The sequence below is a fragment of the Camellia sinensis genome, chromosome 10 (genome assembly GCF_055761805.1).
Source record: "Camellia sinensis isolate YWXY chromosome 10, ASM5576180v1, whole genome shotgun sequence".
NCBI lineage: Eukaryota > Viridiplantae > Streptophyta > Magnoliopsida > Ericales > Theaceae > Camellia > Camellia sinensis.
This window is the reverse complement of record NC_138970.1, coordinates 69,769,211-70,028,367: the sequence shown is the minus strand read 5'-3', so window position 1 is coordinate 70,028,367 and position 259,157 is coordinate 69,769,211. Positions and strand designations below refer to the sequence as shown.

General features: G+C 41.8%; 1 protein-coding gene and 1 long non-coding RNA gene across 2 annotated transcripts; one reads left to right on the top strand and one right to left on the bottom strand.

Annotated features, from left to right (window-relative positions):
• The first annotated feature begins 5,602 nt into the window (after positions 1 to 5,602).
• LOC114257004 (uncharacterized) lies at positions 5,603 to 7,050 on the top strand. Its single transcript, XR_003627397.2, has 2 exons — positions 5,603 to 5,766; positions 6,544 to 7,050. It is a non-coding gene; the product is annotated as an uncharacterized LOC114257004 (long non-coding RNA).
• Positions 7,051 to 82,009: 74,959 nt separating this feature from the next.
• Positions 82,010 to 203,205, bottom strand: LOC114282126 (putative disease resistance protein At4g19050). Its single transcript, XM_082890148.1, has 8 exons — positions 203,006 to 203,205; positions 117,476 to 117,488; positions 116,917 to 117,387; positions 112,885 to 113,358; positions 105,429 to 106,181; positions 104,013 to 104,652; positions 83,546 to 83,802; positions 82,010 to 82,810 (listed from the first exon to the last, which is right to left on the bottom strand). Exons 1-7 carry the CDS (start codon positions 203,203 to 203,205, stop codon positions 83,558 to 83,560), a joined length of 2,796 nt encoding a protein of 931 aa, XP_082746274.1. The 3' UTR covers positions 82,010 to 82,810; positions 83,546 to 83,557.
• Positions 203,206 to 259,157: the final 55,952 nt, after the last annotated feature.

Here is a 259,157-nt window from a genome sequence, read left to right as displayed (position 1 = left end):
AAGCTAATCGGTTGGCCAATTTATTGGTTGTGGACAAGTCATCCAATCGATTGACAAATCAATTGGAGTGACCAATTCCTCCAATCGATTCACTAATCAATTTCTTTGTGAAATTTTAGATGTGTAATCAATTGTAACATCGATTGGTTTTGGTCAAATCGTCCAATCAATTGAAAAATCGAATTGTTGGTGGTCAATCAAATGGTCATTGGATTGGTTACTGGAGTGACTAATTCTTCCAATCGATTGACCAATCGAATTTTTTGTAAAATTAGATGTGCAATCAATTGAAAAATCAATTGGTGGTAATGAAGCCGTTCAATCAATTGGAGAATCGATTAGTGGTGGTTAAGCCATCTAATCAATTGCACAATCAATTACAGTGGTGTATTTTTCCAATTGATTGGCCAATCAATTCTTTTGCATGGTGTTGGACCATCATCGACAAATGTTCAAGTTGGAGACACCTAGTGTTGCTTGAAACAACGAGTACACTTCAGTGGATGTTGGTATATGGTGACATCCATACAATACAATAGATAGAATGGTGATTGGATGGAAAAGAGGAACTACAACAATTTACACTTTTGGTGACCCAATTTGGCGACTAAAAGGAATTTAGTCGCCAAATGTTACATTTTTGGCGACTAAAATATATATTAGTCAGCGTTGGTATAGCTGCTATTTTTTTTTTGTTGAGATATTGTAACGCCCTAAAATAATCCCAACATATCTAATACATCAACTCACTTCCAAATAAAATATAAAAAAAAAAAAAAAAAACCATGACTCAAGGGATGCTGGAAGATACGTTCACTATGTTTCTTCACATGATTCCAAATGTTATACAACAGTAATTTCACATGCGATTATACATTCATTGACAAATTAGTACATGAATTTATAGCATGTAAAATCATTTAATCAAAACGAATAAGGCCCTCATGGGCTTACAAGTTTCAAGGCAATAGCCCAGTTACACAAAATGGTATCTCGGACCCATACATATTAACCCTTGGCTTTACAAAAATTTACAACAAAATAAAAGAGAGCAATCTACTCTTCACAAAATCAATCCACAACCTTAACTCGGCGAGATCACCACATCTTTACCTGCACCAAATCCCATAGGGGTGAGCATAAAGCCCAATAGAGAAATCCTTAACAAAGTATATACATTTATGTAAGTTGTCCAATATTAAATGCAAATTCATTGCCATGCAATGTCATTTCAAAAAAAATAATCATTCTTTTCTTAAAAATCATCATGTTTCATCAACATTTTTGCAATCTCATCAATTTTCCAAAACATCCAATTTAAAATCAATAGGGACGGTAAATACGACACTGGTAATCCCTTGGTTGGTGTCTGCAAGTAGACTCTACAAGTGCTACCAAAATGTCATTTTTACTGGTATTAATCGAAAGGCTTGACACCTATCTGCGCAGTTTTCTGGTCTTTCACCATGGATACTCAGGCCAACTTATCAATTTCGTCTACACCTCCTAGCCGGACTTACCAACGTATTTACCCCATACACAATTCCGTTGTTCTTATTACAATACCTTTTTCTTTCATGATGTAAATATCATCACTTTTAAGTTCACAATGCATAATAATGAACTGAATGAATTTGCAATGCAATGATTTCCATACGTCATAGCATTTCCACAATGATATCAATGATCACATTCCTCAATCCCTCTCTTTAATGTTTTTTCAAAAGATAACCACATGTCATCATCACATAGCTACAATTTCTCATCATGTATAGTTCTCAACAATGTGATATATTCAAGGCTACATGTGATGTTTTCAAGTATTAGTTCCCAATGTTTACAATTCTCTTTAGCCATGGTGCACAACTGCAACGCCCTCAGAAAAGTACAAGACAACCCTTCACAAATTGTCATAAACATGGAAGAAATATCATCTCGTCATTCATCAGAGTTTCCTTTACAAAAGATATTACATGCATTACATTTTCATAAACATTAATCTTGAAACTATAGCATGTAACTCTAACTTCTAAACAACAAAATAAGTGCCCAATGGGCTTACAGCTTTCCAAGTTAACATTTGGTTATAATAAAAGAAGAGTTCTAACTCTTTACATATAAAGCCCTTAGCTTGAAATTTTACATTTAACACCAAACAAAATATGTAAAATGGAGTCTTCAACCCCTAAACCTCCCAAGCTATGTCCTTGGAGGTGGCATGTCCCCTATACCTAAAAAATGGTATCCCAAGTAGGGTGAGCCAAAGCCCAGTAGAGATATACTAAACAGTATATGATAATTAACTAAAACATTAGTATCTGATAAATGTTTAACACTTGAAAACCAACTTACACCTTTTTCATAACCAATCAACATTGACATCCATACTTCTATTCACTTACATTTACTTATCCAAATCAATTCATGGACATAAGTCATCATCATCTAAACCATTCAAAATGAGACTACAACTCATTTATCAATACTTCAAGCACAAACATTTATTCATACACTTCCATTTCTTGCCATTTTATGGAACTACGTCCGAGAGAATCGGCACCCAAATATATACATGATTTCGGGACTTTCACTCTGGACACTCCGGCCAACTTAATTATCAATGGAGTTCATTCCCTATCTCCTCCCAAACAAAGATACATATACAATGTATTTAAACATGTTGTCATATACAACGACCAATCAAATCACATATTCAATGTTTTAATCCAACCGTTATATTCAATGACATAATCCAATTGATTAGTTTCAATTCACCTAATCATAATGCAATTTCTACAACAATCATGGCTATCCTCCACCGATAGCCCAAAGCAAATATTTCTAAACAGATAAATAAATCTAACAACAGATAATTTATCAACTTTTCCCATAAGTGAGTGATTTTATTAATCCAACTACACCATTTAATCACATGTTCCTTCAATTCCATAATTTCCAAGTCAATCTCGTTATTTATACAAAATAACTTATTTAATTCAAATTAGGGAAAATCTCCCCATTTATCAAATATTATACCTAAGACCAAATTTCATCAATTCTTCTCAAGTCATAACATGTTCAAGACCTCTCATGCCCATAAGGAACCCAAATAGAAAACCCCTCTTTTATATATATAGAAACCAACCAAAAATTCACCAAAACCCTTCCCAAATCACACCATTTATACAAGATGACAATATCTATGTTAAAACCCATATAGGATAGTAGAATATTCCTACCTCAAGCTTAGAAGAGGAAGAAGGAAGAGAAACCCAAAAGTCGACGGAGGAGAAACGGCGTTTTGCTCCGATCAATATGAAGCCTTCAACAAGCTCTACAATGCATCTCAAAGGAGCAAGGTGAGTAGAGGCCTTCAACCAAGTAGATCTAAGGATCTATGAGTGAAAAGTGCCTTTTTGAGAAAGAAGGAGAGAGAGTCTCACGGTTTTGAGGGAGAAAAGGAAAGAAAACATAAAGAAAAGGGTTAAGTGAGAGCCTATTTATAGCACTAGGTAAAATTAGAAATAAGCCCCAAAGTCAACCAAAATATCTAGTCAAAATCCCCACAAAGTAGGCCCCAAATCAATAGAAAAATATGGAAAAAAACGTCGCAGGTGTCGACCCTTAGACAGGAGGGGGTCAACCCTATCTTCCAGCAACCAACACACAGACATAAGAGGGTCAACCCTTTCCCAGTCTGGTGTCTACCCTAACTTCCAGCAACTAACACATAGACATAAGAGGGTCGACCCTCTCCCAGTTTGGTGTCTACTTTATCTTCTAGCAATACTTCCAGAACTTCACCAACAGGTAAGGGTCGTCCCTAGGAAGGCTAGTGTCGACCCTAGAATGGAATTTCTAAGTCTCCAAGGAACTTTGGACAAGAATAAATACGAACAATCAAATCCAACAAGTTTAAATCGGATTGTACTCTTCCAAAACCAACCCAAAACAACACCAAAGATTCCTAAAATAGAATAAAGGGTTCAAATACACTTACCAAAAGCTTTAAAGGACACAAGTGCTATAACAACAATTCGCCACTTCACAACAATACATTTTCAAGTGTTTAGCAATATTGTTAAGATAACATCTCATTTCTCGTATATCAAGTAAATTGCTATTTTGCTAAGCATATAGTAAAAATTCACTCTCATTCATTCTCTTGACACAAAACCATAAAGAAACCCTTAAACATGTTCACCTTTTTCCAAAATCCCCAATTTTCTAGGTTTTCCACAAAAACCCTAACAATGTTCATCTCTTTTAAAAAGATCTCATCACATACTTCAATCTCAACTAATGTTGTCCAAAATTTCAAGAAAAGTCTTTAAAAGAGCACAAGGCAAACTCTACAAAATCATCAATTTTCTTCTTGAGCTACAAACCCATTTTCAAAATAACAAAGAAGGGTTCACTAAATCAACCAAAACCTACATAAACATATATATAACTCAAAGGAAACCCTACTTCAAAGTTTGATGAAGAAAGAGGAGATGAAACCCTAGCTTTGATTGATGATTTTCCTCAACTTCCACTACACCAAGAGGAGCCCTAGCTTTTGATCTCCAATGCTTGAGAGGGAGAGATGAAGATGATGATGAATTTAGATCCAAGGGATTGCAAAATCAAAGAGTTTTTAGTGTTTGAGGAGGTTTTTTAGAGAGAAAGATGAGGGAAATAAGGTTTAGAGTGAGAGAGAGAAGCCCCAAAGTGAGATACATTTCAGCCAAAATGAGAAATAAAAACAGAGATTCGGACTGCCCAGAGTGCCGTACGTGCAGCGCCTATCCCCGCACGTGTGGAGCGCGCTTCCCGCACATGCGGTGGTCTTGCAGCACCTCAGCCCGCACCTGCCTTTCAGGCAGTGTGCAACCCTCAGGCCCTCACCTCTCACCGCACGTGCGGCCTCTCCCCCTGCACGTGCGACCCCCACCCCACACGTGCGGCCCTAGCCCAGCAGCCCAAAAATTCTCCGCTTCACTTTCGAGCACACCGGACCAAACCCCGCACTTCCCGGAACAAATGAAATCCATCACCGAACACCATAAGAACAAGAGTTCTATTTGAGAACTATTTTCTAGACCTTCAAACCCAACGAAAAACAAAAGGAGAATGGAGCGAAGAAAAGAAAACAAAATAGACCCGGTCGTTACATATATATTACTTATTGGCGACTAAAAAAAATTAGTCGCTAAATATCATCATAGGCTACTAAAAAAAATATTAGTCGGCATTAGTATAGATTTTAGGCTGCTAATTTTTTTTTAATTGTCTTATAATACTTTTTGCTGACAAAAGAAAAATTAGTCGCCAAATAGTAGCCAGATTTTTAAGGAATTTTTTTGGCGACCAAAACGTTTTGTCGGCAATTATTATGTTTTGGTGACTAAAAAATAATTAGTCGTTGTATACTCATTTTTTCCGACCAAAAAAAATTTTGTCGCTAAATTACTACCTTTTGGAGACTAATATTTTAGTCGCCATTAATTAAGATTTGGCTACAAAATGATTTAGTCGTTATATATTAACATTTGCCGACAAATAAAACATTCAGTTGGTAATTTAGTTGCTAAATTTTTTAGAGAGTGAATTAATATTTGCGCCCCTAACCTCTTTGTGTGTACACAAACATAGAAGCTCTCTCTCACACAGATCAATCACCAGCAAACCTCACCTCAGAGCATCTTCAGCACCGTCGGTCCCCATTCGCTGCAAATTAGCACCGCCACAGCGGCAAATCAACATCGCCATTGCCGCAAACAGGTTTTCTCTCTATCTCACTCTCGGTCTCTCTCTCTTTCTCTCTCTACCCCTTCTTCTATTTCCCTAACTGTGAACTCTTGCTCTAGGATTTTTTATTCTAACCGTTCAGTATAATTTTGTCTTTATTTCTGAAATGAGTTTGGTTGAAGTGGTATGATTTTGAGAGTTTTATGGGTTTGATTTTAGGGTTTGATACCTTTTCCCCTCTTTTTTTCTTTCTCTCTCATTAGTTTCAATGCCCTAATCCATTGATTGTGTATGCATTTGCATGAATATGTAATCTCATGTGTTCTGATTATCTTAATTGAAATTTGATGATCTGATTGCAATAGTAAATAATCTATTTGCTTCCCTTTGATGATTATTTCTCAGATTTTGGGCAATACCCATCAAGTCATACATTGTGTTTGATTTATTTTCACTTCTTAATTGCTCACTAAAATAGTCTCTCAGCATTGTCAAAAAATGAAGGTCTAAAATTTAATGTTATTTCAAGGTTCAAATCGTTAAATGCTTGACCTAATTAGAATATAATTTCGTACACTTGTGAGAAATTTCAAAAGCATAAATTTGTTTCTAAACTGTATGATGAGTGATAAGCTGAGAGTCATCATAAATCTATATCTAAATCTGTTTCAAAAGCATAAATCAATTTCAAAGAATATAATTTTGTGCCACAAGTTTGGTTTTTTGAAAGTATGTGTTAATGTTGGTAATACATTCATGAATCATTTGGCAATCACTTACCCAACTTTGGATCTTTGTTGCATGAAGTAGCAGCTGGGGTAGGGGTGGGAACAGAGGCTGGAAAGTGTGGGCTCATAGAAGTGTTTGGGAGTGCCTATGAGAGCATTTATACATTATATAATATATTAATACATTGCAAGAAATCTTTTTTTTTTTTTTTACTTGTAATATATCTGAATATGAAAAATAGTGCTGACCGATGTCAACTGTAAATTGTTTATTGTAAATATAAACAATATAATGTAAATACATAGTATTAGAATCAATTTGGATTACATTTTCCCATCATAGTTGGGAACACAGTTTCTTGATGGGAACATGATTATTGTAACTAGATTCTTGCTCTGACTTGTGGAATTGCGATTTTGGAGTAGATTCATGATGTTCCTGCAAATAACCTTTGGATGCGTTATAAGCTCACTGTAATGGTTTAGATTCGACCCATGTCTATCATATTTTATTGCGATGTACAGTTTAAATGGGTCATACAATTTCATTTATCGAAAATAAATATATGTCATACAGGTTCATCGGTCTTGTTGGTGCCTTTTCCTAATGGTTTTGGATGCCTTTTTTATTTTATTTATTTAAATGCGAGTGCTCATATCCTTTTTGTGCATAAGTAACTTAAATTTAATGTCCTTGCCTTTCCTTCTTTCTTTCTTCTTTTTCATTTGTAATCCTCTTAGCTTATTTCACTTCATGGTAGTGCCTTTCAATTTTACACTATAATAGTCTTCAGCATACATTCCCTATGATGAAGTGAAGGTTCAATTTACAATTTTAGTCTTTTAAATTGAAATATCATTCGTGTAGATATGTTTCAGTAATAGGATGGAAAAATTGGAAGATCATTTTAAAATTGATGGGTTCTACTTTGAAACAGTTGATTCTTGGTTGATTGCTTGCAAATGATGCTGTTTACAATGTTTTTGTCCATTGCCAAAAACAAAACTGAGGTAAAAGATGCTATATAATCATGCTTTTGCGCAATAAATTGGGGCTTGATGTCATTTTGGCGGGATTCAAAAAGTCAATTTGGGTACTTCAAGTTGTACTGCCATTTGTAGATTGCAATATTATAAAATTGAAAATCCTAGTTCTGTTTGTTCGTCTCCCTTTTTTTTATATGTTGTTATGTTATTTTGCCCTTAACTGATTCAAATCTCTTTTTTATTTTGTTTTATTTCTTTTTATTGCGACTATGACAACAAATATCTAAGATTGGTAAATGTTTTTGGATAATTTGAGGAGGAAAATTTAGTTGTAGATCTATAGGCGTGTAAAGGGTGTAATATGACAGTACCCGTTTCATGAAGGGGGTATCTATATCAAAAAACACACCAAACAACATAATCATAACTTTATTGAATCGTAAGTACATTTTAACCTATTATATCATAGACTTCTAAGTTAAATGTTACAATATCGCTTGTTGAGGAAATTAAATTGTTACTGCAACATTGAATAGAAGTAAGTATAACATTAATCATGACAAAAGGAAAAGATACATTAAACTTTTAGCACTGGATTAAAAACCCCAAGTCCCCTCCTCCTCCGACCCCAACTAAAAAATGAAAACATCCAAATCCTCATACTCAATGGAGACTAGAAAATATGCAAATTACCATAACGAAATCCTCTCAATTTTAAATCCTCCAACACTAATAATATCCAACCTTTCTGCTACAGGCTGTGTTTGAACTTCAGTTTTCTACTTTTTCTTTACAATCACCATGGAACTCAACTCCTCATACTGCAAACAGAAAATGGAAGGGAATTGTGAAACTTGTTTGCCTTAACTACACACCTATTTTTGCAAACAGAAAATGGAAGGGAATTGTGAAACTTGTTTGCCTTAACTACACACCTATTTTCTTCTTCTTCTTCTTCTTCTTCTTCTTCTTCTTCTTCTTTTTTCAGTTTTTTTTTTCCTTCTAATTCTTCCACCCTCCCAAATCTCCACCCACAAATTCCTCTAAAAATTTGAGATCCAAACATAGCCTAATTAGACCTAGGGAAGAGGCTACAATGCTGCAGTAGATGACCTCTACTGTCAGCAATTACCTTCGGTCACCGGCGACAATCTTTGACTTCCAGTAACTACCTTTGACCTCTGGTTGTTTCTAACTACCAACAATTATCTCTAATCTCAGACAACTTTTGGTGATATTTTTTTGACCATTTTCTAACAAAAACAAATGTTCATCTTCACCATTTGACTACTACCACCACGTCCTTAGTTCTAGTACCAACAAGAGACAAAGAGAGAAGGGGGATGAGGAGGAAAAATAAAATTTTATTATAAAATATTTCACATTAGTCTTCAATATCATAGATCAATACAAGATGAACAAAAAAAATTTTAAAAATTCTCTATAATTTAAAATACATACACATTCATACAAAAATTACAGTTTGACCATCGTAACAAAATATATTGAGAATTTTATTTTTGTCAATTTAAAATTTAAACTTTTGATTTGTTTTCAATCTAAACCATTTGTTTATTTTTGTCAAATAAAATTAACAAAAAAAATATTTTATTCATTAAATTCAATATAAGTATATATATATAAAATGTTTAAAATATAATTTTTGTTGAATTTATTTACTAAAATATTATTTTTCATTGATTTTACTATGCAGAAACAGACAAATGAATTACATTAAAAATAAATTAAAATTTTAGAGTTTAAATTGATATAATTTAAAATTTTATTTTATTAGTCAAACACAAATTTATTTTGTGGGAATTACTATTCAGGCCATAAGACCAAGTGTTTGGGGTATAACTTTTTTTGTGAATTTTTACACAGAAAAAGTTGCACTCACCACCCTTTTGTAATTATTTTTTCTACCTGCCACTGTCAAGTAATTTTCTCTTTATTTACTTACTTTTTTGTAAATTTTTCATTTACTTTATATTTTAAAAAAAGTACAAATTATAAATGCACCATATGAGATTTGTTTAAAATACGGATTGACTATTGCAGTTTGGAAAATTACAAATATTCCCTTGTTAGAATTTTTTATTTAATAGAATTAACTGAAAAAATGAAATTCCTTATTGCTCTCCTATACAATAGTAGAATTATTTAAATTATTAATTAAAATATTTTTTTGACATGCCTAGGTAAATCACTACAACAAAAAAGGGTTTTTACAACACCAAATGCACGTCGTGGAAACGATTCTACAACTCACAAGGTAAAGCCGTGCTATAACCAATCATGGAAATCCATTCATTTCAACGACATGTCGTAGTACGCTGTTAAAAACCCTTTAACAACGTATCTTGTGCGTCGTGTTTGACTTTTCTACAACTATTTTTGCACGCCGTTAATTCAATGGACAAACCATGACGTTCATTATTAGTCGTTGAATATTTAATACAATGACCTATTTTGCCTGCCGTAGATAGCCCAAGTTTCACAGCATTTTTTGCATGCCGTAGAATATGTCTATTTTAAATATATAAAAAAATCAGTAGGTTTTATTTCACCTGTTCTGTATAATCTAAGAAAACATTACAAACAAGCTTCACAAATATATATATATATATAAGCATTAATCAAACACCAAAATATTGTTTCAAACATCCATAAAAAACTATCCATAAGTTCTAAATATCGAAAAACTATCTATACATTCCAAACCATCTAAAAACTATGTTTCTAAACATAAAAAACTATTCCTAAGTTCGAAAGCGTCCAAAATGTTCTAAATCATCCAAAAAAAATTATCATTAAGTTCTAAACCATACAAAATTTATCCAAATATCTTCGTGTGAGTGCATCATCATGGGCTGATTTAATTGCATCAACACTTGGCTTGTGTCCTTCATATCTTTGTATTAGGAAATTCCTAGCAGCTTCAATTTCGTCTTCAGAAGCTTCTTTACTTATTCCAAGTCATTTATAAGGGTCTCTTATATTGATTCTAGGAAGTATAACTTCACTTGACAAAGCAATTACAGAAATTTCATAAATTCAAGATTGCACAAAATACTGTAATGCCTAGCATGCTTCAATAGAAAACCAAATGCAGAGCGATAATGTAGATAAATAGTGTGTGGGTGATTTTCCGATCACACTGCCAAACAGGTACCCAGCTGGAGAGCACCGGCAGAATAGATTAGGCCCGAACGACCTGCAACAGAAAGAGAAGATTCCGGTGGTGGCTCGTCTACCCGGGGGTGCTCCGACGATCAAGTCAGTACTCCATATCTCTCAAAGATAACCAGTAGTGCTTAACTCACTAGACAGAATATCAAAAGACATACCTTAGACCCATGGGGGTGCCTCCCTTTTATAGCCAACATAATCCTAGTCCCAATAGAAGTCTAGCTCTAATGGACTTAGGATTACTGCTAATCCTGGACTCCCAGTAGGATTGGGATAAACTCTCTAAGAGTCTTTATCTTTACCCAAACTGAAGTCTTCTCCCATTTTAGGACTCTTGTCCCTTATCCACTTATCTCAGATTCCGGTATCTTCAGAGATAACCTTGGCCTTGCCGAGATAACCTCGGTCTCATGGCCAGGACACGTGGCACCTCGGCCACGTGTCGTTATTCAAAATTTATGTCCCCACAACTGTCTCCTAGGTTCTATTACCTCGGCATCCTGAGGTAATGGAACCTATATCATTTCTTCCATTTAGCACATCGGCTAAGCTCGCTCCATTAATTGTTGCCGAAGTCAGAGCTCGTCGGCTCAATATGACCAAGACCTATAGTCTGCTTTCATCAATGTTTTGGAACTAACAACCAAGCTTTGTTCCAGTTTCTCAGCCGAAACCGTCCTTCTAGCTGAGGTATTTGCTTTATTGAATCAAGAACTCCAAGAGTGTCATCACGCGTGAAAGTTGTCACGCACTGCAACCCAACCATTTTAGCCATGCGTCTTTCCCTCACTGGATTGTACTTTGTTTTTCTTTTTGAAGTAATGTAAACTCTTTACATCGCCGATGTGCCTTTAATTCAACTCTTTTGTTTTGAATGCTTATATGTTTGCCTTGTATGCTTCCGTACTTAGAATATTTTGCATATCTTTAATATGCACTTCAATCCTTGTGCAACCTTCTCGGGGTGACACACCTCGTTTATACAAACTGATGATATACCTCGACAAGTACCCAAGTACCTTTCTTGGCACAACCTTGGTTTCCACTTGTAAATTTTTCACAAAATTTCAACAAGTGCTAAATATTATCTCGGTTTAACTTTAACTTGTAAACTTTTCACAAGTTTCAACAAGTGTTAAACATCATATTGGTTTAACTTGTAAACTTTTCTCAAGTTTCAACAAGTAAACATCATATCGGTTTAACTTCAACTTGTAAACTTTTCTCAAGTTTCAACAAGTGTTAAACATCATCTCCGTAAGCTCTTCTCTTCTCGGACTTAATCATCTAGGCCGAGATCTTGTCTTCTGGGATCTGGGATCTGAGATCTGGAATCCGGGATCTGCTTACTTGGGCTGAGCTCTTGTCTTCTCATATCCAGTGTTATCTTGGCTTCGCTACGGCGAACCATTTCTCTTCTCTGGTTTTGACGCCTTTGTCCCCGGCGTGTCCTCCTCGGCTCTGGCATACTTTTCTATCCTGGCCATCAGCTTCTCCATGCTTTTCGGCAATGTCTTTGCCAGTGATTTTCGAAGCAGGCAGTCATCCTTCAAGCCATTTTTAAATGACACGACCACCACCTCTCAATTGCATCCTGGTATTCGGTTGAATACCTCATAATACCTTTTGGTATAGGCCCTAAGGCTTTCATCCTCGCCGATCTTCAGGGCCATTAGGGCGTCCACCCTCAATGGCTGTAGCTTGTTTGTCACGAACCTGGCCACAAACATCTCGGCCAGGCCTTCCCAGGTTTTCACAGTTCCTCTTGGCAACTTGTGAAACCAATCCAATGCAATTTCTCCGAAGGATGAGGGAAACACCTTGCAGAGCAACGGCTCGTTCCCGGTGCACAACGCCATCGAGTTCAGGTACAAGCCGACGTGAAAGTTCGGGTCCGACTTACTGTTGTATATCTGGAACCTCGGCATACTGAACCTTTTCGGGGGCTCAAATTTGTCCAATTCTACCCAGAACGGTGTCCTCGGCTCGACAAGAGAGGTTACCTCGTCATCTTGTCACTTTCTCTGGAGGTAATCCCTCAGATCCTCCTTGGTTCGTCCAAGAGCTCGGCTATCTCCAAATTTCAGCCTCTTTGGTGCACTACTTCCAGTGTCATTGCGAGTCCTTTTGGACCTCCCTCCATTGGTCGTGTCGAAACAGAGTTCCTTCCCCTGAACATGCCGATGTTCTTTGGGGTCAACTTCCTAGGTGCGATGCGTCCTCCGTGAATCTCCCCCTCTTGATTCTCCTCGCCCGACCTCCCTTGAAGGCCGGTGAGACTGTTCCTTGGTCCTATCGTGCTGAGGAGTCGTAGGAGTTGTCTTCTGCCCCCTTGCCTGGGCATCTTTCTTGCCTGCTGGAATCGGCGTATCTTGTGACGGGAATGATGGCTGCATGACGTTGTTCTGTATCATGAAATTGACAACCGTTTGCAGGTCCGCCAATTTGTTCGTCATTCCCCTTATCTCGTCGTCCCTTCGTAAGCATCTTTCTTTCCATACCTGGAGGTCGTCCTCGTTATAATACTCGCTTCGATCTGATTTCTTCGGCACGTCGCCCTCCTGGCCGATGTCTTCTTCTCTGTGATTCTTATCACGAGTTTCTTCGTTGTAGTTGTCTTCTTCGACGCCAAGGTCAATATGTTTCCCACTCTCAGTAGGGGTGTCGTCCCCAACCTTCTCTTTCGGTCTGTCGTGGGCCATCTATTCTCCTTCCGTTCCCACAGACGGTGCTAAATTGTGTGGGTGGTTTTTCGACCACACTGCCAAACAGGTACCCAGCTGGAGAGCACCGGCAAAACAAATTAGGCCCGAACGACCTGCAATAGAAAGAGAAGATTCCGGCGGTGGCTCGTCCACCCGGGGGTACTCCGATGATCAAGTTAGTACTCCATATCTCTCAAAGATAACCAATAGTGCTTCACTCATTAGACAGAATATGAAAAGACATACCTTAGACCCATGGGGGTGCCTCCCTTTTATAGCCAACATAATCCTAGTCCCAATAGAAGCCTAGCTCTAATGGACTTAGGATTACTGCTAATCCTGGACTCCCAGTAGAATTGGGATAAACTCTCTAAGAGTCTTATCTTTACCCAAATTGAAGTTTTCTCCCATTTTAGGACTCTTGTCCCTTATCCGCTTATCTCAGATTCTGGTATCTTCAGAGATAACCTCGGTGTCATGACCAGGACACATGGCACCTCGGCTGGCACTTCGGTGACACCTCGGCCACGTGTCGTTATTCAAAATTTATGTCCCCACAAATAGTAATAAAGTTTGACATACAAATAGTATACACCAATAGATAAAGAAATCAAGATTTATGCAAATGCAAATAGCATAAAACATTATCCCTTCTTTTTCTTGGTAAATTACCCAAAAAGAGGGGTAGCTAAGGATTGGATGCCTTATTTTGACTTTGGCTTGAGTTCTATCAGTTTGTGGTTTGGTTTTAAAATTAGCAGAACTCTAAACAAATAAATACTTTAGGGAAAAAAAAAAGACAACAACAACGCTGAACACGTAAATATCCAACATGCACTAGCACCACAACAATACTACTATGCATACTCAGTTGCATTTTTTATTGAAGAAGAACAACAACAAAGTTCTTAATGTACAACACAGTCCATGAAAATCGATAAATTTGCCAAATCAAAGATGAAAATTTGCCAAAACATAAAATGAATTAATCCAAAAATTCAAACCAAGACAAAAATGGGGAAAGGGGTACAAGATTTTGTGATTTGGTAGTTCTATGCTCTTTCACAAGAGAGGAAAGAAATAATTCAACAAATGTAAGAGGAGAGAGAAACATAGGGAAATTGGTTTAGTGGTGGTGGTCATCGTAAGTTGGTAAATCTAAAATGGTGGAAATTAAGATGTGTCTATTGGCATAATTCTAACACTTAAGTTTTTTTCCTCTATTTTCAGCAAAATTTAAGATTCACAAACACAACCAAAGTCATAGTCATATGATCATTATCCATATGGTCCAAAAACTAAACATGTGATACCTGCAATCCTGATGACCTCTCTGCTGCCACCTTGCTAATTTGTAGCAAACTAGTCCAGGTCTATCATAATTGCAGAGAACACCACATATCATATGCTTTCAAAAATTCAATCATAGCATAAGAAAAGTTTAGTGCTCAGTTAAGCATATAAAATCTCTGCAATTAAGTACAACAATTAATTCAAAGCAATAATAGCATAAGAAAAGTTTAGTGCTCAGTTATACATATGGATATCCTATGCTATCTATGTTTGGAAAAGTATATAAATGACATAATCAGTTAGTCCCACGTACAAGGGGACAACAAACTTACTAATAGTATATGATTAAGATCTTTTTTGCCTCATGTGTGTGTAGTATTGGGTTGTCATGCCCATCATTTATTCAATATCATAGTGATATAGTTGTATAGTAGCTAGGTACATCTCATCAATTGTACAGGGACACATCCATAGATAAATTCACAACCACTAAAATTGCTATGAGCACACTGGAAACAACATAAAAATAAGAGAAAAACACAGTAGAATGGGACAAACCTTCTATATGGGAGAATGGGACTAACCTTCTGTATGGGGGAAGCTTCTGTGTGCAAACCTTCTATGCGACAAAACTAAGATTTGTCACATAGAAAAATAGTAGAATGGGACAAGCTTTTTGTATGGAGAAGCTTTAGAAGATTCATACAAGTAGCTGATGTTGATAATCGATCAAGAGCCTCTTCAGAAGCATTACCAGCAACCCTAAGAGAATACTCAAAAAAGGGCTATCACCTCTGTATGTAGAACAAAGGCTCAAGGTAATTAAATCCAAGCAAAGGTCCTTGAGAACACCCAGTAACAAACTTGAGACAGAAAACACAGAACCAGAAAAGAAAACAAAGATATTTGGTTACTGTTCCATCCAAAAGATCTTGAAGCCCTAACAGCTACCTACATAAACTACATGACTACATAGAGAGTGCCATGTATGGTGGCAAACTCTTTAAAGCGCTCAACTTTTATTTGAGCAAATTCATGAACTAATTCACCTCAAGTCCAGTGGAATAAAATTTAAAAAGAAAAATGTCGTATAACATTAAAGAGAATTGGCTAAAACATTTCAAAATTGGTTTGAAAATAACACTAGGATGATGCACACACTCAGCATGTCAGCAAAGTACTTAGAGCCCTTATAATTATTTTTGAAGAATACACCTATTTCTTCGTGGCAAAGAAGGGTATTAATTGTAGGAGCCCTTAGTCTAGCCACAAATCTATGCGTGTGCTATTCATGTTTAGTTTTGAAGAATACACCTATTTCTTCATGGCCAAGAAGGGTATTAATTGTAGGAGCCCTTAGTCTAGCCACAAATCTATGCGTGTGCTATTCATGTTGAAAAAAGAACACAATAAACATTTAGTGTCGCTGGAGCATCACAAATACTGGAAATTACGAAACAAGGATGCCTTTTGAAGAGAAAGTTAGAAGTTGACATATAGATAATGAAATGCCCTACATACCCTTATACAAATTCACCATACATAACATCTCATACACGGTCCCATAAATGTGAGTTTCTCATTTTGGCAAACCTCCAGGGAACACTGGAAATTATTAATACCCCAATTGGCTAAAGGAAATGAGGCTGAAATTGGGTCAAAAAATTGACATTGGGGTTCTTAATTCTATCTCAATTACTTGAGGCATCAAAAGAATTGTATTGCTAGTCTGTAAGCAATTCGATGAAAGAATGGACACTTTTTAAGGGAAACCTTGAAATCTCAACTCTAAAAGCATGAAATTTTTAAACATAGTTGGCAATGCAAAAAAAAAAAAAAAAAAAAAAGCTCCTGTTGAGAGTCACCCATAAACAAAATGTTATGTGACTACAGCCCCTAAAAATCTATGAATGATTTTTGTTTATGTTTTTATAAATAAAAGTCAACATTATTTTTGAAAAGCATGAAGACAATGCTAGCAAATACAAAGAAAAAAAAAAATCAACAGAAGAAGAGGTGGGGGGGGGGGGATACTCTCTACACAAAGGCTCAAAATCTCTTGGGCTAAGTTTTGCACTTCCATTTTTTCTAACCCCTCAGTAAATTCAAGTTCCTAGTGTAAACATTGATCACCACCACAAACATGCTTAACCACTTTTACCAAGGACAGTTTCAAGTTTAAAACAATTTTCTTGTCCAATTTACCATTAAGAGTTATCTATGTAAATCAAGTACCATCAATTTACTAACTTAGCAATTCCACAGAAACAGACTCAAGTCAACATATCGACTCAGAAAGGTTTTATCCCAATTGTTTTTTTTTTTGGTTTCCCAAGATTGAATCAGTCGCAAAGAAAAACACATAGATAAATATACTTGAAAAGAAGAAGAAGAAGAATTAACAGAAAGATATAAAGTTGAGAAAACAAACATACAATAGGAGTACAAATTGGATTTGGTTCTAAGGACATACACTAAGAACATAGCTAAATACATTGTGGCTGCTATGAAACTATTGCACCAAGTATAACATTATATATAACCCACAAATCAGAGAGTTTAGGAAATAAATTATAGATGATAAACTTACCTAAAAAATTTCATCTGATTTTCCATGGAAAAATTATTGAGAATTGCCCAAAGCATATCAATGACATAGTGCTCCTGTCAAAAGAAATGATAAGTAGCTGTCAACTACAAAAATATGAAAGCTTAAAGTAGCAATACTAAAAAATTCATCATAAAAACAGATAAATAAAAAACTTAATCTTGATCATAATTTGTATTCCTTCGACTTTTTAAAAACCCCATAGAGCAGTATACCACGCGTTAGTCAAAAATGAGTTGTTAAGGTAGCAAGATTAAGAGGTCTTAATCCAGACCCCGCACTATAAATTACATGCTATTCGTTTCCAATTTAGAAACAGAACTAGCAGAGGAAATAGTTTTCTTTCCAATAAAAGATAGAACATAATGAACAAGAAAAAAGAAGATCATCTAGTTAAGCCCAAATCTGCATACTAGGAAACAATAGACGACACTAATAACGGACTTCCCAACATAAAGTTATTCCCAAAATGAAACTTTCTTAAAACGGCAAGATCACTAATTTGAAGGCCTAAACGAAGGAATTTGGCTAAAATCCACCGTTCATCATCGCCAAGAACGGCAATGACTTTGATTTAAAACGTTGTTTCTAATCAAACTACCAAATTTGAGACAATTCCTTAACATAACGCCTAAAAACAGCCCTTGCTTCTCCAGCTTTTCCCTCATTCCTTTTGTCCATGTCTCGGGCCTGACAAAACACAACATGACGGTCGAAGAAGCAGAAACACTAAAACACAACAATTAGTGCAAATAATGTACCAACCTTCCATTTAAATCTATCATCTAACATGCTCCTTTGAGCTTCTATCCGCCTGCCAACATACCCTAAAGTCATGAAACCCATCAACTTAGGACACTTTTCAAGTTTAGAATATGCAAATGCAACTTCAACCGAAAAAATTAGTTTCAAGTGTCATAAACTAACATGTATCCCATAGATTTAAATAACATAATTTAAATCATGCTTTTCTTACCAATTCACTTAATCATGCCTTTGAACACTTAAGAACAAATAACACAAAGGTAATAATTTTCAGCATTTTTCTTTTAGAATAACATGCCAAAAGAATGGATTTGTAAACCATTTAGGATCTCTTTAGGTTCTAAAATTTGAACACAACATAGAACACATCCACTTTTATTTCAAATTTTCTTTTATTAGTTGAATAACATAATCATAGATTTATCTATAGGCCATTTACTAACGGTTTTAAAGAAAAATACGAGCTCATACCAAATGAAGTAAAATGATCACGATATTTTTACTGGAGATATTTTAATAAGTTAGGAAGATATTTCAAGAAGAACTTTAGAGCTAAAAATCACTTTATGATGGAGAACTCATTTTTGGAAGAAGACTGGTATATTCAAACAGTGAGTTCAGCAGACTCCAACACAGGAAGGCTGAGTTAGAAAAAGGGAATAGAGGCATCAAACGATGTCCAAACTAAGTGAGACTAGAACCATTGGAAAGGTATTTGAGTTAAGGATATTTTATTAGACGGATAAAAAGTCTAAAAATCATATCAAGGGGGTGAAACTATAGATTCAAACAGTACAGGTCTGTTCTTGTCGTGTTTTCGAAAAATGATCATAACTCTCTCAATAATTAATATTTTTCAGTGATTCTTCTGTACATATAAAGGTATCTCATATATCTAACATTTGGCACTGGCTTCACTCCATAACGAGCTTTTTAGAAAAAATGGCATAGAAACAAAGTGAGGGTTAACTGCTACTCCCAGAAATTTGTAGGATCCAACCATAAAGAAATCAAATAATACCTGTTGTCACTAACATCATAATTAATAAATAAACATGGAGGAAAATAGAAAATCGTGCCTGAACTCACTTTGTTGTCTAGCAATCATGTGATTAGGTTACTTTACACTAAAAAATGCAACTGAACAATACAACCAAGGTTTAATGTCTGCAATAAAATTGGGAAGAAAAATCAATCAAGCAGAGATAAAGAAAGGGAAAAAAAGAAGAAGAAAGAATGACAAAATTCTATGAGTTAGGCTGAAAGGATTTTTGGTTAAGTTTCCTCACCTCAGTATTTCAACATCTGTGTTTCCTAGAGGATAGGTTTTTCTATTTACTCCTTGTTAGGTCCCTACTTGTTGCCAATTCCGCGAACAAGCTTGGTTTAATTGAGTTGTAATTTTTCCTTGTTTTTGGTCTTCCCGCTCGAGCAGCCAAAACTGCACTCGAGCGAAGTTCTCACACTCTCAGTAGTTTGGCTTATCTACAAAAATACTGAGAGGTGTGTTTTTATGCTCGAGCGTAGACCCTGTTTAGAGACACGCGTATTAGTGACGTCGCTCGAGCGGCCTTTCCTGCGCTCGAGCGGGGATCGCTGATCTGTTTGCTATAAAAGCTATGTTTCGGTCAGGTTTTAGGGTACGGCTTCCAGATCTTCTTTGAGGGCATTACGGTTTTCTTCTGGAGCAACTTTGCTAGTTTCTTTGATGTTTGTTGAGTATTAAACTCATGGTTTGACAAGTATACATCAAAGAGTCGATCAATTATTCAAATACAAGAGTATTCTTCTTCGGTGGAATCCGAATATTCAAGCGTAGAGTATTCAAAGGAGTTCAAAGTTGTGAGTAGTCATTGATTCGACATGGATGTTGTGGATTCAACATCAAGCTGATCAATTTCGAGACAAAGACGGTAATGAAAGAGATATAAATTGTTGAAGACAAATTGATTGTGTTTAGGTAAGTTGTTTCGATAAATTTGTATTCTTTCTTTCTTTCTTTCATAGTGGATTGATTAGTGGCATTTCGCCCTTGGTAAATTTTTACTCTTTATTTCTTTCATAGTGGATTGATTAGTGGCATTTCGCCCTTGGCAAATTGATTCTTTCTTTCTTTCTTTCATATAAATTGTTGAAGACAAAATGTCTTGCTTGTTAATGGGCTTAAAGCTAATCTTCTAAGCATTAGCCAAATGAGTGGTTCTCATCATGAAGTATTATTTTCAAAAAATAAATGTGAAATTTTGGATAAGAAGGGAAATATTGTCATGCATGGGGTTCGCACATTTGATAATTGCTATGGGATTGTTACCACTAATAATCTCACTTGCCACTTGGCTGTCATAAGTAACCTTGACCTGTGGCATCAAAGATTAGGTCACATGAATTACAAAGACCTAACTAAGATAGCCAACAAAGAACTTATGAGAGGAGTACCCAAAATGGGTAAGAATATGAACCATGTGTGTGGACCATATCAACTTGGGAAGCTGTAGACACCCCATTTTTGACGGCCCTTCAAGACTTGGATTTCCTTGCAGGTACACCTTATGATGAGTCTGTTTGCTCACCAAGCGTTCAAAGTCCTCAGCAGAACGCCACAACTCTAAGCCTTTCAAACCCTGCATCTTTTTTGTCTCATTTTTGGACCATGCTTTGGTCTTTCCAGCCTACAATCTCTGGCGGCTTGCCGGTCATCCCTAAAGGCTGCCGACTATCATTTCTTGTCTGCCGGCCAATGATGTGCCTTGTCGGCCATTAATGATGCCTCGCCGGCCACCACTGATGGCCAGCCAACCACCAGTGTTTTCTGCAGATATTTTATACTTGTTGTGCTAGCTGTTTGCACAGATGTTTGCATCTTTCGACACATGGAGGGCTAGATCTCCTTGTAAAAATTTCATGTTTCTATATATAGGGACCTTCTCTCCCATGTTTTGGGGCTAGAAAATTTTAGACTAAAAAATTTTCCTCTCTAGAAATTCTTTACACTTTTGCCTACTTACACTACACTCTTGCCTATACATCCTTAACCAAATCCTCTCATCTCATCTCTGAGCTGTTCTTGAGCATGGTTTGAGCTCTAGAAGGTGTATTTGCTTGAAATTGTTGCTTGGAATTAGTCTTCTCTTCAAGAGGTATAATACTACACTACAACAAAAAAGGGTTTTTACGACGCGCAATGCACCTCGTAAAAACCCTTCTACGACGTGCAGGCGCACGCCATATTATGACCAGTCATAGAAAGTCATTCACTTTCAATGACATGCTTCGTATGCCATTAAAAACTATTTAACAAGAGATTTTGTGCGTCGTTGTTATTTTTTCTATGACATGCTGTAGTACGCCATTAAAAACTATTTAACGGCAGATTTTGTGCGTCGTTGTTACTTTTTCTACGACATGCTATAGTACGCCGTTAAAAACTATTTAACGGCAGATTTTGTGCGTCATTGTTACTTTTTCTACGACTACTTTTGCACGCCGTGATTTGGTGGGACAAATAACAATGCCGATTGCACCCCGTAAAATATATAATACAACAACTTGCTCAGCCTACCGTAGATAAGTAGAACATACCACGACGTACATGGAATGCTGTGGAATATTTCATATAATGACCTAATTTGCTTGCCGTAGAATGTGAATTTTTAAAAAAAAATTAATTAGGTTCTATTTGACCTTTTTTTATACAATCTAATATTATAAACAAGCTTCACAAAATATCAATCAACCACCAAAATATTATTTCAACCATAAAAAATAAACTATATTTATAAATTATAACATTCAAAAATTGTCAATATATATTTTAAACATCCAAAACCTAACTGCAAGTTCAAAGACATCCAAAAGGACTCTCCTTAAGTTCTAAATTATTCAAGAAGTTATAAACCATCCAAAACTATACATATATAAGTTTGTAATTGGAGATGCAAGTTTAACACAAAAAATTGTTTACATAATGTTACTTGCAATAATATCATTGTTGTCTTTTCCTTTTGTAAGTTCACGCAAATTTAATAGATCACAAATCACTATCACCAAAAATCTGTTTTCCTAGAAAAATCCAACAAATAAAAATGAGAAGACATACATCCTGAAACAAAATTAACAAAGGAAATGTTTGGTGTGGCAATGACAAAACATTTTTTATATTTTCAAATATTCATTAATCTATCTATAATCAAGAATTGCAAACTGTATAGACCAAACAGCCTCGTTGTAAAGGACAAGAAAGATGGAAAACTTAAATGAGCATATAATAGCCATTGCCTCAGTTGTCAGGATATTGTCTCGGCACAATAGCAATCCATATTATTAAAACAAATAGTGGCATGCATATTAGCTATCAATATTGCCTCCACTTCAGTAAACAAAGTAAAAAGTTACATATTAAAATCATAACATAAACTGCCACTTTAACCAAGACATCATATATATGTTGTAATGTTAAAAAAATATGTTATTTAGGAGAAACATGCTCAAACATTAAATGAAGAGTACCTGCTCCTCCATCATGGACCCAGATATACATCCTATTACCCAACATAATGTGTTTAAGTTGTTCCAAGTCCAATCCTCGCCACTCAGTTGTTTATTCAATTTCTTCAACATCTATATCATCTTAGGAAGGAAAGAAACATTTACTTGTAACTAGATGGCATAGTCTGATAACTTCACTATTAAAAGCACAGTAACGCACAACTTCCTACTTGAAAAGCATAGCCACAAATTGCTGAGTGAATAACCTACAATAATCTGAACTCTGAATAATTTTGAGTTTTGTTTGATCATATTATTGCTATATCCAAGCATATCCACATAAGGGCAGAAAACCAACACATGATCGGACAATACAGTGTCAGCTTTTCATGCTATTGACATGAGAATACATATTCATACGGGCACAACCATTATATATCTATCTATCTAGGAGATATTGCAGGACAGTAAAAAAAAGGTGAACAACAAGGGCAATTGTAAACCAATACTGCTTTTCAGTATCTTTGTGGTCAAGGTGTGACAAATAGATAAGTGTTTCCCTCATGATCTGCAACACTGTAGTTTAAATTAGAAATAGCAACTAAAGGACAAATAGAGACAGAAACCAAACATAAATAATAAAATACAAAGGATCCCAGTGCACGAGGCTCCTGCTAGCCTTCCCCACTTTTTGTGGAGAGGATGATTCCCAATAATAAATTTTAAAAACCTCTAAAATAAAATAGATAGCATGCATGATCTGTTACGCATTGTAGAATTCAAGATGTTTATTCATAATTAGCAACCAAAATGAAAAACTTGGGTGATTCTTGACAATTGCAAGAGAGGCCGACAACCCTGTTTTAAAGGGCTAGAATATTGAAAAAGAGTTGATAATACTTTGCCAAAAGCTGCTTCAACACTCCATAAATGATGGAATAGGTTTAAGGTCAACAGCCTTTGAATCACACACAAAAGTAATTGCCAAAACCAAGCATACCTAGAATCGATGAGTTAGTTCTGAAATAAAAGGATATTGCTCCAGATCAAAATAATTCTGCAAGACTTCCGGGATACCACACCAAGATCAAGTCCTCTTTGAAGGTCCTAATAAGAACACATCAAAATATTCAGTCCATCATATAAAAACTCCCTTGCAAATTTCACCTTCAGTAATGGCATAAAATATTGTTCTGGAAGATTAGGCTATATGATAGGCCAACATCACATTGAACCTTCTTTTTCGAAAAAGAAAACCATTAACATATTATTAATAATAATTTCATCTCTATTCAGTTCCAAGACATTTTTCCTTTCAATAAAGAAAAATGCCATTCCCTTAATTCATAAAACCATTGTTTTCAATCAAGTAATTGTTACAGCTTTGATAGCCAATTCAGACATATCTTTTGATTGTCATTCTTTCTCTTGTCAGATTTAAAAAAATAAAATAAAATAACTTGTTCTCGCTAGTTCAAATCATCACACTCTGGGCTTAAGTCTCAAGACGTGCTATGTCTAAACCTAAATTTAGGGAAGAAGTGACTGGAGTTTGGCTTTATTTGAAAGTGAGAGATTGTAGGAATTTCATAATGTTGTGTGGAACTTTTAGGAAAAAAGTACTTCTAGGTTTTGGAGTCGATTTAAAGTCCAAGTTTAGTAAGGAAAGGATTAGCTCATGCAATATAGGCTTTGGAATGAAACAAAAGAAAGAAACTAAGGCAGGTTTGTAATTGAAATAACAGAATCTAATAGTAGAGAATTAAAGATAGAAGAAAAGGAAGAAGAAAGAGAAAGAGAAGGATCTTATGGGAATCCCACTTTGATTCTTTAGGAATTACTCTCCAAGGTTAGGTTGCATCACAAAATAGCACAATCTTTAATTATCAAAATCCACTTTACTGAGTTGAAGAACAAGTGTTGCTATGTTTAGGTTGCTAAACTCCTACTTCTACTAAGATTAGGATCCCAAAAGTGGAAAACTTGACCTGTAACACAATCCTCGACCCACATTATATACCACATGTGAGCATTAAATGATTTGGTTGACCAAGAACATAGTCTGTGTACTTAATATATCACAAGCTTTAAAAGTGACCAGAAATGTAATGGCTTGAGAATAGACATAAATACTCAAAATTAACCCAAATTTGATTATGTAGTAAGGTTTGAAGCATGCCCATGTGAAAATCTCCAATTTGTACCTTTACTTATTATGTTCTACATCAACAATTGTGTTAGAGTCTAATAGGTGTACACACGTTCTTTAGGACAGTTTGTTCAACTAGGGTAACGAGTTTTGGCTAATTTTACACTGCCTCCTTATTTGTGTCATGTTCCTGCTGTTCTTTCTTTTTTCAATTCCTCTTCATGTTTGAAAAGTTTGGAATGGGGAAGCAAAATGATTTAAAATGGGTTTTTAATAGCACATGCCTCACATTTTATCACAACCTATTGGAATAGCAGGTCTATAGTTGAAAATCAAAATTTGAAATCAATCATAATTTTCAGTTTAGCACACTAGAGGATTAACAGACCCCAAACTGAATCCAGTTTTCTCAATAATCCGTAGTAGCCATTTCCTATAATCAAAAAATGACAAAGTCTGACCACTACATCCATCACTGACTTATACCTCATTTGTTCTACAAACGTGAGCAAATGCTAGGGGAACATCTGAAAAGTTGCAAAGGAGACTTGCAATTGAGAGAAACAACCATGTATAGAAGTTTAGGATACATCACAGAGGTGGCCCAAAGCCAAACAGCATATTCGTCATCATCCAATTTAGGGTAGTTCTTAATAAAACACAAAATCAAAAGAGGGAAACAAAAAAAAACAATTCAATCAAGAAACTTATGTACATTAGTAGATGATCCGTTTGGCCCCTAAGAAAACACTATGTTTGGTAGCCAAGAAAAGAATCTAAATAACCCAGAAAATGTACCTGTGTTCTTCTTCTGTCCACGGAGTTCCTTTCTTCCTCTCGACCTCGTCGTGCTTTGTCTTTGCTGCCGACCCAAACGAGGTTTGACTCCTCTTCGACTCTGTCTCCTACCCGAGCGACGACTCGTCTGAATAACTCTACAACTCGACTTGACTTGACTCAATCTTGTTCGCAAATCTGTGATAGAAAGAGAGAGAGAGAGAGAGAGAGAGAGAGAGAAAGAGAGAGAAAAGAGAAGAGAAGATATGAGTATGAGTTTGTACCATCCCTTATCTTCCTTCCTGTGCCCGATGCTGTTAAGTGGAGTTGTTAAAATCAAAGCCGCAAAAAGACGAGTTATAAAATGGAAGTGAACAAAGAGATGATGAGGGAAGCGACGATGGATGCCGCTCTCGAGCCAGTTATCGTACCGGCGATGGATCCCCTTCGAACCAGTGTCTAATGATTAGAATCCATTAGAAGCCCAAATAGTTGATATATATTTGCCAAATATATATATATATATATTTTTTTGGGTGAATTGGCACCAGAAATTTTATTTTGGCGCCTCTTTTTTTTTTTTGTCATACAATTTATGACATACATTGTCCGTCGTAAAAAATTGTAATACTTTTAACGACAGACGTTGTACGTCGTAAAAAGACAGTACTTTTAACGGCGGGCGTTGTGCGCGTTGTGAAAAGTATTCACTTTTCACGGTTGGCGTATGTACGTCATGTATAATTGATATATTAAAGGCACGCCATATGTATGTCGTTGAAAGTTTTATTATTTATGGCGTGTATTGCAAGTCGTAAAAAAATCATCGTTATTACCATTCACGGCCTACGCAATAGACACCCCGTGGTTGGAAAAGTATTTACGACGTGCAAAAAAAGCAAGTCGTAAAAGTGAGAAACTACGACGTGCATTTATTGTATGCCGTTGATGTGGTGCCGTAAAAGTCAATTTTGTTGTAGTGCTAGCTTTGTTAGCTTGCTTTATATACTTGTATTCCTATCTTTTTCCCACTGTTTTGAGCTATAAAAAACTCTGTTTTTGTGGGCTGAAATTGGTTTTTTTGGCCATTTAAGGTTAGGGGGTGGGTCAACCCTCTTTATTCCTTGTTATTAAGGCCATTTCACCTTTGTTTCCCATTTTCAAACCATCTTTTTTTGGGCCTTTAAACACTGATTTTCAGATGCAAGCTTAGGCAAATTGAATCAAAGTCTGCAAATACAAGTTTAACAAGACCAAATCCTGTAAATTCATATGAGCATGACTAAGACAAGAATGAGGGTTGTTATATGAAATGTTTTTCCCACATAGGGTGAGCCAAAACCCAGTAAAAATAATCCAACATATCATATGAATCTTAATAAAGCTATAAGGGTAAAATGCACATGCTCATGACAGAACATTTTACATCTCCTTCAAATCATGCCATGCCAGGCTTATGTGACCATTCATGAAACATTTTCTTTCTTTCTTTCTTTTTTTTAATTTATTTATAGAAAACTAGATTGTGAATACAACTTTGTGAATCTCTAAGTACATGTCTACTAGCAGGCTATACAAGCACTACTCTTTTGTCATTTTTACCAATATTAACCAGAAGGCTCGATACCTATCCATGCGGGTTTCTGGTCTTTCACCAAGGACACACAAGCCAACTTATCATAGTAACCACACCCCCAACCTAGATTCGCTAAGTATTCACCATTTCTCAAAATAATATACATATTTCAATTGTGTAAACATATGACAATGCTCAATGCGAATGAATGAGAAATAGTTTTTATTCTCCTAGTTCTCATGCAATTTCTACAATAATCATAGTTATCCTCCACCGATAGCCCAAAACAGATATCTCTAAATAGATAAAATAAAAATAATTTTCATAAAGGTAAACCTCCCAAATTTCAAGATGTGAGTGGTAATACATACCCTACTCCACCCTCTTCATCAATAACAATTAAATTCTATGTTTCCAACATCAATACTAGTATTTATACAAAATCAACAATTAGGGAAACCCCCTCCCCCCCTTCTTTTCTTCCAAAACTAATTCCAAATATCAAAACCAACCATTTTGTTGCCTCTACACCTTATTTCCAATCCCACAATCATTTCCATGAAACCATTTGAAAACCCCTCCTTTTAATTTAGAACCAAAACCCAACATTATTCAAAAGTCCATTTCTTTCACATGGTGGTTTTATAAAACAATTAGTTAAGTTAAAACCTATAAGGAGGTGTGAAGAATCCCTACCTCAAGCTTAGAAGGGTGAAAGAGAAGAACTTGGAAAAACTCAATGTGAACGAAATCACAAACTACTCGGATCAAAGGGAAGCTCTTGACGTGATCTACGCTTTATCTCAAAGGATCAAGGTGAGAAAACACCTCCAGCTGAGTAGATCTAATGATTTAAGTGAGAGAAAGTGAATTTTGAGAAAGAGAGAGAGAGAGAGAGAGAGAGAGAGAGAGGAAAAAGGTAAGCAACTAACGAGAGAGAAGTATCTTTGGGTCTATTTATAGTGACTATGTCTTAATAGAATAGTAGCTCCAAGGTCAAATGAAAGGAATATGTCAAAATCCCCAAAAAGTAGGGCCCAAGCCGAATAAAATCTAGAAAAAGAGTCACAAGGGTCGACTCTCGCAACAGTAGTGTTGACCCTCAGGAAGAAAAGCTATGACACTTGTGTTTGGTAGCAGATAAGGTGTCGACCCTCGGACCAGAGGTGTCGACACTAAATTTCAGAAGATAATCCCAGATCCTACAATAGACAAGGGTCGACACCTCCCAGATTGGTGTCGACCCCAAAGGCCAACAAAAAAAGGCTAGTGTCGACACCACCAAAGGCTAGTGTCGACCCTAAATTTCAGTAATGGTCTAGGAACCCAGTAGCAAGATGGTGTCAACACCGCCAAGGCTAGTGTCGACCCTTGGACCAGGACAAGACAAGGAAAAAGAGGCAGTGTTGAAATCAACAAGGATGGTGTCCACCCCTGAAACCAAAACCAAACATGAAGAGAAAGGAACGACCATCACGAATATGGTTTCTTGGATTCAAAAGAATTAAATGGGTGGAGTCCAACTAGAATCGCTATAACCTCCCCTCTTTATGGAATTTCATCCCCGAAATTTTAAGCCATCATTAAAACCAGGTTTAAACTAGTTACAAACATAATAGCAAATCAAATCACCACCATGACCCATCCACCGATCAATCACTCCCATGACAAGGATAACCAAATTCTCAAAAATGAATATACAATTCATGTTTCCAAACATACACAATTTTATATTATGTTAACATAACAAATGTTTACTACGTGTTTAAATATTAACAAATAGGTCTGGATACTTCCCACGGACTTCCAATTCACGCTCCCAAGTGGCTTCCTCAACCCTGTGATGTCTCCACAGCACCTTTACTAAAGGAATTGTCTTGCCACGCAAGACTTGGTCTCAAGTATCCAAAACTCTAATCGGCTTCTCCTCAAATGAGGCATCCTCAACTGCTTCTAACTCAGTCCAATCCAACACATGTGATGGATCCGATTCATACTTTCGAAGCATACAGATATGAAATACGTCATGAACCCCGGAAAAGTTGTGGGGACAAGGCCAAACAATAAGCTACCTCCCCAATCCGCTCTAGGATCTCAAAAGGTCCGATAAATCTAGAAGACAACTTTCCATTTTTTCCAAACCATATCAAACCCCGCTTAGGTGATATCTTCAAAAAGACGTGATCTCCTACCTCAAAGGATAACGGTCTCCTCCTACGATCGACATAGCTCTTCTAACGACTCTAAGCCGTAACTAACCTCTTACGAATAAGCACAACCTCATGCGAATAAGCGCAACTATCATAGGTGCATCACCCACCTCGGCCCAACATACGGGTGATCTACACGGTCAGCCATACAAGCCCTCAAATCTCGACTAGAAGCTATTGTTGTAAGAAAACTCCACCAAAGGTAAGTGCCTCTTCCACAACCCCTTAAAGTCAAGGACACAACCTCGAAGCATATCCACTAGGATCTGAATGGTACTCTCTGACTGCCCGTCAGTCTGAGGATGATAGGTGATGCTAAAAGTCAGCTTAGTGCCCAAGGCATTCTATAGGGTCTGCCACAACCGAGCCATGAAACATGGATCTCTATCCGAAACAATAGTCACTGGGACCCCGTGAAGTCAAACTATGTCCCTAATTTAAAGGTTGGCAAGATAATCTACTGAGTCACTCGTGCACATAGGTACAAAGTGTGCTGACTTAGTTAATCGATCTACTACCACCCAAATGGCATTATTACCTCATTGAGTCCTCGGAAGACCCATAACCAAATCCATCATGACATGCTCCCACTTCTATTCGGCTATAGGTAAGGGTTGCAACAAACCTGCTGGTCTATGATGTTCGGCTTTCACTTGCTGACAAGTAAGACACTTTGATACAAACATGGCTATGTCCTTCTTCATAGCCATCTACCAAAACTGGCAGCTAAGATCGTGATACATCTTTGTGCTTCTCGGGTGCACTGTAAGGTCTGAATGGTGAAATTCACGGAGCACTTTCTCTCAACAAGACTCCAGCACAAAAAGATGGTCCAGGCATCTAACACTCATGTTAGAATACATGTTCAAGCCCTTCTCTACCTTCCCACTGGAGATTTTCTCCCAGAGGGTTTCTAACTCAAGATCACCTTTTTGTTCTTCTATGACTCAGTTCACAAGAGTACGTTGTGCAACTACTGTAAGCAAAGAAGCTGACTTGACAGACTCGCCAAGATGCAAGTCAAACTCGCCAATAACACCCAACATCTCCCATTCCCGGATGACAATACTAGCTACACTCCTAAAGGACTTCCTACTGAAGGTGTCGCCCACTACATTAGCCTTTCTGAGATGATACTGCAACTCAAAGTCATAGTCCTACATAAATTCCATCCACAGTCTTTGCCTCAAATTCAAATCTTTTTACGAAAACAGATATTTCAAACTCTTGTGATCGGAGAATACCTCAAATTTCTCACCGTGCAAGTAATGTCTCCAAATCTTGAAGGCAAAGATCACAACTGCCAGCTTTAGGTCATGGGTAGGATAGTTTCTCTCGTGGGTTTTCAACTGCCGTGAGCCATAAGCTACTACCTTCCCCTCTAGCATCAACACACAACCTAAACCCTTTCGTGACGCATCACAATACACGAAATAGCCCAACCCCCTTATAGCGACCCCATCCTTGAACCAACACTTGTTGTATTCCAAACTCGAGTTTCTTGGCTTAATGTTATTGTTTACCTTATTTTTCCCTTGTTTTACCTTACGTTGGTCTTTTGGTTGGTTGTGGTTGTGTTTGGGACAAGTTGGTAGCTTGTTTTTCAAACTCTTGTTGCCCATATTTTTAGTCCTCTGCTTGAGCAACACTTCTTGCCCTCGAGCGGGATTCACAAACTCTCAGTACTTTTGCAGGTCTGCAAAACTACTGGGAGGAGGTTTTCTACGCTCAAGTGGCATTTTCTACGCTCAAGCGGGTGGATGCTCCAGCGGCCTTTCTTGTGCTCGAGCGATGGTCTGTTGTCTGTAAAACTACTGAATGTGTGTTTTCTACGCTCGAGTGTCATTTCTTGCACTCGAGCGGCAAGCATCTTCTTCATTGTGTCTTGGCACTCGAGCGGCACTTCCTGAGCTCGAGCGAAACCGCTTTTTGTGTCTGACGCTCGAGCGTCACTTCTTGCACTCGAGCGGGCTGTGTGTATATTAGATTGTGACAATGACTTTTTACATCACGTTTTTCAGATCTAATCTCCTCTAAACCCTAAACTTGAGACCCTTTCTCTCTAAAACACTCTATATCTCTACATTTTCACCTAGATCTATTGAGTTTTACACCCTAGTCCCTTTGGGAAAAAGGTAGAGCACATCAAGAGCTTCATCTTGATCCGAATAAAGCTTGGTTTCGACATCTTTGAAGTTCTCCATCTCTCCCTTTGGTTTTCTAGGTTTGAGGTAAGGACTCTCTACTCTCTCTATGAATTTTAACTTGGTTATTTTCTTGATGTGTAAGAAACATTGGGTTCTGAGATGATTTTAACAAACCTAGGGTTTTGGGGTTTAGATTTAAAAAAAGGGTTTTACAAAGAGTGTCTTGGAAAGGATCATGGGAATGAATATGAATTTATATTGTGTTAAAATGGATGATTTGGTGGTTGAAATAAGATTGGAAGGAAAATGGGGTTTTGCCCTAAAATGTTCAAATAATCATTTTGTATTAATAATGAAATTGGGAATGAGAATACGAAATTAGATTAATGTTTATATAAATGGCAGAGTGGGATGTGTATCATCTTCCATCTATGGAAATTTGAATAATTTATCTATTGAGAAATTGTATATTTGTTTAGAAATATCTGTTTTGGGCTATCGATGGAGGATAGCTATGATTGTTGTAGAAATTGCATGATGATTAGGTGAATTGAAACTAATCTTACGTTGATTGTTATTGAATATGACCATGTTTTTAATACATTGTATATGTATGATATTTGGGAGGAGAAAGGTGGTGTACTCCATGTGTGGGAAGAGAAAGGGGATGGACTCCATTAAATTAAGCTGGCCTGCGTGTCCTAGGTGCAAGTCCCAAAAACCACACGTATACATGGGTGCCGATTCCCGCAGATGAAATTTTCTTAAAATGGAAAATTGAAGTATTTGTGTGTATTGGTTGTGTAGTAACCATTAAGTTGTAGTCTCAGTTGGGTTGTTTGGATAATAATGGGTGTAACTCATGAATTACGAAGATATGAAATGACATGAAACGAATTGATATTAAATGGGCTAAGATATAATATGTGGCATAGTATGACTTTGGAGAAAGAATTGTAAAGGATCCTATCATTAAACCATGACCATGTGCATCATATTTATAATTTTGTTAGTGTTCATATATTGTGTTAGACTGTTTCTGCTGGCCTTTGGCTCACCCTATTTGGGAAAAACCATTTTCAAGTGTTGGTGATATGCCTCCACCTAGAACCTTAGCATGTGAGGATTGTAGAGCAGAGAGCTCACCTTTACTTATTTTGTATTTATACTTTCTTTTAAGCCTGGGGCTTTATTTGTATTGAGCTAGTCTCACTTTTGTTGTAACCAAGCCAAGACTTGGAAAGATGTAACCCTTTAGGGCATTTAATTATCTATTTAACTTTCATTTCTCCTTACCACTTGTTGCACATGCTGTAGATTTAGGATAAACTGTTTATGACTGTATATCGCATGTGTCACTTTTGTATAACAATCCAGATTAATGAAAGTTTATTATTTCCATTCTGTTGTCTTGTGTTAATTTGTAATTGGGATCAGATTATTGTAATTATGTCGGGCATCACAACTTGGTATCGGAGCGTACCGAGTTTGAATACTTTGAGTATGTGGGAAATGGTTCTTACCAGAATGGGTTTGTCTCGCTTAGCTAAGACATTAGTGTGTATTGTACGCTTATGTGATAACATGCTTATATGACTATATGGGTATGGAATTTAGTTCCTAAGATATTGATTGGCTCTATGGGTTTCTGGAAGTCCTATTAGAAGAGCATTTGATCACTGCTGTTTCTAATCGGAACTTTGGTGACGCTGCGGGACGGTCATTATCTAGGAAGGAAATCTGTTTGTGCTTATGTGATTGTGTGCTTATGTGGAGTGAATTATTGTTGTCCACTATCTTAAGAAGCGAGTGAGTTAGCTTCAGCACATTTGTAAATGTGCTAATCTCTTTTGTTACCTTCATTAGGATGTTAGGACATGGTCGTGGTGGTGGGCATGGTAGGCCTAGGTGGCAAGAGATGTCGATACCGGATGATATTCCGGCACAGGATGAGGACTTTACCCAAACTGAAGTGTATAGACTTTGAACACTTAAGAACAAATAACACAAAGGTAATAATTTTCAGCATTTTTCTTTTAGAATAACATGCCAAAAGAATGGATTTGTAAACCATTTAGGATCTTTTTAGGTTCTAAAATTTGAACACAACATAGAACACGTCCACTTTTATTTCAAATTTTCTTTTATAAGTTGAATAACATAACCATAGATTTATCTATAGGCCATTTACTAACGGTTTTAAAGAAAAATACGAGCTCATACCAAATGAAGTAAAATGATCACGATATTTTTACTGGAGATATTTTAATAAGTTAGGAAGATATTTCAAGCAGAACTTTAGAGCTAAAAATCACTTTATGATGGAGAACTCATTTTTGGAAGAAGACTGGTATATTCAAACAGTGAGTTCAGCAGACTCCAGCACAGGTAGGCTGAGTTAGAAAAAAGGAATAGAGGCATCAAACGATGTCCAAACTAAGTGAGACTAGAACCATTGGAAAGGTATTTGAGTGAAGGATATTTTATCAAAGGATAAAAAGTCTAAAAATCATATCAAGGGGGTGAAACTATAGATTCAAACAGTACTGGTCTGTTCTTGTCGTGTTTTCGAAAAATGATCAGAACTCTCTCAATAATTAATATTTTTCAGTGATTCTTGTGTACATATAAAAGTATCTCATATATCTGACATTTGGCACTGGCTTCACTCCATAACGAGCTTTTTAGAAAAAATGGCATAGAAACAAAGTGAGGGTTAACTACTACTCCCAGAAATTTGTAGGATCCAACCATAAAGAAATCAAATAATACCTGTTGTCGCTAACATCATAATAAATAAATAAACATGGAAAACCGTGCCTGAACTCACTTTGTTGTCTAGCAATCATGTGATTAGGTTACTTTACACTAAAAAATGCAACTGAACAATACAACCAAGGTTTAATGTCTGCAATAAAATTGGGAAGAAAAATCAATCAAGCAGAGATAAAGAAAGGGAAAAAAAGAAGAAGAAAGAATGACAAAATTCTATGAGTTAGGCTGAAAGGATTTTTGGTTAAGTTTCCTCACCTCAGTATTTCAACATCTGTGTTTCCTAGAGGATAGGTTTTTCTATTTACTCCTTGTTAGGTCCCTACTTGTTGCCAATTCCGCGAACAAGCTTGGTTTAATTGAGTTGTAATTTTTCCTTGTTTTTGGTCTTCCCGCTGGAGCAGCCAAAGCTGCACTCGAGCGGAGTTCTCATACTCTCAGTAGTTTGGCTTATCTACAAAAATACTGAGAGGTGTGTTTTTATGCTCGAGCGTAGACCCTGTTTAGAGACACGCGTATTGGTGACGTCGCTCGAGCGGCCTTTCCTGCGCTCGAGTGGGGATCGCTGATTTGTTTGCTATAAAAGCTATGTTTCAGTCAGGTTTTAGGGTACGGCTTCCAGATCTTCTTTGAGGGCATTACGGTTTTCTTCTGGAGCAACTTTGCTAGTTTCTTTGATGTTTGTTGAGTATTAAACTCATGGTTTGACAAGTATACATCAAAGAGTTGATCAATTATTCAAATACAAGAGTATTCTTCTTCGGTGGAATCCGAATATTCAAGCGTAGAGTATTCAAAGGAGTTCAAAGTTGTGAGTAGTCATTGATTCGACATGGATGTTGTGGATTCAACATCAAGCTGATCAATTTCGAGACAAAGACGGTAATGAAAGAGATATAAATTGTTGAAGACAAATTGATTGTGTTTAGGTAAGTTGTTTCGATAAATTTGTATTCTTTCTTTCTTTCTTTCATAGTGGATTGATTAGTGGCATTTCGCCCTTGGTAAATTTTTACTCTTTATTTCTTTCATAGTGGATTGATTAGTGGTGTTTTGTTTATGGTTTTTTAGTCACGATTGGAGGTGCTTCAATTGTGGTTTTTCCACGTAAAAATCGGTTATGTTGATTTATTATTGTTGAAGCAACAATCTAAATCATATTTGTATGTGCTAGATGATTTAAATTGTTAGTTTTAATTATTTGGGAATTGTTGCAATTAGTTCTGATCCGAATCACGAATCACTTAGGTTTTTCAATTGGTATCAGAGCAAGTCACTCTTTGTTTTTATCAAAACTATAGGAGTGTGATTTTGTGTGATTTGTGATATGGATTCAATTCGTGAAGGTAACTCGACCCATAGACCTCCGTTACTTGATAGTACAAACCATTCTTATTGGAAAGCTCGATTGAGGGCGTTTTTTAAATCTATTGATGAGAAAGTTTGGCACTGTGTGATCTATGGATTGAGTGAACTTGTTGTCACCATTGGTGGTGTTGATATCCCAAAACCACTTGCTAAATGGGATGTAAGCGATTATCAAAACTTGAGTTAGAATAGTAAAGCTCTCAATTCCATCTTTTGCTCGTCACACCTGAAGAGTTTCATCATATCTACCCGTGTGAGGTAGCAAAAGAGGCTTGGGACATGCTTGAAACTATTCACGAGGGTACTACTACTGTTAAAAGATCAAAACTTCAACGTCTCACCTCCTATTTTGAAACTCTTTTTATACGTGATGATGAGACATTTGATGATTTTTATGCTAAACTTAGTGACATCGTGAATTCCTGAAGCTAAGGTTGTTAGAAAAATATTGAGGTCTTTACCCGAGAGGTTCCAATCAAAAGTGATAGCTATTGAGGAGGCTCAAGATGTTGATAACCTCAACCTTGATAAGTTGGTTGGAAACTTGCAGACTTATGAAACCCACCAGATTTCTAAGAAAAACAAAAAGATAGCATGGCTTTTACCAGCGCTCATGAGACTGCTAAGAACCCTAAGATTGAGTTTGATCTAGAGTATGTTTACCAAACAATTCAAACAAAAACAAATTAAAGAAAAAGAAGCCTAATTTCAAGGACCCTAGTTCAAAAGATAAGGGTAATGAAAAATCCAAAACTTTTCCATCAAAAGTTGCTCCAAAAACTGAGAAGAATATTGTGAAGGGGCAAGGTGTCAAGTGTTACGAATGTCAAGGGTTTGGTCATATTGCTCTTGAATGTGCATCGAAAAAGAATCGAAAGAAAGTCTGTACAGTGACTTGGGATAATGAAAGCAAGTCAGAGCAAGAACCCGAAGAAACCGAATCCGGTGAAGATGAGATAGTACCTACATGGCATTCTGGTCTACAGTAACTTAACCTTCTCCAAAGCCAGTTGAGTTTGCTCATGGTCAGAGTTTGCACCGTGCTCCTACCTTTGATGGGAGTAATTACTTATTTTGGAAGATCAGAATGAGGATGCATCTTGGAGCTTCTACCCTGAAGGTTGGTGAGTAATTGAAGAGGATGTTGAAAGTGCTGACAATACGAGCAATCAAAGAGTTCTGAATACCATCCGTGAAACAATTTCAGAGGAAGAACAACAACGGATTGCTCACTGCACAAAGGCCAAAGATGCATGGGACATTCTTAGTTAGGCCCATCAAAGAGAAGAGTCATTTTTACAATCATCCATCAACTTACATGCCTTAGTTGCTCAACTGGATGAGATCAAGAGAAAGATAAACAAAATGAAGATGATGAAATCTTGGAAGACAATGATGAGATTGATGGTGATGACCTACAACAAGCTTATGAAAAGTTGTACAATGAATCTCTGAACTTGTCCAAGATCAATGAGAAGCTCACTTTCAAGCTCAAAGCATGTGAAAGTGAGAATGTCAAGCTAAAGGGAGAGATTGAAATAACAAAAAAGGATGTCATCAAGATCTCCAATGACAGGCAAGACCTCTGCGGAAAACTTCTATCTTGTGAGATCGAAAGGAATGAACTTCTGAGAATCTATGCCATATATGAAGAGAAGATTGAAATCCTTGAGATGTCACAACCTGCTTTTGAAGAGCTGGTTGATCAGAAAAAAGAAGAACTCAAAGATGCTAAAGCCACGATTGATATGTCGAACAAAGGGTCAAAGACATTGGAAGACATCATCGGGTCTCAACAGATGAGTGGTGAAAAAAGTGGGATAGGCTATGGTGATGCAACATTTCAGAAAAGACAGGCCTCTACATTACAAGACCTCAAGACACAAGCAAAGGAAAAGCCCAAGGGTGATCCCTATCTTCATCAACCTAAAGGGGGTAAGATCAACAAAAGGGAGGTAAAACCTATTTTTGTTTGTCATCATTGCGGTAAGTATGACCACATTCGTCCTTATTATTATGAGTTGTTTAGTAAGGCGTCTCAAAAAATTGGAAATTATAATACTTCATGGGTTAGGAGACAACCTTACATGTCAAGGCGAAACACCAAGATTCATGATGATGTTCACAACGCTAAGACGTTTACCAAGACTGCTGGTCCTGCTTCTATTAAGACAAAAAAAGGTATGGGTGAGAAAGAGTGACTTGACTTGTTTTTGTTGTTCACACTTCCTTGAAAGCACATGACTCACATTGTGGTATCTTGATAATGGGTGCTCTCGTCACATGTCGGGTAACAAATCCTACTTCACATCTTTTAAAAAATATGAAGGAATTGTTACCTTTGGAGATGGTGGTACTTCGAGAGTCATTAGTAAGGGCTTCATAAGTGTGGCTGGTCTTCCTAAGCTTGAAAATGTCTTGCTTGTTAATGGGCTTAAAGCTAATCTTCTAAGCATTAGCCAAATGAGTGATTCTCATCGTGAAGTATTATTTTCAAAAAATAAATGTGAAATTTTGGATAAGAAGGGAAATATTGTCATGCATGGGGTTCGCACATCTGATAATTGCTACGGGATTGTTACCACTAATAATCTCACTTGCCACTTGGTTGTCATAAGTAACCTTGACCTGTGGCATCAAAGATTAGGTCACATGAATTACAAAGACCTAACTAAGATAGCCAACAAAGAACTTATGAGAGGAGTACCCAAAATGGGTAAGAATATGAACCATGTGTGTGGACCATATCAACTTGGGAAGCTGTAGACACCCCATTTTTGACGGCCCTTCAAGCCTTGGATTTCCTTGCAGGTACACCTTATGATGAGTCTGTTTGCTCACCAAGCGTTCAAAGTCCTTAGCGGAACACCACAACTTTAAGCCTTTCAAACCCTGTATCTTTTTTGTCTCATTTTTGGACCATGCTTTGGTCTTTCCAACCTGCAATCTTTGGCGGCTTGCCGGTGTAACACGTCCCGCGAGAGGCCCCGCTACAGTTCGCACTCGATTTGTGTCACGGTTCTAAATCTGAACCAAAGAGTCCAAATCTGGCAAATCGTTTTGAGAAAACAGATTTTAGGAAAGAAGTGCCAAACATGGACTGTTTTGCCAGATACAGAGTCGCCACCTAAATATTTTTTTATGGGGGGAATTTAGGAAACCCTGACTCGGTGCCGAAGGCCACATGTCCGTCATCACCAGAGTTGCCTCAGCTCGGGAGATAGGGTACGATTGGGGAAGGTCAGCTATGAGCACCCCCTCTCGCCCGATCCGAAGATCGGCCTTTACTAACCGTGATATCCGTTTTTGAAAACTTTATGTATTCTTATTCCAATTGTTAGCCTAGAATTACTATGTTATGTGCACAGCAAACAAGTATAGACTAGATTGCCTAATTTGGAAACAAACATTGCATATCCGTTTGTTTTGAAAAGCGCTTTGGGATTTGCTACTCGCAAGTAGGCTAAAACACGGATTTCAATGAGTTTTTCCAACTCGAACAATCCAACCTTCACCCACAGGCATTCAAACAGTTTATAACATATAAGCACCTAGCCGCATGGCAAACATACTGTCATGGCAACACTCACATGCATGCGGTATGCTAAAGCATAAATACTTACATCGTACTCTGTGCCAAAACAATAAACTAGTTAGCAAACATGCATGTCCTAGTTCATGTCAAGTTGACTAATGCAACGCATGCAGTATGTAATTAGAGTAGGCTCGGCTAACCTGATCATGGCATGCGAAAATGCGATCAATTTGATGCACGTATTCAATTTGGAATTGAGGTACAAATGCAGTTAGCATGATGTACCGAGCCTAATGCATGCAATACAAATGCATGAATGCACGCATGCATAGCATAAGGTATGCTAATTTGAAAAATGCCCTAATCTACCATCATAAGCAGGTAAATAAAAGGGAAGAAAGACGTGAGGTTGGAAGACATACACACACTCACGCACACTTATTACATAATTGCCCTCACTCGGAGGGGCCAAATGAATATTACAGTCCGAATAATAAACAAATAAATTATTACAGAACTTCTAATTTACTTAATAGGATAAATGCAAAAGGAAGAAAGGTGGCCACAGTCCCCTGCCTCGGGATGCGCGTGTGATGCATGCTCGAAACCCGGCTCGCCTGGAAAACCCATACCATACCCCTGCCACCTCTGTTTATACTGCCCTGTCTCTCTGAAAATTGCCAAAGCCCTAGGACAAGTTCCTTGCATGCTGCAGAGTACCACCGGCTAGGGGAAATTCCCACCGGCAGTGCAGAATTTCCATCGGCTGTTTTTGGGTTTATCAGCCATTCATCAATGGCCGGTCGGCACTAAATTATGCCGATCGGCAGAAGCTTCCTGCAGAAGACAGATTTGACAGCAACAGAGAACAGACAGTATATGGCATGGGATTTCAGGCACATGTGAGCATGGTCATGCTTCCCATCATGCTTTGAGCTCAGGGAAGCATGGCCCTCGATCCTCGAGCCATCAATGGTGCATGATAGCCCAAGGGATCAAGTTTGCCACTTGATGTAAAGATGCATGCAACACACAAATGAAGACCAAGGCCTTATCATGTTGAAGTCAAAGGCCCAGGTGACCGAAAGTTAAGGCACGTTACATCACTTATGGTATGAACGCCCCTCAACCCTCACACTTGGTTTGACACCCCAAACCAAGTAATGCAATGCATGTTATGCAAACATGGCTCAAAATGCAACATGATATCAATATGCAAGGCATGCCAAGTATCATGCAACTAGTGTGGCAAGCATGCAATGTTAGGCTTACAAGATGCAAATGCAATGTAAATATGGACACTTTAAGCAATAGAATCATCATGCTACAACACCTAATGAAACAACCATACATCAAACATGAAACAAGCATGCAATGGTGGCTTAAAATGGTAAAAGGGCAGACCTTCACCCTCCTCAAAACAGTGGCCAAAAGTGTCCAAAAGGTGGGCCAATACTCATGCCAACAAGCAAGCCAAAGGTCCTAAGGTTAAGACACAAAAAGGAAGCATTTCACTCCCACTAACATGACCACTTATGGCATGGCTTGGACAAGCCAAAACAGAATTTTAACATGCAAAAAGGGACTCCAAAACTTCCTAATATGGCAGCTAAAGTGGCTCCAAAGAGGTGTGTGCACCAAGGCTCATATCTAGACATAAAAGGGCACACCCTCAAGGCATGGAAGAGGTCACAAATGCAAGCATACAAGCATGATTTATGGACTGAAATATGGTCCTAAATGATGCCAAATCATGAGGATGATCATAGTTATGCATGCTAGAGGTCAATATGCTCAAGGCTTACAAGCCAAAACACAAAGAGATGACACCAAACAAGGCAAGTATGACTGAAATGAATGGCCAACAGACCTTAAACATGGTAAAATAATGCCAACATCTTCATGGAATCAAGCCAACACATGCAAGAATCATGGCCTAAACACAAGATACAATTCTAGGCCAAATGGAGGAATGTAAAGCAAGTATATTAAGCATGCAAATGGGTACAAATCCGGCCAAAAACAGAGATCACACATGACCCAAAACACCCAAAAAACTTCTGAAATGAGGCCAAAAATGATCAAGCATACATGTTACCCTTTTAAGCCAAAATGCAAGGAAACAAGACAATGAAGGGAGAGGGGTGTCCCTCCCCTATGCAAGACTTCAAACCCCCTTCCTCACCACTGAAAATCCATTGATTTTCAATGGTGAGAAGACCAAAACACTTAAGCAAACAAAGCCTTACCAAAGAGGCAACAAAAGGGCCAAATAAGGCCTAAGAGGGTGAGTTTGAACTCAAACCATGAAAGACTCTTAATGAAAGTTCTTAAGCATGAAAATACAAGCCTTTTTTATGTTATGCACAAAAACTAAATCAGCAAGTAAGATAGGTAAAAAGCTAGTGCAAGTTTGGGGAAACTAAAGTAAAATGCTCACCCTTGAAGCACTCTTCAAGAACAGCCAAGGCAGCCCCCTTCTTTTGATCAAAAATAGCCCAAAAACTCAAGAATCAACCCTCAAAGTCCTCAATCTCGGAGCAATGTGTAATAGTGTGTGTATTGGTGCAAAAGTAAGGTAAAATCACACTTTTAGGCCAAGAAACACACACAAAGGATGAGGGAGAGGGAGATATAGAGATAGGGTGTATCTATATATGGAAGCTCTGGTTTTGCCTTCAAAAATTCTAACCTAAAGCAAAGAGAAGGCTCCTCCTCTTTATAGAACTCCCTCTTGCAAAGCTTATACAACAAGCTTGGTTAGAGGGCAATCCCTCCATACACGTGTATGGAGGGAAGCAGAGTTGGTGCCAGCTATCACAGCTGGCACAAAATATCTACATAAAGTAGATGAACAGTGGTCGGCTGCCCAAAAATGTCATTTTGACAAAAAAAAGTGCCGACCGGCAACAAAATGTGCCGATCGGCATAAAATATTGCCGATGGAAGCAAAAACCAGCCAGTGGCCTCTAGCCACTGCCGGTGGTGTGTGGGGATGCCTCACAAAGCATTCCCTGCCCCTCCAAGGCAAAACACAAGTGTTTGGTGCAAAACCAGACACAAAACGGTCAAGTTCGGAGATCCTGAGGTAAGGCGCGCGTAGCCGAGACCTCCGGGAACTCCAAACGAACACAAACATGAATGATCACCGAGTGTTCAAACGGTGACGTCCAAGTCTTGAGGACGGTCAAAAATGGGGTGTCTACAGCCGGCCATCCCTAAAGGCTGCCGACTATCATTTCTTGTCTGTCGGCCAATGATGTGCCTTGCCGGCCATTAATGATGCCTTGCTGGCCACCACTGATGACCAGCCAACCACCAGTGTTTTCTGCAGATATTTTATACTTGTTGTGCCAGCTGTTTGCACAGATGTTTGCATCTTTCGACACATGGAGGGCTAGATCTCCTTGTAGAAATTTCATGTTTTCTATATATAGGGACCCTCTCTCTCATGTTTTGGGGGCTAGAAAATTTTAGGATAAAAAATTTTCCTCTCTAGAAATTCTTTACACTTTTGCCTACTTACACTACACTCTTGCCTATACATCCTTAACCAAATCCTCTCATCTCATCTCTGAGTTGTTCTTGAGCTTGGTTTGAGCTCTAGAAGGTGTATTTGCTTGAAATTGTTGCTTGGAATTAGTCTTCTCTTCAAAAGATATAATACTACACTACAACAAAAAAAGGTTTTTACGGCGCGCAATGCACCTCATAAAAACCCTTCTACGACGTGCAGGCGCACGCCATATTATGACCAGTCATGGAAAGTCATTCACTTTCAATGACATGCTTCGTATGCCATTAAAAACTATTTAACAAGAGATTTTGTGCGTCGTTGTTATTTTTTCTACGACATGCTATAGTACGCCATTAAAAACAATTTAAAGGCAGATTTTGTGCGTCGTTGTTATTTTTTCTACGACATGCTATAGTACGCCATTAAAAACTATTTAACGGCAGATTTTGTGCGTCGTTGTTACTTTTTCTACGACATGCTATAGTACGCCGTTAAAAACTATTTAACGGCAGATTTTGTGCGTCATTGTTACTTTTTCTACGACTACTTTTGCACGCCGTGATTTGGTGGGACAAATAACAATGTCGATTGCGCCCCGTAAAATATATAATACAACAACTTGCTCAGCCTACCGTAGATAAGTAGAACATACCACGACGTACATGGAATGCTGTGGAATATTTCATATAATGACCTAATTTGCTTGCCGTAGAATGTGCATTTTTTTTAAAAAATTAATTAGGTTCTATTTGACCTGTTTTATACAATCTAATATTACAAACAAGCTTCACAAAACATCAATCAACCACCAAAATATTATTTCAACCATAAAAAATAAACTATATTTATAAATTATAACATTCAAAAATTGTCAATATATATTTCAAACATCCAAAACCTAACTACAAGTTCAAAGACATCCAAAAGGACTCTTCTTAAGTTCTAAATTATTCAAGAAGTTATAAACCATCCAAAACTATACATATATAAGTTTGTAATTGGAGATGCAAGTTTAACACAAAAAATTGTTTACATAATGTTACTTGCAATAATAGCATTGTTGTCTTTTCCTTTTGTAATTTCACGCAAATTTAATAGATCACGAATCACTATCACCAAAAATCTGTTTTCCTAGAAAAATCCAACAAATAAAAATGAGAAGACACATACATCCTGAAACAAAATTAACAAAGGAAATGTTTGGTGTGGCAATGACAAAACATTTTTTATATTTTCAAATATTCATTAATCTATCTATAATCAAGAATTGCAAACTGTATAGACCAAACCGCCTCGTTGTAAAGGACAAGAAAGATGGAAAACTTAAATGAGCATATAATAGCCATTGCCTCAGTTGTCAGGATATTGTCTTGGCACAATAACAATCCATATTATTAAAACAAATAGTGGCATGCATATTAGCTATCAATATTGCCTCCACTTCAGTAAACAAAGTAAAAAGTTACATATTAAAATCATAACATAAACTGCCACTTTAACCAAGACATCATATATATGTTGTAATGTTAAAAAAATATGTTATTTAGGAGAAACATGCTCAAACATTAAATGAAGAGTACCTGCTCCTCCATCATGGACCCAGATATACATCCTATTACCCAACATAATGTGTTTAAGTTGTTCCAAGTCCAATCCTCGCCACTCAGTTGTTTATTCAATTTCTTCAACATCTATATCATCTTAGGAAGGAAAGAAACATTTACATGTAACTAGATGGCATAGTCTGATAAATTCACTATTAAAAGCACAGTAACGCACAACTTCCTACTTGAAAAGCATAGCCACGAATTGCTGAGTGAATAACCTACAATAATCTGAACTTTGAATAATTTTGAGTTTTGTTTGATCATATTATTGCTATATCCAAGCATATCCACATAAGGGCAGAAAACCAACACATGATCGAACAATACAGTGTCAGCGTTTCATGCTATTGGCATGAGAATACATATTCATACGGGCACAACCATTATATATCTATCTATCTAGGAGATATTGCAGGACAGTAAAAAAAAGGTGAACAACAAGGCCAATTGTAAACCAATACCTGCTTTTCTGTATCTTTGTGGTCAAGGTGTGACAAATAGATAAGTATTTCCCTCATGATCTGCAACACTGTAGTTTAAATTAGAAATAGAAACTAAAGGACAAATAGAGACAGAAACCAAACATAAATAATAAAATACAAAGGATCCCAGTGCACGAGGCTCCTGCTAGCCTTCCCCACTTTTTGTGGAGAGGATGATTCCCAATAATAAATTTTAAAAACCTCTAAAATAAAAAAGATAGCATGCATGATCTGTTACGCATTGTAGAATTCAAGATGTTTATTCATAATTAGCAACCAAAATGAAAAACTTGGGTGATTCTTGACAATTGCAAGAGAGGCCGACAACCCTGTTTTAAAGGGCTAGAATATTGGAAAAGAGTTGATAATACTTTGCCAAAAGCTGCTTCAACACTCCATAAAAGTCCTAGAAAATTGTTTTTACTTGCTAAACAAATGAATAGGTAATCACATTAACATTCCCTCTGCAACAATTAGGAATTCCCATTGCCAAAAAAGTTAAGATGTATAGAACATTTGTGAAATTCAGGTATTTTTAAAATAAAAATATGCAAAAGAAAGTGTATAGGATCATCTTTGTTAATTTTTTTTGTTACACATGCAATACTACATCTTTCTTCTGCCCATAAAGATTCAAACACTGATTTCAATTTACTCAACCCCAAATTACACTATATACTATCAAATCACTGCTTTGAACATACATTCTCTGATGTGAGAGTCTAACAATATAAAAGAGGCTAACCACATATATTAAATATTAAAAAAGGATAAAAGAAAAAGAGAGGTTAACTATCCATTTCATAAGGCTTCCATAGAGAGATTGGATTCCATATCTGCCAAGTACAGATTTAACACCTTATATTGAACGAGGACATCATTGTCCTTCATAGTTTTACTCACAATATTCCCATTTTCATCCTCAGCAATCAGAACCTCTTCAAGCTTAGCCATACGGTAGATCATTAACAATCTCAACTTTGACATTGGACCACCATAGAGCTGTCGTCATTGCAACAGTTTTGAACCAAGACCATCAACAATACCAGGAAATGGCATCTGTCAATTCAACATGCACAAACAAATTGAAAATAGTAAATCAAACATTTGGTACATATAGATTGAAACAGAAAATTAGATAAGAAATTCATAAAGGCCAATCATCGGTATAACAGAAATTCACAGCATAGGACCACCTTCCATTAACATAACAAAACAGATCAAACAGACTTGGGCCAATTGTGTACCTCATTTAAAAATGATAAAAAAAGCAAAACCTAGCCTTCACCACTCTAACATGGTGCTAACAAGTTAAAGTTGTAACACTAATATGTTCACAAGCATATAAAACAAGTCGATCGAGGTCTTATTTGCACAAATTTCTAACATCAGGTGACATCCCTTGTCACATCAAAAATCCACACTTCTTGCTGAAAAGCTAATATGGATCATGATCATAAAAAAAATGAAAGAAAGAAAAAAATATGATTTTACCACAATCCAAACTTCAACCATGCAAAGACTAAAAAACAATAAAGATTAACCGAACCCACGTTTAGGCCCCACCCAAATATTCACCCCAATTTAGTTGTTTGTCAGACTCAAAGGTTCAGAGTATCCTCAACCATAAGCACCAGGGATGTTTGTATTGGGAGGAAGAATGGCCTATAGAACACCAAAGCATAAATGAAACAACAAATAAAGAAGAATTAAAAAGTCCAAAAAAATTCCACAAAATTAAATCCAACATTCTAAACTGGACTTTAATAAACAATTTAATTATCTGAAGTTGCACCATGAAGATATTATACATTTTAACATACTGCATGTCATAGAAATCCCCAAAATTAAGGACAGTAACCTGCAAACAAAAAAATATGAAATGGAAAGGTTGAAGCAGCTCAAAAGCACTTAAGGTTCTAAATTTACGTAGGTAAGATGGAATGAAAATATTCAAGGATCCATTATTTATAAGTCTATGCCTACTGATAATCCAAGGACAAAATATTAATCATATGCATCCTAGCTAGTCAACCTATCAAACTTTTTTCTTAACTGACAACTTATTGATTAGGATCATCCCCGTAGGTTATTTCTAAGAACATATTCTTTAAGTATGACCATTTTCAGTGGATGCATTCATGTCCAAGAGAATAGAAGCCCACAATGTTTTGGATGCCATAAACCATGCTATCAATAGTCAATACTAATTAAATCTACCTTTGGCACCTTTGACTGAGAAAACAAGAAATAGAATATAGAAATCACAAATGGCTTTAGAGAAAAGAAGAATTAAAAAAAAATGGGAAAAGAAAATAATTGTAGCTAATGCTACTTGCTCTACCTGATACCGGAGATTTGATAAAGTTCCCAAAAAGCCCCCATACACAACTGTTGTTTTAAGTATTAGTGATCTTTTAACCAGTTATTTGGTGTCAAGTGCTGGATTCAACAATTTGCGTATTGCATACAAAATATTTGAGGTAACTACAGTGCCAATACTGGAAACAAATCCAACACCGGCAAGCTTCAAACCACCGAAAAGTACTGATGCAACTCTATGATTCACATTCCAATCCTTCCCAACAATATTCCTTTGAAATGCATTATCAGGTATGGAACCAAGTAAGCCCTTTAATGCTTCCATGTTGTCCGGTGTATCTATCGTATCTCTAATTGAAAGAAAAGACAAGGTTGGAGCACGAAGCCATATAGTGAAAAAATCAACAACTGATCCCCCGACAGTATCCATAATAACATAGTCAAGCTCTTCAAAGAAATTTTCTTTATGCCTCTCATACTGTGCTAAGAGAGTAGTTGTAATCGATATAGCTTCTTCTATAGCTAGTCTATGTAAAAATTTGGGATCTGCTAATAATCTCTCCCTGAATCCCTGCAACATCAAGGCGTTTGATGCTCAACTTTGAGTACAGAGTCGATTGTACTTTATCTATGTTTATTAATTGTTTAATCACCAAGTAGATAAGTGAATAGTGAGGGTTCCACGTGCACATATTGTAAACTAACTAAAATAAATGATGGAATAGGTTTAAGGTCAACAGCCTTTGAATCACACACAAAAGTAATTGCCAAAACCAAGCATACCTAGAATCGATGAGTTAGTTCTGAAATAAAAGGATACTGCTCCAGATCAAAATAATTCTGCAAGACTTCCGAGGATACCACACCAAGATCAAGTCCTTTTTGAAGGTCCTATTAAGAACACATCAAAATTCAGTCCATCATATAAAAACTCCCTTGCAAATTTCACCTTCAGTAATGGCATAAAATATTGTTCTGGAAGATTAGGCTATATGATATGCCAACATCACATTGAACCTTCTTTCTGGAAAAAGAAAACCATGAACATATTATTAATAATAATTTCATCTCTATTTAGTTCCAAGACATTTTTCCTTTCAATAAAGAAAAATGCCATTCCCTTAATTCATAAAACCATTGTTTTCAATCAAGTAATTGTTACAGCTTTGATAGCCAATTCAGTCATATCTTTTGATTGTCATTCTTTCCCTTGTCAGATTTTAAAAAAACAAAATAAAATAACTTGAAATCGCTAGTTCAAATCATCACACTCTAGGCTTAAGTCTCAAGACGTGTTATGTCTAAACCTAAATTTAGGGAAGAAGTGACTGGAGTTTGGCTTTATTTGAAAGTGAGAGATTGTAGAAATTTCATAATGTTGTGTGGAAATTTTAGGAAAAAAGTACTTCTAGGTTTTGGAGTCGATTTAAAGTCCAAGTTTAGTAAGGAAAGGATTAGCTCATGCAATATAGGCTTTGGAATGAAACAAAAGAAAGAAACTAAGGCAGGTTTGTGATTGAAATAACAGAATCTAATAGTTGAGAATTAAAGATAGAAGAAAAGGAAGAAGAAAGAGAAAGAGAAGGATCTTATGGGAATCCCACTTTGATTCTTTAGGAATTACTCTCCAAGGTTAGGTTGCATCACAAAATAGCACAATATTTAATTATGAAAATCCACTTTACTGAGTTGAAGAACAAGTGTTGCTATGTTTAGGTTGCTAGCACAATCTTTAATTATCAAAATCCACTTTACTGAGTTGAAGAACAAGTGTTGCTATGTTTAGGTTGCTAAACTCCTACTTCTACTAAGATTAGGATCCCAAAAGTGGAAAAGTTGACCTGTAACACAATCCTCGACCCACATTATATACCACATGTGAGCATTAAATGATTTGGTTGACCAAGAACATGGTCTGTGTACTTACTATATCACAAGCTTTAAAAGTGACCAGAAATGTAATGACTTGAGAATAGACATAAATACTCAAAATTAACCCAAATTTGATTATGTAGTAAGGTTTGAAGCATGCCCATGTGAAAATCTCCAATTTGTACCTTTACTTATTATGTTCTACATCAACAATTGTGTTAGAGTCTAATAGGTGTACACACGTTCTTCAGGACAGTTTGTTCATCTAGGGTAACGAGTTTTGGCTGATTTTACACTGCCTCTGTGTCCTGTTCCTGCTGCTCTTTCTTTATTCAATTCCTCTTCATGTTTGAAAAGTTTGGAATGGGGAAGCAAAATGATTTAAAATGGGTTTTTAATAGCACATGCCTCACATTTTATCACAACCTATTGGAATAGCAGGTCTATAGTTGAAAATCAAAATTTGAAATCAATCATAATTTTCAGTTTAGCACACTAGAGGATTAACAGACCCCAAACTGAATCCAGTTTTCTCAATAATCCGTAGCAGCCATTTCCTATAATCAAAAAATGACAAAGTCTGACCACTACATCCATCACTGATTTATACCTCATTTGTTCTACAAACGTGAACAAATGCTAGGGGAACATCTGAAAAGTTGCAAAGGAGACTTACAATTGAGAGAAACAACCATGTATAGAAGTTTAGGATACATCAAAGAGGTGGCCCAAAGCCAAACAGCATATTCGTCATCATCCAATTTAGGGTAGTTCTTAATAAAACACAAAATCAAAAGAGGGAAACAAAAAAAACAATGCAATCAAGAAACTTATGTACATTAGTAGATGATCCGTTTGGCCGCTAAGAAAACACTATGTTTGGTAGCCAAGAAAAGAATCTAAATAACCCAAAAAATGTACATGTGTTCTACTTCTATCCACGGAGTTCCTTTCTTCCTCTCGACCTCGCCGTGCTTTGTCTTTGCTGCCGACCCAAACGAGGTCTAACTCCTCTTCAACTCTGTCTCCTACCCGAGCGACGACTCGTCTGAATAACTCTACAACTCGACTTGACTTGACTCAATCTTGTTCGCAAATCTGTGATAGAAAGAGAGAGAGAGAGAGAGTATAGCAATCCCAATTGTCCCTTTACTGTTCTGTTGTGTTCCGGACTTGAGTTCCGTGATGTTGGTGGTGGTATACCTTGTTGTCATCCTTTAATTCTGCTTGATTGAGTTTTAGGATGTATTGGGCAGAGTTGTTACAGGTTGGTTGGACTTTGGTTTCAATTCTTTGTTGCCCAGTTTTTAGGAGGTCCGCTCGAGCGGGTCTTCTTGCGCCCCAGCGGATATTGCACGCTCCCAGTATTTTGGTGCTCTGCAGAACTTTTGCAAGCATGTTTTTCACGCTCGAGCGGGTTTCTTTGCGCTCGTGCGGGTACTCTGGCGCTCGAGCGGATAGTACTTTTTGGTGTAAGTTCTAGGAGGGGGAAATCTATGCTCGAGCGGACTGGTTTTCGCCCTCGAGTGGATGTACTTTATTCTTGTGTCTTGGCGCTCGAGCGGGCCTTATTGCGCTCGAGCGGACATAGTTTTTTGTTCTTGACGCTCGAGCGTTGTGTTCTCCGCTCGAGCGGGAATGTCGTATATCAGTTGGTAGCTGGGCACTTTAAAATCACTTTTTACATTCTCTCTCTCTCTCTTACTTTCTAAAAAGGCATTTTGAGAGTTCCTCTCTCTAGAAACTCCTTCTCTCTAGGGTTTGATCTAGTTAGAGTGTTTCCTTTTCCTTCGGCCTTTGTAAAAGTTGGGTTGATCGTCGAGGGCTACACTTTGATCCGAGAATATTGAGTTTTGGAGCACGTTGAGTTTCTTCATCTTCTTCCCTTGAGCTCCAATTTTGAGGTAGGGATTCCTACTCACTCTTATGGTCTTTGACATAGATTTTTGGTTGTTTTGATAAAGTGTTGAAGTTGGGTAAATTTTGGGACTTAGGGTTTCGAAATGTTAAAAGAGGGTTTTGTTATTTTGATTCCAAGAATGTGTATTATGAGTTTCAAAATAATGATATTGTTGTTGGTTGTTGAAATATAGACCATTGGGTCAATATTGGGAAATGGGATAGAAAACCCTAATTGATTGTATAAATTAATTGGTATGATTAATTTGGAAAAATTGTGGTTATATGGAATTGAGTTGGAAATAATGAAATTGACTCATTATATAGTAGAATAGTGGAGCTGGATTTGTTAATCGCTCACTTTTGAAAACATTGATATTTTATCTGTTTGAGCTTTTATTATATGTGTAGAAATAATTGCTTGGACTACCGGTGGAGGGCAGTTTTGATTGTTGTAGACAATGCATGATGATTAGGCAAACTAAAACTAATCAATTGGATATGTCATAGAGTATGACGGTTGATAGAATACATTAACATTATATATTGATTGATTGTGTATATGACCCATGTGTATATACGTTGTGTGTATGGAATGAGATAGGGGATGTTCTCTACGGTTTAGGGGAAGATAGGGGATGAACCTCTAAACCGGATGTTGTTTGGGAGGAGATAGGGGATGGACTCCACTGATACAGCTCATATGCTTGTTAGTTAACGTGTCGATACAGCTTATATGCTTATCTATGGAAGTGTTGATACAGCTCATATGCTTATCTCTGGAAGTGTTGATATAGCTAATATGCATATCTGTTGAAATGTGGATATAGCTTGTATGCCTATCTGTTGAAATGTTGATACAACTAGTAGGTTTATCTATTGCAAATTGGGAAATGTCTGATATGAGTCACTGTCTCATATAAATGGTTGGCCAGGTTCTGAGCCGTTGATGTAAATTGTGAAATTGATCAGAAATGGAAACTGAAATGAAACATGAACATAGCGGTCATGAAATGGAAATGGATTATGAATTGATTTATGGAACTTGAACATTTATCAATTGCTAACGTCTTAGTTATTACTCATATTGTGTTTAGCATATTTATACTGGGCATTGGCTCACCCTATATGGGACATTATTTTCAGGTACAGGTAGTATGCCACCTCCAAGGACATAGCTTGGATTATGATGAGAGTTGGAGACTCTTTTGTTTATTTTGTTTGTATTACATGTATATCAAGCCAAGGGCTTATTTTGTATAGAGTTAGTACTCTTCTTTTGTGTAACCCGGTGTTGACTTGGAAAGTTGTAAGCCCATAGGGCATTTGCTTTTGTTGTTAACATGTAATACTATTGTAAGAACTACTCTGATGAATATAAATGGTTGTTTTCTTTTATATAATTGCATGTCTAGTGACGAGTTTTATGTATTATTTTGAGGGCGTTACACAGAGAGAGAGAGAGAGAGAGAGAGAGAGAGAGATGCCCCAAATGAGATGTGTTTAGGGAAAATCTAAGAGAGAGAGAGAGAAAAAGAGAGATAGAAGAGAAGAGAAGATATGAATATGAGTCTGTACCATCCCTTATCTTCCTTCTTGTGTCCGACGCTGTTAAGTGGAGTTGTTTAAATCAAAGCCACAAAAAGACGAGTTATAAAATGGAAGTGAACAAACAGATGATGAGGGAAACGACGATGGATGCCGCTCTCGAGCCAGTTATCATACCGGCGATGGATCCCCTTCGAACCAGTGTCTAATGATTAGAATCCATTAGAAGCCCAAATAGTTTATATATATTTGCCAAATATTTTTTTTTTTGTTTTTTTTTTGGTGAATTGGCACCAGAAATTTTATTTTGGCGCCTTTTTTTTTTATCATACAATTTACAACATACATTGTCCGTCGTAAAAAATTGTAATACTTTTAACGGCAGACATTGTACGTCGTAAAAGATAGTACTTTTAACGGCGGGCGTTGTGTGTGTTGTGAAAAGTATTCACTTTTCACAACTAGCGTATGTGCGTCATGTATAATTGATATATTAAAGGCACGCCATATGTACGTCGTTGAAAGTTTTATTATTTACGGCGTGTATTGCTGTAGACGTCCCCGAACGTCCCGGGGGGAAATGCCCCCCGTTTTGTTCATTGGGCTCACTACAGTTTAGGACTCAATGTCACGGTCCTGTATCTAATCTCGCAGAGTGCAATGCAAGACCGATGAAATCATCAAAGAGTCCAAATCCGGCAAATCATTTTTGAAAACAGATTTTTTTGAAAGAAGTGTCAAACATGGACTGCTTTGCCAGATACAGAGTCGCCACCTAAATATTTTAATTTGGGAAATTTAGGAAACCCTGACTCGTTGCCTAAGGCCACGTGTCCGTCATCACCAAAGTTGCCTCGGCTCGGGAACTTGGGTACGATTGGGGAAGGTCACTTCGTGAGCACCCCCGCTCGCCTGATCAAAGATCAGCCTCTACTAACCATGATATCTAGCTTTGAAAACATTATGCGTTCTTATTCCGGTTATTAGCCTAGATTTACTACGTGATGCGCACAGCATACAAGTATAGACTGGGTCACCTGAATTGGAACGAAACATCTCATGTTTGTTTCGAAAACGATTTGCTACTCGCAAATAGGCTAAAATGTAGATTTGCCACCCTCAGGTGGGCTTAGAAAACAAGGTGATTTGCCACTTTCAAGTGGGCTTAAAACTCACAATCAATGAATTGTTCCAATCCAAATAACCCAACCTTCACCCACAAGCATTCAGGCAGGTATATCACATAAGCGATTAGCCTCATAGTAAGCATGCTATCATGGCAGTCACTTATACGCATGCAAGGATGCTAAAGCATAAAACTTACCGAGTACTCCAAGCCAAAACAGAAGCTATATTAGAAATCCATGCATGATCCTAACTATACAGAAATGCCTAATACAACACATGCAAAAATGCAACTAAGATAGGCTCGGCTATTCTAAGATGGCATATGAAATGCTACAGCTAACACGTATTCAACTTGGAATTAAAATATAAATGCAGTTAGTATGATGCGCCGAGCCCGGTGCATGCAATACAGATGAATGATGCAAACATGCTATCATACTGTATGCTAATTGAAACATGCCCTAATCTAACCATCATAAGCAGGTAAATAAAAGGGAAAAGACGTGGGGTTGGAAGACATACATCACATACACGCACACTTATTACAATTGTATCCTCACTCAGAGAGTCCGAAAGAATAATACAGTTCGAATAAATAGTGCAGTCCGAAATGCATAATTAAATATTACAAAACCCTAATTAATTAACAAATTAATTTAGGAAAGCGAGTAAATTAGCATGCAAGCCTATGGACTACCTCAGCTCTGTTCCGAATGATAAGAGATGCATGCTTGAGTTGCCCGGCGCGGAAATCCATTCCGATGCCCCGATTCGCCTTTGTTTGCAATTAATGCCGGAATGCTGTGCAAAGCTTAGAAAGCTGCTGATTTCTGATTTGCTGCAACAGAGAGCAAGAAAGGGGCATGGCAAAGTATTTTAACATATGTATGCATGACTACTCTTCAGGGAGTGTAGTCCTCGATCCTCGTGCCACCAATCACGCATATCGATGCATGATGGCCGAGGAGCCGAATTGCATGACTCAATATGAAATGAATGCATATGAAAACACAACAAAACCTAAACTCCATCATGGGTAATCCGGAGTGTCGGTGACAGGGAATTGAGACACATTCCGTCACTCGGAGTACGAAACGTCCCTCGTTTCCCGTGCTTGGGCTAACTCCTATCCCAAACACAATGCAAATGAGATGGTATACACAATGCGACTAACATACAACCTAGCATACGCAATGCTATGAGATGGCATACACAATGCTCGATGTAACATGGCATACACAATGCACTAACACCCAACCTAGCATACGCAATGCTATGAATTGAAAAGGCATACACAATGCATAATGGACTTACACCAACATGAGTAGACCTCAGCCACACTCACATCAGTAGCCGTAAGATGAAAATGAGATGACCGAAATGCGTGCACACATGCACGCAAACCGAGAACCGAACCTAAGGCATAAAATACCACTCTACCAAAGCATGGCAAGGATGAAGCATGGCATTCAAGCATGTAATTTTCAGCACTGAAACATAATGCTAAATGGTCCCGAAACATGGAAATATGGCACCCGATGCATGGAATAAGCCCCGAAACTCAAAACTAGTCCAATGTATTGAACCACAAGTATACAAAGAAAGCATTATTTGATCATGAAGTCTAAAGACAGAGCCAAGGTAGTCCCAAAACATGCACATTTCCAGTTTAAAGCATGGCCAAAAAATGCTAACATGATGGACTAAAATAGCATGCAACATTGGCTAGCAAGCATAGTTTATATGGCATGTATATGAAGAAAATGAGAATTCACCAAACCAGCCAAAAACAGTGAATAAAACATGCCAAAATATGCCCAAATAATCACTGAAATGCAGCCAATGCATGCAAAAATGAGGGGCTTCTTTGGAAGGCCATTCAAGGGGTTATTAAGCACATATAAGATAGACACTTAGCATGACCAAACCAACTCTGGAAATGAGTTATGAAAGCCCTAAAACTCACAAAATTGGCCCTGAAATCAGTCTAGGAAACATGCCAAGAAAGGCCTCCTCAAAAGGCCTTGAATGGAATTGTTCTACACATGCATTGTAGGTATAAAAAATAGCCAAAAGGGCCCTGAGCAGACCTAAGGCAGACCCCAAAACTCATAAAATTGGACCCAAAAAGTGACTTCAATGCATGAAAAATAGGGTCCCTTTAGAAGGCCCAAAAGATCCCCAAACAAGACAAGGAGAGAGAGGGTCACCCCCCTCTAATTTTGGCCCTCAAAAATGTATCCAAGCCATTGAAAATCCACTATATTTTAGTGGCTAAGAGGCCAAATCATGGCCAATGCAAGTGCTCTAATGCATAGCCTTAATCATGAAGAGATGAAGCATGCATAGGGGGAAGATGACCCCAAACATAAATAGGACCTTAACAAAACTTTAAGAGGAGCTCAAAACAAGACTTTTTTCAGTTTATAACAAATCTCGAAAATGTTCACAAGTAAGGCTAAAGTACGATGCAAAAATAGCCCTAAAAGAGAGATTGAACAAACAAGGAAGTAGATGACCTCAAACAGTAAAGTGCCCTTAAAAAAAGTTGAAGAAGGGCTCAAAATAAGTCACTTTACAGTTTATAGAAAATCTCGAAAGTGCTCACAAGTAAGGCTAAAGTACGATGCAGAAATAGCCTACAAAGAGGAGTAAAGCATGCAAGGATGTAGGAGGCCTCAAACAGAAAAGTGTTCTTAAACAAACATGAAGAAGAGCTCAAAATAAGACTATCTTCAGTTTACACCAAGGCTCGAAAATTCTTGCAAATGGAGCTAAGGTATAGGGAAAAATAATGCAAAAATGGGGAAAATGAGGACTTACCCTTGAAGAGTCGACCTCCAGCAGCTTTTGGACCAAGTTGATGAGCTTCCAACCTCTGCAAATGGCTTCCAAGGTGCTGGAATGGATGATGGAGGTGTGGTGCTAAGGGTTGTAGTGTAAATGGACCAAGAAAGTTAGGGTTTTGGAGCTTGGAATAGTAGCAATGGAGGTGGGAGGTTATGTGCCTTGGCCAAAAAATATCTAACCCTTAGATATGAAGAGGAGGGCCTCTCTTATAGAGGAGAGAGGCCAAAGCTTCTCTTGGAAGCTTCAAAGATCCTCCATACACGTGTATGGAGGATGCACCAAATGCTCTCCAGCTGGCACAGCTGGATTACACTCAGAAAGGGCAAAAGCAATAAGCAGGCCGGCCAGTTCAAGTGGCCGGCCGGCCACCCCCCCTGGTCGGCCGACCAGGGGTCAAAAGGGTCAACAAAAATTGTTGGTCGGCCTACCCAGAAAGGTGGCCTCCCAGATGAGTAGAATACATCTGTGTGGAGAAAAACCAGAAAAGTGACCCAGGAGAGAGAAAAGCTAGCTTTTAAGTAAGGTTCAAAAGGATCAAGGTGAATTTCTGGCCGGCCTACCCATATTGGTGGCCTCCCAAATGAGTAGATCACAATGGTGGTATGAAAAGCCACAAAAAGTGGCTCAAAAGTGAGAAAAAACCAGCTTTCTTTTGGAGAGAGAAAAAGAGAAAACTGGCTTTTCAGGGGAAGAGGTGGCCAGCCACCATCCTACCACCTCCCTAACAGTGAAAATAGGGTCCCTACCAAAAACGGACCAAAATGGATGCAAAACGAAGGTTCGGGGACCAAAACGCGCGGTTCGGGGCCCCGAAAACAGGCTGTTAGGCACCAGAAGTGGCGTATGACCACGAAGGTGGTCTCCCGGGCTACAGTGTCCCTCTAAAGGGAGGAAATAAGATATGTGCCAAAAACTGGAGCAAACAGAGGTAGTTAAGCGGTCCCAAACCGAGGCACACGACCAACGGCTCCGAAAACCAGAAACCGGGCTCCAAACGGGAAAAATGGCCTATGACCACGAAACGTAGCCTACAGCCACTGAGAGATGGTCTACGAGACCTCTTCCTCCCTTCGGAAAGAGAAAACAGAGAAAATAGGACCCAGTTCGCAAAATCGAGGCACAGCACAAAAAGAGCCCCGAAGTCCGGAGGCAGGGCTCGTAGCCGAGACTCCGCAACTTCAGAACGAGCACAATATGCAACATCACCTAGCGCCCAATTGGTGACGTCTGAGTCTTAAGGTCGGTCAAGAATGGGGTGTCTACAATTGCAAGTCGTAAAAAAATCATCGTTATTACCATTCACAGCCTACACAATAGACACCCCGTGGTTGGAAAAGTATTTACGACGTGCAAAAAAGGCAAGTCGTAAAAGTGAGAAACTACGGCGTGCATTTATTGTATGCCGTTGATGTGGTGCCGTAAAAAGTCAATTTTGTTGTAGTGCTAGCTTTGTTAGCTTGCTTTACATACTTGTATTATTATCTTTTTCCCACTGTTTTGAGCTGTAAAAAACTCTGTTTTTGTGGGCTGAAATTGGTTTTTTTGGCCATTTAAGGTTAGGGGGTGGGTCAACCCTCTTTATTCCTTGTTATTAAGGCCATTTCACCTTTGTTTCCCATTTTCAAACCATATTTTTTTGGGCCTTTAAACACTGATTTTCAGATGCAAGCTTAGGCAAATCGAATCAAAGTCTGCAAATGCAAGTTTAACAAGACCAAATCCTGTAAATTCATATGAGCATGACTAAGACAAGAATGAGGGTTGTTATATGAAATGTTTTTCCCACATAGGGTGAGCCAAAACCCAATAGAAATAATCCAACATAGCATATGAATCTTAATAAAGCTATAAGGGTAAAATGCACATGCTCATGACAAAACATTTTACATCTCCTTCAAATCATGCCATGCCAGGCTTATGTGACCATTCATGAAACATTTTCTTTCTTTCTTTTTTTTTAATTTATTTATAGAAAACTAGATTGTGAATACAACTTTGTGAATCTCTAAGTATATGTCTACTAGCAGGCTATACAAGCACTACTCTTTTGTCATTTTTACCAATATTAACCAGAAGGCTCGACACCTATCCATGCAGGTTTCTGGTCTTTCACCAAGGACACACAGACCAACTTATCATAGTAACCACACCCCCAACCTAGATTCGCTAAGTATTCACCATTTCTCAAAATAATATACATATTTCAATTGTGTAAACATATGACAATGCTCAATGCGAATGAATGAGAAATTGTTTTTATTCTCCTAGTTCTCATGCAATTTCTACAATAATCATAGTTATCCTCCACCGATAGCCCAAAACAGATATCTCTAAATAGATAAAATAAAAATAATTTGCATAAAGGTAAACCTCCCAAATTCCAAGATGTGAGTGGTAATACATACCCTACTCCACCATCTTCATCAATAACAATTAAATTCTATGTTTCCAACATCAATACTAGTATTTATAGAAAATCAACAATTAGGGAAACCCCATCCCCCCTTCTTTTCTTCCAAAACTAATTCCAAATATCAAAACCAACCATTTTGTTGCCTCTACACCTTATTTCCAATCCCACAATCATTTCCATGAAACCATTTGAAAACCCCTCCTTTTAATTTAGAACCAAAACCCAACATTATTCAAAAGTCCATTTCTTTCACATGGTGGTTTTATAAAACAAATAGTTAAGTTAAAACCTATAAGGAGGTGTGAAGAATCCCTACCTCAAGCTTAGAAGGGTGAAAGAGAAGAACTTGGAAAAACTCAATGTCAACGAAATCACAAACTACTCGGATCAAAGGGAAGCTCTTGACGCGATCTACGCTTTATCTCAAAGGATCAAGGTGAGAAAACACCTCCAGCTGAGTAGATCTAATGATTTAAGTGAGAGAAAGTGAATTTTGAGAAAGAGAGAGAGAGAGAGAGAGAGAGAGGGGAAAAAGGTAAGCAACTAACGAGAGAGAAGTATCTTTGGGTCTATTTATAGTGACTATGTCTTAATAGAATAGTAGCTCCAAGGTCAAATGAAAGGAATATGTCAAAATCCCCAAAAAGTAGGGCCCAAGCCGAATAAAATCTAGAAAAAGAGTCACAAGGGTCGACTCTCGCAACAGCAGTGTTAACCCTCAGGAAGAAAAGCTATGACACTTGTGTTTGGTAGCAGATAAGGTGTCGACCCTTGGACCAGAGGTGTCGACACTAAATTTTAGAAGATAATCCTAGATCCTACAACAGACAAGGGTCGACACCTTCCAGATTAGTGTCGACCCCAAAGGCCAACAAAAAAAGGCAAGTGTCGACACCACCAAAGGCTAGTGTCGACCCTAAATTTCAGTAATGGTCTAGGAACCCAGCAGCAAGATGGTGTCAACACCGCCAAGGCTAGTGTCGACCCTTGGACCAAGACATGACAAGGAAAAAGAGACAGTGTTGAAATCAACAAGGATGGTGTCGACCCCTGAAACCAAAACCAAACATGAAGAGAAAGGAACGACCATCACGGATATGGTTTCTGGGATTCAAAAGCATTAAATGGGTCGAGTCCAACCAGAATCGCTATAACCTCCCCTCTTTAAGGAATTTCATCCCTGAAATTTTAAGTCAACATTAGAACCAGGTTTAAACTAGTTACAAACATAGTAGCAAATCAAATCACCACCATGACCCATCCACCGATCAATCACTCCCATGACAAGGATAACCAAATTCTCAAAAATGAATATACAATTCATGTTTCCAAACATACACAATTTTATATTATGTTAACTTAACAAATGTTTACTACGTGTTTAAATATTAACAAATAGGTCTGGATACTTTCCACGGACTTCCAATTCACGCTCCCAAGTGGCTTCCTCAACCCCGTGATGTCTCCACAACACCTTTACTAAATTGTCTTGCCACGCAAGACTTGGTCTCGAGTATCCAAAACTCTAACCGGTTTCTCCTCAAATGAGGCATCCTCAACTGCTTCTAACTCAGTCCAATCCAACACATGTGATGGATCCGGTTCATACTTTCAAAGCATACAGATATGAAATACGTCATGAACCTTGAAAAAGTTGTGACAACAAGGCCAAACAATAAGCTACCTCCCAAATCCGCTCTCGGATCTCAAAATGTCTGATAAATCTAGAAGGCAACTTCCCACTTTTTCCAAACCACATCAAACCCCGCTTAGGTGATTTCTTCAAAAAGACGTGATCTCCTACCTCAAAGGATAACGGTCTCCTCCTACGATCGGCATAGCTCTTCTAACGACTCTAAGCCGTAACTAACCTCTTACGAATAAGCGCAACCTCATGCGAATAAGCGCAACTGTCATAGGTGCATCCCCCACCTCAGCCCAACATACGGGTGATCTACACGGTTAGCCATACAAGCCCTCAAATCTCGACTAGAAGCTATTGTTGTAAGAAAACTCCACCAAAGGTAAGTGCCTCTTCCACAACCCCTTAAAGTCAAGGACACAACCTCGAAGCATATCCTTTAGGATCTGAATGGTACGCTCTGACTGCCCGTCAGTCTGAGGATGATAGGTGATGCTAAAAGTCAGCTTAGTGCCCAAGGCATTCTATAGGCTCTCCCACAACCGAGCCATGAAACATGGATCTCTATCGGAAACAATAGTCACTGGGACCCCATGAAGTCAAACTATGTCCCTAATGTAAAGGTCGGCAAGATAATCTACCGTGTCACTCGTGCGCATAGGTACAAAGTGCGCTGACTTAGTTAACCGATCTACTACCACCCAAATGGCATCATTACCTAATTGAGTCCTCGGAAGACCCATAACCAAATCCATCATGACATGCTCCCACTTCTATTCGGCTATAGGCAAGGGTTGCAACAAACCTACTGGTCTATGATGTTCGGCTTTCACTTGCTGACAAGTAAGACACTTTGATACAAACACGGCTATATCCTTCTTCAAACCCTTCCACCAAAACTGGCGGTTGAGATCGTGATACATCTTTGTGCCTCCCGGGTGCACTGCAAGGTGTGAATGGTGAAACTCTAAGAGCACTTTCTCTCAATAAGACTCCAGCACAAAAAGATGGTCAAGGCATCTAACACTCATGTTAGAATACATGTTCAAGCCCTTTTCTACCTTCCCACTGGAGATTTTCTCCCAGAGGGTTTCTAACTCAAGATCACCTTTTTGTTCTTCTATGACTCAGTTCACAAGAGTACGTTGTGCAACTACTGTAAGCAAAGAAGTTGACTTGACAGACTCGCCAAGATGCAAGTCAAACTCGCCAATAACACCCAGCATCTCCCATTCCCGGATGGCAATACTAGCTACACTCCTAAAGGACTTCCTACTGAAGGTGTCGCCCACTACATTAGCCTTTCTGAGATGATACTGCAACTCAAAGTCATAGTCCTACATAAATTCCATCCACATTCTTTGCCTCAAATTCAAATCTTTTTGCAAAAACAGATATTTCAAACTCTTGTGATCGGAGAATACCTCAAATTTCTCACCGTACAAGTAATGTCTCCAAATCTTCAAGGCAAAGATCACAGCTGCCAGCTATAGGTCATGGGTAGGATAGTTTCTCTCGTGGGTTTTCAACTGCCGTGAGCCATAAGCTACTACCTTCCCCTCTAGCATCAACACACAGCCTAAACCCTTTCGTGACGCATCACAATACACGAAATAGCCCAACCCCCTTATCGCGACCCCAGCCTTGAACCGACACTTGTTGTATTCCAAACTCGAGTTTCTTGGCTTAGTGTTATTGTTTACCTTGTTTTTCCTTTGTTTTACCTTGCGTTGGTCTTTTGGTTGGTTGTGGTTGTGTTTGAGACAGGTTGGTAGCTTGTTTTTCAAACTCTTGTTGCCCATATTTTTAGTCCTCTGCTTGAGCAACACTTCTTGCCCTCGAGCGGGATTCACAAACTCTCAGTACTTTTGCAGGTCTGCAAAACTACTGGGAGGAGGTTTTCTATGCTCAAGTGGCGTTTTCTACGCTCAAGCGGGTGGATGCTCGAAAGGCCTTTCTTGCACTCAAGCGATGGTCTGTTGTCTGTAAAACTACTGAATGTGTGTTTTCTATGCGCGAGTGTCATTTCTTGCACTCGAGCGGCGAGCATCTTCTTCATTGTGTCTTGGCACTCGAGCGGCACTTCCTGAGCTCGAGCGGAACCACTTTTTGTGTCTGACACTCGAGCGGGCTGTGCGTATATCAGATTATGATAGTGACTTTTTACATCACTTTTTCGGATCTAATCTCCTCTAAAACACTCTATATCTCTACATTTTCACCTAGATCTATTGAGTTTTACACCCTAGTCCCTTTGGGAAAAAGGTAGTGCACATCAAGAGCTTCATCTTGATCCGAATAAAGCTTGGCTTCGACATCTTTGAAGTTCTCCATCTCTCCCTTTGGTCTTCTAAGTTTGAGGTAAGGACTCTCTACTCTCTCTATGAATTTTAACTTGGTTATTTTCTTGATGTGTAAGAAACATTGGGTTCTGAGATGATTTTAACAAACCTAGGGTTTGGCGTTTAGATTTAAAAAAAGGGTTTTACAAAGAGTGTCTTGGAAAGGATCATGGGAATGAATATGAATTTATATTGTGTTAAAATGGATGATTTAGTGGTTGAAATAAGATTGGAAGGAAAATGGTGTTTTGTCCTAAAATGTTCAAATAATCATTTTGTATTAATGATGAAATTGGGAATGAGAATATGAAATTAGATTAATGTTTATATAAATGGCAGAGTGGGATGTGTATCATCTTCCATCTATGGAAATTTGAATAATTTATCTATTGAGAAATTGTATATTTGTTTAGAAATATCTGTTTTGGGCTATCGATGGAGGATAGCTATGATTGTTGTAGAAATTGCATGATGATTAGGTGAATTGAAACTAATCTTACGTTGATTGTCATTGAATATGACCATGTTTTTAATACATTGTATATGTATGATATTTGAGAGGAGAAAGGTGATGTACTCCATGTGTGGGAAGAGAAAGGGGACGGACTTGATTAAATTAAGTTGGCTGTGTGTCCTAGGTGCAAGTCCCAAAAACCACACATATACATGGGTGCCGATTCCCGCAGATGAAATTTTCTTAAAATGGAAAATTGAAGTATTTGTGTGTATTGGTTGTGTAGTAACCATTGAGTTGTAGTCTCAGTTGGGTTGTTTGGATAATAATGGGTGTAACTCATGAATTAAGAAGATATGAAATGACATGAAACGAATTGATACTAAATGGGCTAAGAGATAATATATGGCATAGTATGACTTTAGAGAAAGAATTGTAAAGGATCCTATCATTAAAACATGACCATGTGCATCATATTTATAATTTTGTTAATGTTCATATATTGTGTTAGACTGTTTCTGCTGGCCTTTGGCTCACCCTATTTGGGAAAAACCATTTTCAAATGCTGGTGATATGCCTCCGCCTAGAACCTTAGCATGTGAGGATTGTAGAGCAGAGAGCTCACCTTTACTTATTTTGTATTTTTTTCTTTTAAGCCTAGGGCTTTATTTGTATTGAGCTAGTCTCACTTTTGTTGTAACCAAGCCAAGACTTGGAAAGATGTAAGCCTTTAGGGCATTTAATTATCTGTTTAACTTTCATTTCTCCTTACCACTTGTTACACATGCCGTAGATTTAGGATGAACTGTTTATGACTGTATATCGCATGTGTCACTTTTGTATAACAATCCAGATTAATGAAAGTTTATTATTTCCATTATGTTGTCTTGTGTTAATTTGTAATTGGGATCAGATTATTGTAATTATGTCGGGCGTCACAACTTGGTATCGGAGCGTACCGAGTTTGAATACTTTAAGTATGTGGGAAATGGTTCTTACCAGAATGGGTTTGTCTCGCTTAGCTAAGACATTAGTGTGTATTGTACGCTTATGCGATAACATGCTTATATGACTATATGGGTATGGAATTTAGTTCCTAAGATATTGATTGGCTGTATGGGTTTCTGGAAGTCCTATTAGAAGAGCATTTGATCACTGTTGTTTCTAATCGGAACTTTGGTGACGCTGCGGGACGGTCATTATCTAGGAAGGAAATCTGTTTGTGCTTATGTGATTGTGTGCTTATGTGGAGTGAATTATTGTTGTCCACTATCTTAAGAAGGGAGTGAGTTAGCTTCAGCACATTTGTAAATGTGCTAATCTCTTTTGTTATCTTCATTAGGATGTCAGGACGTGGTCGTGGTGGTGGGTGTGGTAGGCCTAGGTGGCAAGAGATGCCGATACCGGATGATATTCCGGCACAGGATGAGGGAGTTGGTCAAGCCAACGTGGCTGAACTAGTGGGTCAGCAGGCCATGGGTGCCTTAGCCCGTGAAATGGTGAGAGCATTGCTGGAATCCATGGATATTCTTAGGGTTGGGAATCAGGTCCAGGCCCAAGTTGTTGAAGCAGGGCCATCCTTTCTGAAGAGAGTTTTTCTGGTCAAATTCGGATGAGTTTCTGGGTGATCCAAAAGAGCCACTAAAAGCAAACGAGTGGCTAGAGAAAATAATGAAGACGTTCGAGATGCTTGGCATCAAGGACGACCAGCTGAGCGTGACGTTGTCATCCTTCCAGTTGAAGGGGGATGCGGGTCAGTGGTGGAAGTATGCACGTATTGGAGTAACTTGGGAGGCATTCATCAATGCCTTCCAGGACAAGTACTTGCCTTCCACAGTTAGGGAGAAGTTGAGAAACTAGTTCTCTCAGTTGCTGTAGTTGAACACACCAGTAGCCAAGTTTAAGGCAACCTTCACTAGCCTCTCTAGGTTTGCACAGGAGTTAGTGGCGACAGAGGAGCGGCGTTGTCTGGAGTTTGAGAAGAGGTTAAGGACCGGACTCATGCTTCGAGTGGCCAGGTCCATGATTTGGGATTATGGACGCCTTGTGGAGGTGGGGACCTATCTTGAGACCATTATACAGGCTGAGAAGGAGAGGATGAGGGGCTCTAGGAGGAGTCAGGAGGTTTACGATGACGGGAAGAGGCAGAAGGGTTCTAACCCACAGCAGTCCCATAGCGCACAGTCAAGGTCTACCTTTCCAGTGCCGAGTTCGGGCTCTGGGAGAGGTGGTCAGGGGATTTGACTTGTTTCAAATGTGGCCAGTTGGGTCACAAGTCTCCAACTTGTCCGCAAAGAGGAGGAGGGCAGCGATCTACGCAGTCTTCGACTCGTTCTTAGAGCCAAAGTCGGGAGAGGGCAGTCACTCACTTGTTATCAGTGTGGGCAGGCGGGGCTTATGAAGAGATTTTTCCCTCAATTGGGTAGCACACCCGGTGTGTCTGGTTCGAGACAGACACAGAGCTGTCATCCTACACAGTCAGCACAAGCCTCGAGGGCCAATCAGGGAGCCTCTTCGACTTAGTCAACGCATCAGTCCTATGCTCCGAGGGGTGAGCAGGTAGATCAGAGGCCTACAGGGAGTGTGTATGTTGTCACCACGCCAGATCTTGTGCTAGCACCTTCAGTAGTGAGAGGTACCTTTTTGTTTTGTAATTTGGTTGCTAATGTATTGATTAACATGGGTGTATCCCATTCTTTTATCTCGTCTGCATTTGCATTGATTTTGGGGTTAGAGTTGGCTCAGTTAACATCTCCTATTCGTGTGGTGTCGCTGAGATAGTTTTGAAGTAGGGGTGTTGGGGTTGCGACATAGAGGTTGCCGATCACCGATTACCTTTTTTATTTGTGTTGATAGATATGTCTTGTTTTGATGTTATTTTGGGTATGGACTGGTTGTCTTCATGCCGGGCTATTATAGATTGCTACCGTCAGAGGGTTACTGTATGTACCTTGAACGGGGACTGTTTTCATTTCTTGGGGACCGGGTGGATAGGTTCTTATCACCAGTGTATAATCCACATGGGCGGAATGAACTTGGTTGCTTTCTTGCCAACTTATTGGGGTGGTGAGTGTAAAGAAGTCCGAGTCGAGTTACCAAGGGTAGTTTGTGAATACCCGGATGTTTTTCACAGTATCTTACCAATTTGCTACCTCATCGTGAGGTTGAGTTCTGTATTGACTTCGTGCTTGGTACGACACCGATTTTATGGCACCGTATAGGCTTGCATTTTCCGGGTTAAGTGAGTTGAAGATTCAACTCCAGGAATTGTTAGATAAGGGCTTTATCCGCCCCAGCACTTCACCTTGGGGTGCACCAGCTCTCTTTGCTAAAAAGAAGAATGGAGCTTTGTAGCTTTGTATCGATTACCGAAAGTTAAACTAGGTAACTGTCAAGAACAAGTACCTGATGCCTTGTATAGATGATCTGTTTAATCAGTTGAAGGGGTCTTGTTGCTTTTCTAAGATAAACCTTAGATCGGGTTACTACCAGTTGAGAGTAAGGGAGGAGGATATCCTGAAGACGACATTTCGTACGCGGTATGGCCATTACAAGTTTCTGGTGATGCCTTTTGGGCTAACCAATACCCCAGCTATGTTTATGGACTTGATGAACCGGATTTTCCGTGAGTTCCTAGACCGTTTCGTGGTCGTCTTTATGGACGAAATCTTGATCTATTCACCCTCTTAGGAGGAACACGAGGAACACTTGAGAGTGGTGCTTGAGTCGCTTAGACCCCATAAGTTGTTTACTAAGTTTGGAAAGTGTGAATTCTGGCTAAAAGAGGTTAAATTTCTAGGCCATGTGGTATCGAGGGAAAGGGTGACTGTAGATTCATGCAAGATAGAGGTAGTTCAAGATTGGGAACAACCTAAAATTACCTTTGAGATCCGCAGTTTCTTGGGGTTGGTCGTGTAGTACCATAGATTTGTGAAGGATTTTTCTAGGCTAGCCTCACCATTGACTAGATTGACCAAGAATGAAATTAAATTTGAGACTTGTGAGAAGTCGTTCCAAGAGCTCAAGGTTAGACTTACCACTGCTCCAGTGTTGATTATTTCGAAGAGGGATTTGGGCTATTCAATGTATTGTGATGCCTCACGAGAAGGCTTGGGTTGTGTGCTGATGCAGAAAGGGAAGGTAGTGGCCTATGGCTCGCGGCAGTTAAAGACTCATGAGAGGAACTACCCTACTCATGACCTAGAGTTAGCCGTGGTGATCTTTGCCTCGAAGATTTGGAGGCATTATTTGTATGGGGAGAAATTTGAGGTGTTCTTGGTTCACAAGAGTCTGAAGTATCTGTTTACACAAAAGGACTTGAATTTTGAGTTGCATTATCACTCGAGAAAGGCCAATGCTGTGGCCAATGCCTTGAGTAGAAAATCTGTTAACAGTGTGGCTAGCATTGCCATCTGAGAGTGGGAAAAGTTGGGTGCTCTTGGGAAGTTAGACTTGCATCTTGGCGAGTCTGTTGAATCTGCAGCCTTGTTTACGATAGTTGCCCAACCCACACTTGTGAACCGAGTGTTAGAAGCATAGAAGGGTGACCTTAAGTTGGAATCCCTTCGGGGGAAGATCTCTAGTGGGAAGATAGAGAAGGGCTTGAATGTGTATCTCGACCAGAGTGTGAGATATGTGACCGTTTGTTCGTTCCAGAGTCTTGCCAAGAGAAAGTTCTCTGAAAGTTTCACCATTCACGCCTTGCGGTGCATCTGGGAGGCACAAAGATGTATCACAACCTTATTCAATAGTTTTGGTGGAGGGATATGAAGAAGGATATGGCGGTGTTTGTATCGTGATGCCTTACTTGTCAGCAAGTGAAGGCCAAGCATCTGGGGCCAGCTGGTTTGTTGCAACCCTTGCCTATAGCCGAGTGGAAGTGGGAGCACGTCAGATGGATTTTTTCGTGGGTCTTCCAAGAACTTAACGGGGAAATGATGCCATTTGGGTGGTAGCTGACCGGTTGACTAAGTCAGCGTAGTTTATTCCTATGCGCGGAAGTGATTTGGTAGATTACCTTGCCGACATGTACATTAGGGACATAGTGAGGTTGCACGGGGTGCCAGTGACGATTGTTTTGGATTGAGATCCGCATTTTATAGATCGGTTGTGGCAAAGCTTATAGAGTGCCTTGGGCACTAAATTGACTTTTAGCACCATGTATCACCGTCAGACTGACGGACAGTCCGAGCGTACTATTCAGATTTTAGAGGATATGCTTCGGGGTTGTGTCCTTGATTTTAAGGGTTCGTGGGAGAGACACTTACCCTTAGTGGAGTTCTCCTATAACAATAGTTTCCAATCAAGTATTGGCATGGCACCATTTGAGGCCTTGTATACCCGACCGTGTAGATCTCTAGGGTGTTGGGCCTAGGTGGGTGATTGGGTCAGGAGTTGGTTCGAGAAATGACAGAGAATGTGGGACTTATCCGTAAACGGTTAGTTACGGCTCAGAGTCACCAGAAAAGTTACGTCGACCATAGGAGGAGACCTTTGTCTTTTGAGGTGGGAAATCATGTTTTTTTGAAGATATCACGTAGGCGGGGTTTGATGAGATTTGGGAAGAGTGGGAAGTTGTTCCCTCGATTTATTGGGCCTTTTGAGATCCTTGAGCGGATTGGGGAGATAGCTTACAGTTTGGCGTTACTGCCATAGCTTTCTGGAGTTCATGACTTAATTCATATTAGTATGCTTCAGAAGCATGAGCTGGACCCATGGCACGTGTTGGATTGGACCAACTTAGAGGTAGATGAGGATGCCTCGTATGAGGAGATACTGGTGAGGGTCATGGATACCCGAGAACAAGTCTTCCGAGGCAAGACAATTCCCTTTGTGAAGGTATTGTGGAAACATCACAGGGTCGAGAAAGCAACTTGGGAGCGTGAGTCGGAGGTCCGTGAGAAATATCCGGACTTGTTTATTGATGTTTGTGCATGTATTAAATGTTGTTATGTTAATGCAATATCAGAACATTATATATGTCGGTTATGTTTTGAGAACATGAATTCAATATAAGCATTGTATATGTTTTGAGAATAAGGGAATATTTTATGTGTTGTATCACTTTTGGAAACATTGTATGTGTTGTGTAAATTTTGGGAACTTGAGTTATTATAAACATTGTAAATGTTTTGGGAATATACGAATTATGTTTCAATGTCAGAAATTGTGTATCGGGTTGGTGAAAATGATTGACCAGAGAATGGGTCATGGCTTTGAAATTAATAGATTATCACTATAGTAAATAGTTAATGATAATTTTGAACTTGATTTGAAATTTCGAGGACAAAATTCTTTAAGGGGGGGAGGTTATAGCGACCCCGATCTTAAACCAACACTTACTATATTCCGGACTCGAGTTTCTTGGCTTAGTGCTGTTGTTTATCTTGTTTTTCCTTTGTTTTACCTTGCATTGGTCTTTTGGTTGGTTGTGGTTGTATTTGGGACAGGTTGGTAGCTTGTTTTTCAAACTCTTGTTGCCCAGATTTTTAGTCCTCCGATCGAGCGTAGAAAATGTCGCTCGACCGTAGAAAACCTCCTTCCAGTAGTTTTGCAGACTAATGAAAGCTTATTATTTCCATTATGCTGTCTTGTGTTAATTTGTAATTGGGACCGGATTATTGTAATTATGTTAGGAATCACACCTCTCTCCAAAATAATCAACACTAGAGCAGTGGTAAGTCTAACCTTGAGCTTTTGGAACGACTTTTCACAAGTCTCACTCCACACAAACTTGATTCCTTTCCTCGTCAATTTAGTCACAAGTGAGGCTAGTCTAGAAAAATCCTTCACAAACCGACTGTAATACCTGGCCAACCCCAAGAAGCTACGAATCTCAAAGGCATTCTTAGGTTGTTCCCAGTCTTGCACTGCTTCTATCATGGAAGAGTCTACCATCACCCCTTTCCCGGATACCACATGGCCTAAGAACTTAACTTCTTTCAACCAGAATTCACACTTCCCGAACTTAGCATATAACTTGTGGGCTCTAAGCAACTCAAGCACAACTCGCAAGTGTTCCTCATGTTTCTCTTCAGAGGGTGAGTAAATCAAAATGTCATTTATGAAGATGACTACAAAAAGGTCTAAGAACTCGCGGAAGATTCTATTCATCAAATCCCTAAACAAGACCGGTGCGTTGGTTAACCTAAAAGGAATTACTAGGAACTCATAATGGCCATACCGCGTACAGAGTGTTGTTTTCTGCATGTCCACCTCCCTTACCCTCAACTGGTGATAACCCGAACTCAAATCTATTTTAGAAAAGCAACAAGACCCCTTCAACTGGTCAAACAAGTCCTCTATAGGAGACAATGGGTACTTGTTCTTAATAGTTACCCGGTTCAACTTCTGGTAATCAATACAAAGTCGCAAGGTGTCATCCTCCTTCTTGGCAAAGAGTTGGTGCTCCCTAAGGCAATGTACTAGGGCAGATAAAACCTTTATCTAACAATGCTTGGAGTTGAATCTTCAACTCACTCAACTTAGTAGGTGCAAACCTATATGGTGCCATGGAAATCGATGTCGTGCCAGGCACTAAGTCAATAGAGAACTCAATCTCGCAGTGAGGTGGTAAACGGGTGAGATCTTCAGGAAAAATGTCTGGGTATTCACAAACTACCCTCAACAAATCAACTCGAGCTTCATCACACTCACTACCTATGAAGTTTGCAAGAAGGCAACTAAGCTCACTCTGACCACGCGGATCATACACCGATGACAAAACTCTATCAGCTCGATCTCCCAAGAAATAAAAACACTCGCCACTCAAAGTACATACAATAACCCTCTAACAGTAACAATCTATGAAAGCCCGATACGATGACAACAAATCCATTCCCAATATAATATTAAACTTGGCATATCAATTAGTACAAATGCAAAAGGAAGTCGACGACTAGCGACTTTTATCTCACAACCCCAACATCCCTGTTCCAACACAATCTCACCCCCAATAGGTGACTCTACACTAAGTGGAGATGCTAACCGAGCCAAATCCAATCACAGTGCTGATGCAAATGTAGACGAAATAAAGGAGTGGGATGCACCTATATCAATCAACACATTGGCAATAGAATTACACAATAAGAAATTACCTCTCACTACCGAAGGTGCTGGCACTAGATCTAGCGTAGTAATAGCATACACTCGCCCTGTAGGTCCCTACTCCACCTACTCACCCCTCGGAGTATAAGTCTGATGCACGGACTAAGCCGAGGAGGCTCCCTGATTGGCCCTCAAGGCCTGAGTTGATTTTGTAGGCCGATGGCTCTGTGTCTGCCTCTGGCTAGATGCTTCAGACGTGCCACCTGCCTGAGGGCAAAACCTTCTCATGTGGCCCACCTACCCACACTGATAACAAGTAGGCAACTGTCCTCTCTCCTGACTTTGGCTCTGAGAACAAGTCATCAATGGTGCAGACTGTTGCCCTCCTTCCTTCTTCGGGTAAACTATATACTTGTGACCTAGCTGGCCACACTTGAAACGGGTAATCCCTCACTATCCACCTCTCCTTAACCCAGAACTCGGTACAAGAAAAGTGGACTTAGACTGAGCTCCTTAGGACTATTGTAAAATGGAACTCATTTGCCTCTTATAGTCCCTCTCTCCCTGAACCTCCTGACTCCGCCTAGAACCCCTCATCCGCTCCTCTTCTGCCTGAACCACAATCTCTAGATGAGTCATCGCCTCCACAAGGCGCCCGTAGCCCTTAATCATTGCCCCGACTGCTTTGAACAAGAGCCAGGTCCTCAACCTCTTCTCGAACCCGATACAACGGCATTCCTCTGTCTCTACGTGTTCCGGTGCAAACCTCGACAAGCTGGTAAAGGTAGCCTCAAACTCGGTATAGACACCTCATTTTTGACTGACCTTAAGACTCAGACGTCATCATTTGTGCATGCGATGATTGCGCATGTTTGTGCTTGTTTCGAGCGCCCGAAGGTCTCGGCCGAGTGCCCTGTCTTTGAGCCTCTTAACACTTTGTGTTTTGGCCTTGGTTTTTGGGCCAAACCTTGTTGCCTCTTGCTTGAGGGAGAGGAAGGGCTGCCAGCCACTTGTGGAACTTGCCGGCCACTTTTCTTCCTTGTAGGCCACTTGGAGTGGTCGGCCGGCTAGGGGAGGTGGCCGGCCGGCCACCTTAACTGGCCGGCGGCCAATCTTCTCCTTTTTAGATATTTTCAGATCTTTTGAGCCAGTTGTGGCTCACTGAACTTATCCTCCATACACGTATATGGAGGGATGGAAATAAGCTTTAAGCATGTCAAGCAAGCTTTTTCTTGCATTGCCTATATAAGGGGAGGTCCCTCCCCCTTTAGAGGGGTTCAGAAATTTGAGAAGCTGAAATCTCTCTCTCTAGAATTCTCATTCTCTCTCTCTCTGTATTGAGCTTAAAAGTGTGTTTTCTTCACATTTTTGCACTACAACACCTAGTCAAACACCTTCCTTTTGGAGCTGAGGTTTCTTAAGGCTTGTTTGGAGTCCTTTAAAGTTGGTTTTTGGCTTAGAAGTTGTCCTCTTGCTGATGTGCTTCAACGGTGAGCATATTCCCTTTTTAAGCTTATTTTTGTATCCATATTAGCCACCTTTGCATGCTGTTTTAGGCTTGGTTGTTAACTACAAAAAGCTCTGATTTTAAGTGTTAAAATATTGGTTTGAGTCCTTGTTGGGGTTAGGGGTGGTCTACCCTCTTTAGGGTCTTATTTGCTAAGTTTTTGTACCACCTTTCAAGGCTATTCAAACTATCTCTTTTTGGCCTTTTAACCACTAAATTCCAGAGGAATTTTAGTGTTGGAAAGTTGATTTTGTGGCCCAAAATAGGAGGAAGTGGTCCCCTCTCCTATTGTCTTGTTTGCATGTGTTGATGGCCCACCAAATGAGCATGTGTTTCTACTTCTTTGTGGCTTTGTTCAAGCATGATTTTGTGACTTTTTAGACCTTTTATAACTCTGTTTTTGGTTGATTTGGTCATTGGTTGCTTGCATCTTATACTTGTAGTGTAATCCTACTTGTTGGCCTAACATGCTCCATGCTATATTCCTATCATCCTAGCTTGTGTTAGCTCTATCTCAGCATGTATTTGCCATTATTTTAGCATGCCTTAGCTCTGTTTTGAGTGGTCTTGGCCATGTGACACTTGATGTGCATGGTTGTAGTGTAAAGGCCTTGACTAGCTTTGAGTTCTAAGGACCCTAACATGTTATACTTGTGTTGTTTGCATGATATGTCATCATTTGGCATATGATTTTAGTGCTTGTACCTCTGCCATGCTCTCATATATATCACCCTTTCAATGTGTTTGAAAGTTAATCTTTGTGCCTTGTTTGCGAGCAAATGAATGAGCATGCATTCCTTGCTTTTTGTGCATAAGTTTTAGTGTGTTTTGGCCACTGTTTTGGAGTATCTTAGGTCGGTCCATAGTTAATTTGGCCATTTGAGATTGATGGTGCATGCCTCATGTGTAATGTTCTTCACTTGCTTTAGTGCTCTTGGCCCCCTTTAACATGTCTTGCATGCATTGCTTACATGATTGAGTCTTGTGCGTGCTGCTTTAGCATTGAAAGATAAGCGTGTTGTTTGTATTGCATTGTGTTTGGATCGGACGTTAATCCAAACACAAGAAATGTGAGACGTTTCATACGTGTAGTGATGAAACGTGTCACATTTCTTGGTCGCTAACCCTCTTGATCATGCATGATAGAGGTGGAGGCTCTTTGTCTTGTTTGTGCATTCACTAACATTGTGCAAACTTGGCTCTTTGGCCATCATGCATTGAGATGCGTGATTGGTGGCTTGAGAGCCGAGTATTACGCTCCTTTGCGTTTGAGAAATGATAAGAAGAGTAGTTGCACACACATTTCCTTGCAAATGCATTGATGTGCCTTTGTTGTTCTCTGTTGCCGCAAAAGAGGGATTCTGGAAAGAAAAGTTGCTGACCGACCACTTGCACTGGCCAGTCGGCCAGTTGAGGTAGCCTACCGACCAGTTGAGGTGGCCAGCCGGCCACCTGCAGCAAAGTTGTCCAAAATCTTCCTGTTTTGGGGCAGATGTAACCTGGAGGTGTGTTTGATGTTCTGAGATCACCGCGAGTGCAAACAGAGACCACTCATGGCATGGCAATGCATTTTCCAGGCAAAGCAAACCGAGCATGCATGTTTCCCTCCCCTCGAGGCCATTTTAACTGCTTTGCTTAGCTAGTTATTTTGCTAATTTTGTAATTAATTAGTTAATGTATTTAACTAATTTATTTCATCTTTGTAATATTCTAATTAGCTTAGTATAGCCAGTTTTGATTCGGTTTGTAATTAATTAGCTTAGCATAGTTGATTAGTTGGTTTGTAATTAATTAATATAGCTAGTTAGCTTATTTATTCGGACCCTCCTTCGCAAGGGCGCATTGTTGTAAATAAGCGTGCGTGCTTGTGTGCATGTCTTCCAACCCCACTTCTTTCTCCCTTTTATTTAACTGCTTTCGATGGTTAGATTAGGGCATATTTTGATTAGCATACGTTATGCTTTGCATGTCTGCATCATTCATTTGTCTTGCATGCACTAGGCTCGGCGCATCATTCAAACTGCGTTGTATTTCAATTCCTATTTGAATACGTGTATCAAGTGTTGCACTCATATGCCATCTTAGATAGTCGAGCCTATTTAATTGCATTTTGCATGTGTTGCATTAGGCATTGATTAACATAGTTAGGATCATGTATTGATTTCTAACTAGTTTCCTATTTTGGCTTGGAGTACACTGTAAGTGTTCATGCTTTAGCATCCTTGCATGCGTGTAAGTGACTGCCATGATAGCATGCTTGCCATGAGGCTATTTGCTTAAGTGATCAACTGCTTGAATGCCTGTGGGTGGAGGCTTGATTGCCTGAATTGGAACAATTCATCAAATGTTAGTTTTAAGCCCACTTTGCGAAGTGGCAAATCATCATGTTTTAAGCCCACTCGAGGGTGGCAAATCCGCGTTTTAGCATACTTGTGAGTAGCATTTTAAAACCATTTTTGAAAACAAACATGAATTGTTTTGTTCCAATTCTCATGATTGAGTCTATACTTGTATGTTGTGCGCATCACATAGTAAGTTAACTAATAAACCGGAATAAGAACACATGTGTTTATAAAAACAACATATCATGTTTAGTAGAGGCCGATCCTTTGATCGGGCGAGCGGGGGTGCTCATTTCATGACCTTCCCTCTTCGTACCCAAGTTCCTGAGCCGAAGAACCTTTGGTGATGACGGACATGTGGCCTTAGGCACGAGTCAGGATTTCCTAAATTTCCCAAAATAAAATATTTAAGTGGCGACTCTAAAATCTGGAAAAGCAGTCCATGTTTGGCGCTTTTTGATTAAAATCGATTTTTCAAAACAATTTGCCAGATTTGGACTCTTTGGTGATTTATGAGTCTTACATTGCACCTTGTGAGATTAGATTCAGAACCGTGACAGGAGTCCGAACTGTAGTAACTAGAACCCAATTCGCACCCTCTCCGAAAGGGGAGCGCGCAAAGAGAGTTCGGGGCGGTCTGCACTCGGCTATCGGTGTGTTAACCTGCTTGAGCTTAAAGAATTGGTCCCTCAACTTCTCCCTAGTAGTGGGAGGTAAAAACTTGTCTTGGAAGGCGCTGACAAAAGACTCCCAAGTCACTCCAATGCGCCCACGCGCATACTTCCACCATTTACTCGCATCTCCCTTTAGCTAGAAAGATGCCAAGGTCACCCTCAAACCATCATATTTGATACCAAGCATCTCGAATGTCTTCACCGTCTGCTCAAGCCATTCATCTGCTTTCAGTGGCTCCTTCGGATCCCCCAAAAACTCATCCGTATTAGATCGAAAGAACTCTCTCTTCAAGAAAGATGGCCTTGCCTCAGCAACCTGGGCCCGGACTTGACTCTCAGTCCTAAGAATGTCCACGGATTCACGCAAGGCTCCGGCCATTTCACGGGCCAAAGCGCCCATGGCCTGATGATCCACTGATTCAGCCATATTGGCCTGACCAACCCCTTCTTCCTATGACGAAATTTCATCCAGTAACGACACTTCATGCCTTCTATGCCTGCCAGGCCTACCACCACCACGTCCTCGTCCTAACATTCTAATTAAGGTAACACTAGAGATTAGCACATTTACAAATGTGTCGAAGCTAACTCACTTGCATCCTAATGCGATGGACAACATTTAATTCATTCCACATAAGCACATTAGCACATAAACACATACGAACTTCCTTTATAGATAAGGATCATCTTACGGCATTGCTAGAGTTCTAGTTCGAAACAGCAGTGATCAAGTGCTCTTCTAACAAGACTTCTAGAAACCCGTAGACTCAATCAATATCTTAGAAATTAAATTTCACATCCGTATAGCCATATAAGCATGCTATCACATAGGCATATTATACACACAGATATCTCTACCAAGCGAGAGAAACCCATTGTGGTAAAAACCACTTCCCACGTACCCAAAGTATTCAAACTCGGTACGCTCTGATACCAAGTTGTAACGCCCCGAAGTAAATACAATTACCCAACCACACTATTAATTAAAAGATGACATAAGATGAAATAATTAACTTCCATTAATTCCAATTTCTTGTACAAAAGAGCAACACATGAATATATACATTCATAAGTCTAACTCTGAATCTATAGCATGTGTTACACGGTAAGGAAACAAAATGAAAGATAAACAATTAAAAGAATGCCCTAAAGGCCTACAACTTTTCAAGTTAGTACTTAGTTACAACAAAATGAATTTAAATCCCAATACATATAAAAGCCCTTGGCTTGTATAAAACAATTACACAATTAACAAAATAAAACTCTTGCTCCAAGTCCTCCTAAGCTATTACCTTGGCGAAGGCATATCATCAGCACTTGAAATGTTTTTCGCACATAGGGTGAGCCAAAGCCCAGTAGAAATAATCCAACACAGCATATGAATCTTAACAAAGTTATAAGGGTAAAATGCACATGCTCATGACAAAACATTTTATATCTATTTCAAATCATGCCATGCTAGGTTTATGTTATGATTCATGAAACATTTTCTTTTTTTCTTTTTTCTTTTTTCTTTTTTTTTTTTGTTAAATTTTTTTTTATATAGAAAACTGAATTGTGAATACAACTCTGTGAATCTCTAGGTACGTGTCTGCTAGTAGGCCATAAAAGCACTACTCTTTTGTAATTTTTACCGGTATTAATCAGAAGGCTCGACACCTATGCGCACGGGTTTCTGGTCTTTCACCAAGGACACACAGGCCAACTTACCATAGTAACCACACCCCCAATCCAGATTCACCAAGTATTCACCATTTCTCAAAACAATATACATATTTCAAATGTGTAAACATATGACAATGCTCAATGCAGATGAATGAGAGTTCTCATGCAATTTCTACAACAATCATAACTATCGTCCACCGATACTCCAAAATAGATATCTCTAAACAGATAAAACAAAATTAATTTCCATAAAGGTAATCCTCCCAAATTCCAAGATGTGAGTGGTAATACATACCTTACTCCACCCTATTCATCAATAATAATTAAATTCTATGTTTCCAACATCAATACTAGTATTTATACAAAATCAACATTTAGGGCAAACCCCCCTTCCCTTTTTCTTCCAAAACCAATTCCAAATATCAAAACCAACCATTTTGTTACCTCTACACCTCATTTCCAATCCCACAATCATTTCCATGAAACCATTTGAAAACCCCTCCTTTTTATTTAGAACCAAAACCCAAGATTATTCAAAAGTCCATTTCTTCCACAAGGTGGTTTTATAAAACAAATAGCAAAGTTAAAACCCATAAGGAGGTGTTAAGAATCCCTACCTCAAGCTTAGAAAGGTGAAAGACAAGAACTTGGAAAAACTCGACATCAACAAAATCACGAACCACTCGAATTAAAGGGAAGCTCTTGACGCGATCTACACTTTATCTCAAAGGATCAAGGTGAGAAAACACTAGGTGAGTAGATCTCTAGATTAAAGTGACAGAAAGTGAATTTTGAGAGCGAGAGAGGGAGAGAGAGTTACGGGTGAGAGGGAAAAAAGGGAAGCAACTAATGAGAGAAAAGTATCTTTGGGTCTATTTATAGTGACTAGGTATTAATAGAATAGTAGCTCCAAGGTCAAATGAAAGGAAAAAGTCAAAATCCCCCAAAAGTAGGGCCCAAGCCAAATAAAATCTAGAAAAAGAGTCACAGGGGTCAACCCTCGGACTAGGGGTGTCGACACTAAATTTCAGTAGATAAAACCAGATCCTGTAATAGACAAGGGTCTACACTTCCCAAACTGGTGTCGACCCAAAAGGCCAACAAAAAAAGGCAAGTGTCGACACCACCAAAGGCTGGTGTTGACCCTAAATTTTAGTAGTGATCTAGGAACCCAGCAGCAAGATGGTGTCGACACCACCAAGGCTAGTATCGACCCTTGGACCTTGACAAGACAAGGAAAAAGAGGCAGTGCCGACACCAACAAGGATGGTGTCCCCTGAAGCCAAAACCAAACATGAAGAGAAAGGAACGAACATCACGAATATGGTTTCCCATATTCAAAAGCATTAAATGGGTTGAGTCCAACTAGAATCATTATAGCATGGGTTAAATTTATCAATTTGTTGAAAGTTCAAGTACTAAATTGAAATAAATCAAAATATGGGAGTCAAATTAAAAAACGCGTGATAGTTTAGGGGGCAAAGTGATATTTCCTCCTTTTATTAAGTAAAACCAATGGGAAAAAAATATTTTAGTCATTAAACTCAATATAAGTATACATAATATGTCTAAAATATTATTTTTACTTGAGTTTAATGACTAAAATATCATTTTTGTAGTTACTTTTACTTAATAAAAATAGGCAAATGATTTAGATTGAAAATAAATCAAAAGTTTATTAGGGTTTAAATTGAAAAAAATTAAAAGTTAGGGTTTATTTTGAAATAATTATCCCTTTTTTATTTTTATTTTTTTATGGTAATGCATTAATTTATAGTTTAAATCTGATTTCTACTGAACTCTGCCCCAGTTTTGATATGTAATTGTGTTACCTCTTGAATAAGAGATATCAAATGGGTTTCTCACTTGCAAGGAAATTTTCTAGACTGGGCTATTACTAAGAACTATAGGCGAAAAATGGATCATCACTGTTATGGTCCCAGACTTATCAGCTTATATTTTTTTAATGTTGTATTTGTGTGGCAGAAATTGAATTGATGTAGTGTGGGGCTTACTTATAAATGAATTTGAGCCATAGATTGATGTTTTTGGATAAAATTCAGGATAAAATTTCTGAATTCGTAGTATTATTGAAAATGGATAGGTATAGGGCTAAGCATGGTTCAAACTAAATCACTATTTACAATTTTATGAAATTTAGAATCAAACTGAATTATGAAAATTTTGGAATGCTATTTGGCATAAACTAAATAAGTGCACTTATTTGGGTCACATCACCTCTCTACTTTTTTGCATATTTTTTCTTAAAAAGTCAAAAAGTATATTTATTTAGATCATCCCAAACAATCATCAAATCGACCTTAGAAAATATAATTTGCTTCGGTTTGGAACGACAATTTTTTAATCCGTTGTCATTATTTACAATATGATCACAATACGCTCAAAATATAAAACAATGTCATAATTTTACAAACAATTGTTTAAAGGGAAATTTGGTCAAAACTCTCTCATAATAAAATTTTCATACATTAAGGAAAAGCACAAAATTTTTTCTTGAAAAATCGATTACACATCATTATTATCAAAAATATCATTAGTGAGTAATTTAATAATTTAAATTTTAAATTCCTATTTTAAAAAAATAAATTTAAATTGATACAAATTTTGATTTAGACATCGCTTTTTAATAAAATTAATATTTTTAAAATTCTCTCGTCAAGATCTATTAAATAAGATCTATGAAATTCTTTTAAAAAATTAATAAAATTTTTACCGTTGAAATTAGCGTCAACAGTAAAATTTTACTCTATCCACTATAAAACTTATTGTGAATCAGAGTAAAATTTTATTATAAAATTTATATTTTATTTTGTATTGTCTTTAGGATTAAATTGATTCAAATTTAATATTTTAATGACTTAAATGACAAAATCAAAACTTTAAAAACTTAAACGAAAAAGATGTTAAATTGTAACAACCATAACTGTAGAGTAATATCAACTTGGAAGCTTATACATGCCACTGCCCATTTTTCAATCAATCAACCCACATTAAGATTAAAAGCAACTTTTTTGAGTCTCACAAAACACAAAACAGAAGGTTTCGAATTCACCCATAATTATTACATGGCTAATAATAAAGTAAGTCCAGTTGTACCCACAAAACACAAGGTTTTGCTAGTAGTATCATCAACCCACCAAACAAGAACACACACTACAAAGAACAAATAGTAAGAGCTAATAGCTTATTCAAATTTAGACAATAGTCCAATAAAATGTAATCGTAACAACTAAATAGTTTCCACAAACATAAGAAAACACCCTGTAACCTTGGTTGGTTTCTCCAACTTCTTGATCTTCATAGAATTTGAGAAAATTATGCCTCAAAAATCACCTGTCACGAAAAAAGCCAAATCTAAATAGTTTAAAAAGAAACTAGAGAGAAGAAAAATACTAAAAAAGGAACAAACACATGTTCTCATATATATATATATATATATGTGTGTGTGTGTGTGTGTGTCTGTGTGTGTGTGTGTGTGTGTGTTTCTTTTTTCTTTACTTCCTTTTCTATCGAACAGACAACATGGATGTCTCAACAACATATGCCATATCTTAGTTTAGTTAACAAATCCAAAGATGCCAAACAAAAAAATAAATAAATAAATAAAAGCAAAGAAAAATAGTTATTAGGTCAACCTCAAAAGAAGAAGAAAATTATTAGGAATATCAAAAGGGATAAAAATGCTAAAACAAGAACAAAGTACAAACATATATATATATTCCATCTATTTGTTTGTACTTTTATTTTAGCATAAATTTCTTTCCAAATTTTTTTCTTTCATTAAAAAGAAGCCTATATATGAACTACCATGTACTATGCTCTGTCTGTTTTGAAGGGGAAAGAAACTTCTATGAGAGGTTTTTTGAAAAATATGTTCAGTAGAAAATAGTGTCCTATATTTAGTTAGGATTCTAAAAATGATAATACTAATAGTCGTGGTAGCAGTGGCGTGAGTTGTGATAGTGGTGGTTCGAGTGGTAGCTATGGTAATGGTAGTGATAATGGTGGTTATAGTGTGGGTAGAGAGGTGATACTAGTAACTGGTGGGTCGTTAAGTACACCAAAAATAAAGTCCAAACTATACCTAAATTCGGTAGAATAATGGGAATCTAGGTATCGATCCACAAGGACTAATGTGAAATTCAACTAATTTTAATGGCAAGTTTCCTAGATTAATTTAGACGAGAATAATTGATGATAATTAAATTAAAGCGAGAATTAAAATAACAACTAGAAAATTAAAGGGTAAATTACAAATACACCCCTGGAAGTTTGCTTAAAGTATAGGTTGTCCACTGTGATTTGAAAAATTATAAATACTCTATTTTAAGAATTTTTTATTTAACAGAATTAACTAAAAAAATAAAATTCATAATTGCTCTCCTATAGAATAATAAATTTACTTAAATTATTAATTAAAACATATTTGCGACATCATTAAAAACTGTTAATTGACTTGATGATTAATTAATAAAATGAGCAATTTGTTATGAAATTAGAAACCTCAGGGGGTGGAATATAATTTCCAGAACCACAAGGGGCGATTCGTAGTTTGATCAAACCTCTCGGGGTGTATTTGTAATTTACTCAAAATTTTAAACTAACACTAAAGATTAAGGTTGAGAATTCGATTTGGGAAAAATCCTAGGGCAAAGAATCCACCACTAGTTGCATAAATAGGGTTTAACATCGATATCTAACTGCAATACAGTTTGAACTACGCAATGTTTCACAATTACAAGTTTGAAACATTGATCAAAAGGATTGTTGCATTTAACATGTAGGCACAAATCATCTTAACTAGTACAAGTCGTTTTCTCTAGACTACGGTAGTAATACGACTCGTCTCTCATAGCATGACTCGTCCCATACTTTGAGTAGTATGAAAAGTATTCAATAATTACAGAAAGTACAATACAGAAAGGGATAGAAAGATATTGAAATTAAAACTTCAAAAACATTCATACAACTTGCTCAAACCATTTAAACGATCAAAGCCTAGTTAAAACTCTATTTACATGGCTAGGGTTTCATCAAAACCCTAAAAAGAGAAGCCGGGCCGCTCATAGAGGAGTAGAAAGATGATGAAGAAGTTGCCATAGAAGACCTCCAATCCTTCAACTCCAAAACCCTAGCCTCATTTGCCTCGTTTTTCAGAGAATTTTCGAACCTCATAACAGCCTTCTTTTCCTCATCTTATACTTTTCTAGTAAAACAGGTGACTTTAGAAAAAACGCACACAAAAATCGATGTGGCCACACGTGCAAAAAAGGTTGCGCATATAGGAAAGGCTCCATACGTACCCTCTTCACATGCGGATTATGCAGTCCGTTTTGATCTTCAGGAAGGGGGCCACACGTGTAGGAATGACCCTCTCTACACATGCGATGCATGCTTTTCAACTAAAATATCACTTTTTGGCTCATTTTGTACTTCAAACACATCCAACCTGATTCACATCAAATACTAGTAAAATATACAAAGTTGCATTAAGAAGAGGGTTAAGAAATCTCAATTATAAGCCTCAATCTCAATCACATTCCGCAACTTACAACTTGCTAATCATCGAGTAAGGAAAGAAAGAAAGAAAGAAAGAAAGAAAGAAAGAAAAAAGAAAAATCTAGTTTCATCCTCTTTTGTGGAAAGAATTGCATTTAGCATATGTTTGAATGGGATAATCCTTTGTGATATGTTTAAAGTTGAACATATTGAAATATGAAGAAAAACATTAATTGATGCAAGGAAATGCTATATGCAAGTTATGTCATTTGTGAGTTTGATTATCATAAATGGTATAACTCAATATCATGGGAGTCATTACTAAAAATAAATAAATTAATTAATTGAGTTATAACCAAATGTCACATGAAGTATAACTAAACAACTCTTGGATCATATAAACAAAATAATGTCATAACTAACATTATAATGTGTAATAATTAACAACACTATAGGTCATAACGAATGACACATAAATCATAACTAAAAGTGCATATAGTACACAATACCATAAAATTTTCATGCTTAGCATTCCTCAAAAATAAAGTTAATTGGTAAAAACAAGAACTAACATTTTGCGCAATGACATTTTGTGTGTGTGTGTGTGTGTGTGTGTGTATCATTAGGATATGTATGCATAAACCTTTCCTCTAGAGAGTTGATAATAATCTGCAATTGTTAATACCTGACAATGTTGTTAATTGTCATCGTCGTCAAAGTCATCTTCGACAAGATCGTCATCGTCATTGTCAAAGTCATCTTTGACATGATCGTCATCATCATCGTCATTTTCAACATGATCGTCATTGTCATCATCAAAACCAAAGTCAAAGGCAAAGCCATCATCATTGTCAAACTCATCTTGAACATTGTCATCATCAAAGTACAAGTCAAAACCGAAAAGGGCAAGTTCCTCATAGTCAACAACTCCATCATCATTGCCTATGTAGTAATTAAAGAGAAACTAATGTTAACATTTGGCAATGTTGAAGTAAAAATCAATTTGTTTGTAAAATAATGAACCTATAGCCGCATCTTCTATACTGCAAACAATTGGCGGTGGCATGAAGCATATCTGAAGTAGTGGCGGAGCTAGAATTTTGGCTCAAGCAATAGTAAAGTAAAATGATATGTCTATAATAGTGTTACCCACCCTGCTACACTTCAACCTTAATAAACTTAACCCTCATTTTTAATCATGACATTGACTTAGACTGTAATGATCATCTCCAAACAAAATAAACTATTTTATTGAGAAATTTCATCAAAAAAATAAATAATCATTCTACATATTTGTATATATATATTTGTCACAAAAGGGGGAAAAATACCAATAAGAACTAACTAGCAAATATTATAAAAAATAATAGAAAACAAACATTTAAAGATAGACTTTATAACATCATAAAGGTAATTTCTGTCATAAAATAAACATTTGAATAGTACAAATTATAAGAATTATTTTTAAAAAAAGAGAAAATAAAAAAGAGAGTATAATCAAATTTAGAGGGGGAAATTGAAAGACTATTTATAAACCTATACTAAAACATAGATTTTAGAAAGTTGAGGAGGGGCACGTGCCCCTCCTGGGCCCATGCTCCCTCCGTCCCCAATGTGAAGAGAGAAATTCTATAATTCACACAATAAAAATGATGTGTATCATATGTTTAATTATTTCGTTCAAAAGAAAAAGGGAAAACTTCACTTTACCCTTTGTAGTTTGGGTTATGTGCAGTTTAACCCCCTTAATATTTAGAAATGACCGCATAACTCCCTTGTGATTTGTGGACTGAAGTGCACCGTTAGACCCGTTAACGATTTAATAAAAAAGATTAAAATACCCTTATATTTTCTTCATTTGTTTGAAAGGTAAGTGCACTTTAACCCCTTGTGCTTTATTCCATATGCGATTTGCCACCTTGAAATTTGGAAATAAGCATATAACCTTTTTTTGTCTACCACATGTTTTACACTTGTTGTTAAGTTGGACCGAATGTTTAATGGTTCACTTTAGTCCACAAACTACGTTGGGGTTATGTGATTATTTCCAAACGTTAGGAGGTAAACCGTACATAACTCAAACCACAGGGGGCAAAGTGAAGTTTACCCAAAACAAAATGTTTAATTATGAATTTTATGGTTCTTAGATATAATCAATAGTGATGTTTGTCATGATTTAGGTATGATTCATTATAGTGTTGGGTATGATTTAGTTATGACTAATTGTAATTGTTACTTTGGTAATGATCGAATTTTTTTTCGTTATACCTGAAATGATATTTGGTTTATGACTTATTGTGGTGTTGATTATGGCATATTGCGGTTACTATTTTAATTATGACCAATGAGGTCTTTAGTTATGTTTCAAGTGAATTTTGGTTATGACCCATTATTATTTATTTATTTTTAATTATGACTGAAAGTGATTTAATTATTAAATTTGTAATATTAATACCACAATTATCACAACTTGCGTACTATAAAAATAGGTGTGTATTGTATGACCCATCTCAAGAATATTTATATACTACTAATTCTTAAATACAAAGTTCATTGTATCTCATATGCATCATTTTACGTGTTTTTTTGGTATATATTATGACAATTTGTGATACTTATTCCCTAATTTTCTAATAGATTTACGAGAGTTTGTTATTAAAAAATAAAGTTAAACATTACAAAAATGCCTAAATTTATTTTTGAATCACAAATTACTGTAATTTTATTAAAAAATTACATAATATTTACTATAAAAATATATTTAAAAAAATACTTGCACCACCTCCGGAAGGGATTTCCATTATTGTTGGACACCAATAATTATATGAACCCCACTTAACTACGCCGAATTTACCAAGAATGAGAATGTGTAGTTCAGATTGAATTTGTGTAGTGTGTGGTATATGTGTGAAATAAATCTGAACCATAAAATGATAAATCTAAATAGTTAAATCTAAATTTGTAGTATTACTGCGTTGGACACACCATGGTTGTTAGTGAGGTAGCCGTGTGGTTAGGTTTAGTACCTTATTTCACCATTTTGACTAACTAGTATTTACCTTGTGAAAATATTTTTAGAAGTTAATTTTATTTTTCACTTTTATAATTTGACTCAAATTTTATTTTGATCCCTATATTTTAATTCCAATTTCAATTTGATTATCTCATCCAAATTTTCATTATTTTTTTCTATGTGTACATTTCAAAATTGTTAATTTTAACTTCCAACTTGAATAGAAGGACCAAACTAAAACTAGATTTAAAGTATATAGACCAAACTATTTAATTTGAAATCATAGGGACCAAAGTGGAACTTGGTTTAAACTATAAGATTTAAAAGCCTAATCTAATTACTAACTTGCTAATTTCCTAACTTTGCCAAAAATAAAATAAAATAAAATTAATAATTAAAAAATAAATAAATATTATCATTTTGCAAACTTTTTTTTTTATCAGCAAAAAGTAAACTTTATTGATGAAAAAGCTATATAAAAGTGAAAAGCAAACGTCAATAAAGGGAGGAGAAGTGCAATAAGCATCATAGCTAACCACAACAATCCCAACTAGGTTGGCACTGAAGGGCTAAGTCAATCATATGCAAGCACTAATTTTCCCTAAAGTTTAACCATATTCATTAGTAATGTGAGAGATTGTGTAGAATATTATGTAAAATATTTGGGATTCTGAGAGGGAGATTTATGATCTGGCTTTGGCCCGCGATAAAAGTCGGGCAAAATGAGGGCCGAGCGTGTTTGGGCCGAGCTAACTTGGGCTTGTCCAGGGGTGGTTTTTCCCGGTCGAGGCCCAGGACCATGTTTGGACCGAGCTACTTGGGTTTGTCCATGTCCAGTGTCGGTTTTGCTCGGCCAAGGATCAGCTCCCATGTCTAGGCCGAGCTTACTTGGCCGAGATGATCGCCCACCAACCCGAGTTCCATGGTTCGCACGTTTAGCTCAGCGGGAAAGGCCTCCTGTTTGCTCGCTCGACCTGTCTTGAACTCAGCTCTGCCGAAATGCTATTGAGCTCGGTTGTTATGGAGCTTGGCGAGTGAAACACTCAGATTCGTTACGCAGCACGGTCGTGTGAGGCCAAGGTGATGCCGCCGGGCTGCCGAGTTCCTGCTAATGTTGTCTGGCGGTTTGGTTAGGTGGTGTTCGCTGGATTTGTGCTGACAAATGGGAGAGTAGCTCCACATGTCAAGAGACTAATGGGTGCAGAGTTGAGCGCAGAAAGTATATAAGCATGACTATGCCCCCCATGCTGGGAAAAAACATCATTTGGTAAGATAGATTTACATTCATTGAGCTTCTATCTCTCTCTCTCTCTGGGTGTGTGCTAACTTGACCGTCGGAGGGGTTTCCGGTAACACACCGCCAGGTAGCTCACCGCCGTTGTGTTCTCAGGTTGATCGGATAGATTCGAAGCTTGGACGAAAGGAGTACGAACAACGACGAATATTTCCTCCCAGTACAATTGGCGCCATCTGTGGGAATATTTTTGCAGACAAAACCTTGTCCTCTGAGCTCACCTGATCGCCTCCCATGGCGAACAATGACGAAACACCATTGTCTGCCATTGACGGTGTTACCCCGGAGTCAGCCAGACGGAGAGACGGACTCCCCGCCATTCCAAACATGGCGGATCTAGAGACTTCCCTAGGAGGACCTCCGAGAGATGCACAAGATAAGCGCTCCAGAAGTTTTAGTCGCTCTCAGAGCCCAGACGCACACTGGCAGTGAAGAGAATCACATGCTCGACATCTGGAGCACAAGTTAAGGGACCAAGATGCCGTCATCCAAAGAATGGCAGCAGAGATGGAAGTTCTCAAACGCTAGGTCAAAGGGAAGGGTGTTGCTGGAGTGGGAGACCACAGTGAGCGCACCCAACCCCGCCGTTCAGGAAGCTAGAGCCAGCGGCGCACTCCCTATCTTTCTATCACCAGAAGCTATAGGGGTAGAGACCTAGACACGCCTGTAGAGAAGTCTATAGCGCAAGATAGTACCTACCATCCCTCGCATCCGTCGACCACTTCGGGATATTCATACTCCGTCTGTTCATAGGACTTGAGGGATGTCCTGAAGGAGCAAGCTCGCCGACAGGAGGCGGAAAGGGTGCCGGCGTTCCAGCGGTTATCCTACGGAGGTCACCATAGTGAGAAGGTTATGATGCCGCCGCCCCGTTTGGCCGTACCAGTTCCTTTGGACACCGACTTGGAAAGGCTGAACGCCTCCCCCTTCTCCCTTGAAATAGAGACCACGCCGCTCCCAGCGGGCTTTCACCAGCCCAAGTTTACACTTTATGACGGAAAAAGTGATCCGTACATGCATGTAGGCCACTTCCAGCAGGATATGGCCGGACACAGGCGAAATGATGCCCTTATATGCCTAATTTTCCTATCCAGCTTGGGCGAACTGGGCTTGAAATGGTTTAAGAAACTCCCAAAAGAGAGCATTGAGAGATGGCAACAGTTGGCAAAAGCATTCGTGACTCGTTTCAAAACCAACACCAAAACGCCAATGGAAGTGGACCACCTTCTAAGTGTCAAGATGGAGTCAAATGACACCCTCAAGGCATACAACTCTAGGTATTGGGAAACCTTCAATGAGATCCTAGATTGCCCGATTAACCTGGTAATCACCCAATATAAGCGCGGTCTCCCAGTTGGGCATAGGCTGAGGGACTCACTTACAATGAACCAGCCGACATCGATGGGGCAACTAATGCAGCGCATCAATGAGCACCTCCGGGTAGAGGATGATGCGGCAGCATCCACCGCGAAGACAAATTTGGTGGTAACAGAAAAAAGGGCGGCTGGCAAGGTGCACGCGATCGGACAGGAGATTAACCGTCCAAGTGATCGCGTCGGGGAATCAGACCGTGGACCAAATCATCAAAACCGGGGTAGAGGTCGCCACAACGACCGAGCAGAATATTCCTGCAATGACGCGGCTGATGCTAACAGAAGGTTGAACACCCAGACGGGCATCACCACGGTATTTAAGATTCCAATCTATCGCATACTTAGTGAAATCCGTGACGAGGATTACGTCCGATTTCCTGCTAAGTTGGGCGATGCGCAAAAAGGCTTCAATCTGCGGCACCGCTGCCCTTATCATAGGGAGCGAGGACACCGGACAGAGGACTGCTTACCTTTGAAGCAACATCTTGAGGAGTTAGTCGCCGCTGATCACTTAGACCTTTACATTGATGGGGGCGTCAAAGCCGCGCATCCTACCCCAGCTGATCCTAATGGTTTGGATGACTTAGAGGCGCCCCCTCAAGAAGTGGTCAATGTGATCCACGGCATAGTGGAGCCGACGCGTGTGTGCGAGCTCCAAGGAATGATCAAAAAGGCAGAACATATGAGGGAAGTTTTGTCAATCTAGCCCGCGGTCAAAAAGGGGAAGACCGAGGAAAAAAACGTGATTAGTTTCTCAACTAGGGACCTAGAGCGCATTCAAACGCCACACAACGACGCCTTAGTGGTCACCCTCCACATCAGAGAGTTCGATGTCAGGCGCATCTTGATTGACCAGGGAAGCTCACTTGAGATTATATACTACGATGCATTCAAGTAGCTCAAACTCCGGGACACAGACTTGGCCCTAGCAACTTCGCCACTGGTCGGTTTCAACTCACAACCCAAGTGGCCTATGGAAAAGATAATTTTACAGGTCAAAGCCGGATCCGTGGTCAAACAGGTGGGGTTCTGGGTATTGAAGGTGTCATCTACATATAATCTGATCCTCAGTAGGGGATGGCTTCACGCTATGCAGGTTGTAACGTCGATGTCACGACCCCATTCTGCCCCTAGTAGAATGGTGTCGTGATGGCTAGTAATCCGAGATTACCAAAGGCCAACTTACAAAAATTCACACACAATCAGAGTATACGTATGGGGCTTACAAGTGCGGAAGCAATATATATAAATCCAATTAGTCCATAAGAGCTGTGCATAGATTAAATGATATGACATACATCTTATCAAGGTCTTACAACCTGAATACAATAAAATAAGTACATAATACATCTTGATCAAAAGGCTTCTCAAGCTGACATAAACAAAAGGAGTAAACTACAAGCCAAGAAGCATGATCTTCAAGATGCTACAAAAATGCAAATCCAAAACAAGTTACAAATAATCATCTAGGCGTCGCCGCCTTCTTGCTCAACACCTACATATATATATATATATATATATAAGGAGAGGGTGAGCTTGGATACTCAGTGAATGGTATAAGTAATAAAGCTTTGAATGAATGATGTCCGAGATCTTTTCCAAAACAATACATATCATAACTTTACAAATCAAAGAGATGAACTAAGTTCATCTATCAAATCTTTCAAAGCTTCTTGGATGTCAATAACATCTACATAATACCAAAGGATGACATTAAACAAAGGTGCTATAAAAGCTTAGAGTCCTCTAGCACGTAAGGACTTGTGCTACAAAGGCTTAGAGTCCTCTAGCACGTAAGGACTTGCCAAGAATGTCATCCAAAACAAGGCTAATACATGATACACAAAATAGGGGTATTCATTCATGCTAAACAAATACTTTTTCCAAAACAAAACAAAGCAAAGCTTTACCAAAACTTTATAACATAGCTTTATTAAAAATACCACTCACTTTGTTCTTCAAGCGTCGGGGTCAAAGCAAGAGTCCAAGTCCTACAAACACATGGCAAAGTCTATTGAATGCACTCTCAAACAAGCTTTACATGAATGCAAATGATCTCAGCATTCCTTCAAAACTAAGTCGGACCAAAACAAAACACTGTTTCTCATCTCGGGAAAATATAATGGGCACCAACCAGGTCTTGGCCGAGGTCCCACACCTCCTTGCTGAGGTGTGGTCCTGATGGCCACATTCAAGGAAATGAAGTCGGAAAAATATAGATTTCCCTCTGCTGAAGAACATGAACATGAAGAACATGAAAAACATGAATGCTCAATCACAACTTGTTATTACGAAATCTGGGATTTCATGAGATGAGTTCGAAAACATAGACCTGGGTATCCATACTTGAAGATCTTATGAAGACAAACATAAAAACATGAATCTTAATGCAAGCTTTCGAATCAAACAAGGCTTTTATTCAAGAACACATGAATATCACTTTCTCTTTCTAAAACCAAACTTTAAATCAATGCATGGCTTACAAATCGTGCTCGATCATGCAATGCAACTAGATAAACAATAAGAACAACAAGAGTAGATCAAGATTCTAACCTCAAGACACGAATTTAATGGCTCAAGGTGTGAAGATCAAGCTTGGAAATCTATTCCCTCTCTAAGAACTCCTCATTCTTCTTTCTAGAGCCTCTCTCTCTAAAAGACAAGGATATGATACAAAATGATGTGTTTCTCAACAGCTCACTAACTTAACCCTCTGCTGGGACACGTGGCATCAGCTGGTTGGCTCTTCTCAAAAAGGTGACTGAGTGAAAAAACAAGACTATGACAAAGTGTGTTCAACAAGCAAGATGGCATAGGCACTCCGGCAGGTAATGATCTCGGCTAAGAACAAGGCTTTGGAAAGTACAGTCTCAATAATCTCGGCTAGGAAAGACAACACTTGACTTAGCTGTGCCACACCTCGGCCTAGATGTGCCACACCTCGGTCTAGGTCATACCAATCCAGGAACAAGATCACTAGGTGTAAGGGTAACATCTTGGCCTAGATAATACACATTTCGGCCTTGGTGATGAACACCTCGGCCTAGATAGTGACATCTCAGCCAATATGCCAAGGTGCGAGTGGAGGTTAACCAAAAGATTCCAAGATAGTCCTAGGTATAAAAGATTCAAAGGTGCGACCCAGGCTTAAGATGACCTCGGCTAAACACACACAAAGCAAGGAACAAAGCATGCAACAACACTTAGATAAAACAAAACAGGATTTCATGAATGCAACTTAACAAGACAAAGTTATATATATATATATATATGCATGTGAGCATAACTAAGGCAATGCGAGGGTTGTTACATCCTTCCCCCTTAAAGAAGTTTGGTCCCCAAACTTAACTTACTTGTCCCCAAAACGACTCCGGATGTCAGGTTCTCATTTCTTCCTGTCGTCTCTAGACTTTACCTTGGGACAATCCTTAATACGATGACCCATCTCACCGCATTCAAAACATGCTCTAGATACCCGATAACAAACCCCAAAATGTTGTTTCCCACAACTTGTACATGTCAGCCTGGTGCCACTTTCCTGATTTGAGTTGCTTGAATTATCCACATTTACCTTCTTATTGACATCGGATGTTGCTTGGCGATTGTCATAATCCTGCCTCTTTCTCTGATTCTCCCCTGAACTCTGGCTTCTGCTCAAGTTAGCTTCTGCTAGGATGGCTTTATCTAACACTCCGGCATACGTCGGCATGTTGAGCATATTAACTCGATCTTGCATTGGGCGCCGAAGTCCGCTCTCAAACTTCCTAACTTTCCTGTATTCGTTATTGACCATGTGGGGTGCATACCTTGCCAACTCGGTGAAAGCATGATCATATTCAGCCACTATTTTGTTACCCTGCGTCAACATCTAGAATTCTGTGGTCTTGTGATCTCGGACACTGAGGAGAAAGTGCTTGTCGTAGAGCAACTCCAAAAATCTGGCCCAAGTCAAACCTAGGTTGCCTTCTCGGATCATCATCCACCATCTACGAGCGTCGTCATCCAATGTGAATGCTGCCAATGACACCTTCTGAGCGTCGGTGCTGGGAAAAACCTCGAACAGCTTCTCCATCTCAAGAACCCATGCTTCTGCCTTCATCGGCTCTATACCTCCTTGGAACTTCGGCGGATTCATCTTCTTGAATTCTTTGATCAAGGTCAACGTGCCATCCCCATACAAAGCTGGTTGCGGAGGCACTTGTGGTACTGGAGGAGGTGGAGGTGGAACTTCACGTCGGCCATCTGTCTGCTCGGCCTGAGTAGATGTAGTGCTTGTGTTTTGTTGCCTTGCTTAGCTCAACTCATGGGCCAAATCCTCTACCATCCTTTCTAATCTGTCCAATCTGTCCTCGAATTGATCTCAGCCAACTAGAGGTCTACCCCTTCTCATGATGCTAGGAGTACGCAAAATGTGACTTTAAAACAAAATAAACAAATAGACATGTATACAAGTAACAAATGATCATGCCGAGATGATGCATACCTTGTCGAGTAGCAAGCAATATGATGCAATCCTAATATCATTCTAAGGGAAATCCTAAGCTCTTTAGGACTCAAAGTGTGTGAATAACGTACTATAAGAAACTTGTGCTCTGATACCAATCTGTCATGACACCATTCGCCCCTAGAATGGTGTCGTGATGGCCAGTAATCCGAGATTACCAAAGGCCAACTTACAAAAATTCACACACAATTAGAGTATACATATGGGGCGTCCAAGTGCGGAAGCAATATATATAAATCCAATTAGTCCATAAGAGCTGTGCATAGATTAAATGAAATGACATACATCTTATCAAGGTCTTACAACTTGAATACAATAAAATAAGTACATAATACATCTTGATCAAAAGGCTTCTCAAGCCGACATAAACAAAAGGAGCAAACTACAAGCCAAGAAGCATGATCTTCAAGATGCTACAAAAATGCAAATCCAAAACAAGTTGCAAATAATCATCTAGGCGTCGCCGCCTTCTTGCTCAACACCTACATATATATATATATATATAAGGAGAGGGTGAGCTTGGATACTCAGTGAATGGTATAAGTAATAAAGCTTTGAATGAATGATATCCGAGATCTTTTCCAAAACAATACATATCATAACTTTACAAATCAAAGGGATGAACTAAGTTCATCTATCAAATCTTTCAAAGCTTCTTGGATGTCAATAACATCTACATAATACCAAAGGATGACATTAAACAACGGTGCTACAAAAGCTTAGAGTCCTCTAGCACGTAAGGACTTGCCAAGAATGTCATCCAAAACGAGGCTAATACATGATACACAAAATAAGGATATTCATTCATGCTAAACAAATACTTTTTCCAAAACAAAGCAAAGCAAAGCAAAGCTTTATTAAAACTTTATAACATAGCTTTATTAAAAATACCACTCATTTAGTTCTTCAAGCGTCGGGGTCAAAGCAAGAGTCCAAGTCCTACAAACACATGGCAAAGTCTATTGAATGCACTCTCAAACAAGCTTTACATGAATGCAAATGATCTCGGCATTCCTTCAAAACTAAGTCGGACTAAAACATAACACTGTTTCTCATCTCGGAAAAACATAATGGGCACCAACCAGGTCTTGGCCGAGGTCCCACACCTCCTTGCTGAGGTGTGGTCCCGATAGCCACATTCAAGGAAATGAAGTCGGGAAAATCTGCGTTTCCCTCTGCTGAAGAACATGAAGAACATGAACATGAAGAACATGAGAAACATAAATGCTCAATCACAACTTGTCATTACGAAATCTGGGATTTCATGAGATGAGTTCGAAAACATGGACCTGGGTACCCATACTTGAAGATCTTATGAAGACAAACACGAAAACATGAATCTTGATACAAGCTGTCGGATCAAACAAGGCTTTTATTCAAGAACACATGAATATCACTTTCTCTTTCTAAAACCAAACTTTAAATCAATGCATGGCATACAATTCGCGCTCGATCATGCAATGCAGCTAGATGAACAATAAGAACAACAAGAGTAGATCAAGATTCTAACCTCAAGACACGAATCTAACGGCTCAAGGTGTGAAGATCAAGCTTGGAAATCTATTCCCTCTCTAAGAACTCCTCATTCTTCTTCCTAGAGCCTCTCTCTCTAAAAGACAAGGATATGATACAAAATGATGTGTTTCTCAACAGCTCACTAACTTAACCCTCTGCTGGGACACGTGGCATCGGCTGGTTGGCTCTTCTCAAAAAGGTGACTGAGTGAAAAGACAAGACTATGACAAAGTGTGTTCAACAAGCAAGATGGCATAGGCACTCCGGCAGGTAATGATCTTGGCTAAGGACAAGGCTTCGGCAAGTAAGGTCTCAATGATCTCGGCTAGGAAGGACAACACTTGACTTAGCTGTGCCACACCTCGACCTAGATGTGCCACACCTCGGTCTAGGTCATACCAATCCAGGAACAAGATCACTAGGTGCAAGGGTAACATCTCGGCCTAGATAATACACATCTCGGCCTTGGTGATGAACACCTCGGCCTAAATAGTGACATCTCGGCCCATATGCCAAGGTGCGAGTGGAGGTTAACCAAAAGATTCAAAGATAGTCCTAGGTATAAGAGATTCAAAGGTGCGACCCAGGCTTAAGATGACCTCGGCTAAACACACACCATGCAAGGAACAAAGCATGCAACAACACTTAGATAAAACGAAACAGGATTTCATGAATGCAAATTAACAAGACAAAGTTATATATATATATATTCATGTGAGCTTGACTAAGGCAATGCGAGGGTTGTTACAGTTGACCTACCACCAGGTTATGAGATTCCCCTCAGCTATAGGGGAAATTGAGGAAATTTGGGGCGATCAAGTCATGTCGAAGCAATGCTTCGTGGCAGTGAACGGGAGCCGAGTTGCCAAAGGCTTCGTCCAAATGGTTGAAGGTCTTAAAGACTAAGGAGCCCTTAAAGATGTGGGTGCCAAGGCCGAAGACAAGGCTGTTGAAGAATTGGTGGAGGTACGGATCAATACCGAAAATCCAAACAAATTCTTTTTGCTAGGGTCAAGCCTTACCGCCCAAGAAAGGACCGAGATGGTAGATTTCTTGATGGCGAATATCGAAGTCTTCGCCTGGACGCCGTATGACATGCCCGGCGTTGACCCAAGCTTTATTTGCCACCAACTCAATGTCTTCCCGAATGCGTGCCCAGTCATTCAGAGAACAAGGAGATCGGCTCTTTATCATGCCGAGGTAGTCGCGGAAGAGGTAAGGAACCTGCTTGAAGCACAGGCTATTCAGGAGGTGCACTACCCTCGGTGGATTTCAAAAACGGTCGTAGTACCCAAGAAGAATAGGAAGTGGTGAGTTTGCGTTGACTACAAGACCGTCAACCGAGCTTGCCCGAAAGGCAGCTTTCCTTTGCCCAGAGTAGACCAGCTGGTGGATCTAACGGCCGGGTATAACAGGCTCAGTTTTTTGGATGCCTACCGCGGTTATCATCAGATTGCCATGCATGGCCCCGACCGCGAGATAACCTCTTTCACCACTCTAAGGGGACTCTTCGGCTATCGAGTCATGCCTTTTGGTTTGAAGAACGCCAGGGTAACTTTTCAAAGGATGGTGACTAAAATGTTCGCTCCTCTACTAGGCCGGATGATGGAGCCTTATATTGATGACATGGTGGTCAAAAGCAGGCATCAGGCAAATCACTTGTCCGACCTAATCGGGATGTTCGCCATTCTCAAACAGCACAATATATGCCTAAATGCATCGAAGTGTGCCTTCAGCGTGGGATCCGGGAAATTCCTAGGCTTCCTAGTTACAAATCAAGGCATTGAGACGGACCCCACACAAATCAAAGCCATACAATAATTGAAACAGCCCAACTCAGCGAAAGACGTGTAGTATCTAGCCGGAATGGCCGCCGCGCTTAACCGATTCATAAGTCGGTCATCAGATCGCTGTCGCCCTTTCCTTTGAGCCTTGAGGTCCAAGTTTTCATGGGACAAGGAATGTGACAGGGCTTTGGCCGAGCTCAAGGCGTATTTGTCTTCTGCTCCGCTATTGGTAACACCCAAGCCCGGCGAAGAACTCTACCTGTATCTGGCAGTTTCACAACATGTAGTTACGCGGTGCTTGTCCGGTCAGAGGGTATCCAACATTTCTCTATATTTTACGTGACCAAAACCTTGCTACCGGCAGAGTCGAGGTACTTGCCGCTGGAAAAACTCGCTTTGGCATTGATGATGGCCTCCAGGAAATTGGCGCACTACTTTCATGCTCACACAATCATCGTGTTGACCGAATTTCCCTTGAAAGCCTTGTTTGAGTGGGCGGATTTCTCCGGTCGAATTCTGAAGTGGGCAGTCGAACTAGGACAATTCGACATTAAGTTTCAACCTCGAACGGCCATAAAAGCATAAGCATTAGCTGATTTCGTTACTGAATTCTCGCCTAGAATTCACCAAGTATGCCCGGTGGATCTCACTGCAGTAGCCGAGGAAGTGAATGAAGGCTCAACAGAAATTGCACAACCGGGTGATGGTGGCGACGCGAAACTTGTGCGCCTGTCCATAGCACCCCCTGGCAGAATAGTACAGCGGCCATGCAATGCGACGACAGACTTGGGCATAACAGACCAACCTGTTGGGTCCAGTACCGCATCGCCGGGGGGGGATGAAGTGGAACCAAACAGCGGCGAACCTGAAACCGAACAGCCAAGTGCCCGTGATCCCATCAACCTTCAAGCCTCCCAGGACCCCTCAGAGTGTTGAAAATCTTCGTCGGTGAAATGTGGAAACTTTTTGTCGATGGAGCCTTAAATCGTCACGGCGCCGGGCTGGGCATAGTTTTGAGCTCACCAGATTTTATGACCATCGAGCATTCTATCACCCTCCGATTCCCTACGTCAAACAATAAGGCTGAATACGAGGCGCTATTGGCCAGGCTTAAGAGCGCACTTCAGTTGCACGCATCCGAGCTGATGGTTTACAGTGACTCCCAACTTGTTGTCAACCAAGTGTCTGGGGTCTACATAGCCAAAGGCGACAGAATGGCCAAGTACCAAGCTCTCGTAAGAGAACACATCAAGCGATTCCAGGCAATAAGGGTCTAACAAATTGGTCGTGAAGATAACGGCCGAGCGGATGAATTAGCCGGTCTAGTTTCCATGGTCGACAGAACATCTCCCAGCCCTCTTATGATTGAGTTTCTTCCAAGGCCTAGTATCGAGGAACCCAAGCAGACAGACGTACTCTGCTCCGAGCTTGGCCTTCTTGGATGGACCCTATCATTCTCTTCCTGAAAGAACGGACCCTTCCGGTTGACAAAAAGGCAGCGCATAAAGTTTGGGTGAAGTTAGAGCAGTTTTGGCTCTCTCTATCTGGCGCTTTATACAAGAAGTCCATCACTGGTCCTTACCTCAAGTGTGTACACCCAAACAGCGTGGAAGCTTTCTTATACGAGATTCATGAAGGCATATGCGGAAGTCACATTGGGGGAAGATCTTTGGCCTACCGAGCTATCTCGCAAGGATATTGGTGGCCATGCATGCAAGCAGACACTCAAAATTATGTTAGAAAATGTGAGAAGTGCCAGAAGTTCGCCCACTAAATTCACCAACCAGCTAGGGAACTTCTGCCCCTCACAAGCCCTTGGCCTTTTGCGATGTGGGGGCTAGACATAGTGGAACCACTCCCAACGTCACCAGGCAATCGGAAGTTCTTCATTGCGGCTACGGATTATTTCACCAAATGGGTTGAAACTGAGCCTCTGGCGATTATTAAGGAGAAAGACGTCAAACGGCTTGTCTAGCAGAATGTGGTAACGTGGTTTGGTGTCTCCAAGATTCTAATTTCTGATAATGGCACCCAATTTGACGAGCGCTTATTTAGAGGATTTTGTGAAGAATTGAAGATCGAATTCTACAACTCCACTTCGGCTTACCCACAGTTCAACGACCAAGCCGAAGCATCAAACAAGACCATTCTTGATGAGTTGAAGAAAAAACTTGAGAAAGCCAAAGGGAAATGGGCCGAGGAACTCCCAAGTGTCCTTTGGACATATCGGACTACCCCGAGGCATTCCACCGGGGAAACTCCTTTTGCCCTGGCATACGGCATGGAAACGGTCATCCCATTGAAAATCGGCATGCCCACCATCCACAGTGAAAATTTTGAGCCCAAGATGAACTTTGAAGCAGTCGCAATGGAATTGGACCTAGCTGATGAGCGCCGAGAAAAAGCTTTGATCCACGTGGCCGCATACCAACAAGAATTGTCCAAGAAATACAACAAAATCGTGCACCCCAGATCGTTTAAAGTGGGCGACTGGGTTTTAAGGAAGGTCATGGACAACACACTGGTGCCGGGCGAAGGGAAGCTAAGGGCAAACTGGGAAGGGCTCTACAAGGTAACCGGTCTAGCGAGCAAGGGGGCATACCATTTGGAAGATTTGGATGGCAAAGGCGTACCCCGGCCATGGAATGCGGCTAACCTCAAACTGTACTATTTTTAATATTTTTCATTCTTATGTAATTTTTTGAGGAAGGATTTGTTTTCCCCACACTTTCGAATGTAACGCTTCTTTTGTCAAATATAATAGGAGTGACTTATCTTTGCTGAAGCATTTTGCTATTTTCGATGCCTGCTTTGAGGTTTCAACCAAGATGTCTTATTCCGGTTGAAAGAGTCGATGATTTGCTCAACCCTGTAGTTTCAACCGAGATGTTTTACTCCGGTTGAATGAGTTGATGATTTACTCAACTCTGAGGTTTCAACCGATATGTCTTACTCCGGTTGAAAGAGTCGATGATTTACTCAACTCTATGGTTTCAACTGAGATGTTTTACTCCGGTTGAATGAGTTGATGATTTACTCAACTCTGAAGTTTCAACCGAGATGTCTTACTCCGGTTGAAAAAGTTGATGATTTACTCAACTCTGTGGTTTCAACTGAGATGTTTTACTCCGGTTGAATGAGTTGATGATTTACTCAACTATGGTTTCAACCGAGATACTTTACTTCGGTTGAAAGAGTTAATGATTTGCTCAACTCTGTGGTTTCAACCGAGATGTTTTACTCCGGTTGAATGAGTTGATGATTTACTCAACTCTGTGGTTTCAACCGAGATCTTTTACTCCGGTTAAATGAGTTGATGATTTACTCAACTCTGTGGATTCAACTGAGATGTTTTACTCCGGTTGAATGAGTTGATGATTTACTCAACTCTATGGTTTCAACCGAGATGTTTTATTCCGGCTAAATAAGTTGATGATTTGCTAAAGGCTTTAGCCGAGATGCTTCGTCCCGGCTACAGAAGTTGGTGATTTGCAAAAGATTTAGCCGAGGTGCTTTACCCCGGCTAAAGTAGTTGACGTTTTGCTTAAAGGTTCTTGCCGAGATGGTGGGACATAGTCAACAAAGCAGTGCGACAATTAAAGAAATCAAAACTTTTCATTGATGAGAAACTGAATTACATAAAGTGGGGCAGGCAGCCCGGTTACATTCTTTTTTTTTAAAAAAAAGAAAAAAGAAAACTACACTAAGGGGGAAAGGTCAGCAAAGTTATCCCTGGTTGCGACTGCCTCCAAGTCGACCGGAGTTGTGGTTTCTCGAGCGCCAGACTCAGCCTGGTCGGCGTCTTTAGGGCGGTTTCATCCCTCGGCATCGTCTTCGGCGTTGTCCCCGCCTTCTTTCTCGGCCTCAGCTTGCAGGGCACTGAAGACATCGTTTGCATATGGCACCATGTAGGCCGGCAGAAAGGCAGCGGGGGGAGAGGCAAACACATCGATTCTAGATCCTTGACCGAGCTGTTCGCAAGCAGCCTTCCAGCCGGACTTGAAGAAAATGTCCTTGGTGGCCTCGACTTGCTTGGTGTAGCTTTCCTCGGCCTCCCTGAAACCTTCGTTGTTCGCCTCATCCACTTCATCCTTCCTTGACTGCTTTAACGCATCCAGTTCGGCCTGGAGAGTGTCCCTTTCCTTCTCAACAGCTCCCAGTTGGCCGAGCAATTTGGAATTGTTAGTATTAGCAAACTCTAGAGAAGTTTTTGACCGTCCCAGCTCGATTTGAAGGTGCTCAACCTAGCTGGCGGCGTCGGTTGCCTTCTGCCGGAGTCTGTGAATCCGGTCCATCACCAGATGTTGTTTCTGGATGGCCTGCAAGAAGAGATATTGAGTAAAGAAAGCCAACAGTGCAAACACTTGGAAAAATTTGAATAAAGCATGCGAAATTCTTACCCGGGTCATAGACTTGACCGAGGACTTCACGAGTCGGGTGTCGGGCACGTGATCACTGCCGGTCATGTCGCTCGGCAGGAGGAGGGCTTTGGTCAGATTGAAGGCTAGGAGGTGTTCCTTGTCGCCTTTGACCGAAGTATTTACCGGGATCTCCTTACTCTGGTGCTTCAACTAGGGCTTCCAAGGCGAAGTAGGCGCAAATGCGACTGCGGGTTGCTCGGTGTTCAGCTCTACAACGAGCTCAGCTGTGGGATCAGCTGTTCGGGGCCTTTTTCGGGCTCGGCGGGTGTCCTTGGTGGTCTGCGCCGCGACAGTTGACGCCAACGCAACCACGTCCCTACTTGTTTGACCGACAACAACTGTACGGGAAGGGATGCTCGGCAGCTCGATTGAGGTGGCGGTGATGAGGTTTTTGATCCGGCTTCGCTTAGCCATTTCTTCTTCTTCGGTTAGCCGGATAAGGGGCATGTCCGGTAGTGTTGGATCGGGTGGCGGAGACGGTGTGCGGAGAAAATTCGTTACTCTACTTCGGTGTGGAGCGGAGTATTTGTAAGTCGGTACGTAGCTGAGAAGGTCGTGGCAATCCCGATTACGGTACCGCAACACAGTTCTGATGGGTGCTTCGTTGGGATTATGGTAGTTGGCTTGCAAAACTTCGATGGCTGCAAAGAGGAAAAGAAGAAAAGGTATTAGTACAGAATACTGAAGTAAAAGAATTTGACCGAGCAGTAAGCACGGCTTACATGTTGAACCGAAGTTCTTGCTGATGTACCAGCCGGGCACGTTAGCTGTTTCGTAATTTCCAAACACCCAGAAAAAGTCATCGTCGTGCATATCCTTATCTAGGGTGCCGGTTACAATCTTCTCTTTGCCCGGCCTTATCTTTAGGTAGTAGTTAAGTCCGTCGCCTGTATGCCCGAGGGTGTACTAGCGAAGTATCTCGGCTAATCCTAGGTTAAGGCCCAGCCGGTTATTCAGCTCGGCTATCCCGTTTATTACTCGATAGGTGTTGGTTGAAACTTGGGTTGATGCTAGCCCGGTGCGCCTCAAGAACTCGCACAATAGAAGGTTAATCGGGAAGCGAAGGCCACCTTCAATTATGGAAAGCACGATGAAAGGACATTGGTCCAGTCTGCCCCAAGGGGTTGTGTCCTCGGTACCGAGCTCAAGATGTACGTCTGCGGGGACGCTGTACTCTTCCCGGAACTCGGCTAGTGCGACCGGCGTGTCGACCAGGAAGCGGTAACGCCCCATGTGAAGCCGACTAATTTTAACACGACTGTGTTTATTTGGCAAAATTCTCGGTTGATGGCTGCTCGGCTTTAGAGAGCCTCAGTATTGGTGCGTGGTCCCCTTGGACTCTACAGTAAAAAGAAGTGTAAGTGTAAGTGGGAGCGCGGTAGCGCAAAACGAGCTTGACTTTAGCTCGGTCAGATGGAGTGCCAAACCATCTCGGTCACAAGGGTAAACCCAGAAGCTCGGCCGCTCAAGCAGACCAGATTTTAGCCCGGTCGAGTGGTCCAGCACTCTGTTACCTCGATTCCTACGCGAGTTTTGCAAACTCGTAACTTGTTCGGTTTTGGTATTTTTTGGGATCAAAAGAAGACCTGGAGCCCGGTCCGCCCCAGATCGTCATGTGTTCATCACAAAAGTTGAAGAACAGTTGAGAGAGAAGGGACAGAGGTGGATATTGGGGAGTGACGTCCTAACACCTACTTCAATCTTGCCCTAGACTCAATATCAAATGAAAAACAACAAAGAGATTACAAGAACTTACCAGTTTGGGGGCGAAAGTCGATTCTTCGAGCACAAATTCAATCCAAGACAAGAACAGTGTTTGGGTAGAGAGGATGGCACTACAGCGTTTTATCGTTAGGAGCGGAGGAGAAACAGTAAGAAGAAAATGTGAAGGGGCAGAGGCGTGTTTATAGGAGAGAAAGAACCGCCAAAAATTTGAATGTGAAAAGACGGTTGGGTTGGCCATTCGAGGCCAATGTGCGAAGGACGCGTGTCCCTATTGACAGCGGCATCAGTATTGAAGAGATAGGAAAAAGAGTTGAGCCGTCGACCGAGCAAATCAAGAAACTGGTCGTAGGGAGTAGCGCGGTCGACGTCTTGCAGTTTAAGGACCGAGGGAGAATCTACCGCAGTCGGATCATGTAATCCCAGTCATGCTAGCGCGGATGGAATTAAAGGGCAATTGAGAGGGAGATTTATGATCTGGCTTTGGGCCCCGATAGAAGCCGGGCAAAATGAGGGCCGAGCGTGTTTGGGCCGAGCTAACTTGGGCTTGTCTAGGGGTGGTTTTTCCCGATTGAGGCCCAGAACCATGTTTGGACCGAGCTACTTGGGTTTGTCCATGTCCAGTGTCGGTTTTGCTCGGCCAAGGATCAGCTCCCTTGTCTGGGCTGAGCTTACTTGGCCGAGATGATCGCCTGCCAACCCGGGTTCCATGGTTCACACGTTTAGCTCGGTGGGAAAGGCCTTCTATTTGCCGGCTCGACCTGTCTTGAACTCGGCTCTGTCGAAATGCTACTGAGCTTGATTGTTATGGAGCTCGGCGAGTGAAGCACTCAGATTCGTTACGCAGCACGGTCGTGTGAGGCCGAGGTGATGCCGCCGGGCTGTCGAGTTCCCACTAATGTTGTCTGGCAGTTTAGTTAGGTGGTGTTCGCTGGATTTGTGCTGACAAATAGGAGAGCAGCTCCACGTGTAAAGAAACTAATGGGTGCAGAGTTGAGTGCAGAAAGTATATAAGCATGACTGTGCCCCCCATGCAGGGCAAAAACATCGTTTGGTAAGATAGACTTACATTCATTGAGCTTCTCTCTCTCTCTCTCTCTCTCTCTCTCTCTCTCTCTCTCTGAGTTTGTGCTAACTTGACTGTCAGAGGGGTTTCCGGCAACACACCGCCGGGTAGCTCACCGCCGTTGTGTTCTCAGGTTGATCGGATAGATTCAGAGCTTGGATGAAAAGAGTACGGACAACGACGAATATTTCCTCCCCGTACAGATTCCTAACATTGTCCAATTATCATTGGACATGCCATAGGTTTGTATTCCTTTATCTTATGTTTGATTCATTGAAATTAAATGAAATAGGACGGTCATTCCATTAGAACATATATTTTCATATTAGTGAATCAAATACAACCTTATCATAACTACTTTTTTCTTAGCTGTAAGATGTATAGCTAAAAAAATTGAGTAGTGAAGTTGTCTTCTTGGGTTTGCCGAAAACTTGCAAATATATAATTGGAGTTTTACCTGGAAATTTGGGGCAGAGGCTTGCTTTGATTATTTTGGCTGGAATTTTAGTATCATTTACATTCGGCCCAAAGCACACGAGACTTGGAAGATTTGCAAGGTAGACAGAGTGAATTTCTCGTGAAAAGATTTCTTCTTCGTTTTCCCTGGTGACAATCTTTTCTACCTTCTTGCAATGTTGAACTGTTAGATATTCTAGATTCACAAGAACGTTGGCCATGGAAATTGTGAATATATATCTCAGGTTGTCACAGTGCTGCACTCTTAGAGAACTTAGATTTTGGAAACAATGAGTTTGTTGCAAAATATTCTTCCATATGTGGGTCAACTCGGGCAAATACTTCAATTTCAATTCGCTTAACTGAGTGATTAATGTTTCTTTCTCAGCAACATCAGCACATACACCCTCCTGCAGATCAAATATCATTTCCAATGAATCACACCACCATACTTTTAGCCCTCGTATATTGTGTAGCCTTTGCATTAACTTGGATGAGACAACACTTGATAATTTTCCACAACACTGGACCCGCATGAATCTTACTTTGTCAAGGCGTCCGACTTCAAGTTGGTTGTGCCATATCTCAGTTGGCTCATCTATTCCTGTGACATCAAGTGTTCCCATGGTGCTTAAACTAAACTGCAATTGTTATCACCTCAATTGTGTTAGTGACATATTTACTAATCCATTGTTTGGTTAAAAAAATAAGATCGGACTAATAGTTAAATACACATCATTTCCAACAAAATATTTCAGGGACTAATTATTTAGAACTAACAGTCTATTGTATTGCAATCTGCCTCTATCTAATCCGTCCAAACAAACACTCCCTTAGTGTTAAACACCATTTATTTGGGAGCTGGGAACAATTGACCAAAGAATAATTAATGATATACAAATAGAAAAATATATAAAATTTGTATACATAATGATGTGGTTGCACTGAGACTTGTCCTTTTAAAATCATGTGCCCATTAAAATGACATTTAATTACAAAAAATGTCACCATTACATCATTATAGAAAAAAATTAGGGAAAATATCATATCAATAGAGTTTTGAAAAAATAATTAGAAATTAGTGAGAAACTTTATATATATTCATAATCAAAATTGTAAACTTTTTCATGGACTTGTATTTTATTTTTATTTTTTTCCTGACATCAACTGGGATGTAATAATCCCAAAAAATTATGTCTAATTTTTATTTTTTAAAAGAATGGATAATTTTTCTTGACAAAATCTTTGACCGCATCAATGCTAAAGAGTTTATTCTCCTTGATTTTGTGTACCCAACAATTCTTTCCTCTTCAAACATTTAGAGGTTTGTCCTTAGTTTAATGGATATTATAAATATTTTCTTTGACAGAATGAGTTGATAATGTTGAATACTATAATTTTAAGACAACTCACTTACCTTTCTATCCAAGAGATGGTGTTGAACTGAGTTAAAAAATTTCACTTCTCGAACATTGCGCTCTTGTGGCTCTAGCATTCGCTGCAATGATGAAGGGAGTGCCCTCATGTTGGGACAGTTGATTACTTTTATCTCCTCGAAGAATGATCCTTCAAATGTGTAAGCTTGGGGACATAAACTCTTGAGGTTTGGCAGATGATAGAGTCTGAGACTGTTTAGTTGAGGGAACATGATTATATTTGTTGCAACTTCATCATCTACTTTGGGTTCCTCATTAACAATCGCTTCCAACACACCACATGCACCTACAATTATTTCTTGTAGTTTCACAAGAAGTCTAGCTTGAGAAGATGAGAATATATATCTCAAACTACTACAACCCACTACTGTTAAGGATGTCAGGTTCTGAAAGCTTGGAATTCTTAGTAAGTTGCTCTTCCAAACATGTGTCAACTTTGGTAGATAACGTAGGACCAATTTTGTTAATGAAGGGAGTACGATATCTAGATAGCCTTCCCTAACAATTATTTCTTCAAGATCAAATGCTACTTCCACAGATTGACACCTCTCCACACTAAGTAGTTCAAGACTCTGCATGCCCTTAATCACATTGGACGGAAAAAGAATATTCGATAGCTTACGACACATCCAAATATTCATGTATCTCACTTCAGGTTGAAGTTCCCCAGGCCATATCTCTATCATGTTATCCATTCCAGCGATCGCCAATTTCTCAATGGTAATTAATTTAACCTACAAAGTCCATTCACAGGGTTACAAATATAGTTAAAACACAACATATTTTATTTCCATTAAAAAAAATCCATTAAATATCGTTCATTTAATGTTGAAAATAACATAGCAGAATTTCTGATTCTGTTTGTGTCGAGTGTGGTTTAGATAATGAAGTTGCTAACCCCTTAGTCATGATCTTAAGTGAATTTCATCGTTTTTTAAATTAAAATTATTTTCTTCAAAAACTATAAAATTGGAGTACTGCTCTATACAAGTTTAAAAATTAGACCCACTTTTTAAGTTCAATGATGTGACAATCAATTAAGATATCTAAGGCGACATTCTCTCTCATATCTTCTCTAATTATTAACCAATCATATTATTTACATATCATTGGATCTAAAAAATTCGTGGACTTATGTATCATTTTTCATGAAATTATACGCGTTTTGTAATGCAAGCTCACTATACTTGAAAATCATTGATTTTATCATTTCATTGCAAGATAAAATTAACAAGAAAAAATAGAATATATTTTTGAGTTTAATAAAATATTGGCCTCCAAACACGTTTTACCATGTAAATCAAATTTTTGACAATTTAAGTAAATATGATCAAGTAAAATGATTGAGTGGGATCCTTGTTTGTTGTTTTTTTGTGTTTTGTTTTTCCTTTGATTGGTCCCTCTCCAATTCTTTGGTCAAGTGCTAGCATAGGATTGCGCTTGCTTTTTCATGCCAACCTAATTGGGATTGTCGACTCTAGCTATGATACTTTGTGCACTTCCCTCCTTTGTTGATGTAAGTTATGCTTGTAATTTTACTTTTCATCAATAAAGTCTTTTCTTTGCTGATAAAAAAAAATATTAGATACTGTAATTAAGTATTACCATATTAGAATATTTTTATTGATAGCTTTCTTGGTGACCACTCTTACATGACTATATATAGGCCTCTTATTGTATTGTGAAGAGACACATTATTGAATACACTTTTCTATTTCTTCAATACTGCTAACATGGTATCAGAACTATAGGTTAAGTTCTTGCTATTCTTCGCCTTACCGGGCAACAACCTTTCCTTGGCTGCTCGCTGGATCTCAGTCCTATTTGCTATCTTTGCATCCCAAACCCCTTAGTCCTTGAACCTGAGTATCTCACAGCCATACATTCGTCTCTTTCTCCAACCATCACCGCCATTACTCACCGCAGCTCCTGCCATTGCCTCTACCTCGGACGTCTATTCCATCACCCCAATTACAGCTCCAACCATGGCGCCAGCAGTTCCAGCCCATCGTCGCCGTCCTTCGCTGTTGCTCAACCACCAACCCACATTCAAGATCTTTTTCTTCCTCTCTTTGATTTACCCCTCTCTCACCTACACTCTCATTTTTTTAATCAAACCCATCCTACACACTTTCCCAAACCCACAATTTTTTAATTAAACCCATCCAAAATTCTCTTTCCCTCAGGTATACTCTTTCTATTCAAACAAAACAATATGTTTTTCAACTCAATCACACAAGCTTGTCCCACTATTAAAATGAAAATTCCTTTCTACAATTTTTTTGTTTTAGAATATGATCTCTCTCTTTCTTCTGCTCCACTCTGTCTTTCCCTATATTTCGACCTCAAATTGATTTATATCTTCAAACCTATTTGAGCTTGAGGGGGCAGGGGTAATATACTTATATCATGGTGAGCAAGGTGATACACCATGCAAACACCCAAGCTGTCCCTTGGCGCACCACCGCCTAAGCTACCCGTTGGCGCACTACCTAAGTCGGCCCCTGATGCATTCTGTCTTAAGCTACCCCCTGGCGCACTCAATTACTACAATGGTCATGTACAACCATAAACTGTCTTTTGGCATTAGCTTCAGTTGCTCCTACAATGATCCAATATGACCATAAACTCCTACAACGATCAGGCATGACAATAAATTGCCTTCCAACATTGTTATTTTTATTTTATTTTATTTTCTGTAGTTTCTCTTTCCAATCTCCAATTGGTCTCTTTGCAACCACCTTGAGTTTGACGGAGACTGTTAGTGAATATTGTATATATATATATATTATATTCACTATATAATAGATACTGTAATTAGGTTTTACCATATTACGATTTCTATTGCTAGCTTTCTTGGTGACGACTCTTACTTACTGACCACTCTTCCTTGCTTACATATAGGCCTCTCATTGTATTGTAAAGACACATTTTATTGAATGCACTTTTCTATTTCTTCAATACTATTAACATTGAGAAAGAATAAGGTTAACAAGAATGTTTTCTATTAAAATATCAAGCTTAAATTAATTAATTTTTGCTTTATTAATATTTTGAAAATCGGGGAATGACAGATTAGAGGTGAACTTATAAATTTTCTCTACTCTATCGAGGGCAAACTCACCTAAAAACAAAATAGGTTTATCACACACACACACACACACACACACACACAGATCAGGGTGGCTTAGGGAGGTAGAGGTAGGGCCAGCCTTGAGATTTATCATATCTTAGGCAAACTATGAAATGAGGCCCTCTTACATATACTTTTTTGGGTAAATTACAAATACATCCCATGAAGTTTGCTTAAAATATGAATTGCTTCCTGTGATTTTGAAAATTATAGCATGTCTCTTAAAGTTTCTAATTTCATAACAAATAGAGCATTGTATTAATAAATCATCAAACCAATTAACGAGATTTAATGATATCAGAAATTTATTTCAATTAATAATTTAGGTAATTTTATTATTGAATAAAAGAGCAGTTACAAATTTCATTTTTTTAATTAATTTTGTTAAATAAAATTTTTTAACAATGGGATATTTATAATTTTCTAAACCACAGAGGTAATCTATATTTTAAGCAAACCTTAAGAGGTATTTATAATTTACACTACTTTTTTTGTAAAAATTTTATAGATAAAATGATAAGTACTAATAATTTTTTTATTTGTTAATAGTCACAAAAAAGTTTACTTGCACAAATAATCGTTAAAATTATAAATTAAAATTTACTTCCATATATTAAGATTAAAAGAAATCATTGCAAACTCTCAAAAGGATAAAAATTTGATGTTGTTATTTTATAATTTAGCAATATTCAGTTTACAATTGACCCAACTATCACATTTTAGCAGCAAAATAACTAATTAAATTTTCATAATCTAATTTATTTACCAAATCTTTTTCAATAGATAATATAACTAATCCATTCGATAATTCTTGCAACATTATTGATCAAAGGAAAGATTTGTTCAATATATATATATATATATATATTCAATTTGGCCCAACAACACATATATATGAAAAAATTAAAAATTGTTCGTTGCTAGTACAAGAATTTTTTTAGGGGCCCTTTAGACTAGGCCACAATCAATAAAAAAATTTATGATAAATTACAAATATATCTTTTAAAATTTTCTTAAAATACGGATTCCCCTTGTGGTTTGGAAAATTATAAGTATTCTCAATTTTATTTTATTAATTAATTCATATAATTTTATTATTGTATGAGAGAGCAATTAAGAATTTTACTTTTTCAATTAATTTTGTTAAATAAAAAATTTTGCTTAATAAAATAAAAAAAAAATTGGGCCCCAATGCTTATTGGGTCTATTTGAATAATATAGTATAAGGTACTAATGAATTGGGTTATCTACCAGCCGGTTCTGTTTTTGGATTTTATTACCCATTAGGTTCTGACTTAGAACCTTATGTACACATAAGTCCTGGCCTATCTATTATTTTTCCTTTTTTACCCTTGAGTGTTTTGTGTTGCCCTAAACAATCTTTTGTTCTCTCTTTTCCTCCACCATTTGTGCAGCCTCTCTCTCTTTCTCACTACTACTACAATAACCTATTACCATCGCCCCTCTCATCAGGCGGAGACCACCATCATCGCAACTCGCCTACATCTGATGGCCAACCATGCGTAGTTCATAGAGAGGGATTTGTGGGGTTGCAACGACTATGCATGGCGGCAATGAGGGTTGCGATAGTGGTGGGGCAGCAGTGGTAGGGGCGAAGATGAGGGTTGTGACGAGGAGGGGAAAGGGATGGAGGTCAATGGCTGATGGCCAGTGATGGACAAGGTTTTGGGTTAGGGTTAGGGTCAAAGACGATGAGAATAATTTGGTATTATTTAAAAATTAGTGGTGTGTATTGAGACACAATTAAAAGCTTTAATTTCTGTGTGGTGTGAATAGAGTAGGTGATATGTACTGAAAGGATTTGTGGTGTGTAAATAGAGTCACCCTAAAAAAAAGGAAGGACTTAATGGAATATCAACCTTATCAATAGGACTTTTAGATGATTAACCCTACAAAATAACATTGTAAAACTAATCATTTCAAAAGTTCTTCCCAAGAATTTTAAGTAAATCAAAAACCTTATAAATTATAAAAATCTCTTTGGAACCACTACTCAAATAAGTCCAAGTCTCCTGCAGTGTTTTTCCTTGTAATGTTTGTGTAGTGCACCAAAATGACGCCATTTTGGTGTGCGCACAAAAAATAATGAAACGAAACGAAACGTAGAAGAGACGAAAAAGCCAGAGAGAAGAAGACCCACAGTGCAAACAGAGCACTTCTTCACCTTCCTTTCTCACATCGACCACCTCTGGCAATCACCCCTCATTTCCCATCCCATCACATCCCTCTCATTTCCTAAAATATGCCATTAACATCTCTGGCAACCCCCTCTAGGAGATCCACCTCATCTTCCCACTGTAGCCCCATCCCTACCAATCCTTCCCCCCATCTCAACTCCGACGAGCCTCTCTAACCCGTTCCAACCCCCACCCGCCGCTTTCCAACCGCCATTGTTGTCGCAAGCTCTCTCTGTATCTATCTCTATTTCTATTTCGATCTCGCCAACGTTGGTGTTAGCGGGGGTAGTAGGGTGGTCAAATAGTGGAGGGGTAGTATCGGTCAAGCACCTTATTCTCTCTCTCGCCTGCGGGTCTTTTCTCTGGTGCTTCTATGCTTCGCTCTTGCGTTTTGTTTCAAAATTATTTTTTTGGGGGTGTGCAACAAAATGATGTTAGTTTAGTTTTGCATGTGGCATTTATCCATGCAAAATTCTAACGGTGAATGATAGCGAGACTGCATTGTAACAAAATTGAAAATATAGGGTTTACATTGAAACTATAGTGACTAAACTGACATTTCGTTTAAACTATAGGGACTAATGGTTGTTCCTTAACCTCAAAACCCTTTATTTTAAATTGAAGGGATAATTACAAAAAATAAATAAATAAATAAATAAATAAAACCTCCAATGGTTGACCCTTGCAACAATATAAATTCTAAGTTTTCAATTTTATCAATTGAAACCTTAATTTTTTTTAAATTGTTTTCAATCTAAATCATTTGCCTACTTTTGTTAACTAAAATTCACCCCCCAAAAAATAGTATTTTAGTTATTAAACTCAATGTAGATATACATAAAATGTCCAAAATATCCATTTTCATTGAGTTTAATGACTAACATACCCTTTTTTTTTTTATCGATTTTACTTAACAAAAATAGGCAAATGATTCAGATTAAAAACAAATCAAAAATACAGGTTTTAAATTGACAAAATCAAAACTCATGGTTTATTTTGTTACAAGGGTCTTTTTTTGGGTGTGTGTGTGTATGTGTATATGTAATTTCCCCTAAATTCTTCCATCCAAAATACAATCTTAGTATTTTTAAATAAGAGGACTTGCGTGTAATGCCTAATGTATAGACTTATTGTCCAATATGTCTTGTGAGAATTAATGGCATTTTTCATCAAATACTATTAAAAAAACATCACTAATTATTAATTTTCAGCGACAATTTGAAAAATTTGTCACAAAAAATGTCATAATTATAAGTTTTAACGGTAATTTAAAAAAATCATTACAAAAAGTCGCTAATTTTCAACTTTCAATGACAGTTTGAAAAATTTGTCATAGAAAAATGTCACTAATTGTAAGATTTAGCGACAAATTTACTAGGACTTGATCGGAATTAAGTCCAACTATTAGGACCTATTGATAGTTTACCCTTCAAATAATTTGGTCAAATTTCGCAAAATTACAGTCCAATTCATATTGGTTTAGAAATAGGGCAAATTATACCAATAGTCTCTATAATTGTCTCTCATGTCAATTTGGTTTCTGTAATATTAATTTTGCCCTTTAATTCTTCAAATTGTGTCAATCTAGTCCAAGTGATAATATCTGTTAAAAAAATGAATAAAAATCAAAGGCAAAATGATCTATTAAGAAAGGAAAGAATCGTTTCAAATTGGATGCGAATCCTTCAATAACTTTGAAGGGAATTTCAAAACCATTTTGTCCCTTAATTTTAGTCCAATTTCTAAATGAAATATTATCAATTAGACTAAATTGATACCATGTGCAAAATTGAAAAGTAAAATTGATGCAATTAAAATTATAACCAAATTGATATAAAACAAACTGCAAGAATTAAATGTAATTTATCCAAAGAAATACAACACATAAAAATGGAAATTTGTTCCTAAATACTAAATTAATTTCAAGTGTAGTTTGACATTCTTATTTTTGCATCCAACAACATATTCACTCCAAAATATGTTGTGCTCTCATTATAGACAAAAAGGTCAAATGAAAATAGCAAAATAATAAATAAAATTTATAGACACCCCACAGCAATGAAGCTTACATAAATAAATAAATAAGCTTAAGTCAAAGAAGCATACCTTATTGAAGAGAGGTTGTATAATATCGTAATTGCTATCCGAAGTATTGCAAAAACTATTAAGCTTTGGCATCTCCCAGAGTATCAGCTCGTTCAATTGCGGCAGCTCAATTCCATTCATAGCCTTGCAGAGAGCAGTAAAACTTGGTAGGCCTATAAGATACAATTCCTCTAGTTTAGGAAACACAATTTTATCTGTTGTTTCTATTATTGTTGATGCTATCTCATTTTGAGCTCCTTCTTCTTCACTCGAAAAAAGTACTTCCATCATGCGACATTTAGATACCTTAAGTATCTGTAGTTGCGTTAGATCTCTGGCTATGGATAATGAAAACATGCTTTCCAATTTATCACATCTCTCCAGTTCTAGAAAAGTCAGGTTGCAGAGCCGTACAAGTTGAGTAGGACCCTTCCACAAATGTGTCCCTGTGGGCACGTCCCATAAGTTCATCTTTTTCAACGCACTGAAGACCACCTGTAATGCCCCAATTTTCATAAAATCCAATGAAACAAATCACACTCGTATTCATTATTTATTTTTAAATCAAATTAAATTGACATGCGGAAGTCAATAATAATCATAAACAAAATAATTCTCTTCTCCTGTTATACTTCATTTCATTATAGTTTGAGATTTACAAAGGAGATTACGTATTATTACACATTCACAATTTCCAAAGCATAGATCTATCACAAGTAATACAATGCTAGATAAATATTCAAAATTTAAATGCCCTAATGGATTACAAGTTACAATGGTTAGAACCATATTACAAAAAGAATGGGTCTCTACCCAAACATATAAACCAATCCTTTACAAAAATAAGCAAACAAAATAAAAGAGCATTCGTGCTCCGAAAATCACATCACGAGCCTTCAACGAGGCGAAGGCAAATCACCAACACCTAAAAATGATTTTCCATAATGGGATGAACTCTAATGCCCAGTAAATATAATATTAACAATCTATATGAGATTAACATGATTATGATCATGAATGCAATGATGCGCTATGCTTAAAATATAAGGGTTTTTTTTTTTTTTTTTTTTCAATAGGATGCTCAATGCACTACTTTCAAAACAATATTCATTTCAACAATTTCATTTCAAAACATCAGGGTAGTAAATAAGACATTGGAATTCCCTGGTACGTATCTGGAAGTAGGTCTCAAGCACCACCAAATACCATTTTAACGACTACTAACTAGAACGAAATTGATACCTACTCCGCTCGTGTTTTAGGACTTTCATCATTACTCTCAAACCAACTTAATTCTCAAATCCACAATTACATCCCCTTTCCAGATTTACCACGTTATCAACATTTCCAACATTTTCAAAATAATAGCATAATCTCAATGTAAGGCCATGGGAGTGCAATGGATGCATGAAACAATAATCTGTAACAAAATATTCCAATACGAAAATATATTTAGAACATAACTCAACATTCTCAAGAATTCCAAAATAGTATGAGATTCCAATAAACTCATCAGTTCTCAACATATATCCCATATTTCATAATTTCTATTATTTCCAATAAATCCAATAAATTCATGATAACTAATATCTCCAAGGAAATTCACAATCTCCATAATAGATCACCAATTTTCACATTATTCCAAAAATTTAATCCTATTCAAAATCACATTTTTCATTTCTCAAATTTTCAAGGGTTTGAAAACAATTTAGAGTGTTCTCAATTTAAAAATAACAAAGGTTTTAAATAACAGTGGCGGTTACTGAAATGGTAGCAATAATGCAGACGCGGTTGAGGGGTGTAACTGTCATAGCGTAACGGCGGCGGCAACCGAAGCCCTGAATTTTTAAATCTTCACACAACTTTAAGAAAACATATCAATAAGCATGTTTTTATTTCAAAATCACATTAAGCGAGGCTCAAAATGATTATTAGGATTTTTGTTTAGTTTTAAAGCATGATCCAATATATATACTAATTTTTATATTAGTTTTAAGTTGGTATGAAAAATTTTCCTATTGTTGAATTTATTTAATTTTCTTTACTTTACGAATTATAATTATGGATAACTTTTCCGATTTGTTAAAAAAGTTAATATTAAAAACAATAGTCTCAGAAATAGAAATTCAAAATACAAAATGTCAAACATAATAATGTAAAAGTACATAACATGAAATCTAAATTTTGTTCAATAAATTTAACATAAGAGAAATAGATTAAGTTCATATTCAAATATAATTAAGTAAAAGAGTACTGAAATCATGTAGAACTTGAAAAATGGACATTCGAAACATATATGGATTTTTACTTAGTATTTTTAAATAAGGGAACTTATATATAGGTCCTAAAAGGTGGACTTATTGTCCACTAGGTCCTATGAGAATTAATGGTGTTTTTCATCAAACACTATTAAAAAACGTCATTAATTGTTAATTTTCAGCAATAGTTAAAAAATGTCACTAATTATAAGCTTTAGCGACAATTTAAAAATTTTGTTACAAAAAAATATCATTAATTGTATGTTTTAAAGACAATTTATAAAAGCCATGACAAAAAAAATCACTAATTGTTAATTTTTAGCGACATGCAAAAAATCATCACAAAAAAAATATTTTTAGCAATGATTTTACTAAGTTTTATTTTCAATGGGATTTGATAGAAATTAAATCTAACTATTAGAACCCATTGGTAGTTTACCATTTAAATAATTTGGTCAAAGTTCGCAAAATTACAACCCTATTCATATTAGTTTAGCTAAATTTTTAATCAAAAGAAATAGGGCAAATCAGGCCCAGCCCCGAGATTTCCAAGGCCCAAAGCCAATAATTAACTAATAAATTTTTGAGGCCCTTCACATTTTTTTTTTCATTGAATGAAAAGAAAATGAAAAAAAAAAAATGAAGATAAAAGACAAAATATTTGTGTCAAAATCATAAAAAATACTTAGTATTACATTATAACAATTAATAAGTGTTGCTTGATCCTCGCTCTTCTTGCATTTTTAGAAGTAAATAAATCAATCATACTTCCATAATCTAGTTTTTTTGCAAAATCATTTTCAATGGATAACAATGCTAATTATTTTAAATGGGCTTTTCAATTTTTTAATAGGTCAATTTATTTTGAGTTAGTTTGGATCTTCCTTAATTTTTTTTTTTTTTTTTTTGGGGTTTTAAAACATACCTAATATATTACAATAAACTATAATAGGAGGGGACCCTTTTTTTTGGGTCTATTTTCAATGGATAACAATGTTAATTTTTTTTAATGGGCCTTTCAATTTTTGTCAATTTATTTTGAGTTAGTTTGGGCCTTCTTTAATTTTTTTTGAACTTAAAACATACCTAATATATTACACTAAACCATAATAGAAGGGCCCCTTTTTTAGGTCTATTTTGAGGGGCCCTAGGCCATGGCCTTGTTGGCCCATGCCGAGGGCCGGCACTGGGGCAAATGATATCTAGTCTCATCTCAATTTGGTTTCTGTTATATAAGTTTTGACCTTTAATTTTTCAAATTATGTCAATCCAGTCAGAGTGATAATAACCGTTAAAAATTTGAATAAAAATCGAAGGCAAAATGATCTATTAAAAAGGAAATGAATCGTTTCAAATTGGATGCGAATCCTTCAATAACATTGAAGGGAATTAAAAAACCATTTTGTCCCTTAATTTTAGTCCCATTTCTAAATGAAATATTGTCAATTAGACTACATTGATACCATGTGCAAAATTGCAAGGTAAAATTGATGCAATTAAAATTATAAGAACCAAATTGATATAAACAAACTACAAGAATTAAATGTACTTTACTAAAGAAATACAACACATAAAAACGGAAATTTGTTCCTAAATACTAATTAATTTTAGGTGTAGTTTGATGTTCTTATTTTTGCATCCAACAACATATTCGATCCAAAATATGTTGTGTTCTCATTATAGCCCAAAAGGTCAAATGAAAATAGCAAAATAATAAATAAAATTTGAAGACGCCCCACAGCAATGAAGCTTACATAAATAAACAAATACATAAGCTCAAGTCAAAGAAGCATACCTTATTGAAGAGAGGTTGAATAGTATCGTAATTGCTATTCGAAGTATTGCAAAAACTATTAAGTTTTGGCATCTCCCAGAGTATCAGCTCGTTCAATTGCGGCAGCTCAATTCCATTCATAGCCTTGCAGAGAGTAGTAAAACTTGGTAGGCCTTTAAGATACAATTCCTTTAGTTTAGGAAACACAATTTTATCTATTGTTTCTGTTGTTGTTGATGCTATCTCATTTTGAGCTCCTTCTTCACTCGAAATAAGTACTTCCATCTTAGGACATTCAGATACCTTAAGTATCTGTAGTTGCATCAGATCTTTGCCTATGGATAATGAGAACATGCTTTCCAATTTATCACATCTCTCCAGTTCTAGAAAAGTCAGGTTACGAAGCCGTACAAGTTGAGTAGGACCCTTCCACAAATGTGTCAATGCGGGCAAGTCCCACAGTTCCAGACTTTTCAACGCACTAAAGGCCACCTGTAATGCCCCAATTTTCGTAAAATCCAATGAAACAAATCAAAATCGTATTCGTTATTTATTTTTAAATCAAATTAAATTGACATACGGAAGCCAATAATCTTATCAAGATTCAACAATAATCACAAACAAAATAATTCTCTTTTCCTGTTATATTTCATTTCTTTATTGTTTGAGATTTACAAAAGAGATTACGTACGATTACACATTCACAATTTCCAAAGCATGGATCTATAACATATGATACAATACTACATAAATATTCAAAATTTAAATGCCCTAATGGATTACAAGTTACAATGGTTAGAATCCTATTACAAAAAGAATGGGTCTCTACCCAAACATATAAACCAATGCTTTACAAAAATAGGCAAACAAAATAAAGGAGCATTCGTGCTCCAAAAATCACATCATGAGTCTTCAACGAGGTGGAGGCAAATCACTAACACCTGAAAATGATTTTCTACGAAAGGGTGAACACTAATGCTCAGTAGATATAATATTAACAATGTATATGAGATTAACATGATTATGATCATGAATGTAATGTTGTGCTATGCTTAAAACAGTGTAATGTATCGCACTATTTTGTGCACCTTGCATTACACTGTTTTATGCACCTTACATCACACTGTTTTGTGCATTCACCTTGTATCACACTGTTTTGTGCATTCACCTTGTATCGCACTATTTTGTGCACCTTGCATTGCACTGTTTTGTGCATTCACCTTGTATCGCACTGTTTTGTGCATTCACCTTGTGTCGCACTATTTTGTGTACCTTGTATCGCATTGTTTTGTGCACTCTACATCGCACTGTTTTGTGCATTCACCTTGTATCGCACTATTTTGTGCATTCACCTTGTATCGCACTGTTTTGTGCATTCACCTTGTATCGCACTATTTTGTGCACCTTTCATCGCACTGTTTTGTGCATTCATTCACCCCGTACTGTTTTGTGCACCTCACCCGCACTGTCTTGTGTACTCACTGGGTCTAGGAGACCTTGAATCCTCTAAAGGTGCAATTTCTTTGGTGTTTGTCATGCCCGAATGTAACGCCTCGAAATAATTCAACATGTACAACCCATTCTCATAAACATGTACTAAATCAAAACAATAATCCTTCCATCTTCATGTAGCTAGTAAAAGAGTTTATACCAAAGTTTCACTTGCGGATATACATTCAATGATAAAAGTACACATGAATCTATAGCATGTAAAGCATCTAATCTCAAAACAAATAAATGCCCTTAGGGGCTTACATCTTCCAAGGCATGAGCCTGGTTACACAAAATGATCCTTTGGATCCAAACACATTCGCCCTTGGCTTTACAAAATTTACACAAAAAGGAGAGAGCTAGCTACTCTTCACAAAAATATCCACGCCCTCAGTTTGGCGAGATCACCACATCTTTACCTGCACAATATCCCGTAGGGGTGAGCATAAAGCCTAGTAGAGAATTCTCCCAAAGTATATACAGTTATGCAACTCCCAATGTAAAATGCATATATGATGCCATGCAATGCCTTTATAAGAAAGAAATTCATTTCAATGCTTAACTTGAAAATTTCCATGTTAACAATAGTATTTCACAATCTCAATAATTTCAAAACTTCCATTTCATTGAATCAATAGGGGCGGTAAATACGACACTGGTAATCCCTAGGCTGGTGTCTACAAGTAGACTCTACAAGTACTACCAAACTGTCATTTTTACCGGTATTAACCGGAAGGCTCGACACCCATCTGCGCAGTTTTCTGGTCTTTCACCATGGACACTCAGGCCAACTTATCAAATCATCTACACCCCCTATTCGGACTTACCACCGTATTTACCCCATACACATCTCCATGGTCATTATTATAATATCATTCTCTTTCAAAGGTAAATGTCTTTAATCTAGAATTTGCAATGCATAATTAATAAATGAAAGAGTGTGCAATGCAATGATCTTTCCCATACTTCATAGTACTACTCTTTTTCCAACTATCTCTACAACAATATCAATTTCACAAGGTAACCATGCTATCAACTCATAGCAACAACCAATTCTCATCATGCCCAACTTTCACCAGGATAGCCTCTTTTAGTCTACATGTAATGTTTTCAAGCACAAATTCTCAATGTTTATCATTTTCACAAGTCCATAGAGCACAACATTTTGTCATCTCACAATCATATATCATCATATAACCAACAATAGTTTTATAAAAAAAATCCTCCATTATTGACACATCAATAAGATTTTCATTCATACAAACCCCCTTATGAATTCTACCTCAAATAGTCATTTAAATCAAAGGAGAAAGAATTCCATGGATGTCTCCATATCATTTTCTAAAATCCCAAATTTCTAGGGTTTTTCAACAAAACCAAACATCTCTCATTTCATGATGAAACCCAACTAAAATCATATTTTGTTATGTGTCTTTTAAAAGATCAACCTCATAGCTAGAAGGAGGAGTGAGATCAAAACCCATCTCCTCAAAACTTCCTTTACATTTGGAGAAAAACAAAATCATCACAATAACTACAGCAGAGCTTTTAAATTATCAACAACAAAGCAAAACATGCATATATAACTCAAGAAATCCCTACCTCAAGCTTGATGAAGGAGATGATGAAACCCTAGCTTTAATGGAGGATCCTTCACTCTTCCACTACCCCAAGAAGAACTCTAGCTTAGATCTCCAAAGCCTTGAGAGGGATGGTGATGAATTTGGACCCAATAGATTACAAGAATTAAAGAGTTTTAGGGTTTTGATGAGGGTTTCTAGAGAGAAGGAGGAGGAAAAATGGTCTTTAGAGTGAGAGTGTGAAGCCCTAGAATGAGATACAACTCGGCCAAAATGATACAAAAATACAGATTTTCGGACTTAGGTCGACCGCACGTGCGGTGCCCATCCCCGTACACGCGGAGTGTCCCTCCCGCACGTGCGGCCTTCACTCCCGCACGTGCGGGGCTCCTCTCCAGCACCTCACTCCGCTCGTGTATATATTACAGTATGCAAGTCAAACAATCCCCTAAATTTCGTACGTGCAGCCTCACCCTCCCGTACGTGCAGCCCTAGGCCCCTGCACGTACGGCCTGCCAACCAGTCCAGAACATTTTCTGGTTTGACCCCTGACCACTCTGGACCTGACCCCACGCTCTTCGGAACTAGTGAAAATTAACACTAAACAATACAAGAATAGGGACTCTTTTTAGGGAACTATTTCCGGTCATTTCAATTCCAATGAAGATCAAAGGAGAAGGAAGCGAAAAAGAAAGAAAGAAAAGGGAAAAAAGAATTCGGTTGCCACACCGAACGACTTTAATCAGTCCAGTATAGCCACCTGTTTGTGTTTGTAGTGAGTTCCTAGGAGATCAACTAAGACGGTGGAAACTAGAGTTCGAATGGCTGAAGCCTAGAACGCAAAGGTTTGGAATTTTCTAGAGTAAAGTTTGGTTTAAATACCTAAGGGTGTATTCTCGGCTTGAAATCTCTATGGTAGCCCTATAGGTTAAGGTAGCTTGTATGTACCTTAATTTTGGATACTAAACCAACCTAGTCTGTCACCCTGTTGGAGAAAAGTAGTACCCGTGATTTGGAAGCGCAAGATAAATGAAGAAGTCTTGAAACCGAAAAGAAGAAGAAGATCCACAGTAGCATAAGTTGAGTCATCGCTAATTGCCACTGCTAGGTACTTTCTAAAAGTGCCGCTTCCCAACTGCTACATCATAGTTATTATTTATTACATCACATCTATTACATCTATCACATACGTCTATCACATACATCTACCCCATTGTCCATTACATGATACCATTTTATCGCCTGCATCCTTTCCATGTTAAGCTTAGTTTGGCATGTGCTCATAACTTTCCCTTGTTAAAACATGGTTCTGTCATCTGTAAGTACCCATGCTGTACTGAGGCCAATATTGAGGGTGTCAGCACCTTTTCTGTGTTATACGAGGCCTGTTTTGTGTCCATTCCCTTTCTAGGTAAGACGTAGTTTGGTCTGCACCCCTTATTCACTTCATCCATTGTATCCATTGCATTGTGCTTTGTCTTGTTGCATTCAGCATTTAGGATCATTATCTTTCCCTAGCAGATCATTCCTCACTTATATCATACCACCCAATTAATTGTACTCTTTCTACGAAAGCCATAGTATTGCATGTGCTTGCACCCTTTTCACGTTAATGGTCTTATCATGTGTAAGCACCTATACTGCGCTGAGGCCAGTATTGAGGATATAGGCACTTGGCCTATGATTAGGCGTTGTTTGGTTGTGCCCACTTCTTTTCTATATAAAATGTAGTTTGATTTGCATCTCCATTCCGTTATGGTATTTGTGTGTTTTGCATTGCTTGTGGTTTGATTATTTCGTTACATTATGTATCATTTTGCATTATGTCCCTGAACTACGCTGGTTTAATTCCTTACAAAGGGATACGTAGGCAACCCTCAGGTGCAACCATCTGCATCTGCATTTTGTTTGTTTGCCCAAGTCTTACGGCCTTGTCAAAATGGGACATCTTCGGGCGTTGACATTCACTCACGTCATTCCATGACTTTGAGCTCTATCAAAGAGGGGCAACTATAGGCACCCCATTTTTGACCGCCCTTATGATTTGGGCGCCGCACTTTGAACACTCAATGATGAAAAGTGACGTTGTACAATCATTCAAGTTCTTCAGCAAAAGGTTTCAATTTTTGAGTTTGTAATCCCAACCTTACATCCCATTTTGACCAAAACTATTTTAGACCTTAAAACCCTCTTTTCAAAATATTTTTCCAAATACGTTTACGATATTCTGAGGCTTGCATTTCGATTTAAATACTGCACATTTTAGTAAACCGAGTAAGGACAAAGTGGAAATAAATAGAAGGGACATGAACTCTTTGAAAAATGTTTAAAAACATCTTATTTATAGGTTTAGAGTTGAAGAAAATATGAGGGGAGAGAAGAAAACTATTTTAGGAAAAGGTTGGGCATCAAACCGTTAAGAAAAAAATGAACATCCTTCACTAAATTAGGCATATCTATTTGTACACTTAGAATTTAGATGTTAGGACACCACCATTGGAGAGTAGATTTATGGGGCTTCAATTTAGACTCAAGAATCACCTAAAATCGAGTCCGGATGAGAGAGATATACCCGTTTGAAGTCAGGCTTGAAAACAGATTTTGTCTGCAAGTAGCAGGCTGACCACTTAAGTAGTAGTGGCCGGCTGGCTAGTTAATTAGAAATACAACCATTTTGAGTGGATGGCCAGCCATATGTCCCAGCAAGCCAACGTTTAGTGGCCGACCATCTCCCACTTGGCCAACCCGCTAGCCAGATTTCTCGGCAGAACAGATATTTGTTGCCAGCTGTCCCCCCATATGCATGCACTACACCAGTTGGCTCAATACAAATATTTCTGAAATAACAACCTGTTTTTCTATATATACATGACCATACCTTATGTTTTTAGGTTAGAAAAATTACGAAAGCTCAAATTCTTGAAAAGCTCTTTCACTCTCTATCTTGCAACACATATACACTACCCAAACACTTCTTAGACCAAAAATTTGAAGCTCCTTGCTAAGGTTCTTGAGCTAAAATCTCAGCTCTTGAGGGTGATCACTTGTTGGTTTGTGAATCAAAGAGTAACATCTCTTCAAGAGGTATAACCTCTACCTTCTTTACACTACTTCTTCTTTCTCTTTTCTTGCTGTTTTTATACTATTTTTGGACTATTTTTATAGGTTAAAACTTGTGACTTAAAGCTACCAAAGGTGGAGGGGTTAACCACCCTTCTTTGAACCTTGTTTTCTAAGCTTTTGTTCTTGTGTTTCCACTTCTTTCTCAACTTTTGGCCACTAATTTTCAGAGTTTTAAAAGGCTAAAATATGTGGTTTTGAGGTCCAAAAGGTGGAGGGGCTAGCCACTCCTCCTATGGTTTGCTTAGTAGCTTTAATTCTTTTCCATTTTTCTTACTTTTGTTTAGCTTTTTCAACTCAGTTCCAACATTGTTTTTACTTATTTTAGGACTATTTTAATGTATTTATTTCATTTATGCTTTGCATAGCATGCTTGTAGTGTTGTAGTCCTCATAGGTTTGGTAGTTTAGGCCTTAGACATAAACTTATTTGAGTTGATAGCTTTTATTTTCATATCTTTCATGCATATGCTCACACTTGTAATACTCATCTCTTCACCCTTCCTCCTTTCTTGGTTTTCTTTGTTTGAGAGTCGTTTCAAATGAGTGTTGTTTAAGGCATGTGAAAGAGACCCGCCCATGCTGAATGGTTTAATCTCTTCGGAGGTTCATTACCAAGGCATTACATCTCTCTCATGCCAAGAATAACTCCTTGTTTGACACTTTTCCTCATTTAGTGGACATAACTCTCATTTTTGGACTAAAATGATTAAAGAATGGAAAGGTAATAAAAAGGGCTAATAAAATTGGACTAAAATGGCAACAAGAGTAACAAAATTGGTTTGGGTTCAATTGGACGTTAATTAAACCTACTGCGTCTTGAGTCATTACATACTCATTAGTGATGTTAATGATTCGAGAAACAATGTCTACAACTTCCTTAGAGAGGTAACTCCATGATAGGGATGAGGTTTCATTGGTCTTTATTTCCATTTATTGAGACTTTGTCCCATCGATTTATAGATCATCACGCAACGAGCTTTCGTCAATTGATGGTTTGCGAATCGAGTCTACCCCTGTAGCACCTGTATCTTTCAAAGCTTTTGGGGAAGTGTATTCAAATCCTTTATTTTTATTTTGGAAATCTTTGGTGTTGTTGTACATTGGTTTTGGAGGAGTATAATCCAATTTAAACTTGTTGGGTTTGGTTGTTCGCACTTATTCTTGTCAAAAGTTCCTTGGAGACTTAGAAATTCTATTCTAGGGTCGACACCAGCCTTCCTAAGGGTCAAACCTTACCTGTTGGTGAAGTTTCTGGGAGTGTTGTTGGAAAATAGGGTAGAAACCAGAGTGAGAGAGGGTCGACCCTCTTCTGTCTGTGTGTTAGTTGCTGGAAGATAGGGTGGACACCAGATTGGGAGAGGGTCGACCTTCTTATGTCTGTGTGTTAGTTGCTGGAAGATAGGGTGGACACCAGGCTGGGAGAGGGTCGACCCTCTTATGTCTGTGTGTTGGTTGCTGGAAGATAGGGTAGACACCAGACTGGGAGAGGGTCGACCCTCTTATGTCTGTGTGTTAGTAGCTGGAAGATAGAGTCGACCCTCTCCTGTCTAAGGGTTGACCACTGCGTGTTTTTTTTTCCAGATTTTTCAGGTTCGAATGGGCCCTATCTAAGGGGGTTTTTGGGCCCATTATTTTATTTGACCTTAGGGCTTTTCCTCACTACTATAAATAGGCCCAAACCATTTTCCCCCCATGATTTTTCCTTCCATTTTTTTCTCTTAAACCGTGATCTCCCTATTCTCTCTCTAAAACTCAAATTTTGCACTTAAATCTCTAGATCTACTCACCTAGAGTGATGTTTTCACCTTGCTCCTCTGAGATAAAATGTAGAGTTTGTTAAGGGCTTCATTTTGATCGGAGCAAAACGTGGTTTCGTCACCACATTTTTTTGAGCTTTCTCTCTTCTCTCTCATCTAAGCTTGAGGTAGGGACATTCTACTCTTTAATATGAGCTTTAACCTAGATATTTGTCATTTTGCATAATTGGTGGGATTTGGGAAGATTTTGGTAAAAGTTAAGGTTTGGGTTCTAAACTAAAAGAGGGTTTTTCATGTTGATTTACAAAGTAACCTTGGGGTTTGTGTATGAGGTTCTTTATTGTTGAAGTGGTGAGATTTGGACCTAATGGTTGATATTTTGGAAAAATGGGAAATTTTGCCCTAAGTTGAGTTGAAATAACTATTTATGTAAATAATGAAATTGGTTTGGGAATTATGAAATTGGGGGGAATGTGATTGAATGGTGTAGTTTGGTTTGATAAATCACACACCTATGGAATTTGATAAATTATTTGTTGATATATTTATTTATCTGTTTAGATATATCTGTTTTGGGCTATCGATGGAGAATAGCTATGATTGTTGTAGAAACTGCATGAGAATTAGGATGATTGAAACTAATCAATTAAATTAAGTCATTGAATATGACGGTTTGATTAAACCATTGAATATGTGTTTTGATTAGTCATTGTATATGGCAAAGTGTTTAAATACATTGTATATGTATCTTTGTTTGTGAGGAGATAGGGGATGTACTCCATTGTTTGGGAGGAGATAGGGGATGGACTCCATTGATAATTAAGTTGGCCGGAGTGTCCAGGGTGAAAGTCCAGAAATCTTATATATTTATGGGTGTCGGTTCCCTCGGACGTGGTTCCGTAAAATGGCAAGAAATAGAAGTATTGGATTTGATGAATGTATTGAATTGTGAACCATTGAGTTGTAGTCTCATATTGGTTGCTTGATAATAATGAATTTGGCTAATTGATTTACCCGAAATGGTAGAATGGAAATGAATTGAGATATTAGTTATCTATATTGAATGACCTTGAAAAGAATATGTGTTGGTTAAGAATGTTGCACATTTATCTGATGCTCATATTTTAGTTAATTCTCATGTTTGGTTTAGCATATCTCTACTGGGCTTTGGCTCACCCTACTTGGGAAACCATTTTCAAGTATAGGTGATATGCCACCTCCAATGACATAGCTTGGGAGGCTTAGAGGCTAAAGGATCTACTTTTGTGATTTCATTTTTGTGTTTATATGTCTTCTTTTAAGCCGAGGGCTTTAATTGTAAAGAACATCTGACTCTCTCTTTTGTTGTAACCAAGTGATTACTTGGAAAGATGTAAGCCCATAGGGCATTTATTTTGTTGTTCTAAACTAGAGTTACATGCTATGGTTTCAAGATGGATATTTATAAAAGTGTAATACATGTGATATCTTTTGTAATATTAACTATGATGAATGAAAGCATAACATTTCTATTATGTCTCTAGACCTTCTGAATGGTTGATTTGTATAATATCTTTTGCGAAAACGGTTTATGGAGTTACGCCAAGGTACTACACCTTTGGTATAGTTCGAAGCATGGTTTACTAACTTGTCGTGATTTGCTCCAGAGTTGGTTGCAACAAGGGAGCGACGTTGTCTTGAGTTCGAAGGGAGGTTGTGTGATGCTATTTGGAGAAGAGTTGCTGGGCAATGCATAGAGATTACCATGCCTTGGTAGAGGCAGTGGCTCACGTGGAGACCGTTATCGATAGTGTTGGTCAAGATGAGAAGGAAGAGTCCATATCGCCAAGTTCAACTGTTTGGAGAGGTAGTAGACCTAATAAGGCAGGCGTAGTTGATGCCTTGGGCTACTCTCATTTCATCAGGCTCGTCCTTTGGAGAATCTAACCAGACTTAGGCGTTCTCGAGTCAACCTTGGAATAGAGGATCACCTTGGTGTTTTCGATATGGTTGGACAGGCCATGTTTGGCGCCGATGTCCTCTAAGGGAGCAGTGCCAGTTTTAGTAGTCCAAGCGGGGACAATAGTGAGGCTGGAAGTGTGAAGAAGTTTTCATTCTTCACAATGTTATTTAATATTATATTATGAAAGGCTTTATGCCTATGGATATTGTTCATATATGTGTATGAGGTTGTAAACCCAAAAGGTGTGGTTATGTAATTAACTTTGTGCTTATTGGTAATGTGTTAATAGAAGTGGTATGAATTGAAAATCCTAGGGGTTTTTTATGCCATATTGATGTCGTGGGAAATGGGTTGGCTTGTGATGTCTTAGGTCAGTCACGAATGCCTTGTGAAAAGGCAGGGATGTGTTTTATTTTGGACTTTGAGTCTTGAGGATAGAGGACTAGTGGTTGGGTCGTATGGTATTCAAAGTTGGTTGGCACGTAGTCACCTTGGAAATTGTTCTCGGGTTGCGTTAATGGACTTAGGGGCGTGGGGCCCTCGCTTATGGATGCATTTGATTGGTGTGGTTATATAAAACCCCTTGAATTGGGGCAACGTGTTAATGTGAAAATTTTGCAAACCCCTTACGCCATTAAATTATGACGATTAATATTGTTAGTGTTATATTGGTTTGAGACTTCCGTGATTTGGAAAGTTATATGTTGTACTATATCTCTTGGTACTGTATGTATCTCTATTTATTGTTGTGATATAAATTTCATGGGAATTAGGTAAATTAAAATTAATTTCTCACCCGTTGTCATTGAATATGATTATATCTTTAAATAAATTGTATATGTAAGATGTTTAGAGTCACCGTAGGTGCAACGGTTGTGATTGGGTGAAGGTTGAGATTCATCGGATATTGTTGGGAAATAAGTTAGAGGGTGAGTTCGGCTCTATGGCCTTTTATGGCATTCATTTCAACTGAAAACTCTGATTTGAAATTTTGTGGATTGTTTGGAGAAAATGTTTGCAAAACAATTAGTCTCCTTGAGATTTTGGAACAAAATTTTTGTTGGAAAATGATGTAAGTTTGAATAATTTTTTAGAAAAAGGGGATAAGTGGTGAAAGAGCCTTTGAAATAACAAGAACAAACGTTGTTTTAATCAGATTATGTGATTGTTCTGTTCAACATTATAGGGGTGAGATTCCGTTATGGTTGGATTTCAGTTATTAGTTATGTACATTTTATTTTCTGATCTGTTGTTTCTTGTGAAGGGGTGTTAGTCCCTTATCGTAATATTGGTTGTTAGCATCGGTGGGGTGGTGTGTTATGAGCAGCTGGTAATATGTTTCAGGCAGAGGTATGGTGAAGGTTTCCTAAGTTTTAGGACTCTTTTATTATGTTAGAATGCGATAGGTATGTACCTTAATTCTGGTTAAGTCAGGTGATGCTGTCGGAAAGGTTGGTTGTGTATATATAACCCGTGGTTAGGGTGTGACCTGTGTGTAGGGTCACAGTGGTTTGGTGCTTATGGTCAAAGGTTTGGGATAACGGCGGGGAGATTGAGGACTTCATTTGTTCTTCTGGAGAGTTAGGATGGTAAGTCTTTGAAAGCCCTGTCGGTGTTTTGCGTTGGTGCCAGGGCTTAGTTCGGAGTAGTTGTTCAGTAGTAGCAATGGCTAATGGATTGACATGGAGGCTTAGTATTTTGATTGTACTCTTGTGACGAGTGATGAATAGAATGTAGAATAAAGAGTTGACCTTATTGGTCATTGAGGGCTGAGGTGTTATGTTTGCTTGTGTTCGATTCGAATGGTTATGTAATAACGAGGGTGTTGTAGCGTGGTAAGCCTTTGCTGGTTAACTTGGTGTGAGGGAACAAGTGGGTAAATTTCGTTATTGTGAATTCAGTCGAGGTTGTGAGTGCATCCTCAGAATAAGGAATTCAGTGTGGGTGTAGAATATCGTGCATTAAGTGAGAAGGTTTTGCTAGTATGGTATGTGGTGGTGTGTGGTTCATATGTTGTTATTAGAATATATGTAAAAGGGGATCGGTCACAGGGCAATCCCAGGAGAGTGCCTTGGTAAGGCAATTGTGTAGTTAATGATTGGGTTGAGTAATTTAATGTTCGAAATTGTTGGGTCACTTTGGTGTGGGTGTTTGTTGTCCAATTTGGATAGTGGAACCCCGAGTGAGGCAGTAAGATTGTGTAGAGTGAGTGATGCACTTTGTCAGAGTTGTTTCGACTTGTTCGGTCCTTGTATGCGTTGACTTGAGATGGTGTATTGGGTTTGACTTGAAAAGTTCGATTAGGACTCAAATGTGAAGCCAGGATGTGTGTGCCACTTAGGCATACGTGTGAGGGGTGAATGAAAAGTCAGAGTACCATGGGGTAACTTTGAAGAATCTGGAGTGATTCATTGAACCGCAGAGGTTGTGTATGGAACTCCATTTAGAAGTTGGTGAGGTTGAGCAAGATGTTGGTGTTGAAGACTGGCACGAGTGAATAAAGTTAGATAGCTGATTGGTCTATACTTGGGTTGGTTGACATATAGTCACCTCGAGAATCGGTCGAAATTGTAGGTTGTGTAATTAAATGATGTCTTGGTGTGGAATGTAAGTCCCTCATGGACAGTTGGAAGGTTGTTTGAGTGGTAGTAACCGGTTTGGGATTTCGGTTGAGAACTTTGGTGTGGAATGTAAGTCCCTCATGGACAGTTGGAAGGTTGTTTGAGTGGTAGTAACCGGTTTGGGATTTCGGTTGAGAACTTTGGTCTTATAAGCGCTTTGCACCATTATGTGATCAATGGTGTGCAATTTGTTCCTTTGTGTTATTGCGTTATTGGCATTTCTAAAATTTATAGTTGTTCTCATTGTGGAAAATCTTGTTTTGGGTATTGTAACACCACCATGAGTGTGATGGGTTTTGTGGGATGACTATGTTGTGATTTACTTGAGGAATGTTGAAGAATAATTTGGAGGAAAACCAAGTGTTTTGGAACAATGGGATAGATCAAGCATTTTCTTTAACTTGAACGGAATATCTTATACCATGTGTTGAGAAGTCACATGTTGATCTAGCCTAAGTTACTGGTTACATGTTGTATGTCCTTTGGCAAGGGCTTAGAATTATCGGGTATTGATGTGCCATGATGTTATTGATTATTCGTGTTTTATTTTGCCTTCTCGTTCTACGAGAGTTGACTAAAAGCTTTGTGTGCGAGTGGTTTCCTTTTTCCTATGTTGGAGTGTTAAACACTCAATGGTGATTCGAGTATCATAAGTAGTCAAGTCATGGTGGATGTCATGAAGCATGGTTGTTATTGACGACGTTGTTGCTATTATCATCGGGAGAATGTGTTATTGTCTTATAAACCGCCGCGAGTTTGGCCGGTTGGGGAGGTAATTATATTCGTTCCTTGTTGTTGAGTCAAGTCTTGTGAACCAAGACGATTCTATTAGTTACGGTATCATGGAAACATCTCCGGATAGAGGAAGCTACTTGGGAGCATGAATTGGAAGTCCGTAAGAAATATCCGGACTTATTCATTGGCATTTGAACATATGTCGAGATTTTAGTTTGTTAATGAAATGTTAAAACATTGTATATGTTGTGGGTGTCTTGAAAACATGGACTCAATATAAGCATTGTATATCTTATGGGAATATAGAATATTGTATGTGTTGTATCAAATTTGGAAACATTGTATATGTTTTGGATTATGAAAGCATTGTGAATGTTGAATATGTTTCGGAAACGCAAGTTTAATTTGAACATTGTATATGTTGTTTAACTCTTGGAAATGCAAATTTATAATAAACATTGAATATGTTTTGGAAACATGAGATGCATGTATTGAAATTGGTTAAATTCGGAAGATTCATATTGATAATATATGTTGAGATATATCTATTGTGGAATTGTTCTTTTGTGGAAGGATTGAACGACCGATAGGTGGTTCATGGTAATGAGAATTGAATTGTAATCATTTGAAAATTGGGCAATCATGGTTTTGAAACTTGTACTAAAATTTCGGGGATGAAATTTCCTAAGGTGGGGAGGTTGTAGCACCTGTATCTTTCAAAGCTTTTGGGAAGTGTATTCAAATCCTTTATTTTTATTTTGAAAATCTTTGGTGTTGTTGTACGTTGGTTTTGGAGGAGTATAATCCAATTTAAACTTGTTGGGTTTGGTTGTTCGCACTTATTCTTGTCAAAAGTTCCTTAGAGACTTAGAAATTCTATTCTAGGGTCGACATCAGCCTTCCTAAGGGTCGACCCTTACCTGTTGGTGAGGTTTCTGGGAGTGTTGCTGGAAAATAGGGTAGACACCAGACTGGGAGAGGGTCGACCCTCTTATGTCTGTGTGCTAGTTGCTGGAAGATAGGGTGGACACCAAACTGGGAGAGGGTCGACTCTCTTATGTCTGTGTGTTAGTTGTTGGAAGATAGGGTAGACACCAGACTGGGAGAGGGTCGACCCTCTTATGTCTATGTGTTAGTTGTTGGAAGATAGAGTCGACCCCCTCCTATCTAAGGGTCGACCCTTGTGTGTTTTTTTTTTCCAGATTTTTTAGGTCCGAATGGGCCCTATCTAAAGGGGGTTTTGGACCTATTATTTTATTTGACCTTAGGGCTTTTCCTCACTACTATAAATAGGCCCAAACCTTTTTTCTCCCCTGATTTTTCCTTATATTTTTTTTCTCTTAAATCGTGATTTCTCTCTTCTCTCTCTAAGACTCAACTTTTGCACTTAAATCTCTAGATCTACTTACCTAGAGTGATCTTTTCACCTTGCTCCTTTGAGATAAAGTGTAGAGCTTGTCAAGGGCTTCGTTTTAACCGGAGCAAAGCGTGGTTTCGTCACCACCGATTTTTGAGCTTTCTCTCTTCTCTCTCATCTAAGCTTGAGGTAGGGATATTCTACTCTTTAATATGAGCTTTAACCTAGATATTTGTCATTTTGTATAAATGGTGGGATTTGGGAAGATTTCGGTAAAAGTTAAGGTTTGGGTTCTAAACTAAAAGAGGGTTTTTCATGTTGATTTACAAAGTAACCTTGGGGTTTGTGTTTGAGGTTCTTTATTGTTGAAGTGGTGAGATTTGGACCTATGGGTTGATATTTTGGAAAAATGGGAAATTTTGCCCTAAGTTGAGTTGAAATAACTATTTATGTAAATAATGAAATTGGTTTGGGAATTATGAAATTGGGGGGAATGTGATTGAATGGTGTAGTTTGGTTTGATAAATTACACACCTATGGAATTTGATAAATTATCTGTTGATAGATTTATTTACCTGTTTAGATATTTCTGTTTCGGGCTATCGATGGAGAATAACTATGATTGTTGTAGAAATTGCATGAGAATTAGGATGATTGAAACTAATCAATTGAATTATGTCATTGAATATGACGGTTTGATTAAACCATTGAATATGTGTTTTGATTAGTCATTGTATATGGCAAAGTGTTTAAATACATTGTATATGTATCTTTGTTTGGGATGAGATAGGGGATCTACTCCATTGTTTGGGAGGAGATGGGGGATGGACTCCATTGATAATTAAGTTGGTCGGAGTGTCTAGGGTGAAAGTCCCGAAATCTTATATATTTATGGGTGCCGGTTCCCTCAGACGTGGTTCTGTAAAATGGCAAGAAATAGAAGTATTGGATTTGATGAATGTATTGAATTGTGAACCATTGAGTTGTAGTCTCATATTGGTTGCTTGATAATAATGAATTTGGCTAATTGATTTACTCAAAATGGTAGAATGGAAATGAATTGAGATATTGGTTATCTATATTGAATGACCTTGAAAAGAATATGTGTTGGTTAAGAATGTTGCACATTTATCTGATGCTCATATTTTAGTTAATTCTCATGTATGGTTTAGCATATCTCTACTGGGCTTTGGTTCATCCTATTTGTGAAACCATTTTCAGGTACAGGTGACATGCCATCTCCAAGGACATAGCTTGGGAGGCTTAGAGGATAAAGGCTCTACTTTTGTGATTTTATTTTTGTGTTTATATGTCTTCTTTTAAGCTGAGGGCTTTAATTGTAAAGAGCTTCTGACTCTCTCTTTTGTTGTAACCAAGTGATTATTTGAAAAGATGTAAGCCCTTAGGGCATTTATTTTGTTGTTCTAAACTAGAGTTACATGCTATGGTTTCAAGATGGATATTTATGAAAGTGTAATGCATGTGATATCTTTCGTAATATTAACTCTGATGAATGAAAATATAACATTTTTATTATGGCTCTAGACCTTATGAATGGTTGATTTGTATAATATTTTGAGGGCGTTACACCATCCCTTGATCTATTTCATGATTAGGAGAGGCAGAGAGGATAAACACCTCCTGGAAACACATTATTTTTGCTCTGTTTCATTTTTGTGGCAGCAAGGCAGTACCAAAACACAGTGGACGGCCGGCCACCCTTCCATCCGGCCGACCACTTTTCAAGGCCGACCAGCCACTCTATTTTGTGCAGGCAGTGTCATTTTCGCGTCAAAACAGAGCAGAAGCTAAGGCAAAAACAGATTACTTTTCTAACTGTGAACATAATAGTTTCTGGTAGCAAAATAGAGAAGTTTCTTGGAGATTGTTCTCATTCGTGCTGGTGTGACGCTTTGTTTAGTTAAATTTTGTTATTGTAATAGCTTGTTAAATTAGTTAATTTGGTGTTGTAATAATTAGTTTAATTAGGACTTTCATTCAGACCCTTTTGCATGAGGGCACACTTGTAATATTTATGTATGTTTTCCAACCCCTATTTCTTTATCTCTTTTATTTATATGTTTACAATGGTAGCATCATGTTTTACATTTTCATAACAATGCCATGCCTTGTATCCATTTTTGCATGCATTGGGTTCGGTTCATCATTCTAACCTTGTTGTTATTTCCTACCTAATTGAATACGTGCGCTATCGCATGCTTTGAGTTGAGTCCTATGTCATGTTAATAAACCGAACCTATTAATTGCATTCTGCATGTATTGCATTTAGTCACTTGCATGCTAGAGCATGTATTTTTCTAACTATTCTCTTCTATTTTGGCTTGCCTCGATTGATTAGGTGAGTGTTTTTGCTTTAGCATATTGTATGCGTGCGGTTGTTGCCATGTCAAGTATGATTACCATGAGGCTACGTGCTTAGTTAATATACATGTTTGAATGCCTGTGGATGAAGGCTTTTTCACTTAAGTTGGGATAATTTGATTAATGTACATATGAGATCACTTTTTCAAGTGGCACATATTCAAATAATTTTCAAAACGAACTTGAAATCAAAACGTTCCAAATTGGGCGAATTAGTCAATACTTGTGTGCATCACATAGTCAAGATACCATAATAATCAGAATAAGAGCATATAATGTACATAAAAATCACATTATGATTAGTAGATGCCAATCTTTGATAGGGCGAGTGTGGTACTCAATTCACGACCTTCCCCTCTCATACCTAAGTTCCCGAGTGTAGACACCCCATTTTTGACCATCCTCAAGACTTGGACGTCACCGTTTGAACACTCGGTGATCATCCTTGTTCGTGTTCGTCTTGAGTTCCCGGAGGTCTCGGCTACGCGCCCTGCCTCAGGATCTCTCGACTTGACTGTTTTGTGTCTGGTTTTGCACCAAACACTTGTTGTTTTGCTTCTGAGGGTGGGAAGTAGCTTGTAGGCCATCCCCACACCTCATCGGCCATGGCTTGAGGCCACCGACCTTGTTTCCTTGCCACCAGCCATTGGTGATGGCCGGTCGGCACTATTGATGGTCGGTCGGCATTGTGTTTGGTCGGCCGGCCACTGTTTTTGATCAATCGGCCACTTTTCCTGGCCGAGACCTTTTCTTGAGGGAGCTTGACCCTTTTGAACCTTTTTTTAGCTTCTTGAGGAAGCTTGAACCTTTTTAGCTTCTCAAAGAAGCTTGACCCTTTTTAGCTTCTCCAAGAAGCTTGACCCTTTTTTTTTAGCTTCTCTAAGAAGCTTGACCCTCTTGACCCCTTTGCCTAGCTTCTCTAAGAAGCTTGGCCCTTTTGATCCAAGCTTCTAAGAGAAGCTTGGCCTTTTTGCTCAAAGCTTCCAAAAGAAGCTTTGCCCCCTTGTCTTGCTCTATAAATATAGAGCCTATCCTTCCATTCTAGAGGTTCCAAGAATTGATCTAAGGCTCCATACATATATCTCTCTCCATATCTCCTCCATTTTGGCTCCAAATTGCTTGGTTCTTGGCTCCTTTGCACACCAACCCCTAGCCTAACACCTCCATCATCAACCTAAGGAGCTTGGAGGCCATTTTCAGAGGCTAAGGGACTGGTTTTTTTGTCTAAGAAGCTGTTGGTTTCGTTGGTCTACAAGGGTGAGCCTTTAACCCTCTTTTATCCCCCATTTTTGCACACACATTTAGCCTATCTTGTTTTCTTTTTTGAGCTTAGTGTATAACTGAAAATTTCTTGTTTTTAGCTCCTTTTCAAGTTTGTTTAAGAACACTTTTGTGTTTGGGGTTGTCTACCCCCTCTTAGGCCTTGTTTGGCCTCATTTTTATGCATTTTTTGTGAGCTCCGGGACCACCTTGTTTAGGCCTCCTCACCACTGAAATCTTAAGGGATTTCAGTGGTGGGGAGGGTGTCTTAAGGTCCTAAGAAGGAGAGGGCCATCCGCTCTCCTTATTGTCTTCATTACTTGCATTTTTGGCCTTACAAAGGGGCCTATATTTGCACACTTCTTGAGCTCGGTTTAGGCATTTTTCAGTGGGTTTTAGCACCCTTATAAGCCATTTCCAGAGTTGTTTTGGTCATATTGAGTGTCCCTCTTGCATGTGTATAACAACCCCTTTCATGGCCTTCCAAAGGAGCACCTCATTCTAACATGTGTTGGCTCTATTTCAGTAGGTATTTGGTGTTTATTTAGCATGTTTTACCTCTGTCCCATGTTGGTTTGTTGACCCTTGGCATGCATTATACACTTGCTTTGTATTCCTCTATTTTGCTTAGAAATGCATCTTGCCTTTGGACCACCATGCTTGCATATTTTGGCTTAGCTTTGTGAAGTTTTTGGTCATGTTTTAACATGCTTAAGGTTTGTCTTGGGTCTTCGGTTCATGTTTTCCATGCTTTGTATAGCTTCTTTACATTCTAGCTTACTAGCCTTAGGTGTGTAGATCACTAGTATGCTTTACTTGGCTTGTTCTCATGATTTGGCATCATTGGAGACCACATTTCAGTCCATGTTCCATGCTTGCATACTTGCATTTTCCATCCCTTTCATGCTTTGAAGAGTTGATGGCTTATGCTCCATGTTTAAGGCCTTGTGCATGCATGCTTGTGTGTGTTTTCATGCCTTTGTTGCATCATTTTGGCCACTGATTTTGGCATGCTTGCGAGCTATCCATGTTAGTTTAAATTCATCATCGCATGCTGTTGCATGCCATGTTTGCTTACATGTTTAGGTTGCGCGCCTAGTATACATTGCTCATTTGCGTGTTCATGTAGCCTCCATGCCTAGGTTGCATTTCATTGAGCATGCATCCCTTGCCTCTTGATCAATCATGATAGGGGTTGGGGCCCTTTGATATGTTTTGTGCTTGCATTTCATTTGATATCAAAGTTGCAAAACTTAGCCTCTTAGGCCATCATGCATAATTGATGGCCCGAGGGTCGAGGGTCATGCTCCCTTCAGTCCCTTGCATGATAGGGAGTGTGCCCGCGCATACATGTGCTTGAAATTCTATGCCATGCACTGCCTGTCCTTGTTGCTGTCAAAAACCAGCTTCTGCAGGAAGTTTCTGCCGACCGGCACTAAAGAATGCCGACCGGCAAAGGATATGAGGCCGATGGACTTGAAAGCAGCCGATGGAAATTTCCCATGGCCGGTGGTCATTTCACTTAGCCGGTGGTGTTATGCAGTTCTCATTGAAGATACCTTGAGACTTTGGCAATTTTCAGAGGAGCAGGGCAGCATTAACAGAGGCAGTAGTGGCATGGTATGGGTTTCCGGGCAAAATGGACCAAGCATGCATCATTCGCGGGTTCCGAGGCACGGCTGCGGCCACCTTTTGTCTGCATTTATTTTGTTAATTAATTAAGGGTCTGTAATAATTAATTAGCTAGGATAGTTGATTTGTTATTCGGACTGTATTATTCTTTCGGTCCCTCCGAGCGAGGGCAAATTTGTAATAAGTATGAGTGCGTGTGTGCATGTCTTCTAACCCCACGTCTTTCTTCCCTTTTATTTACCCGCTTATGATGGTAGACTAGAGCATATTTAAATTAGCATACCTTATGCTATGCATGCGTGCATTCATACATTTGTCTTGCATGCACCAGGCTCGGCACATCATGCTAACTGCACTTGTATTTCAAATCCAAGTTGAGTACTTATTAGTTGCAGCATTTCACATGCCATTCTTTAGGATAGCCGAGCCTATTATAGTTGCATTTTGCATGTGCTGCATTAGCCATCTTAACATGAACTAGGATCATGCATATGATTACTAACTAGTTTCTGTTTTGGCTTGGAGTACTCTGTAAGTTCTTTTGCTTTAGCATCCTCGCATGCGTGTGAGTGTTGCCATGACAGCATGATTACCATGAGGCTAGCTGCTTATGTGATATAACTGCTTGAATGCCTGTGGATGGCGGTTGAATTACCTAACTTGGAATAATGCATTAAAACTGTGAGTTTTTAGCCCACTAGATAGTGGCAAAACCATCTTTTCTAAAACACACTTGAGGGTGGCAAAATCTGCATTTTATCCTACTTGCGAGTAGCAAACCATTTTCAAAACAAACATGCAATGTTTTGTTCCAATTTAGGTGATTTGGTCTATACTTGTTTGCTGTGTGCGTAACATAGTAATTTTAGGCTAAATAACTGGAATAAGAACACATAACGTTTTCAAAAACGGATATCATGGTTAGTAGAGGCCGATCTTCGGATCGGACGAGAGGGGGTGCTCATAGCTGACCTTCCCCAATCGTACCCAAGTTCCCGAGCTGAGGCAACTTTGGTGATGACGGACCCGTGGCCTTTGGCACCGAGTCAGGGTTTCCTAAATTCCCCCAAAAATAAATATTTAGGTGGCGACTCTGTATCTGGCAAAGCAGTCCATGTTTGGCACTTCTTTCAAAAATCTATTTTCTCAAAACAATTTGCCAGATTTGAACTCTTTGGTTCAGATTAAGAACCGTGACACAAATCGAGTCCGAGCTGTAGCGGGGCCCCACGCGGGCGCGTCTACAGTTTCTGGCGACTCTGTTGGGGAATTAGAGAGCTTGACTCGAACTCGTGATATCCTATTTTGATTTCATTTATGTGTCTTTTTCCATTGCATGTGTATTGGTGCGCCTAGGACACCGTGTTTGCCATCTGCCATTCCTGAACGGTTTGCCGGAGGCTTGACTTTGTCAAAGCATGCCATAAGGCTGACCGGTTATGGGCTCTGACAGTATGGGAACACAAACCCTGGTTTTTCCGGGGCACCCTTTTCGACCATTCGACCTAGTGCATATTCGGAAACCATAGTGACCATTCCAAGCTAGGACAGGTTGCTTACCCGATTATAGGTTGTTTGAAAGCGCTGCGTGCGTAGTGAAACCCTAGCTCCTGACAAAATAGGACAGGGAAACCCTACCCCAACATAGGGGTGTTTTGGCTCTCATTTGCTTGCTATGTGCTCTTTGGAGTTGGCCTCTACAGGAATGCATATATCAGTTTGCAAGTCTGGGTATCAGGCCTGCGGGCATCAGTGTTTTGAGAATCAGTTATATCTGCGGGTATCAGATTCAGATTTGGGGCAGTGATTTTGGGGAACAGTGATCAGTAGTAGAATACAGTTATTCGGTTATGCTTATGCCTGTTCTGATGAAATTGGGTTGAGATGCTGCCTATTTTCTCTTTTGCTAGGTAGTCCTGGAACCATAGCTTCAGAAGGCTCCAATATCCCCCGAGGTTCATTGGACTTGTACTGATAGACTTTGTCAGGTCGTAGACTTAGTTCAAGGGTAATCAGGGCCAGAGAAGGCTAGTCAGGCACAGACCACCAATACAACAGCTACCAGATTAGTGATCTTTGAGCAGTCGGGCTGAGATTTCCGAGCCTATTGCCGACACAGATATACCGGTTGCTCAGTTAGATTAGAACAGTATGTCGAGTTTGGAAGAGATGGTGCGCCAACTCCAGGATAGTATGAAAGCCATGCAGCAAGACACTGTCCGTCAAGCAACAGGCTGTGGTCATAGCCCAACAGGCAGAGACAATTGCCAGATTGGAGCAGCAAGCTGGAGTATATACTTCGCACCAGGCTCCTCCCCCACCAAGAGTTTCCATACTCGGGGAGGCAACCCACGTCCAGGATGATACAGACATTCTAGTCGGGCCAGCTCCGCCCCCGGTTCTACCGCAGCTATCCAAGACACCCATCAACCTACCGGACTCCCCTTTTGAGTTAGAGACGGATCCAACGGCGCTAAAGATGAGCAAGCTTGAAAGGTTGTTCAAGAAGGCTCAAGGCATGAAATCCGTCCCGGACATCGAGGATGGGTATACCGATGCAGCTGTGACGCTGCCAGACAGATTCAAGATGCCACATATTGACCATTTCGATGGGTCCAGGGATCCCATGGTGCACTTGCGGCTGTTTTCAGACATTCTAAGGCTGATGGGCCTCACCAAATTACAGAAGCTATCATTGTTTGGCCGAACCATGTCTGGGATAGCCGCAATCTGGTATGCAAAATTGGAGAACTCTGTGAAACAGAATTGGGAAAAGATGGCTGAGGCCTTCAGTGATCAATATTCCTACACCGCACAGATTGAGGTCACAACTCGTGATCTTGAAGTCACCCGGCAAGAGCCAAATGAAGGTTTTTCAGAGTTTGTGGCGAGGTGGAGAGCAAAAGCCTCGATGATGGCTACAAGGCCTTCTGACAAAGACCAGATAAGGATGGTTGTGCGCAACCTCCAATCCAAACTAATGCAGAAAATGATCGTGCTCCCCTTCCCTACCTTTTCGGATCTGCATGAGATGGGGGGGTACAGATCGAGGATGCTATGAAGCAGGGCCTTATTGATCAGGAGAAGGAGCAGCCCATGAGGGCGTTTACCCGCAGTTCGAATGCGACCACCAGTGGTGATGCAGCTGCAAGATCTTCTGAAGTGGGCATGGTCGCCACCACCACACCAAGAACAGCCACCCCTTTTGTTGGTACATCCAATCCAAACCCTCGAACTTCGGACTATCTACCCCGAGGCAAGAGGGCTTTCACCCCACTCTATATGCCTTTGTCTAAAGCCCTAGGGGTCCTACTCAGGAAAGGACATCTGAAACCGTTGGAACAACGGCCTCTACCCGATCCTCTCCCTCCAAAGCATGACCTGATTAAGTACTGTGCTTTTCATCAACAGACCGGTCATGACTCCAACAATTGCGTCCGTCTTTGCCACGAGATACAAAATTTAATTGACAACAAGGTCATCCCCGCACTAGGTCTTGCAAAGTCTATCGGCACTTGATCGGTGAACTTGTGGGGGATAATGTGATGTGATCGAGGGATGAACCACCTGCGGGCGGCGCTCAGTTTACTCTAGATGTGGCGTTTGGCACAAACTGTTTTGAGCAGTTGCGAATGTTAGTTTTGTACATTCTGGCTTGGGTATTGAGTTAGTTCTGTTGTTTTGAGTCTGTCTCTTTGTTTTGAGTCAGTCTTTTCATATCGAGTCAGTCCTGTTGAGTCTGTCTCGTTGTATTGAGTCAGTCGGGCCTGTCTTGTTGTATCGAGTCAATCCTGTTTTGTTAAGAGTCGGGTGATTCCAGGGGTGTTACCTCGGACATCACTATCTTGTTTTGTGCTTGTCTTTTTGCTTTCTTTTGAGTGTGTTTCTGCCTTGGAGCCAGTTATGCCAACAGATTTGAATGGAATAGCAGTGATTTTCACACTCTTGTGTTTGCTTCTGCCGTGTGCCAGTTGTGCCAGAAGTTTGAATGGAATGACAGTGCTCTTCGCCTGCCTTTTCTGTGCCTTTGAAGTCATTGTAATGACCTAAGTTTTTCAAAACTTTTTTCGAAACATTGTGATAAAAACGAAGAGGAAGGAATTCCTCGGGTTTTGTAAAAATTTGATCAATTGAGAGAAAGAAAGGCATGCTAAGCCCTTAATGAATGAAATCATGTTTGTTAACGTGAGTACTGAGAAGGATCCTGGCTTGATCCAGATTAGTCCTACACTGTCTTCAGCACGAGCGATTTGTTGCTTTCTTAAAAGATTTCAAAAACTGTTTTGCGCGGTCCTGTGAAGACTTGTGTGGAATCGCTCTTGAGATTGTGCAGCCTAGGATCACTCTTAGCCTCAAGATTCAATCCATTTGTTTTCGAACCTTGAACCCATTCAGAACGTTCAACGGTCAACCACCATGTGAGGCCTGTGTGGCCAGATTTAAAGCAGCCCTCGAACAAGAGGCAAGAAAGTTAGATCAAGAAGATCAGATTTCATCAGAAGAGGCTTGCGAAGCTAGAACAAAAGCACCCCTCGAACTAGGGGCAAAAATGTCCGACATGCTCGAAGAGCCGAAGATGGATCCTTCAGTAAATAAATGCAACGGCCACTCTCCTGGATACGGATGGCTGCAAAACCCTAAAACCATTTGGCATGGACTTGTTACACTTTTACCCTTTGAGAGGCTCGCTAGGCCGAAAACCCGGAAGGGTGACCCAGGCAAAAGTTAGAGCAAGAGAAAAGAACAAAAAAAAGAGAAAAAGAAAATAACAAGAAGAATAAAAGAAAAAGAGAAAAGAAAAAAAAAATGAAAAAAAAAGAAGAAAAAAGGAAAAAAGAATGAAAAAGAATGAAAGGATACAAAAATTGAAAAAGAAAAAAGAAGAACAAAGCTCGCAAGGTCAAAAACTCGCAACAGATGCCTTGGCAAAAGTTAGAGCCTAAAAAGGAGAGGTTAATACCCGAGTGTACCTTACCCTGAACTACGTGAGGCTTGATTCCCATCTTTGGGATACGTAGGCAACTTCATTCTGAAGTCCAGTTGTAAAATACTTCAAATTCAACTGTGTCCATGTGATGGTTCTAGTCATCTTTTTCTTTTCTGTATCCGGGAGTTCGGTTGCAATCATCGCTCTGAGGACTGATTACAATACACTACGGTGCCATTCAGACAAGGGGCAACTTTCCGTTGCCATTCAATGCGCTGCGGTGCCGTTCAAACAAGGGGCAACTTTCTGTTGCCATGCAGCTCTCTTCGAGCAAGGGGGCAATTTTCCTCCAAATCCGAGGTTGTGCGTCTCAAGAGTAGGTTCCGTGCTTGTTAAGCATTGGCCGTTTGCAAAAACAATTTTTGAGAATTTTTACTGAGGTTGACTGATCTCTCAAAAATTATTCCATCTTTTCCAAAACTGGACCATTTCTTGGACCCAAAAAGGGAAAATTTTCAGTGCTCATAACCTAACTTGCATGATTTTCAAATAAAAAATCGAACAAGTATGTTAATCTAACTCTCATATTGGTCAAGATTGTTTTAGTAGAAAGCAAAAACAAAAAATGGTCAAAATGATGAAATGGGGGCACAGTTGAGTCAGGTGTTCTGTCTTTCTCCTGTTGTCAACATACTTGCCAGAAAGGGCACTCTACTTGCCGAAAGGGCACCGTATTCGCTAGAAAAGGGCACCACTGAAGCTGACCGCAAAAGGGCAGAAAGCTCTCACATCCTCCAAGCAACGAGGTATCAAGCCAAGTGCGAAGCACGAACCGGAATGGGACAAGATATCCCATTCCCTCCTCTGGGCAGATCTAATCACGTCCAAACTGCCCAGCAGAGCATCGTCAACCGATGTCAGCTGCAGATTTGCTACACACCCAATTGTAGCACAGCCCCTCTGTGGAAGAAACACACTGTTGTGAACAAGAAGAAGAATCTAGCGGAATGCTAGGGGCAAGACCCCGCAACTTCCTGTTTATCCATCAACCACTCAGGGGAGGGATTAAAAAATGAGAGATTGAAGAATAGAGAGATGCGCGATGAGAGAAGAAGTGAGGAAAGGGCTTTTTCAAAAAGACAGAGCCTGAGGGCCGAGTGATGTGAGAGACACAAATGAGAAAGGGTGGGAAACAATACCCGAAGAAACAGGCTCCCTGTGCACGTCTGTATGTCATGTCTTTTGTTTTGATTGTCTCGATTCTTGCTTTGAGTCGTTCCAAGTGTGTCTCAATGTGTTTAGGTTGTTTACCTTTTTGTTTCCCGTTATTGAGTCTTTTTCGCTATATTCAGTTGTAGGCTCAATACTCGGTCGAGAACTCATTTCTCAATTTCAAAAATGAATCGATTTGTGCTCGGAGTGCTGTGCCATTCTCCATATTTGTGCAAAACATGAATTTGTTCTTTCTTAAAACCACAGGGTTCAACCCAGGTCATGCAAGAATAGTAAAACAAGGATCTATTTGAAGCTATATAGGTTCCAGACTACAAAGCAAAAGAAAAGAGGGAAAACCTAAGCATCTAAGTGTGTTTCACCTTCAGCAAATCCCGTGATTGTACTCCGGATGTATCTCTTCAGGCCTTGTCAGTGCTCCGAAGAATGAGTGTGCCTCTACTCCAAGCTTAAGCCTGCTTCAAGTCAGAATGGCAATTAAAGCAGCAGCAGATGTTATCTCTTGCCAATATAAACAGGGTGTCCCCTTTTCAGGTGGAGTGTGTTATAACCCCCCCCCCCCCCCGAGAGGTAAATCGGAGGTCGCGTTTGGATTTGGTCTCGTTAAGGCTTGTATTTCCTTATTCGGCATTTTGTTTCAAACGCGTTTTTGAAATTGCACATTCGTCGCATTGTTTTGCACATCTATCTAGCATTGTTATGCTCGTTACTTGCATTTTTATGCATATTTATCTTGCATTGTCATGCACCCTTTCACTTGCGTTGTCACACACTTTCCACTTGCATTGTTATGCACGCTCTCTTATTCGGAAACACCGGGATACGTCCTTATGTTTCTCTCTTCTTTTCGAAACACCGGGATACGTCCCTACGTTTCTCCGTCTTTCTGAAACACCGGGATACGTCCCTATGTTTCTTTTTCTTTTTTCGAAATGCCGGGATACATCCCTATGTTTCTTTCTCTTTTTCCGAAACGCCGGGATACGTCCCTATGTTTCTCCTCTCATTCCGAAACATCGGGATACGTCCCTATGTTTCTTTCTCTTTTTCCGAAACACCGGGATACGTCCCTATGTTTCTCATTCCTTTCCGAAACTCCGGGATACGTCCCTATGTTTCTTTCTCTTTTTCTGAAACGCCGGGATACGTCCCTATGTTTCTCTTTCCTTCCGAAACTCCGGGATACGTCCCTATGTTTCTTTTTCTTTTTTCGAAATGCCGGGATACGTCCCTATGTTTTTCTTTCCTTCCGAAACTCCGGGATACGTCCCTATGTTTCTTTCTCTTTTTTCGAAACGCCGGGATACGTCCCTATGTTTCTCATTCCTTTCCGAAACTCCGGGATACGTCGCTGTGTTTCTTTCTCCTTTCCGAAACACTGGGATACGTCCCTATGTTTCTTCTCCTTTTTCAAAACACCGGGATACGTCCCTATGTTTCTCTTCCTTGTTCGTAACACTGGGATACATCCCTAATCTTTGGGATACGTCCCTAATCTTTGGGATACGTCCCTAATCCTTGGGATACGTCCCTAACCTTTGGGATACGTCCCTAATCCCTGGGATACGTCCCTATGTTTCTCCCTCTTCGGTTAAAAGCGTTCGGAATACGTTCCAATGCTTACACCATTCTGAAACACTGGGATATGTCCCTATGTTTCTCGCTCTTTGGTTAAGAGCATTTGGAATACGTTCTGGTGCTTGAACCACTCTGGAACACTGGGATACGTCCCTATGCTTTTCTTTCTTTCCGAAACTCCGGGATATGTCCGGGATACGTCCCTATGTTTCTCTTTCGTTCCGAAACTTCGGGATACGTCCCTATGTTTCTCTTTCCTTCCAAAACACCGGGATACGTCCCTATGTTTCTCCTTCGTTTCGAAACACCGGGATATGTCCCTATGTTTCTCCCCCTTTGGTTGAGAGCATCTGGAATACATTCCAATGCTTATACATTTCCGAAACACCGGGATACGTCCCTATGTTTCTTGCATGATCATTAGTTATGCTCGGCTTGGTGCATTGTCTTGCATTTTGCCCCTGCCCTTGGGCGCATACCTTTATTTGTAGCTTGTATGCTTTGTCTAAGTCTTCGGCCTTGTCAAAAATGGGTCATCTCTGGGCTTTGACATTCACTCCCGTCATTGTTATGACTTTCGAGTTCTGTCAAAGAGGGGCAACTGTAGACACCCCATTTTTGACCGTCCTCAAGACTTGGACGTCACCGTTTGAACACTCGGTGATCATCCTTGTTCGTGTTCGTCTTGAGTTCCCGGAGGTCTCGGCTACGCGCCCTGCCTCTGGATCTCTCGACTCGACTGTTTTGTGTCTGGTTTGCACCAAACACTTGTTGTTTTGCTTCTGAGGGTGGGAAGTAGCTTGTAGGCCATCCCCACACCTCATCGGCCATGGCTTGAGGCCACCGGCCTTGTTTCCTTGCCACCGGCCATTGGTGATGGCCGGTCGGCACTATTGATGGTCAGTCGGCATTGTGTTTGGTCGGCCGGCCACTGTTTTTGATCAATCGGCCACTTTTCCTGGCCGAGACCTTTTCTTGAGGGAGCTTGACCCTTTTGAACCTTTTTTTAGCTTCTTGAGGAAGCTTGAACCTTTTTAGCTTCTCAAAGAAGCTTGACCCTTTTTAGCTTCTCCAAGAAGCTTGACCCTTTTTTTAGCTTCTCTAAGAAGCTTGACCCCTTTTTTTAGCTTCTCCAAGAAGCTTGACCCTCTTGACCCCTTTGCCTAGCTTCTCCAAGAAGCTTGGCCCTTTTGATCCAAGCTTCTAAGAGAAGCTTGGCCTTTTTGCTCAAAGCTTCCAAAAGAAGCTTTGTCCCCTTGTCTTGCTCTATAAATATAGAGCCTATCCTTCCATTCTAGAGGTTCCAAGAATTGATCTAAGGCTCCATACATATATCTCTCTCCATATCTCCTCCATTTTGGCTCCAAATTGCTTGGTTCTCAGCTGCTTTGAACACCAACCCCTAGCCTAACACCTCCATCATCAACCTAAGGAACTTGGAGGCCATTTTAAGAGGCTAAGGGACTGGTTTTTTGGTCCAAGAAGCTGCTGGTTTCGTTGGTCTACAAGGGTGAGCCTTTAACCCTCTTTTATCCCCCATTTTTGCACACACTTTTAGCCTGTCTTGCTTTCTGTTTTGAGCTTAGTGTATAACTGGAAAAAGTCTTGTTTTTAACTCCTTTTCAAGTTTTGTTTAAGAACACTTTTGTGTTTGGGGTTGTCTACCCCCTCTTAGGCCTTGTTTGGCCTCATTTTTATGCATTTTTTGTGAGCTCCGGGACCACCTTGTTTAGGCCTCCTCACCACTGAAATCTTAAGGGATTTCAGTGGTGGGGAGGGTGTCTTAAGGTCCTAAGAAGGAGAGGGCCATCCCCTCTCCTTATTGTCTTCATTACTTGCATTTTTGGCCTTACAAAGGGGCCTATATTTGCACACTTCTTGAGCTCGATTCAGGCATTTTTCAGTGGGTTTTAGGACCCTCAGAAGCCATTTCCAGAGTTGTTTTGGTCATATTGAGTGTCCCTCTTGCATGTGTATAACAACCCCTTTCATGGCCTTCCAAAGGAGCACCTCATTCTAACATGTGTTGGCTCTATTTCAGTAGGTATTCGGTGTTTATTTAGCATGTTTTACCTCTGTCCCATGTTGGTTTGTTGACCCTTGGCATGCATTATACACTTGCTTTGTATTCCTCTATTTTGCCTAGAAATGCATCTTGCCTTTGGACCACTATGCTTGCATATTTTGGCTTAGCTTTGTGAAGTTTTTGGTCATGTTTTAACATTCTTAAGGTCTGTCTTGGGTCCTTGGATTCATGTTTTCCATGCTTTGTATAGCTTCTTTGCATTCTAGCTTACTAGCCTTAGGTGTGTAGGTCACTAGTATGCTTTACTTGGCTTGTTCTCATGATTTGGCATCATTGGAGACCACATTTTAGTCCATGTTCCATACTTGCATACTTGCATTTTCCATCCCTTTCATGCTTTGAAGAGTTGATGGCTTATGCTCCATGTTTAAGGCCTTGTGCATGCATGCTTGTGTGTGTTTTCATGCCTTTGTTGCATCATTTTGGCCACTGATTTTGGCATGCTTGCGAGCTATCCATGTTAGTTTAAGTCCATCATCGCATGTTGTTGCATGCCATGTTTGTTTACATGTTTAGGTTGCGCGCCTAGTATACATTGCTCATTTGCATGTTCATGTAGCCTCCAAGCCTAGGTTGCATTTCATTGAGCATGCATCCCTTGCCTCTTGATCAATCATGATAGGGGTTGGGGCCCTTTGATATGTTTTGTGCTTGCATTTCATTTGATATCAAAGTTGCAAAACTTGGCCTCTTAGGCCATCATACATAATTGATGGCCCGAGGGTCGAGGGTCATGCTCCCTTCAGTCCCTTGCATGATAGGGAGTGTGCCCGCGCATACATGTGCTTGAAATTCTATGCCATGCACTGTCTGTCCTTGTTGCTGTCAAAAACCAGCTTCTGCAGGAAGTTTCTGCCGACCGGCACTAAAGAATGCCGACCGGCAAAGGATATGAGGCCGATGGACTTGAAAGCAGCCGATGGAAATTTCCCATGGCCTGTGGTCATTTCACTTAGCCGGTGGTGTTATGCAGTTCTCATTGAAGATACCCTGAGACTTTGGCAATTTTTAGTGGAGCAGGGCAGCATTAATAGAGGCAGCAGTGGCATGGTATGGGTTTCCGGGCAAAATGGACCAAGCATGCATCATTCGCGCATTCCGAGGCACGGCTGCGGCCACCTTCTGTCTGCATTTATTTTGTTAATTAATTGAGGGTCTGTAATAATTAATTAGCTAGGATAGTTGATTTGTTATTCGGACTGTATTATTCTTTCGGTCCCTCCGAGCGAGGGCAAATTTGTAATAAGTATGAGTGCGTGTGTGCATGTCTTCTAACCCCACGTCTTTCTTCCCTTTTATTTACCCGCTTATGATGGTAGACTAGAGCATATTTAAATTAGCATACCTTATGCTATGCATGCGTGCATTCATACATTTGTCTTGCATGCACCAGGCTCGGCACATCATGTTAACTGCACTTGCATTTCAAATCCAAGTTGAGTACTTATTAGTTGCAGCATTTCACATGCCATTCTTTAGGATAGCCGAGCCTATTATAGTTGCATTTTGCATGTGTTGCATTAGCCATCTTAACATGAACTAGGATCATGCATATGGTTACTAACTAGTTTCTGTTTTGGCTTGGAGTACTCTGTAAGTTCTTTTGCTTTAGCATCCTCGCATGTATGTGAGTGTTGCCATGACAGCATGATTACCATGAGGCTAGCTGCTTATGTGATATAACTGCTTGAATGCCTGTGGATGGCGGTTGAATTACCTAACTTGGAATAATGCATTAAAACTGTGAGTTTTTAGCCCACTAGATAGTGGCAAAATCATCTTTTCTAAAGCACACTTGAGGGTGGCAAAATCTGCATTTTAGCCGACTTGCGAGTAGCAAACCATCTTCAAAACAAACATGCAATGTTTTGTTCCAATTTAGGTGATTTGGTCTATACTTGTTTGCTGTGCGCGTAACATAGTAATTTTAGGCCAAATAATTGGAATAAGAACACATAACGTTTTCAAAAACGGATATCATGGTTAGTAGAGGCCGATCTTCGGATCGGACGAGAAGGGGTGCTCATAGCTGACCTTCCCCAATCGTACCCAAGTTCCCGAGCCGAGGCAACTTTGGTGATGACGGACACGTGGCCTTTGGCACCGAGCCAGGGTTTCCTAAATTCCCCCAAAAATAAATATTTAGGTGGCGACTCTGTATCTGGCAAAGCAGTCCATGTTTGGCACTTCTTTCAAAAATCTATTTTCTCAAAACAATTTGCCAGATTTGGACTCTTTGGTTCAGATTAAGAACCGTGACACAAATCGAGTCCGAACTGTAGCGGGGCCCCACGCGGGCGCGTCTACTCCGAGCCGAGACACTTTGGTTATGGCGGACAAGTGGCCTTTAGCACGAGTTGCGGGTTTCCTTAATTTTTCAAAAATATTTAGGTGGCGACTCTGAAATCTAGCAATGCGGTCCATTTTTGACATTTTTGATTAAAAATTGATTTTCCAAAAGATTTACCGGATTTGGACTTATTTGTGTTTATTTATTTCACAACTTGTGAAATCAGATTCAGAACAACGGTAGTTCAAACTGTAGGGCTATCGTATATGAGGAGAGTAAACCCCTCTACGGGCCACAAAAAGCAAGCCATACATGTCCACACATGCACACCTGAAAAACATTTCAGCCACGTAGGGTGAGCATAAAGCCTAGTACAGAATATTTCAAAAACTAAACATGTTCCACCAGTATAAATGATCATGATGCAATACATATATACAATATGCCTAAATGCAATTTCAAATCCATTTGATTCTTCAACAAAATCCTTTTTTTCCAATTACCAAAACCTTATGTTTAATCAAAACGTTTTCTGAGTTCAAATCATTAGTTTGATATAAAATTCCTTCCCAAAAACCAATCCAAGTATCTCAGTACTAACCAACAAATACATTGCTAAATCAAATGCGAATACATCGCTAAAACCTCTTTCCAAAATATCATTTCGAGCCAAAATGATAATAAATAAAATGGGTAAATCTTCAGGGCTATTGTTCATACGAGTAACTATACAAGTCACAAGGTCATTTTTACCGGTGCTAACCAGGAGGCTCGACACCTACCGCGCAAGTTTAGGTCTTCCTCCATGGACACACAGGCCAACTTAGTTCTACTTTAACACCCCCTCATAGCTTTACCACTTTGTTTATCATTTCCAATAGCACAATACGTGTGGTTCAAAATATTGTTTTTCCAAAATAATGTAAATGTTCCAAAACATAATACAAGAATTTCCAAAACTTCTTTCCAAACATACGGTTTTAAATTCCAAAAATCCATTACATGCTCCATGATATGAATGATTTCAAATTTGCCTAATCCACATGCAATTTCTAACACACGGCAATGCTATCCTCCACCAATAGTCAAAACAATTATCTCTAATGCAATAATCAAAAGATATCAATATAGATATATTTTCCCAAAAGAGTAATAACAATCATTTTCAAAATCCCACAACCATTTTCTTCCCATCTCCTACAAAACCAACATCATTTTTCATTATTTTCCAACACAAGCCAAAACCCATTTTTTAGAAGAAAATCGCATTTTCTTTTAAAATCACTTTTGAGTAAAGGAAAGCCACCATGTCAACATATCTCAACCACCAATATGAAATCATAACCTTGTTCAAAACTCATTTGAAAAATCTTTGTTTTACATTTCAAAATCCACACCCTAAGTTTAACCCAAAATACCCAAATCCAAAGATATTTTGAAATAACAAATAACACGGGTAAAAATCATACCAAATGACCACCAAATATACATAAAAAAATATGTCACAAATATGCTACCGAACTCATATTGAGTTTAGGAAATAGACCCTACCTCTTGAAGCGAAGATGTGAACTTGAAGAAACCAAAGTTGATGAAATCACGAAACTCTTGGATCAAAAGAAAGCCCTTAATGAGATCTACAACCTTTCTCAAAGGACTAAGGTGAAAAGATGCCTCTAACCAAGTAGATCTAGATATTTATGTAAGAAAGTTGAGTTTCCAAGAGAGAGAGAGAGAGAGAGAGAGAGAGAGAGAGGGATTCACGGTTTAAAGAGGGAAGAGAGAGAGAAAAAGAAAAAGAAAAAGTGAATGAGAAAAGTGCGTTTGGGATCTAACTATAGTGGTATAATAATAGCCCTAAAGTCAAAGGAAAAAATCAGTTAAACTCCCAAAAGTAGAGCCCCAAAACTGAACCAAAAATCTGGAAATTTACTCATAGGGGTCGACCTTTCAGAAAGAGGTGTCAACCCTTCAAGAAGAAAAGCTGAGACACTAATGTGCGCAAAGGACAAGGGTCGACCCTTGGAACTAGTGGTGTCGATCCTTTATTTCAAAATACACCCAGAACAAATCAGCAAGGGAAGGGTTGACCCTTAGAGCCCTTGGTGTCGACCCTAAAAACCAACAAGGACACTAAAGACAGGGCATGAAGGTGGTGTTGACCCTTAGGAAGGCTAGTGTTGACACCAGAACTGATTTTTCCAAGTTCCCAAAGAACTTTTCAATGTAAACAAGCAAGAACAAATAATCCCAACAAGTTTAAATCGAATCGTACTCCTCCAAAACCAAAATACATCAACTCCAAAGACTCTCAAAATGAAAATGAGGGAATTAAATACGCTCTCCAATAGTTTAGAGGACAGAAGTGCTATAACCTCCCCACCTTAGGAAATTTCATCCCCGAAATTTAAGAAACACCAAAACCGAAAGGTCACCCAATCTAACACCTCGGGGTCCCAAAGACACCTGAACATCGAGAATGGTAAGAAAACCTCACAGAGGACTCTTCGATCCACATAACTCGTTATGGTCTACGAGACAAGAAACAATAACCACCACAACAACAACGACAACAACTCTTTGGACTCAAAGACATGATCTACGCCGCAACCACCGACAATACTCAAATAGTTACCGAGTGCTCCACGCTCGGACAAGGAGAATAAGAAAGCTACTTTGCACACAAAGTTCCCAATTAACTCTCTCGTAGAGTGAGAACATAAAACAAAACATGATTAATCCTAACAACGTTATGGCACCTCAATGCCCAACAATTTCAAGCCTGTGCAAAATAAACACATACCACATAGCTAGTAACTCAGGCTAGATCAAAACAAGTCTTCCACACACAAGAAAAAACACAACCCAAATACATTTTCAACCGTTCACAACAAAATCTAAAGATTTCAAAACCGACATTCCAAAACCATAGATGTTGTTTATAACACAAAACCATTTTCAATTTGTTTTTGATTTGTTGGATTCATCTTTTTATTAAACTTAAAACTTACATTTCCAACCAAAACCGATTTAGTTCAAAAAGACCATCCATGGCCACAACACTAACAGAAGATTTTTGTTTTCCTCAAAATCATCCCATAAAATCCATCACACCCATGGCGACGCCACAAAATCAACACCAATTTCCATGATAAAATCTCTGGAAAATTTCTGAAGTGCCAACAACATAATATAACACAAATAAAGAAATCTCACACCCACCAATCATACAATGGTGCAAAAGTGCTCACATGACCAAAGTTCCCAACCGTAACCCTAAACTTGTTACGACAAGCTCAAAACAACATCCTAACTGTCCATACGAGACTTACATGCCATATCAAGACACCGTTCAATTACACATCCCTCAACCTATTTTCGAGGTGACTATATGTCAACCAACCCAAACATTAACCAATCAACTATCCAACACCATTATCCCGCATCAGTCTCCAAACACCGACATACCACTTAACTTCACATAACCCAACATCACACCAACACCTTGCCCAACCTTACTAACTCCGAAATGGAGTTCCATACACAACCTCACATGTTCGTTGAATCCTTCTGGATTCCTCAAAGTTAACCTACAATATTCTGGTTCTCATCTCACCCATCATACATATGCCTATGTGGCATGCACATCCTCATTTCACATTTGAGTTTGAAATGGACTTCTCAAGTTAAAATAAAACGCAACCCCTCAAGTCAGCGCATACACCAACCTTTCACACCACGCACACAATGACTGATAAGAATTGTGGAGGCCGAATAATTGGACCAGGAGAGTCAAAATATATACATCGCATTCGCCCTTATTCGGCCAAATAGCCGATTGAGTAAGGGGGCCGAATGGAAAGGGATTTGCAGCAAAAGAAGCCGAGTAAATGGTTATACAGGGAATCAAAAGTGGCCCAACCCTGAGGCCCAAGAAAGAAAAGATATAAATAGAAGAACATCAGCTAGAAACAGGTATGTGAGAATTAGTGTGTTTAACTTAAAATACAAGTAACTAAGAGAGTATACGCTGACTTGTCTGTCGGAGTGCTAATTCCGGCACCCTCGACCGGAGTGTTTGTTTCTTTTCAGGTCGTCCAAGTCATCAGCTGAGGATCTTGAGCGTCCCAATGGATCAAAAGAGTATTTCCAAACCACTTCCCCACAATTGGCGCCGTCTGTGGAAATACTCAAATACATCCATGGCAAGCGTAACGGAAGACCCTCCGATAGTCACTAACGAGACCACACAGAGAGACGACCTTACTCCAACAAACATGCTTGGACCGGAGACTATTGCCTCAAGATGAGCCTTGAACTTCGGCTCACCCTCGACTTCAGCGCATGAGACAATGCAAGCGATCATGGAACAAGCAAAGAAAAACGAGCAGAGGTTGGAGAACATGATCACTGAGAACGAACGTCTCCGTCAGGATTTGGCCTTGGAAGTGGCGAAGTCCAAACAAGCTGTACACCATGATCCGAAACGACCTCTGAGGGCAGGTAGTCGACGACCTCAAGCTCGACAACAAGACACTGACAGTGACTCCGACTCATTATCCCTGGAGCCCAAGAAGAAGGGATGACCCGAAACTACCAGTTCCTCTAAAGAGAGTCCACGTATAAGGCATAAGCAAAGACGAAATGGTTCAGACAAAGGGGACCAGCACGATCCTTTTGTGTGACGGATCGCAAAGGCAGTACTACCCAAGAAGTTCAAAGCCCCGTCATTCACCTTATACGATGGGAAATCGGACCCCACTGATCATATTCGTCATTATAAGCAAGCCATGACGCTGCATGCAGACGATGAGACTCACGTGCAGAATATTTTCAAGCAGTTTGGGGCCATTGGCCGTCAGATGGTATTATAAATTGAAGCCGGTGTCGATTAAGAGTTTCCATCAACTACAGAAATCCTTCAGGGCAAGATTTATCACCAACAAGGTCCAGCCGAAGCAAGCCGACTCTCTCTGGGCAATAGAGATCCAGCCGCGAGAAACTTTACGGGCATATTCGGTGCGCTATTGGGAATGCTTTAATCTTATCGATGATGCTTGCAATGACTCCATGGCCATTACCGCCTTTAAAATGGGTTTGCAACCTGAAAGCTCTCTCCGTAGTTCCTTGACTAGAAGACTCCCCAAAACAGTCTGGTCGTTGATGAAGAAAGTTGAGGAGTACTACAAAGTAGAAGATGACGCCTTGCGGGTTAAAGCCTGAAATATGGCCAAGAAGATGGCCCCTTCTAAAATTGCTCAGTCGTTAAATTCTATACCACCTCAGAGCCCTAAACCACGACATTGGGCTAAACGAGACAAAAGACGGGATTCTCGCCAATCAGGTGACCAATGCTCCCACCGAGCAAATGAACAACTGCAAGTTGATAGCAGGCGCACAAGGTGCACCGATAAGAACTATACGGAGTTGTCAGAGCCGATCAATGCGGTTATGTCCAAAGTCCAACACCTTCCGTTCTTCAAATGGCCGTCCAAAATGGTGGGACCTCCCGACACGAGAAGACGAGATATGCGTTGCGAGTATCACAAGGATCATGGCCATGATACTGAGAGTTGTTATGTATTGAAGGATCACGTGGAAGAATTAGTGCAAGATGGTCGGCTACAATAGTACGTCCGAAAAGGCAACTCAACCAAGGCAATAGCCTTAAGACAAGATTCACCTCCACTCGGCGCGATCCACATGATATACAACCTGCTAATGTCATCCGCGGTGCATACGATTCAGTCGAATCCCGACCCTCAAAATCAACTCACTCCGGCTAAACGACCCCATGAAGCTGCGAGCATTGCTTTTGATGATTCAGATTTGGCCGGAGTGACACTTCCCCACATCGATCCCTTGGTAATCGAGTTACGCGTAAACCAATTCACCGTTGAGCGCGTACTCATTGATTTGGGGAGCACATCGGAAGTTATGTATTAGAAGACATTCACGAAACTTGGCTTCTTCGAATCGGATCTTTTTCTGGCTCCTTATCCACTATTCGGCTTCAACGCCAATCCAGAATACTCGTTGGGAAAAATCACACTACCCGTTCTAGCAGGCTCTCGAATAGTGGATGTGGAATTCTTGGTCATCAAGCTGCCATCGCCATATAATCTCATCATGGGGCGAACTTGGTTGCATACTATGCAGGCCGTGCCAAGCACCTATCATCAGCTGCTACGCTTCCCGACAGAACGCGGCATTGAGCAAATCCGTGGCTCATAGAAATCGGCACAAACATGTTATCTCCTTGTTGGAAAGATGCCAAAAGAGTTGCAAGTGAATTCTATTGAGGTGCCGGATCGAGAGAGCCTCGACGATGTTGGGTGGCTCCCAAGTGAAAAGGCCACAGAAGCCCTAGATCGAGTTGAAATTGATGGAAACCCAGACAGGTTCTTCATGGTCGGTGCCTCCCTGAATCAAGACGACATGGAGCAGCTAATTTCCTTCCTGCTCGACAACTTTGATGTATTTGCGTGGACTCCATATGAGATACCGGGTGTAGATCCGTCTGTTGCGCAGCACCGATTAAATGTTGACCCTAAATGCAAGCCAATTATCCAAAAAAAGCGGCGGTCAGCCGCAGAGCACACTGCTGCCGTTGTTGAAGAGGTTGACCGATTGCTTGACGCCAGGGCAATCAGGGAAGTGACCTACCCTACATGGCTCTCGAATATTGTGGTTGTGAAGAAGAAAAGTGGGACTTGGCGAGTCTGCATTGATTTCACGGACCTTAACAAAGCCTGCCCCAAGGATTGTTTTCCCCTCCCCAGAATAGACCAACTTGTAGATGCGACGGCACGCCATCAGTGTATGAGCTTCCTCGATGCTTATAGAGGCTACCATCAAATTGCCATGCATCCGGAGGACGAAGACAAAACTGCATTCCTCACCCCAAGAGGAACCTATTGCTATAAGGTTATGTCTTTTGGGCTAAAGAATGCAGGGGCAACTTACCAAAGACTAGTCACTGCCATGTTCAAGGAGCAACTCGGCCACACTATGGAAGTGTACATTGACGATATGGTGGTCAAGTCCAAGAAGAGCAAACTCATCTAGTCGATTTGGAAGAGACATTCAGCATTTTACGCAAATACAAAATGAAGCTAAATGGTTCCAAATGTGCGTTTGGGATCGGCTCTGGCAAATTCTTGGGTTACATTGTCAACCACCGAGGAATCGAAGCCAACCCGAGGTAGATCATAGCAATCTTGGAGCTCGGCTCCCCTCGTTCAGTGAAAGAGGTTCAAAAGTTGATAGGGATGGCCGCCGCACTCAACAGGTTCATCAGTCGGTCCACAGATCACTGCCGACAATTCTTTCATACACTAGGGCAGGGCAAGGCTTTTGAATGGTCTGCCGAGTGCGAAGCTACTTTCAACGGCCTCAAGACCTACCTCCGATCAGTTCCACTCTTAACAACACCTTCGGCAGGTGACCCGCTCATTTTGTATCTTGTAGTTTCCGACCAAGCCGTTAGCGCCGTACTGATAAAGGAAGAGCTGGGGGAGCAATGACCAGTGTATTATGTAAGCAAGGCAATGGTTGATGCTGAAACACGCTACCTTCCGTAGGAAAAACTCATTCTGGCCCTCGTCATGGCAGCGAGAAAGCTGATGCATTACTTTCAGTGGCATACCATCAGGGTACTAACGAACCACCCCCTTCGGTCAGTACTCCGTTATGCAGAAGCATCAGGGCGCATTTCAAAGTGGGCTCTTGAACTCGGCCAATATGATATTCAGTTTTTGCCTAGAACCTCAATCAAGGGACAAATGCTTGCCGACTTTGTGGCCGAATTCACTAGGGTCTTGTCGACTTCAAGTCTGATGAAATTTGACCTAAGCCAAATTGAAAAATTTATGTTGGGGACATTTGGCAGTTGTACTGTGATGAATCATCCAATCGACAGGGCAGTGGAGCCGGAGTAGTAATCATGGCTCCCGACGGCGCAGTAATTGAGTAGGCCGTCAAACTCAGTTTCGAAGCATCAAATAATGAGGCCAAGTACGAAACCCTTCTAACCTGTTTACGGAATGCACATCTTCTGGGTGCTCGGTGTTTGCTTGTATTTTGCGATTCATAACTAGTGATCAATTAGCTAAAGGGGGAGTACGCGACCAAAAATGACCGTACAGCGGCTTACATGAAAACGGCTAACTCCTTGCTGGCAGAATTTGACCATCATGAATTGAATCAAATAACACGAGATCAGAACACACATGCAGATGCCCTGGCTTGCCTAGCCTCCGCCATTAACTCCGAGATTAAATGGACCATCGAAGTAGGTTTCATTCCGGAGCCGAGCATTGGCCCTACGGAGGAAGTCCAGGTCAATTTCATAGAGTAAGGACCGAGTTAGATGGACCCCATTACTACATTTCTGTCTTCCGAATAGCTCCCAGCAGACAAGAAAGAAGGGCACAAGCTGCGAAACAAAGCCCTGCGATACTACTTGGATCCGCAAGGAAAACATTATAAAAAATCCCTTTCTGGTCCATACCTGGAATGCGTACATCCGGACAAAGTCGAAGAGCTTTTGACCAAAATACATGAAGGCAGTTATGGCGCACATTCTGGCGGGCGCTCTTTGGCTCATCAAGCTGTAACACAGGGGTATTATTGGCCGACAATGAGAGCAGATGCCGAATGTTATGTGAAAAAATATGAACAATGCCAGAAGTTCTCCCCTTTAACCCATCTGCCTGCTGAAGAGTTAAGCTCTATCACCAGTCCTTGGCCGTTCGCCCAGTGAGGACTTGATATCGTCGGACCATTGCCGAGGGCCCCAGGGAACAAGCGATACTTGATTGTCGTGACAGATTACATCACGAAATGGGTCGAAGCGGAGGCATTAACGCACATTTGAGATGCTGATGTTAAGCGCTTTGTATGGAGAAATATCATAACACGATTCAGCATTCCAAGAGTACTTATCTTAGACAACGGCACCCAGTTTTATTGTGGCGTCTACCGAGAGTTGTGTAGCAAGTATGGTATCCGGCCTTACTTTTCCACGCTGGCTTACCCACAAAGCAATGGTCAAACTGAAGCCTCTAACAAATCCATCTTGGACGGCATCAAGAATAGGCTGGAGAAAGCTAAAGGCAAATGGGTCGAAGAATTTTCGAGTGTGTTGTGGGCTCATCGAACTACGCAGAGGCGATCCACTGGGGAAACGCCATTTGCTTTATGCTTCGGAACCCAGACAATCATACCCCTGGAGATCGGCCTCCCAACCTTGAAATCGAAATTTTTTGATATGGACCAAAACGACATGATGCTGGCCTTGGATTTGATTCTGATTGAAGCACGAAGAGACCGTGCCCTTACATCCATGACACGGTATCAGCAGCAGCTTGCTAAGTCGTATAATCAAAGTGTTCAGCTGCGCCACTACACACCAGCAGAGTTGGTCCTGAAGAAAGTACTTCCAGCTGCCAGGAAACCGGCAGATAGAAAATTGGGTCCTAACTGGGACGGCCCATATCAGGTCAATTCGATCACGGGAGTAGGGGTATATCGGCTCCAAGACATGTCCGGAAGGAGTTTGCCACAGCCTTCGAAAAAAATGCACTTGCGTAAATTCTATGATTAAACCTGACCTGTGGGGATTGATACCAGTTTCGAATGGTTCACCGTATACATAATTCACTTTTGCAATGTAAAGTTTCCCGTTTCCTCAACGCGTAATTCAGTTGAAAAGCCTCCGAATTCGGAGCGCCCTTCGTGGCTATCACGATTGGCCAAATTAAGTTTCCGGATTCGGAGCCCCATTGGTGCATGTCACCTTTGGGACGATTAAGCCTTCGGATTCGGAGCACCCTTCGTGGATATCACGATCGGCCAAATTAAGTCTCCGGATTCAAACCCCATTGGTGCATTTCACCTTTGGGCCGATTAAGCCTCCGGATTCGGTGCGCCCCTCGTGGATATCACGATTGACCAAATTAAGCCCCCGGATTCGGAGCCCCATTGGTGCATGTCACCTTTGGGCCGATTAAGCCTCCAGATTCAGAGCGCCCTTCGTGGATATCACGATTGACCATATTAAGTCTCCAGATTCAGAGCCCCATTGGTGCGTGTCACCTTTGGGACGATTAAGCCTCCGGATTTGGAGCGCCCTTCGTGGATGTCACGATTGGCCAAATTAAGCCTTCGGATTCGGAGCCCCATTGGTGCATGTCACCTTTGGGCCGATTAAGCCTCCGGATTCGGACCGCCATACGTGGATATCCCGATTGCCCAAACCAAGCCTCGGGATTTAGAGCACCATTGGTGCATGTCACCTTTGGGCCGATTAAGCTTCCATATTCGGAGTACCCTTCGTGGATATCACGATCGGCCAAATTAAGTCTCCGGATTCGGAGCCCCATTGGTGCATGTCCCCTTTGGGCTGAATAAGCCTTTGGATTCAGAACGCCCTTCGTGGATATCACGATTGCCCAAATTAAGCCTCCGGAATAGAAACTCGATCGGTGCATGTCACCTTTGGGCCGATTAAGCCTCCGGATTCGGAGCGCCCTCTGTGGATATCACGATTGGCAAAATTAAGCCTCCAGATTCGGAGCCCCATTGGTGCATGTCACCTTTGGGCCGATTAAGCCTCCAGATTCGGAGCGCCCTTTGTGGATATCACGATTGGTCAAATTAAGTCTCCAGATTCGGAGGCCCAATGGTACATGTCACCTTTGGGACGATTAAGCCTCCGGATTCGGAGGGCCCTTCGTGGATGTCACAATTGGCCAAATTAAGCTTCCGCATTCGGAGCCCCATTGGTACATGTCACCATTGCGCCGATTAAGCCTCCGGATTTGGAGCGTCCTCTGTGGACACCACGATTGGCCAAATTGAGCCTCCGTATTCAGAGCCCCATTGGTGCATGTCACTTTTAGGCCGATTAAGCCACCGGATTCGGAGCGCCCTTCGTGGATATCACGATTGGCCAAATTAAGCCTCCGGATTCGGAGCCCAAATGGTGCATGTTACCTTCGGGCCAATAAAGCCTCTAGATTCGGAGCGCCCTTCGTGGATATCAGGATTGGCCAAATTAAGCCTTCGGATTCGGAGCCCCATTGGTGCAGGTCACCATTGAGCCGATTAAGCCTCCGGATTTGGAGCGCCTGTCGTGCATATCAAAATTGACCAAATTAAGCCTCCATATTCGGAGCCCCATTAGTGCATGTCACCTTCGAGCCGATTAAGCCACCAGATTCGGAGCGCCCTTCGTGGATATCACGATTGGCAAAATTAATCCTCCAGATTCGGAGTCCCATTGGTGCATGTCACCTTTAGGTCGATCAAACCTCCGGATTCGGAGCGCCTTTCGTGGATATTATGATCGGCCAAGTTGAGTCTCTGGAATCGGAGCCCTATTAGTGCATGTCATCTTTGGGCCAATTCAGAGTCCGGATTCGGAGTGCCCTTCTTGGATATCACGATTAAATAAATTAAGCCTCCGAATTCGGAGCCCCATTGGTGCATGTCACCTTTGGGCCGATTAAGCCTCCAGATTCGGACCGCCCTTCGTGGATATCACGATTGGTCAAATTAAGTCTCCTGATTTGGAGCCCTATTGGTGCATGTCACCTTTGGGACGATTAAGCCTTCGGATTTGGAGCACCATTCGTGGATATCACGATTGGCCATATTAAGTCTCCAGATTCGGAGCCCCAATGGTGCATGTCACCTTTGGCACGATTAAGCCTTCGGATTCGGAACGCCCTTCGTGGATATCACGATTGGCCATATTAAGTCTCCAGATTCGGAGCCCTACTGGTGCATGTCACCTTTGGGGCGATTAAGCCTCCAGATTTGGGGCCCCCTTCGTGGATGTCACGATTGGCCAAATTAAGCCTTCGGATTCGAAGCCCCAATGGTGCATGTCACCTTTGGGCCGATTAAGCCTCCGAATTCGGAGCGCCTTTCGTGGATATCACGATCGGGCAAATTAAGTCTCTGGAATCGGGGCCCCATTGGTGCATGTCACCTTTGGGCCAATTAAGATTCTGGATTCGGAGTGCCCATCTTGGATATCACGGTTAACCAAATTAAGCCTCCGGATTCGGAGCCCCATTAGCGCATGTAACCTTCGGACTGATTAAGCCTCCGGATTCGGAGCGCCCTTCGTGGATATCACGATTGGCAAAATTAAGCCTCCGGATTCGGAGTCCCGTTGGTGTATGTCACCTTTGGGTCGATGAAGCCTCCGGATTCGAAGCGCCTTTCGTGGATATCACGATCGGCCAAATTATGTCTCTGGAATCGGAGCCCCATTGGTGCAAGTCACCTTTGGGCCTATTAAGAGTCCGGATTCGGAGTGCCCTCCTTGGATATCATGATTAACCAAATTCAGTCTCTGGATTCGGAGCGTACTTCGTGGATATCATGATTGGCCAAATTAAGCCTCTGAATTTGGAGCCCCATTGGTGCATGTCACCTTTGGGCCAATTAAGCCCCCAGATTCGGAGCGCCCTTCGTGGATATCACGATTGGCCATATTAAGTCTCTAGATTCGGAGCCCCATTGGTGCATGTCACCTTTGGGACGATTAAGCCTCCAGATTTGGAGCGCCCCTCGTGGATATCAGGATTGGCCAAATTAAGCCTACGGATTCGGAGCCCTATTGGTGCAGGTCACCTTTGGGCCGATTAAGCCACAGGATTCGGAGCGCCCATCGGGATATCACGATTGGCCAAATTAAGCCTCCGGATTCGGAGCCCCATTAGTGCATGTCACATTTGGGGCGATTAAGCCTTCGAATTCAGAGCGCCCTTCGTGGATATCACGATTGGCCAAATTAAGCCTCCGCATTCAGAGTCCCATTGGTGCATGTCACCTTTGGGGCCATTAAGAGTCCGGATTCGGAGTGCCCTTCTTGGATATCACGATTATCCAAATTAAGTCTCCAGATTCGGAGCGTTCTTCGTGGATATCATGATTGGCCAAATTAAGCATCCAGATTCGGAGCCCCACTAGTGCATGTCACCTTTGGGCCGATTAAGCCCCCAGATTCGGAGCGCCCTCCGTGGATATCACGATTGGCCATATTAAGTCTCCAGATTCGAAGCCCCATTGGTTCATGTCACCTTTGGGACAATTAAGCCTCCAGATTTGGGGCGCCCCTCGTGGATATCAGGATTGGCCAAATTAAGACTTCGGATTTGGAGCCCCATTGGTGCAGGTCACCTTTGGGCCGATTAAACCACCGGATTCGGAGCGCCCGTCGGGATATCACGATTGGCCAAATTAAGCCTCCGGATTCGGAGCCCCATTAGTGCATGTCACCTTTGGGCCGATTAAGCCTCCGAATTCAGAGCGCCCTTCGTGGATATCACTATTGGCCAAATTAAGCCTCCGCATTCGGTGTCCCAATGGTGCATGTCCCCTTTGGGTCGATCAAGCCTCCGGATTCGGACTGCCGTTCGTGGATATCACGATCGGCCAAATTAAGTTTCTGGAATCTGAGCCCCATTGGTGCATGTCACCTTGGGCCAATTAAGAGTCCGGATTCGGAGTGCCCTTCTTGGATATCACGATTAACCAAATTAAGCCACCGGATTTGGAGCCCCATTTGTGCATATCACCTTTGGGCCAATTAAGCCTCCAGATTCGGAGCGCCCTTTGGATATCACGATTGGCCAATTTAAGTCTCCTGATTCAGAGCCCCAATGGTGTATGTCACCTTTGGGACGATTAAGCCTCCGGATTCAGAATGCCCTTCGTGGATATCACGATTGGCCATATTAAGTCTCCAGATTCGGTGCCCCATTGGTGCATGTCACCTTCGGGACGATTACGCCTCCGGATTTGGATTGCCCTTCGTGGATGTCACGATTGGCCAAATTAAGCCTTCGGATTCGGTGCCCCATTGGTGCATGTCACCTTTGGGCTGAGTAAGCCTCCGAATTTAGAGTGCCTTTCGTGGATATCACGATCGACCAAATTAAGTCTCTGGAATCGGAGCCCCATTAGTGCATGTCACCTTCTGACAATTAAGAGTCCGTATTCGGAGTGCCCTATTGGATATCACAGTTAACCAAATTATGTCTCCGAATTCGGAGCCCCATTGCTGCATTTCACCTTTGGGCCTTCGTATTCGAAGTGCCCTTCGTGGATATCCCGATTGGCCAAATTAAGCCTCCGAATTCGTAGTCCTATTGGTGCATGACACCTTTGGGTCGATCAAGCCTCCGGATTCGGAGCGCCATTCGTGGATATCACGATCGGTCAAATTAAGTCTCTGGAATAAGAGCCCCATTGGTGCATGTCACCTTTGGGCCCATTAAGAGTTTGGATTCGGAGTGCCCTTCTTGGATATCACGATTAACCAAATTAAGTGTCCGGATTCAGAGCCCCAGTGGTGCATTTCACCTTTGGGCCGATTAAGCCTCCGGATTCGGAGCGCCCTTCATGGATATCACGATTGGCCAAATTAAGCCTCCGAATTCGGAGCCCCATTGGTGCGTGTCACCTTTGGGCCGATTAAGCCTCCAGATTCAGAGCGCCCTTCACGGATATCACGATTGGCCATATTAAGTCTCCAGATTCGGAGCCCCATAGGTGCTTGTCACCTTTGGGACGATTAAGCCTCCTGATTTGGAGCGCCCTTCGTGGATATCACGATTGGCCAAATTAAGCCTTCGGATTCGGTGCCCCATTGTTGCATGTGACCTTTGGGCCGGTTAAAGCTCCGGATCGCCATACATGGATATCCCGATTGGCCAAACTAAGCCTCGAGATTAAGAGCACCATTGGTGCATGTCACCTTTGGGCCGATTAAGCTTCCAGATTTGGAGTGCCGTTCGTGGATATCACGATCGGCCAAATTAAGTCTCCAGATTTGGAGCCCCATTGGTGCATGTCCCCTTTGGGCCGATTAAGCCTCTGGATTCGAAGCGCCCTTCGTGGATATCACGATTGGCCAAATTAAGCCTTCGGATTCGGAGCACCACTGGTGCATGTCACCTTTGGGCCGATTAAGCCTCCAGATTCGGAGCGCCCTCCGTGGATATCACGATTGGCCAAATTAAGCGTCCGGATTTGGAGCCCCATTGCTGCATGTCACCTTTGGGCTGATTAAGTGTCCAGATTCGGAGGGCCCTTCTTGGATTTCACGATTAACAAAACTAAGCCTCCAGATTCGGAGCCCCATTGGTGCATGTCACCATTGGGCCGATTAAGCCTCTAGATTCGGAGCACCCTTCATGGATATCACGATTGGTCAAATTAAGTCTCCAGATTTGGAGCCAAATTGGTGCATGTCACCTTTGGGACGATTAGTCCTCCGGATTCGGAGGGCCCTTCGTGGATGTCACGATTGGCCAAATTAAGCCTCCGTATTCGGAGCCCCATTAGTGCATGTGACCTTTGGGCCGATTAAGCCTCCGAATTTAGAGCACCCTTTGTGGATATCACGATTGGCCAAATTAAGCCTCCGGATTCAGAGCCCCATTGGTGCACGTCACCTTTGGGCCGATTAAGCCACCGGATTCGGAGCGCCCATCATGGATATCACGATTGGCCAAATTAAGCCTCCGGATTCGAAGCCCGATTGGTGCATGTCACCTTTGGGCTGATTAAGCCTCTGGATTCGGACCGCCCTTCGTGGATATTAGGATTGGCCAAATTAGGCCTTTGGATTCGGATCTCCATTGGTGCAGGTCCCCTTTGGACCGATTAAGCCTCCGGATTCGGAGCGCCCGTCATGGATATCACGATTGGCCAAATAAAGCCTCTGGATTCGGAGCCCCATTAGTACAAGGCACCTTTGGGCTGATTAAGCCTCTGGATTCGGAGCGCCCTTCGTGGATATCACGATTGGCCAAATCAAGCCTCCGGATTCGGAGTCCCATTGGTGCATGTCACCTTTGGGTCTATCAAGCCTCCGAATTCGGAACGCCGTTCGTGGATATGACGATCGGCAAAATTAAGTCTCTGGAATCGGAGCCCCATTGGTGCATGTCACCTTTGGGCCAATTAAGAGTCTAGATTCGGAGTGCCCTTCTTGGATATCACGATTAACCAAATTCAGCCTCCAGATTCGAAGCCCCATTGGTCCATGTCACGTTTGGGCCGATTAAGCCTCCAAATATGGACCGCCCTTCGTGGTTATCACGATTGGCCAAATTAAGTCTCCTGATTCGGAGCCCCAATGGTGCATGTCACCTTTGGGACGATTAAGCCTCCGGATTCGGACCGCCCTTCGTGGATATCACGATTGGCCGTATTAAGTCTCCAGATTCAGAGCTCCATTGGTGCATGTCACCTTTGGGATGATTAAGCCTCCGGATTTGGAGCGCCCTTCATAGATGTCACGATTGGCCAAATTAGGCCTTTGGATTCGGAGCCCCATTGGTGCATGTCACCTTTGGGCCGATTATCCCTCTGGATTCGGAGCGCCTTTCGTGGATATCACGATTGGCCAAATTAAGTCTCTGGAATCGGAGCCCCAATGGTGCATGTCTCCATTGGGCCAATTAAGAGTCCGGATTCGGAGTGCCCTTCTTGGATATCACGATTAACCAAATTAAGTCTCTGGATTGAGAGCCCCATTGGTGCCGGTCACCTTCGGGCCGATTAGGCCTCCGGATTCAAAGCACCCATCGTGGATATCAGGATCGGCCAAATTAAGTCTCCGGATTCAGAGTCCCATTGGTGCATGTCACCTTTGGGCCGATTAAGCCTCCGGATTCGGTGCGCTCTTCGTGGATATCACGATTGGCCAAATTAAGCCTCCGGATTCAGAGCCCCATTGGTGCATGTCACCTTTGGGCCGATTAGGCCTCCAGATTCGGAGCGCTCTTCGTGGATATCATGACTGGCCATATTAAGTATCCGAATTCAGAGTCCCATTGGTGCATGTCACCTTTGGGCCGATTAAGCCTCCGGATTCGGAGCGCGTTTTGTGGATATCACAATTGGCCAAATTAAGCCCCCGGATTCGGAGCCCCATTGGTGCATGTCACCTTTGGGCCGATTAAGCCTCCGGATTTTGAGCGCCTTCGTGGATGTCACGATTGGCCAAATTAAGCCTTCGGATTCGGAGCCCCATTGGTGCATGTCACCTTTAGGCCGATTAAGCTTCTGGATTCGGAGCGCCATACGTGGATATCTCGATTGGCCAGACTAAGCCTCGGGACTCAGAGCACCATTGGTGCTTGTCACCTTTGGGCCGATTAAGCTTCCAGATTCGGAGTGCCCATCGTGGATATCACGATCGGCCAAATTAAGTCTCCAGATTCGGAGCCGCATTGCTGCATGTCCCCTTTCGGCCGATTAGGCCTTTGGATTCGGAGAGCCCTTCATGGATATCACGGTTGGCCAAATTATGCCTCCAGATTCGGAGCTCCATTAGTGCATGTCACGTTTGGGCCGATTAAATCTCCGGATTTGGAGCGCCCTCCGTGGATATCACGATTGGCCAAATTAAGCTTTCGGATTCGGAGCCACATTGCTCATGTCACCTTTGGGCTGATTAAGTGTCCGGATTCGGAGGGCCCTTCATGGATATCACGATTAACAAAATTAAGCCTCCGGATTCGGAGCCCCATTGACGCATGTCACCATTAGGCCGATCAAGCCTCCGGATTCGGAGCACCCTTCGTGGATATCACGATTGGTGAAATTAAGTCTCCAGATTCGGAGCCCCAATGGTGTATGTCCCCTTTGGGACGATTAAGCCTCCGGATTCGGAGGGCCCTTCGTGGATGTCATGATTGGCCAAATTAAGCCATCGGATTCGGAGCCCCATTGGTGTATGTCACCTATGGGCTGATTAAGCCTCCGAATTTAGAGTGCCTCTTATGGATATCACGATTGGCAAAATTAAGCCTCCGGATTCAGAGCCCCATTGGTGCATGTCACCTTTTGGCCGATTAAGCCAACGGATTCGGAGCGCCCTTTGTTGACATTATGATTGGCCAAATTAAGCCTCCGGATTCGGAACGCCATTGGTGCATGTCACCTTTGGGCCGATTAAGCCTCTGGATTCGGAGGGCATTTCGTGGATATCAGGATTGGCCAAATTAAGCCTTCAGATTCGGAGCCCCAATGGTGCAGGTCACCTTTGCGCCGATAAAGCCTCCGGATTCGGAGCGCCCGTCGTGGATATCACGTTTGGCCAAATTAAACCTCTAGATTCGAAGCCCCATTAGTGCATGTCACCCTTGGGCTGATTAAACCTCTGGATTCGGAGCGCCCTTCGTTGATATCACGATTGGCCAAATTAAGCCTCCGAATTCGGAGTCCCATTGGTGAATGTCACCTTTGGGTCGATCAACCCTCCGGTTTTGGAGCGCCGTTCGTGGATATCACGATCGACCAAATTAAGTCTCTGGAATCTAAGCCCCATTGGTGCAGGTCACCTTTGGGCCAATTAAGAGTCCGGATTCTGAGTGCCCTTCTTAGATATCACGATTAACCAAATTAAGCCTCCGGATTCGGAGCGCCCGTCGTGGATATCACATTTGGCCAAATTAAGCCTCTGGATTCGGAGCTCCATTAGTACAAGTCACCTTTGGGCAGATTAAGCCTCCGGATTCGGAGCGCTATTCGTGGATATCACGATCGGCCAAATTAAGTCTCTGGAATCGGAGCCCCATTGGTGCATGTCACCTTTGGACCCATTAAGCCTCTAGATTCGAAACGCCCTTCGTGGATATCATGATTGGCCAAATTAAGCCTTCGGATTCGGAGCTCCATTGGTGCATGTCACCTTTGGGCCGATTAAGCCTCCAGATTCGGAGCGCCCTCCGTAGATATCACGATTGGCCAAATTAAGCGTCCGGCTTCGGAGCCCCATTGCTGCATGTCACCTTTGGGCCGATTAAGTGTCCGGATTCGGAGGGCCCTTCTTGGATATCACAATTAACAAAATCAAGCATCTGGATTCGGAGCCCCATTGGTGCATGTCACCATTGGGCCGATTAAGCCTCCAGATTCGGAGCACCCTTCGTGGATATCACGGTTGGTCAAATTAAGTCTCCAAATTCAGAGCCCCAATGGTGCATGTCACCTTTGGGACGATTAAGCCTTCGGATTCGGAGGGCCCTTCGTGGATGTCACGATTGGCAAAATTAAGCCTCCGGATTCGGAGCCCCATTGGTGCATGTCACCTTTGGACCGATTAAGCCTCTGAATTTAGAGCGCCCTTTGTGGATATCACGATTGGCCAAATTAAGCCTCCGGATTCAGAGCCCCATTGGTGCACGTCACCTTTGGGCCGATTAAGCCACCGGATTCGGAGCGCCCTTTGTGGATATCACGATTGGCCAAATTAAGCTTCCGGATTCGGAGCTCGATTGGTGCATGTCACCTTTGGGCCGATTAAGCCTCGGGATTCAGACCGCCCTTTGTGGATTTTAGGATTGCCAAATTAGGCCGTTGGATTCGGATCCCCATTGGTGCAGGTCACCTTTGGGCCGATTAAGCCTTCGGATTCGGAGCGCCCGTCGTGGATATCACGATTGGCCAAATTAAGCCTCTGGATTCGGATCCCCATTAGTACAAGTCACCTTTGGGCTGATTAAGCCTCCGGATTCGGAGCGCCCTTCGTGGATATCACAATTGGCCAAATTAAGCCTCCGGATTCGGAGTCACATTGGTGCATGTCACCTTTGGGTCGATCAAGCCTCCGGATTCAGAACGCCGTTCGTGGATATGACGATCGGCCAAATTAAGTGTCTGGAATCGGAGCCCCATTGGTGCATGTCACCTTTGGGCCAATTAAGAGTCTAGATTCGGAGTGCCCCTCTTGGATATCACGATTAACCAAATTAAGCCTCCGGATTCGAAGCCCCATTGGTGCATGTCACCTTTGGGCCGATTAAGCATCCGAATTCGGACCGCCCTTCGTGGATATCACGATTGGCCAAATTAAGTCTCCTGATTCGGAGCCCCAATGGTGCATGTCGCCTCTGGGACGATTAAGCCCCCGGATTCAGAATGCCCTTCGTGGAGATCGCGACTGGCCATATTAAGTCTCCAGATTCGGAGCCCCATTGGCGCATGTCACCTTTGGGATGATTAGGCCTCCGGATTTTGAGCGCCCTTCGTGGATGTCACGATTGGCCAAATTAGGCCTTTGGATTCAGAGCCCCATTGGTGCATATCACCTTTGGGCCGATTATGCCTCCGGATTCGGAGCGCCTTTCGTGGATATCACGATCCGCCAAATTAAGTCTCTGGAATCGAAGCCCCAATGGTGCATGTCTCCTTTGGGCCAATTAAGAGTCCGGATTCGGAGTGCCTTTCTTGGATATCACGATCAACCAAATTAAGTCTCCGGATTCAAAGCCCTATTGGTGCAGGTCACCTTCGGGCCGATTAAGCCTCCAGATTCAGAGCGCCCATCGTGGATATCAGGATCGGCCAAATTAAGTGTCCGGATTCAGAGCCCCAATGGTGTAGGTCACCTTCGGACCGATTAAGCTTCCGGATTCAGAGCGCCCATCATGGATATCAGGATCGGCCAAATTAAGCCTCCGGATTCGGAGCCCCATTGGTGCATGTCACCTTTGGGCCGATTAGGCCTCCAGATTCGGAGCGCTCTTCGTGGATATCACGATTGGCCATATTACGTATCCGAATTCAGGGTCCCATTGGTGCATGTCACCTTTGGGCCGATTAAGCCTCCGGATTCGGAGCGCCCCTTGTGGATATCACGATTGGCCAAATTAGGTCTCCAGATTCGGAGCCCCATTGGTGCATGTCACCTTTGGGCCGATTAAGCCTCCACATTCAGAGCGCCCTTTGTGGATATCACGATTGGCCATATTAAGTCTCCAGATTCGGAGCCCCATTGGTGCATGTCCCCCTTTGGGACGACTAAGCCTCCAGATTTTGAGCGCCATCGTGGATGTCACAACTGGCCAAATTAAGCCTTCGGATTCGGAGCCCCACTGGTGCATGTCACCTGTGGGCCGATTAAGCTTCTGGATTCGAAGCGCCATACGTGGATATCCCGATTGGCCAGACTAAGCCTCGGGACTTAGAGCACCATTGGTGCATGTCACCTTTGGGCCGATTAAGCTTCCAAATTCGAAGTGCCCTTCGTGGATATCACGATCGGCCAAATTAAGTCTCCGGATTCGAAGAGCCTTTCGTGGATATCTCGATTGGCCAAATTACGCCTCCGGATTCGGAGCTCCATTGGTGCATGTCACCTTTGGGCCGATTAAGTCTTCGGATTCGAAGCGCCCTTCGTGGATATCACGATTGGCCAAATTAAGCTTCCAGATTCGGAGCCACATTGCTCATGTCACCTTTGGGCTGATTAAGTGTCCGGATTCGGAGGGCCCTTCTTGGATATCACGATTAACAAAATTAAGCCTCCGGATTCGGAGCCCCATTGACGCATGTCACCATGAGGCCGATCAAGCCTCCATATTTGGAGCACCCTTCGTGGATATCACGATTGGTCAAATTAAGTCTCCAGATTCGGAGCCCCAGTGGTGTATGTCCCTTTTGGGATGATTAAGCCTCTGGATTCGGAGGGTCCATCGTGGATGTCACGATTGGCCAAATTAAGCCTCCAGATTCGGAGCCCCATTGGTGCATGTCACCTTTGGGCCGATTAAGCCTCCGGATTTAGAGTGCCCCTTGTGGATATCATGATTGGCCAAATTAAGCCTCCGGATTCAGAGCCCCATTGGTGCATGTCACCTTTGGGCCGATTAAGCCAATGGATTCGGAGCGCCCTTCGTGGATATTACGATTGGCCAAATTAAGCCTCCGGATTCGGAGCACCATTGGTGTATGTCACCTTTGGGCCGATTAAGCCTCTGGATTCGGAGTGCCCTTCGTCGATATCAGGATTGGCCAAATTAAGCCGTCAGATTCAGAGCCCCATTGGTGTAGGTCACCTTTGCGCCGATAAAGCCTCCGGATTCGGAGCGCCCGTCGTTGATATCACGATTGGCCAAATTAAACCTCTAGATTCGGAGCCCAATTAGTGCATGTCACCCTTGGGCAGATTAAGCCTCCAGATTCGGAGCGCCCATTTGTGCATGTCACCTTTAGGTCGATCAAGCCTCCGGATTCGAAGCGCCGTTCGTGGATATCACGATCGGCCAAATTAAGTCTCTGGAATCTAAGCCCCATTGGTGCTGGTCACCTTTGGGCCAATTAAGAGTTCGGATTCGGAGTGCCCTTCCTAGATATCACAATTAACCAAATTAAGCCTACGAATTCGGTACCCCATTGGTGCATGTCACCTTTGGTCCCATTAAGCCTCCGGAATCGGAGCGCCCTTCGTGGATATCACGATTGGCTATACTAAGTCTCCCGATTCGGAGCCCCATTGGTGCATGTCACCTTTGGGATGATTAAGCCTCCGGATTTGGAGCGCCCTTCGTGGATGTCACGATTGGCCAAATAAAGCCTTCGGATTCGGAGCCCCATTGGTGCATGTCACCTTTGGGCCGATTATGCCTCCGGATTCGGAGCGCCTTTCGGGGATATCACGATCGGTCAAATTAAGTCTCTGGAATCGGAGCCCCATTGGTGAATGTCTCCTTTGGGCCAATTAAGAGTCCGGATTTGGAGTGCCCTTCTTGGATATCACGATTAACAAAATTAAGTCTCCGGATTCGGAGCCCCACTGGTGCAGGTCACCTTCGGGCCGATTAAGCATCCGGAATCGGAGCGCCCTTCGTGGATACCAGGATCGGCCAAATTAAGTCTCCGGATTCGGAGTCCCGTTAGTGCATGTCACCTTTGGGCCGATTAAGCCTCCGGATTCGGTGCGCTCTTTGTGGATATCACGATTGGCCAAATTATGGCTCCAGATTCGGAGCCCCGTTGGTGCATGTCACCTTTGGGCCGATTAGGCCTCCAGATTCTGAACGCTCTTCGTGGATATCACAATTGGCCATATTAAGTCTCCGGATTCAGAGACCCATTGGTGCATGTCACCTTTGGACGATTAAGCCTCCGGATTCGGAGCGCCCTTCGTGGATATCACGATTGGCCAAATTAAGCCTCCGGATTCGAAGCCCCATTGGTGCATGTCACGTTTGGGCAGTTTAAGCCTCCGAATTCAGAGCGCCCTTCGTGGATATCACGATTGGCCAATATTTAAGCCTCTAGATTCGGAGCCCCATTAGTGCATGTCACCTTTAGGCTGATTAAGCCTCCAGATTCGGAGCCCCTTTGTGGATATCACGATTGTACAAATTAAGCCTCCAGATTCGGAGCCCCAATGGTGGATGTCACCTTTGGGCCGATAAAGCCTCCGGATTCGGAGCACCCTTCGTGGATATCACGATTGGCCAAATTAGGCCTTCGGATTTGGAACCCCATTGGTGCACGTCACCTTTGGGCCGATTAAGCCTCCGGATTCGTAGCGCCCATCATGGATATCACGATCGGCCGACTTAGTTCTCCGAATTCAGAGCCCCATTAGTGCATGTCACCTTTGGGCCGGTTAAGCCTCCAGATTCGGAGCGCCTTTTGTGGATATCACGATTGGCCAATATTTAGGCCTCCAGATTCGGAGCCCAATTGGTGCATGTCACCTTTAGGCCAATTATGCCTCCGGATTCAGAGCGCCCATTGTGGATATGACGATTGGCCAAATTAAGCCTCCGCATTCGGAGCCCCATTGGTGCATGTCACCTTTGGGCCGATTAAGCCTCCGAATTCGGAGCGCCCTTCGTGGATATCACGATCGGCCAAATTAAGTCCCCGGATTCAGAGCCCCATTATTGCATGTCGCCTTTGGACCGATTAAGCCTCTGGATTCGGAGTGCCTTCCGTGGATATTACGATTGGTCAAACTAAGCCTCGGGATTCGGAGCCCCATTGGTGGTTGTCACTTTTTGGCCGATTAAGCTTCTGGATTTAGAGCGCCCTTCGTGGATATCACGATCGGCCAAATTAAGTCTCTGGATTCGGACCCCTATTGGTTTCTGTCAACTTTGGGCTGATTAAGCCTCTGGATTCGAAGCGCCCTTTGAGGATATCACGATTGCCCAAATTAGGCCTCCGGATTCGGAGCCCCATTGGTGCATGTCACCTTTGGGCCGATTAATCCTACGGATTCGGAGCCCCATTGGTGCATGTCACCTTTGGGCCGATTAAGCTTCTAGATTCGAAGCACTCTTCGTGGATATCTCGATCAGCCAAATTAAGTCTCCGGATTCGGAGCCCCACTGGTGCATGTCACCTTTGGGCCAATTAAGCCTCCGGATTCGGAGGGCCCTTCTTAGATATCATGATTAACGAAATTAAGCCTCCGTATTCGTAGCCCCAATGGTTTGTGTCCCCTTTGGGCCGATTCGGCCTCCGGATTCGAAGCGCCCTTCGTGGATATCACGATTGGCCAAATTTAGTCTCCGGATTTGGATCCCCAATGGTTCATATCACCTTTGGGATGACTAAGCCTCCGGATTCGGAGTGCCCTTCGTGGATGTTATGATTGGCCAAATTAAGCCTCCGAATTCGGAGCCCCATTGGTGCATGTCACCTTTGGGCCGATTAAGCCTCCGGATATGGAGCGCCTTCCGTGGATATCACGATTGGCCAAATTAATCCTCTAGATTCAGAGCCCCATTGATGCATGTCACCTTTAGGCCGATTAAGCCTCTAGATTCAGAGCGCCCTTTGTGGTTATCACAATTGGCCAAATTAAGCCTCTAGATTCGGAGCCCAATTGGTGTATGTCACCTTTCGGCCGATTAAGCCTCTGGATTCGAACGCGCTTCGTGGATATCACGATTGGCCAAATTAAGTCTCCGAAATTGGAGCCCCAATGGTGCAGGTCACATTTGGGCCGATTAAGCCTCCGGATTCAGAGTGCCCACTGTGGATATCACGATCGGCCAAATTAAGCCTCCGGATTCGGAGCCCCATTGGTGCCTGTCACCTTTGGGCCGATTAAGCCTATGAATTCGGAGCACCCACGATTGGCCAAATTAGGCCCCCGGATTCGAAGTCCCAATGGTGCATGTCACCTTTGGGCCGATTAAGCCTCCGGATTCGGAGCGTCCCTCATGGATATCACGATTGGCGAAATTAAGCTTCCGGATTCGGAGCCCCATTGGTGTATGTCACCTTTGGGCCGATTAAGCCCCCAAATTTGGAGCGCCCTTCGTAGATATCACGGTTGGCCAATATTTAAGCCTCCGAATTCGGAGCCTCATTGGTGCTTGTCACCTTTGGTGCGATCAAGCCTCTAGATTCGGATCGCCCTTCATGGATATCACGATTGGCCAAATTCAGCCTCCGATTTCGGAGCCGCATTGGGGCATGTCAGCTTTGGGCCGATTAAGCCTCCGGATTCGGAGCGCCCCTCGTGGATATCACGATTGGCCAAATTAAGCCTCCGGATTCGGAGCGCCCTTCATAGATTTCACGATTGGCAAAATAATGCCTCTAGATTCGGAGTCCAATTGGTGCATGTCACCTTTGGGTCGATCAAGCCACCGGATTCGGAGCGCCCTTCGTGGATATCACGATTGGCCAAATTAAGCCTCCGGATTCGGAGCCCCATTGGTGCATGTCGCCTTTGGACCGATTAAGCCTCTGAATTTAGAGCGCCCGTCGTAGATATCAGGATTGGCCAAATTAAGCCTTCAGATTCAGAGCCCCATTGGTGCAGGTCACCTTTGGGCCGATTAAGCCTCCGGATTCGGAGCGCCCGTCGTGGATATCACGATTGGCCAAATTAAGCCTCCGAATTCGGAGCCCCATTAGTGCATGTCACCTTTGGACCGATTAAGCCTTCGGATTCGGACCGCCCTTCGTGGATGTCACGATTGGAAAAATTAAGCGTCCGGATTCGGAGTCCCATTGGTGCTTGTCACCTTTGGGTCGATCAAGCCTTCGGATTCGGAGCGCCTTTCGTGGATATCACGATCAGCCAAATTAAGTCTCTGGAATCGTAGCCCCATTGGTGCATGTCACCTTTGGGCCAATTAAGAGTCCGGATTCGGAGTGCGCTTCTGGGATAACACGATTAACCAAATTAAGCCTCTGGATTCAGAGCCCCATTGGTACATGTCCCCTTTGGGCCGATTAAACCTCCATATTCGGTGCGCCGTTCGTAGATATCACGATTGGCCAAATTAAGTCTCCTAATTTGGAGCCCCAATGGTACATATCACCTATGGGACGATGAAGCCTCCGGATTTGGAGCGCCCTTCGTGGATATCACGATTGGCCATATTAAGGCCCCGTTTGGGAACAGGCTAATTTAGTAACTTTTTGGCTATTTGGCTAAAATATGAGTAAAAAAAACTAGTATGTTTGGGATGACTTTTTGGGTTTTTACGAAAAGATATGCAAAAAGTAGAGAGAAAAGAGAATCTTTGACTTTTTGGTATATGTTGTTGGCTTTTTGGCTAATTTAGTAACTTTTTGACTTTTTGGCTAAAAAGTTCGGTTGCCAAACGAGGCCTAAGTCTCCAGATTCGGAGCCCCATTGGTGCATATCATTTTGGGACGATTAAGCCTCCGGATTTGGAGCGCCCTTTGTGGATGTCACGATTGGCCAAATAAAGGTTTCGGATTCGGAGCCCCATTGGTGCATGTCACTTTTGGGCCGATTAAGCCTCCAGATTCAAAGCGCTATACGTGGATATCCCGATTGGCCAAACTAAGCCTCGGGATTCAGAGCAGCATTGGTGCATGTCACCTTTGGGTCGATTAAGCTTCCAGATTCGGAGTGCCCTTCGTGGATATCACGATCGGCCAAATTAAGTCTCCGGATTCGGAGCCCTATTGGTGTATGTTCCCTTTGGGCTGATTAAGTCTCTGGCTTAGGAGCCCCCTTCGTGGATATCACGACTGGCCAAATTAAGCCTCCGGATTCAAAGCTCCATTGGTGCATGTCAGCTTTGGGCCGATTAAGCGTCCAGATTCGGAGCGCCCTCCATGGATATCACGATTGGAAAAATTAAGCCTCCGGATTCGGAGCCCCATTGCTGCTGTCACCTTTGGGCTGATTAAGTGTCCGGATTCAGAGGGCCCTTCTTGGATATCACGATAAACAAAATTAAGAATCCAGATTCGGAGCCCCATTGGTGCATGTCACCTTTGGGCCGATTAAGCCTCCAGATTCGGAGCGCCCTTCGTGGATATCACGATTGGTCAAATTAATTCTCTAGATTCGGAGCTCCAATGGTGCATGTCACCTTTGGGACAATTAAGCCTCTGGATTCGGAGGGCCCCCCGTGGATGTCACGATTGGCCAATTTAAGCCTCCGGATTCGAAGCCCCGTTGGAGCATGTCACCTTTGGGCCGATTAAGCCTCTGGATTTGAAGCTCCCTTCGTGGATATAAAAATTGGCCAAATTAAGCCTTCGGATTCAGAGCACCAATGGTGCAGGTCACCATTGGGCCGATTAAGCCTCTGGATTCGGAGTCCCACTGGTGCATGCCACCTTTGGGTCGATCAGGCCTCTGGATTCGGAGCGCCTTTCGTGGATATCACGATCGGCCAAATTAAGTCTCTGGAATCGGAACCCCATTGGTGCATGTCACCTTTGGGCCAATTAAGAGTCCGGATTCGGAGTGCCTTTCTTGGATGTCACGATTAACCAAATTAAGCCGTCGGATTCGAAGTCCCCTTGGTGCATGTCACCTTTGGTCCGATTAGGCCTCCCGATTCGGAGCGCCCTTCGTGGATATCACGATTGGCCAAATTAAGTCTCCTGATTTGGAGCCCCAATGGTGCGTGTCACCTTTGGGACGATTAAGCCTCCGAATTCGGAGCGCCCTTCGTGGATATCCCGATTGGCCATATTAAGTGTCCAGATTCGAAACCCCATTGGTGCATGTCAACTTTGGGACGATTAAGCCTCCGGATTTGGAGCGCCCTTCGTGGATGTCACGATTGGCCAAATTAAGCCTTCGGATTCGGTACACCGTTGGTGCATGTCACCTTTTGGCCAATTAAGCTTCCGGATTCGGAGGGCCTTTCGTGGATATCACGTTCGGGCAAATTAAGTCTCTAGAATCAGAGCCCCATTGGTGCTTGTCGCCTTTGGGCCAATTAAGAGTCCGGATTCGGAGTGCCCTTCTTGGATATCACGGTTAACCAAATTAAGTCTCCGGATTCGGTGCTCCATTGGTGCATTTCACCTTTGGGCCGATTAAGCCTCCGGATTCGGAGTGCCCTTCGTGGATATCACGATTGGCTAAATTAAGTCTCCGGATTCGGAATCCCATTGGTGCATGTCATCTTTGGGTCGATCAAGCCTCCAGACTCGGAGTGCCTTTCGTGGATATCACGATCGGCCAAATTAAGTGTCAGGAATTGGGGCCCGAATGGTGTATGTCACCTTTGGGCCCATTAAGAGTCCGGATTCGGAGTGCCCTTCTTGAATATCACGATTAACCAAATTAAGTCTCCGGATTCGGAGCCCCATTGGTGCATTTCACCTTTGGGCCGATTAAGCCTCCGGATTCGGAGTGCCCTTCGTGGATATCATGATTGGCCAAATTAAGCCTCCGGATTGGGAGCCCCATTGGTGCATGTCACCTTTCGGCCGATTAAGCCTCCAGATTTGGAGCGCCCTTCGTGGATATCACGATTGGCCATATTAAGTGCCCAGATTCGGAGCCCCACTGGTGCATGTCACCTTTGAGACGATTAAGCTTCCAGATTTGGAGTGCCATTCGTGGATGTCACGATTGGCCAAATTAAGCCTTCGGATTCGGAGCCCCATTGGTGCATGTCACGTTTGGGCAGATTATGCCTCCGAATTCGGAGCGCCTTTCGTGGATATCACGATCGGCCAAATTAAGTCTCTAGAATAAGAGCGCCAGTGGTGCATGTTAGCTTTGGGCCAATTAAGAGTTCGGATTCGGAGTGCCCTTCGTGGATATCACGATCGGCCAGCTTAAGTGTCCAGATTCGAAGCCCCATTGGTGCATGTCCCCTTTGGGCCGATTAAGCCTCTGGATTCAGAGCGCCCTTCGCGGATATCACGATTGGCCATATTAAGCCTCCGGATTCGAAGCTCCATTGGTGCATGTCACCTTTTGGCCAATTAAGCCTCCGCATTCGGAGCGCCCTCCGTGGATATAACGATTGGGCAAATTAAGCCTCCGGATTCGTAGGGCCCTTCTTGGATATCACGATTAACAAAATTAATCCTCCGGATTCGGAGCCCCATTGGTGCATGTCACCATTGGGCCGATTAAGCCTCTAGATTCGGAGCACCCATCATGGATATCACGATCAGTCAAATTGAGTCTCTAGATTCGGAGCCCCAATGGTGCATGTCACCTTTGGGACGATTAAGCTTCCGGATTCGGAGGGCCCTTCGTGGATGTCACGATTGGCCAAATTAAGCCTCCGGATTCGGAGCCCCATTGGTGCATGTCACATTTGGGCCGATTTAGCCTCCGGATTTGGAGCGCCCTCGATGGATATCACAATTGGCCAAGTTAAGCCTCCAGATTCAGAGCCCCATTGGTGCATGTCTCCTTTGGGCCGATTAAGCCACCGGATTCGGAGCGTCCTCCGTGGATATCCCGATTGGCCATATTAAGCCTCCAGATTCGGAGCCGCATTGGTGCATCTCACCTTTGTGCCGATTAGGCCTCTGGATTTAGAGTGCCCTTCGTGGATGTCAGGATTGGCCAAATTAAGCCTTCGGATTTGGAGCCCTATTGGTGCAGGTCACCTTTGGGCTGATTATGCCTCCGGATTCGGAGCGCCCGTCATGGATATCACGATTGGCCAAATTAAGCCTCCAGATTCGGAGCCCCATTAGTACATGTCACCTTTGGGCCGATTAAGCCTCCGGATTCGGAGCATCCTTCGTGGATATCCCGATTGGCTATATTTAGCCTCTGGATTCGGAGCACCATTGGTGCATCTCACCTTTGGGCCGATTAAGCCTCTGGATTCGGAGCGCCCTTCGTGGATATGATGATTGGCCGAATTAAGCCTCCGGATTCGGAGTCCCATTGGTGCATGTCACCTTTGGGTCGATCAAGGCTCCGGATTCGGAGCGCCGCTTGTGGATATCACGATCGGCCAAATTAAGTCTCTTGAATTGGAGCCCCGTTGGTACACGTCACCTTTGGGCCCATTAAGTGTCCGGATTCGGAGTGGCCTTCTTGGATATCACGATTAACCAAATTAAGCCTCTGGATTTGGAGCCACATTGGTGCATGTCACCTTTGGGCCGATTAAGCCTCCAGATTCGAGGCGCCCTTCGTGGATATCACGATTGGCCAAATTAAGCCTCCTGATTCGGAGCCCTAATGGTGCATGTCACCTTTGGGATGATTAAGCCTCCGGATTCGGAGCGCCCTTCGTGGATATCACGGTTGACCATATTAAGTCTCCAGATTCGGAGCCCCATTGGGGCATGTCACCTTTGGGATGATTAAGCCTCCAGATTTGGAGCGCCATTCGTGGATGTCACGATTAGACAAATTAAGCCTTCGGATTCGGAGCCCCATTGGTGCATCTCACCTTTGGGCCGATTAAGTATCCGGATTTGGAGCGCCTTTAGTGGATATCACGATCAAGCAAATTAAGTCTCTGGAATCGGAGCCCCATTGGTGCATGTCACCTTTGGGCCAATTAAGAGTCCGGATTTGGAGTGCCCTCCTTGGATATCACGGTTAACCAAATTAAGTCTTCGGATTTGGAGCCCCATTGGTGCATTTCACCTTTGGGCCTATTAAGCGTCCGGATTCGGAGTGCCCGTCGTGGATATCACGATTGGCCAAATTATGTCTCCGGATTCGGAGTCCCATTGGTGCATGTCACTTTTGGGTCGATCAAGCCTCCGGATTCGGAGCGCCTTTTGTGGATATCATGATCGGCCAAATTAATTCTCTGGAATCGGAGCCCTATTAGTGCATGTCACCTTCGGGCCATTAAGAGTCCGGATTCGGAGTGCCCTTCTTGGATATGACGATTAACAAAATTAAGTCTCCAGATTCGGAGCCTCATTGGTGAATTTCACCATTGGGCCGATTAAGCCTCCGGAATCTGAGTGCCCTTCGGGGATATCAGGATTGGCCAAATTAAGCCTCCAGATTCGGAGCCCCATTGGTGCATGTCACCTTTGGGCCGATTAAGCCTCCAGAATCGAAGCGCCCTTCGTGGATATCACTATTGGCCATATTAAGTGTCCAGATTCGGTGCCCCATTGCTGCATGTCACCTTTGGGCCGATTAAGCCTCCAGATTTGGAGCGCCCTTCGTGGATGTCACGATTTTCCAAATTAAGCCCTCTGATTCGGAGCCCCATTGGTGCATTTCACGTTTGGGAGCGCCATACGTGGATATCCTGATTGGCCAAACTAAGCCCTCGGATTCAGAGCACCATTGGTGCATGTCACCCTTGGGCAGATTAAGCTTCCAGATTCGGAGTGCCCTTCGTGGATATCACGATCGGCCAATTTAAGTCTCCGAATTCGGCGCCCTATTGGTGTATGTCCCCTTTGGGCCGATTAACCCTCTGGATTCCAAGCGCCCTTCTCGCATATCACGATTGGCCAAATTAAGCCTCCGGATTCGGAGCACCCTCCGTGGATGTCACGGTTGGCCAAATTAAGCCTCCGGATTCAGAGGGCCCTTCTTGGATATCACGATTAACAAAATTAAGCCTCCGGATTCGGAGTCAAATTGGTGCATGTCACCATTGGGCCGATTATGCTTCCAGATTCGGAGCGCCCTTCGTGGATATCACGATTGGTCAAATTAAGTCTCCAGATTCGGAGCCCCAATGGTGCATGTCACCTTTGGGACGATTAAGCCTCAGGATTCGGAGGGTGCTTCGTGGATGTCACGATTGGCCAAATTAAGCCTCCAGATTTGGAGCGCCCTCTGTGGATATCACGATTGGCCAAATTAAGCCTTCGGATTCGGAGCCCCATTGGTGCATGTCACCTTTGGGCTGATTAAGCCACCGGATTCGGAGCGCCCTTCGTGGATATCACGAAGAGCCAAATTAAGCCTCCGGATTCGGAGCCCAATTGGGGTATCTCACCTTTGGGCCGATTGAGCCTTTTGATTTGGAGCGCCCTTCGTGGATATCAGGATTGGCCAATTTAAGCCTTCGAATTCGGATCCCTGTTGGTGCAGGTCACCTTTGGGCTCATTAAGCCTCCGTAGTCGGAGCGTCCGTCGTGGATATCACGATTGGCGAAATTAAGCCATCAGATTTAGAGCCCCAGTAGTGCATGTCACCTTTGTGCCGATTAAGCCTCCGGATTCGGAGCGCCTTTCGTGGATATCACGATTGGCCAAATTAAGCCTCCGGATTAGGAGCCCCATTGGTGTATGTCACCTTTGGGTCGATCAAGCTTCCGGATTCGGTGCGCCATTCGTGGATATCACGATCGGCCAAATTAAGTCTGGAATCGGAGCCCTATTGGTGCATGTCACCTTTGGGACAATTAAGAGTCTGGATTTGGTGTGCCCTTCTTGGATATCACGATTAACCAAATTAAGCCTCCGGATTTGGATCCCCATTGGTGCATGTTACATTTGAGCCGATTAAGCCTCCAGATTCGAAACGCCCTTCGTGGATATGACGATTGGCAAAATTAAGTCTCCTAATTCGGAGCCCCAATGGTGCATGTCACCTTTGGAACGATTAAGCCTCCGGATTCGGAGCGCACTTCGTGGATATCACGACTGGCCATATTAAGTCTCCAGATTCGGAGCCCTATTGGTGCATGTCACCTTTGGGATGATTAAGCCTCCGGATTTGGAGCGCCCTTCGTAGATGCCACGATTGGCCAAATTAAGCCTTCGGATTCGGAGCCCCATTGGTGCATGTCACCTTTGGGCCGATTAAGCCTCCGGATTCGGAGTGCCTTTCGTGGATATCACGATCGGGCAAATTAAGTCTCTGGAATCGGAGACCCATTGGTGCATGTCGCCTTTGGGCCAATTAAGAGTCCGGATTCGGAGTGCCCTTCTTGGATATCACGGTTAACCAAATTAAGTCTCCGGATTCGGAGCCCCGTTGGTGCATTTCGCCTTTGGGCCGATTAAGCCTCCGTATTCGGAGTGCCCGTCGTGGATATCACGATTGACCAAATTAAGCCTCCGGATTCGAAGTCCCATTGGAGCATGTCAACTTTGGGTTGATCAAGCCTCCGGATTCGGAGCGCCTTTCGTAGATATCACGATCGGCCAAATTAAGTCTCTGGAATCGGAGCCCCATTGATGCATGTCACCTTTGGGCCCATTAAGAGTCTGGATTCGGAGTGCCCTTCTTGGATATCACGATTAACCAAATTAAGTCTCCGGATTTGGAACCCCATTGGTGCATTTCACCTTTGAGCTGATTAAGCCTCCAGATTCGGAGAGCCCTTCGTGGGTATCGGGATTGGCAAAATTATACCTCCCAATTCGGAGCCCCATTGGTGCATGTCACCTTTGTGCTGATTAAGCCTCCAGATTCGGAGCGCCCAACGTGGATATCCCGATTGCCCATATTACGTCTCCAGATTCGGAGCCCCATTGGTGCCTGTCACCTTTGGGATGATTAAGCCTCCGAATTTGGAGCGCCCTTTATGGATGTCACAATTGGCCAAATTAAGCCTTCGGATTTGGAGCCCCATTGGTGCATGTCACCTTTGGGCCGGTTAAGCCTACGGATTCGGAGCGCCATACGTGGATATCCCGATTGGCCAAACTAAGCCTCGGGATTCAGAGCACCATTGGTGCATGTAACCTTTGGGCCGATTAAGCCTCCAGATTCGAAATGCCCTTCGTGGATATCACGATTGGCCAAATTATGTCTCCTAATTCGGAGCCCCAATGTTGCATGTCACCTTGGGACGATTAAGCCTCCGGATCGGAGCGCCCTTCGTGGATATCACGATTGGCCATATTAAGTCTCCAGATTCGGAGCGCTATTGGTGCATGTCACCTTTGGGACGATTAAGCCTCCGAATTTGGAGCGCCTTTCGTGGATGCCACGATTGGCCAAATTAAGCTTTCGGATTCGAAGCCCCATTGGTGCATGTGACCTTTGGGCCGATTAAGCCTCTGGATTCGGAGCGCCTTTCGTGGATATCCCGATCGGCCAAATTAAGTCTCTGTAATCGGAGCCCCATTAGTGCATGCCACATTTAGGCCAATTAAGAGTCTGGATTCGGAGTGCCCTTCTTGGATATCCCGGTAAACCAAATTAAGTCTCCAGATTCGGAGCCCCATTGGTGCATTTCATATTCGTGCCCATTAAGCCTCCGTATTCGGAGTGCCCGTCATGGATATCATGATTGGCCAAATTAAGTCTCCGGATTCGGAGTCCCATTAGTGCATGTCACCTTTGGATCGATCAAGCCTCCGGATTCGGAGCGCCTTTCGTGGATATCACGATCGGCCAAATTAAGACCCTAGAATCGGAGCCCCATTGATGCATGTCACCTTTGGGCCCATTAAGAGTCAAGATTCGGAGTGCCCTTCTTGGATATCACGATTAACCAAATTAAGTCTCTGGATTCGGAGCCCCATTGGTGCATTTCCACTTCGGGCAGATTAAGCCTCCGGATTCGGAGCACCCTTCGTGGATATCATGATTGGCCAAATTAAGCCTCCAGATTCGGAGACCCATTGGTGCATGTCACATTTGGGCAGATTAAGCCTCCAGATTCGAAACGCCCTTCGTGGATATCACGATTGGGCAAATTAAGTCTCCTAATTCGGAGCCCCAATGGTACATGTCACCTTTGGGATGATTAAGCCTCCAGATTCGGAGCGCCCTTCGTGGATATCACGATTGGCCATATTAAGTCTCCAGATTCAGAGCCCCATTGGAGCATGTCACCTTTGGGACGATTAAGCCTTGGATTTGGAGCAGCCTTCGTGGATGTCACGATTGGCCAAATTAAGCCTTCGGATTCGAAGCCCCATCGGTGCATGTCACCTTTGGGCCGATTAAGCCTCTGGTTTCGGAGCACCTTTCGTGGATATCACGATCGGCCAAATTAAGTCTCTGGAATCGGAGCCCCATTGGTGCATGTCACCTTTGGGCCAATTAAGAGTCCAGATACGGAGGGCCCTTCTTGGATATCCCGGTTATCCAAATTAACTCTCCAGATTCGGAGCCCCATTGGTGCATTTGACATTTGCGCCCATTAAGCCTCCGTATTCGGAGTGCCCGTCGTAGATATCATGATTGGCCAAATTAAGTCTCCGGATTCGGAGTCCCATTAGTGCATTTCACCTTTGGGTCGATCAAGCCTCCGGATTCGGAGCGCCTTTCGTGGATATCACGATCGGCCAAATTAAGCCCTGGAATCGGAGCCCCATTGATGCATGTCACCTTTGGGCCCATTAAGAGTCCCGATTCGGAGTGCCCTTCTTGGATATCACGATTATCCAAATTAAGTCTCCGGATTCGGAGCCCCATTGGTGAATTTCCACTTTGGGCAGATTAAACCTCCGGATTCGGAGCGCCCTTCATGGATATCATGATTGGCCAAATTAAGCCTCCGGATTAAGAGCCCCATTGGTGCAGGTCACCTTTCGGCCGATGATGCCTCCGTATTCGGAGCGCCCGTCGTGGATATCACGATCGGCCAAATAAAGCCTCCGGATTCGAAGCCCCATTAGTGCATGTCACATTTGGGCCGCTTAAGCCTCTGGATTCGGAGCGCCCTTCATGGATATCACGATCGGCCAAATTAAGCCTCCGGATTCGTAGTTCCACTGGTGCATGTCACCTTTGGGTCGATCTAGCCTCCGGATTTGGAACGCCGTTCGTGGATATCATGATCGGCCAAATTAAGTGTCTGGAATCGGAGCCCCAATGGTGCATGTCACCTTTGGGCCAATTGAGAGTCCGGATTCGGAGTGCCCTTCTTGGATATCATGATTAACCAAATTAAGTCTCCGGATTCGGAGCCCCATTGCTGCTGGTAACCTTTGGGCCTATTAAGCCTCCGGATTTGGAGTGCCCTTCGCGGATATCCGGATCGGCCAAATTAAGTCTCCGGATTCGGAGTCCCATTGGTGCGTGTCACCTTTGGGCCGTTTAAGCCTCCAGATTCGAAACGCCCTTCGCGGATATCACGATTGGCCAAATTAAGTCTCCTAATTCGGTGCCCCAATGCTACATGTCACCTTTGGGACGATTAAGCCTCCAGATTCGGAGCGCCGTTCGTGGATATCACGATTGGCCATATTATGTCTCCAGATTCGGAGCCCCATTGGTGCATGTCATCTTTGGGACGATTAAGCCTCCGGATTTGGAGCGCCCTTCGTGGATGTCACGATTGGCCAAATTAAGCCTTCGGATTCGAAGCCCCATTGGTGCATGTCACCTTTGGGCCGATTAAGCCTCTGGATTCGGAGCGCCTTTCGTGGATATCACGATCGGCCAAATTAAGTCTCTAGAATCGGAGCCCTATTGGTGCATGTCACCTTTGGGCCAATTAAGAGTCCGGATTCAGAGTGCCCTTCTTGGATATCCCGGTTACCCAAATTAAGTCTCCAAATTTGGAGCCCTATTGGTGCATTTCACATTTGGGCCCATTAAGCCTCCGTATTCGGAGTGCCCGTCGTGGATATCATGGTTGGCCAAATTAAGTCTCTGGATTCAGAGTCCCATTAGTGCATGTCACCTTTGGGTCAATCAAGCCTCCAGATTCGGAGCGCCTTTCGTGGATATCATGATCGGCCAAATTAAGTCCCTGGAGTCGGAGCCCCATTGATGCATGTCACCTTTGGGCCCATTAAGAGTCCAGATTCGGAGTGCCCTTCTTGGATATCATGATTAACCAAATTAAGTGTCCGGATTCGGAGCCCCATTGGTGCATTTCCACTTTGGGCAGATTAAGCCTCCGGATTCGGAACGTCCTTCGTGGATATCATGATTGGCCAAATTAAGCCTCCAGATTCGGAGCCCCATTGGTGCATGTCACGTTTGGGCCGATTAAGCCTCCTGATTCGGAGCGCCCTTCGTGGATATCATGATTGGCCATATTAAGTCTCCAGATTCGGAGCCCCATTGGTGCATGTCACCTTTGGGACGATTAAGCCTCCAGATTTGGAGCGCCCTTCATGGATGTCACGATTGGCCAAATTAAGCCTTCGGATTCGGAGCCCCATTGGTGGATGTCACCTTTGGACCGATTAAGCCTCCAGATTCGTATCGCCTTTAGTGGATATCACGATCGGGCAAATTAAGTCTCTGGAATCGGAGCCCCAATGGTGCATGTCACCTTTGGGCCGATTAAGCTTCCAGATTTGGAGTGCCCTTCGTGGATATCACGATCGGCCAAATTAAGTCTCCGGATTCGGAGCCCCATTGGTGCATGTCCCCTTTGGGCCGATTACGACTCTGGATTCGAAGCGCCCTTCTTGGATATCGCGATTGGAAAAATCAAGCCTTCGGATTCGGAGCCCCATTGTGCATGTCACCTTTGGACCGATTACGGCTCTGGATTTGGAGCGCCCTGCATGGATATCATGATTGGCCAAATTAAGCCTCCGGAATCGGAGCCCCATTGTTGCATGTCACCTTTGGGCTGATTAAATGTCCGGATTGAAAGGGCCCTTCTTGGATATCACGATTAACAAAATTAAGCCTCTGGATTCGGAGCCCCATTGGTGCACGTCAGCATTGGGCCGATTAAGCCTTTCAGATTCGGAGCACCCTTCGTGGATATCACGTTTGGTCAAATTAAATCTCCAGATTTGAAGCCCCAATGGTGCAGGTCTCCCTTGAGACGATTAGGCCTCCGGATTCTGAGGGCCCTTTGTGAATGTCACGATTGGCCAAATTATGCCTCCGGATTTGGAGCCCTATTGGTGCATGTCACCTTTGGGCAGATTAAGCCTCCGGATTTGGAGCGCCCTTTATAGATCTCACGATTGGCCAAATTAAGACTCCGGATTCAGAGCCCCATTGGTGCAGGTCATCTTTGGGCCGATTAAGCCTCCGTATTCGGAGCGCCCGTCGTCGATATCACGATCGGCTAAATTAAGCCTCCAGATTCGGAGCCCCATTAGTGCATGTCACATTTGGACCGATTAAGCCTCTGGATTCGGAGCGCCCGTCGTGGATATCACGATCGGCCAAATTAAGCCTCCGGATTCGGAGTTCCATTAGTGCATGTCACCTTTGGGTCGATCAAGCCTCCGGATTTGGAGCACCGTTCGTGGATATCACGATCGGCCGAATTAAGTGTTTGGAATCGGAGCCCCATTGGTGGATGTCACCTTCAGGCCAATTAAGAGTCCGGATTCGGAGTGCCCTTCTTGGATATCATGATTAACCAAATTAAGTCTCCGAATTCGGAGCCCCATTGGTGCTGGTAACCTTTGGGCCAATGAAGCCTCCGGATTCGGAGTGCCCTTCGCGGATATCAGGATCGGCCAAATTAAGTCTCCGGATTCGGAGTCCCATTGGTGCATGTCACCTTTGGGCCGATTAGGACTCTTGATTCGGTGCGCTCTTCGTGGATATCCCGATTGGCCAAATTAAGCCTCCGGATTCGGAGCCCCATTTGTGAATGTCACCTTTGGACCGATTAGGCCTCCAGATTCGGAGCGCTCTTCCTGGATATCATGATTGGCCATATTAAGTTTCCGGATTCAAAGTCCCATTGGTGCATGTCGCCTTTGGGCCGATTAAGCCTCTGGATTCGGAGCGCCCTTCGTGGATATCACGATTGGCCAAATTAAGCCTCCGAATTCGGAGCCCCATTGGTGCATGTCACCTTTGGGCAGATTAAGCCTCCGAATTCAGAGCACCCTTCGTGGATATCACGATCGGTCAATATTTAAGCCTCCAGATTCGGGGCCCCATTGGTGCATGTCACCTTTGGGCCGATTAAGCCTCCAGATTCGGAGCACACTTTGTGGACATCACAATTGGCCAAATTAGCCTCCGGATTCGGAGCCCCAATGGTGCTTGTCACCTTTGGGCCGATTAAGCCTCTGGATTCAGAGCGCCCTTTGTGGATGTCACGATTGGCCAAATTAGGCCTTCGGATTTGGAATCCCATTGGTGCACGTCACCTTGGGCCGATTAAGCCTCCGGATTCGGAGCGCCCATCGTGGATATCACGATCGGCCCACTTAGGCCTCCGAATTCAGAGCCCTATTGGTGCATGTCACCTTTGGGCCAATATTTAGGCCTCCGGATGAAGAGCCCAATTGGAGCATATCACCTTTGGGCCGATTATGCCTCTAGATTCGGAGCGCCCTCTGTGGATATCACGATTGGCCAAATTAAGCCTCCGGATTCGGAGCCCCATTGGTGCATGTCCCTTTTGGGCCGATTAAGACTCTAGATTTGGAACGCCCTTCGTGGATATCACGATTGGCAAAATTAAGCCTCCGGATTCGGAGCCCCATTGGTGCATGTCACCTTTGGGCCGATTAAGCCTCCGGATTCGGAGAGCCCTTCTTGGATTTCACGATTAACAAAATTAAGCCTCCGTATTCGGAGCCCCATTGGTGCTTGTCACCATTGGGCCGATTAAGCCTCTAGATTCGGAGCGCCCTTCGTAGATATCACGATTGCTCAAATTAAGTCTCCAGATTCGGAGCCCCAATGGTTCATGTCACCTTTGGGACGATTAAGCCTCCGGATTTGGGGAGCCCTTCGTGGATGTCACGATTGGCCAAATTAAGCCTCCGGATTCGGAGCCCCATTGGTGCATGTCACCTTTGGGCCGATTAAGCCTCCGGATTTGGAGTGCCCCCTGTGGATATCACGATTGGCCGAATTAAGCCTCCGGATTCAGAGACCCATTGGTGCATGTTACCCTTGGGCATATTAATCCACCGGATTCGGAGCGCCCATTGTAGATATCACGATTGGCCATATTTAGCCTCCGGATTGGAAGCCCCATTGGTGCACCTCACCTATGGGGCGATTAAGCCTCTGGATTCGGAGCGCCCTTCGTGCATATCAGGATTGGCCAAATTAAGCCTTCGGATTGGGAGCCCCATTGGTGCAGGTCACCTTTGGGCCGATTAAGCCTTCGGATTCGGAGCGACCGTCGTACATATCACAATTGGCCAAATTCAGCCTCCGGATTCAAAGCCCTATTAGTGCATGCCACCTTTGGGCCTATTAAGCTCCCGGATTCGGAGCGCCCTTCGTGGATATCATGATTCGCCAAATCAAGCCTCTGGATTCGGAGTCCCATTGGTGCATGTCACCTTTGGGTCGATCAAGCCTCCGGATTCGGAGCGCCGTTCGTGGATATCACGATCTGCCAAATTGAGTCACTGGAATCGGAGCCCCTTTGGTGCATGTCTCCTTTGGGCCAATTAAGAGTCCAGATTCGTAGTGCCGTTCTTGGATATCACGATTAACCAAATTAAGCCTCCGAATTTGGAGCCACATTGGTGCATGTCACCTTTGGGCCGATTAAGCCTCCAGATTCAGAGTGCCCTTCGTGGATATCACGATTGGCCAAACTAAGTCTCCGGATTCGGAGCCCCAATGGTGCATGTCACATTTGGGATGATTAACCCTCCGGATTCGGAGCGCCCATCGTGGATATCACGATTGGCCATATTAAGTCTCCAGATTCGGAGCCCCATTGGTGCATGTCACCTTCGGGACGATTAAGCCTCCGGATTTGGAGCGTCCTTCGTGGATGTAACGATTGGCCAAATTAAGCCTTCGGATTCGGAGCCCCATTGGTGCATGTCACCTTTGAGCCGATTAAGCTTCCGGATTCGGAGTGCACTTCGTGGATATCACGATCGGCCAAATTAAGTCTCCGGATTCGGAGCCCCATTAGTGCATGTCCCCTTGGGGCCGATTAAGACTCTGGATTCGGAGCGGCGTTCGTGGATATCACGATTGGCAAAATTAAGCATCCGGATTCGGAGCCCCATTGGTGCATGTCACCTTTGGGCCGATTAAGCCTCCGGATTCGGAGCGCCCTGCGTGGATATCACGATTGGCCAAATTAAGCCTTCGGAATCGGAGCCCCATTGTTGCAAGTCACCTTTGCGCTGATTAAATGTCCGAATTCGGAGGACCCTTCTTGGATATCACAACAAAATTAAATCTCTGGATTCGGAGCCCCATTGGTGGACGTCACCATTGGGCCGATTAAGCCTTTCAAATTCGGAGATCCCTTCGTGGATGTCACGATTGGTCAAATTAAGCCATCAGATTCGGAGCCCCAATGGTGTATGTCACCCTTGGGACGATTAAGCCTCCGGATTCGGAGGGCCCTTCGTGAATGTCACGATTGGCCAAATTATGCCTCCGGATTTGGAGCCCCATTGGTGCATGTCACCTTTGGGCAGATTAAGCCTCCGGATTTGGAGCGACCTTTATGGATATCACGATTGGCCAAATTAAGACTCCGGATTCAGAGCCCCATTGGTGCAGGTCACCTTTGGGCCGATTAAGCCTCCGTATTCGGAGCGCCCGTCGTGAATATCACGATTGGCCAAATTAAGCCTCCGGATTCGGAGCCCCATTAGTGCATGTCACATTTGGGCCGATTAATCCTCCGGATTCGGAGCACCTTTCGTGGATATCACGATTGGCCAAATTAAGCCTCCGGATTCGGAGTTCCATTGGTGCATGTCACCTTTAGGTCGATCAAGCCTTCGGATTCAGAGCGCCGTTCGTGGATATCACGATCGGCCAAATTAAGTCTGTGGAATCGGAGCCCCATTGGTGCATGTCACCTTTGGGCCAATTAAGAGTCCGGATTCGGAGTGCCTTTCTTGGATATCATGATTAACCAAATTAAGTCTCCGGATTCGGAGCCCCATTGGTGCTGGTCACCTTTGGGCCGATTAAGCCTCTGTATTCGGAGTGCCCATCGTGGATATCAGGATCGGCCAAATTAAGACTCCAGATTCGGAGTCCCATTGGTGCATGTCACCTTTGGGCCGATTAGGACTCCTGATTCACTGCGCTCTTGGTGGATATCACGATTGGCCAAATTAAGCCTCCGGATTCGGAGCCCCATTGGTGCATGTCACCTTTGGGCTGATTAGGCCTCCAGATTCGGAGCGCTCTTCCTGGATATCACGATTGGCCATATTAAGTCTCCGGATTCAATGTCCCATTGGTGCATGTCAACTTTGGGCCGATTAAGCCTCTGGATTCGGAGCGCCCTTCGTGGATATCACGATTGGCCAAATTAAGCCTCCGGATTCGGAGCCCCACTGGTGCTTGTCACCTTTGGGCAGATTAAGCCTCCGAATTCAGAGCGCCCTACGTGAATATCACAATCGGCCAATATTTAAGCCTCCAGATTCGGGGCCCCATTGGTGCATGTCACCTTTGGGCCGATTAAGCCTCCAGATTCGGAGCACACTTTGTGGATATCACGATTGGCCAAATTAAGCCTCTGGATTCAGAGCCCCAATGGTACATGTCACCTTTGGGCCGATTAAACCTCTGGATTCGGAGCGCCCTTCGTGGATATCACGAATGGCCAAATTAGGCCTCCGGATTTGGAACCCCATTGGTGCACGTCACCATCGGCCGATTAAGCCTCCGGATTCGGAGCGCCTATCGTGGATATCACGATCGGCCAACTAAGGCCTCCGAATTCAAAGCCCATTGGTGCATGTCACCATTGGGCCAATATTTAGGCATCCGGATTAAGAGCCCAATTGGTGCATGTCACCTTTGGGCCGGTTATGCCTCCGGATTCGGAGCGCCCTTTGTGGATATCACGATTGGCCAAATTAAGCCTCCGGATTCGCAGCCCCATTGGTGCATGTCACCTTTGGGCCGATTATGCCTCCAGATTCGGAGCGCCCTTTGTGGATATCACGATTGGCCAAATTAAGCCTCCGGATTCGGAGCCCCATTAGTGCATGTCCCTTTTGGGCCGATTAAGACTCTGGATTCGGAACGCCCTTCGTGGATATCTCGATTGGCAAAATTAAGCCCCGGGATTCGGAGCCCCATTGGTGCATTTCACCTTTGGGCCGATTAAGCCTTTGGATTCAGAGTGCCCTTCGTGGATATCGCGATTGGCCAAATTAAGCCTCTGGATTCGGAGTCCCATTGGTGCATGTCACCTTTGGGTCGATCAAGCCTCCGGATTCGGAGCGCCTTTCGTGGATATCACGATCGGCCAAATTAATTCTCTAGAATCGGAGCCCCTTTAGTGCATGTCACCTTTTGGCCCATTAAGAGTCCAGATTCGGAGTGCCCTTCTTGGATATCACGATTAACAAAATTAAGTTTTCAGATTCGAAGCCCTATTGGTGCATTTCACCTTTAGGCCGATTAAGCCTTCGGATTCAGAGCGCCCTTCGTGGATATCAGGAATGGCCAAATTAATCCTCCGGATTCGGAGCCCCATTGTTGCATGTCACCTTTGGGACGATTAAGCCTCCAGAATCGGAGTGCCCTTCGTGGATATCACGATTGGCCATATTAAGTCTCCAGATTCGGAGCCCCATTGGTGCATGTCACCTTTGGGCTGATTGAGCCACCATATTTGTAGAGCCCATCGTGGATGTCACGATTGGCCAAATAAAGCCTTCGGATTCGGAACCCCATTGGTGCAAGTCAACTTTGGGCCAATTAAGCCTCCGGATTCGGAGCGCCATACGTGGATATCCCGATTGGCCAAACTAAGCCCTGGGATTTAGAGCACCTTGGGTGCATGTCACCTTTGGCCCGATTAAGCTTCCAGCTTCGGAGTGCCCTTCGTGGATATCACGATCGGCCAAATTAAGTCTCTGGATTCGGAGCCCCAATGGTGCATGTCCCTTTTGGGCCGATTAGGCCTCTGGATTCGGAGTGCCCCTCGTGGATATGACGATTGGCCAAATTAGGCCTCCGGATTCGGAGCTACATTGGTGCATGTCAGCTTTGTGCCGATTAAGCCTCCGAATTCGGTACGCCCTCCGTGGATATCACGATTAGCGAAATTAAGCCTCCGGATTCGGAGGGCACTTCTTGGAAATCACGATTAACAAAATTAAGCCTCCGGATTCGGAGCCCCATTGGTGCATGTCACCATTGGGCCGATTAAGACTCCAGATTCGGAGCGCCCTTCGTGGATATCCCGATTGGTTAGATTAAGTCTACAGATTCGGAGCCCAAGTGTTGCATGTCTCCTTTGGGACGATCAAGCTTTCAGATTCGAAGTGCCGTTCGTGTATACCAAGATCGGCCAAATTAAGTCTCTGGAATCGGAGCCCCATTGGTGCATGTCACCTTTGGGCCAATTAAGAGTCCGGATTCGAAGTGCCCTTCTTGGATATCACGATTAACCAAATTAACCCTCCGAATTTGGAGCCCCATTGGTGCATGTCACCTTTGGGCCGATTAAGCGTCCTGATTCAAAACGCCCTTCGTGGATATCACGATTGGCCAAATTAAGTCTCTTAATTCGGAGCCCCGATGGTGCATGTCACCTTTGGGATGATTCAGCCTCCGGATTCGGAGCGACCTTCGTGGATATCACGGTTGGCCATATTAAGTCTCCAGATTCGGAGCCCCATTGGTGCATGTCACCTTTGGCCAGATTAAGCCTCCGAATTCAGAGCACCCTTCATAGATATCACGACCGGCCAATATTTAAGCCTCCAGATTCGGGGCCCCATTGGTGCATGTCACCTTTGGGCCGATTAAGCCTCCAGATTCGGAGCACACTTTGTGGATATCACGATTGGTCAAATTAAGCCACTGGATTCGGAGCCCCAATGGTGCTTGTCACCTTTGGGCCGATTAAGCCTCTGGATTTGGAGCGCCCTTCGTGGATATCACGATTGGCCAAATTAGGCCTCTGGATTTGGAATCCCATTGGTGCATGTCACCTTCGGCCGATTAAGCCTCCGGATTTGAAACGCCCTTCGTGGATATCACGATTGGCCATATTAAGTCTCCAAATTCGGAGCCCCATTGGTGCATGTCACCTTTGGGACGATTAAGCCTCCGAATTTCGAGCGCCCTTCGTGGATGTCACGATTGGTCAAATTAAGCCTTCGGATTCGAAGCCCCATTGGTGCACGTCACCGTTGGGCCGATTAAGCCTTTGGATTCGGAGCGCCTTTCGTGGATATCATGATCGGCCAAATTAAGTCTCTAGAATTGGAGCCCCATTGGTGCATGTCACCTTTGGGCCAATTAAGAGTTCAGATTCGGAGTGCCCTTCTTAGATATCCCGGTTAACCAAATTAAGTCTCCAGATTCGGAGCCCCATTGGTGCATTTCACATTTGGGCCCATTAAGCCTCTGTATTCGGAGTGCCTGTCGTGAATATCATGATTGGCCAAATTAAGTCTCCGGATTCGGAGTCCCATTGGTGCATGTCACCTTTGGGTCGATCAAGCCTCTGGATTCGGGGCGCCTTTCGTGGATATCACGATCGGCCAAATTAAGTCTCTGGAATTAGAGCCCCATTGATGCATGTCACATTTGGGCCCATTAAGAGTCCATATTCGGAGTGCCCTTCTTGGATATCACGATTAACCAAATTAAGTCTCCGGATTCGGAGCCCCATTGGTGCATTTCCCCTTTAGGTCGATTAAGCCTCCGGATTCGGAGCGCCCTTCGTGGATATCATGATTGGCCAAATTAAGCCTTCGGATTCGGAGCCCCATTGGTGCATGTCACCTTTGGGCCGATTAAACCTCCAGATTCGGAGCGCTCTTCGTGGATGTCATGGTTGGCCATATTAAGTCTCCAGATTTGGAGCCTCATTGGTGCATGTCACCTTTGGGACGATTAAGCCTCCGGATTTGGAGCGCCCTTCGTGGATGCCACGATTGGCCAAATCAAGCCTTCGGATTCGGAGCCCCATTGGTGCATGTCACCTTTGGGCCGATTAAGCCTCCAGATTCGGAGCGCCCTTCGTGGATGTCATGATTGGCCATATTAAGCCTCCAGATTTGGAGCCCCATTGGTGCATGTCACCTTTGGGACGATTAAGCCTCTAGATTTGGAGCACCCTTCGTGGATGTCACGATTGGCCAAATTAAGCCTTCGGATTCGGAGCCCCAATGGTGGATGTCACCCTTGGGCTGATTAAGCCTCCGAATTCGGATCGCCTTTAGAGGATATCACGATCGGGCAAATTAAGTCTCTGGAATCGGAGACCCATTGGTGCATGTCACCTTTGGGACGATTAAGCTTCCAGATTCAGAGTGCCCTTCGTGGATATCACGATCGGCCAAATTAAGTCTCCGGATTCGGAGCCCCATTAGTGCATGTCCCCTTTGGGCCGATTAAGACTCTGGATTCGAAGCGGCGTTCGTGGATGTCACGATTGGCAAAATTAAGCCTCCGGATTCGGAGCCCCATTGGTGCATGTCACCTTTGGGCCGATTAAGCCTCCAGATTCGGAGCGCCCTGCGTGGATATCACGATTGGCCAAATTAAGCCTCCGGAATCGGAGCCCTATTGTTGCAAGTCACCTTTGGGCTGCTTAAATGTCCGGATTCGGAGGGCCCTTCTTGGATATCACAACAAAATTAAGTCTCTGGATTCGGAGCCCGTTGGTGGACGTCACCATTGGGCCGATTAAGCCTTTCAGATTCGGAGCACCCTTCGTGGATATCACGATTGGTCAAATTAAGCCTCCAGATTCGGAGCCCCAATGGTGCATGTCACCCTTGGGACGATTAAGCCTCCGGATTCGGAGGGCCCTTCGTGAATGTCACGATTGGCGAAATTATGCCTCCGGATTTGGAGCCCCATTGGTGCATGTCACCTTTGGGCAGATTAAGCCTCCGGATTTGGAGCGCCCTTTATGGATATCACAATTGGCCAAATTAAGCCTCCCGATTCAGAGCCCCATTGGTGCAGGTCACCTTTGGGCCGATTAAGCCTCCGTATTCAGAGCGCCCATCGTGAATATCACGATTGGCCAAATTAAGCGTCCGGATTCGGAGCCCCATTAGTGCATGTCACATTTGGGCCGATTAATCCTCAGGATTCGGAGCACCCTTCGTGGATATCATGATTGGCCAAATTAAGCCTCCGGATTCGGAGTTCCATTGGTGAATGTCACCTTTAGGTCGATCAAGCCTTCGGATTCGGAGCGCCGTTCGTGGATATCACGATCGGCCAAATTATGTCTCTGGAATCGGAGCCCCATTGGTGCATTTCACCTTTGGGCCAATTAAAAGTCCGGATTCGGAGTGCCTTTCTTGGATATCATGATTAACCAAATTAAGTCTCCGGATTCGGAGCCCCATTGGTGCTGGTCACCTTTGGGCCGATTAAGCTTCCATATTCGGAGTGCCCATCGTGGATATCAGGATCGGCCAAATTAAGTCTCCAGATTCGGAGTCCCATTGGTGCAAGTCACCTTTGGGCCGATTAGGACTGCTGATTCAGTGCGCTCTTGATGGATATCACGATTGGCCAAATTAAGCCTCCGGATTCGGAGCCCCATTGGTACATGTCACCTTTGGGCCGATTAGGCCTCCAGATTCGGAGCGCTCTTCCTGGATATCACGATTAGCCATATTAAGTCTCCAGATTCAAAGTCCCATTGGTGCATGTCAACTTTGGGCCGATTAAGCCTCTGGATTCGGAGCGCCCTTCGTGGATATCACGATTGGCCAAATTAAGCCTCCGAATTCGGAGCCCCACTGGTGTATGTCACCTTTGGGCAGATTAAGCCTCCGAATTCAGAGCGACCTTCGTGGATATCACGATCGGCCAATATTTAAGCCTCCAGATTTGGGGCCCCATTGGTGCATGTCACCTTTGGGCCGATTAAGCCTCCAGATTCGGAGCACACTTTGTGGATATCACGATTGGCCAAATTAAGCCTTCGGATTTGGAGCCCCAATGGTGCATGTCACCTTTGGGCCAATTAAACCTCTGGATTCGGGGCGCCCGTCGTGGATATCACGATTGGCCAAATTAGGCCTCCGGATTTGGAACCCCATTGGTGCACGTCACCTTGGGCCGATTAAGCCTACGGATTCGGAGCGCCTATCGTGGATATCACGATCGGCCAACTTAGGCCTCCGAATTCAAAGCCCCATTGGTGCATGTCACCTTTGGGCCAATATTTAGGCCTCCGGATTAGGAGCCCAATTGGTGCATGTCACCTTTGGGCCGATTATGCCTCCGGATTCGGAGCGCCCTTTGTGGATATCACGATTGGCCAAATTAAGCCTCCGGATTCGGAGCCCCATTGGTGCATGTCACCTTTGGGCCGATTATGCCACCGAATTCAAAGCGCCCTTCGTGGATATCACGATCGCCCAAATTAAGTCTCTGGATTCGGAGCCCCATTATTGCATGTCACCTTTGGACCGATTAAGCCTCAAGATTCGGAGTGCCCTCCATGGATATTACGATTTGCCAAACTAAGCCTCGGGATTCGGAGCCCCATTGGTGCTTGTCACCTTTTGGCCGATTAAGCTTTCGGATTTGGAGCGCCCTTCGTGGATATCACGATCGGCCAAATTAAGTCTCTGGATTCGGGGCCCCATTGGTGCATGTCACCTTTGGGCCGATTAAACCTCTGGATTCGGAGCCCCATTGGTGCATGTCGCCTTTGGGCCGATTAAGCTTCAGGATTCAGAGCACCCTTCGTGGATATCTCGATCGGCCAAATTAAGTCTTCGGATTCGAAGCCCCACTGGTGCATGTCTCTTTTGGGCCGATTAAGCCTCCAGATTCGGAGCCCCAATGGTGCGTGTCCCCTTTGGGCCGATTAGGCCTCCCGATTCGAAACGCCCTTCGTGGATATCACGATTGGCCAAATTTAGTCTCCGGATTCGGATCCCCAATGGTTCATGTCACCTTTGGGATGATTAAGCCTCCGGATTCTGAGTGCCCTTCGTGGATGTTATGATTGGCCAAATTAAGCCTCCGGATTCGGAGCCCCATTGGTGCATGTCACCCTTGGACCGATTAAGCCTCCGGATTTGGATTGCCTTCCGTGGATATCATGATTGGCCAAATTAAGCCTCCGGATTCAGAGCCCCATTGGTGCATGTCACCTTTAGGCCGATTAAGCCTCTAGATTCGGAGTGCCCTTCGTGGTTATCACGATTGGCCAAATTAAGCCTCCGGATTCGAAGTGCGCTTCATAGATATCACGATTGGCCAAATTAAGCTTCCGAATTTGGTGCCCCATTGGTGCATGTCACATTTGGGCCGATTAAGCCTCCAGATTCAAACCGCCCTCAGTGGATATCACGATTGGCAAAATTAAGCCTCCGGATTCGACGCCCCGTTGGTGCATGTCACCGTTGGGCCGATTAAGCCTCCAGATTTGGAGCGCCCTTCGTGGATATCACGATTGGCCAAATTAAACCTCCGGATTGGGAGCCCCATTGGTGCATGTGACCATTAGGACGATTAAGCCTCCGAATTTGGAGCGCCAACGATTAGCCAAATTAGGCCTCCGGATTCGGAGTCCCATTGGTGCATGTCACCTTTGGGCCGATTAAGCCTCTAGATTCAGAGCGCCCTTCATGGATATCATGATTGGCCAAATTTAGTCTCCGGATTCGGATCCCCAATGGTTCATGTCACCTTTGGGATGATTAAGCCTCCGGATTCTGAGTGCCCTTCGTGGATGTTATGATTGGCCAAATTAAGCCTCCGGATTCGGAGCCCCATTGGTGCATGTCACCCTTGGGCCGATTAAGCCTCCGGATTTGGAGTGCCTTCCGTGGATATCACGATTGGCCAAATTAAGCCTCCGGATTCAGCGCCCCATTGGTGCATGTCACCTTTAGGCCGATTAAGCCTCTAGATTCGAAGCGCCCTTCGTGGTTATCACGATTGGCCAAATTAAGCCTCCGGATTCGAAGTGCGCTTCATGGATATCACGATTGGCCAAATTAAGCCTCCGAATTCGGTGCCCCATTGATGTATGTCACATTTGGGCCGATTAAGCCTCCAGATTCAAAGCGCCCTCAGTGGATATCACGATTGGCCAAATTAAGCCTCCGGATTCGACGCCCCGTTGGTGCATGTCACCGTTGGGCCGATTAAGCCTCCAGATTCGGAGCGCCCTTCGTGGATATCACGGTTGGCCAAATTAAGCCTCCGGATTGGGAGCCCCATTGGTGCATGTGACCTTTAGGACGATTAAGCCTCCGAATTTGGAGCGCCCACGATTGGCCAAATTAGGCCTCCGGATTCGGAGTCCCATTGGTGCATGTCACCTTTGGGCCGATTAAGCCTCTGGATTCAGAGCGCCCTTCATGGATATCACGATTGGCCAAATTTAGTCTCCGGATTCGGATCCCCAATGGTTCATGTCACCTTTGGGATGATTAAGCCTCCGGATTCTGAGTGCCCTTCGTGGATGTTATGATTGGCCAAATTAAGCCTCCGGATTCGGAGCCCCATTGGTGCATGTCACCCTTGGGCCGATTAAGCCTCCAGATTTGGAGTGCCTTCCGTGGATATCACGATTGGCCAAATTAAGCCGCCGGATTCAGAGCCCCATTGGTGCATGTCACCTTTAGGCCGATTAAGCCTCTAGATTCAGAGCGCCCTTCGTGGTTATCACGATTGGCCAAATTAAGCCTCCGGATTCGAAGTGCGCTTCATGGATATCACGATTGGCCAAATTAAGCCTCCGAATTCGGTGCCCCATTGGTGCATGTCACATTTGGGCTGATTAAGCCTCCAGATTCAAAGCGCCTTCAGTGGATATCACGATTGGCAAAATTAAGCCTCCGGATTCGACGCCCCGTTGGTGCATGTCACCGTTGGGCCGATTAAGCCTCCAGATTCGGAGCGCCCTTCGTGGATATCACGATTGGCCAAATTAAGCCTCCGGATTGGGAGCCCCATTGGTGCATGTCACCTTTAGGACAATTAAGCCTCTGAATTTGGAGCGCCCACGATTAGCCAAATTAGGCCTCCGGATTCGGAGTCCCATTGGTGCATGTCACCTTTGGGCCGATTAAGCCTCTGAATTCAGAGCACCCTTCATGGATATCACGTTGGCCAAATTAAGCTTCTGGATTCGGAGCCCCATTGGTGCATGTAACCTTCGGGCTGATTGAGCCTCCGAATTCGGAGCGCCCTTCGTGGATATCACGATTGACCAATATTTAAGCCTCCGAATTCGGAGCCCCAATGGTTTATGTCACCTTTGGGTCGATTAAGCCTCTGGATTCGGGGCGCCCTTTATGGATATCACGATTGGCCAAATTAAGCCTCCGGTTTCGGAGCCCCATTGGTGCATGTCACCTTTGGGGCGATTAAGCCTCCGGATTCAGAGCGCCATTCGTGGATATCACAATTGGCCAAATTAGGCCTCCGGATTTGGAGCCCCATTGGTGCACGTCACCTTTGGGCCGATTAAGCCTCCGAATTCAGAGCACCCTCCATGGATATCACGATTGGCCAAATTAAGCCTCCGCATTCGGAGCCCCATTGGTGCATGTCACCTTTGGGCCAATTAAGCCTCCAGATTCGGAGCGCGCTTCGTGGATATCATGATTTGCCAATATTTAGGCCTCCGGATTCGAAGCCCCATTGGTCCACGTCACCTTTGGGCCGATTAAGCCTCCGGATTCGGAACACCCTTCGTGGATATCACAATTGGCCAAATTAAGCCTCGGGATTCGGAGCCCCATTGGTGCATGTCAGCTTTGGGCCGATTGAGCCTCTAGAGTCGGAGCACCCTTCGTGGATATCACGATTAGCAAATATTTAAGTCTCCGAATTCGGGGTCCCATCCGTGCATGGCACTTGTGGGTCGAATAAGACCCTGGATTTGGAGTGCCCTTCGTAGATAGAAAGCCTTCAAATTCGGAGCTAGAGCTGTGCATAACACGTTCGGATTCGGCGAGCCGTACACGAAAGTTGAAGCATACAATATTCAAAGTGAGATGCTTCATTAAGTTGAGCTGGCGAAGACCATATACGCGTTGAAGCATATGAACATTCAAAATAAAACGCTTGATTAAATTTAGCCGGCGCAAACTGCATATACAAGTTTAAGCATGCAAACATTCAAAATGCATCGCAAACATTTAAAATGAAATATTTTTTTAAATTAAACAATATAACCAATAAATAAATTTAGTTCAGTACATTGGAGCGTTTACAATACATTTAGTTCTATTCGGCGTCACCCTCGTTATCGCTCTTCTCAATTTCGAAACCGCCATAAGGAAAACGATGGCGTTGGTATAATGGTGACGCCAATTCAACTGCTACTTCTTAGAGAGCCTGTACGGCTTGGAGAGCCTTAATCCACCCGTGCCTAAAGCCCCAGTTCTCGCATCGGCAGACCTCCTCTGCGAGTTTCTCTCTGGTCTTGTCTATCTCGACTTTTCTGGCCATCGTGGAAGCCTTTTTCATAACCCATGGTCCTTGTATTTTCTATGGCAAACATGCTTGCTGTATCTCGATCGGCAATCGCATACCGTTGGGTCACTCTCTCCTCCACGATCGGGTTAGATTGACCTGCTGCACGCGGCTCGGTGGTTTGAGCCTTCCTAAGCTTCCTAAGCTCACGCTCAACTTTCTTTGCGCGAGCCTCCAAATTTCGAATTCGTTCGTCCTTCTTCTCTATTTCTCGCTGCGCGGCGCGCCGGCTCATGCCGACTTCATAGGCGGTATACAGCCCTTTCACCGCCCCATGGATGCCCTCCCAAAACACTTCGAAATCCTGTCGGCCAACCATCGACTGCTGGACTTCTGGTGGAAAAATCTGTCGCATGAATTCAACTGCTACACCTGGGTCGTTAACAATAGAATCCACCTCCGTCATCGGTTTATTCCCCACAAAAACTGCAAAACTCAATGGTTGCGGTGTCATGTCGGGCTCATTTCTCTGTCGCGGTTACGGGGAGCTTCCTCGTTGCTATTTTTCTTTTCGGGGTGATCTGCTTCGACGACTTAGGGGCTGACGTTTTTCACGTTCCCTGGACATCCTACCTGTCGTGCGTGTGGGCTCGCTGCTCGGATTCATTTCAATGTCTAGCTCAACCAATGTTCGTCCTTCTCCTCTACTGTTGAAGAACAGTCTATTTGGCATTCAGATTTATCTAACCTTCCGCAACAAGCTGGTCTAAATTGAGTCTGAACACGATAAGTGGAATCACTGGTGCGAAGAACCCACCCCATTTATTCCTAATGCGTGCAATGCCCCCGAGGCGACTTCATTAATGCTAAACTCCAAAAGCCCGATGCCGATCAGTTTATGCCGCAGCCACTCCATGAGATAATAATATTCGGCCTTTGGACCTCATGCACTCGCTGGGGCAGGGCCAGATTTATTAATTTGATCGGCCAAATATCAGAGCTCGATGTCGATCGATTTATGCCCCAGCCACTCCATGAAATAATAATATTCGTCTTTTGGACCTCATGCACTGGCTGGGGCAACGGCAGATTTATTAATCTGATCGACCAAATGTCAGAGTCCGATGCCGATCAATTTATGCCCCAGCCACTCCATGAGATAATAATATTCAGCCTTTGGACCTCATGCACTGGCTGAGGCACGGGCAGATTTATTAATCTGATCGGCCAAATATCAGAGCCCGATGCCGATCGATTTATGCCCCAGCCACTCCATGAGATAATAATATTCGGCCTTTGGACCTCATGCACTGGCTGGGGCAAAGGAAGATTTATTAATCTGATCGTCTAAATATCAAAGCTCGATGCTGATCGATTTATGCCCTAGCCACTCCATGAACTAATAATATTCGGCCTTTGGAGTTCATACGTTGGCCGGGGCAAGGGTAGATTTATTAATCTGATCGGCTATTCGACGATGGTAAAATTACTAAACTGCCTAATTATCTAATCGGCAAGTGCACATAAATGTTTTATCCATAGAAGCAAAAAGCAATACTATGCATCAATAGCAGAATTAAGCACAAGTAATAACAAAAAACAAAGGAAATTTTCATTAGTAAATTGGGCACATACTATGGTCATTTTACATGTGAAAACTACTAGATAAAAAGCTACAAGTTTGTAGGGAAATGCCTAGCAAAAACTTAAAAGCTGTAGCCATACATAAAAAACTACTAAACGAAAAGCTGTAACATTACATTCGAAATCCTTAAACAAAAATAACTATTGTCGCCCTAATCAATCCTCAGAGTCAGACTCCAGCAGCTCAATATCCACTTGCTCGTATGGAATCGACATAGCCAATGTCACATCAGTAGCAGCAAGGGCTTTGAGCCAGCCGTGTTTGAATCCCCGATTCTCTAATTTGGGGACTTCTTCCACATAATTTGCGAGGGCAGCACTTTACCCAGCCTCGTACGCCTTCGAAGCCTCAGAGTCGACTACTTCCTTCGCCGCCTTTGATTCTGCCAAGTCTACCTCAAGTTTGGCGATCTCCTCCTGGGCTAACTTGAGCGCAGCTTCGCTCGCCCTCTGCTCAGCGGCCAATCTGAGCTGGTCTGCATTCCTTGCCCTCTCCTTCTCGGCCTCGGCCCTTGCAGCTTCCATCTTCGCTCTCGCCGCTTTGAACTCAACCCGGCTCCTTTGGTACCCTCAAATTCAGATTCTAAACGGTCAATTCGTTTGATGGCGTCGTGCTGGCGATGGCCTATCTCAGCTATCCTTCCGACCGTCTGTAAAATAGGAGATTAAAACCAAAATATATGCATAAAAGGGAAAGGCAAGATCAAGATATTTACCAGAAGAGCCGATTGAGCGGCTAACGCTATTGCCAAAAGATCCGGCTCCGAGCGGAATGCCGCCTTGTCAGATGGCAATGAGACCGACGATGCCATGCTCAGCGCCACAGCTGGATCTTTCATAGCCAACGCATCAGAGGAGATCGACATGTTTTTATCTTCGGTTGAACCACAAAAGGCATAACTGTATCCGACTCCTCTAAACGCGCCCGTTTGTTAGCAAGGTTTTCTTCAGAGCTGGCCTCGACCTCGACAGGACGTTTCTCCGCCCTTCGTTCAGCCTCCTGATTCGCCGACATGACCGGCTCTGACTTGGCATTTTGGGTTTGAGCCGTCTCCTCCTCTATAACAGGCAGGGGGGGCTCAAGATCGGCCACGGGTGGCACTTCGGATCGAATTTCCTTTGCTCGAATGACCTCTGCTCTTCGCCGCGCAGCCATTCGTTCGGCGTTTTTCTTTTTGGCGAGTTGTATGAGTGACAACCCAACCATGTCTTCAGGATACGCGCCAGGAAGATCTTCTAGTCCAATAAAGACGTCGTCATAAATGTCCCCGCGGCCCGAGGTGGACAGAGGGTTGGCTGAATTGAGGCTGACTTCCTCAAAGGCTACCCTTAAAGCCTCGTCTACTTCAGCCTCGGACTGGCCTAATTCTTCAACGACCTCAGTGACTTCTGCATGCTCAGAGTCGGATTCGTCGAAACCAATCTGGCGGAAGTTTTTGAAGTTGGTTAAAATAAGAGCCGTAGGAAACTCTTCACCCCTCAGAATCGGGATATTTTCTTCCGCCGAGAACTTCATGTATGTCAGCTCGTATCGAAGAAGAATGTGGGCCGCCCTCCCTTGTTTCTGAAGGCTTGGACGGCCAAAGTATTTCAGTGCGACTTTGATCTCTGTAAGAACGACATCGTCGGTCGAAGTCAAGACTTTCTTCAAATCGTTTCCTGCACAAACCAAACCATGAGACCAAAAAGATAAAGTATTGTATATACAACAAAAATAAGTGCAAAGAGCTATATGGAAACCTAGTTCGCCCCTCCATTTAGGAATAGGATCTAAGCGGTCATCGCCTTTGCCGAATTCCCAGTTACGTTGGACAACGACCATGACATCATCGACTCGCTTGCCAGAGCTGGAAAGCATGGTCACTAATGGATGGTCGGTGTCTTTGGCCCTGAGGAAATAGCACCCACGCCGGCCAGAAGACTTGGCTAAGGCATAACAATGCCGAATAGAAGGTATGCCGATGTTAATCCTAAGGCGACGATTTAACTCTATAATCCCCATAACGATTCTAAAAAAATTGACATTGGGTTGGGAAGGGATTAGACCCCAGTGGCGAAGGACAGCCCTAAGGAATGGGTGAAAGGGGAAACGGACTCCACCCTCTGCGATTGATAGGAGAAGGAAAACGATTGTGCTTTCATCATCCCTCTCCATATTGAGGGTGCCGTCTGTCATGAGTGACAGACGGACGTCATCAGGGATGGAAAAATGACGTCGAAAGCCAGAAACTTGATCCGCGAAGAGGAGATCTTTCAAATGTTTTTCCATTTCCTTCAGCCTATAGGAGTATGCTAAACCAAAAACAAACCAGGAAAAAGGATTCAAAGCAGAGAGGGAGAGAACTTACAAGAGACGAAGAGGACAGTGAAGGATTAAAGGAAGTTACAGAGATAAGTCGGAAGGCAGTCCAACGACTTCAAGCACCTAAAAATGTGTATGTATTTGAAAAGACGTCGAAATTTTAAATCACAATAAATAGAAGTGTACGAAGAAGCGGGAAGTCGAAATGATAACCGAGAAGCGTGTGCTCTGACATCTGCTTTGGAATGAGGTTAGCCACCGAATTCTGGCTCAGACTTTTCGAGTTCGAAACCAAACACTCCAGCTAACTATTGTTAGTGGTGTTCTTGGGGGGCAATTTTGGGGGCCGAATATTATGAGTTGTAAATAGGCCAAATAATTAAACCAGGAGAGTCAAAATATATACATCGCATTCGGCCCTATTCGGCCAAATAGCCGATTGAGTAAGGGGCAGAGTGGAAAGCGGTTTGCAGCAAAAGAAGCCGAGTAAACGGTTATACAGCGAATCGAAAGTGGGCCTAGCCCCTAGGCCCAAGAAAGAAAGATATAAATAGAAGAACATCAGCCAGAAAGAGGTATGTGAGAATTAGTACGTTTAACTTAGAATACAAGTAACTAAGAGAGTATATGCTGACTTGTCCGTCGGAGTGCTAATTCCGGCACCCCCGACCGGAGTGTTTGTTTCTTTTCAGGTCGTCCAGGTCATCAGCTGAGGATCTCGAGCGTCCCAGTGGATCAAAAGAGTATTTCCAAACCACTTCCCCACAAGAACAAAACAACTCCGACGAAGCGCACCAATCCCTTTACACCATCTCACTGCTTCACTCGGAGTTCCACTATCCAAACCAAACAACAAGCAACAAAGACCACACCCAAGTGACCCAACACTATTGAACATTAGACCATTCTTAACAACACATTAAGCACACTACTGCTACACCAAGGCAACCTCCTAGGATAGTCTCATGGCCAATCCCCTTCGATACAACATCGCACAACCCATAACCATGCATTGGTACACACCACACAAACAAAGCCCATTACTTACTACACAACATCTCACCCTTAACCCCAAATGGGTTATCTTAACACTAATGCCCTTACTTTGCCAATGTACTCACAATCTTGACCAAGTTCACAATAACAAGTTTCACATAGTTATCCTCTCGTACCAATCAAACTTGTAAAGGCCTGCCACACTACAAGCTACCGACACCACGTAACGACCCAAACCGAGCAACAAGGAAACACAACAACTCCATCCATCAGTGACCAATAAAGTCAACTCTTTATTCCACATTCTATCCCATCACACATTGCACAAGTACAACCAAAACACTAAGTCTCCTAGTCAATCTACCAGCTGCTAATACTTACTGAACATTACCCTGAATCAAGCCCCAACACATACACATACACATGACATTTACAAGGTTTTCAAAGTCACACTATCCTAACACCACAGAAGAACAAAAGAAGTTCTCAACCTCCTCCACCCTAATCATAGAACACTACATTCCCAACTACTCTCTCAACCAACTTAGAACGCTAAGTGAGCCAAAACGTGACCCATCTCCGAAAACAATCACCTCATCACTGCCATTCCAAACCTCAACCAACAAACTCAACACTACTCCTATCACTACAAGACACAACCCTCTTGCTTCCCCAGAAACTTCCACCGCAATAAATTAAAACTTATATCGCTAACATAAATCGACATCAACCAAACTGAACATACTGACTGATATAACTTCACCCTCGCAATATTCTAACTAATCATAATGACCCTCAAAATACCCATCACATTAAGGAAAACTCAAAATTACAACTTATCAAACTCCTCAAAATAAACAACCCACCACATATACATACATAAACAAAAGTCATAATATTTCAACGGTCCACACCATACCGATTACAAAATGAAACGATTACATAATAATTACAACTGTTTACCCTCTAATTCCCAAAACAAGATACTCAAAACAACTATCTCTTCACTAACACCAGCATCATATTCTTATCCTGATACTCGAGACGGGTTATCCTCATCCTCCTGAACAATCCCTGAACTATGACACCAAGGACAAGAGTTATAGATGCGACCTAGCTGGCCAGACTTGAAACAAACATGCATCTCCCCACTCGAATAGAAGTTTGACCGTTCAATGACCCTCGAAGTCTGGCCTACGTGGTTCTGATATCGGTATCGCCCCTGCCCAGACGGATAAGGCTGAACCCGACTAGATTGCAGATTATCCAAAGAAGTCACCTATTATGTACAAAAACTCCTGGTATGACCCGATTGATTAAATTCATAGCAAATAGGCGGTTCCTGAATATATAACTGGTTCTAAGTCTGAACTAGTAAGGATTCCAATGACTGCTCCCCTTGTGAGCACTCAATTGCCCCAAGTCCTGGTTGGCTAGGTGACCTTGTTGGTACAATTATTAGTTAAGGAAACAACCTTGCCTTTCTCCTTTGGTTCTTACTACGCCTACCACGACCTCCAGCCGTAAGAGTTGTTGAAGGGGCCCCCTCTCCACTTTGCCCTATGACTAGGACTGCAGCCTCCACGTGAGCCGTCGCTTCTACAAGTGTACGATAATTCATATGCTAAGGCCCAACAATCCTTTCCCGAACATCATTGCATAACTTACTCTCAAACTCCGTACAACAGAGCTCCTCGGTTTTGACTAACTCCAGAGTGAAGCTAGATAGATTGGTAAACCACGCCTCAAGTTGTGCCAAAGGTGTAGTACCTTGGCGCAACTCCAGAAATTGTTTCCTCAATTCTTCTCGTGTGGAAGAAGGAAAGTCGCCACATCCTTGCCTAGACATCTTGATCAAAACAAACATAACAAATTTAGCGCACATCAACAGGTGTTCACAACAAAATCTCATACACTCTAGCATTAGACACACATCATATCACCTATATAGCATAAACAGAGGTGCCCACTCAATGTTTACTACCACCGCCCAACACGTCTCTATTAAAGAGAAAACATGTAACCTTGGATACATAACATGAGTACCCTTCACCGAAATACTAACACAGTCACATAACGATTATTCAAACAACTACATTAAGACTTCACTCAAATCACACATCGCATAGCATGTAATACATAACACAAAATTGTGCTAAGTCTACAAAGATAGTTATCCGTTCCAGCGCTCGCTTAAATTTCTGCTTAGAAACAACGTTGATCAGGCACGTTTCCAATAAGACCTCCAAGTTAGTCAACTTGACACCGAATAATAGCTATGAGTCTCAACACCATTATAGACAACCCATTTTGACCGGCCCTAAGACTTGGGCGCTTTCTATTGATTACCCTGTGATGACAAAACAAGAAGGTGTTACTCACAAAATCCTTAATAAGAAAACTTCGAATTTGAGCCCTGTTTCCAACCCTAAATAGCCACAAATTACCTTTCCAAGGGCATATTCTGATCTCACAATTGCGTCCAGAATGGTCTGTTTAGCTAGGACCAACCTTCACTGCACTTCCGGGGGCCTCACTGAAAAATTGTCTTGAAATCTGGGTTACAACATAATTATTTGAAACTTCTGGGCCAAATTGTAAAATCAGGGAATATTATGTTATGTGAAGGAATATTCTGTTAAGCCAGGGAATATTCCATCCATATGCAAAATATTCCATCAATGTTGACTGTGACGCTGACGTGCCAGTCTTGCTGACGTGGCATGATTGGATTGGTCCTTCTTGATGACGTGGCACTGACTTGTCTTTACCCAAAAAAAATTAATTGAAGGAATGCTTGGAAGGGGGTTTGAACCCCCAACCTACCACTCAATACCCAACACCTTAACCACTCTGCCAAAGCTTTGCCTTGTGTTAATTTTTCTTTCAAATAATATTTGATCATTTCAAACCAGCAGGCAAAGAAGGTTTATTTTTGCATTTTTTTTTTCTTGTGTGTGGGACAGTCCTCTACCCCATTGGCCAACCCATATATCATCAAATACATACATAATCATCCCTCATTGTCAAAAAGAGGTTTTGTTTGCATACATAAAGGAGTATCCCATGCAACCACTTTGAAAATTCACCCCTCCTATCACATTCTTGTCTCCTACCTTGTCTCCCACCTTCTTTTTGACCTTAACTCTCCCTCATTGCCTATATAGAATGATCAAATTGTAAGAGAGAAGGAGGACCATGAAATTGAAGAGAAAAAAGAGAAAAGAGTGAGAAAATGGTGAAAAAAAGAGAGAAAAATTGAGTTTTTGAGCCAAAAACACTCCTATCTTCCATATACACCCCATACCTTCCATACAAACTGAAATTCCATCTTTCTTACACCCAAAACTCCTCCAAAAATTCTGAAATAGCTAAATTTCAGTGGTGACTGATCAAAGGAAAGAGTGAGTGTTGTTGAAAGTGGAAAAAAAATAAGAGAGTAGCCACATTTCCACCATACATACCCAGAGTTCCATTCTAGTTTCTAATTGAGGATTGAGAACACACTTCCTAAACTTGAGGGTGATCAAGAGGAAGTTTGGAAATTAAGAAATTCAATCTTTCTTTGGAATGTGAATTTCTAGTTTTTCATTTTCTTGTATTTTCTATCTCATATTTATCTTTTGCTTCTTATTTTATAGTGTTTTGTTATAATCCAAGTGGTTTGTTTATCTCATATTTATTTTCTTACTTTATATTTCATAGTGTGTTGTTGTAATCTAAGTGGTTTGTTTAACTCATAATTATTTATTTATTTATTTATTTCTATTTGCTTGCTTTAATTTCATATTAGTTTTGTTGTAATCTAGTATGTTCTACCACATATTTGTTTTCTTGTTTTAGCTTCATGTTAGTTTTGTTTTAATCTTGCATGTTCTATCTTATATTTACTTTCTTGTTTTAGTTTCATAGTAATTGTGCTGTAATCTTGTAATTCCCAGGTTATATTTTTCTTGTATTAGTCTCATATTAGTTTTGTTGTAATTTTGAATGTTCTACCTCATATTTGCCCTCTTTATTTATTTATTTACTTATTTATTTTAGGTTCATGTTAGCTTTGTTGTAATCTTGAATGTTCTGCATCATATTTGCTTTTTATTTTTGTTTTAGGTTCATGTTAGTTTTGTTGTAATCTTGCATGTTCTACCTCATATTTGTTTTTTTTTTTTTCTTTGGTTTTAGGTTCATGCTAGTTTTGCTGTAATCTTGCATGTTCTACCCCATATTTGTTTTTTTTTTCTTTGATTTTAGGTCCATGCTAGTTTTGTTGTAATCTTGCATGTTCTATCTTATATTTTTTTTTCTTGTTTTAGTTTCATAATAATTATATTGTAATCTTGCATTTCCTAGCTTATATTTTTCTTGTATTAGTTGTAACGCCCTCAAAATATTATACAAATCAACCATTCATAAGGTCTAGAGACATAATAGAAATGTTATTATTTCATTCATCAGAGTTAATATTACAAAAGATATCACATGCATTACACTTTCATAAATATCCATCTTGAAACCATAGCATGTAATTCTAGTTTAGAACAACAAAATAAATACTCTAAGGGCTTACATCTTTCCAAGTAATCACTTGGTTACAACAAAAGAGAGAGTTAGAAGCTCTTTACAATTAAAGCCCTCGGCTTAAAAGAAGACATATAAACACAAAAATGAAATCACAAAAGTAGAGCCTTTAGCCTCTAAGCCTCCCAAGCTATATCCTTGGAGGTGGCATGTCACCTGTACCTAAAAGTGGTTTCCCAAGTAGGGTGAGCCAAAACCCAGTAGAGATATACTAAACCACATATGACAATTAACTAAAATATGAGCATCAGATAAATGTGCAACATTCTTAACCAACACATATTCTTTTCAAGGTCATTCGATATAGATAACCAATATCTCAATTCATTTCCACTCTACGATTTCGAGTAAATCAATTAGCCAAATTCATTATTATCAAGCAACCAATATGAAACTACAACTCATTGGTTGACAATTCAATACATTCATCAAATCTAACACTTCTATTTCTTGCCATTTTACGGAACCACGTCTGAGGGAACCGGCACCCATAAATATATAGGATTTCGGGACTTTCACCTTGGACACTCCGGCCAACTTAATTATCAATAGAGTCTATCCCCTATCTCCTCCCAAACAATGGAGTACATCCCTATCTCCTCCCAAACAATAATGCATATACAATGTATTTAAACACATTGTTATATACAATAACTAATCAAATCACATATTCAATGGTTTAATCAAACCGTTATATTCAATGACATAATTCAATTGATTAGTCTCAATTCACCTAATCCACATACAATTTCTACAACAATCATGGCTATCCTCCACTAATAGCCCAAAATAGATATTTCTAAATAGATATACAATCTATCAAACAGATAATTTATCAAACTTCCATAGGTGAGTGATTTAACAAATCCAACTACACCATTCAATCATACACCCTTCTAATTTCATATTTCCCATGTCAATTCCATTATTTATTCAAAATAGTCATTTAACACAAATTAGGGCAAAACCTTCCCCTTTTTCCAACATCATCCCCAAGACCCAATCTCACCATTTATCTTCTTATAATTCCATAATCAAGCCCTCATCTGCATATATGGAGCCAAATATTGGAAACCCCTATTTCAAAATTTAAATCCAAACCCTAACTTCACCCAAATATTCCCAAATCTCACCATATATGCAAAATGATAAATATCTAGGTTAAAACACATATTAAAGAGTAGAATATCCCTACCTCAAGCTTAGATGAGAGAGAAGAGAGAAAGCTCAAAAATCGATAATGACGAAACCACGTTTTGCTTCGATCAAAACGAAGCCCTTGAGAAGTTCTACACTTTATCTTAAAGGAGCAAGGTGAAAAGATCACTCTAGGCGAGTAGATCTAGAGATTTAAATGAAAAAGTTTGGGTTTTGGAAAGAGAAGAGAGAAATCACGGTTTAAGAGGAAAAAGGGAAGGAAAATCATGATAGAAAAATGGTTTGGGCCTATTTATAGTAGTGAGGAAAAGTCCTAAGGTCAAATAAAATAATAGGCCCAAAAACCCCCTTAGATAGGGCCCATTCGGACCTCAAAAATCTGGAAAAAAACACGCAGGGGTTGACCCTTAGACAGGAGGGGGTCGACCCTATCTTCCAGCAACCAACACACAGACATAAGAGGGTCGACCCTCTCCCAGTCTGGTGTCTACCCTATCTTCCAGCAACTAACACACAGACATAAGAGGGTCGACCCTCTCCAGTCTGGTGTCTACCTTATTTTCCAGCAACACTCCCAAAAACTTCCCCAACAGGTAAGGGTCGACCCTTAAGAAGGCCGGTGTCGACCCTAGAATAGAATAGCTAAGCCTCCAAAGAACTGTTGACAAGAATAAGTGCAAGCAACCAAACCCAGCAAGTTTAAATCAGATTGTACTCCTCCAAAACCAACCCATAACAACACCATAGATTTTCAAAATAAAAAATAAAGGATTTGAATACACTTTCCCATAAGCTTCGAAGGATACAGGTGCTACAACCTCCCCACCATAGGAAATTTTATCCCTGAAATTTTAGTACAAGTCTCAAAATCATGATTGCCCAATTTTCAAATGAGTACAATTCAATTCACAACATCATGGCCCACCCACCGGCCATTCAATCTCCTCACAAGAGAACAAATCTACAATATATCACATCAACTTATATTACCGACATGCATCTTCCGAAATTTAACTAATTTCAATATGTATATCTCATATCTCTAAAACTTATTCAATGTTTATGATATATTTGTATTTCCAAAACTAAAACAATATATACAATGTTCAAACTAAACTTGCATTTTCGAAACACATTCAACATTTACAATGTTTTCATAATCCAAAACATATACAATGTTTTATAGTTCATAAACAAAACTAAAATGCCAACATACATTCAAATATTAATAAATAAGTCCGGATATTTCTCTCGGACTTCCAATTCACGCTCCCAAGTTGCTTCCTCAACCCCATGATATTTCCAAAATACTTTGAATAGGGGAATTATCTTGCCTCGTAGGACTTGGTCCCGTCTATCCAAAACTCGAACTGGTCTCTCCGCATACGAGGCATCCTCATCTACCTATAAGTCGTTCCAATCCAACACATGTGATGGATCCGGCTCGTACTTCCGAAGCATACTAATATGGAATACGTCATGCACTCCGGAAAGTTGCGGCGGTAACGCCAAATGATATGCAACCTCCCTAATCCACCCAAGGATCTCAAAAGGGCCAATAAACCGAGGGGATAACTTCCCACTCTTCCCAAACCTCATTAAACCCCGTCTAGGAGATATTTTCAGAAAGACATGATCACCCACCTCAAATGACAAAGACCTCTTCCTACGGTCGACATAACACTTTTGGCGACTCTGGGCTGTAACCAACCTCTTACGGATAAGTGCCACTTTCTCCGTCATTTCTTGGACCAACTCTGGACCTAACAAAAGTGCATCACCCACCTCGGCCCAACACACTGGAGATCTACATGGTCGATCATACAAGGCCTCAAACGGTGCCATGCCAATACTCGATTAGAAACTGTTATTGCAGGCAAGCTCCACTAAGGGTAGGTGTCGCTCTACGACCCCTTAAAATCAAGGACACAGCCTCTAAGCATATCCTCAAGGATCTGAATGGTGCGCTCAAACTGCCCGTCAGTTTGAGGATGGTAAGCCGTGCTAAAAGTCAATCTAGTGTCCAAGGCACTCTGTAAACTCTGCAACAACCTAGCTATGAAACGCGGGTCTCTATCTGAGACAATTGTCACTGGGACCCCGTGCAACCTCATATGTCCCGAATATACAAGTTAGCAAGGTAATCTACCAAATCTCTCACGCGCATAGGAATAAAATGTGCCGACTTGGTCAACCGGTTAACTACCACCCAAATGGCATCACTACCCCGTTGAGTCCTCGGTAGACCCATAACAAAGTCCATCATGACATGCTCCCACTTCCACTCAGCTATAGGCAAGGGTTCTAACAAACCCGCTGGCTTCTGATGTTCGGCCTTCACTTGCTAACAAGTAAGGCACCTCGATACAAACACTGCCACATCCTTCTTCATACCCCGCTACCAAAACTGGCGACTCAGATCATAATACAATTTTGTGCCTCCCAGATGCACCTTAAGGCGTGAATGATGAAACTCTGGGAGTACTTCCTCTCTGCAAGACTCCGGCACAAACAAGCAGTCACGGTATCTTATACTCAGGTCGGGATACACAGTCAAACCCTTCTCTACCTTCCCATTGGAGATCTTCTCCCGGAGGGATTCTATCTCAGAGTCACCCTTCTATGTCTCTAACACTCGGTTCACAAGTGTAGGTTGTGTAACTACAGAAAACAAGGCTGCAGACTCGACAGACTCGCCCAAATGCAAGTCAAATTCACCAAGGGCACCCAACATCTCCCATTTCCGGATAGCTATACAAGCTACACCACTGATGGATTTCCTACTTAGGGCATCGGCCACAATATTGGCCTTTCCCAGATGGTAATGTAACTCGAAATCATAATCTTCTATGAACTTCATCCACATGCTCTGCCTCAAATTCAAGTCCTTATGTGTAAACAAATACTTCAAACTCTTATGGTCAAAAAACACCTCAAATCTCTCACCATACAGATAGTGCCTCCAAATCTTCAAGGCAAAAATCACAGCTACTAGTTCGTGGGTTTTCAACTGCCGTGAGCCATAGGCTACTACTTTTCCCAGTTGCATCAACACACAACCTAAACCCTCTCGTGAGGCATCACAATACACAGAATAGCCCAAACCACTCTCCGGAATAACCAAGACTGGAGCAGTGGTAAGTCTAACCTTAAGTTCTTGGAATGACTTTTCACAAGTCTCACTCCACACAAATTTGACCCCTTTCTGCGTCAATCTAATCAAAGGCGAAGCTAGTATGGAGAAATCTTTCACAAATCGACGGTAATACACGGCCAACCCCAAGAAACTACGGATCTCGAAAACATTCTTAGGTTGTGCCCAATCTTGCACTGCCTTAATTTTAGATGAATCTACAGTCACCCCTTCCCCGGAAACCACATGGCCTAAAAACTTAACTTCTCTTAGCCAGAACTCGCATTTCCCAAACTTGGCATACAGCTTATGGGCTCTAAGCAACTCAAGCACCACTCGCAAGTGTTCCTCGTGCTCCTCCTCAGAGGGTGAGTAAATCAAAATGCCGTCCACGAAAACGACCACAAAACGATCTAAGAACTCCCGGAAGATCCAGTTCATCAAGTCCATAAACATAACCGGTGCATTGGTTAGCCCAAAAGGCATCACTAGAAACTCATAATGGCCATACCGCATACGAAATGCCATCTTCGGAATATCCTTCTCCCTGAGTCTCAACTGATGGTAGCCCGATCTCAAATCTATCTTAGAGAAACAACGGGATCCTTTCAACTGGTCAAACAGGTCATCTATACGAGGCATAGGGTACTTGTTCTTAACCGTAACCCGGTTCAATTTTCGATAGTCAATACAAAGTCTCAAGGCCCCATCTTTCTTCTTAGCAAAGAGGGCCGGTGCTCCCCAAGGCGAAGTACAAGGGCGAATAAAGCCCTTATCTAGTAATTCCTGGAGCTGAATCTTCAACTCACTCAACTCAGTTGTGGCAAAATGATACGGTGCCATGGAAATTGGTGCTGTGCCGGACAAAAAATCAATAGAGAACTCAATCTCTCGATGAGGTGGTGTAGACGTCCCCGAACACCCCGGGAGGACGAGTCCTGTTCTGTTCATATTGGATTCACTACAGTTCAGTACTCTCAAATTGTCACGGTTCTTAATCTGAACCAAAGAGTCCAAATCTGGCAAATCGTTTTGAGAAAACAGATTTTTAGAAAAAGAAGTGCCAAACATGGACTGCTTTGCCAGATACAGAGTCGCCACCTAAATATTTTTTTAAGGGGGAATTTAGGAAACCCTGACTCGATGCCAAAAGGCCACGTGTCCGTCATCACCAGAGTTGCCTCAGCTTGGAAGCTAGGGTACGATTGGGGAAGGTCAGCTATGAGCACCCCCTCTCGCCCGATCCGAAGATCGGCCTCTACTAACTGTGATATCCGCTTTTGAAAACGTTATGTGTTCTTATCCCAATTATTAGCCTAGAATTACTATGTTATGCGCACAGCACAAAAGTATAGACTAGATTGCCTAATTTGGGAATAAGCATTGCATATCCGTTTGTTTTGGAAAAATGTTTTGGAATTTGCTACTCGCAAGTAGGCTAAATCACGAATTTCAATGAGCTATTCCAACTCAGACAATCCAACCTTCACCCACAGGCATTCAAGCAGTTCTATCACATAAGCAGCTAGCCTCATGGTAATCATGCTATCATGGCAACACTCACACGCATGCAAGGATGCTAAAGCATAAATACTTACATCATACTCCGTGCCAAAACAAAGAACTCGTTAGCAATCAATGCATGATCTAAGTCCATGTTTAAATGTCTAATGCAACGCATACGGAATGTCACTAGAGTAGGCTCGGCTAGTCTATGAATGACATGTGAAAATGCACAAGTAGCATGTATTCAAGTTAGATTTGAAATACTAATGCAGCTAGCATGATGCACCGAGCCCGGTGCATGCAATACTGATGAATGATGCACGCATGCATAGCATAAGGTATGCTAAATTAAACATGACCTATTACTAACCATCAAAGCAGGTAAGTAAAAGGGAGAAAGAAGTGGGGGTTGGAAGACATGCACACACTCACCCACACTTATTACAAATTCGCCCTCGCTCGGAGGGACCGAAAGAATAGTACAATTCGAATAATGAATTAACTATCCTAGCTAATTAATTATTGCAGACCAACTAAATTAATTAATTTAAGAAAGCAAGAAAAAGGGCCTCGGGAAGAGGGCTCAATGCACGCGTGCTCGGGTCTCGCTCGGAAGTCCACTGCCATGCGTAGGCTGCCTCTGTTTTCACTGCTCTGCCCCTCTGAAAACTGCCAAAATCTCAGAATTGCTTCCCTGGACATCGGGAGACACCACCGGCTGAAGAGAATGGCCACCGGCAGTAAGATGTAATCATCGGCTGTTGATGAAGCCATCGGCCACGGATTTATGGTCGGTCGGCACTGAACACTGCCGGTCGGCCAAGAATGTCCGCAGAACCGGCAATTGACAGCAGCAGAGGGCAAGGCACAGCATGGCAATGCATTTCAAGCAATGTATGCACCGACCATATCCCTTATCATGTTTATGACTCAAAGGGACATGGTCCTTGGTTCTCGGACCATCAAGCGCGCATTTCAATGCGTGATAGCCCAAGAGACCAAGTTGTGCATTTTTCATTTCAAATGTAATGCAACGCACATAGTCAAACCAAGGGGCTTCTACCTCTATCATGACTCACTTCAAGAGGTGAGGCAATGCATGCACAATGCAATGCAACCTAGGCATGCGAGCTAAGGATGCAACATGGCAATGCAATGTGTACATGCAAGTATGCAAGCAACCATGCGAGGTGAGCATGCAAACAAGCAAAGAGATGGACTTAAACATGATTAGGCAATTCTCAAACAAGCCTAAATCAGTGGCCAAAGTGCTCAAACATGGAGGCCAACACACGCACACAGATGCATATGTTAAAGGGCTAATACTTATGCACAAAAGGGCAACTCTCAAGCACACTTGAAAGAGGCATAACATGGACAATTAGCATGTAAATTAAGCTTTGAAAATCATGCAAGAACATGGTGCCAAACCAACCCAAACAATGCAATCAAGGTATGCAAGCAAAGTCCAAGATTCAAAGCAAGCTAAAGGGGTATTGAACCACACTTAACAAGACCAAATATGGCATGAATTCAATGACCCAAAAACAGAGTTTTAGCACATAAAACAAAGCCCAAAAGATTACTTAGATGGCATCTAAATGACTTGAATTCAAAAGCATGCACAATGACCAAAACATAGAGCATGCAACACAAGCCTTTGACACATCAAAGGGACCATGAAATGCAAGCATACCAGCATACTAAGTGGACTGAAATGACATGGAAAATGGTCCCAACCCACTAAATCAAAGCAAGTAATGCATGCTATACACTCACACCCTTAAGGCCAACAAGCCAAAAATGCAAAGGGGCTATACAATGCATGCCAAAGGCGACCCAAACAACTAAGGAAAGACCTTAATCATGGCAAAATAAACATGAAAGCTTCACAAAGCCAAGCCTAAAACATGCTAGAACAATGGTTTACAACCTAAGGCATGTTAAGGCAACAAAATGGCATTACAAGGCATGTATGCTAAGCAAGCATGGTGTACCAAAACCAACTTAAAACAATGCTATTTCATGGCAAAATAAGCATAAATAACAGCTAAGGCATGGCCAACAAGAGCCTAAGCTAGGTGCTCCCTCAAGAGGCAAAAATGGTCCTTTTCAAGGACAACAAGGAGAGGGGGTGGCCCTCTCTTTCTTGGGACCTCAAGGCACCATCCTTACCACTGAAATCCCTCAAGATTTCAGTGGTGAGGAGGCCCAAACACCAAAGTCCCGGAGCTCACACAAAATAGCACAAAACAAGGGCCAAACAAGGCTTAAGAGGGGTCAAACAACCCCAAAGCTTAAAACACTCTTAACAAACTATTTAGAGGCCTTAAAAACAAAACTTTTATGTATTATATGAAAAGCCAAAAAATAGTTTCAAGATAGGTAAAAGTAGTGTGCAAAAACGGGGTAAAAGGGGACTAGTTTCTTACCCTTGAAGTCCTCCTTCACAAATGATGATCTTGTTGCCTCCTTGAGCTCAAATCCAGTCAAGAACACCAAGAACAACCCTCTGGTCCCTCAACAACCAAGAGAAGGTGTAACACTATGTGTTTGTGTGCAATAGTATGGACAAACACACACTAGACACACACAAGAGAGAGATATAGAGATAGGAAATATGTATCAACCCTAACCCTAATCCAGAGCTCCCTCTGAAATCTTTGTAACCCTAATGCCAAGTGAGGAAGCCTCTTCTTATAGGAAACTCCCTCTTGTAAGGCTTCCAAAACAAGCCATCCTAGAGGGAAATCCCTCCATACACGTATGGAGGGGAACAGAGTGGGTGCCAGCTATCACAGCTGGCACAAAATATCTACTAAAAGTAGATGAACAGTGATCGGCCATTCAAAATTGCCACTTTGACAAAATAAATGGCCGATCGGCAACAAAGAATGCCGACCGGCAATATATATTGCCGATGGCATAAAATCACTGGCCGGTGGCCTCGAGCCATGGCCGGTGATGTGTGGGGATGCCTCACAAGGCATTCCCTGTCCTTTCAAGGCAAAACACAAGTTTTGGTGCAAAACTAGACACAAAACAGTCGAGTCGAGAGGTCCTGAGGCAAGGCGCGTAGCCGAGACCTCCAGGAACTCAAGACGAACACGAACATGGTTGATCACCGAGTGTTCAAGCGGTGACGCCCAAGTCTTGAGGACGGTCAAAAATGGGGTGTCTACAGTTGCCGCTCTTTGACAGAACTTGAAAGTCATAACAATGACGGGAGTGAATGTCAAAGCCCAGAGACGACCCATTTTTGACAAGGCCGAAGACTTACACAAACATGCAAGACAAACAAGATATGCGCCTGAAGGCCGGGGCAAAATGCAAGACAATGCACAAAGCCGAACATAACTTATGATCATGCAAAGAAAGATGTAACGAAGCATAACATGCGAAAGTTTTAAGCTAGCATACACCAAACTACACTACAATGCAGAAAAGATGTAAGAGAATTATACGATTCTTGATATGTCTCACTCGGAGGATACAATACCTGTGCGGCTCGTCTTGTTGCACCAGCTTCAAACAAACCGTACATACAATATCGTGCCTGCAAAGAAAGCAAACTTAACAGGTACAATGTTATTAGCAACATGCATAACAATGCAAAAAATGAATGCAAAATGATATGCAATATATACAAAACTATGTATGAACAATGCAAATGAAAATGCAATGCAATTGAATCATGATCCAATCATGAGCGGTTCGAAACCACACCTATGTCAAATAGATTGATGGAGGTAACAAGTCTGTCTACCATAGAACGGTCAACAGAACTATGAGTAATGTAGAGGGACACAAGAACAAGTATTGGGGGGAATGACAAAGGTGGGGAAACGACCCGCTGGGGAAAGGACTACGATCCTAATGCTGGATGCAACAATTACACTACAATGTAATATTTAATGAAAATGCTAGGGAAATGGCAATTGATATGGCACGCGAGCCAAACCAAATCTTGCCTAGGCAAAGCATGTGCGCATACAAGCCACGTCTAACATAGAACGGTCCACTAAACTATGCTTCGACACGAGAAGTATGGGCACAAACCGGACCAAGCTCAACATGGAAAGGAGCAAGCCATAAATGGAAGGTGATGCAATGAATGCATGCAAATTACAATGCAATGTGCATTGGGATGGAAAAGATACGATGGATAAGGCACGCAGGCCAAACCAAATCTTGCCTAGGAAGGGCATGTACACGTACAAGCCGCGTCTAACATAGAACGGTCCACTGAACTATGCTTCGACACGAGAAGTATGGGCACATACCGGACCAAGCTCAACATGGAAAGACGCAAGCCATAAATGGAAGGGATGCAGTGAATGCATGCAAGCTACAATGCAATATACACTATATTACAATGATGCATGACAATGTAACTATTTACAATGGTGCATAACAATGCAACTATTTACAATGATGCATGACAATGCAATTATATTTTTTGTTTTGTTTTTGTTTTTGAAATGCAAATGCATGATGATGCATGATTTCGAAGTACGCGACAACGCGCGACTTTTAAGATGCACGTGAACTTGAATATGCGACGACGCGAGTCACTTGAAATACATGTATAATGCAACTTATCAAAAGTCGTTCGGGCATGACAAACACCGAAGGACTTGCACCTTCAGAGGATTTAGGGTCTCCTAGACCGCCGTACGTACAGGACGGTGTGATACGCAAAATAGCGCGATTGAATGCATGCAAAATGCAATGAGATGAGAAAAATAGCGCAATTGAATGCATGCAAAATGCAATGAGATGCGCAAGACAGCGCGATGCGTTAGACAACGCGAGTGCACAAGACAGTGCAATTGATTTGAAATGCACAAGACAGTGCGATTGATTTCAAATGCACAAGACAGTGCGATTGATTTGAAATGCACAAGACAGTGCGATTGACATGTGATGCACATGGGGCAACTTTTGAGTTTTGTAAAAGCCAAAAGGATACGGAAAGGATACACCTTGTGCATGCCAACTGACGATGAGCTACGCATCGAAGACACAAATTGAAAATTCTGCAGAAACAATTTGAGCTGAAAAGTGGGTTTCTCTTTCTTATACTTCCAAAACGCAGTTACTACCTTTCTTTCCCGACCATGTTCACAACTTTCCCTATTCTCCAACGGGGTGACAGACTAGGTTGGTTCAGTATCCAGAATTGAGGTGCATACACGCTATCTCAATCTATGGGGCTACTATACAGATTTCAAGCCAGGGATACACCCCTGGGTATTTAAACCAGACTTTAGTCTCGGAAATCCCGAACCTTTGTGTTCTAGGTAATAGCCGTTCGAACTCTAGTTTCCACCGTCACAGTTGGTCTCCTAGGAACTCATTGTAAACACAACCAAGATGCCTCTGGTAGGGACTGGTTTTCTGAGGAAGCACTTTGATTGCCATTCTGGCTTGAAGCAGACCTAATCTTGAGCTTGAGGTAGAGGCACACCCATACTTCGGAGTAGTGACAAGGCCTGAAGAGGTACATCCGGAGTACAATCACGGAATTTGCTGAAGGTGAAACACACTCAGATGCTTCGATTTTCCCTCTTTCCTTTTGCTTTGTAGTCCGGAACCTATATAGCTTCAGGTAGATCCTGATTTTACTGTTCTCACATGACCTGGGTTGAACCCTGCAGTTTTCGAAAGAACAAATTCCATTTTTGCACAAATGTGGAGAATGGCACAGCATTCTGAGCACAAAACGATTAATCTTTGAAAATGAGAAAAGGGTTCTCAACCGGGTATTGAGCCTACAACTGAACACAGCATAGTATGACTCAACAAAAGGTACACGACCTAAACACATCGAGTAACACTCGGAAAAGACTCAAAACAAAGGTTGAGGTAAACAAAACAAAAGACATGACATACAGACGCGTTAACGAAGACGGGGGACCTCAAATCACGAGGAGCCAGTTTCTCTGGGTATTGTTTCCCACCCTTTTCTCATTTGTGATTCTCACATCACTCTGGCACTCAAGCTCGATTTTTCTCTCAAAACCCTTTGGCTCACTTTTTCTCTCAACTTACACCTCTCTATTCTTTATTCTCTCATTTTTATCCCTCCCCGGGGTGTTTAATGGATGAATAGGAAGTTGTGGGTTCACGCCCGACATGGTTAGCTCACGGCTGTTTCTTCTAGTGGCGTTTGGTCAATGCCCCAGGTAAGGGAACGGAGTACCTTGATCCCTTCGGATTCGTGCTTCGCACTTGGTTCGATACCTCATTGCTCGGAGGTTGAGAGAGCTTTCACCCCTTTAATGACAGCTTGAGTTGTGCCCTTCTTGGCAAGTATGTTGGCGATGGGGGAAAGACAAGAAGTCTGACTCAACTGTGCCCCTAGTTCATCATTATGACCATTTTTTTGTTTTGGTTTTTTACTAAAACAATTTTGACCAGAATGAGAGTCGGATTAACACACTTGTTCGATTTTTGATTTGAAAACCATGCGAGTCAGACTATAAGCACTGAAAATTTTTCTTTTTGGATCCAAGAAAATGGTCCAGTTTTGGAAAATGAAATAATTTTCGAGAAAATGGTCAACCTCAGTAAAAATTCTCAAAAACTATTTTTGTAAACAGTCGCCGCCCAATGAGCGCGGAACTCATTCTCGAGATGCACAACCTCGGATTGGAGGCAATGGAAAATTGCCCCTGGCTTGGAAGGGGTGGATGGCAACGGAAAGTTGCCCCTGGTTTGAACGGCGACATCATGGCAACAGAAAGATGACCCTTGTCTGGATGACGCTGTAGCATTTGGTAAACAGTCTTCGTCAGTGATGATTGCAAACGAACTCTCGGATGCTGAGAAGACGGAGGTGGTCAAAACCAATATATGGACACAGTCACTTTGAAAGTGTTGACGGCTGGACTTTAGGACGAAGTTGCCTATGTATCCGGTTGTCACAACCGAACTGTCGGATTCAGAGAAGGCAAGGATGATCAAAACCATTATATGGACAAAATCGCTTTGAAAGCGTTGGGGGCTGGACTTCAGAATGAAGTTGCCTACGTATCCCAAACATAGGAATCAAGCCTTACGTAGTTCCGGTTAAGGTACACTCGGGTATTTTAACCTTCACTTTTCAGGCTCTAACTTTTGCCAAGGTGCTCGATACGGGTTTTCGACCTTGCGAGCTTCTTTTCATTTTCTTTTTTTTCTTCTTTTTTTTTCTTGATTTTTTTTATATTTTCATTCTCTTTTTTTGCATTTTTTGTATTTTTCTCTTGCTCTAACTTCTGCCTGGGTCGTCCCTCCGGGTTTTCGGCCCAGCGAGCCTCTCAAAAGGGTAAAAGTGTAACAAGTCCATGCCAAATGGTTTTTGAAGTTGAAGCCTCTCTGTATCTAGGAGTACGACTGTTGCAATGATTTGCAGAAGAATCCATCATGGCTGCTCCACGAACTTCTTCTGGTGAGATCTAATCTTTTTTATTCGACTTTGGTGCCTCTTATTCGAGGGCTGCTTCTATCTGGCCACACAGACCTTACATGGCGGTTGACCATTGAACGTTCTGAACGGGTTCAAGGTTCGAAACGAATGGGTTGGATCATGAGGCTAAGAGCGATCCTAGGCTACACAATCTCAAGAGCGATTCCACACAGGCCTTCACAGGGCCGCGCAAAACATTTGTTTTTGAAAGTTTTTAACAAAGCGACAAATTGGTCGCGCCGAAGATAGTGTGGAACCAATCTGGATCAAGCTAGGGTCCTTCTCAGTACTCACACTAACAAGCATGATTTCATTCATTAAAGGCTTAGCATGCCTCTCCTTTTCTCAACTTGATCAAAGTTTTGCAAAACTCGAGGAATTCCTTCCTTTTCGTTTTCACCGCCGTGTTAAAGAGGTTTTGAAAAATATAGGTCAATGCAATGATTTTTAGGGCACAAGAGGAGCAGGTGAAATGCACTATCGTTCCATCCGACTTTCTGGCACAAGGCAGAAGTAAGCACAAAAGCATGAAAAACCACTGCTGTTTCATTCATAACGGTTGGTGTAACTGGCTCCACGGCAGAAACAAACTCAAAAGAAAGCGAAAAGACAAACACAAAACAAAATAGTGATGCCCGAGGTAACACCCCCGGAATCACCTGACTCTAACAAACAGGACTGACTCGATACAACAAGACAGACCTGACCGACTCAGTACAAAAAGACTGACCATATACAAAACAACAAAACTGACCCTAATACCCAAGTCAGAAAGTACAAAAACTGTATTTACAAATGCTCAAAAAGTGCGTGCCAGACGCCACATCTGAAATACACCGAGCGCTGCCCGCAGGTAGTCCAACCCCTGATCACATACTCACAGTATCCTCAAAGTCCAACAGCTCGGTGGTAGCAGACTTCGCTAAGGTAGGTGGAAGAATGACCTCATTAGCGATTAGATCCTGCACTTCATGGCGAAGGCGGAAACAGTTGTCGGTGGCGTGACCGGTCTGTTGGTGGTACGCGCAGTACAAAGCAGCATCATGTGTGAGAGGGAGATTCTTTGGGAGAGGCCGAGGTTCAAGGGGTTTGAGATGCCCCCTTTCGGCAAGAATCTGAAGTGCCTTAGATAGAGGCATGTAGAGAGCATGAAAGATCCTGCGCCCTCTGGGCAGGTACTTTGAAGTCTGAGTATTCTTACTAGACGCACTAGCAAAAGGGTCGGCAGGCACTGCCTTTGTTTTCTAATCTTTCCCAGGTGCAGGGTTGGGAATAGGAGGAACTGTTCTGGCATGACGGGGCCTATCCTGATTTTCTGACTGACTTGAACTACCCTCAGGTGGAGTGGGGAAAGCATCCTCCACAGTTTTTGCCACAACTGTGGATATCTGTTGCTTGTTCATTCCCCCGGCTTTCAAAGCCTCGACTGCCCGCAGCAGTTGTTCAATGGGATCGGCATCTGCCTTCATTTTGTTCTTACCTCTGGCATCAGCCTGACCGGGCGTTTGGGTAACTACATCAGAGCGAAGCCCGGTTGTTGCTGACACGTCGTTGCTGTAGCTGGAGGCAACCTCTGGTTGGCTGAGCTTTATCACAATCCGCCCCAGTAGCGGGGGCTCCTGTGGTATGAAATTCCCGGCATACGGTGCCGTTGGCGGCGAAGCCGACATTCCATAGGCCAGATCAGCCACGGATCTCTGGAGGTCACCAATCATTCCCATCAGCTCGAATGTAGTGGGCTCGCGAGCTTGATACAACTGGGGGGTCCAGACCGGGTGCGCGACAGGCGACCTAGGCGGATGCGATACATCAACATTGGTTTCATCCCGCAGGGTGATCCCTTGATCTAGCGTTGCTGTCATAACCAGAATCTCTTCTGAATTCTGCGTCATCATAAGTCCTGCCTCAGCAAGGGGGAACACTAGCTATTCTGTATCAATTCTCTGGACACTCTGAACCTTGAAAGGAAAAACAAACAGCATTTCAGCCCAAACAGAACAATCACAGGTGTAGACGAACAACTGCACTCTACTACTGATCACTGTTCCCCAGAATCACTGTTCCCAAAACTGAACTTGATACTCGCAGATAACTGATTTCTCAACAACACTGATACTGGTGCCCTCGGGCCTAATACTCAATCTTGCAAACTGATATGTACGTTCCTGTAGAGATACAATCTAAAGCACATAGCAGATAAGTGAGAGCCAAAACACCCCTATGTTGGGGTAGGGTTTCCCTGTCCTATTTTGTCAGGAGCTAGGGTTTCACTATGCGCGCAGCAGTTTTCAAACAACCTAACATCGGGTAAGCAACCTGTCCTAATTTGGAATGGTCACTATGGATTTCGATATACACTAGGTCGAATGGTCGAAAAGGATGCCCCGGTAAAACCAAGGTTTGTGTTCCCATACTATCAGAGCCCACAACCGGTCAGCCTTATGGCGTGCTTTGACAAAGTCAAGCCTCCGGCAAACCGTTCAGGAATGGCAGATGGCGAGCACGGTGTCCTAGGCGCACCAATGCACATGCAATGCAAAGAAACACATAAGTGAAATCAAAACAGGATATCACAAGTTCAAGTCAAGCTCTCTAAATCCCCAACGGAGTCGCCAGAAACTGTAGACGTCCCCGAACGCCCCGGGAGGACGAGTCCCGTTCTGTTCATATTGGGTTCACTACAGTTCAGGACTCTCAAATTGTCACGGTTCTTAATCTGAACCAAAGAGTCCAAATCTGGCAAATCGTTTTGAGTAAATAGATTTTTAGAAAAAGAAGTGCCAAACATGGACTGCTTTGCCAGATACAGAGTCGCCACCTAAATATTTTTTTAAGGGGGAATTTACGAAACCCTGACTCGGTGCCAAAGGCCACGTGTCCGTCATCACCAAAGTTGCCTCGGCTCGAGAGCTAGGGTATGATTGGGGAAGGTCAGCTATGAGCACCCCCTGTCGCCCGATCCGAAGATCGGCCTCTACTAATTGTGATATCCGTTTTTGAAAACGCTAGGTGTTCTTTTCCCTATTATTAGCCTAGAATTACTATGTTATGCGCACAGCACAAAAGTATAGACTAGATTACCTAATTTGGGAATAAACATTGCATATCCGTTTGTTTTGGAAAAATGTTTTGGAATTTGCTACTCGCAAGTAGGCTAAAACACGAATTTCAATGAGCTATTCCAACTCAGACAATCCAACCTTCACCCACCGGCATTCAAGCAGTTATATCACATAAGCAGCTAGCCTCATGGTAATCATGCTATCATGGCAACACTCACACGCATGCAAGGATGCTAAAGCATAAATACTTACATCGTACTCCGTGCCAAAACAAAGAACTCGTTAGCAGTCAATGCATGATCCAAGTCCATGTTTAAATGTCTAATGCAACGCATATAGAATGTCACTAGAGTAGGCTCGGCTAGTCTATGAATGACATGTGAAAATGCACAAGTAGCATGTATTCAAGTTAGATTTGAAATACTAATGCAGTTAGCATGATGCGGCGAGCCCGATGCATGCAATACTGATGAATGATGCACGCATGCATAGCATAAGGTATGCTAAATTCAACATGACCTATTACTAACCATCAAAGCAGGTAAGTAAAAGGGAGAAAGAAGTGAGGGGTTGGAAGACATGCACACACTCACCCACACTTATTACAAATTCGCCCTCACTCGGAGGGACCGAAAGAATAGTACAATTCGAATAATGAATTAACTATCCGAGCTAATTAATTATTACAAACCAACTAAATTAATTAAACAAATTAATTAATTTAAGAAAGCAAGAAAAAGGGCCTCGGGAAGAGGGCTCAATGCACGCGTGCTCGGGTCTCGCTCGGTAGTCCACTGCCATGCGTAGGCTGCCTCTGTTTTCCCTGCTGTGCCCCTCTGAAAACTGCCAAAGTCTCAGAATTGCTTCCCTGGACATTGGAGACACCACCGGCTGAGGAGAATGGCCACCGGCAGTAAGATGTAATCATCGGCACTGAACACTGCCGGTCGGCCAAGAATGTCTGCAAAACCTGCAATTGACAGCAGCAGATGGCAAGGCACAACATGGCAATGCATTTCAAGCAATGTATGCACCGACCATATCCCTTATCATTTTTATGACTCAAAGGGACATAGTCCTTGGTTCTCGGACCATCAAGCGCGCATTTCAATGCGTGACAGCCAAAGAGGCCAAGTTGTGCATTTTTCATTTCAAATGTAATGCAACACACATAATCAAACCAAGGGGCTTCTACCTCTATCATGACTCACTTCAAGAGGTGAGGCAATGCATGCACAATGCAATGCAACCTAGGCATGCGAGCTAAGGATGCGACATGGCAATACAATGTGTACATGCAAGTATGCAAGCAACCATGCGAGGTGAGCATGCAAACAAGCAAAGAGATGGACTTAAACATGATTAGGCAATTCTCAAACAAGCCTAAATCAGTGGCCAAAGTGCTCAAACCTGGAGGCCAACACACGCACACACATGCATATGTTAAAGGGCTAATACTTAAGCACAAAAGGGCAACTCTCAAGCACACTTGAAAGAGGCATAACATGGACAATTAGCATGTAAATTAAGCTTTGAAAATCATGCAAGAACATGGTGCCAAACCAACCCAAACAATGCAATCAAGGTATGCAAGCAAAGTCCAAGATTCAAAGCAAGCTAAAGGGGTATTGAACCACACTTAACAAGACCAAACATGGCATGAATTCAATGACCCAAAAACAGAGTTTTAGCACATAAAACAAAGCCCAAAAGATTACTTAGATGGCATCTAAATGACTTGAATTCAAAAGCATGCACAATGACCAAAACATAGAGCATGCAACACAAGCCTTTGACACATCAAAGGGACCATGAAATGCAAGCATACCAGCATACTAAGTGGACTGAAATGACATGGAAAATGGTCCCAACCCACTAAATCAAAGCAAGTAATGCATGCTATACACTCACACCCTTAAGGCCAACAAGCCAAAAATGCAAAGGGGCTATACAATGCATGCCAAAGTCGACCCAAACAACTAAGGACAGACCTTAATCATGGCAAAATAAACATGAAAGCTTCACAAAGCCAAGCCTAAAACATGCTAGAACAATGGTTTACAACCTAAGGCATGTTAAGGCAACAAAATGGCATTACAAGGCATGTATGCTAAGCAAGCATGGTGTGCCAAAACCAACTTAAAACAATGCTATTTCATGGCAAAATAAGCATAAATAACAGCTAAGGCATGGCCAACAAGAGCCTAAGCTAGGTGCTCCCTCAAGAGGCAAAAATGGTCCTTTTCAAGGACAACAAGGAGAGGGGGTGGCCCTCTCCTTCTTGGGACCTCAAGGCACCATCCTTACCACTGAAATCCCTCAAGATTTCAGTGGTGAGGAGGCCCAAACACCAAAGTCCCGGAGCTCACACAAAATAGCACAAAACAAGGGCCAAACAAGGCTTAAGAGGGGTCAAACAACCCCAAAGCTTAAAACACTCTTAACAAACTATTTAGAGGCCTTAAAAACAAAACTTTTATGTGTTATATGCAAAGCCAAAAAATAGTTGCAAGATAGGTAAAAGTAGTGTGCAAAAATGGGGTAAAAAGGGACTAGTTTCTTACCCTTGAAGTCCTCCTTCACAAATGATGATCTTGTTGCCTCCTTGAGCTCAAATCTAGTCAAGAACACCAAGAACAACCCTCTGGTCCCTCAACAACCAAGAGAAGGTGTAACACTATGTGTTTGTGTGCAATAGTATGGACAAACACACACTAGACACACACAAGAGAGAGATATAGAGATAGGAAATATGTATCAACCCTAACCCTAATCCAGAACTCCCTCTGAAATTTTTGTAACCCTAATGCCCAGAGAGGAAGCCTCTTCTTATAGGCAACTCCCACTTGTAAGGCTTCCAAAACAAGCCATCCAAGAAGGAAATCCCTCCATACACGTGTATGGAGGGGAACAGAGTGGGTGCCAGCTATCACAGCTGGCACAAAATATCTACTAAAAGTAGATGAACAGTGATCGGCCATTCAAAATTGCCACTTTGACAAAATAAATGGCTGATCGGCAACAAAGAATGCCGACCGGCAATATATATTGCCGATGGAATAAAATCACTGGCCGGTGGCCTCGAGCCATGGCCGGTGATGTGTGGGGATGCCTCACAAGGCATTCCCTGTCCTTTGAAGGCACAACACAAGTGTTTGGTGCAAAACCAGACACAAAACAGTCGAGTCGAGAGGTCCTGAGGCAAGGCGCGTAGCCGAGACCTCCGGGAACTCAAGACGAACACGAACATGGATGATCACTGAGTGTTCAAGCGGTGACGTCCAAGTCTTGAGGACAGTCAAAAATGTGGTGTCTACAGTTGCCCCTCTTTGACAGAACTCGAAAGTCATAACAATGACGGGAGTGAATGTCAAAGCCCAGAGACGACCCATTTTTGACAAGGCCGAAGACTTAGACAAACATGCAAGACAAACAAGATATGTGCCCGAAGGCAGGGGCAAAATGCATGACAATGCACAAAGCCGAACATAACTTGTGATCATGCAAAGAAAGCTGTAACGAAGCATAACATGCGACAGTTTTAAGCTAGCATACACCAAACTACACTACAATGTAGAAAGGATGTAAGAGAATTATACGATTCTCGATATGTCTCACTCGGAGGATACAATACCTATGCGGCTCATCTGGTTGCACCAGCTTCAAACGAACCGTACATACAATATCATGCCTGCAAAGAAAGCAAACTTAACAGGTACAATGTTATTAGCAACATGCATGACATTGCAAAAAATGAATGCAAAATGATATGTAATATATACAAAACTATGTATGAACAATGCAAATGAAAATGCAATGCAATTGAATCATGATCCAATCATGAGCGGTTCGAAACCACACCTATGTCAAATAGATTGATGGAGGTAACAAGTCTGTCTACCATAGAACGGTCAACAGAACTATGAGTAATGTAGACGGACACAAGAACAAGTATTGGGGGGCAATGACAAAGGTGGGGAAACGACCCGCTGGGGAAAGGACTACGATCCTAATGCTGGATGCAACAATTACACTACAATGTAATATTTAATGAAAATGCTGGGGAAATGGCAATGGATATGGCACGCGGGCCAAACCAAATATTGCCTAGGCAAAGCATGTACGCATACAAGCCACGTCTAACATAGAACGGTCCACTGAACTATGCTTCGACACGAGAAGTATGGACACAAACCGGACCAAGCTCAACATGGAAAGGCGCAAGCCGTAAATGGAAGGTGATGCAATGAATGCATGCAAATTACAATGCAATGTGCACTGGGATGGAAAAGATACGATGGATAAGGCACGCAGGCCAAACCAAATCTTGCCTAGGAAGGGCATGTACACGTACAAGCCGCGTCTAACATAGAACGGTCCATTGAACTATGCTTCGACACGAGAAGTATGGGCACATATCGGACCAAGCTCAACATGGAAAGACGCAAGCCATAAATGGAAGGGATGCAGTGAATGCATGCAAGCTACAATGCAATATACACTATATTACAATGATGCATGACAATGCAACTATTTACGATGGTGCATGACAATGCAACTATTTACGATGATGCATGACAATGCAATTATATTTTTTGTTTTGTTTTTGTTTTTGAAATGCAAATGCATGATGATGCATGATTTCGAAGTGCACGACAACGCGCGTCTTTTAAGATGCACGTGAACTTGAATATGCGACGACGCGAGTCGCTTGAAATACATGTATAATGCAACTTATCAAAAGTCGTTCGGGCATGACAAACACCGAAGGACTTGCACCTTCAGAGGATTTAGGGTCTCCTAGACCGTCGTATGTACAGGACGGTGTGATGCGCAAAATAGCGTGATTGAATGCATGCAAAATGCAATGAGATGAGCAAAAAGCGCAATTGAATGCATGAAAAATGCAATGAGATGCGCAAGACAGCGCGATGCGTTAGACAACGCGAGTGCACAAGACAGTGCAATTGATTTGAAATGCACAAGACAGTGCGATTGATTTGAAATGCACAAGACAGTGCGATTGATTTGAAATACACAAGACAGTGCGATTGACATGTGATGCACATGGGGCAACTTTTGAGTTTTGTAAAAGCCAAAAGGATGCGGAAAGGATACACCTTGTGCATGCCAACTGACGATGAGCTACGCATCGAAGACATGAATTGAAAATTTCGTAGAAACAATTTGAGCTGAAAAGTGGGTTTTTCTTGCTTATACTTCCAAAACGCAGTTATTACCTTTCTTTCCCGACAATGTTCACAACTTTCCCTATTCTCCAACGGGGTGACAGACTAGGTTGGTTCAGTATCCAGAATTGAGGTGCATACACGCTATCTCAATCTATGGGGCTACCATACTGATTTCAAGCCGGGGATACACCCCTGGGTATTTAAACCAGACTTTAGTCTCGGAAATCCCGAACCTTTGTGTTCTAGGTAATAGCCGTTCGAACTCTAGTTTCCACCGTCGCAGTTGGTCTCCTAGGAACTCATTGTAAACACAACCAAGATGCCTCTGGCAGGGACTGGTTTTCTGAGGAAGCACTTTGATTGCCATTCTGGCTTGAAGCAGACCTAATCTTGAGCTTGAGGTAGAGGCACACCCATACTTCGGAGTAGTGACAAGGCCTGAAGAGGTACATCCGGAGTACAATCACGGAATTTGCTGAAGGTGAAACACACTTAGATGCTTCGATTTCCCTCTTTTCTTTTGCTTTCCAGTCCGGAACCTATATAGCTTCAGATAGATCCTGATTTTACTGTTCTCACATGACCTGGGTTGAACCCTGCAGTTTTCGAAAGAACAAATTCCCTTTTTGCACAAATGTGGAGAATGGCACAGCATTCTGAGCACAAAACGATTAATCTTTGAAAATGAGAAAAGGGTTCTCAACCGGGTATTGAGCCTACAACTGAACACAGCATACTATGACTCAACAAAAGGTACACGACCTAAACACATCGTGTAACACTCGGAAAAGACTCAAAACAAAGGTTGAGGTAAACAAAACAAAAGACACGGCATACAGACGCGTTAACGAAGACGGGGGACCTCAAATCACGAGGAGCCAGTTTCTCTGGGTATTGTTTCCCACCCTTTTCTCATTTGTGATTCTCACATCACTCTGGCACTCAAGCTCGATTTTTCTCTCAAAACCCTTTGGCTTGCTTTTTCTCTCAACTTACACCTCTCTATTCTTTATTCTCTCATTTTTATCCCTCCCCGGGGTGTTTAATGGATGAATAGGAAGTTGTGGGTTCACGCCCGACATGGTTAGCTCACGCCTGTTTCTTCTGGTGGCGTTTGGTCGATGCCCCAGGTAAGGGAACGGAGTACCTTGATCCCTTCGGATTCGTGCTTCGCACTTGGTTCGATACCTCATTGCTCGGAGGTTGAGAGAGCTTTCACCCCTTTAATGATAGCTTGAGTTGTGCCCTTCTTGGCAAGTATGTTGGCGATGGGGGAAAGACAGGAAGCCTGACTCAACTGTGCCCCTAGTTCATCATTTTGACCATTTTTTTGTTTCGGTTTTCTACTAAAACAATTTTGACCAGAATGAGAGTCGGATTAACACACTTGTTCGATTTTGATTTGAAAACCATGCGAGTCAGACTATAAGAACTGAAAATTTTCCTTTTTGGGTCCAAGAAAATGGTCCAGTTTTGGAAAATGAAATAATTTTCGAGAAAATGGTCAACCTCAGTAAAAATTCTCAAAAACTATTTTTGTAAATGGTCGCCGCCCAACGAGCGCGGAACTCATTCTCGAGATGCACAACCTCGAATTGGAGGCAATGGAAAATTGCCCCTGGCTTGGAAGGGGTGGATGGCAACGGGAAGTTGCCCCTGGTTTGAACGGCGACATCATGGCAACGGAAAGTTGCCCCTTGTATGGATGACGCTGTAGCATTTGGTAAACAGTCTTCGTCAGTGATGATTACCAACGAACTCTCGGATGCTGAGAAGACGGAGGTGGTCAAAACCAATATATGGACACAGTCACTTTGAAAGTGTTGAGGGCTAGACTTTAGGACGAAGTTGCCTATGTATCCGGTTGTCACAACCGAATTGTCGGATTCAGAGAAGGCAAGGATGATCAAAACCATTATATGGACAAAATCGCTTTGAAAGCGTTGGGGGCTGGACTTCAGAATGAAGTTGCCTACGTATCCCAAACATGGGAATCAAGCCTTACGTAGTTCCGGTTAAGGTACACTCGGGTATTTTAACCTTCACTTTTCAGGCTCTAACTTTTGCCAAGGTTCCCGATGCGGGTTTTTGACCTTGCGAGCTTCTTTTCATTTTCTTTTTTTCTTCTTTTTTTTTCTTGATTTTTTTTATCTTTTCATTCTCTTTTTTTTCTTTCTTTTTTTTTTGATTTTATTTCTTCTCTTTTTTTGCATTTTTTGTATTTTTCTCTTGCTCTAACTTCTGCCTGGGTCGCCCCTCTGGGTTTTCGACCCAGCGAGCCTCTCAAAAGGGTAAAAGTGTAACAAGTCCATGCCAAATGGTTTTTGAAGTTGAAGCCTCTCTGTATCTAGGAGAACGATTGTTGCAATGATTTGTAGAAGAATCCATCATGGCTGCTCCACGAACTTCTTCTGGTGAGATCTAATCTTTTTTATTCGACTTTGGTGCCTCTTGTTCGAGGGCTGCTTCTAATCTGGCCACACTGACCTTACATGGCAGTTGACCGTTGAACGTTCTGAACGGGTTCAAGGTTCGAAACGAACGGGTTGGATCGTGAGACAAAGAGCGATCCTAGGCTGCACAATCTCAAGAGCGATTCCACACAGGTCTTCACAGGGCCGCGCAAAACATTTGTTTTTGAAAGTTTTTAACAAAGCGACAAATCGCTCGCGCCGAAGATAGTGTGGAACCAATCTGGATCAAGCCAGGGTCCTTCTCAGTACTCACACAGGTGAAATGCACTGTCGTTCCTTCCGACTTTCTGGCACAACTGGCACAAGGCAGAACTAAGCACAAAAGCATGAAAAACCACTGTTGTTTCATTCATAACGGTTGGTGTAACTGGCTCCATGGCAGAAACAAACTCAAAAGAAAGCGAAAAGACAAACACAAAACAAAATAGTGATGCCCGAGGTAACACCCCCGGAATCACCTGACTCTAACAAACAGGACTGACTCGATACAACAAGATAGACCTGACCGACTCAGCACAAAAAGACTGACCATATACAAAACAACAAAACTGACCCTAATACCCAAGTCAGAAAGTACAAAAACTGTATTTACAAATGCTCAAAAAGTGCGTGCCAGACGCCACATCTGAAATACACCGAGCGCCGCCCGCAGGTGGTCCAACCCCTGATCGTATACTCACAGTATCCTCAAAGTCCAACAGGTCGATGGTAACAGACTTCGCTAAGGTAGGTGGAAGAATGACCTCATTATCGATTAGATCCTGCACTTCATGGCGAAGGCGGAAACAGTTGTCGCTGGCGTGACTGGTCTATTGGTGGTACGCGTAGTACAAAGCAGCATCATGTGTGAGAGGGAGATTCTTCGGGAGAGGCCGAGGTTCAAGGGGTTTGAGATGCCCCCTTTCGGCAAGAATTTGAAGTGCCTTAGACAGAAGCATGTAGAGAGCATGAAAGATCCTGCGCCCTCGGGGCAGGTACTTTGAAGTCTGAGTATTCTTACTAGACGCACTAGCAAAAGGGTCAGTAGGCACTGCCTTGGTTTTCTAATCTTTCCCAGGTGCAGGGTTGGGAATATGAGGAACTGTTCTGGCATAACGGGGCCTATCCCGATTTTCTGACTGACTTGAACTACCCTCAAGTGGAGTGGAGAAAGCATCCTCCACAGTTTTTGCCACAACTGCGGATATCTGTTGCTTGTTCATTCCCCCGGCTTTCAAAGCCTCGACTGCCCGCAGCAGTTGTTCAATGGGATCGGCATCTGCCTTCATTTTGTTCTTACCTCTGGCATCAGCCTGATTGGGGGTTTGGGTTACTACAACAGAGCGAAGCTCAGTTGTTGCTGACAAGTCGTTGCTGTAGTTGGAGGCAACCTCTGGTTGGCTGAGCTCTATCACAATCCACCCCAGTAGCGGGGGCTCCTGTGGTATGAAATTCACGGCATACGGTGCCGTTGGCGGCGAAGCCGACATTCCATAGGCCAGATCGGCCACGGATCTCTGGAGGTCACCAATCATTCCCATCAGCTCGAATGTAGTGGGCTCGCGAGCTTGATACAACTGGGGGGTCCAGATCGGGTGCGCGACAGGCGACCTAGGCGGATGCGATACATCAACATTGGTTTCATCCCGCAGGGTGATCCCTTGATCTAGCGTAGCTGTCATAACCAGAATCTCTTCTGAATTCTGCGTCATCATAAGTCCTGCCTCAGCAAGGGGGAACACTAGCTATTCAGTATCAATTCTCTGGACACTCTGAACCTTGAAAGGAAAAACAAACAGCATTTCAGCCCAAACAGATCAATCACAAGTGTAGACGAACAACTGCACTCTACTACTGATCACTGTTCCCCAGAATCACTGTTCCCAAAACTGAACTTGATACTCGCAGATAACTGATTTCTCAACAACACTGATACTGGTGCCCTCGGGCCTAATACTCAATCTTGCAAACTGATATGTACGTTCCTGTAGAGATACACTCTAAAGCACATAGCGGATAAGTGAGAGCCAAAACACCCTATGTTGGGGTAGGGTTTCCCTGTCCTATTTTGTCAGGAGCTAGGGTTTCACTATGCGCGCAGCAGTTTTCAAACAACCTAACATCGGGTAAGCAACCTGTCCTAATTTCGAATGGTCACTATGGATTTCGATATACACTAGGTCGAATGGTCGAAAAGGGTGCCCCGGTAAAACCAAAGTTTGTGTTCCGATACTGTCAGAGCCCACAACCGGTCAGCCTAATGGCGTGCTTTGACAAAGTCAAGCCTCCGGCAAACCGTTCAGGAATGGCAGATGGCGAACACGGTGTCCTAGGCGCACCAATGCACATGCAATGCAAAGAAACACATAAGTGAAATCAAAACAGGATATCACGAGTTCGTGTCAAGCTCTCTAAATCCCCAGCGGAGTCGCCAGAAACTGTAGACGTCCCCGAACGCCCCGGGAGGACGAGTCCCGTTCTGTTCATATTGGGTTCACTACAGTTCAGGACTCTCAAATTGTCACGGTTTTTAATCTGAACCAAAGAGTCCAAATCTGGCAAATCGTTTTGAGAAAACAGATTTTTAGAAATAGAAGTGCCAAACATGGACTGCTTTGCCAGATACAGAGTCGCCACCTAAATATTTTTTTAAGGGGGAATTTAGGAAACCCTGACTCGGTGCCAAAGGCCACATGTCCGTCATCACCAAAGTTGCCTTGGCTCGGGAGCTAGGGTATGATTAGGGAAGGTCAGCTATGAGCACCCCCTCTCGCCCGATCCGAAGATCGGCCTCTACTAATCGTGATATCCGTTTTTGAAAACGTTATGTGTTCTTTTCCCGATTATTAGCCTAGAATTACTATGTTATGCGCACAGCACAAAAGTATAGACTAGATTACCTAATTTGGGAATAAGCATTGCATATCCGTTTGTTTTGGAAAAATGTTTTAGAATTTGCTACTCGCAAGTAGGCTAAAACACGAATTTCAATGAGCTATTCCAACTCAGACAATCTAACCTTCACCCACAGGCATTCAAGCCGTTATATCACATAAGCAGCTGGCCTCATGGTAATCATGCTATCATGGCAACACTCACACGCATGCAAGGATGCTAAAGCATAAATACTTACATCGTACTCCGTGCCAAAACAAAGAACTCGTTAGCAATCAATGCATGATCCGAGTCCATGTTTAAATGTCTAATGCAACGCATATAGAATGTCACTAGAGTAGGCTCGGCTAGTCTATGAATGACATGTGAAAATGCACAAGTAGCATGTATTCAAGTTAGATTTGAAATACTAATGCAGTTAGCATGATGCGCCGAGCCCGGTGCAAGCAATACTGATGAATGATGCACGCATGCATAGCATAAGGTATGCTAAATTAAACATGACCTATTACTAACCATCAAAGCAGGTAAGTAAAAGGGAGAAAGAAGTGGGGGGTTGGAAGACATGCACGCACTCACCCACACTTATTACAAATTTGCCCTCGCTCGGAGGGACCGAAAGAATAGTACAATTCGAATAATGAATTAACTATCCTAGCTAATTAATTATTACAGACCAACTAAATTAATTAAACTAATTAATTAATTTAAGAAAGCAAGAAAAAGGGCTCGGGAAGAGGGCTCAATGCACGCGTGCTCGGGTCTTGCTCGGAAGTCCACTGCCATGCGTAGGCTGCCTCTGTTTTCCCTGCTCTGCCCCTCTGAAAACTGCCAAAGTCTTAGAATTGCTTCCCTGGACATTGGGAGACACCACCGGCTGAGGAGAATGGCCACCGGCAGTAAGATGTAATCATCGGCTGTTGATGAAGCTATCGGCCACCGATTTATGGTCGGTCGGCCCTGAACACTGCCGGTCAGCCAAGAATGTCTGTAGAACCTGCAATTGACAGCAGCAGAGGGCAAGGCACAGCATGGCAATGTATTTCAAGCAATGTATGCACCGACCATATCCCTTATCATGTTTATGACTCCAAGGGACATGGCCCTTGGTTCTCGGACCATCAAGCGCGCATTTCAATGCGTGATAGCCCAAGAGACCAAGTTGTGCATTTTTCATTTCAAATGTAATGCAATGCACATAGTCAAACCAAGGGGCTTCTACCTCTATCATGACTCACTTCAAGAGGTGAGGCAATGCATGCACAATGCAATGCAACCTAGGCATGCGAGCTAAGGATGCAACATGGCAATGCAATGTGTACATGCAAGTATGCAAGCAACCATGCGAGGTGAGCATGCAAACAAGCAAAGAGATGGACTTAAACATGATTAGGCAATTCTCAAACAAGCCTAAATCAGTGGCCAAAGTGCTCAAACGTGGAGGCCAACACACGCACACACATGCATATGTTAAAGGGCTAATACTTAAGCACAAAAGGGCAACTCTCAAGCACACTAGAAAGAGGCATAACATGGACAATTAGCATGTAAATTAAGCTTTGAAAATCATGCAAGAACATGGTGCCAAACCAACCCAAACAATGCAATCAAGGTATGCAAGCAAAGTCCAAGATTCAAAGCAAGCTAAAGGGGTATTGAACCACACTTAACAAGACCAAACATGGCATGAATTCAATGACCCAAAAACAGAGTTTTAGCACATAAAACAAAGCCCAAAAGATTACTTAGATGGCATCTAAATGACTTGAATTCAAAAGCATGCACAATGACCAAAACATAGAGCATGCAACACAAGCCTTTGACACATCAGAGGGACCATGAAATGCAAGCATACCAGCATACTAAGTGGACTGAAATGACATGGAAAATGGTCCCAACCCACTAAATCAAAGCAAGTAATGCATGCTATACACTCACACCCTTAAGGCCAACAAGCCAAAAATGCAAAGGGGCTATACAATGCATGCCAAAGTCGACCCAAACAACTAAGGACAGACCTTAATCATGGCAAAATAAACATGAAAGCTTCACAAAGCCAAGCCTAAAACATGCTAGAACAATGGTTTACAACCTAAGGCATGTTAAGGCAACAAAATGGCATTACAAGGCATGTATGCTAAGCAAGCATGGTGTACCAAAACCAACTTAAAACAATGCTATTTCATGGCAAAATAAGCATAAATAACAGCTAAGGCATGGTCCACAAGAGCCTAAGCTAGGTGCTCCCTCAAGAGGCAAAAATGGTCCTTTTCAAGGACAACAAGGAGAGGGGGCGGCCCTCTCCTTCTTGGGACCTCAAGGCACCATCCTTACCTCTGAAATCCCTCAAGATTTCAGTGGTGAGGAGGCCCAAACACCAAAGTCCCGGAGCTCACACAAAATAGCACAAAACAAGGGCCAAACAAGGCTTAAGAGGGGTCAAACAACCCCAAAGCTTAAAACACTCTTAACAAACTATTTAGAGGCCTTAGAAACAAAAATTTTATGTGTTATATGAAAAGCCAAAAAATAGTTTCAAGATAGGTAAAACTAGTGTGCAAAAATGGGGTAAAAAGGGACTAGTTTCTTACCCTTGAAGTCCTCCTTCACAAATGATGATCTTGTTGCCTCCTTGAGCTCAAATCCAGTCAAGAACACCAAGAACAACCCTCTGGTCCCTCAACAACCAAGAGAAGGTGTAACACTATGTGTTTGTGTGCAATAGTATGGACAAACACACACTAGACACACACAAGAGAGAGATATAGAGATAGGAAATATGTATCAACCATAACCCTAATCCAGAGCTCCCTCTGAAATTTTTGTAACCCTAATGCCAAGAGAGAAAGCCTCTTCTTATCGGCAACTCCCTCTTGTAAGGCTTCCAAAACAAGCCATCCAAGAGGGAAATCCCTCCATACACGTGTATGGAGGGGAACAGAGTGGGTGCCAGCTATCACAGCTGACACAAAATATCTACTAAAAGTAGATGACCAGTGATCGGCCTTTCAAAATTGCCACTTTGACAAAATAAATGGCCGATCGGCAACAAAGAATGCCGACCAGCAATATATATTACCGATGGCATAAAATCACTGGCCGGTGGCCTCGAGCCATGGCCGATGATGTGTGGGGATGCCTCACAAGGCATTCCCTGTCCCTTCAAGGCAAAACACAAGTGTTTGGTGCAAAACCAGACACAAAACAGTTGAGTCAAGAGGTCCTGAGGCAAGGCGCATAGCCGAGACCTCCGGGAACTCAAGATGAACACAAACATGGATGATCACCGAGTGTTCGAGCGGTGACGTCCAAGTCTTGAGGACGGTCAAAAATGGGGTGTCTACAGGTGGTAAACTAATAAGATCCTCGGGAAAGACATCCGAGTACTCACAAACCACTCTTGGCAACTCAACCCGAACCTCATCACACTCACTACTCGAAAAGTTAGCAAGAAGATAGCTAAGTTCACTCTACCCTCACGGATCATACACCGGTGGTAAGACTGTACCAACTCGATCCCCCAAGAAATGAAAACAATGGCGGTAGCAATCTATAATAGCCCGGTATGACGATAGCCAGTCCGTACCCAAAATGACATCAAAACCAGACATGTCCATCAATACAAAAGAAAAAGGAAGCCGGCGATCGGCGACCTCTATGTCACAGCCTCGACACCCGTATTTCAAAATCATCTCCCGCCGAACAGGTGATACAACACATAAAGGAGATGCTAACTGTGCCAACTCCAACCCCAAAACTGATGCAAATGCAGAAGATATAAAGGAATGGGATGCACCTATATCAATTAACACATTAGCAACAGAGTTGCAAAACAAAAAGGTACCTCTCACAACAGACAGAGCTGGTACAAGATCTGGCGCGATAACAGCATACACACGCCCCGTAGGTCTCTGATCTACCTGCTCACCTCTCTGAGCATAGGACTGGTGCACTGACTGAGCTGAAGAAGCTCCCTGATTGGCCCTCGAGGCCTATATCGACTGAGTTGGCTGTGACTCTGTGTTTTGCCTCGAACAAGACGCACCAGGTGTGCCACCCAATTATGGGCAAAACCTCTTCAAGTGCCCCGCCTGCCCACACTAATAACAAATGAGCGGCTGGTCTCTACCCTGACTCTGGCCCTGAGAACTGGTCGAAGATGAAGCTGCTCGCTACCCTCCTCCTCTCTGCGGGCAAGCTGGAGACTTGTGGCCCAATTGACCACACTTGTAACAAGTGATGTCTCCTTGACCACCTCTCCCAGAACCCAAACTCGGCACTGGAAAGGTACATCTCGAATGCGCTTCCTAGGACTACTGAGGGTTGGAAACCCTTTGCCTCTTACTATCTCCCTGACCATCCTGACTCCTCGTAGAGCCCCTCATCCTCTCTTCCTCAGCATGCATAATAGTCTCAAGATGGGCTGCAGCCTCCACAAGGCGCCCATAATCCCTAATCATGGACCCGGTAACTCTGAACATGAGTCTGGTCCTCAGTTTCTTCTCGAACTCGAAACACCGATGCTTCTCGGTCGCCACTAACTCTGGTGCGAACCTCGATAAGCTAGTGACAGTGGCTTGAAACTCGGCCACTGGTGTATTCAGCTGCTTGAGCTGACAGAATTGGTCCCTCAACTTCTCCCTCATCGTAGCAAGTAAGTACTTGTCTTGGAAAGCTTCTACAAAGGCCTCTCAAGTCCCTCCAATGCGCCCCTGCGCATACTTCCACCACTGACCCGCGTCTCCCTTAAGTTGGAAGGACGCCAAGGTCACCCTCAAACCTCCGTCTTCGATGCCGAGCTTCTCAAACGTCTTCATCATCTGCTCTAGCCACTCGTTAGCCTTCAATGGCTCTTTAGGATCTCCCAAAAACTCCTCCGGATTCGACCAGAAGAACTCCCTCTTCCAAAAGGACGGCCCAGATTTAGCTGCTTGGGCCTGGACTTAATTCTCAGCCTTAAGAATGTCCATAGATTCCCTCAATGCTCCGGTCATTGCATGGGCTAAGGCACCCATGGCCTGCTGACCAACTGGTTTGGCCACATTGGCCTGGCCCACTCTTTCTTCCTACGCTGGAATCTCATCCGGTATAGGCATCTCGTGCCTCCTAGGCCTACCACGCCTACCACCACGACCTCGTCCTGACATCCTAATAAAGGTAACAAAGAGATTAACACATTTACAAATGTGCCAAAGCTATCTCACTCACGTCCTAATACAATGGATAACTGTAATTCACTCCACATAAGCACATAATCACATAAACACGTACGAATTTCGTTTCCGGATAATGACCGTCCCGTAGTGTTTTGCTAGAGTTCCAGTTAGAAACGGCAGTGATCAAGTACCTTTCCAACAAGACTGCTAGAAACAAATAACCCAATCAACATCCTCGAAGCTAAATCTCATACCCATATAGTCACATAAACATGTTATCATATAAGCACATAACATCATACATAAGTCTCTAACAAGCGAGACAAACCCATTGTGGTACTAACCACTTCCCACATACCTAAAGTTTTCAAACCCGGTACGCTTTGATACCAAGTTGTAACGCCCTAAAAATATTATACAAATCAACCATTCATAAGGTCTAGAGGCAAAATAGAAATGTTATATTTTCATTCATCAGAGTTAATATTACAAAAGATGTCACATGCATTACACTTTCATAAATATCCATCTTGAAACCATAGCATGTAGTTCTAGTTTAGAACAACAAAATAAATTCCCTAAGGGCTTACATCTTTCCAAGTAATCACTTGGTTACAACAAAAGAGAGAGTCAGAATCTCTTTACAATTAAAGCCCTCGACTTAAAAGAAGGCATATAAACATAAAAATGAAATCACAAAAGTTGAGCCTTTAGCCTCTAAGCCTCCCAAGCTATGTTCTTGAAGGTGGCATGTCACCTGTACATGAAAATGGTTTCCCAAGTAGGGTGAGCCAAAACCCAGTAGAGATATACTAAACCATATATGAGATGTGCAACATTCTTAACCAACACACATTCTTTTGAAGGTCATTCGATATAGATAACCAATATCTCAATTCGTTTCCACTGTATGATTTTGGGTGAATCAATTAGCCAAATTCATTATTATCAAGCAACCAATATGAGACTACAACTCAATGGTTCACAATTCAATACATTCATCAAATCCAACACTTCTATTTCTTGTCATTTTACGAAACCACGTCCGAGGGAACCGGCACCCATAAATATATAGGATTTCAGGACTTTCACCCTGGACACTCCAGCCAACTTAATTATCAATGGAGCCCATCCCCTATCTCCTCCCAAACAATGATACATATACAATGTATTTAAACGCATTTTTATATACAATGACTAATCAAATCACATATTCAATGGTTTAATCAAACCATCATATTCAATGACATAATTCAATTGATTAGTTTTAATTCACCTAATCCACATACAATTTCTACAACAATCATAGCTATCCTCCACCGATAGCCCAAAACAGATTTTTCTAAATAGATATACAATCTATCAAACAGATAATTTATCAAACTTCCATAGGTGAGTGATTTAACAAATCCAACTACACCATTTAATCATACACCCTTCCAATTTCATATTTCTTATGTCAATTCCATTATTTATTCAAAGTAGTCATTTAACACAAATTAGGGTAAAACCTTCCCCTTTTCCCAACATCATCCCCAAGACCGAATCTCACAATTTATCTTCTTATAATACCATAATCAAGCCCTCATCTACATATATGGAGCCAAATATTGGAAACCCCTCTTTCAAAATTTAAATCCAAACCCTAACTTCAGCTAAATATTCCCAAATCCCACCATCTATGCAAAATGACAAATATCTAGGTTAAAACCCATGTTAAAGAGTAGAATATCCCTACCTCAAGCTTAGATGAGAGAGAAGAGAGAAAGCTCAAAAATCGGTAGTGACGAAACCACGTTTTGCTCGGATCAGATTGAAACCCTTGAGAAGCTCTACACTTTATCTCAAAGGAGCAAGGTGAAAAGATCACTCTAGGCGAGTAAATCTAGAGATTTAAGTGAAAAAGTTTGGGTTTTGGAGAGAGAAGAGAGAAATCACGGCTTAAGAGGAAAAAGGGAAGGAAAATCATGAGAGAAAAATGGTTTGGGCCTATTTATAGTAGTGAGGAAAAGCCCTAAGGTCAAATAAAATAATAGGCCCAAAAACCCCCTTAGATAGGGCCCATTCGGACCTCAAAAATCTGGAAAAAAAAAAAGAAACGTAGGGGTTGACCCTTAGACAGGAGGGGGTCGACCCTATCTTCCAGCAACCAACACACAGGCATAAGAGGGTCGACCCTTTCTCAGTCTGGTGTCTACCCTATCTTCCAGCAACTAACACACAGACATAAGAGGGTCAACCGTCTCCCAGTTTGGTGTCTACCCTATCTTCCAGCACCTAACACACAGATATAAGAGGGTCGACCCTCTCTAGTCTGGTGTCTACCCTATTTTCCAGCAACACTCCCAGAAACTTCACCAACAGGTAAGGGTCGACCCTTAGAAAGGCGGGTGTCGACCCTAGAATAGGTTTTCTAAGTCTCCAAGGAACTTTTGACAAGAATAAGTGCGAACAACCAAACCCAACAAGTTTAAATCGGATTGTACTCCTCCAAAACCAACCCATAACAACACCAAAGATTTTCAAAATAAAAAATAAAGGATTTGAATACACTTTCCCATAAGCTTTGAAGGATACAGGTGCTACAAGTCTCATATTAGTTTTGTTATAATCTTGCATGTTCTACCTTATATTTGTTTTCTTATTTTAGATTCATGTTAGCTTTGTTGTAAGTTTGCACTTTTTTTATTTTATATTTGTTTTCTTGTTTTTAATCTAACCGGCAGTGGTTAGTTGAGCCACCTACATATTTCTTGTTTTTTCATTTTCTTGGTTTCGCAATAAGACAGATTTTGCTAGACCTAGTTGGTCGGCCGGCCTATTTGGTTGGCTGGTTAGCTTCTTTTGGACAAGTCGGCATTGTCTTCTAATGTTAACCAACTTCCGGTGGTTTCCAAGGCACATGAAACTTTTTTTTTCCTTTTTTTTTCTTTTGTTTATTTTATTTTGAGTGTATTGTGAGGTTTTATTTTGTTGTAATATTCTTCTTCCCCCCTCTAATTTGGTTTGTAATAATTTATTTAAAGTGTTGTAATAATTTCCCACCCCATTTCTTTCTATCCCGTTCTCTTACTTGCTTTCCTTATTTGTGGATATGCATCATGTTTATTTTTTTTATTTATTTATTTTTGTTATATCCATGCTTTGCATCTATGTTTCATTCATCTTGATTCGGCTAAGTTTGCATTTGTGGGTTTAATCAATTCGTATATGATTATGTGCGCTACCTCATGTTCTTAAGATGATTCACATGTCATATCTGAGAACCTGAATCTTTAGTTGCATCTCATGAGTGAATTGCCTTAGGATTTTGAATATAAGATCATGCATGTTTTACTAACTTTGTTTTGTAGCTTGTTCGCGGGACGTCAAACATGTAAGTTTTTATGCTTTAGCATCCCATTTGTGTGTGGTTTTTTTTTTCTTATTATGTTTAGCATTCTACCATGAGGCTATTTTCTTATGTGATATAACTCTATGAATGCCAGTGGATGGAGGTTGTATCACTTAATTTGGAATGGTGTTGATTTTCATGTTTGTAAACTCAATTTATTTGGGTTGTACATCTTCAAAACTTTTTCAAAACTACATGAAATCAAGTTGTTCCAAAGTGGGTGACATAGTCTATACTTGTATGCTTCATATAGTAATTTTTTTTAGAATTTATTAAATAATCAGAATATGAACATGTAAATAAAATTCATATCATGGTTTAGTAAATGCCAATCTTTTGATCGGGTGAGCGAGGGTGCTCAATTAATGACCTTCCCCTCTCATACCTAAGGTTCCAAACCGAGACAACTTTGGTTATGACAAACAGTGGCCTTGGCACGAGTCATGGGTTTCCTAATTTCCCAAAATATTAGGTGGCGACTCTGAGATCTGATGATGCAATCCATTTTTTGCAATATATATATATATATATATATATATTTTTGCAATAAAATGGATTTTCTAAAATTTGCCAAATGTGGGCTCTCGTCTATGTTTCATATTGCACTTGTGAGACTAGGTCAAAGAGATCTCGGGAGTCCGAACTGTTTAACACGTGCGGGTACTCCCCGGGCATGTTACAACCATACCCATATAAAATACAACACATAAGCATGTTACCACTTAGCACACAACATACAAATGTCCTCACCGAGCATGATAAACCCACTATGGCTAACCACTGCCCACGAGCCCAAAGTTTTCAAACCCGGTGGACTCTGATACCAAGGATTTACACGGTCTGGCTCACATGAATAAACCATCCAATGATAAACAATAGATAACAACTCTCATGCAAATTAATATAATATAGTCACACAATACATGTGTTTATCCGATTTTATACATTCCTAGATACGACATTTAAGTTGAATAGATGTTCTGTAACTAAAATCATACACAGATGTTATAAATTAAATTAAACGCCCTGAGGCTTACATCATACACAAGGGTATTACCCTTACAAGAATGGCACACGACCAGTAAATAACATAAATGGCCCTTGGCCTACAAATAATAGAACCACCCTACATGGTTCCGAACAAAGCTTCATATCCAAACATGTAAACCTAAAAAACGTTTCAGCCACGTAGGGTGAGCATAAAGCCCGATAGAGAATATTTCAAAAACTAAACATGTTCTACCAGCATAAATGATCATGACACAATACATATATACAATATGTCCAAATGCATTTTCAAATCCATTTGATTTCTCAACAAAATCCTTTCTTTCGATTTACCAAAACCTTACGTTTAATCAAAATGTTTTCCAAGTTCAAATCATCTGTTTGATATAAAATTCCTTTCCAAAAACCAATCCAAGTATCTCAGTACCAACTAGCAAATAAATTGCTAAATCAAATGCGAATACATCGCTAAAACCTCTTTCCAAAATATCCTTTCAAGCCAAAACGATAATAAATAAAATGGGTAAATCTCCAGGGCTAGTGTTCATACGAGTAACTATACAAGTCACAAGGTCATTTTTACCAGTGCTAACCGGAAGGCTCGATACCCACAGTGCGGGTTTAGGTCTTTCACCATGGACACATATGCCAACTTAATTCTACTTTAACACCCCCTCATAGCTTTACCACTTTATTTATCATTTCCAATAGCACAATATGTGTGGCTCAAAATATTGTTTTTCCAAAATAATGTAAATGCTCCAAAACATAATACAAGAATTTCCAAAACCTCTTTCCAAAAATACGGTTTTAAATTCCAAAAAATCCATTACATGCTTCATGGTATGAATGATTTCAAATTTGCCTAATCCACATGCAATTTCTAACACATGGCAATGCTATCCTCCACCGATAGCCAAAACAGTTATCTCTCATGCAATAATCAAAAGATATCAATATAGATATGTTTTCCCAAAAGAGTAACAACAACCATTTTCAAAGTCCCATAACCATTTTTTTCCCATCCCCTACAAAGCCAACATCATTTTTCATTATTTTCCAACACAAGCCAAAACCCATGTTTTTAGAGCAAAACCTCATTTTCTTTCAAAAATCACTTTTGAGTAAAGGAAAGCCACCATGTCAACATATCTCAACCACCAATACAAAATCATAACCTTGCTCAAAACTCATACGAAAATCTCTTTTTTACATTTCAAAACCCACATCCTAAGTTTAACCCAAAATACCTAAATCCATAGATCTTTTGAAATAACAAATAACAAGGGTAAAAATCATACCAAATGACCACCAAATATACATAACAAAATATGTCACAAATATTCTATCGAACTCATCTTGAAGCGCAGAGGAGAACTCGAAGAAAACCAAAGTTGATGAAACCACGAAACTCTTAGATCAAAAGAAAGCCCTTGGTGAGATCTACAACCTTTCTTAAAGGACCAAGGTGAAAAGATGCCTCTAACCAAGTAGATCTATAGATCTATGTAAGAAAGTTGAGTTTCTAAGAGAGAGAGAGAGGGATTCACGGTTTAAAGAGGGAAGAGAGAGAGGGGAAAAAAATGAATGAGAAAAGTGTGTTTGGGGTCTATTTATAGTGGTAGAATAATAGCCCTAAAGTTAAAGGAGAGAATAAGTCAAACTCCCAAAAATAGAGCCCTAAAACCGAACCAAAAATTTGGAAATTTACTCGCAGGGGTCGATCTTTCAGAAAGAGGTGTCAACCCTTTAGGAAGAAAAGTTGAGACACTAATGTGTGCAGAGGACAAGGGTCGACCCTAGGAACTAGTGGTGTCGATCCTTTATTTCAGAATACACCTAGAACAAATCAGCAAGGGAATGGTCATCCCTTATTTCAGAATACACCCAGAATAAACCAGCAAGGACACTAAAGACAGAGTAGCAAGGTGGTGTTGTAGACGCGCCCCGAGGACTCATCGATCTCCGCGCTGCGAGGGCACGAAATTTGATTTGTTCTCTAGCTACTGCAGTTCGGACTCAATGTCACGGGTCTGAATCTAATCTCACAATGTGAGATGTAAGATCGATAAATCACCAAAGTGTCCAAATCCGGAAAATCGTTTTGGAAAACTGATTTTAATAAAGAAGTGCCAAACATGGAATGCTTTGCCAGATACAGAGTCGCCACCTAAATATTTTATTTTGGGGGAATTTAGGAAACCCTGACTCGTGCTGAAGGCCACATGTCCGTCATCACCAAAGTTGCCTCGGCTCGGGAAGTTGGGTACGAGAGAGGAAGGACATGTAATGAGCACCCCCGCACGCCCGATCAAAAATCGGCCTTTACTAACATGATATCTTGTTTTTGAAAATACATGTGTTCTTATTCCGGTTTTTAACCTAGAATTTACTATGCGATGCGCATAGCATACAAGTATAGACTAGATCGCTTAAGTTGGAACAAAATATTGCATGTTCATTTGTTTGAAAACAGTTTGAAGTTTGCTACTCGCAAGTAAGCTAAAACGCGAATTTTGATGAATTGTTCCAATTTAAGCAATCCAACCTTCACCCACAGGCATTCAGGCAGTTATAGCCAATAAGCAATTAGCCTCATGGCAACCATGCTTTCATGGCAACATTAACACACATGCAGTATGCTAAAGCGTAAACACTCACAGTGTACTCCGAGCCAAAACAAAAAACTAGTTAGAAATCATGTATGATCCTAGTTCATGTTAAGATGGCTAATGCAACACAGGTAAAAATGCAACTAAGATAGGCTCGGCTATCCTAAGATGTCATGTGAAATACAACTTGGTACATGTATTCAAATTGGAATTGAAATACAATGCAGTTAGTATGATGCGCCGAGCCCGGTGTATGCAAGACAGATGAATGAATGCATGCATGCAAGCGTAAGGTATGCTAAATGAAATATGCCCTAAAACTAACCATAGTAAGTGGTAAGTAAAAGGGAGAAAGAAATGGGGGTTGAAAGACACACACCACACACACGCACGCTTATTACAACATTGCACACTCTCAACGGAGGGACCGAATAAGAAGCTAACTAGCTAATCTAAGCTAATTAAACTAATTATTACACAACAAAACTAGCTAACTAATCCTAGTTAACTAATTAAGCTATTACAAAACAAATCAAATAGTTAAGGCATTAACTAATTAAATACAGAACCAAAGCGTAAACTAGCTAAGCAAATTAGCTAAGTAAAGCAATGAAAGCAGGAGCCTCAGAGGGAGAAGAATGCATGCATGTCCGGTCGTCTCGTTCGGGAATCCATTGCGATGCCCCAATTTGCCTTTGTTTGCAATTGATTCCAGAACATTGCACAAAGCTCCAGAAAGCTGAAACTCCATCATGGGAACCTGTGGGAGGGCTGCCGACCACTTATTGGCATTGGAGACCACCTGCCGACCACTTTCTATGTTGAAAAACCAGAAAAAGTGGTCGGCCAGCTAGTCATACTGGTCTGCCGACCAGTTGTTGCTGCTGAATTCCAGTTTGCTGTAATAGAGAGCAAGAATGGGCATGGCAATGTATTTGCAAGATATGTGTGCACAACCACACTCCCTATCATGTCATGAACTCAAGGGAGTGTGGTTTTCGACCCTCGGGCCACCAATCACACATTTCAATGCATGATGGCCGAGAGGCGAAGTTGCACAATTCAATATGAAATGAATGCACGAGTAAACACATAAAGCTTAAAACTCTATCATGTATGATTAAGAGCGTCGGCGGCCAAGAATTGAGGCACGTTTCATCACTTCAAGTATGAAACGTCCCTCATTTCTCGTGCTCGGATTAACACTTAATCCAAACAACAATGCAACAACAAGGCATACACAATGCAATGCAACTCAAGCATGCAAACATTCAAATGCAACTACATGGCAACAACATGGAATGCAAGGCATGCAAAACATGACGCAACTACATGGCATACACAATGCACTAGACAACATGGCATACACAATGCGAACAACAATATGGCATAGTCAATGCAATGTAACATGAGCAACTTAACAAAGCTAATGCATGCATGCACAATGCAATGAAATAAGGGCAACTTAGCAATGTTAGGGGCAAGCATACTCAATCCAAGGCAACATAAGCATGCAACAACATGTAATGCAACATGATAAATGGAGTTAAACCAAAAGGGGGTAGACCTCAGTCATGCCTAAATCAGTGGCCATAATGCTAAAATGAAGGCACTGAAAACACATGCAAACATGCATGCTAATTGGCTCACCAATTCAGGCACTAGGGTGCAACTCTCAAGAGCACCTAAAGAGTGAAAAGCATGGAAGTGTAACAACACTAAGTGCACTAAAATTAAGTAAGAAATGATGCCAAATCATTCAAACAACACAAGTATGGCATGGTAGGGTCCTTAAAGCATGAGGCTATCAAAGAGGACTACAAGGGAAGCATGCAATACATGGCAAATATGCATGAACCAACCACAAAAAGAGCTCAAGTAGGTCAAAACATGGACCAAAACATGCTAAGTTAAGGACTCAAAGACCTAGGCATGCAAGCATACAAGCTAAACCACAAACTAGGCAACCATGCACAACACTCAAAGGCACTTAAAGCATGAATGAGGTGGGAACATGGCAGTCCTATAAGCTCTGAAATGAAGTATTAAATGATGCCAAATCATCTAAATAGCTCAAAGATAGCATGCATGAGTCATCAAAACACAAAGCTAGCAAGGCCAATTGCACTACAGCTATACAAAGCATGAAGTATATGGCAAAGGCAACCCAAAACAGTCCTAGATCATGTAAAAATGCGTCTAAAACATTCATGAAAGGAAGCCAAAATGAGCTAGTATGAAGGGCATAAGGCATGATGCATACAAGGCAAATAAGGTGGATTACACTACACCTATTAAGACCAAGCATGGGATGACTTAACCAACAAAAATTAGAGTTATATCATGGCATAACAACCCCAAAAACACATTGAAATGATAGCTCGCAAGCTTAGGCATGAAGGCATACGCAATGATTCATGTTTAAGGCATAAAGGACCAACCCTCCAACACATCGAGTAAGTGACAAATGTGAGTGTATGGCCATGAAACATGGATTGAAATCACATAATAAATTATGCCAAATCATTCAAATAGTCCAAGCAAAGCATGCTAGTGGACTTGATACACAAAGCTAATAAGCTAGAATGCACTATAGCTATACAAAGCATGGCATGTATGACCAAAACAACACAAATCAGACCTTAAACATGGTAAAACATGAACAAAATCTTCTCAGAGCTAAGCCGAAAGCATGCTAGAATGACATGTTAAAGCATGATGCATGTTAGGCTAATTCATGGAAATGCACTACAAGTGCATGGAGCATGCGTGGGACCATTAAACAAAACCTTAACAGAGGTATATCATGGTAAAATAACACCTAAAACATTCTGAGATGGACTCAAATCAATCTAGAATGACATGCTACTTCATGAAGCATACAAAGCTAGTTTATGAGGATTACACTACAAGTGTATTACGCATGCATGGAGTAACAAAACCAAGTAAAAACAGTGGTATGCCACAGCAAAATAACCCCAAATACAAGCTAAGATATGGCCAACATAAGCTTAACAAACATGCTCACACATGAGACATGTATGGCAAGCATACAAAACACAAGGAGAAGGGATGACCCTCTTCTATTTAGGACCCCAAAACCACATTTCCACCACTGAAAATCCTCTGGATTTCAGTGGTAGAAAGGTCATGCAAAGGCTACAACAAGAGCCTAAAGGGATGGCTCAAAACAAGGCCTAACAAGGCCTAAGAGGGGGTAGATCACCCCCAACGAAAAAGTGACCTTAAACAAACATTTTAAGGACCAAAGATCAGAACTTTTGGCAGTAGGAAGTTAGTCTTAAAACAACATGCAAAAGGGTCCAAAAGCTTAAGCAAGAATGGGGGATTTAAGGGTTAGAAACTCACCCTTGAAGACCTTCTTTAAAACTGCAACTCCAGCACACTTTTTGAACCAAAACCAGTCCAAGAACTTCAAAAACAACCTCAAGGGACCTCAGCTCCAAGAGTATGGTGTTTGAGTGTGTGTTTGTGTGTTAAAGTGTGGTAAAACTACACTTTTAAGGCACAAAATGAAGAAGAAGAGTAGGATTGATACAAAGCTATATGTATAGCTCTCAAGCCTCAAATTTTTGAACCTAGAGGAGGGAGGGGGAGCCTCCCTCTTATAGAGAGCAAAAGCACAAGCTTCTTGAAGAAGCTAAAGCTCAAGGCCATCCCTCCATACACGTGTATGGAGGATGGTTCTTATGCTCTCCAATTGTGCCAGCTGGCCAAAAATATCTCCAAAAAGGTGCCAAAAAGTAGCCAACCACTTGAAGTGGTCGGCCAGTTACTTAAAGTGGTCGGCCGACCACTTCAAGTGGTCTCCCAAGAAGACAACTGGTCGGCCATAGGTGGGAGAAGTCTATACACTGAAAACAAGGTGGTGGTATGGTGGCTGACCAGAAAAGATGGTCCAAAGACCAAGAAAGCCAGTTATCCGACCAGAAAGCTGGCTGGCAGGAGGAAAAGTGGTCTCCAATGGGAAAAAATGCTCTCCCACCCTTGTACCACCTTCAAAACAAGGAAAACAAGGTTTGTATCATAGAAAAACCAAAATGGATGCAAGACGAGAGATCGGGAGGCAAAGCACGCGGTCGAAAGCCTCGAAAACTAGTCTACGAGCATCCAAAGTGGTATACGACCACAAAAGTGGTCTCCCGAACCACAGTGTTCCTCTAGGTAGAGGCAACAAGGTGTGGTTAAAAAACCACGCCAAACGGAGAACATTAAGTGGTCCCAAGATAAGGCGCGCGGCCAAAGGCTTCAAAAACCGAAAACTAATCTCCAAATGGGAAAAATGGCCTACGACCACAAAGAGATGGTTTACAAGACCTCTCCCTCCCCCTGGGAAGAGAAAACAAGATTCGGTCCACAAACCGAGCCAAAGCACAAAGAGTTCAGAAACTCGGAGGCAAGGCTCTCAGCCAAAACTCCGAAACCTCTAAATGAGCACAACATGCACAATCACCAAGCGCTCAATTGATGACGCCTGAGTCTTAAGGTCGGTCAAAAATGGGGTGTCTACAGGTGTCGACACTCAGGAAGGCTAGTGTCGACACTAGAACTGATTTTCCAAGTTCCCAAAGAACTTTTCAATGTAAACAAGCATGAACGAACAATATGAACAAGTTTAAATCGAATCGTACTCCTCCAAAACCAAAGTACAACAACTCTAAAGACTCCCAAAATGAAAATGAAGGAATTAAATGCACCTCCAATAGTTTAGAGGACACAAGTGCTATAACCTCCCCACTTTAGGAAATTTCGTCCCCGAAATTTAAGAAACACCAAAACCAAAAGGTCGCCCAATCTAACACCTCGGGGTCCCAAAGACACCTAAACACCGAGAATGGTAAGAAAATCTCATAGATGACTCTTCGATATACATAACTCGTTGTGGTCTACGAGACAAGAAACAACAACCACCACAACAACAACGACAACAACAACTCCTCGGACTCAAAGATGTGATCTACGCCTCAACCACCGACAATACTCAAATAGCTACCGAGTGCTCCACGCTAGGACAAGGAGAATAAGAAAGCTACTTCGCACACGAAGTTCCCAATTAACTCTCTCGTAGCACGAGAATATAAAACAAAACATGATTAATCCTAACAACGTTATGGCACCTCAATGCCCAATAATTTCAAGCCTGTGCAAAATAAACACATACGACATAGCTAGTAAGTCAGGATATATCAAAACAAGTCTTCCACACACAAGATAAAACACAACCCAAATACATTTTCAACTATTCACGGCAAAATCCAAAGATTTCAAAACCGTCTTTCCGAAACCATAGATGTTGTTTATAACACAAAACCATTTTCATTTTGTTTTTGATTTGTTGGATTTAGCTTTTTATTAAACTAAAAACTTACTTTTCCAACCAAAACCGATTTAGGTCAAAAAGACCATCCAAGGCCACAACACTAAAAGAAGATTTTTGTTTTCCTCAAAATCATCCCATAAAATCCATCACACCCGTGGCGACGCCACAAAATCAACACCAATTTCCATGATAAAATCTTTGGAAAATTTCTGAAGTGCCAACAACATAATATAACACGAATAAAGAAATTTCACACCCACCAATCATACAATGGCGCAAAAGTGCTCACATGACCAAAGTTCCCAACCATAACCCCAAACTTGTTACGACAAACTCAAAACAACATCCTAACTGTCCATACGGGACTTACATGCCACATCAAGACACCATTCAATTACACATCCCTCAATTTCAACCTGTTCTCGAGGTGACTATATGTCAACCAACCCAAACACTAACCAATCAACTATCCAACATCATTATTCCGCATCAGTCTCCAAACACCGACATACCACTTAACTTCACATAACCTAACATCCCATCAACACCTTGCCCAACCCCACTAACCCTAAAATGGAGTTCTATACACAACCTCACATGTTCGTTGAATCCTTTCGAATTCCTCAAAGTTAACTTACGGTATTCTGGTTCTCTACTCACCCATCATACATATGCCTATGTGGCATGCACATCCTCACATCACATTTGAGTCCGAAATGGACTTCTCAAGTTAAAATACAACACACCCCCTCAAGTCAACGCATACACCAACCTTTCACACCACGTACACAATGGCCGATAAGAACAAAACAACTCTGACAGAGCGCACCAATCCCTTTACACCATCTCACTGCTTTACTCAGAGTTCCACTATCCAAACCAAACAACAAGCAACAAACACCACACCCAAGTGACCCAGCACTATTGAACATTAGACCATTCTTAACAACACATTAAGAACACTATTTGATTTATGTAAGAAAGTTAAGTTTCTAAAAGAGAGTGAGGGATTCACGATTTAAAGACAGAAGAGAGATAGAGAGAAAAAAAAAAAGAAAAAAAGAAAAAAAGAAAAAGTGAATGAGAAAAGTGTGCTTGGGGTCTATTTATAGTGGTAGAATAATAGCCCTAAAGTCAAAGGAGAGGATAAGTCAAACTCCCAAACGTAGAGCCCCAAAACCAAACTAAAAATCTGGAAATTTGCTTACAGGGGTTGACCTTTCATACAGAGGTGTTGACCCTTCAAGAAGAAAAGCTGAGACACTAATGTGTGTAGAGGATAAGGGTTGACTCTTGGAACTAGTGGTGTCGACTCTTTATTTCTGAATACACCCTGAACAAATCAGCAAGGGAAGGGTCAACCCTTAGAGCCCCTGGTGTTGACCCTAAAAACTAGCAAGGACACTAAAAACAAGGCAACAAGGTGGTGTCAACCCTCAGAAAGGCTAGTGTCAACACCAGAACAGATTTTCCAAGTTGCCAAAGAACTTTTCAACGTAAACAAGCGTGAACGAACAATCCTAACAAGTTTAAATCAAATCGCACTCCTCCAAAACCAAAATACAACAACTCCAAAGGCTCCCAAAATAAAAATGAAGGAATTAAATACACTCTTCAATAGTTTAGAGGACACAAGTGCTACAAGTAAGAGCAAAAGTAAAGCAAAAACAAAGCAGGACACTCGCATCACATGGGATGTGATCAGGAACGACACCAGGATTTCATCTCCGGAGGGGCCAAAAGAGAAATCAAAATTTTCACAATATACATAAACACACATGTATGTACAATATGATATATAAATTAGATCTATACACATTAAAAAAAAATTCAAATACTATAGAAGCAATTTCTAATAGGATGAAAAAGTTTTTTTGGTGTAAAATAAATAGAGAATGCAAGATGAAAAAAGAATGAGATATGGATTTTTTAATACTAAGAGGCCATTTTATGTATAAAATAAGATATATATTTTTGAAATGTCATGACAAATCATATTCTTTTACAGAAACAGGGGGGCCATGGCCCCCCATAATCTTCTCCTAGTTTCGTCCCTGGATGTGATCCCTAAAAGCATAAAAGCATCTACTTTGTCTGATGAATGGAGATACAATAACGGCGGTGTTGGGGAAGTAGGTTGAGAGTGATGGGGGTGGTCAAAAATTGTATCAGATGCTAATGTTTGTGTTAACTACAGCCAGCAAGTTAACAAGGGAGGGCGAGAGAGAGAGAGAGAGAGAGAGAGAGAGAAAAAAGAGAAAGAGAGAGACGGGACTGACAGTGCAGTGGGGTGGGCCCACTGCACTTTTCAATTATTTTATGTTATTTATTGTTTATATATATATATATATTCTTAACACACATCTTAACACATACCTTAACACATCCATTGCAGCACCACCCACTCTCTAAAATTAACAAACTCTTAACGCACCTTAACACATATTTTTGGGCTCCACTTTTATCACTTTTTATCATATAACACATCGTTTTTTAGCCACTCTATTGTCGATGCTCTGAGGAGGACTATTTTAGCCTCACAATTGAAATAACAAAAAAGTATATACAAATAAAATAAAAAAAGACTACGGGCTAATTTGGAAAAATGGTTAAAAATTGATTTTTTTAGTTTTTTTGATTTTTTTTTTTTTTTTTTTTTTTGAAAAAATGTGTAAAAAAGTAGGAAAAATGCTATAGACCCCAATTTTTCTACCAAATAAATGACCAAATGTCTCACATGGGTATGAGATCTACAAAATTACAGACCCTACACCCATATGAGACATTTGGTCATTTGTTTGGTAGAAAATTTGTATTCCTAGCATTACTCAAAAATTAAAGAAGTGATATGACCCAAAATGGATTAAAAGCTAACTTTTGACTTTTAACTCTCTTCCCAAATTAGCTCCTTGACAGCACTGCCAACTCAGTTCATCAAATGTCTAAATTGTCCCTTGTGAATATTAAGATACACACCAATGGATGGAGCCTAAACACATTTTCCAAGTGAGAAGGTAATGCCACGTCATTCAACAAGGACATATTCTTTTTAGTGGCATTTTTGTCATTTCATTGTTTAACATTATTCCAAACACATTTCTCAATACAATAATCCAATAACAATTCAACCCATCTTTCCAAACAAAAAAATTAGAACAACCAATTAAAATAATCAAACAGCTAAAAAATCAAAAAAAAAAAAAAAAAGGTCAATTTTCAGCTCGTTTGGGATATGAATTGGCTTTTTGACATTTTGGTTTGTTAGCCTAGGACTAAAAAGCCTTGTTTAGGATGAACCTTTTGACTTTTTTGACTTTTTTGAGAGAAAAAATAAAATAATTATAGTTTGAATGTGACATTTTATCTTATTAGACTAAAAAGCCTATTTTATATTTTTATAACTATTTTAATCCTAACCCACCCGCAACCCAACCCAACCCAAACTAACCCAACTTTCCAAACGAGTGCTATATATTAAGATGGCACCGTTCCAAAAAGGCACAAAATTTTCTCAACGTTTTAAAAAATGATTGAGTTATTTATTTATTTATTTATTTTTAACAGTTCCAATTTGTAGCTCGAAAATAATAAGGCTCGAATGGCTCGAGTTCCAAAACACGTTGTTTTGGAAAAAAAAATTCTTTCTCATTTCTCTCTCTGAAACAGAGGCGAAGATGAAGAGAGAAGAGGGAGCTGGGGAACCGGGAGAGAGAGAGAGAGAGAGCACATCAACATCAACAATAACATATCATCATCAACCACAACCAAAAAAAAAATATAAATAATTGTAGAATCTAAACAACAACAACAAACAACAACACATCATCATCAACACCAGATCTGTGTGTATATACAGATCTATACACACACACACACACACATATATATATATATATATATGAGAGAGAGAGAGAGAGAGAGAGAGAGAGAGAGCCATCCATTGGTGCTGCCATCATCATCTCTTCTGTGTGTATACACACACAGATCTGTGTGTGTATTGTGTATTCTCCTTCTCCTTCTTCTCTTCCTCCTCATTCTCTCCACTCTTCCTCCTCTCTACATTTTCTCCTTCTCTCTCTCTTGCCACTTCTCTCTTTCTCCAGTCAGTTTCAGTTTAGAGAGGGAAGGGAAAAAAAAGAGGAAAAAAAATACCCAAAATGACGTCATTTTTGGTATTTTAGCCAACTCGGGCCAATTTTTTTTTGAGCTACAAAGTATTATTCTTTTTTCAAGCGAAG

Bases quoted from the DNA above. Each gene is read 5' to 3' on its own strand.
- LOC114282126 (XM_082890148.1), bottom strand. From the start codon at position 203,205: ATGGAAGCTGCAAGGGCCGAGGCCGAGAAGGAGAGGGCAAGGAATGCA. The intron at 113,359-116,916 runs GTATGCTTCTTT...GGGGCATTACAG, and splicing joins TTCAACCTCTCTTCAATAAG to GTGGTCTTCAGTGCGTTGAA. The intron at 104,653-105,428 runs GTAAGTGAGTTG...TAACAATTGCAG, and splicing joins ACCATCTCTTGGATAGAAAG to TTTAGTTTAAGCACCATGGG.